Here is a 288,358-nt window from a genome sequence, read left to right as displayed (position 1 = left end):
GAAGGTGTTAGGTCTGACACTCAACAAGTGATAAAATGGAGATAGATTTATAAAAAACATTGATATATAATTGCCAAAATAACAGTAAAATACAAATAAATGTTGAAAATGACAAAGATGGCCTTGATTTGGTCTCTATGGGTCGTGGGGTCTGTCTTGTCCCGGTCTCAGTCTTGTCTCGGTCTCAGTCTTGTCTCGGTCTTGACCCTCAGAGGTCTTGGTCTTGTCCTGGTCTCGGACAGGTCTTGGTCTCGATTAGTGCGGTCTTGACTACGACACTAAAAGGATGACACTTCTTTTAATTTACTGAACTGAAACCGGGGCACTGGAGCGGCAACAATCAAACAACCCCTAAAACTGGCCTGGTTTTGCATGTGGAGGTCATTTCAAGTTTCTCCCTCTTGATGTTTTTTGGCTGGTTTTCCACTAGTGCTGCTTTGGCAAGAGTGATTATCACTGCTGGGAGTATGAGGCCGTTCCTTAACCAAACAGAAGCTGCACAGATTGCCCTAAGACTAAAACTTTGCCCTTTCCATATTTGAGTAGATATCCAGCATATTTTTTTCCACATTGAGATCTGATGTGTTTTCAAAGTGTTCCAATAATTTTTTGAGCAGAATAGTTAAAATATACGCAATTTTATGGTACATTTTGGCTTTTTGCCTTTTTGTAAATATGTGTAATCACCCATATATGATCGCAAACGTGTTATTACGTTAGTGTTATTTAGTTTTGATATAGTTATTTGACTATATTTTCAACTTTAAAGACCAAACTCATGATATCAACAGTGAATAGTAGTAGGCTCATTTGTAAACCAATTCTAAACAAAATATTATATCTTTGGACTGGTCAACCATACCCAAAACTGCACCATATTAGGGTTGTTGAAAATCATATACGATCGTACTAAAAAAAAGTCCTATTTATTGGACAGAAATGAATGTTTCTGAATAGCTTTCAACGGATCTCGAGCTGTATCAGAACAAGTATAAGAGCACATAGACTAGTATACACCCATGGAACACTAAGGGAGTACACACATATAAGATTACATGGGATTAAAATAGAAAGTACTACGATTTAAAGTTGAAAATCACATTCTATTGACTAAAGAGTGTTTTTCATTATCATTGTGGTATCATAATCTGTCTTGCAAATTGATTCTGTCCCAAAGTTGTAGTAGTAGTATTATGAAAGTTTGATATGTTAGTATTCTGACAACACTACACCATATAATTGTACGCTGAAAATGATGAATAGGATACTTAATGGAACTATGGTAAAAACACAGTATTGCTATGGTTATTTTATTTGTTTAAATGTTCACAGTTGTGTTCAGGGTGCGCTGTGTGACCCAGTGGAGGGTCCGTCATCTGCTTGTCTCCATGGAGATTTGCCTAGAATATTCCACAGTATTGCCATAAACTTAAGACTCCGCAATTTAGACTTGCAAGCCAAATTACAGGTTAGATTTGTGGAGAGTTTTTAAGATATTTTGAGCAATAAATAACACCTGTAGTTGAATAAATGTAAGACAGGTTATTTTAATGCCATACACCAAACGCTTTAACATCACCATGCGCCTTTAAAATGCATTAGTATAGAATATCCCGTTTGCCAAATATCCCTCCCTCTGCACACATGTTGTTTTAGGATCCACATTTGGCTGCATCCTCCAAACGCTAATAAATCTTTCATCGATTGGCTGTTCAAATCCGTTTAGCGCCGCCCAATTCCTCCGTGGTCCAATCACGCGGTCGCTTGACACTCCAAACACAGACAAAACCTCTATTTTGACCCAGTCTGATTACGCGTCGTCCTTTTTCGCCCAACCGGACAGCAGCGGGGGGAGGGTCTTCCTACGGTCGCGTCCCTACCTTTTCATTATGACGTCGCTTTGTTTACGCTCCCACAATTCCTCGCTCATCTATATTCCATGAGCTTCCGCGGGGCGTCTGTTGGGAGCCCCCCCTTGGCTTAGCCTCCTTCCCCACCCTCCTGATCCCCACCCCCGTCTATTGGAGCTAGACAAAGGCCCCGCTCCTCTCCAGCCGTCTTATTAGCGTGCGGAGAATATAGAAGATCTTAAGTGTCTATTTCACGCCTTCAAATGGGTTCTAATGAGGAGAATGAAAGGTGCCAGAGCGTTAAATCGTCTGATGTAACTGATTAGCAAAACAAAGACCATGAAATGAGTAGCATGTGTAGTGTTTTGGCCTCTCAACGCCGATGCTTACGTCGCTTTTGTAAAAACATTGACCAATAACGACTGACGAATTACTCTCAACGTGTGTATGTTTTGGGAAATTTCAGAGTGTTACTGATTAAAGGTGCATTGCCCATCTTCTCTGGTGGAGTTTCCGTCACCTGCTCACCTCCATGGAGCTTTTCTTGGAATGTTTCATGATATGACATTAAACTCATCGATCTAGGTCTAGCATTTATCCATTACGGGTGTTTTTATTGCTCAACAGTACAATAATTCTCTGTGAATAGGGTCGATTCTCCACAGATCTGATCTGTAATGCAGCCTATAGTTGTCTCCCTTGAGATCGACTGAGATCGTAGTGTTGTAGTCAAGACCGCACTAATCGAGACCAACACCAGTCTGAAAACACAGGATGTCAAGATTGAGACAGGATCGAGACCATCCAGATCAAATTGAGGCCATCTTTGTCATTTTCTACATTTATTTGTATTTTACAGTTATTTTGGCACATTTAAATCAATATTTTTTTCAAAATCTATCTCCATTTTATCTGATAAATGTTAATTTAAGCTTAAAATAAGCCAAGCAAACCACTTTTGGACCCTCAACCACTGTTTGAGAACCCCTTCCACTGGCACTTTACAGAAAACTGCTTCAAAGTCTGTAGGATTTTTAAACCTGTTTTCCTAAATGGAGTTACTTCATCTTGCTGTTTTTGATTGACTTGATTGGTTTTTGATTTGAGTGATATCGAGCAGCCTTTGCACATTTTCTAAACTGGAACTTTCCAGGCAAAGCAATAACATCTCCATGAAGACAAGCAGGGGATGAACCCTCAATCAAAAAAGTTGCGCAGTCCACCTTTTAGTTTTTTAGTCGATGCAAAAACTAGTATCGAGGTACTTTTTAAGAGAGATGTAACAATAATCAAAATACCGTGATCTCATATCGTCAAACGTCTCACAATAATATCATAGGCTATCACAATTGATCAAACTACAAGTTTCTTCGCTTAAATGAATAGTTATAGTCATTTTAGTGTCTTTCTTTGTGATTTTAAAGTCTTTGTTTTTCTGTGAAACTCTTTGAATTGTGCTATATAAATAAACTGACTCACCATAGTGCAGCAATAATGAACAACAGCTACATAGATCATGATCCTTTGGGGTTGTCAGTGCAGATTACATGAAGAAATAACTGTTATGAAGCACTTTTAAATCTTCATTCTTCATATTTTAACAGTACCAAGGCTTTTAAAAGGAAAAAAAGAAGCAATAAATATCGAACTGTAATGACAAAGCTCACAGCAATTTGAAAATGAAAATATATTTGGACTCAAAATTGTACTAATTGTCAAGTTGTACATTTAAAGCATGAGGTCAGTTGTGGCTTTTCCTGAGTTGAGTATTTGTAAGACCACAGTTTTACGATGGAACCCTCTGGTCCCATCTGCCATCACCAACACTTAATACATTTTTGCGGCTAAATCAATATAACCCCCGATGTCCCAAGACAGCAGTAAACCCCCGACTTTGCGTGTTTGCGTTTTCCTCACAATTCAGATCGTTTTTTTCCCTTATATTTGACTCTAAAATCATTGCAGGTCGCCGTAGTGACCATTCTTCCATTGCTTTCTTATATGTAGTTGGAGGCTGAGAACGTAAAGGCTTGGGATTGTTTATACATATTGAAATTGGTCTTATATTTGTCATGGTCTAAAAGCAAATTCCGCATGTAACTACTAAAAAAATGGACTTTGATTTTGTTTAAAAATTGGTTCTAAAATGGAAATGCAAAATGACTGTAGGAGTTTTAACAGCGCAGGGTCCACCATCATTAGTCCATTACCATTTTTGGGGCATCCAATCTTGGCCCTAGTGTACTCGCCGATACCGATACCAGTCCGATACCACATAGAGTGAAAAAGTAGACCAAAGCCCTATTTGCACAGGATTAGTATTACCTGTGGACCTTTGGTGAGTTGTAATAATTGCGGAGGATGCCTGAGATCTTAATCCATGTCTGTAAAAATTCCGCGCCAAATTACCTACAATATTTCGCCAAACACAGACGTCCGGTCATAATACTCGTCCTGTGCGAATCTGCATCTCAGTATTTGTTGTTGTAATTGCGACTTTTCTGTCTCTTTCCGTGTTCTTTTCTCTTTCAGTCTCAGTCAGTGTCATTAAAATAGAGTAATTTGCAGACTTCGCTTATCTCGTGTTTTGCAAATTACCAGAAGTCCCCAGGTTGTACTTATCCCTTGTGAACAGAGCTTATGGCTACTCAATTTTATTACAGTACAAGAGCAATAAATAAATCTACTAAAAGACTATCTCTAATGAAAATCTAGAAGAATAAATTTGTGTAAAGAGTCAAAAATATAATGAGTTTGACCATAAGTAGTGCTGAGGAGTATGAAAAAATATCGATATATCATATTGTTTAATGTGATGATGCATTTTCGATATCATGGGCTGCTGTATCGATATATATCAATCATAAAGAGTATTTTTGGTATATTTTACTAAATGATCTTGTTACAGCGCTACAGTTTTGTTGCTTGTTTAGTGGAAGGAAACTTGTTTAAGCAACACATTTGACATTTTCACTGTTTTGATGAGTAAACTGTTTGTGTTTCATATGAACTTTGAACAAGAAGTGGTTTAACAAAGACTTTTAGTATCACAGTCATGATGTAGCCTTTATTTTTTACTGAACTGTATCAAATAGATTTTAAATGTATCGAGATATGTATGGTATCATGGCCTATATATCGAGGTATGTATCGTATCAGCAACTTCTTAATGATACTCAGCCATAGTGCAGAGTTAAGCACTTATACTTTTCTAATTCTGTACTTTCTACCAAACAGCGGCTGCACTCGCATCTACACAGAAAATACACAGTGGTATCAGATCGGGGATTTGGTCTGAGTACTTGCCTGAAAAATGTGCAGTATCGGTATCGGAACAACCCTCGTAATGTTAATGCTTTGCCTGGAGTCTACCAAATTAAACTGGCATTAAACTTATCTTGCATTTATTCAGTTACAAAGTGTTTTATGGTCAAAATTAGCTCGAAAAACTGTTATAAAGTTACTGGAATGTGTCCCACGCCCTGTAGATTCCCAGCCCTGATTTGCCCTGTACAGTTGGATTAACATGGGCCCTTTGTAGTGGTCTGGTCCTGGTCTGGTCCTGGACTATAGAGCTGTATATGATCCTGTGGTGGTTTTTATGTGGCGCGGGGGCAGAGTGAGCAGACTGAACAGGGCTCTACGGTACACGGCGAGGGCTACAGTTACATGCGTTTGTGTTATAGGAACTGTCTACAGCCGTGTGTGTTTGAGACTGGGACCATGAAAGGCCTCTTTGATGGGGGCTCCACTGAGCGCGCTCACAACAGCGCAGGGGGGGCGGGGCTTGGCCGAGGCTATAAATAACATGATGAAGTGATAAAGGGTGTGGCCCCATGTGGACTCTGGTGATGTTAAATGATGGCTGGCGAAGGGTCAAGGAGGTGTGATTTAGGAAGAGTTTGAATTTGGCACGTTTTCACATTCAGAAGGGGTCCGTCACCTGCTTGTTTCTATGGATATGCCCTTGCTCTGCCTAGAATGTTCCGCAGTGTGACATTAAACAGCTCTACCTTACATTTATTCAATTAGGGGTGGTTTTACTGCTCAAAAATATCTAGAAAAACAGGCATTCTGGCACATTCTCCACAGATCTGACCTGTAACTTGGTCTCGTTTGGTCTCCATGAAGGTAGAAAGGTTTAATGCCATACTGTGAAACATTCCAGACAAAGCAATAACATCTCCATGGAGACAAGCATTTGAGAGACCCTCCACCAGAAAAGTTACTCAACCCACCTTTAAGTAAAAGTACCGATATTGGAGCAGAAAAATATGCATGTAAAAGTATTAAAGTATCCGATGTAATATTTTGTTTTAAATTGTTCATCGCTACTGTAACGGTCGTAATTTTTTATCTTTCAAAAACCCACGGATGGACATTTGACAGGAAAATTTAATTAATGAAGCTAAAATCTCTTCAGGCACATTTCTGAAGAGGGAACAACGTAATAACATGGTAGAAGTGTCCAAAATCGAAATCAAATTCACATAATATCCCTTCTTTTCCTAGTTAGCCTGGCGCCACCTAGTGCCTCTGCACAATTTCATTTCTCTCCAGCGACTAGGTCAGGAATTGGAATACATTAGACGGTTTGCAAAAACCCCGGAAGTTGTAGACCACACACCTGCCAATCAGTGAAGACAGTCCAATGAGGTTCATTTGGTCTTCCGATAATTTATGTTATTAGGTTCTTTTTTCAGTCTGAGGAAGAGCGCTAGTGAGCAGTCGAAACTGTCAGGTATGAAAACAAACTCTTGGTCTGAAAAAAGAACCTAATAACATCAATCAGTGAAAATGCCATGACGTCAAACTCGTCGCGCCTGTCTCGGTCCCTTTTGTGGTACAACACAACAGTAAACAAAGCGGTTGAGATGGATGTAGACGAAGCCAGACATTCTGTGTTGGCATCGATTCCCAAGATCGAGGATTTAAAGCCGGAACAAAGAGAATGTTTGGTGACTTTTATCAAGGGGAAAGACGTTATTGCCCTTCTTCCTGCGGGATTTGGCCCATTACATATGTCATGACCAAACAGCAGCCACTGGTTAAATAAAAAAATAGTACCCATCTACCGTTGAGCGCACGAATCCTAATGCTATGAGGTCAGACGGTTTCCAGGAAGTGACACTGGCTGATAAATCAGGCTAAATCACTATAGCAACATTCGTAATTCTTAATCTTTTGGAAACCCATTTGAAAGGGAAATTAAATTGAATTAATGAAAATAAAACCTTTCTGAAGAGGGAACAACATTATAACATGGTAGAAGGGTCCAAAATAGAAATCAAATTCACATAATATCCCTTCTTTTCCTATTTCTTTGGCCAAAAAAAGTCAGTGTTGCTATAAAACAGACTCTTGTGAGCTTTAAGTCATGTTATAATGTTGTTACCTCCTCACAAACATACTTGGAGTTTTGTTTCTTTATTAGTCTGTCTACATGTCCAAAGCTGCTGGCGCTGCTTCTGATTCATTGCTACCATATGTTACATGACTTGCATTTACAAATCAGACGCTCTGACATATTTCTTTTGGCGGGAACGCTGTCACAACTGCGCCCATAAATTTGACCACATAAATATAATGACGCTCCTAACAAAGATTACAACACAAACATTTCATTTCACATAGATCATTTCCCATTGCAGCATTTCTAAACAAATCAGTGGTGAAGAAGTACTCTGTTCTGTGTGCAACTTTTTGTTTGGACGTCCGTCACCTGCTTGTTTCTATGGATAATGTCATACTACGGAACATTCCAGGTAGAGCAATGACATAAACAGCTCTACCTTATATTTATTCAATTTCATGTGGTTTTATAGCTCAAAAATACCTAGAAAAACAGGTGTTCTGACTGTGAGCAGGGTCGCCTCTCCACAGAGCTGACCTGTAACTTGGTCTTGTTTGGTCTCCATGAAGATAGAAAGGTTTAATAATGCCATAATGCGAAACATTCCAGACAAAGCTATAACATTTCCATGAAGATGAGCATTTGATGAACCCTCAACCAAAAAAGTTACACAATGCACGTTTAAGTAAAAGTACAGATATTGGAGCTAAAAAATACTAAAGTATCACATGAAAAAATCTACTCCAAGTAAGTGCCTGTTTAAGAATGTGCTTAAAGAGTAAAAAGTGAAAGTATTTTGCTCAGATTTTGAGATCTTATGATGCTTCAAAAGTTTTTGCAGAATATTCTTGAATCAAGAGTTCTTTTTTTCCTTTATTTTATTTGTGTATTTTCATTTTTCTCAAATTACAGTTGTGTTTAAATTCTCAGCCTTTTCAGCAGGTCTGAAACTATAATAAAAATACTTTTACTTTTTAGTCCTGTTTAAAAATTGTGTGTAGTAGAAAGTACAGACACCTGTGAAGTAAAAGTAAAAAGTATCCACTGCAAAACGTACTCAAAGAAAGTACAGATGCCTACAATTTATACTTAAACGTGCATTGTGTAACTTTTCTGGTGGAGGGTCCGTATGGCAGTAAATCTTTCTATCACCATGGAAACCAAACCAGACCAAGTTACAGGTCAGATCTGTGGGTGGAGAGGCCACCCCGCTCACAGTCAGTATGTCTCTTTTTCGAGGTATTTTTGAGCTATAAAATTGTAACTGAATAAATGTAAATTAGAGCTGTTTAATGTCACACTGTGGAACATTCCGGGTAGCGCAATGATGTATCCATAGAAACAACCAAAAAGTTACACAATGCACCCTTAAGTACAGTACTTTTCACTACATTACAACTAGGACTGCTTGATTATGGAAAAAATCATTATCCCATTAGTTTGGTCAATATTGAAATCACGATTATTCAAATGATTTTTTGTTTTTGTTTGATGATGCATTTATTCAGCATTTTTGTCGCAAAAACAGTTTGTTATTGATAATTTACGCAAAACTTTCAAATTTAAAATAAATATAGGATACAAATATGAACTTTAGAGCAGTTTTGCGATGTATAAAACATAAAATGAATAAAATATACTTTGAACATGAAATAAGGCATAAAAAAACATAAATAAACTATATATCCAGCTTTCTAGATAAAAAAAAAAGATAAATATACTTATTTATATATATATTAAAAAAAATTAAAATCTGTTAATTGCACAGCCTTAATTACAACGCAACTGATTTCACAAAATAATTTCCGACTGTATAACTTCTTAATCAAATGACATCACTCTTCTGGACATTGGACTCGGCGGTTTACGTTTGTCGTATTCTTGGGAAGAACTTTCTCGTCTGTCACTTGAAATGAGCCCGTGTCACCAGAGAAGCTCATGACTAAAAGATGAAGCGCTCTACCACCGTGCTGCCATTTCATTAGCGCGCCAACGTTATCCCGCTCCATCAGTCACCCGTCTGGGCTGACCCCGTTAGCACGCTGGCTAGTGTCCGCCGACCGCCGTTTGTTTCCTGCTTGGTGACAGCTTGGTGAATGCTAAGGCTACATGCTAAAAGGCGGCGTTTGTTTGGCCGGAGCGGGGGTGAGCAGCGTGGGGTCCGGGTCCGGAGGAAAGAGGAAGGCGCTGGGGCTTTGTTCAGCTGTCAGCGGCCTAACGCGGAGCTGTGCGGAAATGTCAAATCATAAACAATAAGCTAACCGAGCTAACGGGAGTGATGTGTGCCAGAGGTTAGGCCAACAAGTGAACGACAGAACTGTAAAAGATGGAGCGCAGACGACAAGTTAGAATAAATAGTAAAGGGGAGCATGCTATAGACGTTAGCGCTCTTTCTGTGTAGATTTAAGAGAGTTTGGGGTTGGAGTTTCTGTTTAATAAAGGTGCACTGTGTAACTTTTCTTGTGGCATTGGTTTGTATACAGTCTCACTATGAATCCCCCCTCAATCAAACACACACCTACACAAAAACTATGTCAATCGGTTGTGCTCCGTCTGTGCTGCAAAACGTTTTGTTTGTGCTGCTTTAGTTTTTGAGACATTAACGATTCTTTTGTAGGTCAAATTGGGGTCAGCAGCCTCCAGGAAGCTTTAAAATGCTCCAAAACAGCCCAAAATGATGTCAATCCTTTGTATTTCGTTTGTGTTGTTTTGTGCTGCAAAATTCTACAAAGATTTGTAGATCTTGTCTCTGGGGATGCACCAATCAATCTTTTTCAGTTCTGATACTGAGTATGATACTATAGCTTTAAGTATCTGCCTATATCTGATATTAATTGTGATACCTGTGCAGAGACTGAAAATGGTGTATTTCTTTTAAATAAAAATACATTTGGCTCAGTTTTGTCTGAATTTGTCTCTCAATTAACTACCAAACAGCTTTGTATAAATTAAAATTCAAACTTTCTGGGCAAATAAATCAGTAAATAGCCTTATTAAATAATTTAGAAGTCCAACCAGGATATCGACTGAACTGATATTTGGAAGCCGATTTTTCAATACCAGCATGACATCTGATAAAAGTATTGGATTGGTGTACTTGTCTGCATGGAGATGGATAGATTTAATACCACACTGTGGGGCATTTTAGACCAGGGGTCTCCAACCTGTAGCTCGGGAGTGACCTGTAGCTCTCCAGCCCTTCCAAGTAGCTCGCCAAGGGATTTCTGAATTATACATATAGTGCTGAATAACTAAGGTCTGATTAATTAAATGCTTATTATCGTTATAAATGCATGCTTTTAATACCTACATTTATGCATTAATACATGGATAATGTTTTATGCTTTATAGACATCTAACTGGCCCCATCTAAGGCTCACCGTGGCTCTTATATTTACTCAATTTCTTTTGACACCTAAAATGAGCAACTCTCTGGAATTTTTGTTTTGTAAAGGAGCTGACCAGAGGAAAAAGGTGGAAGACCCGTGTTTTATGCAAAAACAAAACTAAAACACTCCCACGAAGAAAAGCAGACAGCAGCCGCTTCACAAGAAAAAATATACAGTTGATTCAAAATTGTTTTCATCTGGAGTCAGAATACAGAATATTACTAATACTACATAGACCATGATCCTTTGCTCTAATTCAGCACAGCCAGCATCCTAAAATGACTCTTATGTACACTTTTGAGTCCTGATTTGGAGTACCATGCCTAAGGAAACACACAGTATGCAACACCTGTAGTGGTGATAAAACTGACAACCTTCAAAGGGCAAGTTACTGGGCAAACAACTAACAACTAAAGCACAGGGAGGGTGTGTCAAATTCTGTACAGTGTTTTCCTTATATTGAAATGAATTGTTAATAAACTAGTGTATAATAAGTGTGATGATTCAGTTTTCATTTGTTTTAGTTTCATTTGGACAGTGAGTGTTTTCAGTTTGATTTGCTCAGGCCGGCTGTGGCGTGTTTTGCCATCACACGGTGCCAGGGTACACAAGTTTGCACTAAATATCTCCACAGACTTCTGCTGTTTAGTATTGAGACACACACTGCTCACTGTCGGCTTACACAGAACAATTGTGCATTATTGGAGATATAGTTTCCTTTATATTGGTTTAGCTTTGTATTTTCATCATGGCCCGTTTTGTTTCCAGTTTTGATGTGGTGAGATTGCAAGTTTCTATGCAGGCACCTTCTTGTTTCCATGGAGATGCCTGGAATGCTTCACAATATGGCATTTGACTTCTCTTTATTAAACTCTGTTATGAGCTTTAAGTCATGTTATAATGTTGTTACCTCCTCAAAAACCGACCTGGAGTTGTCCTTTGCTTCATTCACATATTTTGAATAATCCTGCATTATTAGTCTACATTTCAGCTCAGAATGCTCTGTTCCACCTTGTGATGTCATGAACAAGGCTGGGTATCTTGAAAAAGTTGCTGATATGATACATACCTCGATACATAGGCCACAATACGATACATATCTTGATACAGTGCACTTGCGATTCGATACGATATATTTTAAATCAATTTGATATGGTTTAGTAAAAAGTAAAAGCTAAATCGTTGTCTGTGATTCTAAAAGTCCACTTCTTAAACCACTTCTTGAGCAAAGTTCATGTGAAACACAAACATTTTAGTCATCAAAACAGTGAAAATGTCAAATGTGTCACATAAATTAGTTTTCCTTCTCTAAATAGGCAACAAAACATAGCGCTGTCACAAAATAATTTAGCAAAATATACAAAAAATTACTCTTGGCGATATATCGATACAACAGCCCATGATATCGATACTGTATCATCAGAATTAAAAATGTACGTGTACTGTAGTCCAAAGCAAGAAAAATATCGACAAAGGCTTTTTTTTGCCAAAACGTTATTTAAAAAGAAAAAGGCTTTTGGACACTGGTATTTTTTCACTTTTATCGATACTGTATCATCACATTAAATGATACGATATGTGGATATTTTGATATTTTTGCACACCTCTAGTCATGAAGTGGTCGTTTTCAAGTTAAGTTACTCTTTACCTTTTAGTTCAGTCGAGATTCCAAAGAAATTCCAGGGCTGAAATGATTATTTAAATGATTCTAGTGAAGGTGTATGGAGTTTAAAAACACAGTATTACCACATGACATCACAAATTGGAACAGAGTGATTCAGTTTGAGAGAAGAACTCGGCCTAAATATACAAAGTTTTTGTGTTAAACGTGTGATGAAACAAATCACAACTCCAGGTCTGTTTGTGATAAGGAAACGTTAGAACATAGATCAGAAAGTAGCGTCATATGAGCCTTTAAGGAATTTTACTCCACGGCAAGAAAAAAAAACGTGGTAGCCTACGCCGTATATGTTTCTGCAAATGTAATAAAGAGCGGAGTTCCAGCTGAAATCCCAGTCTTCTGTAATGGTTTTTTAACTGGTTTTGGGGGGATTCCAGGACAGAGTCAGTTCCACAGTCTGGTCCGTCCTATGGGAGCACACTGCTGCATTGTAATGTTAGACACACACACACACACACACACACACAACCTGTCGTCCAGCCTCATTATGTAATCAGATTTCAAGGAGCTGTTTGTCATTAGTTAAACACGGACAGAAGAGTGAGAAGGGTTCATTACAAGTTGTTCGCCATAAAAATAAAGAACGCAACGTAAATACAAGTATGTGTGTTCACTTCGTAGTAAATCTTGAATAACGCAATAATCCAAATTAATATATTTATCTTGATTTGAATGTTCCGCAATATGGCATTCATTTTATCTATCTATCTTGCGTTTATTGCTTCTTAATTCAAATTCAAAGGTAGGTGTAGAGTATCAGATTTAATTTATTTATTTTTCTATTTGATTTTTTTTTATTTTTTTTCAAAGTATCAAACCTCATATTCAGTCAGTCTATGTTGGTACTTTGCAGCTGATCACATTGTCATCCACTTTTCCTAACTGTAGGCACTTCTGTCTTAAGCTCAGTTACTCAATTTAAACCAGGAGTGGGCAATATTTTTTTCCATCGGGCCACATGAGAAACAGAAAATATTGTAGAGGGCCGGGCCAAAATGCTTAACTCAATTCTGCATTGTATTTCTTTATAAAAGCAGTAAATAGAATTGTTTTGATGAGCTGGAAAGACTGGTAAGCAGTGTTGGGAAGGTTACTTTTAAAATGTATTCCCCTACAGATTACAGATTACGTACCCCAAAATGTAGTTTGTAACGTAATCCATTAAATTACTTAAAGTGAGTAACGTAATCTGAATACTTTGGATTACTTCTGTAGAGAAGCAAAGACTAGGATCTTAACGTAAGATGTTTTTTTCTGCTAAAAGAAAATAAAAACTCAGACTTTAATTAAACATATTAAAAATATTATTGATAGAAGAGGAGACACGGTCCATGCAGCATGATTTAGTCCTGTTAAATCCTGGTTTAGACCTGGTTTAGTCCTGATTTACATCTGGTTTTAGACCTAATTTAGATCTGGTTTTAGACCTGGTTTTAGACCTGGTTTTAGACCTGGTTTTAGACCTGGTTTCGACCTGGTTTCGACCTGGTTTCGACCTGGTTTAGACCTGATTTAGTATCCGGCAATGAGTGGAAATATAGCCCGAAATGCGAAAACAGGAAAATACCGCCGTGTAATCCATTTATTTCAACAAAGTAACTGTAATCCAATTACCACTCACTGAAACAGTAACTGTAACAGTTACTCATAATTTGTACTCTGATTACGTAGCTCTGGTACATGTAATCTGTTAATCTGTTACTCCCCAACACTGCTGGTAAGAGTTTGTTATAACAAATGCCGGACATACACTGTGCAATATTTCCGATGGTTTCACTCAGTCCCAGCGTAAACTGTACGACCAGATCTCAGGGTTTAAAAGTTCACTGCTCATGAGTCATGTTCTCACACTTTACAAACTATTTCAACAGAGCGAAACCCTCATGAGAGGTCACTGGATTTCAAACTGGTCTGATATTCTTGCGACTTGAGATTGCCGATCAGGAGCTGGTCGTGAAGTATTAATCGGTTCTTGTTACCCCATCTACTACACGAAGCACGACACACGATTAAGCCAAAACATCAGCCTGATCGCAAAAACAGTTGCACGAGTGAAAAATCTGCTCAAAAAGGGCCAGAAATCCCACGGTGTACACCTGGCTTAAGATGTGAAAAATTGAGGTTCCTGTACAAAAAATGTCATTTAAAAACACCTCTTAAACAAAAGCAATGCAGTTTTAGTCCATGCTTGAGGTCAATTTGTAAAATATGTTTATTTTGTCATTCTAAATGAGCTTAAACAGACCGGTCAGAGTCAACCAAAGGACCGTATGTGACCCAGGAGTTGGACAGTTCCCACGTCTGAGTTAGACTTTAATGTGAGCTTTATTTTAACACAATCTGACAAAAAAGAGCTGACTTAGTTGAAATTACGACAGGTGAGATGACTACAGTTTTTGGCTACAGTTTTTCAGTTAGTCACTCTCACATTTTTTGTTGAACCTCAAATACCAAAACAGGACCAGTTTGATTTTAGTTTTTGGCTGTTTTTGATAATATGCGCATTGTGTCTCCATGGAAACTGTTGAAGATTCAACCATAGACATACATACAGAACATCCCCAGTGCAATTTATCCATACGTCAACGCTCAGACTGATCGCAGTCTCCTGAAAATGTGCTCTTTAAATCCATTTTGTGTTTTTTCTTGAGTTGTCAGACCATCTTAAAAAAAAAAATTGATGGAGTTTGCTATAATGTGTGCATTGTGTCTCCACGGTAACTGCTGAACATTCCACTGTATAGACATCCACGTAGAACACCCCCAGCTTAGTGTCACTGCAAAGTCAAAATCATGACGCTACCAAAAAGTACCTACAACTCTAGAAATGCTTTTATTCCAATCTGTCTGCATTACCTAACATAAACTTTTGTTTTCTTAAACTCCCCCGTCCTCTCCACACTCTCACTTTTATTCTTCCTTTCATATTTGCGTAGAGGGCGTGTTCACTTCCTGTTCGTCGGTGATGGTTCATGTTGTGGGTGCCTCCCCTGTGGTGTGGAGGGAGATGAGGAATGCTCTGGTTCCTGGAGGAGCAGAGGTGGAGCTGTGTGTGTGTGGTGTGTGTGTGTTTGGATAAAGTCACCTGATCTTCTCCCTCTGCTCTGTGTTTGGCTAATGTCATGGAGTCTGCTGAATGGGGCTTTTGGACAGAGAGAGGGGGACACGGGAGACTGAACAGAGACCTGAGTGTGAGGACGGACTGAGCTGCTCTGAATGGAAACAGATGTGTGATTGGTTGGATAAGCTTGAGTACTTCTGGTATTGCCACTACTACTACTTCTTACTTGTTAGGTCCATGCAGCTGTGCAGTATGATTTAATATATTTGTACTTTGGCCATTATAGTACCATACTTTTTGGACTATAAGGCGCACCAGATTATAAAGCTCAATATCAGTAATGTTGAATTCTCTCGTGTATTTTCATACATAAGATGCACCGAATTATAAGGAGCATGAAGCGAAACAAACTGACGACACTTGAGACTGATCCCTTAGTCCAGGCGTCCACCATCCACTGGGAGATTGTGCCGTAATTTGCCCGGCGTTGCCTCCCTGTCTTGGTGATGAATGTGAATATGGGTGGATCATTTAAGTTTGTTTTGTTATTTCCTACGAGGACTCAAATATACACTGAGTAGTAGTGTGTTTAATGCAGCTTTGCACACATTTGTTTACGTCTTACAGAAAAAAAAAACTTAAAGCCACATGGCTCATTTTAATAAACTATGGAATATATGTGTTCTTTCTGTGACGAGGTAATTCCGACAGTGTGCGTTGAGTCGACGCAGGATTATACTTTGCCCTTTACTTTGCCCTTTACTCCGCAAGACTCCTAACTCCAGTACCCATAATGCTCTGAAAATCCATCAATTGGTGCGTCTTCGTAGCTTACCAAAGTCATACTAAAACATTATGACTAGGGTGACCAAACGTCCGTTTCTCTCCGGACATGTCAGTTTTTTTAGTTCTGTCCTGTTTTTAAGTGATGCAAATGTCCGGGTTTTCATTATCTTTCATTGGGCCATTAAAATGAGCGGCTCTCATAGCTCTCTGAGCATCAGAAGGAGATAGCAGACACAAACAGTCGGTCAGCCTGCAACATGCTGAAGCACAATTGTGCATTTAACAATGACTTGTAACAAGAGATTCTCTGTTTTCAGTCCTGTTTGGGACAAGTGGGAGCCCATGTGCACAGGTAAGGTGTCCGGGTTTTCACAAACGGAAATACGGTCACAGTAATTATGACAGATTTTTGAGCACTGTGTACCACATAAAATCGGTACGAGGTCAGTAAGCACTGACAGTGCACCGGATTATAAGGCACACTGTCGATTTTTGAGAAAATGAAAGGAAGTCTGGTTCTATTATTACACCTTTTTAGATCAACATTACACTTTACAATAAACAAAATGTAAAATGCCAACCTATATTTGTTACAGCTTCATACTAAACACCTTTACAATAGTGTAAATTAACTTCAGCTTCCATTCACAAAAGTGCTACTAAAACTAAAAAGAACAAAAGAGTATTGTTCAAAAGAATTCAAACTCTTTTTTTGTTCAATCATCGGTGTGGCCAAACCCTTCTGTATTCTGTGTCTGTCTCTTCTGTCAGAACTGAACAGCTGCTTAAAAGAGACCACATGTGAAATCCCATTATTTCACTTTCAATATTAGTTTTCTACACCCAAACAAACCCGCATTTAGATGAAATACATCTGCTTCTCCGTGGGTGTGTGGCCATTAGTCATTTTTGAGCAGGGAGGAAACAGAGAACACAACATCCTGGCATTTCCTGGAGGTGACACACACACACACATACACACACACATACACAAACAAACATGTATTTTTGACCTAAATCCCATTAACACCTAGCATAGAGGGTGCGTTGTCAGTTAGCACCCAAGGGAGAACAGCTGGGTGCTCCAATCTGGAACATCTGATGTCATTGTCCCGATCTGCACCATTTCACATAAACAAATCAATAATGAACGGTGATCAATGGTGACGCTTTGTTTAGGACTGAGCCGCGAGGTTATATTCTGATTTGAATGGTTTTCCTAAAACAAATTTGGGTAAAGGCATGGAACAAAATTGCATATTTGACAATATTAAAGGTGCATTGTGTAACAAAACTGACATGTAGCTTGACTCTACATTCCTGCCAATATCTCCATGGAGAGAAGCAGGTGATGGACCCTCCACCTGAAAAGATACTGACTTTGTAAAGAACAATTTCAGTATTTACCCCACTAGTTGTACTGTCAAATCGGTCAAATGGCCAGCAGAGGGCAGAAAAAAACGTTACCATATGCAGCAGACATGTCAGACTCAGGCCCAGGGGCCAAATCTGGCCCATGATATAATTATATTTGGCCCGCGAGATCATATCAAATATGTATTAGAACTGGCCCGCCGGCTACAGACTATAGACATTATTGATTTAAAATTGTATTATTTTATATTTTGCTTTTTCTGGATTCAGTGTTTAAGCAAAATGATTATTAAACATTTATTTTAATAAGAAAAGGTTTTACATTACATATCTCGAAAGAAGAGAAAACATGCAGATGTTGTTGAAATTTTTTCTGGCCCAGGACTTTGTCCCAGTTTTTAATTTTGGACCTCTGTGAATTTGAATTTGACACCCCTGACATACAGAAATCTTTATTATTGCAATATTAGCTAAGTTAGATTTATTTAAAGTTGCATGGTGTAACTTTTTATCTCCATGCTGATGTCACTTGCCAAGAATGTTTGGCATTAAACATCTCTAGCTGACATTTATACAGGTGTTTTTATTGGTGAAAATAACATTCTGGCTGTGAGCAGGGTCGCCTCTCCACAAATCTGACTTGTAACTTAACTTAGTGGTGTCATAGTCTTATCAAAATGGAGATGAATAAGTTTAAAGCCATACTGTGGAAAATTCCAGACGAAGGCAAACATGGAAAACAGAAGATGACAGACCTTCCACCAAAAAAGTCACACGGTGGACTACTATTTTATTTTATTTATTTTATTTTTGTATTTTTATTTATTTTATTTTATGTTTGTACTTTTATTTATTTATTTTATTTACATTTTATTCTTTACCTTCTTTAATTTTTTTCATCGATTTACTTTTATTTATTTATTTATTCATTTATTGAGCCTAAAAATTAATACACCACAGCTATAAAATATCCCCATGTAATGTTGTGGCTGCCATCTGCCGTCTTTGTCCCGATTCGAACCGCGTCACGTGACCTAATCAATAATGAATGGCGATCAATGGCGATGCCTGTTGTCGGCCTGAGCCTGGAGGCAAAACTCTGGGCTTAAATAACATTAGCCTGGCCGCAGAACACAGAATGGGCTCTATTGTTGCAGTGTGGGGATGTTTGAACTCTGATAGGAATTCCTGTCATATCCCAACCGAGACTTCCCATGGTGCATTGCTGTTGTGTGGTGTTTGTGTGCGTGTGTGCGTTATGGTGTGAGCGAAGGGGCGCTCTGGGAAAACTGGTCTGATGCAACTCACATGATTATAAGAAAATTCTATTATCTAGTGTCTTGTGTTTTATTTTAGTGAGAGTTTTATACAATATTTTTATGAAGTAGTGTCACAATATTGAAATTTCAAACTCTGTATCGGTTCCATTTTCCAATAGAATGTGATTTTCAACATTAAATTATAGTACTTTAATCATTAAATCATAGTATGCTCCATAGGGAAAGCAACAACATTCTACTAACAGAAATCAGGGCCGATATCGAAAATTTTGGTGAATCGGACATCTGCTTCCAATATGTTGCAAGATTTTGCTCTATAAATTGGTGTAATAAGACAATTTACTGGCCAAAACATCATCTTTGGATCAGTTTTTACCTCATTCTGTTTGTTTTTAAAGGTAGTAAATGCTGTTTTCAGACTCTGCTCTGGTATTTGTTGTAATCGGGTATCAGCGGATACTTAAAGCCAAAGTATTGACAGCATCAGTATCGGAACAGAAAAAGCTGCATTGGTCCATTTCTGTCCTGTCAATAGGGGTGTGAAAAAATATTAAAATATCAATATATCGTATTGTTTAATGTGATGATACTGTATCGACATTGTGGGCTACTGTATTGATGTATCACCGAGTATTTTTGGTGATATTTTACTAAATTCTTTTGTTACAGCGCTACGGTTTTCTTGAGAAAGGAAACTTTTTTTATGCAACACATTTGACATTTTCACTGTCTTGATGAGTAAAATTAGCTTGATTCATCAAACGATTTCACTTCATAGAAACCGTCTGACCTCGCAGTATTAGGATTCGTTTGCTCAACGGTAGACGGGTACACTTTTTTATTTAACCAATCACTGCTATTTGGTCATGATGTATGTAATGTGCCAATAACGAGGCTAACTGGTAAATTAAGCTTTTCCCAAATCCTGTAGGAAGAACAACAATAACGTCTTTCCCCTTGATAAAATTCACCAAACATTCTCTTTGTTCCGGCTTTGAATCCTCGATCTCGGGAATCGTTGCCAACACAGAATGTCTGGCTCTTCGCTGATTGACTGGTGCCCGAACTCACTCTTCCAGGGTTTTTGCGAACCGTTTAGTGTATTCTGATTCCTGCCCTAGTCACTGGAGAGAAATGAAATTGAGCGGAGGCACTAGGTGGCGCCAGCCTCGCTGGAGTAAAATATTTGTGTTTCATATTCACTTTGCACAAGACGTAGTTTAACAAAGACTTGATTTAGCCATGATTTTTTCTTGAAGTGTATCGAATCAATTTGAAATATCGAAAGCACTATAACTGTATCATATCAGCTTATGTATCATAACGGTAACTTCTTAATGATACCCAGCCCTTCCTGTCAATGTGACTTTTTTAGTATCGATACTTGCTCAAATGAGTTATCTAGTTTCGATACTGGTTTTAGTATCAATTAGTGTCTGATTTTTGATACTATAAGATGTTTTTGAAAGCTACCTATACTACTTAACTACTACTTACCTACTTGCAATACATCAGATTAAAGAAATGTATGTCTCTCTATTTTGAACGTTTTGTAATATAAAAAAAAAATATATATATATATAATATATATATATATATATATATATATATATATATATATATATATAAATGTATAAAAAAAAACTATTTGGGAATAATATCTAATTGCAGTTTTTCTGGCATTCTCATATTTGCAATTTCTGTTTTCACATTTCCAAAGTTTACATTTTGAAGAACTGATAAAAGACTGAAATATGAACTAAAAATAATACAAGTATCACATTTCACACACCCTAAACAAACCAAAAAAAAAGAAGAAAAGATATTATGACACAAAATCTAAAACTGTTCTGAAAAATTGGCTCACGTAAAGACTTCAGAAAGCTCCCACCTGCACGACAACAATGCAACAATGCTCCATTCAAGCTCAGTATCAACAAAACCTCTGGTGATAAATGACACGTGTGGTCGTTGTAATTGTCCTCTATCCATGACACAGATGTACGTGTGTAAACAGATGTGGTCCTGGCCGTCTCCATGGCGACGGCAGGAGGCCACACCCAGTCTGCCCTGCGCGCTGTGGCTCAGGTTAAGGTCACTGTCTAATTATGGGCTTGTGTGTGTGTGTGCGTGCGTGTGAGTGTGTGTTATTGACCGCAAAGAGGGCATTCTGTCAATACAGCCTCCCCGCCCCCCACAGAGGTAACAGAAGTACCACTGACATTGAGTTCTGCTGACTGGGGGGTTCTTTGTGCAATCACAGAAACTAGGGATGTAAGAATAACCAAAGTATCGTGATATCGTATCGTCAAAAGTCTCACAGTAATGTCATGGACCATCACAATATATCGAATCACAAGTCTCTTTGTTTAAATGAAGAGTTATGGTGCAGCAGTAGCTTAAAAAAAGGAACTAGAACCACATAGACCATGATCCTTTGCTCCATTTCAGTTCAGTGCAGACTACATGAAGACAGTACTGTTAGCAGCACTTTTAAATCTTAGTTCTTGGGGTTAAGTCTTGTCAAGGCTCCACAAAATCTCACTATAAATATTGTGAAAATATCGTACTGAGAGATTTGGATATCGTTACATCCCTAATAATAAAGCGAATATTAGGTGGTAAATATTGACAAAATTTACAACTAAATATATTTTTGTATTCTATCTGAAAAAAATCTAAAATGTGTAAATGTTGAAGTTAAAATGAACCACAAAAAGTGCAAATATATCACGTTATACTTCTAAAAACTGTTACTAATCGATTCTAAAGCTAGTATCGAAACTAGATCATCATTTTTCACAGGTACCAATACTAAAAAGTCACATTCATGGGACAGAAATTGAACTTTCCTGTATAGTTTTAGGATGATCTAAGAAATAAAAGGAATAGAAAAGAAAGTACTACCGTTTAAGGTTGAAAATCATGTTCTGTAGTTCAAGAAAGATCTCAGTATAAGAGCCGGTGTTGAGTATCGAATCGTTACCTTAGTATAGAAATCGAGTTTCAGTTTTTAGTATCGTGGCAACATTACTTTATATTGTCATTTGGAAAATTTAAAATGTTGTGCTATTTGATTTAATTTTACTTTATCAGTCTTCTTTAAGGCTGTGCAATTAAATGAATTTTGATTGCAATTTCGATTTGTGTGTCAAACGATCTCGAAACTCATATAGTCGAGTTGAAACGACAACAAAGTTTATTTTGGGATATTTTATTTATTAAATATAGAGATAGTAGAACAGCTGAATATATAACTTTTTTTGGATGTTTTTCAATGCCTTATTTCATGTTCAAAGTATATTTTATTCATTTTTTTGTTTTATACAATGCAAAATTGGTCATATTTACATATTTGGTACATATTTGTAGTTTTGCGTAAATGATCAATAACAAAGTGTTTATTTTGAGAGAGAAATGCTGAATAAATGCATCGTGTAACTAAAAATAATAGTTTGAATAATTGTGATTTCAATATTGACCAAAATAATCGTGATAATGATTGTTTCCATAATCAAGCAGCCCTAAATCTTTTGACAATTCCTCATTTTGTAAGCTAGACAAAGTACTTAAAGGTGCATTGTGTAACTTTTCTGGTGGAGGCTCTGTCAAATGCTTTTCTTTTATCATGGAGATGTTTTTACTTTGTCTGGAATGTTTCACAATATGGCATTAAACTGTTCCATCTTCTTGGAGACCAAACCAGACCAAGTTACAAGTCAGATCTGTGGAGAGGTGACCCCGCTCAGTCAGAATATCTGTTTTTCTAGGTATTTTTGTGCTATAAAACCACCTTTAAATGAATAAATGTAAAGTAGAGGTGTTAAATATCATACTGCGGAACCTTCTAAGCAGAGCAATGACGTATCCATAAAAACTAGAAGATGACAGAGCTCCTGAAAAGTTACACAGTGCACGTTTTATTTATTTGTTTGGTTTGAGACTTGTGCAGAAATGTCCGTCTGTTATCTCATTGCTTATTGCTAATTGTGTCTGTTGCTTTAGTGGATAAACAGAGCCGGGGGATTTGAACACATGCTTATTTTGTTTCTCATGAGAACCGTTTGGTAGTAACAAAAATGATTCCAAACAGAAAGTGTTCCCGGTGTTTTATGAGGTGTGAGTGTATCTTTTACAATGGCACAGCTCACATCATGAAGCTGGGTTAATAACACACTGCAGCTTTGTGTGCTTATGCAGACACTTTTATGTTTACAGCTGCTGGGCTTTGAGTCTTTTCTACGAATTGTCGTGAGAGAAAGACCCAAGAGACGTTCACTGGCTGATGATGGATGATAACGGTTGATTTATAATCTGAGACTAGACTGGGACTAAACCTGTACTAAACCAAGACTAAACAGGACTAAGCTGGCACTGAACCAGCACTGAACCAGTACTGAGCCAGGAATAAACTACAACTGAACCAGGACTGAACCTGGATTGAACCTGGACTAAACTAGGGCAAAACCCAAAAAATTATCGGGCCTGAAACTGGACTAAACCTGGACTGAAAGTGGACTAAACCTGGACTAAACCCAAAAACTTATCGGGCCTGAAACTGGTCTAGACCCGGACTAAACCCGGACTAAACCCGGACTAAACCCGGATTAGGCCAGGACAAATCAAGGCCTAAATCTGGACAAAATCAGTAATAAACCTGGACTAGACCTGAACTAGACCTGAACTAGACCCGAACTAGACCCAAAAATGTATCGGGCCTGAAACCTGACTAACCTAAACCTGGACTAAACTAAAGCCTGGACTAAGCCTGGAGCCTGGACTAAAACTAAGACTGGGACTGAACTAAACCTGAACAAACCTGGACTAAACCTGGACTTTACCAGGTTTCAAGTTGGAAGTCTGGGTATCGTTTCTGCCGCTCCTGTTGGGTGTTCCTAGTTTGCAAACATTATTATTTTGTTGGATCACGTACAAAACAATTAAAAAAGATCATTTCATCAGATTTGTGTGACATCACGTAGTAACTGTCTGGACACAACATCTGATTTATAATTCGAAGTTAATTTAATTTGAAAGAAAAAAAAGCAGTTCAAGCAACACAAATGTTCAAATCATTTCAGATTGTCACATAAAGTTTTTGTCACTTTAGACTTTAGAAGAGGAAGCGCAACTTTTACTCAAGTTAAGAGTACTGTTAATGTGACATATATAGGAGTAAAAGTACTGAGAAGTATAAGTATATGGAAAGTTACTCAAGTAATTGTAACTGCGTAAATGTAGTGAGTAGTAGTATTACCTTCCCTTCTGACCTGTCTGTGCCTAAACTTGTAAACACATTTTCTTCACTAGCATCTGTTACCTTTTCAGCGCAGGAAGAGGAAGCCCACACACACATCTACACACATACACACACAGCTAAACACACACACACTCACGCACAAACACATGTGTAAATACATTCCGGGGCGTTCCGATTTGTCCGTAGTGCGTTCCAGGAGGAAGCGTTGCCGGGGGAGATAAGACACTCGAGCTCCTCACAGCTCCTGAGGGAGACGCAGCTTTAGAACAATGAAGACCTGGACATCTCCTCCTCTTCCTCCTCCTCTTCCTCTCACATTTCCTCATCATTCCCAGACAACAGGAATGCAGGTTAGGAAGGAAGTGCCATTTCCTCCAAAACATCCTACAGCGCAATGTATGGAAATGGTTCTAAAGACGTAAGCGCCATATCGTAAAAAGATTTCTTAGGTGTAGGTTTCTCGGGTTTGTTTGATGTTTGCAGGAGCAGTTAAACATTATATATTTCACAAAATTGACTCTTGTGAGCTTTGAGTTATGTTATAATGTTATCTCCTCAAAAACATATGTAGAGTTGTTTTGTTTCATTCACACATGTTTGAGTAGTAACCCTTTGTTATTTAGTCTCCAAAACTCGAAATGCTCTGTTCCACCGTGTGATGTCATGAAGCTGTAGTTTTTTAGTTAACAGCTCCTTTTTAGCTTTTGTTCAGTAGAGATTGGCAATTCCAGAGCTGAAATGATCCAAATGAGTCTAGTGAAGGTGTATGGAGTTTAAAAACACACCGAAGCACATCCTTCATTTACATATAACATATTTTTCAAACTATAAGACGCACTTAAAATCCCTTAATTTTCTCTAAAATGGACAGTGCGTTTTATCATCTGGTGCACCTTATGTGTTAATTCTGGTTGTGCTTACTGACCTCAAACTGATTTTCACATATATTCCACTGAGTTGTGTCCTTTAGTTTGCAAAGCTGCATTAAACACGTTATTATTCAATGTATATTTGAGCCGTCCTCGTCAGGAAATAAAAAAACAAACTTAAATGATCCACCAAATTTCACATTCATAATCCACATTCACCAAGACAGGGAGGCAACGCCGGACGAATTACTCCACGATCTGTCAATGGATCGTGGATATCTGGGTTAAGGGATCAGTCTCAACTGTCTCCGTTTGTTTCGCTTAATGTACCTTATAATCCGGTGCACCTTATGTATGAAAATAAACGAGAGAATTCAACATTAATGATATTGCACCTTATAATCCAGTGCTCCTTTATGGTCCAAAATATATGGTATAATAGGTCATATATTTTTCTTGGGTTAACTTTCTTGGGAGATGTGCGCAGGAGCAGGTGGAGTAAATGTTCTTGGATGCAGTGGTTGAAATGACAGTGTTTGGGGTGTGACCAGAACATGGATTGCAAAAAAATTCCGATACAAACTGATTTGACCAAATGGAGCTCAACAGTGTCCGCCTGCTCTGGTTCCTGAAGCAAATTTTCCATTCAGTTTTCCCATTTCAAAAGTCTATGGGGAAAATTAATGAGAAATCTACTTCTGGAACCAGGAGGTGGCCAGTCACTGTTGAGCTCTTGAGTGATCTATGAAAACTATTTTATGTTCAGAATTGCATTTGTTTCATAAAAACTTCCAGAAGTGTGTTTAGAATTTTGCACTAGGGATGGGACAAGATCTCATGCCACAATGTCTTGTGAGACAAAATTGCCACAAGATTGTGCACACAATAGAAAATTTACATTTGGCTTGGACAAAAAAAAGAGTCAAGAGCTGGTGAGTTACACAATTTGAGAAGCAGTACCAAAAGTAGTATGACAATGAAGTACTTGTATTTTTTGGACTATAAAGTGCACTTAAAATCCCTTAATTCTCTCAAAAATCAACAGTGCTCTTTATAATCCGGTGCACCTTATGTATGAAAATAGACGAGAGAATTCAACATTATTGATATTGCGCCTTACAGTCCGAAAAATATGATATAATAGGTCATATATGTTTCTTGGGTTAAATTTTTTGGGAGATGTGCGCAGGAACAGGTGGAATAAATGTTCTTGGATGCAATGGTTGAAATGACAATGTTTGGAGCGTGACCAGAACATGGATTGCAAAAACATTCCGATACGAACTGAGCTAACCAAATGGAGCAAAAGTAAATTTTAGATTCATTGTTCCCATAGATCATCGAAAAATTCAAACACACGTTCAAAAATTAAAGACATCCCGGAAACTAACCAGCTACTTTCTAACTAGTTTGTTTTAAGTCCAAAAAGCGCATTTAAAACACAAGATTCTGTGAAATATTTTAATAATTTGGTGGTTTGTAAAGTTTCTGAAACAGACTTTTAAAATAAAATTATAGTGGTTCGATCGTGGCTGATTATCCACAAACTTTTAAACTTTTAATGTGGTATTTTTGGGAAAGTCTATGGGGAAAACTAATGAGAAATCTGCTTCTGTTGAGCTCCATAGTCTTGAGTGACATATGAGAGCTATTTTTTTATGTTCCAAAACCTTCCAGAAGTTTGGTTTCCAGAAGTGTGTTTAAAATGGTTGCTATCACATTCATTTTGATAGGACAGCAAAATTAAAAACATAAAATTTGACGTTTGTAGCTTCATTTTCTACTATTTGCTTTTTAAAGTCGGATTTGTGTTGCTTAATAAAATAAAACTATAAACTTATGGACCAATGTGTGCGGTCAATATAAAAATACAGAGAAATATCATTGTACACGTCTTATTTTTTATTTTTTAAACAAAGTACTTGGGTTGAGCCCAGCAGCAGCACTGAAGGACTGGTCAAAACATGAGTATTTCCCAACCTTTATTGACATATTGCAATATTCATGGAAAAACTGAAACCAAAATTGGTCACTACACCCACGATTTCAGACGATTGCACCATGGACTCCCGGGGAAGTGACTCCACCATCTCAAACCTTTCCTCCCTCCTCTGAAATGGGAAAGAAAAGCCTATTCTCCTCCCATGGCGTCTGAGCCGTCTGCATTTCCTCTGTGATACGAGCACATCAGAATGGAGCGATAAAGAGAAAGCCCCTCCACACTGGCCCGATTGTCCCCATTGTCCCATGATGCACTGGGAGAAGGGGTCAGGGATGCTCGTGGGACTGTGCGTGCGTGTTGTGTTCAAATATGTTATGATTCTGGACTCTGTGACTTCCTTGTGTCTGGTAGATCAGGTAAACATCATGTGAAGTTCGAACTTTGGGTTTTAGAATGAATGACGAGAAATGAGAACCGTTCCCATCGCGATTAACAATTTCACAAAATAACTCAATTTTTGCTGATAACAGGAAGCATGAGAAACTTGATAGAATTATACTTCTTAGAATATTTTTCATACTTTTATACTTTTACCATATTTTCTGCACTATAGGACGCACTTAAAAGCCTTTAATTTCATCAAAAAACGCCTTATAATCCAGAGCGTCTTATATATGAATTTATTGGGGTGTCTTAGTACGACTTTAGTAAACTACAAAGCCGCTCCATTTGCAGCATTACGGCTCCCGTAGTCAGGAGCATCAGGAGTAATACATACTGTGATTCCTTTTAATATCAAAATGCACCTCAAGAGTCAAGAGACACACTTACGCCCACTTTAAACTCAAGGCTACAAGTCACAGAGTAAAACATGGGAATAGAGCAGCTGCGAGAGAATTAAACATTAATGAATCAATGGTATGAAAGTGGAGGAAGCAAGAAGATGACCTGCGCCAAGTAAAGAAGACCACTCAAAGTTTCCGTCATCATCAAAGCTAACCCGAAAGGATGGATGGACGAGGAAAAGATGAGTGAGTGGCTGAGAGAAATTTACATGAAGAGACCGGGTGGATTTTTCCACAGATCTCCGTCCCTATTGATCTGCGACTCCATGCTCATCTCACCGATGGCGTCAAAAAACAAGTGAAGCAAACCAATTCAGTGCTTGCCATCATGGATTAACTAAAGAACTTCAGCCGCTAGATGTTGGTGTCAACAAGTCGTTCAAAGTGAAAGTGCGATCTGCGTGGAAGCAGTGGATAAGAGAAGGTGAACACACATTCACCAAGACAGAGAGACAACGCCGAGCGACTTACACCACGATCTGCCAACGGACCATGGACGCCTGGGCTAAGGATCAGTATCAACTGTGGTCCGAGCTTTCACCAAGACCAGAATCACCAGCTGAACTGTCAGGGAACAGTAACCACACTGACTGGGATCATGACGAGAGGGATGCGGGCGAGCTGGACGCTGTAATCACCCAACTGTTTAACTCGGACACTGTAGATGAAGAATTTGAGGGATTTGTGGATGAGGAAAGAACTGAAAAAGTGATTGTAATGTGTTATTTTAAGTTATAACTGAACAATTATGAGTTGTTGTGAATACACTAACAATTTAGTGTCTCAGACAGTATTTTTTACACGTTACAATTTAACAAAGTTGAGAGTTATTGTGAACGTGTTAAATAAAGTTTGACTGACTTATCTAACTGTTGTGTTTCGTTTAAAGTCCGGTGTGGTGTATATGTGAAAAAAGTTTGAAAATAGACCATTCAATGACTGCGCCTTATAATCCAGAGCCCCTATCGTGCCCAAAATACGGTACCTCTACTTGTGTAATTGTACTTATTTGAGTAAAGTTTGTGGTGACTCTTCTCACTGTGAGTTAAGGCCGTCACACACTACAGGAGAATTTGCCCGATTTAAGCTGTGATTTGCTTCTTCCGGAGTTCGAGAAGACGTGAGGCTAATCCACCTGTCAATCATGCCCATCTGAACTCTGGGAGATTCAGCACTAACCAGACTCATATCTTCATAAATGTACAAGAAGTGTGTATTCTGGAGTGCAGTTTATGAAAATACTCTTGTTTTATTTGAGTAATGTGTATTCGAAAATTTCAGTAATATTTTTGACCCATTTCCAAACTTATCTCATGAACATTAGATTTTTTTCACTATAGTCAAATGTTTTCATTCGTTCACATTTGCTTTCCCCTGTGCTGGCTGCAGCTGTGCATTTGTTTGTCACACCCTCTCCTCTCTTTCCTTCACTTTCATCTTTTCATGTGTCACCGACTTCACATTCAGTTCAGGAAATACTTCTACACACAGTACTGTAAAGTGCACGCAATACTGTAAAGTACACACTTACTGTACTGAGCTAAGACAATAGTAACGGACCTTTGGGGATAGAGGAGTGCAGCTGCTGGGGTCGTGAGGTTTTATTTAGATCAGACAAAGGAAATTTGAACGTCTTCCAAGAACAATGAGACAACGCAACAGACGTCAACATTCTGAACTCATCTGGATTCACAATTTAGTAAATGAACGTCTTACAGACTTAAGAGATGCACAGACAATGAGTGAAAGATTTATTGAATAGAAAGAAACTTTTGTGCTTAGATTTCAGTGATGTGATGAAGGAGAGGATGGGATATTAAGGGAAAATAATGAGCTGATGGTGAAGAGGAGGAGGCGGCTGAGGCGGCTGATGGTTGTGCTGCTGTAGACGGGTGATAGGATGTGTTGCAAGTAAAAGGAGGGGAGAGTCTTTATTGGTTAATGGATGGAAAGAGTGCAGGTTGTCATTGCTTAAAAGTTGTGATGTTTTTTTGGTTTCAAAACTTACTGTAATTACAATTTTATTTATTGAATATTTTACCAGGTAAGTCAATTGAGAACACCTTCTCATTTGCAATGACAACTTCTTAAGAATATCTGCTTTACAATAAAGGTATCTGAACCTATACAGTACATGCAATACCTTCTATGCAGCACTGATTCCTTTAAAATATATAGGATTAAAATTTAAATTATAATGGTAATATTCAAGTATAATAATACATTATAATAAAAAACTTTCAGAAATCTTTTTTCCAAACTAAACTTTCTCTATAAAGCATGTACACATTAGCCAGGCTGGCACCACCTAGTGCCTCCGCTCAATTTCATTTCTCTCTAGCAACTCGTCAAGAGTCAAAATACACTAAACAGTTTGCAAAAACTCCGGAAGTGCAAGTTCGGCACCAGCCAATCAGCAAAGAGCCATATATTCAGTGTTGTCAACGATTCCTGAGATCGAGGATTTAAAGCTGGAACAAAGAGAATGTTTGGAAAGACATTATCGCCCTTCTTCCTACGGGATTTTGAAAAGCTTAATTTACCAGTTAGCCCTGTTAGCGGCGCATTTCATACGTCACTACCAAATAGCAGCGATTGGTTAAATAAAAAAAAAAGTACCCACCTACCGTCGAGCGAACGAATTCTAACACTGCGAGGTCAGACGGTTTCTACGAAGTGAAACCGTCTGATGAGCCAAGCTATGTACACAGACCTACATCATATTTTCTTGCATATTCTTTGTCCCTCCATAGGACCCAGCAGGTGTCAGAAGTTTGTATCTCTCCTCTGTGGGTTCTGTTGTATTTTTACTTGTAGTAACTCTTATGTATCTGTGTGTTTTATTCCTCAGATGAGTATTTTTTTCTTGTTATTCTAAATACTGTTCCTCTTGTGTTCCTCAGATGAGCGTGAGGCTGTCCAGAAGAAGACCTTCACTAAGTGGGTGAACTCTCACCTGTCTCGAGTGTCCTGCAGGATCACTGACCTGTACATGGACCTAAGGGACGGACGCATGCTCATCAAACTGCTGGAGGTGCTGTCCGGGGAGAGGCTGGTCAGTACTACTTATATAATACACTAAGCTGGTCAATACTTCGTATATATTACACTATAATACCCTAGGCTGGTCAGTCCTGCTTATTTATTACACCATAATGCACTAGGCTGGTCAGTACTGCATTTTATAATTTTTAATTATAATTTAGCTGGTCAGTAGTAAACAGATAATACACTATAATACACTAGGCTGGACAGTATTTCTTATTATTGATTGATTGATTTTTATTTCCAGTTTGTGGCAAGAGAGAGAAAATAATCAATTCAATTTTTATTAAGAACATATAATATCTGGTTCATAGTAAGTCTATAAAAATATACGTAAATATGTAAATATACAAAGCATGTTTTAATGTATACAGACAAGGCCGCCAATGTCTCCTCAGCTTAGAGGTGAAATTGACAGAACTCCTCACAGGACACACTACACCCTGAATGATCTGAGTAAATGAATAAACTCTAGGGCTGTAATGGTTCATGTATTCGCTCCGAACCACTTTGGTACGGGACGTTCGGTTTGGTGCAGGGCAGAGGACAAGTGAATTTGCGCAGTTTGTGTGTGTTTACATTACACTACACGTGCAGCTACACAGAGACTCGGCTCTTTAATATTCATGAGGGAATTCATCTGTGATTGGGGCAGTGTTTCTGCAGTGCTTTATAGTTGGGAGCGGCCACCTTGACAGCAATTGCCCCCTGCCTTGATCACATCCTTCTGAACCACGTGAATCCTCAAAAAACTACGGTCGTTGCGCTGCGGTCCTCGCCTCCCCATACCCGCGACCTCTGTCCCGAGCAGCAAAAGAGTATTTTGTGTACTGCAGACAATGTGAACAAGTTGGCTAAAAATATGAAAATTTGGTAAAGCTTCATGCTGGAACTGTTAGTGCTGCACTTTACTTTTGAAAAGGTTTTGTTTACTGTTTACAAGGAATACATTTTTTATAATATCTCATACATTTGTTGCTTATTTCAGAATATTTTATTTAACTTATTAATATTACCAAGCAGCTCTTTGCATTTATTTTATTTTCCCGTTAAAACAAATTGTTGGTTCAATAAACACACAAATGGTTTTGCATTTTGTTCCCATACTGTACCAAAAAATAATCTAACCATGACCTCAAAACCGAAGTACGTACCGAACCGTGATTTTTGTGTACCGTTACAACCCTAATAAATATCATCACAATTTTACAGTTTCACTGGCACAACAGAACCTCAGCACTTTTAGTAATATCCTCAAAGAGTCATTATAGGCCACTGTCAAACTCTGCAAACTCCAAAAGATGTGCAGTATTCAAGGGCGAGCAGAAATATCTGAAAAGTGCCATTTTGTCATCACTGGAGCACATGGAGAACTTCTGGGAAAGTATATTAGCCATAAAGCTTAAAAATAACACTTAAAATGGTGGATTTATGACATTGAATTAAAGCCTATGTACCTGAATTTTACGATGTTTAAAACGTGAAAACCAGAACTAGTTGATTTGAAACAGTTTGCAGTGGTTCAAAGTTCTTCCTCATTTAGGTTATGCATTCTGAGTGCCTTAATTATTAGAGCTTTTTACAACTTTCAGAGTCCAGAGCAGAGTTTTGCCATCATGGTAAAGCTAACAACTAGCATGTTAAGACTGAACTTCCTGTTGATCTGTCATTAAAACGCTTTATAATTAGATGCAGACGGTTCACAGTGGATTTATTTTGACCTCAAGAGCTGCTTATACAATATATCTGTACTGGGGCAGGTCATATTTTCCTCAAATACTAGGAAAAAATTGTGTGTTCAAGTTTTGTGTGTAAAGATCGATACTTTGCAGCTGACGTCAGCATCATTCCCTGGGGGTGTGATGCTAATTGGAGTTACTGCTCTGTCTGGAGCTCTGTTACTCAATTTATTCTGATCTTTATTTTAACACAATCTGACCATAAAGAACTGACTTTACTAGTATTATTGGTGAGAGGATTTGTGCTGTTAAACAAGTCTCTCTCAAATAACATTACAGTCACAAGCTAGCTATGCATAGTGATATTTGATCATACAGTTAAAGCAACACCACGTAGCTTTCTGAGGGCGGCATGTCCTGAAATTCCTGGTTATTTTTTCTTGATATGTCGAGCCTTTTATTTGGCAGCTACAGTGTGTAATGTGTTAAAATCAAGACACACACAAAAATATAGAATAAGTTTAAAAGTATATATTTTTATTTTTTTTCATAAATGTATCAGGACAGGTCATTTTCATACATGGAAACGTAGAAGGCCTTGTAGATGATGATGTCATAATCTGTGCACGTCACGGTTGCACATGTACGTGCATGACTTCACCACCTTTGATAAGGACTGTGACCGAGATAGAAGTTTTGTAGCGTTTCTTCTCCGGCTGTCCTCACTCCTCCGTCTGTGTATCAACACATATCCCTATATGTTTATACACACAACAAACAACTTAACAACTAAAGGCATTTCTTAAAACTAAAATGAGGAATCCAAATGTGAGGGGTCTGAAATTAAATGGATTCAATTAAAAGTTGTCTTAAAAAAAATAATAAAAAAAATTAAAAAAAAAAGATCAATAAACAATTAGCTGCTTAAGATTGGTAATAGAGCGGGATACAGAAAACTTTGCTCAGAAAATTGGAAAAGCGAGCTGATGGAGAACGATTTAACCTAATCTCCAGGTGTTTTTTAAGGAAGTCCACAAACAGGTCGTCGAATTTGCCATCTTCATCCAACACGCTTTTTAGCATAGACTCGGTTGAGCCATAAACCAATTTAAGTTCTTGTGTTACGTGGCTACTGATTTTGTGCAAGCTCTTTTCAGTTCTCTTAAACTGGTGGTGTTGTATCTCTATCTCCTCCCATGCTTTTTGGGTGAGACGTTCTAAGATGGCCTTGTAAATTTCACCTCGTAGGTGTAACTTAACTTTGTCCTTGAATATTTTTACCACTGACGCAGTGACCAGACATTGCGTTATGGTCTCGCCTTGAGACAGATTTGATTTTCTGCTCGAGCATTTGGACAAACATTCCGAATACTTTGGTGGTGTTTTCAGGACGACAGCTGGTACGTCTTCAGAGACAAACAAAGGCAGATCTGCCTGTCCAGGAAGTGTGGGTTCCTCAAATGTGACGTTCTTTTGGTTATTGGAAAAACGGCATTGGCGTGGGCCCTTTTTGGTGGCGTAAACTGAGCTCTCGGATGCTGTCCGTGCTCCAGTGGCCTCTACTGGTCTCGTGGTGTCACTGAGATTATATGCACAGGAGCAAGGCATTTGATTCAAGCAGGTTTTTGAACAAGCTCTGGCTTTGTCAACCATGATGCACGCAGCGTCAGGGCTACTCAGTGAGGAGTTTACTGGGACATCTTTTTCCTGTTGTAACTCAAGAGGGCGTTGTTCACCTTCTGAGACACTTCATTCTCAGTCATGGCGGTTAGCTCCTGAGAATCTTTGCTAATGTCGACCATAGATGAGACTGTGGAGATGTTCAAAGCTCACGCAAAAACCAGACCAATGGATTCTTGCAGAAACGTGATCATGGTTTGAAATGCGCAGGTCGACTCCTTCGCACCTGTTCATCGTGATCACCATTTTCAAAACATTTGCAGTTTGTGTCTGGACCAGCTCGATGAACATGGCTAGGAGGATATCTTTGGTTTCCATGTGGCATACTCCATTTGATAACATAACCCACTGAACGGGACTAATTTTGTTAAAATGGCCTCTTACAATTTGGAGAAGGGCGTCAGAAGGGATTGTAATCTCCCTAAGATTGGCTGGTTTGATCACTTCCATTGTAGTTTTGTGAAAATAAGTTGTACTGAAATTTCACAAAAGGTATCAGTAGCTTGTAGAAACGCGTTCAAGTGTTGGCTAAGTTTGCTGCTGTCTCACTGTGTGACCTGTACAGAATGAATTTAAAATCACAATTATGACATCATAAACCCATTGGTAACGAGATGAGGCAAAAAAGATTCCATTTTTGTTTTGTTTTGTTTTGAAATTTTAGTTCAACATTTGTCACTCATCCCTATGGTTGTTTTCAGATTCTAGAATGTGATGATGTCATTCTTTCAGATGAAGGGAGGAGCCCGTTTTTCCTATTGATTACATTGTGTTTTCCAATGAAATATTAGAAAGGTAAATTCCCAAATATGGAACCTGATTTCTGTTACTGCCTAGACCCAAGACCATGCTGTATTACAATAAAAATCTGCAGTTGAACAAGCAAGGTTTCCTAGTTTCCTATTTGAATCATCAAAATTGAGTTTCAAACCTTTATCTCGGCATCAAAATAGCTAAAAGATAAGAGCTAAGGGAACATTTCTTTGTCCCACAGTAGAAGGATAAAAATATGCAGCCAAAAGAAGTTAAGTAACTACAGTATGTAACTTTCTTGAGGCACATCATCTGTTTAATTTCATGGAAATACAAAGTTAAAACCATTCTTCGAAACATTCCCTACGGAGATAATGAAATGTTGTTGCTTGGGCTATTGAATATTATAGCCAAAGCAACAACATTTCCATGGAAACAAGTGGGAGACCAAATAATAGTCAGGTTTGTGAGATCAGAACCTGCTCACAGTAAGGATGCATGTAACTTTAAACTATTTTAATAATTATAGTTAAAAACATTTCACCAGTATAACCACTTTGAATCAAATGAAGATTAAGAAGGATGAGTAAAAAGGATTCAAATAAAATACAGCACTGTACAAGTAGAGTAAAACTATAAAGCTAAAATCTGCAACACACAAAACTCATATGAACAGCACTAGTCTGGCCTGAAAACAAGATTCCCATACATGATACATGTATTATTTTAAGATATAAAGCAAACAATATAACAAATATTTTTTGACCTGAGATAATGCATATTATTATATACACTTGGAGCACAAACTAGACATTTAGGGACAGATTGTATTTTCTCAATTAAATGTTTGGTGGTTGAAATTGCCTCTAATAAAAAGGACGTGCCTGGGCGTCCACTCTTTGGACTTTGCACTTCCCTTAAAAACAAAAGCACTGATGATAAAAGAATGCCAAGAAACGCGCACCACCACCACCCCTATGTAGACATAATGCACTCAATCACACTACAATCATGAAGGGTCTGAAGGTGACGGAGGAAATAACAAGGAAACTGCAGCAGATCACACCTTTGGACTTACCCAAGGACAATGCACTATTAAAGGTCTTGTATTATGCAAAGTTAACTCTTGTGAGCTTTAAGTCATGTTAGAATGTTGTGACCTCCTCAGAAACATACCTGGAGTTTTGTTTATAATGTTCAGAGACACAACAACCGTATTCACTTGAAGATTTGATCCAGCAACTCCCCGGTTAGAAGACTCAACTGACTGAACAGCAGTCACCTCAGACTTGTATAAAGAAAATTTCAGTTTTTAATGAGGTAACAACATTATAACATGTCTTAAAAGTCCTAAAGTTCTATATTACGCTTTATTTTAATTAATTTCTCAGATTCTTTGATACAAGAGAATGTAGCACAAGTGTTGCATATTTCCAAAAGTAGATCTTCACTATTTTGAGCCTGGTACAGTGGGACTAGTCTGTGTCTCCATGGAAACACCAGTCTCTTTTATGCCCTCTCATCCTTCTCAGTATTCTATCCATCGTCCCTGCAGCTTTAGAACTTCTCTGACCCAAAGCCAAAGTATTTCTATAACTTTTTGCCCTATTTCTTAATCATTTCTTTTTTCTTTTTTTTTTTCTTATTATTCTTGGCCTGTAGCTGTCATCCGGTCTTCTTAAACTCCTGTCAAACACATGCAGAGAGACAGAATACAGACATGAAGAGCTCGCCAGGAAATTCAACAATGGATTTAACAAATGATTTTAGACTTTGACTGAGAACAAACCAAGGAATTTATGACTGTTTATATAGATTCCAGATTTTCTTTTTTTTCTTTTTTCTTTTTTTTCCTTTTATAAAAATGTGCATTGTGCAACTTTTCTAGTGTAGGGTCCGTCATGTCAAACATTTTTCTCCGTGGAGATGTTGTTGCTTTGTCTGGAATGTTTCACAGTATGGCATTAAACCGTTGAATCTTCATGGAGACCAAACCAGACCAAGTTACAGGTCAGATCTGTGGAGAGGCGACCACAGTCAGAATGTCTGTTTTTCTAGGTATTTTTGAGCTATAAAACCACCTGTAATTGAATACATGTAAGGTAGAGCTGTTTAATGTCATACTGTGGCAATATTCCAAACAGAGCAACGACATATCCATGGAAACATGCAGGTGACAGGGCCCCCAACCAAAAAGTTAGTTATTGTGCACCTTTAAATGTGAAATTTAAAACAGACCTGTTATGCAAAATCAACTTTTCAGAGCTTTTACCCAGTTATAGTTGTTTCTCATCAGTGGATTACTCACTCAGTTGTATTTGGAGTGATTTGTGCATCTTTGAGCAATCTTTAATCGCTTATTTTCAAGATGCACTATTGCCAATAAACTCCTAGCTGGATCCCTCAGCCAGTTTCACTTCATGGAAACTGTCTGACCTCTCAGCATTAGGATTCATTCAATCAACGGTAGGCAAGTACTTTTTAAAATTTATCCAGTCTCTGCTATTTGGTCGTGACAATCAATCAATCAATCACAACTTTATTAATCCTCTCTGGTCGTGCACAATCTATAAATAATAAAAGAAAAAAAGAGATGCCATCCATTCAAACCTCAGTGCATCAGGGACACAGTAGCAAATTCACTTTCCATTTAAAAGCCTTATGGCAGAAGGAACCTTATAGCAGAAGGACATATGTAATGCACCGCTAACTGGTCTAACTGGTATATTAAACTTTTCCCAAATCCCGTAGGAAGACGGACAATAACATCTTTCCCCTTGATAAAATTCACCAAACATTCTCTTTGTTCCGGCTTTAAATCCTCGATCTCAGACTGTATGGCTCTTCACTGATTGGCTGGTGCCCGAACCCGCACTTCCAGGGTTTTTGCGAACCGTCTAGTGTATTTTGATTCCTGACCTAGTTGCTCGAGAGAAATTAAATTGAGCGGAGGCACTAGGCGGTTCCAGCCTGGCTAATAAACTCCCGCCTCTCTTTACTAACTTCGTATAGCATAGTTTTAATTTTGGTACAGATGAAAATAAAAAATCAGCTGACTTTAAGCCGACTTTAACTTTAATTTGTTTTAGATCTATAGTGTGATTTAAAATGTGCATTAATTATAACAGAATGAGTGCGTATACATGCACATCAATAACCCGGTTAATGATCAGGTTTTATGAGTATCCCGGTTTCTTCATGGTGCATGTATACGCAGTAACCCGGTTTCAGTATCCCGGTTATGGCAGTATCCCGGTTATTAGAAACCGGGTTACTGTAGCTGGTTTATTCCGATAGTAACTGGGATACTTGTGGCATGTAGACGCAGTACCCCGGTTACTGCAACATAAAGTTGAGTGCGCATGCGTCCAAAAGACACTTTCCAGCCTTTCACCACAACAGTAGTGACATAAATAAAGTGACCACACGAATAAAATGACTGTAAAATTAAGAGCTGCGCTAAACCTGCACACGTACAATCTGCAGTCGTATGACCTGCACTCGTGTGAAGTAAATTTTTGCGCCTGCGCATTTGTAAGATTATGTCAAGAAACCGGGACACTCCATTTGATCATGTATACGCGGATATGAGTATCCCGGTTTCTCAGTGAACATGTAAACACAGTAACCCGAATACTGACATAACCGGGATATGGCTAATAACCGGGATACTGATGTGCATGTATACGCACTCAATGATCCACGCGGTGTCAGATTATAACCATACAGCAGACACAAGCAAAATAGGTCATCTTTAAAGTGGGACTAAACACCTAAACTCTGCCCTCAACCATATTTCAAATAGAGCTGCTAAACTGGGAAGTACTTGGACGACTAAAGGGGAGAGTGAGGAGGGTTGAGTCTGGAGGTATAAGTGACAGTGTGATTGATCTAACTTACTCCGCCGCTGCAGCCCGGTGCTACTGGAAACTGCAAAGGTCCCTGAAGGCAGCACAAACTTGGATTTAGACATTTTTGGCTAGAAAGTTGCACATTTACTAAGTTTGCTCTGAGTAGGAACAATTAATAATGCTATAAAACTGAAATTTGGACATAACCTGACAACTGTGTACTTTAGTTTATTTATTTTATATTCAAATTCCAGTTTTAAGCATCACATGAACCTTAAATTACTTAACATCAGATACTTCAGTTTCTTAAAGATGCACATGTATGGAACGTTTCTAGTACAGGGTTTTGTCACGTTTCCATGGAGATGTCTTTGTTTGCTTGGAATGCTGCAAAGTATGGTTTTAAACTTGCGTAACTTGCATTTATACAGTTATATGAGTTGTACCAGAAATTCTTGGTTTTGATGGAGTCACCTGCTTGTCTCCATGGATATAGATAAGTTTAATGCCATTCTGTGGAAAATTCCAGCAAAAACTATTAAAATACTAGCTAATAATTCATAATAATCATAAAAAATCCTCCCAAAAAACTGTGAGATGTTCTTTTTAATTTCATATGAATGGCGAGAAAGCTTAAATTTGGGTTTATCTCTAGTTCAGTGTGATTAGAGCAACAGTCATTTCATTCATGCATAGTTTAGAATGGTGTCAGGGCTCAAACAGATGGACCGTGAGGCAACATCCTGGAGACGTTTTAATCTGGTGTGAAGAGTTTATGAAGTGTATACAGAATCTGCTTTTACTGCTCTGCTTTTGAAGAGGCAGATGCTTCAGTCTGACACAGAGCAGAGCCTATGTACACACAGGACTGGGATTTGGCTCTGTATTTCTAAGATAACTACTACTTTATACTATTCACTAGTACTAAAAAAAAAGTTGTATCATTCTGGATCCCATAGATATTAATATTAGCGATTACACTGACAATCACACTGTCTTTATCTTTAACTTATGATACATTTGTGGGTCTCGCTATGGATTTTAAACAAGAAATATTGTATCGGCAAATGTACCGTATTTTCCGGGCTATAGGCCGCGCTCTTAAGCCTCCAACCCCATGGAAAAACGACTGCGCGCCCCGCAATCCAGAGCGCCCTATACACAAATTCACTTGGGTGAAACTACAAAGCCGCACGCAAGCACACACGGAGCAGACAGCGACAGTGCAGCGAAAAACACCCGCAGCCACACTCATCACTCCACGCAGACGAGGAACGGAACGGAGGAACGAACCGAAAAAGCGAGTGCAATGTGTCACTTGTAGACACAACTGAACAACTTGGGCTGCGTTCAGACTGCGGCCTGAAGTGACCCAAATCAGATTTTTTGGCCACTATGTGACCTGTATCTGATCTTTTAATGACAGTCTGAACGACACAGATCCGATTTTTTCAAACGCGACCCAGGCCACTTGGATATGTGCTCCTGAAACCGATACATATCTGATCTTTTGACATGCGACTTCAGTCTGAACGGTCAAAGCGCATTCATCCACCTACACGTTATCAACAAGCCACAAACGTCACTATTCTGATGTAGGCAAAAATTGTTAATGAACTCCGTGTCACTGAAGCGAAGCACATCACCACTCACCACCCTTGGCTCCGTCTCCACATCCACACGTTCCTTTCAACGGACGTCGCTGCCGCTGTCCCACAAAACACCACGACCAAAAACCTCGTCCTTCTCCTTCTCAATCTCCTCCTTAAAACAAGTAAGTTGTTCATGTTCTGGCTCCGGTACGAGAGGAACTTTAAAATCACCAGGTGCTCAATGCTCGCGTCCATGTGTCGACAACTTCCGTAAAAACAGAGCACGCTCGCTGTGGTTGACGTCAATGTGTCCTCCGGTGCGCATGTGGGACACTTTTGGACTGTTTAAACTGGAGTTCACATACAAGTCGCATTTAATTGGAAATGTGAACGACCTCGCAAAAACATCGGATTTCACAAAAAAATTGGAATTGAGCATTAAGCCGTGCAGTCTGAACGTAGCCTGAGTCACTGTGAACACGCCAACAATCCGTTGGTCCCAGACAGCACCCTCCCTACACGCCACAACTGAACAAAGCCCAGAGTCACCATGAACGCCACAAACAAAGTCCCACTGACCCATCCAACTGTTGTGTTATGTTTAAAGTCCAGTGTGGTTTATTTGTGAAAAAAGTTTGAAAATAGACCATTTAATGACAGTGCGTCTTATAATCCAGAGCGACTAATAGTGCGGAAAATACAGCATTGACAAATATCGGTTTTCAGACACATCAGGCCAAATATTTTATATGAATATCGGCTCACAAAATCCAAAATCCATCCCTAGTCATGAACACGAATTATTCAATCGCAGCTCTGACCGTTGAATACTACTGCTGTCTCCTTGGGCAAGACACTTCTCCCATATTATTATACTTCATTAAAGGTCCTATATTACACACATTTGACGCTTTTGAACTTTTATCCATGTTAGAAAGTGGTTACCTCGTCAAAAACGTGCCTGAAGTTGTGTTTTGTTTTTATTATTTATGTTATTTATTATTATGTTTCTTATTATTAGTCTGTCTACATCTCCAAAGCTCAAAATGTTGTGTTCCAACTTGTGATGTCATGAAGCAGTAGTTTTCAAGTTAACTGACACCTTTTACCTTTTGTTTAGTAGTAGTAGAGTGTTTTCTGTTCAAGAGAAGAACTGCAGGGTTTGTGTGTTAAACGTGTGTGAATGAAAGAAAACACAAGTCCAGGTCTGTTTTTGATGAGGAAACAGCATTAGAACACGGATCAGAAAATAGTGCAATATGAGCGCTTTTAAATCTCTGGTGCGTTTGCAATCAGCCCACTCTGCAGTGTACCCAGTGTAGCTCAAGCCTCTTTGTGACTCAGCAGCCTCTGCTCTGGGTCCAGACTGTGGAAAGTCCCCCTCTCCTCTGCAGATAGGGAGGCACATTCTGTCTGTCTGCCTTTTGGACTACAAGTGCTGAGGAGGGCCAAAATAAATGTGTGTGGATTGTGATTTTAAACAGGAATCTCCACACATTTGTTTATATTGGAATGTGAGGATAAAGTGAATGAGTGCAACATTTTACACACACACTATTCATTATCATGGCTCAGCTAAGATGATAGTGATTGTATTGATTTCATCCAGGGTCAGGGTCACACACAGGACTCCCCCACACAGAGACAGAGCTCTGTCCAGTGTCGAACTGGTGAACTGGTTTGGAAGATCATTAGATACCGAAGAATAACAGACAAATGGTTCTTGGGTACCGTATTTTTCGGACTATAAGTTGAACCGGACTATAAGTCGCACTTTTTGGAGAAATGTATTTTGTAAAATCAGAGACCAGGAACCGACATTTTATCTTGAAAGGCAAGTTCTAGTAATAAAAATGAGTAAAAATCGCCACAAAATCTGACCTTTTTGAAAGCTGTAGGTGTTAGGGATGTAACAATAACCGAAATATCCTGAGATCATGTTTTTTCAAAAGTTTCACAATAATAATGTGGGCTGCCTCAATATGTCGAATCACAAGTTCCTTTGCTTAAATGCATTTTTTATAGTAACAACAGCTTATGAACATCAGAAACTACATATCCCATGATTCATTTCAGTGCAGACAACATGAAGAGATATGTTTTTATTTGAATTCTTGGGATTATCATGGTAATAATTCACACCAATATCCTGTCAAGGTATTTTAAAAGCAAAAAAGTATCAAAATATCAAAATATTCAAAATATTGCAATAAATATCATACCATGAGATGCATGTCGTGATAATATTGTGCCGTGAGATTTGGATATCGTTACTTACCTAGTAGGTGCCTGTCAGCCAAATATGAGCAGTTTCTTTACATTGTGCTCTATGAGAAAGACTCTTTCTGGACAAGAGGGATAGATACTTTATTGATTTCCAAACAAAATTCTAATTTTAGCAGCAGCAACAATGAAACAAACACAGCAACATGGAAAATATATTTAAAGTTATCAGTCCATCCTCTGCATTCATCATTTATAGCAATGTGTTGGTACGTACGACTTCTAGAGTGTGTCCGTGGAGCAGGACAGGAACAGCAGCCTGTCCCCAAAGGTGCTCTCCTGTCCGGGGATGGTGCTGTGCAGGGAGTACTTGCAGTTATGAGAGTTGTAAATGAGTTGTGTTTGTGTTACAGCCCAAACCCACCAAAGGGCGCATGAGGATCCACTGTCTGGAGAACGTGGACAAAGCTCTGCAGTTCCTGAAGGAGCAGAGGGTGCACCTGGAGAACATGGGGTCACATGACATTGTCGACGGCAACCACAGACTCACACTGGGACTCATCTGGACCATCATCTTACGCTTCCAGGTACGACTGTTGAGAAAGCACATTTTACAATCAAGACACACACGTAAAACTATTTGCAGACGTTTATTATATTGGCTCTTCTGATAAACCATAGAACAAAGTAAAAGACCGGGGAACGCACAACTCACAAATCAGAGATGTCCAAAAGTGTACTCAGATAAAATTGTACTTTTTTATACAGTTACTTTTACTTTTAGTAGTTTTCAGAAGCCTGCCTTTACCCATAATAGAGTTACATATTCAAGAGTGGAACAGCACTTATTTTCATAAGTGTTTTAGTTCAAAGGGACAGGGACATAGGACTTCATTTCCTCGTTAGCCAGAGTGTTGGAGATGTGTGGAGACACTTTTTAAAATATTCCATCCAGTCCTTGTATTTGCAGAGGTCGCTGGTGCTGGGCTAGTGTATGTCAATGGCCATAGTTATCCTGCCACTAAAAACAGTCTTACCCACTCCACAAAACACCCAAAGCAAAACAATTATTACACCAGACTGTCCATGTAAATGTCTGTGTTGATAGAATAATGTTTGAAATAAAACTAACCTTGCATCGCATGAATCGTCGCATGTTGAGGGACTATTTTCTCATATATCAGTCTGCTGCTGTCAAGCTTTCTATCAGGAAGTACAACCCGCTGCTGCTGCTCAAACATAAATCCTTCAAATGCAAAGCTGGTTTTACTTCTAAAATTATTCTATCAACATAGACATTCACGCTGACAGTCTGGAGTTATAATTGTTTTGCCTCACATGTTTTGTGGAGTGGGTAAGACTGTTTTTAGTGGCAGGATAACTATGGCCATTGACATGCACTAGCCTAGCACCAGTGACCTCTGCAAATACAAGCACTGGACGGAATAATTAAAAAAGTGTCTCCACACGTCTCCAACACTCTGGCTCACGAGGAAATTAGGTCCTATGTCCAAAATTCCGAACTGTCCCTTTAAGTCTGTAATAAGTCTACAAGTGACAAAAGCTTTGACGCTCCTTCAGATATGATTCAGTTTCTCTCATTTTTGTGGTTTGTCCTTTTGAAAATCTAATACTAACTAGAATTTGTGGATGACTTAAAGTTGAATGAAAGTTCAATATGAAACCTTGATTATATTTGATGGTGACCCACTGTTCGCTGTTCAGTAATACCTTAAAAAAATATTATTTCTGTGAGTGGGATCGCCTCTCCACAGATCTGCAATTTTACCTGATAGTGTCACTTGAGATATATGGTTTATATGTAGTGTTGGGAGTAACGCATTATAAAAATAAGGAATTACTGTAATGCATTGTTTTTTGCTGTAACTCAGTAATTTAAGATATTAAAGGAAAACATTTTTTAATATTTTACTGTGTACAAATGTCAGTAACTTAACCTGGATTGAAGTGGCGGGTTTTTCGTTTTTCTTCATACAAATTCGCTAAAATCACCACAATATCAGCAGCAGTTAAACACCATAGTTACAGGCCAGAGGCGCGCCCGCGTAGACCGTCATGTGACTGCGAGCGAAAGGACGGCGCAGAACTCCGCGCTCCACGGGGCTAAACGCAGCTGACGCCCGATCACGCTCGGGGGTTCTCTCAGGGGCAGTCCTAGATTCCAAGTTCTAGTCCAAGATTAGTCCTGGTTTGGTCCTGGTTTAGTCTTGGTTTAGTTCTGGTTCAGACCTGGATTAGTCCTGGTTCAGTTCTGGTCTAGACCTGGTTCACTCCTGTTTCAGCTCTGGTTTAGTCTTAGTTTAGTCCTGGGTTTGACCTAGTTTTGACCTAGTTTTGACCTAGTTTTGACCTAGTTTAGACCTAGTTTAGTCCTGATTCAATCCTGGTTCAGCTCTGGTTTAGTCCTGGTTCATTTCTGGTTTAGACCTGGGTCAGTCCTGGTTGAGCTCTGGTTTAGACCTAATTTAGACCTAGTTTAGACCTAGTTTAGTCCTGATTCAGTCCTGGTTCAGCTCTGGTTTAGACCTAATTTAGACCTAGTTTAGTCCTGATTCAGTCCTGATTCAGTCCTGATTCAGTCCTGGTTCAGCCCTGGTTCAGCCCTGGCTCAGTCCTGGTTCAGCTCTGGTTCAGCTCTGGTTCAGCTCTGGCTCAGCTCTGGCTCAGCTCTGGCTCAGCTCTGGCTCAGCTCTGGCTCAGCTCTGGCTCAGCTCTGGCTCAGTCCTGGCTCAGTCCTGGCTCAGTCCTGGCTCAGTCCATATACGGCGCAGAAGTTCAGCATCTTCGCAGTTATTTTGGTGAGAGTAACTTAAAAGTAATGCAATAGTAAAGTAATGCCTTACATTATAAATGCAGTAATATTGTAATGTAAGGAATTACTTTGAAATGACAGTAACAAGTCATAAATAACACATTACAGTTTTAAAGTAACTTGCCCAACAGTGTTTATATAAACCTTACCTGAGTTATTTCATAGACAACTACTTTGTATTTTACTTGAGTTATATTGTTTTGAAGTATCTGTTGAATTTTTGGCTCCAGTATCCACCTCTGCTTGTAAACACAAATGTCACAAATCATTTTTAAAGTAAAAACATGTCTACCATCCCACCCAATGCCCTCCCGTGCCCTCCCTTACCCTCCCCTTCCCTCCCTTACCCTCCCCTTCCTCTGTGCCAGTCCTGCCATGTTGTACAGTGAACAGTTGGGGAGATGGGTGATCAGGACTGAGCCTTTTATAAGCCGCTCGGATTAAAAATACTGTTTTTAGTCTTTCCAATCCTGCGCCACAGAAGAGGAGGCTGACATGGAGCCGATGCATGCTGACTACAACGCTAACACTACGCCAACACAACGCTAACACAACGCTAACGACTCACTATGTCTTACAATGAGACGTGCTAAGGCTAATTGCAGATTCGAATACTTTTGCTGCACGCTTTTAAGTCAGTGAAGGGGGAGATTTTGGCTAGAGGTTTTGGGTCATTTTAAAAGGGTTTTGCTTAAATCCTAATCCGTTTTATCCTTCTTAAAATGAACTTAAATTTTGTGTTCCAGATTCAAGACATCAGCGTGGAGACGGAAGACAACAAGGAGAAGAAGTCTGCTAAAGATGCTCTGCTGCTGTGGTGTCAGATGAAGACCGCAGGGTAAGGACGCTAGAGTCGCTCATTCATGCGCACTAGCTCTATGTAGGGCCTAGCACCGAGGGCCCTATGATGGAGGGATCTCTCAGACTGTAATTAAAGTCCTGACCTCGAGGCAGAAGAGGTCGGCCAATCAGAAGGCCCCGTGCTGTCTGCTGTGCTGTGACTGTTCATGTGGAAACTAGGGTTGGGTGATGTGACAACAAATGAACCTGGAATTCAAAAGTTTTAACAGTCTGTCCTTTTATTAGACTCAAGTATTACTTATTACTTTCTACTATTCTATACTATTTACATGTAAAATTGTAATGCACCTACAGGCTCCACAAAGCCTTTTAAACTGCTTCACTGTCATTAGTCATTCACTCCATTCTTAAAGGGCCCGGCTCATGCAAAATCAACTTTTCAGAGCTTTCTGCCTTCTAAGAGTGATGTGTGGGCCTTGTATTTGTCGCCAAAGTGTTTTTTAGATTGATTTGGCTTTTTTCTAACAAATTACAACATATTTCTGCCACCCTCCCACGTGACAACGAACTAAAGCTGCTACAACGATGACGCAGCAGCTACACCTATGACGCGTATGACGTAGCAGAAGGCGCTTCGCACCCGCCCCCCTCCCCCTCCACTGCCTCCGCCTCTGCCCCGCCTCCACCCTGCATCGACTGACAGTTCCCACATGAACACCTAAACAAAAGTGACAGCATAAGATAATTGTTCTACACTGCAGTGTACACGATATAATAAGTTTATCTACTAATGTTTATTAATACTTTGTCAATCAGTAATTGATGTGGACGCGGTGCTTGAGCTTCGTGCTCCTCAAAGTCCTCGTCCGATTCCAGGTCCAACACATGCGGCTGAACGCGCTGTATCTCCATGATGAATAAAAGTTTATTCCTACTGCTATTAGGGTGCACACCTGTCTCCCCCTCCCTCCCTGAGATGGGAGGAGGAAGGGCGGCTCACTCAGAGCCTACGTCACGTTTGGAGGGCGGAGCTTGTGCTTTCTCAGGACGGGCGGGGGGATGAGCAATTACCGACCTTTCATAGTTCCTGTTCTGTGACTGTCTCCAAGAAATCAGTAAGATTTCATATCTATTGTGTGGATGTTCCAAAACCCAAATTGTGCTTGTTTATGTACAGAAGATACAATGTGAAAAGAGTTATTTTGCATGAGATGGGCCCTTTAATGAAGGTAAGATTGTAGTTGTAGCTGCCCTGGGGCGAGGCTGCCAATCTGTACCATCGGCCCACCAATACTCATGCACACGCACACACACACATACACACACGCACACGCATGCACACGCACACACGCACACACACACACACTACTTTCACACTAGGCAAAGTGGGTGAAGTGTCTTGCCTAAGAACCCAACAGCAGAAGTTGGTCCAAGCTGGAATCCTCTGACCTTTGGGTTGGAGCACCACTGCTCAAACCGCTCTCTGGCTCTAGTATCATTCAAACTAAATATATGTCTACTATATACAACAAGTATTTTCACGTTTTGTACTTTTTAAAATCTATTTTTATTTCATTTAACACAGAGTTGTAGGTTGTGACTGCTTGTGCCCAGATCAGTCCTACAATAAATGTTTTTCCTGTTTCTACAGCTATCCAAACGTGAACATCCACAACTTCACCACGAGCTGGAGAGACGGCATGGCCTTCAACGCTCTCATTCACAAACACAGGTAGGACCATCTCTCTGGTTTTCTATATCTCTCATTCATTGGTGGAGTTTGCCCTAGGCAAACTTGTGTTTGGGGCTCTCATTATAATGCACAGTTTTTTTGTTAATATAAATGTATTTGTTAATATAAATTTATTTGTATGTCTGTTTTTTCCCATTCTTGAGACATGCACATCTCTATTTATTTGAATTATGGTGGATTGGAAACTTGTGTTTTTAGTTAGGTGGCCTAATAGATAACAAGAACTCAAAGTAGTTTTATTTTTTTGCTACTACAATTACATTTTTGTTTACATCCATTGGATATGATTATTATTAATTTTCTTATGATCATTGTTTAAAAGTAAACTACTCTCATTTAATGTCATATTGAGAGAAAATCAAATTGTTTTGCGGCCTCTGCAATTAGTGGCACTGAGGGCAATTGGGTGGAGGCCCCTCCAGGTTTGGGGGCCCCAGGCAGCTGCTTACTTTTGCCTATTGGTAGCGCCGCCTCTGCTCTCATTCACAGACACAGGTAGGATCATCTGTGGTTTTCTATATTTTTAATCCACAAACACAGGTAGGATTATCTCTCAGGTCTTCTACATTTCCTCTGAGAAACCTCTGTAGACCATCATCTTTTTAATACCTGGATAATATGTGGTGTGACAGAAGCAGCGGTCTGTGTATGGTCAGGTCACATGTACAGTGAGATTACACAGAGACACTAGAGAATAGCCTGAGGAGAATGGGAGCTTTATGTGCTAATATCCATAAACAACATGTGTTTGTGACAGTCTTCTGACCATCAGCTGAGCAGTGTGCGTTTACTCTGAGCACTGTGATAAATGAAGATTAAACTAGGCTCAAAGATGACAGAATAATGAGCACGCTAATGTGATCGTAAAAGTTGACATTCTATGGTCAGATATACAAGCATGTCTATTGTGTATGGAATTATGAATGGAACCATCGTGTGACTTTGGTTAGAAATTATTCACCCAGCAGTAATTATTTTCTTATCTTATAATGTCGTTTCCTCATCACAAACAGACCTGGAGTTGTGTTTTGTTTCATTCACACATGTTTAACACACAAATCCTGCATATTTAGGCAGAGTTCTCCTGTTCCAACTTGATGTCATCTACACTTGCAACTTCACTAGAATCGTTTGGATAAGTTCAGCTCTGGAGTTGCCAATCTCTACTGAACTAAACGTAAAAGGAGCTGTTCACTTAAACTGCCTCTTCATGACATCACAAGGTAGAACAGAGCATTTTGAGCTTTGGAGATGTAAACAGACTAATAAAAAATGGTTACTCACATGTGAATGAAACAAAACATAACTCTGGGTATGTTTTTGTTGAGGTAACAGCATTATAACAGGACATAAAGCTCAGAAAAGAACGAGAAATCCGTTTTGTATAATATAGGACCTTTAAACTGTAAATTACGGTCACTATTGGATTCCTTTTGTTTGTTTGTTTTTTTTTTGTGATAAACTTTTTTTATTGATTTACAGCAGGGGTCTCCAACCTGTAGCTCGGGAGCCACCAGTAGCTTCCCACCCCTTTCCAAGTAGCTCGCCGAAGGATTTCTGAATTTTACACAATGTACTGAATGACTAAAATCTGATGAGCTCCCATTCATTGTAAAAGTATCATTCTGATGTCGAACTCTGTGCACTGATAAATGGATAAAGGTTTCTGTTTTATAGGTATCTAACTATTCCCCATCTAAGGTTTTCCTAATTTCCTAAGGTTTTCAATTTCTTGTTGGTCCTAAAATTAATAGCTGTTTGGTATTTTGCTTTTGTAAAGGTAGCTCAGTGGAAGAAAGAGGTTGGAGACCCCTGATTTACAGCAATAATCACAGTGACTGTACGTTTATGAATTCTGAAATGCTTGATATGATCACATGTGTACGTCTTACATGTACATATATATACATATATATACATATTCACAATTACTGCAATCCTCAAGTTTCAACAAATATTTTTTTAAGAGTTAAATATAACAGATGTGCAAAATTGTAATGGATTTGTTGGTGATCAGGATTCCTAGAGGACATGTTAATACTCTCCCACACCTCGTCTCAGTCCAAGACAGGCCCCAAAATCTGCCTTCCACAAGGAGTCCAAAGCCAGAGGTTGATAAGAACTTGTAAGCAAAAGTTTAGCCCCCAATTTAGAGGTATTTAATAACAATTTCTTCACAGGAAGCTCAGACAGAAGACTCCTTAAAAGGGCTCCAAGCTCTTTAAGCACAAGTCGCAGCTGCAAGTAGAAGTAAAAAGTTACCCGTGATAAATCATATTTAGCACACAAGTCCACAAACGACAGTAAGCCATTGTCCTCAAAGAGATCACTATTTAATTCCTTTTGTTGAATCAGTAAAGGCTCCTAAGAGAAATTCAGTTTGCAGAGTGTCCAGTATTTTTTCTTCTGTAAAAACCACAGGCGTCTCAGCAGGTGACCCAGAGGTTAGGTCACAGTGCGCCAGTTTCACGCTGCTCTCTGTCCGGTCCAATACATCACATGGAAGACTCTAATGTTATTATGTTATTATGAAGATGTTATTAAACACTTATTTATCCATAATCATTTGAAATATGACAATGGCACCACTGAACTTATCTGCTCTTTTAAGTGAGCCTCCCAAATAAACAGCTAGTGTTGCAAAATCTCAAACTTAATTTCAAAACTGAGGAAAAAAACTGGACTCTTAATACTAATTTAGATTCCCTATTGGAGAAAAAAATAAGAAAAGCATAGTTATAATTAGGAATGTAACGATATTCAAATCTCTCGATACGATATTTTCACGATAAGCATCTCACAGTACGATATTTATTGCAATATTTTACGGAAGCTAACAAAACTGTGAATATACTACTTTTCTGTCATAATCCAAGTAATTAAGATTTAAAAGCGCTTAATAACAGTTGTTTTATCATGTAGATTGGACTAAAACAGAGCAAAGGATCATGGTCTATGTACTTCTGTCTGTTTTTAAGCTGTTGCTGCACCATAACAATGAATATTCGATATATTGTGACAGCCCACGATATTATTGTGAGACTTTTGAAAGTACAATATCGCAATATTTTAGTTATTGTTAAATCCCTAGTTATAACACAATAGTGTCTTAATTTATCATTTATTCATGTGGTCTTATACAGCTTGAAATGAGGCCAAGAAAAAACTTAAACTGTCCTATTTTAAAGGTGCACTATGAACCTTTCCTACTTTTTGTTTCCATGGAGCTGTCATTGCTTTGTCTGGAGTAAACACGACTATCTCCTAGTAGAAAAGTTCACTATAAGACTGCATATTTTCAAGAAAACACTGTGTTTGAATAAATGCATGATGGATCGGTTTAATGCTATACTGTGGAATATTTCAAGAATGCCCATTACAAGAAAAGCTACTTGGTGCACTTTTAGTTATTAGTACTTTTATTCAAATGAGTATTTAGTTTGTAGTATTGATTATCTGGGTATTTTTGTGAACTGGTGCATCCTTTAAAATGTTTATAAATGTTTTGTTTTTATAACCGTTTGTGTTTTGTTTGGTGTTTAGACCGGACCTGATCGACTTTGACAAGCTGAAGAAATCCAACGCTCACTACAATCTGCAGAATGCCTTCAACCTGGCCGAGCAGCACCTGGGCCTCACCAAACTCCTGGACCCCGAAGGTGACCACTCTGTAACATGATAACAAATAAATGAATGAATGAATAATAAACAACCAAAAAATGAGTAGGACTGTGCAGGATGAAGTACTCAATTCTGTTCCTTAAGTAAAACAGATACCAGAGAAAAGAAATACCAAGTAAAAGTATCACATGAAAAAAATCTGTTTAAAAATGTAGAAATGTAAGAGTAAAAAGTAAAAGAATTTGGCGTAGATTTTGAGATTTGTTCTGATATTTTTGAAAAGAAACGACTGAATCATGTTTTCCTAGCTGTTTTTATTTGTATATTTTTCTTTGCTCAAATTATGAACGTGTAAAATATATTTAAGCGGGTCTCAAACAGTCCAGTTCAAAAATGCAGTGGAGTAGAAAGTACCGTTATCTGCTCTCAAATGTAGTGAAGTCAAAGTAAAAGGATCCACTGTGAAAAGTACAGATTTATACTTAAGTACCTTACCACTTTAACTTGGCCACTTTCCACTACTGCCTTTTAACGTGTGTGTGTGTGTGTGTGTGTGTGCGCGCAGACATCAGCGTGGACCACCCTGACGAGAAATCCATCATCACCTACGTGGTCACTTACTACCACTACTTCTCCAAGATGAAGGCTCTGAAGGTGGAGGGCAAGAGGATTGGAAAGGTCAGTACACACAGAGTACACAGCAGGACCAGCTATAGGGACAAAATAACTGCATTTATCCAGTGTGTAGAGCTAGAAGTAGTGTAGTTTAGTAGTGTACAAAGAAGTGAGTGTGTAGGGATAAGACGAGACACAAAATACGAGATTGGGTCCATGAGAACGAGACAAGACGAGATTTATCATAATTCCTCATAAATACATTTCACGATTCCGTTTCGAAATTTGGCCTCACAATTTTTTCATTTATTTGATTTCATATTTTCTTTTCATTCTGCATGGTACTGCTTTCTGGAACTGTAAGAGATGTAACTCACCAACTCCGTAACCCTTTTTTTGGTCCAATCCAAATATAAACATGTCCCGTGAGATTTTGTTGGATGAGATCTTGGCTACATTCAGACTGCAGCCTGAAGTGACCCAAATTCGATTTTTTTTTTTTGCCTCTGTGACCTGTATCTGATCTTTTAATGAATGACACAGATAAATTTTTTTCAAATGCGACCCAGGCCACTTGGATATATGCACCTAAAAAAAAGATACATATCCGATCTTTTGACATGTGACTTCAGTCTAAATGGCCAGGTTGCATTCATCCCACCTACACGCTCACAAATGTATACAAACGTTCTTCTCGGCGGGCAAAAATTGTGTATGAAGTCTGTGTGAGTGAAGAAGCTAAGTAAAGATCAATCCCACCACTCTTCACGTTCCTTTCTACAGACGTTGCTGCCACTGCCCCACAAAAAGCCAAGGCCAAAAACCTCGTCCTTCTCTTTCTCATTCTCCTCCTTAAAACAGTTAAGCTGTACATGTTCTGGCTCCAGTATGACAGCAACTTTAAAACCACCAGGTGCTCAATGCTGTGTCCATGTTTAGGGCTCCAGTGCGCATGCGGGACATTTTGGGGTGTTTAATGTTCACACTGGAGATCACATTCAAGTCACATTTAATTGGAAATGTGAACGATCTCGCAAAAAAATCTGATTTCACAAAAAATCCGAAATGAGCAATTAAGCCCTGCAGTCTGAACTTAGTCCTTGTCCCTTCCCTATGAATGTGACATCATCATCGCGTCAGCTCCAGTCAAATTAAACTCATCGAAGCCGGCAATTATGGCAGCCAATTTGAAGCAGAGTTCCATCCATTGTATTATCAAAGAGCCGATTGGGAGCGGCACTGTTGAAGGTAACACCCCTACAGACCATTTTCACAACGGCCAGAAGTGCTGCGATTTAGGCTAAACATCACTCACTTCAGTGCTTTTCTGTGGCAAAATATCTGTGGAAATATCTTGCGTATTCTCCTCCAGCTTCATAAATCTGCCCCATCACCAAATCTTCATCCAACAAGGTCCACAAAGGATAAACATTCTAACATGAACAATTCACCCACAACTATCAAGATAAGAAAGACGAAAACTTGAAGGCGAACGACGACGACGCATTAGTGAACTACTGAGCAAAACTAATGCTGTGATTATGAATAAAACATAAGTAATAAGTCATTTGTTTATAAGTAACTTGTTAATTCAGACTAATTCTAAAATTAAAATTAAAGATCGGTTATGCAGTTCGAATGCTACAGATATTCACAGATCAAATGTGTAGAATTTAAACTGCACAAATCTCTCTGTCTATGCTAATATCAACATCATGAAATAGATTTAGAATTTTAATTGTAGAATCAGTCTGAGTGAATAAGTTACTTCTGTTTTATTCATGACCATAACATTAGTTTTGTTCAGTAGTTCACTAATACTGGTCGTTGTTCTCCTTTAAGTTTTCGTCTTTCTTCCCTTGATAGTTGTGGATAAATTCTTCATGGAAGAATATTTATCCCTTGTGGACATTAACGTTAGGGACATTTACCCTACATTGTGACACTTCCGGACGTTGTGAAAAAGGTCTATTTGGCAGAGGGCGGATGCTTAGCAAAACTGTCAATCAAAGTTGTTGCCAATGCCGTTTTATAGGCTCAAATTGCCTTTACTACGCAGCTAACCACATAAGATACTAGGACTTTCCATATATTTTTATTATCCCGTTGCTTTCATTGTTTTCCATTCCCGATTTATGCTTTTTATGACCTATACTGAGGCAGTAGTTTAAAACTTGAATAATTTATGTAGACGTTTTAAGATTGATTGCGCTTCAGATATTCCACCATCTAAACTGGACCGTATATTTACCTAAAGATCCAGACGAGGACATCTCTACAGCCTTATATCTCTTTAGACAGCTCCAGGATTTTCCAGAATGATAAATGGTGAAAAGATTTGGCCTGTTATACGAGTCTCACCTCATAGTTTGAAATCTCCAAATCCCCAAACTGACACAACGAATATATAGTTTAAAGCTATCATGAAAACATAAAGCCAAGTCAAATATTTAGGTTTGAGATACGTCTGCATAGGCCTGTCTTAAGTTTTATATCGAAGCATTTGATATTGTGAGAAGTATTTTGTATAATTTGTACTTTTCATATGCACTAGTTGGAACATGCTGATATATGGAATTATGTAGCAAAGAAAAATAGTTCAATATCGCAGCTAAATATTTTAAGTATTAATTCAAATCCTCAAAGTATCCACTTGCTTTTATGACAGCGCTGCAAACCCTTGGCCTTCTCTCAATGAGCTTCTGGATTAATTCATATGAAATGGTTTCACTTCACAGCTGTGGTCAGGGTCAAGAAATATCAAAAGTGAAAAGCAGTGATCAATGGTGGCACGAGTTATTCTGAGTTTTATTTTTTGTTATTTGCTACATTCCATATAAGTCATTCATAGTTTTGATGCCATTAGTGAGAATTTATAGTGTAAACCAGGGATGTCCAAACTTTTTTCATCAAGGGCCACATATCTAAACACAGATGAAGCAGAGGGCCGATCAAGGGCCATAGACCGGTGCTCAATACAGTGAATAATTTAAATATGTGCATGTTTAACACGTTAGAATGAGCCATCAGTCTTTATTCACGCTAAGATCCTTAAAACCACATACTAAATATTAAATTAAATTTTTAAAAAAAACTTCCAGTAAAGTTCATTTTTAATTGATGCAAGGTAATTTAAATAAATGTAATTTTTGACTGGTAATGTAGGTTTATGGAGCTGTGCTGAGTTTAGTGTACATTTTTTATATAATTTGTAGGAAATTATCAAAATTTACAAAACACACTGGCCCAGAAGTATCGACCAAGCTTACTGGTCATAACTTTTGCTGGATTCTAAAGTATCAGTATCGGCATCGACCATGAAGAAACCAATATGAATCGATTTCGACATTAACTATTAACTTGCATTAATGTGTATATGACAGGTTTTCTAATTCTGACTTGGTTTGGTAGGAAAGTTGAAATATAAAAGTTGAAGTATAAAATCATAGCAGTAATATTAAGTTCATTCAGAAAAATCTGTTATCGTGTCATAAATTGCTCTTGAATATTAGCAGATATATTATAATATTTTCTGTATTAATGTACACTACAAATGAGAAGTCTGGACTCACCCTCTCATTCAGTGTTTTTTCTATATGTTTACTGCTATCTGCACTGTATATACACACAGAAAACATGAAATATATGAAGTAAGATGTATGGAATTATAGAGTAAAGAAATGTATTTTGTTTAGTTTTGTTTTTGACCATATATCTTGCTTCATATATTTCATGTCCTCTGTACACTTTGACTTAGTCAAACTTTATTGAGCCACAAGGGAAATTACTTGGACATAGTAGCTCATACATCACAATATATTATAATAACCAAGAGAAGAACTATAAACAATAAATAAACAAACAATACATTTAATGCCTGCATAATTGTACAAATGAATAAACTGATGTACTGAACTGTATTCAAATGAGTCAGAAATATCCACAAGTCATATAATGAAGGTGGAATGTGTTAAAGCTTAGCAAAATCAATGACATTTAAAGATAAAATTCTGAATTCAAGTCATTTTAACTTACAGAATCTACAGAGAGCTAAAATTTAGCAAAAATAGGAAGACTGGTGTCAAATGCAGCATAATTCTATCATAATATATCCTATATATCATAATAAATGTATATGTACAAGTAAAAGTAAAATATAGAAATATAGCAATAAAATATATATACTAGCTACTGTTTATACAAGAAAAGAGAAACTGTACAAAAATAAAATGGATAATAGAAAGATAATTCTGTATGAATATAAAAAGTAGAAAGTAGTAAACGTATAGAAAAAAAACAAAACAATGAATGAACGGGTGAGCCCAAACACTTGCCTGTACAATTTTGACGTTCTGTTCATGTGCAGGTTTTGGACAATGCCATCGAAACAGAGAAGATGATAGAGAAGTACGAGTCCCTGGCCTCAGACCTTCTGGAGTGGATCGAGCAGACCATCATCATCCTCAACAACAGGAAGTTTGCAAACTCTCTGGTGGGAGTTCAACAGCAGCTGCAGGCCTTCAACACCTACCGCACCGTGGAGAAACCCCCCAAGTGAGCACAAACACATAAAGAAGAAGAACACAAACAGAAATAAGACGTAAAAACTCAAGAAAAAAAAAAATGGAAAGAAAGAATTTTAGTATATGTTTATGTAAGATGTGAGTCTTGGCCCTGATGAATCTCCCCAAGTTCAGATCAGTGTGAATGACGTTGGATAGAAAGAGTTTTACTATACATTTAATGTTATGTAATTTAGACTTGGACTTAAACAAACTTTACTGATCCACAAGGGAAATGACATTAACGCAGTAGCTCACTCATCATCATAATCTATAAATATAAAAGATTAAATGGTAATAATACATTCCAGTAGCAAAAGTAGCAGAAAAGAGCAAGTAAGTTATTTCTTTCACTGCAAACAATATTATACTTATTTATTTATTTATTTATTTATTTTTTGACAGGGTTGATATGTTGCTTATTCAACCAAATAATAATATTCCATATTGAAATAAATTAAATGCCTGCAGACTTTTAGAAACTAGTAAACTGCTGTACTGAACTGTATTCAAATAAGTTCAAAATATCCGCAAACAAGTCAAATAATGAAGGTTGAACGTGTTAAATCTTGGCCAAATCAATGACATTTAAAGATAAAATTCAAGTAATGAATTCATGAAGTAATGAAACATGAATTCAAGTCATTTTAACTTACAGAATCTACAAAAAGTTCAAATTTAGTTCAAATCTACATTCTTGCATCGTTAGAAAGCGCTGAACACACAGTAGCCTTCCTCTTTGGTCTGAGGGTGAAATTTAACAGGTTCAGAGCTGAATCATCTACCCACACATACACAAACACACACACGCATACACACACACACACACACACACACACACACACACACACATAGAGAGGAGGACAACAAAGCAGCTGAGTGTGATTAGAGTGTGATTTTCAGTTTGATTTTCCTGGAAACACTGCACAGAGTGATTCAGACCTGCAGCTGTGCTCGGGCCAAATGACTACAGACATTTTTGTGACCCTCTGGGAAATACTGTAACGTCTGACTGTTGGAGATCAGTGTATAAGAGGGCCCAAAATCTCAGAAATGTCCTTAGAACACCTGTAGATTTAAAGCTGCACTGTGGAACATTTCTGGTAGAGGGTCCATGTAGATGTTGTTTTTTTCTCGGATTGTTCTACAGTATGGCGTTTAATTTAACTACCGTATCGCCATGGAAACAAGCTGGCCACCTCACCTTGCTAAGTTACAGGTCAGATCTGTGGAGAAGTGGGTCAGCTCACAGGTCACATAAATACAAGATATATTTGTTTAATGTCATGCTGTGGGACTTCCCAGGCAAAGCAGTAACATCACCGTGGAGATAAGCAGGCCAGGTCATCAGGCCAAGTTACAGGTCAGATCTGTGGAGAAGTGGGTCAGCTCACTGCTCACATAAATAATAGATAGATTTGTTAAATACCATGTAGTGGGACTTCCCAGGCAAATCAATAACATCACTGTGGAGATGTGCAGGCTTCATAACCAGGCCAAGTTACATGTCAGATCTGTGGAGAAGTGGGCCAGCTCACACCTCACATAAGTATAAGATAGATTTGTTTAATGCCATACTGTGGGACTTCCCAGGCAAATCAATAACATCACCATGGAGATAGGCAGGCCACGTCATCAGGCCAAGTTACAGGTCGGATCTGTGGAGAAGTGGGCCAGCTTACAGCTCACATAAGCACAAGATAAATTAGTTTAATGCCAGGTTGTGAGACTTCCCAGGAAAAGCAATAAAGTCACCATAGAGAGAAGCAGATTTCTGACCCTTCTTCAAAATAAGTTATCGCACATAGTGCATCTTTAAAGCACATATTTAAGACAGGTTTTCATGTTTTTCAGTTTGTTTGTTTTTTAATTCTGACTTGGTTTAATGGGGTAGTACCTGTGGTCAGTATTTATCACAACTTTAAATCAGTTAAGTTGCATTTTGTGAAAAAAAAAAGTAAAAGAAAATACAAAAATATAGGAAGTAGGGCTGAGTTCTAAAAGAAAATCTCTCTACTTATGTCATTAACATGGAAAATTCCATCCAAAATGCAGGAAAAATTTTCTAGCAGTAACTACTGTGTAATTTAGACAAGTTTTGGCCCTTGTTAACATAATGGTTGCTAGGTAACAGTTATGAAATTAACTCTACGTACAGAATTATAATCTTCATCAACATTTTAAAAAGCAAGATTTGCAGTAAAATCCAAAATATAATGATAATGATGTTCACCATAGTTTAAATCAGTTAAGTGGCACTTTGTGGAAAAAACATCAAAAAGAAAAGTACAAAAATACAGGAAGTAGGGCTGTGTACCTTTACCTATGTCATTAACACAAAAATGCAGGCTCAGTTTGCACACAAGGAAGCCATTTTCACACTTTAAACCTTAACTGAACAAAATAAAGCTGCTGTGATATATTTTATTGGTTTAATTATAACTACATTGTAAAAAAAAAAAAAAAATTACAGTAAAATTATAAACATCACCAACATTAAAAAAACTTCAAGAAACTAGGCAAGCTTTGTAGTGAAATCTTAAATATAATGATGTGAACTATATTTGAGTAAAATGAGTAGTCTAACCTGTCATTTTTTTGCCTTTTTAATTTATTTCCTGTAGTTTTCTTGCAGTGATAAAGTATTTGTGTATAACTTGTAAATGTTTGAATGTTCCAGGTTCACAGAGAAGGGAAACCTGGAGGTGCTGCTGTTCACCATCCAGAGTAAAATGAGAGCCAACAACCAGAAGGTCTACACCCCAAGAGAAGGAAAACTCATCTCAGACATCAACAAGGTACGAGACCCACACATGGACACAACTATTCATGTTCATGTGCAGAAGACAAAACACACAAAATGAAAAAAAAAAGTTCTATACAAGTTTATTTATAGCCTGCTTCAACAGCCAGTTTCACTTCATAGAAACCGTCTGACCTCGCGGCATTAGGATTCGTTCACTTGACGATAGGCAGGTACTTTTTATTTAACCAATCACTGCTATTTGGTTGTGATGTATGTAATAAGCCGCTCACAGGGCTAACTGATATATTAAGCTTTTCCTAAACCCTGTAGGAAGAAGGGCAACAACGTCTTTCCCCTTGATAAAATTCACCAAACATTCTCTTTGTTCCGGTTTTAAATCCTCGATCTCGGGAATCGTTGCCAACACAGAATGTCTGGCTCTTCCCTGATTGGCTGGTGCCCAAACTCGCATCCGGAGTTTTTGCGAATCTAGTGTATTCTGATTCCTGACCGAGTCGCTGGAGATAAATGAAATTGAGCGGAGGCGCTAGGTGGCACCAGCCTGGCTAGTTTATTTATCCAGTTGACCTAATATTGTTTTGAGAGATAAATGTCTACCATAGTGCCAGACATGCAGATACTTGGACAACCACTAAGCACACCTCTATTCACCTTATTCCAGAAGTTGCCTTGTGCACCTCCATCATCATTGGGGTTGTATTATTTTTTATGGGCCAGAGAATCAGTGCAGTATGACTTGTTGGTGCACATGAAAACTGAACATTTTACTCAAATGAACTGACTTTGTCATTTTTAATCGGCAAAACTTTTCCCAAATTCTCGCAGTTGAAATGAATGGGATCCCTGTTTAACTGGAAGTGCCACCACAAGAACCAGGTGGTTTAGGACCATTTAGAGACGAAATTGGGTGGGGCTGAATAAGATGAATAGACTGTAGCCTGTTTAAATCTAGGCTCAAAACATATCTATTCAGACTGGCTTCTTAATGCAGCAACGCTTTGCACAATTTGTTTTTATTTTACTGTTTAATGTTATTTTTGCATGTTTCTTTGTGGATTTTATAACTAAACCACTTTGCGTGCTTTAAGTGTGCTCTAGAAATAAAGAGTGATTGTTTGATTGATTGAACCATTAGGACAGGGGCTCTCAATTCTGGACAGAGTCATAATTACGATTTTTTTCTGTCACTGTGGAAATCATGATAATTTGACATAATGATTCAAGTCCAGTGAAAAATGTTATGATTTTGTTGTGTTTTTAGGCGTGGGAGCGTCTGGAGAAGGCGGAGCATGAGAGGGAGCTCGCCCTCAGGACAGAGCTGATTCGTCAGGAGAAACTGGAGCAGCTCGCCCGCCGCTTTGACAGGAAAGCCGCCATGAGAGAGACGTGGCTGAGCGAGAACCAGCGCCTCGTCTCCCAGGTAACCTACATGTGTACACTCAACACTATACAGAATACAGATTACATGGACTCCCAGGAAACTATTGCCAGGTTTCAGATGCCATCATCACTCTATAGGCCAGTAATATATAGATGGAGGCAGTTAAATTAGTTAAACAGTTAAATTTTAGTTGTGAAACAGTGAGTTCTTGGGTCTAGTCACTGATAAGTTCAAGTTCATGGCAAATCCAATGGTATAAATAGGAAAAAATGTTGAACCTGATCATTTTCATTATTGGCTAGAGTCAAGACCTCGCAGTATTACAGCATAAATGTTCTTCCCCATCTGTATTAAGTATGATTAGACTGTTGTGATGTCATCTGAACTCCAGGTCTATAGTCTGTACAGAACACACCATCTCCCAGGTAACAGCACACACACACACACACACACACACTCCAGGGCTGCAACAATGGATTGGAATCATTCAGACTAATCGACTATTAAAATAATTGTTGCCTATTTTAATAATTGTTATCTGGACAATACAACTCTGCAGACCTTAAAATACATGCCAACAGACGTTTTATAACAAAGACAGCGGCATTATTATAGAAATATTTCCGTTAAATAATTTTTATTACAAATAGCTGTTTTTATAACACACTTTACAATGTAGAGGGTGGGGTGCGCTTTTTAGAATTAGGGACAAAAATACACTTAACCTTTTTCTGAAATTCTTCCACCTGATACTGGGAGGAAAAAACGTGTTACTTTTTTGTATTTCATTTTTTAATGGTCTTATATTACACAAAATTGACTGAGCTTTAAGCCATGTTGTTACCTCCTCAAAAACAGACCTCTAGTTGTATTTTGTTTCATTCACACATGTCTGAGTAATATTATTAGTCTGTCTACATTTCCAGGGCTCAAAATGCTCTGTTCCACCTTGTGATGTCATGAAGCAGTAGTTTTCAAGTGGACAACTCCTTTTACTTTTAGTTCAGTAGAGATTGGCCATTTCCATGGTGGAAAGTATCCAAATGATTCTAGTGAAGGTGTGTAGAGTTTAAAAAAACAATGGAGTACTTCCTGTATTACCATATGACATCACAAGGTGGAACAGTGTGATTTCTGTTTGATGGAAGACTACAGCCTCAATCTGCAGGGTTTGTGTGTTAAACATGTGTGAACGAAACAATACACAACTTCAGGTCTGTTTGTGATGAGGAAACAACATTAGAATATCGATCAGAAATTAGCGTTACATAAGCCCATTAATGTTGTTAATTTTCCCTTTACTCATCTGTCCTCTGTATTGTCTTCTCTCTGTCTCCCCCTACAGGATAACTTTGGATTTGACCTCCAGGCTGTAGAAGCTGCCACCAAGAAACATGAAGCCATCGAAACAGACATCGCAGCCTACGAGGAGAGAGTGCAGGTCACTATTATGTCTTGTAAAATCTTTACAAAAAAACTCAGACTATTACCTTTTATTTCAAATGGAAGAACTGAACTTGCATTAATGGCATTTACTGTTAACACATTAGACATGAAATATAATATATGATAATATATGTAAAATATAAATTCACACCAAAATGCCAAAATCACTGAACACGGACTTCTGTTCTGGATTTGTCCATGGAGATATATTCAATTTCAGAGAAGTGTTTCTGATCCTAAACAAATCACTGATCTGGTTTAGTGCTGGGTTAAGGTTATGTTTAGTCCTGGTTTAGTCCTGGTTTAGCTGTGGTTTAACGTTAGAGTTAGTCCTGGTTTAGTTCTGCTTTATTTCTGGTTTAGTTCTTATTTAGTTCTGGTTTAGTCCTGGTGTAGCCCTGGTTTAGTCCCGGTTTAAGGTTAGGTTTAGCCCTGGTTTTGCCCCAGTGTATAGTTAAGTTTAGCCCTGGTTTAGACCTGGTTTAGTCCCGGTTAAGTCCCGTTTAGTCCCAGTTTAGTCCCGGTTTAGTCCTGGTTTAGCCCTGGTTTAGCCCTGGTTTTGCCCTTATTAAGGGTTAGGTTTAGCCCTGTTTTAGAGTTAGGTTTAGTCCCTGTTTAGCCCCGATTTAGCACCGGTTTAGCCCTGGTTTATGGTTAGGTTTAGTCCTGGCTTAGTCCTGGTTTAGTCCCAGTTTAGGCTTAGGTTTAGCCCTGGTTTAGGCTTAGGTTTAGCCCTGGTTTAGCCCCGGTTCAGTTATGCATAAGTTAGTTTTGTTTCCAGGTTTTGTTACCATACCAATGTCACCATAAGTTTGATCTTTGAATCCAATATTAAGGCTGCACTTAACATCCTCATCTTTTTTAATTCTAATCTTATTTTCCCTCCTCCGTGTGATCCGCTGCAGGCCGTGGTTGCCGTGGCGAGGGAGCTGGAGGCGGAGAGTTACCATGACATCAAACGCATCACTGCACGTAAAGACAACGTGATCCGGCTGTGGGAGTATCTGCTGGAGCTGCTGAAGGCCAGGAGGCACCGTCTGGAGATGAACCTGGGGCTGCAGAGGGTCTTCCAGGAGATGCTCTACATCATGGACTGGATGGACGAGATGAAGGTACAGCCAACAGTCAGGTTTACATCAGGGCTCTGGTTAGGTTTAGTGGCGTAAGTTCTTGTTTTGAATGAAAATATAATATACAAGAGAATACACCAAAAAACACTATAGTAAGTTTTGATGTTTTTGATTCACATTTTTTGTAGATTATTTATAAATAAACTCATAAACTTATTTATAATATACCAGTCTACTCTTTATAAAGACTGTATGGGAGTTACACTATCAGACTTTTCCTTTTTTGATGCTGATTTGATGATTTTTTTCTTCCCGAGTCCTCTCTCTGCATGCACACTCCTTGTGTCCGTGCTGCTCTGCCCCCCTCCTGCAGCACCTGTGTGAAGTTGGCCCCCTATCAAACGCACACCTACGCAAAATCTTTGTCAATCGTTTATGCTCCGTTTGTTCATTTTGAGACATTAATGATACTTTTACAGTACAAATTGGGGTCAGCCAGCCCCCCAGGAAGCTTAAAAATTCTCTAAAATGGCCCAAAATAAAGTCAATCCTTTGTGCTTCGTTTCTGCCGTTTTGTGCTGTAAGAAGTTTTGTTTGTGTGATTATGACTCTTAAAATATTAGCAGTTTTATTTTTCAACTGATGATGTCATCCAGTCCCTGAAAATGTTAAATAGCCTCAAAACAGGCAGAAAATTATGCGAAACTGTGACAATTTTCATTTGTGTGAGTATATTTCAAAAATTATTGTTCTTATTTTTGCGGAAATGATGTGTCATTTCTGCTCAGCTGACAGCAATGGCTTTAACAAAACTCCGCAAAACTAGTGAAGATAAATGGTCTCAGGCAGTGGAAAAGTATTTATCAGTCTTTAGTAACTTGCTTTTGATTCATATTTTATATGATACATAGAACATGCAGCAGCTGCTGCGGAGGTCTGACTGTAGCAGATGTCCATTCATTTGTGCACAGGTGGGAGCGCACCTCTATATGACTGGACAGGAGTGAAAGTCTCATACAGTTCCTCACGTTATTGCATTATTGCATATCCTGTTGATTGGTGTGATAACAAAAACTGCCCAAACTTGTTGAGAGTAGCTCAAATATCTACCCGCCCGAGGTAGTCAAAAGAAGCCCAATTGGGTGTGCACCCGTTCATTTTGGCAACATTGATGATAACACAGCACACATGGAGGGACGCGTGTTGTATCAAGTGAACACTGAACACATGTATCCAATCGTGAGGCTAGTTCAATAGGCTATTCAATATTATATTGAATATCATTGCATCCCTATTGTATACTGAAAAATATTAATTTGGAAAAGCTAAAATTTTCACCGAAACACCTGTTTACCATCAGAATACCTATAGAATTTTCTAAACAAACATTAAGAACATTTGGGGACCTAGACCATTTGTATGTGTAAAATGTAACTTTAGAGCCAAACTTTGTATGCTAAAATTCTCTGTGCCCTCCCCCTCTCTCCCTCCCTCTGTGTATGTGTCCACAGATGCTGCTGCTGTCTCAGGACTATGGGAAACATCTGCTGGGAGTGGAGGACTTGCTACAGAAACACGCTCTGGTCGAGGCCGATATCGGGATCCAGGCCGACCGCGTCCGCAATGTCAACAGCAACGCACAGAAATTCGCCAACGACACTGATGGTATTTTATTCTGGGTTTATACTATGGCTCAGCTGCTATGGATTCATGATAGGCTACTGATAAAAGGGCTTTGGTGGTATTGATAGCTGATATAAAAGCTGATATATTTAGTGATGTAATAATTGACTGTAAATCTTCGACTGATTGTAAACGTTAGATGTGACTCTATTGGATTTTAAATTGCCTTTATTTACTAGCCTGTATTTATTGTTATCTTACCCGGATGCACAGTTTGATACACAATATGAGAAAAGCCTGCAATATTTTATAACATTACAGATTTTTGAGGTGACTCATTTTTGCAACTGTCCTGTTTCCTTTGTGTGTAGGCTACAAGCCATGTGACCCTCAGATCATCAGAGACCGCGTGGCCCACCTGGACTTCTGTTACCAGGAGCTGAGTCAGCTGGCCGCAGAGCGCAGGGCTCGTCTGGAGGAGTCCAGGAGACTGTGGAAGTTCTTCTGGGAGATGGCCGAGGAGGTCAGTGTGGTCCTCCTGTGTGTACGGAGAGTTGTATCGGGGTTTTTTATTGTACAAACCACATGTACTTTATAAACAGGATGATCTATTATACTTTGTTTTAAAGGTGCACTATGTCATTTTTCTGGTCTTTATTCAATTACAGGTGGTTTTATAGGTCACTAATACCTTTACAAACAGGCTTTCTGACTGTGAGAGGGTCACCTCTGCACAGATCTGACCTGTGACTTGGTCTGGTTTGGTCTCCATGGAGATAGAAAAGTTTAATGCCATACTCCGGAACATTCCAGACAAAGCAACAAGATGGAGAAAAGCATTTGATAGACCCTCCACCAGAAAAGTTCCACAATGCACCTTTAATGTATTAAGTGTTAAAGATTAGTTTAGGCACAGGAGGGTTGGTGGTTTAAAACATTAACATTAACTGCAGTCTCTCTGTTATTTGTAAAATATAATAATTTATATATTGTATTGAAATAACTGACATGAACCTTCTCACTATGTTGTGGTCTACAGGAGGGCTGGATCCGTGAGAAGGAGCAGATCCTCTCCTCTGAGGACTATGGCAAAGACCTGACCGGAGCCGTACGTCTCCTGAGCCAACACAAGGCCTTCGAGGACGAGATGAGTGGACGAGGAGCTCACCTGCAGCAGACCATCAGGCAGGGAGAGGAGCTGGTGGCCAACAATCACTTTGGAGCAGACAAGATCAAAGAGAGAATCCAGGACCTCCAGGTAGACACACGGCACTGAGATGAAAAAATATATATATTAAGAAAGAATAGTTTATATAAATGCAACAATGACTTCCTCTCCTCTAGGACCAGTGGGCGGCTCTAGAGCGCCTCTCTGCTGTCCGCAAAGCCAAACTACAAGAAGCCTGTAACCAGCATCAGTTCCAGGTAAGTCACAGCCATGATTTTTTAACACTTTTTTTATATCTAAAATGAACAAATGACTGACTTTACTTGTATTCCTTCCTTTTCCTATCCCTCTCTTGTTCCTCAGGCTGATGCAGATGACATTGACACCTGGATGTTGGACGTGTTGAGAATCGTCTCCTCTGTGGATGTGGGTCATGATGAGTTCTCCACTCAGGCTCTGGTGAAGAAGCACAAAGATGTGGCCGAGGAGATTTCCAGCTACAGACCTGTGATCGACGCCCTCCACGAACAGTCCAAAACCCTGCCCCCCGAGAAGGCCAACTCTGAGGAGGTACGAACGCTCAAGAAGTTTCCCCGAGGGACAGGGGTGAAAGAAAGAGTAGATTAAGTGGATTTAATGTTTTCTTTCTTTTTTTTATGTAACCTTTTAATTAACCTGAAAAACCTCATGGGGATTGGTATTACAGAACTGAGCCTGTGTTACAGTGCCTTTAACCTGCAGATAGAGGACAATGAGTTTCTCATTCTCAGTATATGGACAGGTCATGTCTCATGTGAAAGCTCAGAATCTCTAGAATTCCCTCCCTGAGCTGCAGAGGCTGCAGTAGCACTGACTCATGACTGGTGCAGGTTTTGGGGTTTAGACAGTGACCATTCAGATCAGAGAGACGCATTTTAGGTTTAAACCAACTGGAGTTCAGCATTGAAACTCAAATGACTCATGTGATCCTCATTCTGCTTTCTGATTGGCTACTCACATGGCTAATTACATTATGTCCAGTGTTTTTGTATCTTGTATATTTATCTTCATTATCTTCTTATTCATTAGGAGGGAAAGTATCTGTTTATCATAGTTTTAGTCCTGAATAATTACCAGTTATTAAGATTGAAAAAAAAAGCATGATGAAATATATTTCCGACCCTTTCCCCCTGATTTAAATGTGTAGAAGTAATGTTTGTTGTGTTGTGTGTGTGTGTGTTTGTGTGTGCAGGTGCAGAGCAGGCTGGCTGGGATAGAGGAGCGTTATAAGGAGGTGGCAGAGCTGACCCGTCTGAGGAAGCAGGCCCTGCAGGACGCTCTGTCTCTGTATAAGATGATGAGTGAAGCCAACGCCTGTGAGCTCTGGATCGACGAGAAGGAGCAGTGGCTCAACAGCATGGAGATCCCTGAGAAACTGGAGGACCTGGAGGTGGTGCAGCACCGGTCAGTATCAGCAGGAGCCCAGGGGACTAAAGACAGATTATTATTGTCTTAACTTTGGTGAAAGCGTTTTTTAGGCAAGGCAAGTTTATTTGTACAGCACAATTTTGTACACAAAGTTATTCAAAGTGCTTTTACAGAATAAGAAAGATATTAAAATCACAAAACAAACATAAATAATCAGCATTAAAAGAGAAGAATGCAGAATAAAAAGCCTTTCAGTCATATGCATAGCTAAAGAGAACCATTTTGAGCCTGAATTTAAACATTGTCAAAGTACAGACCTGTCTCTCATGTTCAGGGTTTTAGATTTTATCACTATCTGCTTAATACAATCTTTAACTCTCCATCTCACATATTCCTGAATACTATGCTCTTGTATTTTTACGTCAATTAAAAGCCTTACATGTTTTTAGTGAAAATCCTTCTCACATTAAAGGGACAGTCTGGAATTTTGGACACAGAACCTCATTTCCTAGTGAGCCAGAGTGTTGGAGACGTGTGGAGACACTTTTTTAAAATATTCCATCCAGTCCTTGTATTTGCAGAGGTCACTGGTGCTAGGCTAGTGCATGTCAATGGCCCACAAAACACCCAAAGTAAATCTGTTATTACACCAGACTGTCCATGTAAATGTCTGTGTTGATAGAATAATGTTTGAAATAAAACTATTAATCAGACTTAAAGGGACTATTTTCTCATATATCAGTCCGCCGCTGCCATGCTTTCTATCAGGAAGTACAACTCGCTGCTCTTGCTCAGACATAAATCCTTCAAATGCAAGGCTGGCTTTACTTCTAAAATTATTCTATCAACACAGACATTTACATGGACAGTCTGATGTAATAACAGATTTGTTTTGGGTGTTTTGTGGAGTGGGTAAGACTGTTTTTAGTAGCAGGCTAACTATGGCCATTGACATGCACTAGCCTAGCACCAGCGACCTCTGCAAATACAAGGACTGGATGGAATATTTTAAAAAAGTGTCTCCACACGTCTCCAACACTCAGGGCCTCATTTCCTAGTGAGCCAATGTCCAAATTTCCAGACTGTCCCTTTAAGGCTTTACACTCAGTTGACAGAGAGCTCATCCTCTGATCCGAAAGGGAATAAACAATTTGTGATTTTCAGCTATAATACACTTTATCGAAATTATGACTATACTTGTCTGGTCTAGTCTATCTTTATATTGTCGACAGGTGGTAACTGGTTTCCAAAGGTAAAAGCTTCTTTTCCAATGATCTCTGTGTAAACTGGACTTTGTACACAATCTAAACAATACCCATATTTCACAGAGCTCATCTCGCAGTACTGTTTTACAGGAGGCTTTACAGAAATGTAACTTTCCAGACTTAGACAAACTTTATTGATCCACAAGGGAAATTAACACAGTAGCTCACACATCACAATATAATATAATAACAAAGAGTAATATAAATGGTAATAATAGATTCAATAGACTGCAAGATAGCAAGAGACTGGTGTCAATAAGGCATAATTATATAAAAATATAAGTACAAGTCAAACTAAATATAGAAATTAAGTGATACAAATTTATCTCAGTTATATACAATAGGTCATAAGGAAACTATAGGGAGTATTATCTGTTATATAAGGTTGAGTTGTACAGTTGTATGGAGTATGGTAGGAATCTAGTCGTGTATCTTTCACTGTTTGATCTAACAACCATGTAATTATTGTCAGACTTTTAGTATTGCATCATTATATCTGTTATTGAGCAGTTCTAACTCTCGTTCCGTGTCCTGGGTTAGTCTTTGGTTTATTGACTTTAACCTCACACTTTCTTCTGGTCTCAGAATAGCTCCTGTTTATTTACTGTTCCTGTGGATTTAGTGTGTGGGAACGAGAGCTCAGACCGTGTTTACTCTGGAGTTATGTATGTATGCGTGTGTCTGTGTGTGTGTGTGTCTGTGTGTGTTGCTGTGTGTTTAGGATGTCTGTGCTCTTTATTTTTTACAAGATTGAGTGTTCTGGTACATTCTTACATTGTGTTTAACCACATAACTTCATACGAACTCTGCCCAGATGGTCTGTCAGTGTGTAAGGGCGTGTGGTTTGAAGGTTATGGAGGTTCAGAGTCTCAAACTACTGAAGTGTTTATCCTCGATGCATCTACTGCAGTCTTTTCATACATTTAATCTAACGGGTGACAGTTGGTTATTAGTAAGCGTTTGATAAATAGGCTTAGACTTAAACTTTATTGATCCACAGGGGAAATTATTTGGACACGGTATCTCACGCACCACAATATATTATAATAACAAAGAGCAAAAATAGAAATGGTAATAATATCTTCAAAATAAGTAGCAAAAATAGCAAGAGACTGGTGTCAAATATGGCATAATTATATAAATGTACATGGTGTCATTTTAAAAGCAATTATCTTGAAATCTACTAAGTCTAGCTCAGAGATGATGTTGATGTTGGTCTACCAGATCCTTTAGCCCTTTAGAAGCAGACTTCCTCTTTAAATTTTTGATCCCAAGTCCAAATTTGTTTGCCTTTTGGTGAAGTTTTTCTAAATTTTGCATTGAAGGCTGCACAATCTTGGGTGAGTGTGTGCAAGCAAATGCCATGACGCAAAAAGACTTCTCTTTGGGAGTGAACGGCATGGCTCAACCTGAAAACAAAACAAAAATAAAACATTCAATATAAAATCTTGATGTGTGTTCTATACATTCTGTAAAGAAATTGAGGTTATTTCAACAAGAAATGCCAAAATTATTGACCTGCGAAATTATGTCAAATTTTTGGGACACCCTGTATATGTCAAAATAAGTCAAAATAAAACATAGAATATAGTTATGTATATGTCAGCTATATGCAAGAGGTCCTAAGGAAAACAGTGCAAAGATGATAATGATTGGTAGCAGTGAAATGGTTCAAATCTCACCGGGCAAGACTTCACCCACATTGCCCACTCTAGTTACAGTCATGTTGTCAAGACTGGGGATTATGACTAAAGTGAAACACAATAAAGGCCTAATTTAGACTCTTATTTTTCTTTTACGATAGCTTTGAGAGTTTGGAGCCGGAGATGAACAGCCAGGCTTCGCGGGTCGCTGTGGTGAACCAGGTGGCCCGTCAGCTCCTGCACAGTGGACACCCCAGCGAGAAGGAGATCAAGACCCAGCAGGACACTCTCAACACAAGGTAATCCAAGCAGAGAACCAGATTATAGATTGTTAGAAAGGGAATTTTGTCCAGATTGTCGGACTAAACCCAGTAAACACGCAAAGCAGGCCTACACTAAAGTAAAAGTAATGGGCAGTCGTGATTTTCTAGTTCAAACTTATTAATGTTATTGTTCAAAACTTTGGAGGAAGAATTGAACTTTGATTACATTTTAAAGGTGTACTCGTAGACTGAAAAACAAAAGTGGACTAAAGGAGTCAAAGCTCACAGATGCTATTGGCTGTAGGAGCAAATTTGGAGCCAGGTTCCGTGATAGGAATAGGGATTTATTTACGTACAAAATCGAGAAATATTTTAAGACCAAAATGATTAGCCTGACAGGAGCTGTTGCTGAGAGTCTGGTGAGGTTTTTTCAGTACATAGTGAATTGGAGCCAGACTTGATGGAGTCTGTGATTATATTAGGAAGTTTGTCTAGATTAACAGACTAAACCAATTAAACAAGCAAAGCAGGTTTATATTAAAGACAAATGTGTTGCTCCAAAAGTAATATTTACCTATTTAGTGATTCAAAATAAATGAAATTAAACTCAAAACATTGAACAAGAATTTAAAAGTTGATTACCTCTTAAAAGTGTACTTGAACTTTTCTGTTGGAGCAGCTTGTCTCCATGGAGAAGTTTATTTATGCTGTGCCTGAAATGTTTCACTCTATGGCATTTATTTTATGTCACCACGGAGACAAGCAGATAATACAGTCTCCAAATTACAAATCCGAATGTGAATTATGTGTTCTTTTCAAAGTATTAATACCCGTCATTGAAAAAAAATTTCGACAGTGGAGCATTTAAAATATTTATCTTGCATTTATTATTCATTATTTATTTATCCTCATTGAGCTTGTAGCCATGTCACAATGTTGTTACCTCATTAAAAAAATCCCTGGTGTTATTTGGTTTCATTCTCACATGTTTGGGTAACACTACATTATTTGTTTGTCTGTATCTCCAAAGCTCAGAATGCTCTGTTCCACCTTGTGATGTCATGCAGTGGTAGTTTTCAAGTTAAAATTGGCAATTCCAAATGATTTTAAGTGAAGGTGTATAGAGTTTAGAAACACAGTGGAGCACTTCCTGTATTATCACATGACATCACAAGGTGGAAGAGTGTTTTCAGTTTGTGTGCAGGGTTTGTGTTATTCATGTATGAATGAAACAAAAAACAACTCCAGGTCTGTTTGTGATAAGGAAACAACATTAGAACATAAATCAGAAAATAGCATAATATGGGGCCTTTAAATGTTTACACTTTTCAGCTGCCTTTGTTAATATTTGAACATCTATATATATATTACAACAAATCTTCGTGTAATATAAGTTAGCTCAAGTGAGTTTCCTTACATCCCTGTGTTCTGGTTCAGGTGGGGTCAGTTCCGAGACCTGGTGGATCAGAAGAAGGACAGCCTGAACTCAGCTCTGGGGGTTCAGAACTACCACCTGGAGTGCAACGAGACCAAGTCCTGGATCAAGGAAAAAACCAAGGTACTGTTCAGATATGCACAGACATCTGAAGCTAGCCATTGGTTTAAGAAGTTTATAGGCATTTTATAACATTTTGAGGGCCCATTTAAAAGATGTATTTCATTTTATAATCTATCCTAATATTTTATCATTCTGAAAACAGTTAGCTATTAAGCAGCTGTGTTGTGTAATTTTCCTACCTAACATTATTACACAAAACAGTTAATCACAATACCGACCCAACCTAACTTTCTTTTTAAATAGATGTTAGATTGTTGGTGCTGGTATGATTTGACTAACTTCCATTGCCCCCTGGTGGTTAATACGTGTAACACAGAGACTCACACACAAACTGTGATTGACATTGAATTTCCGACATACTAAGGTTGTCAAAGCGACTTTTCACAAATAATTTTTACCTTTCTTGAATGATTTTAGAATAAATAATATTTAGAGCTGTTATAAAACCATATAATATGTAAAAACAACAATTTATTTTTATTTTTTTTTAAATTACATGCTATTGTCTAAAAGTTCTTCATTGTGGTATCAAAATCAGTCTGGAATAGCATTTTTTGTTGAGCTTGATTTTACTTCTGCTATATACAAAATGTAAATGTGAAATACTTGCTAATGTGATTTAAATGTTAACAATGTTGCGTTGCCCAGGTGATCGAGTCGACCCAGGAGCTGGGGAACGACCTGGCGGGTGTGATGGCGCTGCAGAGGAAACTGACGGGGATGGAGAGGGACCTGGCCGCCATCGAGGATAAACTGGGAGACCTGGACAAAGAGGCCGAGCGTCTGGCCTCAGAACATCCCGAGCAGTCTGAGGCCATAAAGGGACAGCTGCAGAACATCAATGGGGTCTGGGCTGAGATGAAGGTAACTCTGTCTGAGAAATACAACTGTGGAGGAGGATAAACTAAAAGAACAATTATAATAAAAGGTAGAATGTGTCACAAAAAAGTGTTAATATCAGCACATAAGATCTAGAGTCTACCACAATTTTACTGAACTATAGCTTCAAAGAGTAATATATCAAGCTTAAATGATGATGGGCTCATCAAAGACTTTTTACTTGGTCTCTAAACCTTATTTAAAGCAATTTGATATATATTTATTTACTCCAAAAAAGGCAGGAGACAGGATTTGAAATCTCTCAGAATTAGAGTAGATCAGACAGCAGAGATTAAAAGTTCACTGTCCCTCATGAGCAAAATGGCAAAAGACCAATGGTTATAATAATAGACAGACAAGCACTACAGCAATATAAAGAATAAGATTGAATAGAATAAGAGTGTCTTGTGATTATTGTGAGTGCATTATTAACCCTGTGTGCCATCTGTGTAGGACACCATGAAGAACCGTGAGGAGTCTCTGGGCGAGGCCTCGAAGCTGCAGCAGTTCTTTAGGGAACTGGATGACTTCCAGTCGTGGCTCTCTCGCACACAGACAGCCATCGCTTCTGAGGACATGCCCAACACTCTGACCGAGGCCGAGAAGCTGCTGGCCCAACATGAGAACATCAAGAACGAGATCCGAAACTATGAGGAGGACTACCAGAAGATGAGGGACATGGGAGAGATGGTGACACAGGGTCAGACTGACGCTCAGTACATGTTCCTGAGGCAGAGGCTGCAGGCGCTGGACACTGGCTGGAACGAGCTGCACAAGATGTGGGAGAACCGCCAGAACCTCCTGTCCCAGTCCCACGCGTACCAGATGTTCCTCAGAGACACCAAACAGGCCGAGGCCTTCCTCAACAACCAGGTACTCTTACATAATATAAACCCTATGACAACACAGTACTGACTAAAATACACGTCCTGTCCTGCATTCACAAAAAGCTCAGGAAAAAGTTACCACCAGTCTCTTTAACAGTTTAATGACATTTTATCTGGATTTCACAACATTCTTATAATTGACAAACATTTTTATTCCTAAGACTTGTTCTTAATTTTTTCATTCCTTGTAAAAAATACGGAGTCTAACTGTGACTTTGTTCAAGCCATAACTTCAAACTCAACTTCAAAGCTCCATTGCCACTTTCTTAACATTATGATTATGTAATTCTTTCCTCCAATGAGTAGTGTCCTTTCTATATGTAACTGATATGTGTGGCTGCCCTCATCAGGAAGAAATGTGTAATTACAATACACATTTAATCATTTATGTACATTTAAAGTACTTTATGTTCTCATGAATTTAACCTTCAATAATAATCCTACTCCTTACTGTATTTCCTCAGGAGTACGTCCTGGCACACACAGAGATGCCCACTACACTGGAGGGGGCAGAGGCTGCCATCAAGAAGCAGGAGGACTTCATGACCACGATGGACGCCAACGAGGAGAAGATCGGAGCTGTGGTGGACTCAGGGCGCCGCCTAGTGTCCGACGGCAACATCAACGCAGACCGCATCCAGGAGAAGGTCGACTCCATCGAATCCAGGTATATGCTCTATTTCTTTTTTTTTTTCATTTAGTTTATAGAAAGAATGAAATAATATAATATAAAAAACCTTTTGTTTACCTTATTCTTGACAAATGCTAAATTATATGAATGTTCTATAATGTGATACTAAATATATTAATCTATTTTTTATTGATGTTTTCATTGCTCAATACCTTGGAAAACATCTATTCTTTCTCTAAGCGGGCTCATCTCTCCACAGATCTGACCTGTATCTTGGTTTGATAGCTTAACTGTTTGTTTACATAAACGGAAAGAAATTTAATGCCATACTGAGGAGCATTTCAGGCAAAATCTCAAAACAAGTGGCTGAAAGACACCAGTGTCATTTCTAGTTCCAAAGATTCAAATACTGTTGTTTGTTGTGCAGACGTAAGAAGAACCGAGAAGCCGCCAGTGAGCTGCTGATGAGGCTGAAGGACAACAGAGACCTGCAGAAGTTCCTCCAGGACTGTCAAGAGGTGAAATATGCATCTATACTGCTACTGTGGAACAGGATTCTGTTTTGTAGTTTGTACTCCTAATCCGAGTCTGTATGTTCTTATATTGTAGTCATAAATCTAATGTTTTGTTTATGTTCTCAGCTGTCTCTGTGGATAAACGAGAAGATGCTGACGGCCCAGGACATGTCTTATGACGAGGCCAGAAACCTCCACAGTAAATGGCTGAAGCACCAGGCCTTCATGGCTGAGCTGCAGTCCAACAAGGAGTGGCTGGACAAGATCGAGAAGGTACAACAAGAAGTCACTGTTTATGCTATTGTTTATGGCTTATGGAGTGGTGCAATATTTCTTTGGTGCAAAAGGTCTGAAAACTGAATTTCTTGGAAAGTTCACCATCATGGAAAATCAAATGGAAATCACAGTTGTAATGCACGTAATTGGCAGTTACATTTTTTCACCTTGGTCAACCTCACAAAACAGATCTTAGTGGGTCTAAACTGCTTTGAAGTTAATATATTTAAGGCAGTGATTCTCAAATCATCTGCAGAAAACAGTTTATAATATTTGTTGAACAACAGTTGTTAGTTTTAATCCAAACTCTCAAGGAGGAGAAAAATTGGGGTTAGTAATAAGAATAATGCAGTAGTCTTAGACACTCTAAGTAGTTACAATTTTGTGCATTATTCATTCAGTCCATACTTGGTAGTGGAGAGATCCAACTGTAGCCACAGCTGCCCTGAGGAGAGGCCGCCAATCTGTGCCATAGGCCTCTTTGACCTCTGCCTCTTTCAACAAAATCCAAATACTATACAATATTGTGACATACTCTACAACTACAATACTGCCCTTGTGTATCTCCAGGATGGACAGACGCTGATGGCAGAGAAGCCTGAGACCGAGGCCATGGTGAAGGAGAAGCTGTCGGCTCTGAAGGGCATGTGGGGCGATTTGGAGGGCACCACTCAGACCAAAGCCAAGTGTCTGTTCGACGCCAACAAAGCCGAGCTGTTCACCCAGAGCTGTGCCGACCTGGACAAGTGGCTGGAGAATCTGGACGGCCAACTCATGTCCGATGACTACGGCAAAGATCTCACCTCAGTCAACATCCTGCTCAAGAAACAACAGGTGAGAAGGGCAAAGAGTCAGGGATCTATTAGAGTTATAGGTTATTTGTTAATTGTCCTTTTGTTTATTTAATAACAAAAAGCTAAAGATATTGAGAGAATTAGCTAAAGATTTGAGAGTGAAATTTAAATACAGTCTAGTACTTTTTCTGCATAAATAGTTGTTTCTGCATGAACTCCCCCTGCAGGTGTAGTGTTGTAAGTGTTTTTGCAACGCCCCTTTTTAGATTATTGATCTATCGGCAGGAAATGCAGGAAAAGAATTTGTTGACCACAGCCCTAGGACCTATGGAGGGAATTTGGATGAACCAGTGAAGTATAAGAAAACTAGAAAGACTATTCTGTTGCCCATGTTATGGCATATGCAGCAGTCATTTTGGGATTGTAAGAGAAGCAAAATTCTACAAGAAAACTCTGAGTGTTTAAATGGCCCTAATAATGCAGGAGTATGAAAATGAATATTCACCCTAAAAACACTGCACTGCACAATACACCATATAGACACAACCATTGATAATTATTCTGTGTAAAAGTGAAAAAATGCACTCTCACATGGCCGATATCCAAATACTCAGGGGGTGGGACAAGACATAATTTTGATGAAACGAGACACACCATGAGATCAGGTCCATGAGAATGAGCCAAGACAAGGTTTTGACATATTTGTAATAAATAAATGGTGAAGTGCAAATTTTGCCTTCACCATTTGTATTTATTTTATGTAATATTTTAGCGGTCGTTGTAGTGCTGCTTTTTGGAACTACAGCTTCTCAAATTGTATAACTCACCAGCTCTTAACCCATTTTTAGTCCAAGCCAAAGGTAAATTCAAAGGGAATAAATCTCACAAGATCATTTTCCTCATGCATGCACGAGTTTGTGTCAGTTCTGTCTTGCAAGATGTTGCAGTATGAGAGCTTGTCCCATCCCTAGTACCTAATTATTCTTACCTGACACTTATTACTATAAAAGAATTCTGAATGAATAAATTGACTACAGGGAAAGTTTAGCAGACGTTATCACCAAAACTATTCAGTTATCGAAAAGAAAAATGTAATGTTTATGATAACTATTTTTATAATAGACTCTGCTACTATATTTAGTCATATTTATTAATTCATTGTGTAGGTATTTGTAATATTCAAATGCACAGAGAAACGTGATTAAAGCATAAATGTAAGTTATTGTTTGCCTCCCCCCCAAAATAAATGTCTAGAATGGTATTCTTAAGACAGAAGATAAGCACGACTTTTGGCATGTGCCACATACAACATAACATGCAGTTTCATGTGTACAAAAATTAAGACAGCATAAACATACAGTAGTACAAATATAGTAAAGGTTTATGAAGTAAAAAGTACTTGAACATTATCATTAAATCACTGAGCTGTTCTGTTAATGTGGAGTTCTGCCGTGCTGTGAAGCGCCTGACACTTCTACAGATTATTTTTAGTCCTTGGGTTTAGCTTCACATCACTTCAGAGCTGCATTTGCCCACATTATGTTTGTGAATGTGAAAAGGACAGTGTGTGTTTACCTTCTTACCTTTAATAAAGCAGACCTGAGCACATACCTCCTCCTAAACCTGCTCGTGTGATTTCAGATGCTGGAGAGTCAGGTGGAGGTGCGGCAGAAGGAGGTGGAGGAGCTGCAGTCTCAGTCCCAGGCCCTGAGTCAGGAGGGGAAAGGCTCAGAGGAGGTGGACGGACAGAGAGTCAGCGTGGAGAGGAGGTTCCAGTCTCTCCAGTCCCCACTGCAGAAGAGGAGAGACATGCTCATGGCCTCCAGGGAGATCCACCAGTTCAACAGGGATGTGGAGGATGAGATTGTGAGTTTGAACTTTACTCTGAATAATATGTTTAAAAATAGGATGGTTTGTGACGTAAATGCGAGTGTGGTTTTAGCATTTAGTTTAATAAATATTCACACATCTTTACAGCTGTGGGTGGAAGAGAGAATGCCGTTGGCCACTTCCACAGACCATGGACACAACCTACAGACGGTTCAGCTGCTCATCAAGAAGAACCAGGTACACTCCAAACTATAGTAAATGTGTCTGTTACTCACACATAAACATGGTCTCTAGTTTATATATCTATTTATATTCATTACTGTGAAAATACTCAACAACACCAACACCAGTGTTTGTGAGGAGACAGAACCTTCCTCTGCAGTGTACACAGCTTACACAGGAGCTTGGTGAAAGTGCTTGAAGTGAAATATGGGATGAGATGGGACAATGTCATCTGAGCCAGACAACTCATTTGTGCCTTTATTTAAATGTTTTTAATAAAACACAAAAGCACGTATTTGGGTAATTTATACAGTATCACGAATAAAGCATTCCCCAAGTAATATAATACTTAATTTCTTGAGACAGTAACTTAAGTAGTGTAATACATTACTTTTTGAATAAGTAACTAGTAATGGGTAACTAATTACTAAACTTCCCCAACACTGCTAGTTATTCAAAATTTTTATTTTTCATTTAGAGTAAAACAAACCTGTAATGAAAGTTAATCTAACAATTTAGAGACAGTGAGTTCAAAATATTTACAAAAAAACTAATAATCTCTAGCTCTAATAATTTAATTAAGATCCATTTTCCAAATCTAACCCTTGCAGTGTTCCATTGTAGTATAAAGGTTCTAAATGTCAGATTCACATGAGGCTAATTCACATGAGGGCTAATGTAAATGCTGTCTCTCCAGACTCTTCAGAAGGAGATCCAGGGCCACCAGCCTCGTTATGACGACATCTTTGAGCGCAGCCAGAGCGTCCTGAGGCAGAACACCCCCACAGCAGAGGCCATCAAGCACAGACTGTCTGAGCTCCAGGCTCTGTGGGCCCAGATCAGGCAGGAGACTGAGAACAGACATCAGAGGCTGAGCCAGGCCCATGAAGCACAACAGTACTACTTCGACGCAGCAGAGGCCGAGGCCTGGATGAGTGAACAGGAGCTCTACATGATGTCTGAGGAGAAGGCCAAGGTACTATTCTCTACATCCAGATTCATGTCATACACTGATCATGGGACAGCTCTAACATTCACAGTTCGAATATAAATGTACATTTGTGTATTGTAGGATGAGCAGAGTTCTGTGGCCATGTTGAAGAAGCACCAGATCCTGGAGCAGGCTGTGGAGGACTACGCAGACACTGTGCACCAGCTCTCCTCGACCAGCAGGGGGCTGGTGGCCGCTGGACATCCAGACAGGTCAGTCAGTAACAAAAGCCTTTACATGTGACATGTGAGGTTTATAGTACTGTATACTTAAAGCCTCTGTGGGCTGTGTTCCAGCGAGCGTATTGGCATGCGTCAGTCCCAGGTGGATAAACTCTACGCAGGGCTGAAGGACCTGTCTGAGGAGCGCAGGGGCAAACTGGACGAGCGCTTCAGGCTGTTCCAGTTGAACAGAGAAGTGGACGATCTGGAACAGTGGATCGCAGAGAGGGAGGTGGTCGCCGGGTCACACGAGCTCGGACAGGACTACGAACATGTCACTGTGAGTTTATAAAAGATACTGAAAAAGTGTCTGTTTGAAGATAATGATGACCATAGTTGAACATACAATATTGAAAATGCACCATTTTTTAACCCTGCTATACCTCTTTCCAGATGCTACAGGAGCGTTTCCGTGAGTTCGCCCGTGACACTGGCAACATTGGGCAGGAGCGCGTGGACGCCGTGAACAGGCTGGCTGATGAGCTGATCAATGCTGGGCACAGTGACGCCGCCACCATCGCTGAGTGGAAGGACGGGCTGAACGAGGCCTGGGCAGACCTTCTGGAGCTCATTGACACACGCACGCAAATCCTCGCCGCCTCCTACGAACTCCACAAGTTCTACCACGATGCAAAGGAGATCCTCAACCGCATCCTGGACAAGCACAAGAAGCTGCCCGAGGAGCTGGGACGGGACCAGAACACCGTGGAGACCCTTCAGAGGATGCACACCACATTTGAACATGACATCCAGGCACTAGGCACACAGGTACAATACAGGGGAGGGTGCAACTATGATTGAGGTGTTGTGAATCGAATTTTCAAAGATCCCGATAACACATTTGGAGAAGCCGATATGTGCTGTAATACCTGTTGCACAGCACAGTCCGATTTACATGAGGTGCGGATTAGGAGAAGCGTTCAACTTCACAGGGTAAGAAACAGCAAGGAAAATAATAGACATGTCAGATCATTCATGCGTGATGTCACCAACTACTGGAAATCATCACAGTCTCCGCTGAAGGCAGAATAAACCTTAGATTTGGAGTTTTGACCAGAAAGTTGCAAATTGACCTAGTTACCTGCCAAAAACTGATTAGAAATAGTACATAATGCTTTTAACATAATTCTGCTAAACCAGAAATTTTAAATCTAATCAGAATCACAAATCTTTTAGCCCTCATAATGCCATATTTTTATGCTAATATAGATTGGTTGTGTGTTTGGTTCAGGTGCGACAGCTGCAGGAGGATGCCGTTCGTCTGCAGTCTGCGTACGCCGGGGACAAAGCTGACGACATCCAGAAGAGAGAAGGCGAGGTGAGACCTGCTTTATAATGTGCTCAGTGTAAGAGCTGTGAACCCTGTGTGACAAACAAGCCCTGAGCTGGTGCATGAGGTTTGAGTTCTGTGATTCTGGTGACGCATGCTGCACTGCCTCTGCAGGACCACACTTTAAATGTAGGGCCTGTCCAAATAACGCTGATGAAATCTACAGGCAACACACAAACTGTTAACTCAGGATGAAAACAGGACATAAGGCTAGCATGCAGGAGCTAGCATACAGGAACTAGCCATGGATATATAAAAAGTGGATGAGACACTCCCTGTTAGACGCCATGTGAGGTCGACTAGTGGCTGCTCCAGGTACTGCAGCTCCCGGGAACTTAAGCCCAGAAAGTATTCTCCCATAGAACACAATGCATTTTTGTGAAATCAAGCTGCCTGAGTTCTGACAGGGCATCTGGCTTTCACAAAGGTCTGTATTTTTAATATATATAGTTTGTTAACTGTCAAAGTGCCTAAAGCAGGGGTGTCCAAACTTTTTTCATCAAGGGCCACATTTCTAAATACAGATGAAGCAGAGGGCCGATCGAGGGCCGTAGACTGATGCTCAGTACAGTGAATAATTGAAATATGTGCATGTTAGAATGAGCCATCAGTCTTTATTTGTGCTAAGATCCTTAAAACCACATGCTAAATGTTAAATATTGGCTTTATCAAGGTAGATTCTCAAAAAACTTGCAGTAAAAAGTTAATTTTAAATTGATGCAAGGTAATTTGGGCCAAGAAAAATTGGTCTGAGGGCCACATTTGGTCCACGGGCCATAGTTTGGACATGCCTGATCTAAAGGTTAGCTTAAATTAGCTTTAGCCTAGCTCCAGTCTGAGCTTGCGTTAGCTCCGCTCTAACAACTCTCACTCTGATATGTGGGCGAGGCCAGGTCAATATTCAGGGAGTAATGCAGAAGAAAACATTTTTGAGATTTACCCCAATGAGCACAGGCCACTGAAAACACAACACCATCCTGGATTCATCTTCCAGATCTCTTTCATATGTAGCATCTCCATACAGGGAGCATGCAGGAGCTAGCATACAGGGCATGGTCAAAATACATGACACAAGGGCAATAACTGATGACTGCGTCAGGGTTTTCACTGATGCTGGTTTCAATTATTGGGAAAGAATTGATCAGTGCAAAATGTAAGAGAGAAGTGTGAGGATTTCTTGTTCACTGTGGATGTGTCCATGCTCTCAGGGCAGTTGAACTGAATAAAAGGGGTAAAGGTCCTTCTGTTGTTAAGGTTTAGAGACATGAGCTCCAGTGTTGTTGACGTGTGTTTTGACCATTCCCTGTATGTATTTATGTATGTATGTTGTCTGCGTTCCTCCAGAGGAGAAAGGGAGAGGTGAGACTCTTAGACCCTGGCTTTGCATCCTCGTGGCTGCAGTTTTAGGCTGAATAAGGCCTGACTAAAATGAGTCATTTTAGTCTTCTCATGCAGCGCTGCCTCACTCTGCTGATGTGCAAACATTCACTGGACTAAGCACATGCACTCAGTGGATTTTTGCTGACTCCTGTTCCCTGCTTTACAACAAACGGTTCTGCATGAGAGACCTGTCCCTGTATACAGTATATAGAGTACTATAGTCAGAGTACATGCTAACACGAGAGTTTAACTGGGCCACCTGGGGAAGTGTTTGAAGGATTTCTGACGCCTCAGCACTTTGTATTCATGTAGCAGCCCATTAGCATTAGCTGTTTGTGTTCATGTAGCAGCCTGTTAGCATTTAGTATTAGCTGTAATTGCTTCTGCTGCTTGTAGGGCATTAGCTAAATGTCTTACATGTGTCTGCTGCCCAGCCTGGCTTCTATGTAAAATGTTACATGTAGAGCTTTAAGTTAATTCAGCAAAACAAACAGCAGTTCTTCAGGTGTTTGTAAAGAGAATGAACATGACCTGCACACTGTACATTTTCTCCATTGTTACGATTCAAATGAATGTATATGCAGCCCGTGCTACACAGACCCAGGCCTACACTGTGGGTTTATAGAGAACCACATTTGTACAAGAATAAATACTCCAAACTTAAAGGTCCTATATTACACAGAATTGACTCTTTTGAGCTTTTTTAAGTTGTATTTTGTTTCATTCGCACATGTTTGAGTAATCCTAATTATTACACGGTGTATGTCTCCAAAGCTCAAAACGCTCTGTTCCACCTTGTGATGTCATTAAGTGTTAGTTTTCAAGTTAACAGCTGCCTTTTTTACTTCTTATTCAGCAGAGATTAGCAATTCCAGATCTGAAATGATCCAAATGATATATATTCTGTCTGAATTAAATCTGAATTTAAAAACACAGTAGAGCAATTCCTGTATTACCATATGACATCATAAGGTGGAACAGAGTGTTTTTAATGAGAGAGTTGTGTGTTAAACATGTGTGAATAAAACAAAAAAAAAGGTATGTTTGTGATGAGGAAACAACACTACAAGATAGATCAGAAAACAGTGTAATATGGGGCCTTTAACATTTGTGTCTTTTGCAGTGTATTTTATGTTGATTTTTGTGTCTAATATGTCTGTATATCTGCCTGTGTGCTCCCAGGTGCTGGAGGCCTGGAAGAACCTGCTGGAGGCGGTGGAGGGTCGTAGGGTCAAACTGCTGGACACTGGAGATAAGTTCCGTTTCTTCAGTATGGTCCGGGACCTCATGCTTTGGATGGAGGACGTCATCCGCCTGATCGAAGCTCAGGAGAAGCCCAGGTACTGTATTGAGAAAGACTCTACAGGATTATTACAACCATAGATTGTATAAAGTGAACTAAGGGAGTGTGACGTCATCCATAGTGTTTGGCTCCATTCATTCATTGTACATCTCCAAAGCTCAAATGCTCTGTTCCACCTTGTGATGTCATTAAAAGATAGTTTTCAAGTTAACAGTTACCTTTTAGTCCTGCAGAGGCAAGTCCAGATCTGAAGTCATCCAATTGATTCTAGTGAAGGTGTATGAAGTTTAAAAACATAGTGGAGCAATTCCTGTATAATCACATGACATCGCAAGGTGGAAAAAAGTGTATTCCGTTTAAGAGAAGAACTGAGCCTAAATATGTTTTTGACGAGGAAACAACATTATAACTAGATCAGAAAATATTGTAATATGGGCCCTTTATCTATCTGTGCGAGGGTAATGCTAAGCTAACCTGATTTGTTTGTGTTATTTCCAGGGATGTGTCGTCTGTGGAGCTGCTCATGAACAACCACCAGGGCATCAAGGCCGAGATCGATGCCCGTAATGACAGCTTCACCGCTTGCATCGAGTTGGGCAAGGCTCTGCTGGCACGAAAACACTACGCTTCAGAAGAGGTACCACCAACACTTCGGTTTACTCCATACACACACATTCCTGGTTTAGATTTGGATTTAGATGGAACTTTATTGATGCACAAGGGACATTATTTGGATGGTTTAGACCGGATGTAGACCTCTAGGTCCATTTATGGTGTTTTTCCACAGTTTAGTCCTAAATTTATGTAGTGTGTATGCAAGCGTGAACACAGCTTTAATTCCTCCCCCAGAATAAAATCAAGATAAACAATGAATTAATATAACAGTTCATATTTTAGCTCGAAGTGTAAACAAGAATATTATACTTTATATACTGTGGTGACATTGATGAAATTTGACACTGAAGTCCAAATTTCGTGATTTAAAAAAAAGCTGGTGGGGGAGGTCCATCATAAAGGTGTTTTTATTTTATCCCTTCTGACTGCAGGGATTTGACCATAGTTACATTCTTAACTTCTATCTTTACCGTTCAAAAAATCTTTGAGAAACATGTGTTCCTTCAGCAGCACCTTCTTGTGTTCTGTAGGGATATAGGGGTTCATTTCACAGAAATTGAATTGAATATTTTTATGTATTCAATATAATTTTTCATTGATTTGAATCTGTTTAGATTTTGGCAGTAAAGCTTGTAATTAAAAGGAAGGGGTCCGTAAATGTGTTTAATTTAAATATTTGTTCTCTCCTCAGATTAAAGAAAAGTTGCTACAGTTGACGGACAAGAGGAAAGACATGATTGACAAGTGGGAGGACCGATGGGAGTGGCTCAGACTAGGTAAAACCTTCCTTTTTTTTTTTTTTTTAATTCTTTATTTTTCTTTTTTAATGTTGTATGAACAGACAAATACAATACAACCTGCGGGTGTGCCTTGATGTCCACAAAGGATGTATTAATTAAAAGAAAAAAAATATATATAATATATATAATAATAATGAACAATATTTTTTACAGCCACTTACAAGAAAAACAAAATAATGGGTCAAACAAAGTCCGATTTCACAGTATTTATATAATCAATCCACCGTTTCCATTTGCTTTCAAATTTGTCTTGTTGTAGTCTCATGCTAAAAGTAATTCTCTCCATCTTAAAAATATCATAAACAATCCCATACCATTCATCCAGTGTTGGTATTTGTGGATTAAGCCATTTTCCTGGTTATAGCTTTCTTAGCAGCCGCACTCAAAATCTGGAACAGGTATTTAGCTTTATAAGTCACATTTTCACCCATCAGGAAACCCAAGTACATTGTTTCAAGTCGAAACGGTATGTCAATACAGAACACAGTTACTAATGATTTGTGAATTTCTCTCCAAAACAGGACAATATGAGGACACGTCCAAAAATATATGGCAATGATTTGCCTCCAGTTCACCGCATTGCCTCCAACAGTTTGATGATTTGGTGTAGTGTCTTTCCTGGACTGGTGTTTTAAAGAACCTGACCAAATTCTTCCAACAAAACTCTCTCCAAATAATTGAGTTAGAAGTTTTCCATTGTATCTCGCAGAAGTCTTCCCAATCCTGATCAGATATAGTTAGATGTCCCTCCTTTTCCCATTTTTGTTTCGCATGGTGTAGTATTCCTTTTGTTTGTTGCAGTCCTCTGTATAGTCTTGAAATTATCTTTTGGTCATTATTTACAGTATATGCATCCACAAACACCTTAATCAGAAGATTATTTAAATATTTTTCTTTGGTAGTCTTCAATAATTTTTCAATGAAATCTCTAATTTGGAGGAATCTAAAAAAATCACTGTTATTTAAACCATGCCCGTTTTCAAAGTTTGAAAATTTTTCATTCTCCCTTGATGTATAAGAGTACAGTATGCAGTTAACCCCTGCAAGGCCCACTCTTTTAAACCTTACATCAAATTTGTTAGGTGTTGAAATCTTTATCATATCCACACCATCTCAACATTACTACTACACCTTTTAAATTGTTTTGTTGTATTACCTTATTCCACAGTCTGAAAGACAAGGCGATAAATGGGTTTTCCAAGTTATTTAATTGGTCCTGTCTAACTTTTTCCCCAATAAGTTCCTGAATTGGATATTCACTGGTTGTTGCCTCCTCGATGATTTTCCATCTAGCAAAATATTCTGGATTACATAGACACACCAATGATTTCAATTGTGCCGCCACATAGTAATCTTTTAAACAAGGGAGTGCCACTCCCCCTCTACTCCTGGGTAGCTGCAAATTCTGATATTTGATTCTTGGTCTTCTGCCCTGCCAGATGTATCTTGAAATAAGTCTGTCCCATTCCTGGAACTGTTGCTCTGATAATTCTATGGGAAGGGATTGAAATAGTAGAGAAGTCGGGGTAGAATATTCATTTGAACTGATTGGATTCTCGATCCAAAACCAAGGAGGGTATTGCACTCCACCTCTGTACATCATCTTTAATTGCCTGGTTTAATGGTACGAAATTGTCAGAATACAAGTTTAACAAATTTTTGGAAATTTTTACTCCCAGGTATTTCATTTTGGATGCTCCCCAGTTCAATGGGTATTGTCTAGACATAAATTTAGAAGGGCTATACCCAAAGCATATGACCTGTGTCTTGGATAAATTCAATTTATAACCAGAGAAGGATCCATATTCCTCTAATAATGAGGTTAAGTGTACAAATGAGTTTTCCGGTTCAGATAAATAAACTAACACATCATCTGCAAATAATGAGATTTTCTGGTTCCCACCTTTCATATCTATTCCTTAATATGTTGGTTCTGGGTGATCCACTGACTTTAACGGCTCAATGAAAAGAGCGAACAGCAGGGGGCTCATGGGGCAGCCTTGTCTTGTGCCCCTCTCTAACCCAATAGGTTGTGATACTGCCCCATTTACCTTTATTCTCGCTGTTGGGTTATGATATAAAGCTTGTATTGTTCTAATCAAGTTATTATAAAACAAATCTTCCAGAACTCTATAAAGAAAAGACCAAACACACACAATCAATGCCTTTTCTGCATCTAAACCCACTAAGATGGCAGGTATATTGTTTTTTATTATATGATTATCACATGTAATGTACGGCGTATATTATCCTGCGTCTGCCGGTGTCGGATAAACCCAGTCTGATCTAGGCTAATGATCCGTGGGAGAACTGCTTCCATTCTCCTTGCTAGTATGTGAGTAAAAATTTGTAATCCTGGTTCAACACACTTATTGGTCTAAAATTACTACATTCAAGCTTGTCTTTGCCTTCTTTTGGAATTAATGATATTACAGCTTCACTCCAGGAGGGAGGTGTCTTGTTTTCTCTGAGTATCCAGTTGAAGGTGCGTTTAAGAATTGGGGCGAGGGATTCCTTCATAACTTTATAGAATTCTGAAGAAAACCCGTCTGGTCCAGGTGCTTTGTTTGATTTAAGATGACCTATTGCTGTTTCGATTTCTTTACATGAAATCTCCTTTACAAGGTCCTTCTTTGTTCACAGTTAATTTTGGTAAATGGATTTTGGTGAAAAAACTCTCCATTTTTTCCTGGTCGCATGGGGCTGGGAGTACAATTTTTATAGTATAATTCAAAGCAATTCTGTATCTCTGTTAATTTGTGTTCTATCAGTTTGGTTTCAGGGTTTCTAATTTTATAAACTGCATTTTCAGCTTGTTGTTTTTTCAACTTGTATGCCAACAGTTTGGTGGCTTTTGCTCCTTCCTTCATAATATGTTTGTTTTTGTAAATATCATTTTTTTCTGAATATCTTTTGTGTAAATCTCATCTATTTCATTTCTCTTCTTAACAATTTGTTCTTTCACTTTATGATCTCCTGTTTGTTTGTAGCCATACTCTAGTCTTTTCAATTCAGATTGTAATTGAAGTAGTTTACTTTGCCTTAATTTCTTTAAATTTGAGCTATAGCCAATTAATTTCCCTCTAAGAACAGCTTTACATGCATCCCAAAGTATTATTGGAGTGATTTCATCATTATCATTTAGATCCATGTACTCCTTGATATCTGCTTTGATTTGGTCCTTTTTTTGGCTCAAAACATAATTGTTTAATCTCCACAAGGTGTTTCTGTGGTCCATGTTAATATTTAACTCTAAATAGACTGGGCTGTGATCAGATAAATCCATACTACCTATTGAACAATCCAACACCCTATGCAAATCTTTACTGAAAATGAAAAATAATCAATTCGAGAAAAAAAGGAGTGTGGATTTGAGAAGTATGTGTAGTCTTTTTCTGAAGGATTTAATTGTCTCCACAAATCTATTATCCCAAGATCATCCATTACTGATTTAAATTTTTTATTTATTAGTTTTGGCTGGGTTATGTTTGGGTTTGAGGAGTCGAGTTTAAATTCAACCTTAAATTAAAATCACCCCCACAATCAGAATGCCTGTGTTTCTGCAATTTAGTTGAAAAATGTGTTTGAAGAAGGCCATTCGGAATTTGGAGGTGCATAGACATTAAACAGAGTTACTAGTGACCCCCCCATCCTTCTCTAACAAGAACATATCTACCTGCCTTATCTTTCTTCTCAAAAGTGGTTCAAAAGTAATTTTACTGGATATTAAAATTGACACCCCCCTCCTGTGTCCCGCTGGGTAGGATGAGGAGTATGATATTTAAAACCATTCTAGATAGTTTAGCATGCTCTGCTTCAGAGAGATGGGTCTCCTGCATGAATGCAATCTCAATTTTTTCTCTCTTTCATTTTGTTAATATCTTGCTTCTTTTGACTGGACTGAGTACCCATTCAACTTATAAGTCACAACTTTAAGTGTTTGCATCTGTAAATTTAGCTAACAATTTTACATACATCATCAAGGCAACACCCCATAACGCACACAAATAAGCCCATGAACTGGCTTGAACAAAAAAACACATTAAACTATAACAGTTGACCTCCAAATGTGGGATCTTGGGAATGATCCTGTAGAGACCCAGATTGAAAGAGGGTTTAGAGGGTGAGCCTCGTCTCCTCCTTGGAGGGAGAGGGCCTACTGCTGTAACGTTGTCCGTCACGCTACCTACTATACTATCACCCCCGACATTTTTTATATAGGCTAAAGTTCTTTTATTGTTAGCCTCCATAGTTATTTTGTCCCAAAAGCTTTTAATGAACATCTTTTATTCTTGGATTAACGTGGAACTCACCAGCGCGTTTGTCTATCATGCTCAGTCTTTCTCCTGTCGTCTAAATACTTGAAGTTTTTCTTGGTAGCTGGGCACTGTGGATCTGTCTGCCCTGCTCCTGGTCTTTACCGCGCTCCAAGTTAGATGCCGAATCTGCTCCAGCAGCGTCGTCGGGCTCGGAGTAGTCAAAGCGGTAACGGGAATCCTCTCTTGGCCATGTCCTCGTCGCTTCCTCCGCCGAACCGTACAGCACCGGGCCTCCCTCGTAATGCACTCTTAACTTCGCCGGACGGGGTTTGGAAACGTATCTTTTTTTCCTTCAAGACTGCTTTCGCCTCCGCATATGTTGCGCTTCTGCAGGACATCTGGCGCATAGTCGTGGTCTAGATTCACTGCTCTACCACTCAGATGGAAGCCCCGTTTCTGCCAGCCAATCTCAGAATCTCTTCTTTCACCCTGTAACTTGAGAATTTAGCTACGATTGATCTCGGAGGTGCGTCCGGGGGTGGGCGAGGCACCGTAGCGCGGTGAGCGCGCTCCACTGTCACCTCTACTGTTGCTGGCACCGACAGGTTCTCTCGTAGCAAACGCTCCAAAAACTCGTTCATTGATGGGGCGTTATCTTCAAGACCTTCCTTTACTCCGTATATGCGAATGTTTTCTCGTCTTGAGCGGCTCTCCAAGTCCACCATTTTGGCACTGAGCTGAATGTGGAGCTTAAGCAGCTCCGTCACCGCATCCTCGGACGTTTGTATTCGGGTCTCAGCCGCGGCAATCTCTCCTCCGCTGCTCAATTCTCTTGTTGGCATTATTGATGTCTTCGTGGATTTTGTTCAGTTGTTGGGTGTTGTCTCTTCTAAAATCTCTCAATTCTTTCAGGATGAGGGTCAAGTTGGCGCTTTCGCTTTCTTCACTAGCAGTGGCAAATGAGCTTTTCTTCAGTCAAGCTTTTTCCGAGTTGTGATAACTCGAGTTTTAAGTGGCTCAGACTAGGTAAAACCTTCACTTTTTCAATCTATATATACTACTTCCACAACTATTATAACCCGTCCTTGTAACCCGGATGCCCTCCCTGTGCAGTGCTGGAGGTGCATCAGTTCTCCAGAGACGCGGGGGTGGCGGAAGCCTGGCTGTTGGGACAGGAGCCGTACCTGTCCAGCCGTGAGATCGGACAGAGTGTGGATGAGGTCGAGAAACTCATCAAGAGACATGAGGCCTTCGAGAAGTCTGCCGCCACCTGGGAGGAACGCTTCGCCGCTCTGGAGAGGCTCACCACGGTAACCATAAAAACACAAAGTATATGTAGGACGTGTGAGAGAGGAGGAGAGGGAATGAGAAGAACAGCGTATATGAGTGTGTATTTATAACTCTGTGGGGCTTAAATCAGTACACTCTCTTCATGGGGACCTGGCTCACTTATAAGGACAATAATCAGATCCCCATGACCATAATCTTTTGTTTTTAGGTCAACAACATGGTTTAGAGTTCAGATGTGATTCAGAACATGTTAAGACAGTAGTGATTATGGTTAAAGTTAGGATCTGTCTCTAGGAAACAAATGTAAGCCAATGTAATGCCCCTATAAAACATGTAAACCCATGGTGTGTGTGTGCAGATGGAGTTGTTGGAAGTGCGGAGAAGGCAGGAGGAAGAGGAGAGGAACAGACAGCCTGCGGTCACTGAGGCCTCGCCCACTGAAGCTGCTGCACGGTCAGTTTGCCACAACACACTACAATGTCCTCTTGGCTCTATGAAGGGATTCAGAGAGCTGTAGTTACATATGAAACTCATTCATTCATTGTCCTCAGACAAAGCACTTTAACAGTAATTAAAATCCAAAAGAATATGATTTTATTTATTTCACTGTGTTGTGTCATGGGTGTTGTGTAAATCCAGTGTTTTTACAGAATGGAATTAACTAATTAACAGTTTTGTGTAGCACTTATACTTCACAGCAAGAAGGTTCAGTTCCAGGTTCGCTCCCCAGGTCACCCACGGCCTTTCTGTGTGGAGTTTGCATGTTCTCCCTGTGTCTGGGTGGGTTACCTCCAGGCATTCTGTTTCCCCATCAACCCAAAACATGCACAACAGATCAAATCCTCCAGCTAAGGTAGTGCTGACCAAGACTAGACCAAGATCTGGAGATGAGTCCTCGAGCAGCGCGGTGATCACTGATTCTGAGAAGATGCCCCAGTGACACTGGCGAATGGGACAAATGCAGAGGACAAATTTGTCTATGGGGACAATACAGTCTCCCCTTAACCATAAATCTATACAGAATATTGAGTTGCCTCCCAAATAAATGTTAAGTGTTTGCTTTAAATAAACATAACATGAGTGTGTGTGTGTGTTTCAGGGAGGGAGAAGCAGCAGCTCAGAACGGCCTGCCCTCTGACCAGGAGTCGCCCAGGGTTAGTACCTATCGCTCTTCCGCCTACCAGCAGTACAGCACCACCCTACAGGGCCGTAGGGCTGCCCCATGACACCTGTCATCAAGGCAACCACACCATACACAATATACACACCGTCATACTGTGGACTTGAAGACAAACTGTAGGTTGGGTTCGTGTGGTTTAAACCGAGTTGGTGGAGAAGTGATCACACTGCAGTTACTTGACCTATTCACATGTAACAAAAACTTGCACAAAGTTTAAATTCACAACAAAAACACAACAAAAATATTAAGAAAATATGATTTTTAAATTGTAGAAATCATCATCAAATTATTGACACTTCACAAAGGGATGATTTATCACGATATCACTGTGTGCCCAGAAAAAAATGCACCTTTAACTAATTGTTCCTTGCCGATACAATAATACAACTTTGCAGCTGCAGCTGTAAGCACTGGTCTGTCTGAGGTTTGTTAGCTTTTTTTAACACAATCTGTCTGGAAAGAGTTGGAACTACAAAACGTGAGCTGATTTGTCCTGTTAAACAAGTCAGTTTTTCAGTTAGTCACTCTCATAGTTTTTGTTGAAAATCAAATGCCTAAACAGGACCATGAATGCTTGTATTTATCTCAAGCTTTCTTCTTAAACAATCTTATCTTTGTTTGCTTATGGGTGCTTTGTTTCACCATGGAAACAGTTGAAAATTCCACCATAGAGATACATGTAGAACACCCTGAGCGTTATGTCACATGAACCCAACCTAAAGCTTTAAAAGGTGCTGGTTAATATTGATTTTGTATGAATATAATGCTTTTATCCTGATCGTATGAACCAATAGACTTGTATATTCCACAAAGGTAAAAATGTTAGTTACTGTATGAGACCATATCCTGTCTGTAGTCTATCTAGTGGCCCACATTCATTCTTTTCTTTGCTTCTCCCTTCTCCTCTTCCTCCCTCCGTCCCTCAGCCTGACACCCCCATCATCATCTCCCCCCAGCTCCTCCTCTTCCTCCTAATTTACGTGATCATTTACAAACTCACTCTGTGGAATATGAACTCTTAACATTTAAATTATTAAACAGGAAAATATAAAGGTAGGGGAAAAAATCACTACCAGTCAAAAGTGTTTTTTTTTCTTTATTTCCTTTTTACATTTTATATACACAGAAGTAATATTTTTCAACCAAGAGAAGGGTGGCTACTTTTTAAATCAGTGTTACTGTACTTTTATCCTTTGCTACATAATTCTATATAAGTTACTGTCTTCTGTGTCTATATAAAATGCAGAAAGTAGTAAAATAAAAAAATAAAAACATTGAATGAGATGGTGTATCCAGACTTTTAACTGGTAGTGTATAACAGCAAAAATGTTTAAAACTTTTAAAATTCTAGAAAAACAAAAGTCAAAAACACAAATGTATGCAGGTATAGTGTATTTTAAATTGGATGTAGAATTTCAAATGTCTTAAAGTAGTCTTAAAATAAAGTGAAGCTGTGATCAAACTAGTTCTGTTAAATTATGCAGGCTGGAATTCATTTTAACGTCATTCCAAATTCCCATTGTCCGTTCAAACCATTCCACAATTCATTTTACTTATGAATAATTTCTTAATGCCACAGTATGCAACTTTTTAGACATAAATTAAAGCATGTTATTTTTCTTACACTGAAAAACATGCGTCGTTACTGTGAGCGGGCTTGCATCTCCACAAACCTGGCTCTTAGTTACTTGGCTCCTCCTCCTGCTCGTTTCATGGAAATGTTCCTATAATCTTCCACAGTATGCATACACTATATCTCCGTGAGGAATGTTCCGAAGTATGGTTTTAACTTTGTATTTCCATGGAATCGTGCAGATATGTACCACGCCTAGAAAGTTACATACTGTAGCTTTAATTTATAATATAACAGTAACAGTAAATCATGGCACCTTTTCCCCATCTTTTTGACCATCTAAAAACTCCACATTCCCTCTGACATTCCACAGATTATCCATGACTTGTTGTATGTGATAGTGTACCTGGTTTACAATGGAAATCAAATTCCGAAATTGCAGTTTTTAAATATTTTACAATCCAAATTTTCTTATGATTCACATGATAATGCATTTGAGTTTGAAAGTAGATTTTTTGTTAGTTAAAGAACACATATTATGGTAAATTGACTTTTTGGATCTTTTAACCATGTTCTGTTGTTGTATTTTTCATTCCAGTCATGCAAAGTCATCTTTTCTGAGCACTCAAAAATGCTCTGTCTGTACAAAAGAAGTCTGAAGTTTTATCTATGACGCAACAAATCAGGCAAAATGCAGTTTTTAAGTCCGTAAACCGTCACTGGACTTATTCTGCAGTCGAATTGTGTTCATAGCAAACTCTTGGTTTTACTATGTTTTCTAAAGGTGCACTATGCAACTTTTTGGTAAGGAGTCCATCACCTGCTTGTTTCTATGGATACGTCATTGCTCTGCCTGGAATGTTCCACAGTATGACATTAAACAGATCTACCTTACATTTATTGAATTACAGGTGCTTTTATGGTTCAAAAAATATTTAGAAAAACAGGCGTTCTGACTGTGAACGGGGTCGCCACTCCACAGATCTGACCTGTAACTTGGTCTGGTTTGCTTTCCGTGACGATAGAATGATTTAATGCCATACTGTGAAACATTCCAGACAAAGCAATAACATCTCCAGGGAGAAAAAAAAAGCATTTGACAGATCCTCCATCAGAAAAGTTACACAATGTACCTGATTTGTTTACTTTCTGATTGTTCGTTCTCGTTGCTGACAGCAGAGGGAGCTCTAACCAACACTTTAATACCTACTTATAATGGAATTGTAGTTTATAAAGCGTGTTTTCCAAATGTAGGTATTATTTTAAGTTATAAAATATTGAAATGGTTATCCCAAGGCGACCAAAAACATGCTTAAAGACTAATTTAAGCCTCAAAAATGCATAATATGTGTTCTTAAAAGTTAGTATGGTACATTCCAGCCCTCTTCCGCTTTCTGATTCTCCCGTCCGTACAGTTGAGTGGATGTGTGCGTGGTCACATCATCACTGATCACTGGTGTATGTCTGTGTCGTTCATATGATTTTGTATTATGGTTCTGTGTCATGTTCATTGTATTTCATAATGACCTCATGTCCTCCTTTTGCATGTTGTTCCCAGACTAACATTCCCAATAAACCCTGTCCACCAATCAGAGCCCTCCATCCCTGTGTGCAACCACCACCATTTTTGTAGTTTTTATTCATTCATTTATGATCATCCATTCATTTTTAATAAGTGAGATTATTACACTATCCTGATGACTTTATTTTTTAGAAATGTTCCAAGTATTTCACTAAATAAATGTTACTCTATAGTTAGTTAAAAATAGTGAAACATACTGTAACTATGTCCTTGAAAGATGAGCAGCTCTTTTAGTGGTTTTAGTTAGTAGTGTTTTGTCATATACAATAGTAAATGTTGCATATTTTCAAAACAAACATTTTGCAGTGTATTTAAAAAAAAGGCTGTGTTCACACTAACCCAGGATTAAACCTGGACTAAACCTGGGCTAAATTTGGGCTAAACCTGGTCTAAATCTAGTCTAAATCTGGGCCAAAGTTGGATCAAACTATTACTAACGTTGGACCAAACCAAACCAAAGCTGTACCAAAGCTGTACCAAAGCTGGACCAAAGCTGGACCAAAGCTGGACCAAAGCTGGACCAAAGCTGGACCAAACCTGGACCAAACCTGGACCAAACCTGGACCAACGCTATAACAATGCTGGACTAAACCTGGACTAATTCGGGACTTAAACCTGGACCAAGGCTAGAACAATTCTGGACCAAACGTGGACTAATTCTGGACTAAACCTGGACCAAACCTGGAGTAATTCAGGACCAAACCTGGACCAAAGATGGACTAAACCTGGACCAAAGATGGACCAAACCTGGACCAAAGATGGACTAAACCTGGACCAAAGATGGACTAAACCTGGACCAAAGATGGACTAAACCTGGACCAAAGATGGACTAAACCTGGACCAAAGATGGACTAAACTAGGACTAAACGTGGACCAAACTAGGACTAAACCTGGACCAAACCTGGACAAAACCTGGACTAAACCTGGACTAAACCTGAACCAAACCTGGACCAAACCTGGACTAAACTAGAACTAAACTAGGACCAAACCAGGACTAAACAAAATCTAAACTAGGACTAAAGCAGTACTAAAGCAGGACTGTAATCACAGCCTAGAATATACATTAGTGATACAAACTCGTGATGATTGTGAGCTCGCCTCACATTTGTCCCAATATTTTAGTTTAGCATTTACATAAACAACATTAGCACCCATTCCCTGCCAGTTTACACCCCACAGTCCCAGTCCAAGCTCCAGGATTTGCCCTCCCTCCCCCTCCTCGGCCCTGCTGTGGACGAGCTCGGTCCTGGGGTAATAAGCATCAGTTTGCAGTGGGTGTGGACAATAATGACTTGACCTATCGCATATATATTTCTCACTAATTACATCTACTTTAAAACATTTCCAAACAATTCTCTGATGGTTGTTTGGGCTTTTTCAGTTCTTTTCTTTATTCTGATGGTGTGGTGTGCTGTGGTGCTTTGACTGTGCATGTTTTAAATGTTTTAACTAATGTGTGAAATGGACCACATATTAAAGGGCCAAGATCGCGCTATTTTCTAATCTGTTTTATAATGTTGTTTCCTCAGCCTAAATATGCAGAGTTTGTGAGTTAAACATGTGTGAGTGAAACAAAACACAACTCCAGGTGTGTTTTTGAGGTGGTAACAACATTATAACAAGATAAAATATAATATAATATAATATAGCTTTGCTTTTAAATTACAGCTGTGAAGAGGCTGGTGATGCTAATAGGCTCTGAGCTAGTTGGTTTTTAAATGAACAAACCGCTGCTTTTGAATTGTTAAAATATTGGATGAATAAAAAAAACGCAAGGTTAAATTTGTTTTTGGCTAAATATTAATCTACATGAATACACAAATTATTCATTGGCAGGTTTTGTGGGTTTTCGCTTTGCACAAAATTACAAAACTGCTTTGATAAAATTACAGTTGCGTTTGGAGCTCCTGGATGATTGTGGAGCTGACGTGTTTTTGTTGTTTCCAGGACGGCGTGGACGGAGGCGAGGTGGTGAACGGAGTGTCAGAGCCCAGTCCCGCTGGGTCTCCCGGGGCCACGCGTAAGGGCAAGCCCAGCCAGGCCGCCACGCTGCCCCACACCAAAACAGACAGCCCCACCTCCCAGCTGGAGGGAGTACTGCACCGCAAGCACGAGTGGGAGGGGCATAACAAGAAGGCTTCAAGCAGGTCAGAGCGACAGCATTTTGTCTCATGTTTTCAATGGGAGCTGTATTGATTAGTTCAGGGGTCTCCAACCTATAGCTCAGTTGCTACCAGTAGCTCTCAACCTCCTTCCAAGTAGAGGATTTGTGAATCATATGTATTGTACTAAATAACTCAAATTTGATTAATTACCACTGCAAATGTGTTATTTTGAACTTTGTGCACTAAGAAATGGATAATGGTTTAAAGTTTTAAAGGCATCTAACTGTACATCTAAGGTTTGCCCTCTTATATCAAATCAATTTCTTGCAACTGTTAAAATAAGTAGCTCTCCAGCATTTTCATTTTGTAAAGTTAACTCACCACACGCAAAGGGCTGGAGATCCCTGCTTTAGTTTGTACTGAGCCATTCAAAAGGCTGTTTGTAAATGTGTTTTACTCATGGTATTATTCATGCATGCACATAAACACACACACACACAAACACGTGTGGTTATAAGATAGACACACAAGTTACTGTTACTTACTAAGTTGTGCATTACTAACTTGACACAAGAAATATATATATATATATATATATATATTTTATGTAGTGATGACAACGTAATAAGGACTTGACAAAGGAAACTAAAATCTGATTTTTTTGTCTTTTTTAATGCCAAGAAAATATATGAATAACTGTGACAAAGAGCACCTTTGTCCCTGTAGACTCATCTTAATTTCATTTCATTTGTTCATTTCTCCATAATCTACTAAACTAATAAATACAACCATCCCAGATTTGTTTTATTTAATCTTTGTTTAATTCCTTTAAGTTAATCACAACACACTCAGGTTACTTGAAATATATTTTATTTGGTTAAATATTTTCAGTTTGGTTGTATATTTCAGTTATTCCAGACACTTGCCTACTTACCTGTTATTCCACGAGGTCTGGAGACACAAGTGGGGCATGCCCTATGACAGCCATATTTATAACCTCTGGGGGAGGTTTTGGGTCAGACCATGTGGGGAGGAATTGGTTTCATTTCTTTTTGTTTTATGGATTTCATATATTTGATGTAGATGTTTCAGTGTTTGTAGTTTGTTATATAAACTGTAGCTCTATAATGTAAAGGGGTCTTAGGGGACTTTGTGTTATTCCAATACATAGATTCTTGTAATAGCCAATATTAGAATTGGAGAAAGGCCCATTGGCCCATTTGTTTCAGACTGCTATATGCACTTGAGCTATAACATAATGGCCTTAAATTTCTAGCAGAGACCGATGTTTTATTTGAACCAATAAAGTTGCACAAATAATATGATTAAAGTTCTTTTTGAACTCTTGAGTGTGAAAAGAGAACTGCACAAAATGTTAATACTGTCACATTATCGAGGCTGTAGTTAAACAGAGTTATGGATGAGTTTGCAGTAAATTTAAATGTTATAATTTGGGGAAAATAATCCAGATTGACCCTAGTTGTCACCCAGAAATATCGGCAAAGCTTAGTGGCCATCGGTGTCTGCATTCTAAACAGTGTGTTTTCAATATCGGCATTGGCTATGAAAAACCCACACCAATCCAAATTAGAATATCAATATTTTTGTCTGCTAGTGTCATGTTGCCCATACCAATTTTACAGTACTTTTAGTGTTCAAAAACTTGAGGACTGCCAAAGAGTGTGTTTTCCACACAACAGTTCTATATAAAAAACAATATTGTATTTACAAGTATTTCAAAACCACCTGTCTTTTGTAATTACTGACTTCTTTCTTTTGTATATTTTCCAGGTCGTGGCACAATGTGTACTGCGTGATAAACCAGCAGGAGATGGGCTTCTATAAGGACCAGAAGAGCGCGAGCCAGGGCATCCCGTACCACAGCGAGATCCCCGTGAGCCTGAAGGACGCCGTGTGTGAGGTGGCCACAGACTACAAGAAGAAGAAACACGTCTTTAAACTCAAGTCAGTACAACCTCCAAAAACAGCACGGATATCTGTAAACTATAGACGTGTTCTAAGTTTTTTATAATGTGTGTTACAGAATCACTGATGGAAACGAGTATCTCTTCCAAGCCAAAGATGATGTAAGTCTGAAGTACTTTCAAATACATTTTTCACTTATTTTATGTTTAGTCAAGATTTTGTGAAGTGATTATTTTACAGCTTTTGAAAAACTTAGCTCTACATTACAACCTTGGCTGTAATTTCAGAACACATAACTTGATTACTTTTTTTTTAGTTATTATCAGATGCAAGGGCTGAAATGTGTGAGATTCTTGTATGAGTTTAAGTTGGTTATTTCAAATGTTAATGCTCCCTGAACAGGGACTATACTTAAAAAAATATGAATTGCAAACCGAATTACAGTCTTAAAGCCGCCACACGCTACAGGAGAATTTTCCCAATTTAAGCTGCGATTTGCCTTTTCCTGAGTTCAGGGAGGCGTGACCTGACTTCGTGTCTTCGTGTGAGATTTTGAAGTCACTGCACTCATCGTGTGTGTGGTGTCACTGTGACTCTGAGCTGTTCTGTCAGATCATAACCACCAAACATCAGTAACACTACGGCAACGACCAATGAAACAGAGTCAGGGGCAGAGGAGTGACAGACACAGAGATGCAAGATGCAAACTCAGGAAATAGCGAAAATAATTATTCCTCACCGCACTAAAGTTGTAAATTTAAAGTGCAGCGTCTCATCCACATTATCCATAGAATTTGTCCTCGGCAAATAATGACATCCAGTCCACAAAACAGTGCTGTTAATCCAGTTTGAGATGGTCTTTAAAAGTAAAAAGGTGAGAGTATTTCCTAACTTGTGTGTGTTTACATCCACACAGCGCACGGATCGAGGTGAAGCTGCAGATTCACGATAGTAACTCTACTTCCTGTGAACTTTATCTACAACTTGCTGTGCATTAAAATTGTGTATATGTATATGTATGTATATATATATATATAAGTATTGCACCACATTTCACAAATAATAATAACACAGTTTTGACTTGTATCTAAACGAAGTCCAGAGCTCTGATCTTTTGAACACTTAAGAGTCTCAGAGCGACTGGTTTTATTTAAACAGGAAACAGCTGACGCATTCGTGCTCACAACTTTATATCCTGTGGTCCACAGTCACATCCCGCTGCAGAGTTTGCAATCTGAGATTTTAAATCTCGTCAGATTCTCATTGTGTCTGCGGTGTGCGTGTTTTGTTGCACGTTTAAAAATCTAAAAAAGATTGAAAAAATCCTGTCATGTGTTGATGGCCTTTAGTCTTTGTCAGGAGGAACACAAATCCATATTACAAAAAGGCGACTCAGATGAATGGAGTGCCTTTATATCAGGAGAAATTTGAGATGAGATGAGACTGTATCAAGCGCCATACCCTAAAAAGACATGTCATCTTCATCTTTTCACAGGAAACATCCAATACAATACAATACAATACAGCTGACAATACGACAGTGGGGGCGTGTTAGTCATAACAGACACTGTTGACATTCAGTTACACAAGAAACTGAAACTGCTGATGTAACTTCTGCAGGCAGAGCTGTGTTTATCAATCAATCAGTCAAACTTTATTTATAGAGCACTTTGCAACACTCAAGGGGACCAAAGTGCTTTTTATCTGGATTTTTCCTTCAATTAAATCAACAAATAAAGCTTTAAAGGTCCTATAGCACGGAAAATCAACTTCTTTGAGCCATGTTAAAATGTTGTTAGCTCATCGACAAAATACCTGGAGTTGTTTGTTTATTAGTCTACATCTAATCTCAAAATGCTGTGTTCCATCTTGCAATATCACGCGTTACCTTTTATAATTTCTTCAGTAGAGATAGGTAATTCCAGGGTTGAAATTATCCAAATGATTCTAGCGAAGGTGACCGTGGATTTGCTGTAGATTCGACCTGTTTCATTTAAAAAACCTAAACCTGATCTCGCGTCTCTTCTTCCACTGTCCCTCTTCCACCTGCAGGAGGAGATGAACACCTGGATCTCCGCCATCTCCAACGCTGTGTCGGGCGACAAGGGCGAGGTGACACCCAGCAGCCACAGCACGCCCGCACCCACCGCACGCGCTCAGACGCTGCCCGCCTCCGTCGCCACGACAGCCACCGCCGCAGAGTCCAGCCCGGGCAAGCGAGAGAAGGGGGACAAAGAGAAACGCTTCAGTTTGTTCAGCAAGAAGAAATAGATGCTCTTCCTAAATCTGTCTCTCCCTCCCTCCTTCCTCTCTTTCTCTCTATCTCTCTCTCTCTTTCTCTCTTTCCTCATCCCTCTCTCCTCTTCCCTTCGGTGCTGTTTGGGTTGAAAAGTCTTACCGATCTGAAACAAGGTGGAGTCAACGTGTAGCACCTGGCATTGTAATCACTACAGTACTAGCGCATAGCATAGCACTAAATTTGAACTTAACGTTAAAATGTCCAACTAAAACTCCCAAACAGCTAATCCCTTCATTTTTTCTTTACCCTCCCCCCTCCTCATAGCGTGACTAGCATGCGAGCTCCCAGCCAAAAGTCTCAAATTTGTGCCTAATGACCGACCGGGCTGGTTCAGAGCGCCACAAAACACTCCACGCCATCTTGTTTTTGTAATATACGGAACAGGGAAAGATAAAAAAAACATCTCTTAAGGAATTCCGAATCTGAAAACGCGTCAGGCAGCTGCTGTTAAATCCAAAAATTCCAGTTTGCCATTGAACAACAGTGCACTGAAGAGTTCCCAGTCTCTCCACTCGATATTCCCGCTTGTTTTTGCTTCGTTTGTCACCATCATCCTGCCTATTTCTACTACTGCCTTCTGTGGGTTTGTGTTTACGCTTCCCCCCCAAAAATTCTCACTTTTTTTTTTATAATTTTCCGTATTTTTTTATTTTATTTTATTTTATGTTATTAATATTTTTGTCGAAGCTAATCTAGGGTCCAGTTCTTTTTTTTTTCCTTTTTTTGCAAGGCCTTGTCTTTGCAAGATGAGTGTATCCCTATGTAATGGGGAGACCGCGACAGGGTAAAACTCCGAAAATTTACATCTTAAAAAAATGAAAATCGTCTACAAATATCGTGGAAAAAATACAGGATGTAACCATAAGTCCATAAGTATGCACTGAGTTATATATGAAGGATGAATTGCGATAGTAAACCAATAAAACTTGCGTGTAAATTCCGAGCTTTACCCTGCCGCGCTTTGAAACTGTAATGTATAACTTGTGTATAACTGTTTAAAAATGAACCTGTGTTTTAATTTCACTATTGCTACTACTAGTACTAATATACCCTCAAGTAATAAGCTTAATTTCTTAACCTCGCGTAATCTACACTGCTATCTGAATGAAGGATTAACTAGGCCTGACCAATGAGAATGTCTGATATTGCATCCGATAATTTCAATTGTGTTCACTTTTTTCCCACTTTTTTTGGTTTATTTTTTCCCTTTCGTAATATTTGTTTTGTTTTTTTGTGATAAAACTAAGCAATGTTTTAAGATTTAGTCCGACATTATGAAGATGTTATAAAAATACGTACTTTAAGCTGTTCAAAAAACGTTGGATTCTATACAAAGCATTTACCAGGAAGTGGTCCGTGTATTGGTTGCTTGCTTGTTGGCTTAAGAATTTTCAACCATCTATAATATATGACCTAGCAGTGAAGTCTTTGCAGTTACTTCAAATGGGAAATTTCAGAAACGGAAGCCTGTTTGGGTCAAAAATAACCTGTGTACAGTTCTATGGTGAGAGGTGAGCGACGAAAATAACTTATGTACAGATGAAATTAGCATGCGCTTAGAATCCTTTCGCAGCTATTAAACCTGATCATGTCAAAGTGGCACTATGCTACACGTCAATGCCATATGCTCGCTTGATTATTATTGTACATACCACCATGAAGTCACCTACTTTTTAGGTTCTAACACTGCAAGGAAATATCTTGATTTAATGCCGATAGCTTGATATAACTTAGGCATGTCAAGTGGAAGTGCATGTTGTACAAATTCGCCCTACTGGCTGATAAGACTGAAACCTGTTTTGCTAGTTTGAATGAATATTAATTTTGTATTTAATTTTATATCGCAAAAAAACTAAAAAATCATAGCTGGAAAACAACGTGGAGGATGTGGAAAGCTGGAGGAGGGTGCGTTCGTCGGCTGTTGGAGACACTTCGGAGTAACTGGAACACTTCACTGGGGGTTGTTGGGTCCCTTTTCTATATTTTTTTGTTTATCGCTACATTCTCTGGCAATTCCGATTGATATAGTGTGCATTCTTCTGTCACTGTAACCATTAGTAACGAGATCTTTATTCATATTGCACAATCAGAAATGCCACGATACGGGGCGGGCTAGCGGGTGGGCGGGGCTTGGGTTTGTTTAGCCGAGGTATGTTGTGTGTGGCGTGGGCCGGGGGGCACTGCTAGTTGGATCTGCACCTGTAGACTTCTCCCCTTCTCTGTTACATATGTGCAAAAAGCCATTAAAATGCTTTTAAAACGAACGCCAGGCTACTGTCATTGTATTCATCAAACCCACACTATGTGTGTATCTATGTGCTGTGTGTGTATGTATCTATGTGTGTTACTGAAAGATAAGCTAACAATCCAAATATGAATTTAATACTCTGTATCTGTTAAATATATTTTCTTTTCTGTTGTAGTGTCCTTGGGCAAGACACTTAACCCACCTCACCCAGACTGTCTGTACACTGGTGTATGAGTGTGTGTGTGTGTGTGTGTGTGTGTATAAGTATAAGGTGCTTTAAGTGCCTTGAAGGTGGAAAAGCGCTATACAAAAATGTGATCATTGTTATATAGCACTTAATATGATCTTTTTATCAAAAGATGATAAATACTGATAAGGAACTGCCTATGCAACATAAGGTGTATATTGTTAAAACTGGACATTAGCACTTAGGTCAATGAATGACCAAGGGCTAATTGACCTGCTTTCATATGACAAATTTATGATGGATGAATAACACATGAGCAGCACCGTAACACAAGAACACCAGAGGCAATCGCACAAGCGTGAGCAACAAATCTTTTTCATGTCTAAAACAGACATGAGTTTTAACTCTGTACTCTACAGTATAGTACTGTACAGTACAGTACTGAATGGCAGAGGATTACACTTGAGCACAGAGTACAGATTCAGGATTACTGTCCACAGTCGTTGATTAAATGGCAAACACAGCAGTCTGTGCCTTTTCTGTTGTTTTCATATTAAAGACATTTGGATTACATTTAGAGTGTTGGAATTTAGCATGAAAATGACCTTATAATGAATATAGTATAGGTGGTCCACCACCAGGTGGTACTAAATACTGGAGTTGAGCTTTCAGAAATGTCAATAAACACCCACGATCCATCAGCTCTAAACTAACAGACAGTATGGGGGCTGCAGGGCACGTGAGTCTGTGTCTTTATACATTAATGGAGGTGTTCCAACTTCAGAGAGCTCACATCACTTTCAGTTTCCTCTGGACTCGCCTCTGACTTCAGCACCATGGACAGCGCGCGGAGGCTGCTGGGGTCTGTAGTCTTTACTTTACCTCCGTCCGCAGGGATTCACGTTCACCAATGACAGCAAAGCCATTAACAAACACTAATTCCCAGAAGCCAGCGCAGCTGTACGTGCCCATGTACGTACTCCTGAACGTGCTCCAGCGGCGCACGGGTGTTTCCTCCGCGTGCGTCCTCAGCTGGAGCGCGAGCGTTTTACTAACATACCGGAAAAGAAATCTGTACTTCAAAATAAAGCACTGGGTAGATTATACAATATGTACAATATTCTAACCGTTTGAAACGCTTCTTTCCTGTCTCTTACCAGATTATTATTTAGAAATCGAAATATGTTGGATTCTGAATGGGCAGCAGCTGCTGCTTATATGGTCTATAACAAGAATGTAGTTCTGGGAAAACAAATAAAAACCTGAATAAACTTGACCAACTTGATTGGATTGCAGCATTTTAATTTTTGTTTTGTTGATACAGTGCATCCCAAAGGCCTCCACCACAGCCTGTTGTCAGCAGAGCTCACAGGGTTATTTCTGTACTCGTGCGTAATGGCTGGCCTGGATGATCAGATGTGTACAGTGGATGGGAGCCCCTGCAGTGTGTGATTCAGACACACAGAGACTGGTGCAGACAGCTGTGCCCTCAGCAGGAGACTCCAGGATCAGAGATGAGACATGTCTCCCGCTCTGACGCTGTCTGCTCCTCATATCTTTATATAAATCAGTCATGATGCAGCTCTGTGCACTTTATTTGGGACTTTCATATGACCCAGCTACTTTTACAGTGGTTTACAAAGCAGCCTGAGAGAGATGTTTTGATCATATCAGTAGCCTATTTTATTTCCTCCCTATTTTAATAAAAAAAAAAAATCTAAAATATTGATCAAACTGTTAAATTAATTGTAATAAATAAATTAATAAAATAGATGTAATAGAAATAGAAAATAGAAAATCAAGATAAAACTAGCTAAGGGAAGGCCAACTGATAACAATTAGTTTATGGAAGAGGTTTCAAAGATGATCCTGATGGTGCAAGTCTTATTTCCTCAGGCAGGTTGTTCCAAAGCCGAGGGGCCCAGACTGAAAAGGCTCCATCACCCTGCCTGGATTTAGGAACAGCCACATGGACCTGCCTGATGTACACACCTAACACATGCTTTTAAAATGATCAATGGTGGCACATAACAAAGTAATAGTAGTCCTTTGAATGTAGTACTTTACTTAAGTATAAGTTTTAAGTATCTGGACTTTACTTGAGTACTTTAGTAGAAGTAGATACTTTTAATTTTACTTTACATCTGAGAGCAGGTGTCTGTACTACTCCACTACATTTGTGAACAGGACTGAAAAGTAAAAGTATTTATTAATATTGTCTGAGACCTGCTGAAAAACCTGAGGGGTTCATGTTTATACATATTTGTAGTTTGTAGTAATAAAATACTACTACTACTACTACTACTACTATTAATAATAATAATCATGATAATAATAAAAAGATAGGAAGATCAGTTCAATTGCTTTTGTATATCCAAAGTCAGCACAAATCTGTGTCAAAAGCTAGATTTTTTCATGGGATTCTTGTACTTTTACTTAAGGAACAACATTGAGTACTGTACTACTTCTTCACCGCTGGATATCATGCTTTTATTGTGAAGCGCGTCGGGCGGAAGTGTCTCCCTCTCGATTCGCCTGCTCTCGGCGCTTGTCAGCTCCAAAAACGGGAGAGAAATCAACGGAGGAGACAGCGCGGTCCGCGGGGGTGTCCTCCATCAGCTGCCTGCACATCTGCTCATCTATCTCCTCTCACCGTGACTCCTCCAGAGCCGTGTCCGCTGTGCGTGCGTGAGGGCCCGTGTCGAGCCGCTGCTGCTGCCGCCGCCGCGGGGAGAGGACGCTCAGGGCGGGAGGATGCTGTTCTCCGCTCCGGAATCAGGACTCCCCTCCACCGCCTCTTGGCCGGGATGATGCTGCTCTCCTCCGGCCGCGCAACTTGAAGCCTCCGCGGGGGATTACAGCCAGGTTTGGACGCTTTCTCCACGTTTCTGCATTGAACCAGACCCGGAACTAATCTCGTGTTTACCCCGCGTCCTGTGCAGTGTACTTCCAGAGACATACGCCGTGCTCTCCGCCGCTCCGCGTTTTGTGAATGGGACTACCGTGGACGCCGAGGATTTGAGCAGAAAAGCCCCGGGTTGTGGTTGCCATGGCGAGGGTTGAGGTCGAGGATTAGCGAGGGGCCAGATTAGACTTCCCCGGCTCTGACCTCCATCACTTTTGTGCTCATTTTGCTTTTTGACTGGGCCTATTCAATTTTATAACAAGTTCAGATTTCCTCCCTTGACCCAGCTGCAATTATACGAGGCTGTCCCACTGCTCTGAGCTTAGACAGTGTTAAGTTATTGCTCATAAAAGACCCCTACAACATTTTATCACTTATTTACTGAAGGAAAATTAACTCCCATGGGACTATTTCACTGCCATAACATTATTTATTCTGTGCTATTTCATATTGTGGTCAAATATGTGCATAAATGACCACACTTAACCAGCAGACATAGAAATATTATCCTTTTTTCAATCTTAGAAAAGGTTTGAGGGTCTCTTGTCAAACAACCACGAGAGAAATACTGGATCCTAATTTGCTAATCCTCTGAGAAATTACTGCAAAATTATACAAATACACTGGCAGTTGCTAATTTATTGTTAATTTCTTTTCATTTATAGGTACAAGACAGGAGTTAATTTGATCCCATTTGGCCGGGTTGATGACTGCACCCCACTTGAGATTAGAGAAATATTAGCCAGTCAAATCACCTCCCTGTGAACTGGGGTGATTATAAAGTGATTAGTGAAAGTCAGACGGACAATAGAGCCGCTGGGAGGAAGTCAATTGGAACTTTTTTGGAAGAATTATTCAAAATGGCGGATTGATTGTGTTTTTTTTGGGTTTTTTTTAAACGAAATGGGGAATCGCAAAGAGGATTCCAGGACTATGTGAGATCAACCAAAACATTTAAAGAAAGAAGTCAACTGTGTAAAGAGGTGAGTCGTACTGCGTTACATTTACTTGTGTTTTTAAAGAAATTGTACTTCTCTAGTAGTTTTCAGACACTGTACTTTTATTGATGTAACAGTACTCTTACTTGAGTAAAAGATTTGGTTTCTCTTCCCACTGTAAGTAAATCTAGAAGTTTCAAAAGCTATATGTGGACAATATGAAACAATTTGAACTAGGAATGCACCTTGGATACTGAAAATGTATTGACTATTCGGGCCGGGTATCATGAAGAAGTTGTAGGTACGATACATACCTCAATACGTAGGCCATGATACGATGCATTTTTTTGATACAGTGCACTTTCGTTTCAATACAAATCGAAACAATATATTTGAAATCAGTTCTATATGGTTCAGTTAAAAATAAAGGTGAAATCATGACTGTGATAGTCTCTATCAAACCACAAGATTTGGGTAGATTAAAAACAAAAAAACAACATTTTGCTCATAAAAACAGTGAAAATGTGTTGCATTAAGTTTCCTTTCTTTAAATGAACAACACAATTGTAGCTCTTTCACAAAAAAGTTTAGTAAAAATACCAAAAATTACTCTTGGCAGTATATTGATACAGCAGTTCTCGATATTGATACTGTATCATCAAATTGAACATTATGATTAGGGCTGGGCAAAAATATTGATATATTGTATCGTTTAATGTGATGACACAATATCAATATCGTGGGCTGCTGTATTGGTATATATCGCCAAGAGTATTTTGGGGTATATTTTCACAAATTATTTTGTTACACCACTACAGTTTTGTTGCTTGTTCAAAGGAAGGAATCTTTTTTTATGCAACACATTTGACATTTTCACTGTTTTGATGATTGAAATGGGCATTTTTCAGATGAACTTTGCACAAGAAGTGGTTTAATAAACACTTTTAGTATCACAGCCATGATTTAGCTTTTGTTTTTTATAGAACAGTATCAAATCGATTTGAAATATATCGTATCGAACCAAAAGGGAACTGTATCGAGATATGTATCATAGAGCCCGACCGATATATCGGGTGGCCGATATTATCGGCCAATATGGGCACCTGGAGACATATCGGCTATCGGCCGATATGCTCGCTGATATGGGCCGATATTTCACGTGGGCATGTTATACCTCGTTATAAAGCTTAGACTCTCTACATTATGTTCATTTAATCCAATTTACACACAGATAAATGTCCTCATATGTGGCTCCGCATCAGTATTTATCTGCGGTTTAATTTGTCTGTGTCTGTGTCCGTACTGTTCCTGAACACACCCCCAGAGTGACGTCACTTCACTCACGTGTGTTTGTTTACACCCGCAGCGGTGCGCAACACTGAGTTTATATTCTTTTTACGGACAATCGGTTTGAGTCTGGATTAAAAGGACATTTATTAGTGCAGACTTGTGATGTGAGGAGGAGCCTGTGTGAGTCTGAGTGTTGGAAATACATCGACTTTGAAGCTAGTTTAGGTTTTGTTAGCGATTAGCTGCTGTAGCTCTCACACATAAACAGGCTGTTTTCTATTGGTCTATTGTAAAGTGACTATATTGGCCGTATATTTGTTACTGAACCTGCATTGATATGTAAATGAGCTGTGAATAGACGTGTGAATGATCCACATTTATGCATATAATTAATTACCGCGGCGCGCACGGCTAAAGGCTAATAGCGGTAGTTTATTTACTAGCTAGTAGTGATGGGTCGGTCGCGATCGAAGCGGCTCTTAGAGCGAACAACGGGAGCATGTTTCTCATTGGGAGCCGTGTTTTCTCTTTTTCTCACTTTTTCTCTTCAAGCCGCATGTAGACCCGTAGTTTGACAGCAGCAGCGGCTGAAAACGAAACTTTCAGAAATCTGCGTGTGCATAGGATAAAAAAAATAACAGTGCATATTTGGCTGCAGTTCAGCATAAAATGAATAAACCAGGACTAATCTTGGGCTCGAGTGAAGGAGAGAGATAGAAACCGAGTCCCGACACTCAGACCTGGTTAAGTTCTGATTTAGTCCTGTTTCACACATGGTTTAAATCTGTTTTAGTCCTGGTTTAGTCCTTTTTCAGTCCTGGTTCAGTTCTGGTTTAGTCCTGCTTGCAACAAAACAATCTCAAGAGTCGCTTGGGAGCCGAAAGAGCCAGCTGCTTTAGTGAGCCGAGCCAAAAGAGCCGGTTTTCCAAAAAAAAACTGGAATACCCATCACTAGTAGCTAGAATGTGATGCAAAAATGCCATTAGGCCAATCTACTGTATGTAAATATGATGTAAAGAGTCAACAATAAATGTTGCCTAAATAAACCCAATTTAGAATCCACTAGAGCCAAACCTAAGTTTTTTAAACAATTCAAGATTTACAGTGAATTTTTTCATCACTAAATATATCGGTGAATATATCGGCTATCGGCAGCTCCAACTCCCATTATATCTGTTTCATATCGGCCACAACAAATCCATATCGGTCGGGCTCTAATGTATCATATCGTGGCCTGTGTATCGAGGTATGTACTGTATCGGCAACTTCTTAATGATACCCAGCCCTAATTACGATACATCAATATTTCAATATTTTTACACATTCCTATTGACTATATTGAAAATTTTGATGGATCAGGTATCGGGTTCAGGATATCAATTCACTTGGTCCCATTGTGATCTATCACTTGCTATAATAAGATGATTTACTGGCCAATGTTGGCTCAAAACATTATATTGAACTTGTATTTTTTTTCAAATCTGTTCTGTAATGATAAATAACAGTTACCTAACACATTTATACATTTTTCTTTACCACACACTCTTTGTGTTTAAAGAAAATGCATATATTATATTTTCAGTCTCTCCATATATCGGTTGATATTGGCTATTGGTGGATACTTAAAGCCAAAGCAATGACTCCAGTATCAGAACAGAATAAGACGGTCTGGTGCATAAAAGCCCAATTTGAACATTTGGGTTTCTTGCACCGCTCCTACAGATGTGTTTCAGTCAGTTCCATTCACTTCAAATTATGACGTTCAGACAGTACTTTGCACTTCTACCTGAGGAATATTATTCTGAAACAAGTTTGTCGACAGAAATCCTCGTCTTCCCGTCGACTTTCCTCTCACCTGAGTACTAGTTACATCTCCTCTCCCTCCTCTGACCATGCACTTTTGTCTCAGTGTTTCCTCAGAGCTTTAGTGCTGGAGGCGTGGGCTGCAGATGAGTGATTATGTCCGAGCGCAGTGCCCCGGCCGGTCGCCTCAGGCTGGACTGGGTCTACGGTTACCGGGGACACCAGTGCAGGAATAACCTGTACTACACCGCCGCCAAGGAGCTGGTGTACTTCGTGGCCGGAGTGGGCGTGGTCTACAACACCAGAGAGCACAGCCAGAGGTTCTACCTGGGACACAACGATGACATCATCAGGTAAGACTGCGCACACGTGTGAAAGGGCATCTGATTTAAAATGTTATTGTGACAGTGAGAGTGAGAGAGAAGGGGGAGGGTGAGATGACATCGCTGTTCATTCGTATTGAGCTGTTCAGTCCCAGTAATATGGCTAATTGTGACAGGAAGTGCATCTGATGTAAAAGGCTGATACTGATATAAAATATCACCCTGGTGACTCAGTTCGTCCAATTTTCTATTTGACTGCAGAAGGTTCTGGAACCAGACCAAATATAAGTGGGATGGTCCAGTCACAGCCACTTATTTGTACGAGTGTTTTTTATGCAGAAGGCATCTCCTGTCCAATGTTCTTGTGTCATTCAGAACAAAATCTCTGGCTTCTTTTACCTGAGATAAATAACAGTTTAGTTAGTGCTTTGCTTGTTGTTTCTACAGAAATCAGAATAATCTCTCAGTCCTTTGTGTTATATTTTTTAAATGATTTTATTTTGCTCATGCATTTCTGTGACTCGTTAAAACGCCCATCGGAAAATGTGGAGACAGGATATGGCTCTAGACTACATGCTTTTACAAACTACTACTACTATTTACTGTATACCGTATTTTTCACACCATAGGGCGTGCTCTTAAGCCTCCAACCCCATCATAAAAAGAATGCGCGCCCTGCCTTCCAGAGCACCCTATACACGAATCCACTCAGGTTTCCCAGCACGACTTCAGTAAACTACAAAGCCGTACCACCCACAGAACACGCAAACACACACGGAGCAGACAACGACTGCACAGCGAAAAACACCCACAGCTACACTCATCACTCCACACAGACGAGGAACGGAACAGAGGAACGAACCGAAAAAGCGAGTGCAATGTGTCACTTCTAGACACAACTGAACAACTGAGTCACTGCGAACACGCCGACAATCCAGCGGTCCCAGACAGCACGCTCCCTACACGCCACAACTGAACAAAGCCCAGAGTCACAGAGAACGCGCCAAACAAAGTCCCACTGAGCCATCTATCTGCCAACTGTTGTGTTTTGTTTAAAGTCAGGTGCGGTTTATTTGTGAAAAAAGTTCGAAAATAGACCATTATATGAGCTCCCCATAGTGCGGAAAATACTGTACTTTCTTTTATCACTGTGTCATTTTGATTACCGGACAGTAAAATTTCATGCATTATTCTTTCAGTCCACACTCTGTGGTGGTAAGACACAATTGTAGCCACAGCTGCTGGGGCAGACTGACTGACGTGAGGCTGATGAGGCGAGATGAGTGAAGTGTCTTTCCTAAAGACACAGTATACACTAGAACAGGGGTCTCCAACATTTTTCCTTCAGTGAGCTACCTTTACAATACAAAACGCCAGAGAGCTGTTCATTTTAGTGGCCGCAAGAGATTGAGATGATTATAAGAAAGAGGGAAAGCCTTTGGGTACAGTTAATGCCTATAAATCATAAACCATTTATTAGTGCACAGAGTTGGGCCTCAGAATGCTACATATACAATGGTAATAAGCATTTAATTAATCAAATTTTAGTTATTCAGCGCAATGGTATAATTCAGAAATCCTTTGGCGAGCTACTTGGAAGGGGATGGAGAGCTACTGGTGGCTCCTGAGGTACAGGTTGGAGACCCATGCACGAGAACCTTGCTCCTTTGCTTTAAACATTTTTTTCATATAAGCTCTTGATGATGCCACTTACTGTGTTGAAAACTGTGGATCCTGCCATCTGTATCTTATAAAACAGTTTGTCTGAATCCGTTTGAACAGCAGTGGTTTTAGTCTATGGCCCTAAGTTGGGAGTTTAACCTAACTGTGTAAATAAATGCACAATAATGATTCATAGTTGACATTTTCTCAGCAGTCTCAGTACTGGAGCTTATACTGTATGTCATGTATAAATTTGGAATTATAATTCTAACAGCAGATGGTTTCACTTGCACGCTCTGTTTCTATAGCAACCATCAATAACTATCGCAGAAAAATGACTCAAGGTCAGTGAGACAGTTTCTGAAAGTCTGAGATGTACGTGTGGAGTGAGCTACAGTAGAGAGGTCACCGGGGCCACAGGAACACAGCGCACAGTGGGTTTCTTATGTAGCGGGCTTCAGAGTGGTCAGATTAATTGCATTATTAGCAAATCGCAAAGGCAGCAGTTATTTGGGAATTATAATGTCCCCTGCAGAGAGGTAAATGTCCCTGTGTCTCCATGGGGTCTTACTATAATTAAAACCTGCTTACTGTAGACTGTAGACTGAGATACATGGGGTTCTTGGTAGGTAGTTCATTTAGCTGTTCATATTTCAGTAGATGTGAACTGTACATTGCAGTCTGAATCTTAAAGCAACTCTGTGTAACTTTCTGGGGGTGGCATGGCACATCACTGCAGGATTCCTTGGAAATATAGAGTAAAAAAACATACTTGAATGATTTCCATAAAGAGATATGAGTTTTATGTCATACTGAGGAAGATTATTAGCCTGATTCATCAGCCGGTTTCACTTCGTAGAAACTGTCTGACCTCGCAGCATTAGGATTCGTTCGCTCGACGGTAGGCAGGTACTTTTTTCATTTAACTAATCGCTGTTATTTAGTCGTGACGTATGTAATGCGCCACTAACGGGGCTAACTGGTTTATTAAGCTTTTCCCAAATCCCTTAAGAAGAACGGCAATAACGTCTTTCTCCTTGATGTTATTCACCAAACATTCTCTTTGTTCCGGCTTTAAATCCTCGATCTCGGGAATCGTTGCCAACACAGAATGTTTGGCTCTTCGCTGATTGGCTGGTGCCCAAACTCACACTTCTGGGATTCTTGCAAACCATCTGGTGTATTCCGATTCCTGACCTAGTTGCTGGAGAGAAATGAAATTGAGCGGAGACACTAGGTGGCTCCAGCCTGGCTAGAAGATTATAGCCATATTCTTCTGGATTTAAGACACCATTGTTCTGAAAATCTCTGTTTTCCCCTATCCCCCATACACGCCTACTGCTCTGTACTAATTTATTCTTTATCTTAAATGCTCAAACAATTTAAGAGAGCCAGCGGATAGATTTATTTTATCAAGTCATTTTAGATCAATACGGCATGTCCGTTCTTGTTTACAACTTGATTTTTGAGATTTTCCAGGCTCGAGGCCAAAATATATAAACTAAAGATCCCCTCGTGTCATAGATTATAATTATACAGCAGACACAAGCACAACATGTCTTCTTTAAAGCGGGGTCAATACGCAAAATCGACTTTTTGGAGCTTTCTATTATAACGTTATTCTCTCATCAGATTTGAGTAATTTAGCGATCTCTCCCGGGCCCTTTTGGAACCCTCATTACAGTTAGAACTACGATCCTGTCCAAGACTCCGCCCACAAGCCTGCGTCACCCATGCTCCCACACTGTCATTTTCCATAAACATGCAAAAACATGATACAAAATACGCTACAGCTTCACAAACCTGATGCGCTGTGCAGGAGTTTCATTAGCGGGATGCATGCTGATTGTGTTGTGATAGCGCTCTGAAGGGGGAGTGAGTTAAGGCCGCCACACACTACAGGAGAATTTGCCTGATTTTGGCTGCGATTTGCTTCTCCTCGAGTTCAGGGAGGCGTGACCCGACTTTGTGTCTTCATGTGCCATTTTGAACTCGCTGCGCTCCTCACGTGTGTGTGAGACTAACCATAAAACATCAACACCACTGCGGTAACAGACAATAAAACAGTCAGGGGCAGAGGAGTGACGGACACAGAGACGCAAAATACACACTCGGATGTAGCGAAAATAATGAGAAGACTTTATTACTCACCTCTCATAAAGCTGTACATTTAAAGTGCAGCAAATAATGATTCAGTGAATGATTCAGTCCACAAAACCACGCTATTAATCCAGTTTGAGGCGCTCTTTGAAAGTAAAAATATAGTGACTGTACTTCATGTGGACTTTATTGCCAATTTTTATGCTTTACAAATCATGTGCCTGACTTACTCCACAACATTTCACAAACAATAATAAGACAGTTTGACTTGTATCTAAACTAGAAGTGCAGTGCTCTGATCTTTGGAACACTTAAGAGTCTCAAAGCGAGTGGTTTTACTAGAGACAGGAAACAGCAGACATGATTGTGCTCACAACTTTAAAGCCTGTGGTCGGCAGACATACACTTCCAGTCAAAAGTTTTAGAACACCCTAATTTTTCCAGTTATTTATTGCAATTCAAGTCATGCAAGATCAATGAAGAGCTTGAAATGGTACAAAGGTAAGAACTGAACAGCCAGAGGTTAAAAAAAGATAAAAGATACAAAAGACAAGTCCAAGCTCTGCCAAAACGACCTCAGGAAAAAAGAACAAGATGATAAAGCTCGAAAACGTGGAGTGTCTAGCACAGCGTCCAGACTTAAACCCCATCGAGCTGGTTTTGGATGAACTGGACTGAAGAGTGAAGCAGCCTACAAGTGCCACACATTTACTGAACTTCTGCAACAGACTTGGGAAGAACTTTCTGAACAATATTTGATTTCTGTTGTAAAAAGAACGAGCCACGAGTGTGTTCAGCTGTTATATCTGCCGAAGGTGGACACTTTCTTGAATGAAAAGTTTTGAATATGTTTTGGTCAACAGTAAACAGTAAAAAACTGGAAAAAGTGTGGTTTTCTAAAATTTTTGACCGGTAGTGTATCCCTCTGCAGTCTTTGCGATTTGAGATTTTAAACCTCATAAGATTCTCCTCGTGTCTGTGCTGTGCGCTTTTTGTCACCATTTAATAAACGTTTAAGACCGAAAAATCCTGTAGTGTCCTTTTGTGTGGAGACCAACACATTTTTATTTTATTTTTTTAGCAAATATAGCATTTTCAAAACAATAAAAGATAACATGGTGATCTAATTATCTTATGTGTTGCAGTTAATACCCCATACAAGTTTATACTCCCTCTTTAAGTATTGCGTTTCACCCATGATGTTTTGTACCTTCTCAAAGCGGCTTATTATCTTGTCTTCACCTTGTCTCTGTTTTCATTTGAAGAGATTTTTAATACTCCTCTCCTCCTCTCTCCCACGCAGTTCATCTCTCCTCCAGTTTAAACCTGCTCACTTCTTCCTCACTACGGCTCTGGAATATTGATACTGTATTAATAACAGATGATTGCTTCTTCTGTCGCTCACTGCAGCACAGTTTGGAGAAAATCCTCTTATTCTGATTAAAACATGACACCTGGGATTATGGCAGGAATTATTGTTTTGTTTGGAGTTTGCGGTCAAAATGAGAGCAAATGTTTGTTGTGAATAAATGAATAAAAATGAATAAAAAGTAGGACCGGCGAGCAATGGAGGGATTTGTAGTGGTGATGAGGACAGATCAGAGCCTGTGTACACAAATAATTCTATTTCAGGCACGATAAATCTGTTTTTTTAATGGGGGCACCACTTTATACTGGTTTCTAGGTGGGTAAAGACACCAGAAATAGTACTATAGTTTCTTCAAAATAATATTACTGAAGTAGAAGTACAATGTAGTGGTGTTTTCTAGTATTGTCAAATGAATGAAAAACTAAAACTACTCTAAGACTCTACAATATGTTAATAAATAGAAGTAGGGTTATCAAAAGTATCGAAAATCAGATACTTATCGATATTAAAACTAGTATCGAAACTAGAACCTCATTTTAGCAGGCGTCGATACTAAAAAAAGTCACGTTCACAGGACTGAAATAACCTGAATCGGAGCTGTAACAGAACAATTATGAGAATCGGTATTGCGTATCGAGTCTATTCCTTAATATTTCCAAGTCTCACAATACGATATTGTCACGGTATGAACCTCACGGTACGATATTTATTGCGATATTGTGGGAAAGCTCATGATATGGTAGAGAGACTCACGATTAGGATTGTAACGATATTCAAATCTCTCTGTACGATATTTTCACGATATACATCTCACGATATTTATTGCAATATTTTGTGGAGGCTGATGTACTACTTTTCCTCTTAAAATGCCTTGACAAGACTTAATCCAAAGAACTAAGACTTAAAAGTGCTTAGAACTGTTATTTCTTGTAGTCTACATTGAAACGGAGCAAAGGATCATGGTCTATGTAGTTCTCTGTCTTTTTAAGGTATTTCTGCACCACAACTCTTAATTTAAGCAAAGAGACTTGTAATTCGATATATTGTGAAGGTCCACGATATTACTGTGAGAACTTTGATGATACGATATCACGATATTTCGGTTCCCTATTCCTTAGTATCAAAATCTTGAAATTTTATTATCGTGACAACACTAAGTAGGAGTAAAAGTGTCTGAAAGCTACTCTGAAAAGTACAATTTTATTAAGAAGCTATAATACCACGCTGCACTGCTTTAATATGACTTTACATGTATACACACACACACCCCCACACACACATATACACGCACACACACACAGAACAGGCTGAGGATGAGTCATCACAGAGGCACATGTTTGGACCGTACAGCACAGCTCACACACACTCGCATCACACCAGACGCCTCTATAAAGGATTACTACGCTACACTAATATAGTTAGTAGAGACTTTGCATAATACCTGATAAGATAAGAGCACCTTTATTTGTCCTTCAGTGAGAAAATTCCAGAAAACTCCAGTCAAGTTTGGGTGTTACGCCAAAACAATCATATCATATTATTTTGTTAGGACCTTCACTCAGCCTGATTGTAAGTGCCCATATTATATAATGCAGAAATGAATAAACAGTGGGGATGGGGCGATTCGTTAAGTCACAATTCAATTTTCGATTTTGGATTCTTTTTGATTTTCTTTAAACTCAAACTTCTAACATTATTTCTTTCTGAATTAAATCAAAAATGAAATCAAGTCACCAGTTCTTATAATTAAACTAAAATACAGCAATTGGACTCTATGAATAAATATAAACAGTGGCTGAGTGGGTCAACCAGGACTAAACCAGGACTAAGCCAGGTCTAAACCAGGTCTAAACCAGGACTAAACCAGGAATAAACCAGGAATAAACCAGGAATAAACCAGGACTAAACCAGGAATAAACCAGGACTAAACCAGGAATAAACCAGGACTAAACCAGGTCTAAACCAGGTCTAAACCAGGACTAAACCAGGACTAAACCAGGACTAAACCAGGACTAAACCAGGACTAAACCAGGTCTAAACCAGGAATAAACCAGGTCTAAACCAGGTCTAACATAGGACTAAACCAGGACTAAACCAGGTCTCAGATAGAACTGGATGAGAACTACAGCAGAACTACAACCATATGGAGGTTGTGGCCAAAACCAGAACTAAATCAGGCCAAAAATAGGGCTGGACAGGGACTGCAGCAGAACTTCAACAACATGGAGGAGGTAGACTAAACCAGGACTGAACCAGGTCTAAGATAGGACTGGATCAGGACTGCAGCAGAACTACAACAACATGGAGGAGGTGGACTAGGACTAAACCAGGACTAACACTATGAATAAATATAAACAGTGGCTGAGTGAGTCAAGTTTGACGTTTCATTGAAATGTTATAACTTTTTTTTAAAAAATGTCCACGCAGATGCTGTTTTTATATTTAAAGGAGGATATTGTACTTGTTTGAGGCATTAACTGCTAACACATAACATATTTAGATCACCATGTTACCTTTATTGTTTTGAAAATGCTATTTGTGGCACAAGCAATAGATTAACCAGTTTAATAAGTTTCAGCTCTGAGCACTCTCTGCGCTAAATCACTCCCCCTTCAGAGCGCTATCACAACACAATCAACATGCATCCCGCTAATGATTTGTCAAGTTGTAGTATATTATTTTGTATCATGTTTTTGTATATTTATGGAGAATTGTTGCGTAGGCTTGTGGGCGGAGCATTGCACTAAAACAAAAGAAGGGTTCAAATAAGGTCTGGGAGAGATCTCTAGATGACTCAAACATGCATGGGTGACATATAAAACCTCTTCAGGCTTGTTTTTGATGAGGGAACAGGGTAAAACATTATAACATGGCAGGAGCTTTATACCCCCTCTTTAAATGATTGCTTAAAATAGTTTTCAGTCGTTTATTTCGTTCTAAAATGCACTGTAGAGAATGTGTTTAAATACAGGTATAAAGAGGAGACAAGTGAACCCGTCTTGTCTTTGAAATAAATTCGATTCCGTGCCCTCCAAGTGCACTCTGTCTCTGCTGTATTGATTTCCTGTCTGCTCTGTCAGTGAGTTTGGGGAACATTTTGTTGGATATTTTACCTTTTTGTATTTCTGACAGAAAGTAAGAAAAGCTCAGAGTAGAATGTACAGTATCTCTCTTCACGATGATTGATTACTCTCATTAGGGGCGTGCTAAAATATCAAAATATCGATATATCGTGGTTCGAAATTTGGTGATACTGAATCGTTATTGTAGACTGTAGTAGTGTAACAAAATAACTAAATTATTTTGTGACACTACTGCAATTGTGATGTTTGTTCAGAGAAAGGAGACTTGTTTATGTTACAAATTTGACATATTCACTGTTGTAACTGGTTTATTCCATATTGACATCGCACAGGTAGTAGTTTAAAAGTGCGCTATGTAACTTGTTTCTATGGAGATGTCATTGCTTTGCCTGGAATGTTCCACAGTATGGCATTAAACAGCTCTACTTTACATTTATTCAATTACAGGTGGTTTTATAGCTCAAAAATACAAAAAAAAAACGCCTCTCCACAGATCTGACCTGTAACTTAGTCTGGTTTGGTCTCCATGATAATAGAATATAGATAGGTATGATGCCACACTGTGAAACCTTCCAGACAAAACAATAACATCTCCATGGAAAAAAGCATTTGACGACTCCTCCACCAGAATGCACTTTTAACAAATACAGTTGTTAAAATGTGTTTGGTTCTTTAAAATAGTGATATATCATAGAATATCATCTGCAATTATCGCATGTATCGCCATATTGTGATAATATCGTATCGTGAGCCATATATGTCTGTGGAAACACTGATACAGCTGTCATTTATAACTGTATTTTTTGGTGTAATTTGTCTGGTGTGTTTCTATATAGATGCTGAATCTGAAATAAAGAGCTGGTGAGAAAGAGATGATGCTGATTGCTGAAATACGAGAACAAGACGAGACGAGATTTTGACGATCTTTATAATCGATAAATTGTGTAATCCATTTTCCAGTTTTTGTCTCATTCTAGCAGTGCTTTTTGGGACTACAGCTTCTCAAAAAAATTTACTTAACCCTTTTTTTTTTCCAATCCTAATGCAAAAGCATGGCAAATAGGTATGTAACAATGATCGAAATGTCGTGATATCATATCATCAAAGTTTTCACAATAATATCATACCATATAATACCATCACAATATATTGAATTACAAGTCTCTGATTAAATTAAGAGTTATGGTGCAGCAATAGCCAAATAGACAAAGCGAACTACATAGACCATGATCCTTTGCTCCATTTCAATGCAGACTACAAGAAGAAATAACAGTTCTAAGCACTTTAAAGTCTTAGTTCTTTGGGTTAAGTCTTGTCAAGGCATTTTAAGAGGAAAAAGGAGCATATTCACAGTTTTGTTCGCCTCCACAAAACATCACAATAAATATCGCACCGTGAGATGTATATCGTGATTTGGATATTGTTACATCCCTAATCATGAGCCTCCCCACCATATTGTGAGCTTTCCCAAGATATCACAATAAATATCGTATCGTGAGGTTCATACTGTGACGATATCGTATCGTGAGACTTGAATATCGTTACGCCCCTAATGGCAAAACAATCTCACAAGATCATTTTCAGCATGTGTGCACAATCTTGACTCTTGTGGCTATTTCAATGATGGTGATATCGAGTATTGTATCGAATCGTGAGGGACCTTGTGATTCCCAGCCCTGATTCTCATTCTTTCGTTCAAGAGCCAATAGCCTTATCAATAATCCCCATTGTGTTTGGACAATGAAGCTGACCGTTCCATATCTCCAGTCCCATCTGCGTCTCCAGCTGGTTTGTTCTTTGTGGTTGTTGAAAATCAAACCATTAGCTAAACAGGGTCATGCATGCTCCTATTGATCACATACTCCTGAAAATGGGCTGTTTAAAGACATTTTGTGTTTTTTCTTGAGTTTTCAGACAATCTTGAAACTTTCTTGGCAATGTTTGCTAATGTGTGCTTTGTGTCACCATAGTCATTGGTGAACATTCCACCGGACACCATAACAATAATCCCTACAGCAAGGTGAACTAAACTAGGACTAAACCAGGAAACCAGGACTACAGCAAAACTACAACCACATGGAGGAAGTGGCCAAAACCAGGACTAAACCAGCTCTGAGATAGGACTGAACCAGGACTAAACCAGGACTGAACCAGGACTAAACCAGGACTAAACCAGGTCTAAGATGGCACTGAACCAGGACTAAACCAGGTCTAAAATGGCACTGAACCAGGACTAAACTAGGTTTAAGATAGGTCTGAACCAGGACTAAACCAGGTCTAAGATAGGACTGGACTGGGACTGCAGCAGAACTACAACAACATGGAGGAGGACTAAACCAGGACTAAACCAGAACTAAACCAGGTCTAAGATAGGACTGGACCAGAACTACAGCAGAACTACAACCACATGGAGGAGGTGGGCAAAACCAGGACTAAACCAGGACTAAACCAGATCTAAAACAAGACTGAACTGGGACTGCAGCAGAACTACAACCACTTGAATGAGGTGGACTAGACCAGGACTAGACCAGGACTAGACCAGGACTAGACCAGGACTAGACCAGGACTAGACCAGGACTAACCTAAGATTGGACCAGGACCGGACCATTACAGCACCAGGACTAGCCGAGGACTCTGTGAGAACTTGACTATGACTGGATGAGAACTGAATCTGGGTTATACTGGGATTAAACCAGGACTCTCCAAGACAAAAAAAAAAAAAAAATCCTTACTGTGTTCGGCCAATGGCGCTGACCATTCCATATCTTCAGTCCCATCTGTGCCCGAGCTGTGTCTCCAGCTGGTTTGTTCTACGTGGCTCTTATGTATTACGTTTGTGTTAGCAGCAGAGGATCTAACAGCAGTTTGGTCCTCAGCCTGGTCCAGTCTGATGCACGACACTGTTCATCACCAGTGGCACAGTAGACTTATACACTAGAGCACCACAGGGCTCCAAATGAAGCCTTCCACACGCCACTCTGAGGCCATTGCTCAAGCTTAACTCTATTAAAGTAAACGCTAGTGCAGTGTTTGTCGAACTAGAGTCAACTTAATTCACTTTTTGCTCCTTCTTTGGGTGATTTCTTTTTGAACTACCTGTCCACAACTAATACTGCGTTCCTGGTTTTAAACCTGCTCTAGACCTAAAATAGTACTGCTATAAAGTTCTTCTCCTGTGGTCCTGGGTTCAAAAAATCATTTAGTGAAGACAGTTGTTTAAAACGTAGGTGTCAAAATGGACCCTGATCGAAAATTTGATCAGCAAATTAGGGCTGATGTAAAGTCAAATTTTCACCCATTTTGTCACCACAACATTTCCAAACTGTCATACATGCATTTGTGACCACCGGATTGGATTATTGTATTGCACTTTATGTCGGTGTCAGCCAAAATGCACTTTGCCATTTGCAGCGGGTCCAAAACTCAACGCCTCGACTTTTAACTAGAACCCAGAAACATGAGAGCATCTCATCTATTTTAGCCTCTCTCCATTGGCTCTCTATTGAGTTTTAAAGTCGATTTTAGAATTATTTTATTTACTTGTAAGTGTTTGCATGGCCTAGCGCCCTCCTACATCTCTGACCTGATCCACCCTTACATCCCCTCTCGCACTCTCAGGTCAGCAGATCAGCTCCAGCTCACCATCCCATAGACTAAACTTGAGCTTCGTGGGGGCCGTGCATTTTCTGTTGCTGGCCCTCGGCTGTGGAACCAGTTGCCATTAGAGATTAGAGAGGAGGAGTCTATGCCTGTTTTTAAATCACTCCTAAAAATACACAGTTTTTCACTGGCTTTAAACAAGTGAAATGTACATTTCTTTTTGCTGAGTATCTTATTGTTTTTATGTTTTTTAGTAGTTGTCTTGATTGTGTATTTGGATTGTGTTGTACTGTAATTGTCCTTATCTATTCTGGTGGTGTACAGTACTTTGGCCAGCTATAACGTTTTTAATGTGCTTTATAAATAAAGTTGGTATGGTATAAAATAAAAACAGTATATATCTGGTCTGGTATCGAGAGCAAATCTGCTCCTAATGGACTACAGTCTTTATAGTAAGTTTCAGTTTTATTTTTGATACTCTGAGTCTCCCCTCTCCTTGCTCTCCACGCTAAGTTACTTCCCCTTCAGAGCACTATCACATTACAATTGGTGTGTTTTCCGCAAATGAAATTACTGCACATCGAATCAGGTTGTAGTGTATTGTTTTTATCATGTTTTTGTATAAGTGGTCATGTGGGTGCATGGGTAATGTAGGCTTGTGGGCGGAGCCTTGAACAAGAGGCGTGGGCTTGTACAGCTAAACATAGGGAGGGTATGAATACTCAAACATGCATGGGTGACATCTAAAACTTCTTCATGTTAATTTAGTTAATTTTGCACAAGAGCCTCTAGGGTCCTCTCAGTCTTACTTGAGTCCTATCGTGACTACCACCCACCTCGGCAGGGTCTCACAGCACAAGTCTGTGGGTGCTGCACTGCAGTTTTATTCACACCCACGACATGAAGCTTCTGTCCTTTCTCTTTCACTCTTTTTTCACTTCCTCCCTCTCTCCTTTCTTTCGCCTCTACTCCTCTTTCGCTCCTGTCTGACAGCAGCTCCGAGGTCACACCAGGACACTGTCAACACATTCTCAAAGAGGTGGCTGAGCATGATAATGAAACACCTTTTTGTTATTTTAAAATGTTTTATAGACACTAAACTTGGACACAGAGTAGGGACACTTTTATCCTTAGGGCCTCAAACTGCCTTGACACAGGAGCTGATGACGCTACCTGTTGAGCTGCACTTGAGTCTTTAGTTTGAGCTTTCTGTTATTATTGTCTCGTATATCACAAATAAAGTGATGATGATTGATTGATTGTAATTTTGCATTATTGGATCCCTCCTTTATACATATTAAACCAGGGAGGCAGTGGGGCTGTGAATTTTAGTTTGTCATTAATGGATTATAATGGAGTATTTGGCTCACAAAAGACTGGAAAAGTCTATCAGTGTGATTTTCTTACAAGGAGAATTGAAGGGTAACCATCTAAATGAGGAATGCTTTTAAGACAAGCCCACTATATTGGAGTGGGCCACATGCCAAAAAGTACCTAGATCATAGTATCCATTTGATCATGATCCATATACACATTTGTATTCTCTTTAAGAAGTAGCTACAGCCATCTGTCACTCACTTGGAGCATGGTGTGGTCTGAACAGTAGGAGGAGTGGGTAAAACTTTCATATTTGAGCATATATTTTATAGATTACAGTTTATACTTGCATATTTCTGCAACACTTGCACCATAGACTGTATATATAAATGGACATAGCTAACGTGCCAGCCATCGTGTTGCAAATATTAAGTGAGCACGGGCTTCCGGCTTTATCGACTCCGACTCCAATTCACTTTGTATTGAAAAACACATCGCCCCTTTCTCAGTAACTGCTGCTGTCAGGCTGTAGTGTGTTAACCCTCTCTACATGATCCCAGTGTTTTTACTTTACTTTATTTACTCTGTTTTGCCCGTAAATCAATTCCTGTTCCTAATATGGAACTCGGCTCCACATTTGCCTGTATAACTGCTAGTGTCATGAGCTTCATTTAACTGGAGCCGAACGCTGTGGGCGACGTCACACTCCCTTAGTTCACTTCTTTATCAAGGCTTCCACTTGATACCTTCTTTATCATTCGAACTACATTAATCTAAAGAAAGCATTCTTCTGAGCCTATTCCAAACATTATTTCTTGTATTTCTCTGAACATTTTGGTGTGAATTGTTTGATTTTTATAATATTGCACATTCTGAATTTTGAATTTTACTTTCTGAATTATTCTCAGATATCAAAAAAATGTATACATCATAATATTTTTTTTCAAATATTTTTAATAGTAACACTCACAAAAAATATACAATGAAATATACAGTTTAGTTGTCCCTTTTTCTCTCCAATTGCACACGCACAATATGATAAAATTGCACAAAATACAAGCACTTAGATATGGAAATATCACATACAATAAATGTTTACAAAAAATAATAATAGTTAAACATTATTTTATAAAGAACATCCCCATCCCAACCTATCTCAGCTTGTCATTTGAAGCACACACATACAGTAGAACCACCAATTACATTTTAAATATTTCAAATTGCAGAAATCACAACAGGTAGGGACAGGCTGGCACATCAAATCAACAACACCTGCAAATTAGAAAAATGATAAACCATTGCTATATCTGGAAAAATCTATCTGTATATCCCCTTAATGTATTTTTAATTTTTTATTTTAGTTTTAGAAATACCACCATAACTTTGAGCCATAGAGAGGAAGAAGGACATTTGGCAGATTTTCAGTGTAAGAGCAATATATGTCTCGCAGTTAGAGAAGTAAAAGCTGTAATATCCATCTGTGTAGAGGTCAGAGCCATTGAGGAGTGAGTGATCCCAAATATGGCAATGAGAGGACAAGACTCCAAGAACAGTCGACACAGTGGGAAAGTAATTAGACCAACAACTATGAAGATTAGGGCAAAGAAAAAAAAACATGTGACTAAGGTGACAAGAAGAGCCCTTACACTTATCCCATTTGTCTTCAGTTTCTGGGTACATTTCAGAGAGCCCTGACTTAGAAAAAAGCACCCGATATAAAACTTTGAATTGGATAAGACCAAGCCGAGCACAAGAGGTAGCAGACCGTGTTCTACCAATAGCGCACATCGCAATATTTTTAATGAATCAGCCCTCTTTTGCTGAACTGCTAGTTGACTTCCTTCCTGACTGTGTGTCCCCGGCTCTCACAGTCAATGGTCACGCTGAGAGCTCTGAATACTACAGAATTGCCCTGATGCATGTCTCTGGTAATTGCAGGCTCCATCTTGAAGCATTAAGTTTAGTGAAAGAGAGGGAGGAGTAGACTGGGCTCAATCTGCAGCAGACCTCCCGGGCTAGTGACTCTTTTATGTCCCTGTACGCACGCACACACACACACACACATACACACACATATTCCACTGAGTCGTGTCCTTTAGTCCAACAGAACATGACCGCATCAGCGCATAAGGAGCGAGCAGTTTTTTCAGTGCAAATGAGCCATGTGGTTTTAAGTTTCGTTTCTGTAAAATGTAAACAAATGTGCGCAAATCTGCATTAAACACATTATTACTCGATGTATATTTGAGTCCTCCTTCGTTGGAAATTAAAAAATAAACTTAAATTCACGGATTCCTGGGCTAAGGTATCGGTCTCAATGCGCCTTATAATCTGGTGCACCTTATGTATGAGAATAGACGAAAGAATTCAACATTACTGTTATTGCACCTTATAGTCTGAAAAATACGGTATCTCAGCAGGTTTTATCAAAGCCCAGTGTAACTACATCGGAAGTTGTCATCGCATCTTTCTAAACATCTTCCTGGTTTGTGACACCAGTGAGTATTGGAGCTCCAAATTTGCCCCATTACTGGCGGCCTTGATGAGCTACATTTGACTGGAGTTGACTGCTATTAATGACGTCGCATTTCCTCAGTCTACTTCTTTATACAGTCTATGGCACCGAGGTGACATTAGACATTGCATTTTCTTCGCTATTGCAATACGGTCTCTTACAAAGGGTTAAAACTAGTACTGTAAGTGCTTGTAAAAACAGCTTTTATTCGCATTCACGATCTTCTTGCCAGCCACCCTTTGCATGTGCCCTCTGTGTGGCTTTTCCTTTCAAACCATGCGAGCTACATTCTCTATCTCCTCTTTAAAAATACACCATTCACCGGTTCTTTTAGATTTGCGTTTTATGCTAGCCTGAACTGTGACTAAAGGATCTGTTCTGCTGCTCTTCTTTCTCTCTCCTGTCCCATTTGCTGTGGCGGCCTGCGGGCACAACCTGACCGTCTCACACACACATACACATGTTCACGTACAGTTACAGCGCAGAGACCAGGCCAGAGTGATGGAGTTTCTGCACGACTGGACCACAGAAACACGCTCCCAGGCTAACTCGCTAACAGGCTAACAGGCTAACTGCTGCTGTTTACATGTTTGGCTATGACGGTAAATTTGTTGTGCTAATCCACCAGCTCCTCTGTGGCCACTACAGCGAGCTCATCCGGGAATATACACATTTTAGATTATATGATAAATAACAGAAGAAGTTGTAAATTAAAACTGATTCCTTTACCGTGAAAGTATTCATATTTTTTCTATGTCACTGTAAGAATGCATGTTTTTTAGTCATAACATTTTTATTGAGCCAAAAACAGAGCACAACACAAATTGTACAGGATCAACAGCGCTCAATACTTTTTGGTATATAAAAGTTAAAATTAAAAATTAATCTCACAAAACTGAGAACAAACATAATAACAGCCTGCGGAGATACATATATCTGTGAATTTGGAGATGTTACTTACATAGATACAGATTCTAAAAAATCAATAAGAGGTTGCCAGACTTTCTTAAATGACTGTAGTTTTTCCTTTAACAAGTATCGTATTCTCTCTAGATGTAAAATGTTAACAAGATCTCGTAGCCACATTTTAGAGCTTGGTACTGACGGCCCCTTCCATGACATTAAGAGGAGTTTCTTAGCATTAATAAGACAATAGGAAATGAACTGCTTTTGGGTTGATGTCAGATTATTAAATACTTCTGATGTACCAAGGATAATTAACAAGGGTTCTGGCAATAATGTCATTTTAACAATCTGTGATCAGACCAGTAGGCGGCCACTTTTGGACACGAGAAAAACGCATGGTATAGCGTTGCATCAAAGGACTCACATTTATCACAAGCCGGAGAATGCATGTTTTTTAGGTATTAGTAAGTTTAATGCCATTGTTTTGCAGTCAAAATAATGACATCTGAAGTTTTACATTTCAGTTACGCAATGCACCTTAAAATATTTTTACGTATAATCATGACAAAATGTATTATCTTGATAATACCTAAAAAAATATATTCTGACAACTTAAAGATGCTGTATGTGATTTTTACTGTTTTAAAAATGTGTTAAACAGAACTAGTTTTAATACAGTTTACAGTGGTTCAAAGTTGAGCATCCTAATGAATTATTTATAGCAATGAGTTTAGAAGCTCTTATCACAGCATTCAGAGACCAGTGCGGACTTGCGTGACAGTGAGGCTAACAACAACTAGTATGCTAATGCACACTTCCTGACCACTGCAAAAAAGCTTGGCCAAAATTTAAGATATAAACACTTAAATCTATCAGAAAATGACTTAAAAGCAAGATCATTTTACTTGAAAAGTTATCTTAAAATAAACTACCTCGAGACTAGAACTGAGCAGTCTCTGAAAGTGTTCATGGGCTAGAAATAAGATTATGGATGCTAAATTTTAGATAAATATACTTGTGTATCAAGAAAGAGGGCGAGCCTTTGGCTACAGTTAAATGCCTATAAAACACAAACTGTTACCATTGTCCATTTATTAGTGCACAAACTTGGGCTTTAAACGATACATTTGCAATGGTAATAGGCATTTAAATTTTTGTTATTCAGCACAATGATATAATCTCGGAATCCCTCGGCGAGCTACTTGGAAGGGGGTGGAGAGCTACTGGCAGCTCCCGAGCTACAAGTTGAAGACCCCTGATCTATCAATATCTGACAGTAACTGACACCGGTGGAGGAACAGAATTTTATTTTATTTTTCTCAAAACACAGTCAATAAATTTGATCCACTTGTATTTTTTCACCTATTTATCCTCCAAGTAAGTAAAAAACAGAATTACAGATGCACAAGATCTACATTAGTGAGTAATTACATCCAATTAAACACCCAACCAGGATATTGGCTGAACCAACTTTATGGAATCAATATTTAATCTAGCAAATTTTCCTGGATTGGTGCCGATATTTGCTACCAGCATCGGTGCATAGTTTTAGATATTGAGAGGGTGTATGTTAGTCAGGAAGTCCATTAAAATACAGCTCGGCACAAGAGAAACAACAGTAGTGTTTGTTTTTTTCCATTTAAAGCGAGGATATAATTGTTTATGTATTACCTTTCTCCACATGAAGCCTTCATCTTGAGAGCAGATAAACCCCACAGCTCTGCCTGACACGGTGCAGTGTGGCGGGGCAGGAGCTGTCACAGTGTTCCCTGACATACGGAGCTCCTCACACGCACAATCAACTGAAAACACACAGCATTTCACATTCAACTGTCACATATCTGGGACAGTAGAACGTGACAGGAACAGAAGAAATCCCACAGGCTGTAAATAAACTACTCATTATTCATAGGCGTAAACATGTCTAAAAACAAGATATTAAGGTTTCATAAAGCAGTGCAAATAAGCCACTAAGCAAAACAGGCAGCACAAGAAACTGGCATTATTAAAGTCCCATACTGAGCATTAGCATCTGATATTTTCCTAATTTTACAAATACTTTTAAAGAGGAGGATATTACACTTCCATGCTAACACGTAACATATGAAACTACAGCGTATTACATCAAGTTTGTAAAGTTGTAGTGTATTGTTTTGTATCATGCTTTTGTATATTTATGGATTCCTGAAAACTGAAGAAAAAAAAAAATTTCATGGTCGTGTTTAGGTGTTAGGTGTGTGATTTTCAACAAAATGGTGAGAGTGACTAACTGGAAAACTTTTGGCTAATATTACCTAACTTGTGACTGTAAATGTATGTATGAGAAACTTTTTTAACATACCATACCAACATTATTTATATTTATTTATTTATTTAAGAAAATAGGGACAAAACACATTAATGAACATATACATGATATGTAAATATGTTATCAGATTATAGCCCAAGGCTAATTTCCATCTGCTGTCCCTAGGCAGGTTGATGTAATCATAAAACAAAATCACAGTAAAAACAATACACCCCGACAGACAATACAATAATACAAATAGACAGACACAAAGAGCTGGTCAGTCACAAGATCACAGACAGGTCAAGCAAAGGATGTTGGATTATTTGATCAAAATTGCACGCTGCCTTGTTTAGTTAAGATGCCAGTGTATAGATATTGCACACAGCCCATTGCTAAAATTACTATAAAGTGCTTTTCTACAATGTATTGCACATGCCCTCGAAGGTAAAATTCTTTAGTATATTACATACTGCCCGTAATTTAAATATTAAAATACTTAATTAATAGCATATTGCACTTTGCCCATTGCACATTGTAAACTATCGTAAATGATCACACACCTGTGTCGACCTGAGCCATGTCTTTAAATGGCCTTTAAAAGTCGTAAAGCTGGGGGAGTCTCTAACTGTGGGTGGTAAACTGTTCCACAGAACACTGCCCTTATATGAAAACACATTTTGACTGAAAGAGGTTTTTCTATCAGGCACCTCACAGTCACCTCTGGTTGTGGCCCTGGAGGAGCGACATGTAACACTTGACCTATACCTGATATAATCACTGAGTGGGGGTGGAGTTAAACCATGCAAAATCTTATACATCAAACAGGCATTTCTAAATTTTATAAAATTCTGAAAGCTCAATAGATTGTATTTGGAGAGCACATTGCAACTATGGTAAGTAAAGGGTTTCTTGTCTAATATTTTCAAAGCTTTTTTGTAGAGGGATTCTATTGGCTTAAGAGTTGTTACACCTGACAAAGACCAACTGGTTATACAATAACTAATGTGAGAAAAAATCATACAATGTAAAAACCTGCGTATTTGATTAAAATTGCATAGATTGTATTTGATTATTCTAGACACCATTTTAACATGGTTTTTGAATGTAAGTGCAGAGTCCAACATTACTCCCAGATATTTGAACTCCTTCACTAATTTCAATTCTTGACTTTTGAAATACACATTTGACCTAGTTACCTTATTTTTATTTTTATTTATATGTATAAAGCACTTTAAAAACTTTACAGCTGGACAAAGTGCTGTACATGAACATAGAATAGACAAATACAATCCATAGACTGTATATATAAATGGACATAGGTAACGCGCTAGCTGCCGCATTCCGAATAGAAAGTTGTCATGCGGGTTCCCATTGATTGAAACTGGAATATTTTGGTCCCTCTCTTCTGTTAGTGCTGCTGTGAGCCTCATCATTTTGGTCTTAAAATGTTTGTATTAACCCACTCTACATGATCCTGTTTTGTTTTGGTTTTTTTTCGCTATTTTGGCCATCAAAAAATCCTACTCATAATACAGAGCCTGGCTCCAAATTCGCTCTTGTAACCATTAACATCACGAGCTTTATTTATAAGGGGTGCTGAAGTTATGGGTTAGCCTGATTCATCAGACGGTTTCACTTCGTGGAAACTGTCTGATCTCGCAGCATTAGGATTTGTTCGCTCAATGGTAGGCGGGTACTTTTTTTTATTTAACCAATCGCTGCTATTTGGTCGTGACGTATGTAATGCACCACTAACAGGGCTAACTGGTATATTAAACTTTTCCCAATCCCATAAGAAGTGCAATAACATCTTTCCCCTTGATAAAATTCACCAAATATTTTCTTTGTTCTGGCTTTAAATCCTCGATCTCGGGAATCGTTGCCAACATAGAATGTATGGCTCTTCGCTTCCAGGGTTCTTGCAAACTGTCTAGTGTTTTCCGGTTCCTGACCTAGTCGCTGGAGAGAAATGAAATTGAGCGGAGGCACTAGGTGGCACCAGCCTGGCTATGAGGAAACACATAGAAACCATCTAGAGACAAGAAACAGGAGAGCGCAAACTGTAGTTCCAACCAAGTCATCTCTCTCTGGTCAGATTAAAATAAAACTCAGATTAAGTCTAATTTGAGTAACGTTTTCAGACAGAGTAGTGCTTTCAGCTAGTGTCACAGCCCCTGGAAATGTTGATGACATCAGCTGCAAACTATCTATTTAGTAGACTAATCTTAACTATTACAAATACAAAATAAGTGGGCTATGTGTCAGATTTCCACTCAAAAGGTGATGAAGGTGCCAAAATGACAAAGAACACACACACAGATCTTATTACATAATCTTGTGTAACAGACATATTTCATGGCTCAGTGGTTCATATTTACAGTAGACAGGTTAAAACATGTTTCTATTTTGGTCTTTTTTGAAACTAGCAGAACATGAAAACCATTAGAGTTATATGGGGATTAGGCAAATCCTTAAATCCTTCCCCCACCACTTCTGCAGCCCTGTTTGGAGCACTGCTGTTTTGCATATAGTGTGTTATGGGATGGTGTATTGCCATGTGGTATTTTAGCCTTGTTATAGTTGTGTCCTCATCGAAAACATGCCGAAGTGCTTTTATATATGTCATCCATGCATGTTTGAGTAATATAGTGATCTTTCCTGGGCCCTACATCATTCATTTTCCATAAATATACAAAAGCATCATACAAAACAATACACTACAACTTCACAAACCTGATGTGATGTGCAGTAGTTTCACTATAGTGAAAATAGTGTTAGCGCTCTGAAGGGGGAGTGACTTTGTTTTTTTTATGTGCCTACCCTATGCCTGCCTGCTCTATTCCAGTGGTCAATAAAGTTCCTCCAGGCTTTTAAAGTCCATACTCCATCACTAGACTATTTATGACCAGTTGCAGCAATATCACTACTTCTTCGGGCATGGACGCATTTTTGGCTCCATCAACTCAGGTTCCAATTGACACTGAAAAATGTTTACCCCTCTCTGTGTGTAAAATTTCTCAGTCATCCAGGTAGAATACATGACAAAGGTTTGTTTTGGTCGAGAACGTTTCACAGTTCATCCAAGCTGCTTCTTCAGTTCTGGTCCGATGATGCTGGTGAACACTTCTTTATATCTGCTTTCAGGGAGGAGCTAACTACACTGAAACTACTCTGAAACTAACACGCTACTAGTTTACAGTTTCTGTTTGTTAGCTACTTCACAAGAGGATGTACCTACACAGACGAGGGAGCAACAGTGGATCTAAGTCTGCTGTACATCTCCACCTAAAAGCAACACAGGCCACTCCTTTGAGGATAGTGTGGTACAGATCTTAGCCAGAGAAAAGAATTGGTTTGACAGCAGAGTTAAAGAGGCTTTTTTTTATTTTTTAGGGAAGACAATCCTTCCTTGAACAGAAATAGAGGCTTCAGACATCATCTGTCTCCCATTTACAACTCCATCCTCAGACCTAAAACAAAGAGAATAAAAGGGGTATCCAAGTCAGGGCCAGAGGTGAGAAAACACTCTTTATGGGCCTGAATGATTATGCTAATATGACCCCACACTCAGAGCAAGTTCAATAGGCCTAGCTAACTAACAGAAACTGTAAACAAATAGGTGTGTTGTTTTCAGAGTAGTTTCAGTGTACTTAGTTCATCCCTGCAGGCAGATATAAGGCAGTGTCCACCAGCGTCCACCAGAACTGATAAAGCAGCTTGGATGAGCTGCAAAATGTATTTGACCAAAATAAACTTTTATCTAGTTGACAAATTTAATTTCTCCTTTGTTACCCCTCTCTCTGTAATTGCTACTGCTATGTTTTTATTTTGCTATTTCGTCTGTATAAATTCCTATTCCCAATCTATAACTCGGCTCCAAGTTTGCTCCTATAACTGCCACCCTTGGTGAGCTTCATTTGACTGGAGCTGAACACTATGTGTGATGTCACACTCCCTTTGTCCACTTTTATACAGTCTGTGTCTTCAGTATAGAAAGCAGTGAACTTTTTGACTTCTATGTGATAAAATGTAGCTTATTTTTCTGGTTGAATTTGCCTTGGTCTTCATGCATCCCTTAACACAGTGGGCAGGCCTGCAGTGCGCGCCAACCCTCTCCCCTCCCCATCTTCATCATCACCAGCCCGGATCCGCACCACCAGGGACCCCCGCGGCGCCTGCCACATGCATGCGCTCATTCATCCCCTGCGCTGCTATGCCACGCTCATGAGAGGAGCTCTAGTATTGTTGTCGTTAGCGCCTGGAGCTACTGGGCGAGCGGCCAGAGAACAGTCCAGCGATGCGTTCACTGTCAGGGCCACGGCGGAGCTGGCGGCCTCCTCCCAGGGCTGGATGGGCTTCTGCGAGTTAGCCGTTAGCTGTTAGCGGTTAGCTGTCAAAGTTCTTTAGCAGCAGACATGTCCTGGCAGCTACAGTGCTAATTTAGACACATGAGCATATGGGACATTTCAGCACTGTTTATGAAATACAACAGGGACTTCGGGTTGGAGAAGGAAGCCATTATGTTCTGTGATGTGTGTAAAGCAATGACTTGTGTGACTGGAATAACATCAACTAGTCAGTAAAATACAGTATTTATTACATTTAGGGTGACCAGACATCCCTATTTACCCAGGATGGTCTCAGTTTTGAGTCCTGTGTCCCCTGTCCCAGCAGATTTATCCAAAACCAGTGATTTGTCCCAATTTTATATTTGAAATGTCCCAGGTGTCCCTATTTTTGACCAATCTGATCCCTATCAACAGTAAAGAGAGGCATAAATTATAATTTGTTTAGATAAAATACGGAAAAGCTGCTTAAATGTAAGTAAAGTAAATGTGACGTTACTGATTCAGATTAGTGTTGAGTGTGTAACTATTTTCCTCAATTCTGCACTCCTTTCACAATTTTATTAATACCAACTAACCCAGACCAAGGATGTCCCAGTTTTTTATTTTGAAAATCTGTTCACCCTAATTATATTTAACTGGTGAGAGTCTAGGCCAAATGAGTGAATATGAGAAAGACTTTTTATAATCCCAAGTAGAGTATTGAAAAAAAGACAGAAACAATGTAAACAAAAAAGAACCAGATTTAGATTTTTAATACCACCACATCAAAATTGGGACTAAATTAGGAACTAAACCAAGGACCAAACCATGAATACATCATCAATTTCCACATTATTTCCACACTCTTATGGTGTCACAAACATGCGCTGTGTGATCACTTCTGACCAATCAGCATGATAGTTGCTAGGGATGGCCATGATTAATCGATTAATCGATAATTGATCATTAAGAATTTCATCGATTACGTTGATTTTAATCGACGAACTGAATGTCGCTCAATGTCGATGACGAGTCCCCACCTCCCACCTCCCGTACGGTGTCCTGGATTTTACAAACACAAATCTGGTCACACTAACCTGTATTCCACTGAGTCATGTCTTTTAATCCGACAGAAATTGACCGCATCAGCGACACAAGAGCTGCAGTTTTATCTTCGCTTATGCAAATTAGCGATCCAGTTTTAAGTTTCGTTTCTGTGAGAGTTGCGCAAAACTGAATTAAACACATTATAATGTCAAATGGATTGATGTGGCTCTAGAGCGGTTACGGTTTATATGTCGTAAAGGTGAATTTATTTATGCAGATTAGTAGTGCAGATAGTAATAATAATGATGATCATTTTAATTTAAAAACGTTAATGATTAATCGATAATCAATCGTTAATTCTTCCGACGATCGATTAAGAAACTTTCATCGAATGCCCATCCCTAATAGTTGCTAGAGCGGAGCTGGCACAGTTACAGAGTGGGGCCAGGCTAAATCTTACCAAACTAACTTTTAGATGTTTTGAGGATTTAAAGATTTGAAAAAAGTTCATGTGTTGAAAATACAGTAGCTCAGTTGGTCCGTGAAGGTTGGCGGTTTGAATCCCTCTCTTGACATAAGCATCATTGGTTGAGCAGTCAGATCCACTGACCCACAGGTTGGTCATGCGATTCCAGCTCCCACAGATGAATGCTGTCTTTGTGTCCTACCTCGCCCCCAGTGTCTGTGTACATTGGTGTATGTGTGTGTGAATGGGTGAGTGGGCCCTTGATGTGAAGTGCCTTGAAGGTGGAAAAGCGCTATATAAAAATGTGACCATTTACCAAAATACAGAACAATCTTACAAAATCCGACTTTTGCGAAAGCTGTGTTCCCTGTCAGCCAAACACAGCCAGGATGAATTCCCAAAAACTCCATTATGCTCTATGGGAGAATTCTATCTGGGCCCAAGCTCCCAAGAACTGCAGTACCTGGAGTGGCCACTAGGACAGAGAGATCCTATCCAGTTCTTATTATAGACCCATGGATGGCTTTTGGAGTGGTCAGTCAGATTTTACATTCCACTCCTTAGAAACCCCCTGTGCATTGAGGTGTGGCATTCCAAGCTGCACTGCTCCTAACATGAAGTAAGAAATGTACGAACTGGTGCAATCATGTCCAAGCTGCCGAAAGCATGTCTTTCACCATTACTGTTTGTATTTGACGTCCAGGGGATCATTTCTGAGCTAAATTTGATTTTTCCTCTCCAATGCCCTCGACACATGTATTCATTACTTTTACTGCTAAAGGCAATTCTAGCATCTCAGGAAATGAGCCAGAAAAGACCTCCTATATTACACTAAATGGATTCTTGTACACTGTAAACCATGTTATAATGCTCCTCAGAATTATACCTGGAGTTGTTTTGTTTGAGTAATCGTTTTTAGTCTGTCTACATCTCCAAAGCTCATCATGATTTTACCTTCTGTTTAGTAGAGATTGGCAATTCCAGGTCTGAAGTTATCCATATGATTCTAGTGAAGGTGTTCATGTAGTTTAAAAACACCATGGAGCACTTCCTGCATCACAAAGTGGAACTGAGTTATGGGAAAATGCAAGATTTGTGTGTTAATAATGTGTGAAAGAAACAAAACACAACTCCGGATGTGTTCTTGATGAGGACACAACATCATAACAGATCAGAAAATAGCATAATAAGGACCCTTTAAAGCCAATATTTTTAAGTGGAAGTCATTCTTGCCTCATGGATCCTCTATCTGATCACTCTGTGCCATTTTCATCCCCAGAAGACAGATGATGTTATCTGTGTGTTATTTACTCAGCTCGTGCCTGGTGGCTGTTCGACTCACAGCTCAGTGGTCTTCATTAAGATGGTGACTAAGGAGTTATGTGCGCACCATCCCACTGCCATCTGCCTGCAGTCATGAACGTTCCCACAATCTGCATGCTCTCAAACGCACCGCCGCCCCTCTGGCTCCCCTGTCACTCCTCACTGTAAAAACTACTTATAGATACTTGTATGCAGTGACATCATGCTGGTGGTGTTCTACGTGTATCTCTATTGGCGGAATGTTATTTGCCATGATGATGGAATGCACATATTGGCAAACACAGATAAAAAAAAGTTTTAAGATTGTCAAAAAAAATACAAAATGGATTTAAAGACATTTTGTTGAGCTGTGAGACAGACTAACTGAACAACTTCATGTTATTAGTTTGTTAATAGAGTTTGTTTTCATACCTGACAGTTTCGACTGCTCACTAGCGGTCTTCCTCAGAGTGGTCACGTGATGTTGCTGTGACATGTCTGGTCAGCTGATTTATGTTTCTGTATTTCGATTGCCTCTTTAGTTTTCCTCTGTCCCAGTAATGTTTGCTCTGTCACAGTCCACAATATGGTTCACTCTTTTATAATGGTCAGAAATGGCAGATTTGAGTTGTTCCTGTTCTGCTTTGAGTTTTGTTGCTCATGTGCACGCCTTCGCTGTTTAATTCTCGCATTCTGTCCTAAATTCTGTCCGTAAATCAACTCTATTCTTAATATGGGCTGCGCTGTACACTTTTCCATATGGGTGGGTAATATATTTTTTGCATAATTTCAATAACGATAAGAAAATATATATATATATCAAGAAATAAAATGTGCCTGTAAATGTCTTGGTTGAGGTGAACACAAAACGTAAATGGACCATCACATTATTCACAAAAGTACAGAAATTTTACTTTAGACACTAAGAGATTACACTAGACATTTTTGTCTCTTTTGGAGGTAATTTGTTGTAATATAGATTCTATATACTCTATATTCTAATTTTGCGTAACTCCAAAACAACTATTGTGATATTGTCAATGTTGTGACCGTTTAAAACAACTGGAGCTCTATTCATTTTAAGTTTGTCTGTTATTGACCAGTTGCTGTTTCATGGTTTGATTTTCTAACTTTTTGTTGTGATTTGGTGCTCTACAAAATGTATATGAATACAAAATCAGGTATTATATCAGTATCAACACCAAAACACATTGAAAGCTACCCCTCCCTAATATCACATGTACATTAGTTCCATTTCTACAGCCAGTCTCTCCCTTCCTTTGCCCCTGCCTGTGCCTTCTCCTCTGGCTCTGGGCCCTGTGCTGATGGACAGCCAGCCCTATCTGACTCTCACAAAGCAGCAGGTTCACATGTACAGCAGGGGGCAGCTGTCAGCATGTCTTTAAACTGCTCCTCTCAGCTAAATCATCTACTTTAAAGAACGTCAGGAGAATTTGGATGCAGAAACTCACCAAACACCATCAGAGAAGGTTTGGAGAAGATGCAGTGATGTTTGGAGTTTGAAAAGTTTGATGTGGGTTTATGATGTTGAGGTAGTTTGACAACTGAGGTGCTTTGGAGAAGTTAAGTTTTGATGATGCTGTAGCCACTGGAGTTTCTACCTTACATTGAGAAGATATTTGTGTAATCCCTCATTCGTCCAGATCTGAGCCACAGCAAAAGAAAACTCAACTGGACAAAACGGGACTTACCTTCCCCAAAGAGCACCACTGTGTTCTATCTACTGTGTATTATCCTCTGGAGGTTTTGGAATTTTTTTACACATCATAACATGTGTAACAATAAAATAGTATAGTTTGGTCATTCTGGAAGAAACAAAACAGATGTAATCCAGCACAGACTGGATGAACAGAGGGAGGATATAGAGACCGGATGAACAGAGGGAAGATATAGAGACGCCCTGGGAGGGTCAGAGAATAAGTGGCAGCTGTAGGAAAAACAGGGAGGTAGCAAAAGAAGGAATGGAACAGACTGGGAAATGGAGCTGGACTCTTGGCAATAACACATCAGTGTTGAAGTTACTCGCCTCATTCAAGTTGACCTGAGTCTAATTGACAAGTGATGTGCTTTTTTCACCCTGAAAGTAACTGTTACTTTACCACAATCATTAAGATCCACAAATTCATAGCCATGAGTAAAGTAAACAAGCTGTACCCTAATTTCAGATTTTACAGTGTATAATTTCCAAAAGGGACTGTTTGTTCAATATTCAAACTAATGATATGACTGCTTAAATTTCACTTGGTAAAAAATACAGATCAATCTTATCTTTCGATGTGTAGTCTTTGCTTACATCTATACACTTCCTTGGTTATGATATTTTCAAATCTGAAGAAGAATGGAGGATTTAAAAAATCAAAAACCCAGTGTGGAGCAGATTTAAGCCTCACTGTGAGACGCCCTCTGGTGGTTTCATTTATTAGAAGGAAAAGCGTGAAAAGGAGCTGCTGCTGTTTAATGCATGACACAAACACACAAAAGCACATACACAACCACACACACACACACAGATAGAGGGGATCCTTTGCTATTTATAGTACCTGTCCTGATTTCTATATTTAACCCAGGACTCGATTATTTCAGAAAAGATCCTACTGTGATTATTTGGACTGTTATTTAGTACTACACATAATCTGCAATATTAATTTAAAATGCCTAATTTGGTGTTTTGTCTTCTCAAGGTGATCAGAAAGCAAAATGAGCCTCACATGAGTCTCAATGCTGAAATTGGTTTAAACCTAGAATGCCTCTCTCTGATCTAAATGGTCTCTACGTAAACCCCAGCACCTGCAGCCAGTCATGAGTCAGTGCTAGTGCAGCTTCTGCAGCTCAGTCAAGGAATTCTGGAGGTTCTGAGCTCTCACATGTCCATATACTGAGAATGAGACAAACTTGTATGTGTACGTTAAGGTAACATAGGTTTAGTTGTGATTGTAATACTTTTTTTTTTTTTAATCTGTAAGAGCTCAGGTACATACAGTTCCTTTAAGGGTGCACTAACATTTTGGTTGGGGGTTTGTCACCTGCTTGTTACTATGGATATGTCATTGCTCTACCTGGAATGCTCCACAGTATGATTAAACAGCTCTACTTTACATTTTTTCAGTTACAGGTAGTTTTATGACTCAAAAATACTTAGGAAAACAGACGTTCTGACTGTGAGCAGGGTCGTCTCTCCACAGATCTGACCTGTAACTTGATCTGGTTTGGTCTCTATGAGGATAGAAATGTTTAATATCATACTGTAAAACAATACACACAGAAAAGAAAAGTTACAGAACAGAAAAGTTACACAGTGGACCTCTAAATGGAGTTGTTGGTTTGGTGTTACTTTGAGGGAGCACTTAGCATTATTATTATTTGTACCTGGTTGAATGCGTCTAAATGCGATGATCAGTGGTGAATGGTCTCAAAACTCATTAGATGTTAATGAGTGGACAAACTCACCAATCTCACTAGAATCTTGCAGATGTACACACAAACTGAGACAAAAATAGTTTAAAGGGGCCATATACTACGCCAAATCAACTTTTGAGGACTTTTAATATTATAAAATTCCCTTTCTGTGTTCTATTGTAGCTTGTAACTGCCATCTCAGTTCTTGTTAATTTGACCTACATCATCAGAGGTATAATACTCCCTACAATGAAAGCAGAGCCAGCCTGGACCGCACTAGACTAGAATGGATAACTCGGAGCTGTATTGCTTGAGATTTCATGTAGATGTAACACAGCATACATACAACACAGAATGCAGATAGTGGGATGTGACAGCTAACAAAAGACTGATCTGTGACATCAATGCTGAATTCACAGAAACAGCAATTTATGACTTTTACGGCATTTGCGTAACCCTATGATTCTGTTTTGGTTTATATTTTAATGTAAAAAAACCAACAAAAAAAAACATATCTCCAGAATTTACTCTTTAATGTTCAAATCATTTAGTAAATCCTTATGTCCACTGATTCTCCAAAGTCCTCCTCATCCATTTGTGTACAGAATATTTGTTAAATGTGATCATGTTTTCTAGTTTTGCCTTAGTAGTATCGTGTATAGTATAGTGACACCTTATCCAATCAGAGCTACAATCAAAGACACAGACCAAAGGCAAAACTAGAAAGCATGATCACATTTAACAAATATTCTGTACACAGATGGATGTGGAGGACTGTGGAGAATCACAGTCAGCAGAGGTAAAGCTTTACTAAATGATCTGAACATTAAAGAGTAAATTCTGGGGACTAAAGAACTATTCACTATTTTCTATGTCTGTTGTACAACCACAACCACAACTGCAACTACCACCACTCTGCCTCCTCCCCAGCTCCTTGAACTTTTCCAGGCTCTTGTAGAAAGAGTATCAGAATGAACTTTATGCAATAATTATGATTTCTGAGTTACTTGGAGGTCTGTGTAGTGACTGAAAAATTCCATCTGCAGAGCTTTACACAGAAATGCCCTATTGAACCTATGTCCTATTATATTTATTGTTTTAGGTTGTTTGCTATATAAAACAAGACAGAGCACACAACCTGTTTTTAATATTGCTTTTTATTTGTCACACACATTAGTACAGCTTCAGCCCAACTGTCTGGGACTTCCATCTCCACCTCTTTTCACCCTGATGCTGCTAGGAGATTCTGGAGAAGTACAAGGAGCTGGGCAGGTGACAGAGTGGTGGTTGCAGCTGTGGTTGTAGTCTACAAAAGACAATGAAAACATTGAATCTTTTCTCAATCCCCAGAATTTACTCTTTAATGTTCAGATCATTTAGTAAAGCCTTACCTCTCCTGACTCTCCTGAGTCTCCTTCGGTAGAGCGCACATTACGATGGTGCTCCTTCTGTGTACACAATATTTGTTAAATGTGATCATGTTTTCTAGTTTTGCATTTGGTCTGTGTTTTTGATCGTTGCTCTGATTGGATAATGCGTCACACTTAATACTAAAATGAATACATCAGCAGAGGACACTTCTGTGTTTAGAAAGAGAGACGTTTGTGTCTCAGTGCTATTGCTAAAAGTCACTGTTAGCTTTGAGACACAGTGAGCTAGCTAGCATGCTGCTGAGCACAGAACCTGTGCAACTTTTTAGTGCCTACAGTAAAACCAATCTAATATCAGTCTTTACCATTACAGTAAAGTCAATGATGATAATATTCATTTTGATGTGTATCCTATGTAGTACTCATTTGACTGAATAGCCTCTAGTCTGCAGCCTTTCAACAGTATTGTAATAGTTGTATTAGACTTACAGGAGAAGCCAATGTAAGGCTCAGGAGACATCCCAGGATCAGAGCTACCTTCAGCATGGTTACACTGTAGAAAGAGACTCTCATTAACACTGTATACAAACACTGCACCAAAATAAGTCTTATATTCTTACCTTGTCTAGTCTTCTGTTGTCACACGGATGAGCCAGAGGAGAGTTGTGTTGTACGAGGACCGCTCGCCTCCTTTTATACAAGACTGAGACTGAGAGCAGAGCTTAACTGATCAGGTTTAAGAAAGACTTATTAAGAAATGTACATTGGTTCACTTTATCAGGTGTGGTGTCTTACATAATATTTACCCCACACCTTTTATTATGAAACATCTGATTGGTGGAAGTGAAAAGTACAGACATCTTCCCTGTCCACAAATGCGCTGTTGCACCAGTGGGGCCAAAATAGATTCTCATGAGTTTTTGAACTCATAAATCTCACGAGAATCCATCTTGCTGTGCAAAGTTAGTAAATCTGTAAATCTGGCCCCAAAGTCCTAAAACTGTTTATGAGTCAGTGTTTAAAAGGCCCATATTACATAGTGTATGTTGTTTCATTCAGACATGTTTAACACTTTCTTTCAAACAGAAAATACTCTGTTCCACCCTGTGATGTAATACAGGAAGTGCTTCACTGTGTTTTTAAACTCCATACACTTTCACTAGAATCATTTAGATATTTTCAGATCTGGAATTGCAAATCTGTACTAAACAAAAGGTAAAATGTACTGTTGAAAACTCAAAACTCAGATTACAAGTTTGTTTTTTGTTTTTTTCATTGGTTAATCAATAGGGCTCGACAGGTGGTGGGCAACCAGTCACAAAACACCATTGAGGTGTCACTGTGGATCCAGACATTTTTAGAGTATGGAACAGGTGAATAGATCGGGCCGATACAGCGTATACTGCCCAGAGCAGCTTTAATACAGACTGAGGAGGATCTAAAGCCACTCAAAAACATTGATAATGACAGAGTAAGTATTTTTTTTACTTGAGATGTCCTCACAGAGCCTTAAGAGTGAAAACCAAACTTTAAACAAATTGAAGGAGCAGAGTGGAACAGGCACAGCACCAGGATTCCAGTTGTGGATGGGCCAGACCAATTGTGGGTGGGCCTTAAATTAAACACGTCATCAAATCCCTGTTTAACCAAAATAAAATGAATAACTAATATACTGTTATATTATCTGTGCATAATAGAGATTTGAATTGCTTCATGCTCATTTAAATATTTAAACACACGCTCACAACCAGCCCCAACGACATAACCTGGTCCATTGTTCACACCTGGCCCCAACAACACAATGTAACACACTGGTCACACTCAGCCCCAACAACATAACACACCGCTCACACCCATCCCCAGCGACACAACGCAGCACACCGCTCACACCCAGCCCAACGACACAACGCAGCACACCGCTCACACCCAGCCCAACGACACAACGCAGCACACCGCTCACACCCATCCCCAGCGACACAACGCAGCACACCGCTCACACCCAGCCCAACGACACAACGCAGCACACCGCTCACACCCAGCCCCAACAGCAACAGCAAAACTACAGTAAGAGTCTATGTTCACAACACAAACACATGGCATCAGCGCCGCACTTACAACGCACACAACAGAGCACCGGAGCAGCCATGTCGCACCCACGATTTCATTTACACACTATTTAAGTATTAAAACTATAACACTATTTACCTGTGAGGCTCTGTCCTCAGATTTGCCCAAAACTAACAAAAACAAGCCTCTTACCTTCTCCAGAGGACTAAAGAAGAGTGTATCCTCTATCTGCTGTCCAGTTGGCTCTGTCTCCTGTGTATTATTGTCTCCAGTGTATTATTGTCCAGTAGTAAGAGATGAAACCATGGTCCAATTCCCAGTCCAGTCAGGTCTGCGATGCGAGGTCTGGGAGCTGAGTGCACGAGCTGGTGGTAAAACTGGTTTTAATCCAACTTCCCACTTAAATCTGAAAGTTATAGCCAGTCCATATGACGACTAAAGCACCAGGAGGATGATCATCCACTCATGAGTTACAGACAGAGGCTCTAGCATCGGCGAGGGTCACACTAGCAGCTCTAGCATCCTGGGGTGGCACAGAAGATGTGCTGGTCTCAGCTCTCCAACAGCCTCTCCTTCATCTCTTGGTAGCAGCCATGATTCTGTTCGTGTACGTTTAAGTAACCTAAACAAGGACGGCTTTAATATTGTCCTTTACTGGAATTGATTTTCACTCTTTCAGATCACTAGCCTAGCATACCAACAACAAGCGATATATAGATGGATTATTTGTCTGTCAACTCAGTGGGTGCGTTCGCAAACTGAGTGCAGGAACTGCTGTGGCTCCGTCTGTCTGGAACTGTCTGCTGAACTTGAGCAGAAGCATCAACATAACCAGCTTTTTTCTTAAAAAACAAAACAAAAACAGAACATTTTTCGACTATTGTAGCACAAATTATGTGATGAATTAATTAAAATAAATCTTATATTTATAAGCTTTTTTTTTTAAAGAAAAGTTTTGGGTGGGCCTGTTGAGCTGTGGGAGGGCCAAGGCCCATCAGCTCCACCCATAACGCCATGCCTGGAGTGGAATGCGCTAATTTGTTTACATATTTTAAGTAGCCATGTGCTTTGGCAGGGTTATCATCTTTTCACAGGTCTCAAACAGAGTCTGAATAATATAGTGAAAAACTGTGCATCCCTAATTTTAGCATAAATTCTACAGGACTATTTAGTTTGTGAAAAACATGCAGAAGGGAAGCTCTTTGTGCATTTGTGAAGAGGGAAGATGTCTGTGCTTTTCTCTCAACTGGATTTTTCAGCTTGTTTCACTGTTGTGATGCTTCCACCAATCAGATTCAAATAGTCATTTTCATCACTTTCATCTCAGTTTGATAAATGCGTAGAACTCAATTCAGAATGCTAGCCATATTAATATTGCCTGAGCCGTGTTAGATTTACATGTTGTTTTTTATGTTTCATAATAAAAGGTGTGGGGTAAATATTATGTAATACACCACACCTGATAAAGTGAACCAATGTACATTTCTTAAAGTCTTTCTTAAACCTGATCAGTTAAGCTCTGCTCTCAGTCTCAGTCTTGTATAAAAGGAGGCGAGCGGTCCTCGTACAACACAACTCTCCTCTGGCTCATCTGTGTGACAACAGAAGACTAGACAAGGTAAGAATATAAAACTTATTTTGGTGCAGTGTTTGTATACAGTGTTAATGAGAGTCTCTTTCTACAGTGTAACCATGCTGAAGGTAGCTCTGATCCTGGGATGTCTCCTGAGCCTTACATTGGCTTCTCCTGTAAGTCTAATACAACTATTACAATACTGTTGAAAGGCTGCAGACTAGAGGCTATTCAGTCAAATGAGTACTACATAGGATACACATCAAAATGAATATTATCATCATTGACTTTACTGTAATGGTAAAGACTGATATTAGATTGGTTTTACTGTAGGCACTAAAAAGTTGCACAGATTCTGTGCTCAGCAGCATGCTAGCTAGCTCACTGTGTCTCAAAGCTAACAGTGACTTTTAGCAATAGCACTGAGACACAAACGTCTCTCTTTCTAAACACAGAAGTGTCCTCTGCTGATGTATTCATTTTAGTATTAAGTGTGATGCATTATCCAATCAAAGCAACGATCAAAAACACAGACCAAATGCAAAACTAGAAAACATGATCACATTTAACAAATATTGTGTACACAGAAGGAGCACCATCGTAATGTGCGCTCTACCGAAGGAGACTCAGGAGAGTCAGGAGAGGTAAGGCTTTACTAAATGATCTGAACATTAAAGAGTCAATTCTGGGGATTGAGAAAAGATTCAATGTTTTCATTGTCTTTTGTAGACTACAACCACAGCTGCAACCACCACTCTGTCACCTGCCCAGCTCCTTGTACTTCTCCAGAATCTCCTAGCAGCATCAGGGTGAAAAGAGATGGAGATGGAAGTCCCAGACAGTTGGGCTGAAGCTGTACTAATGTGTGTGACAAATAAAAAGCAATATTAAAAACAGGTTGTGTGCTCTGTCTTGTTTTATATAGCAAACAACCTAAAACAATAAATATAATAGGACATAGGTTCAATAGGGCATTTTCTGTGTAAAGCTCTGCAGATGCAACCTTTCAGTCACTACACAGACCTCCAAGTAACTCAGAAATCATAATTCTTGCATGTTTCATAGATGGAAACCTGCATTCACTCACGCACAATGTTCACTTTGACATTACAGACCAGTGTTTTCACCTGTACCTTTGTCTCCGCCCCTCTGCTCCTAGTGATACATACAGAGTAAATCAACACAGTAAGGAGTATCTGATGCCAATACCAGTCTACAAAAATACCAGACTAATAATAAAAGAATAAAAGATAAAAGAATACCATACCAGTCTACAAAAATACCATACTAATAGTAAAAGAATAAAAGATAAAAGAATACCATACCAGTCTACAAAAATACCATACTAATAGTAAAAGAATAAAAGATAAAAGATTTTGAGGACTAAAGCATTCATATTAGTAATTGTATAAAGATCCGGATGATGAGATGTGCTGATTTAAGTGTTTCCACTTTGTCACTTTTTACCACAGAGCTAAAAAAACATGCATTCACCATGAGCGTGGTGCAAAATGAACTTTTCAGAGTTTTTTACCATGTTATTGTTGTTCCTTTTTGTTTACCCTCTGAAGTTGTACTTGGAGTGATTTGTCCATGTTTGAGTAATCTTTTATCACTTATTTTCAAGATGACATTTTGTCAATCAACTCCTGTTTTCATCGCCACTGGCATACGGCCATTACTCAGTACTTATGTCGTTCTTATTTTATTTTCTTAACAGATAAAAGACACAGGATTCGGCAGTGTTGTGTAGCCATTTTGGTACAAATTAAAATAGTCCACAGCTATCTAGAACAGTTGCTGACTCTTTGTTTTGATGGAGTTTACGGCGACATCAGCTCCCATGAGGCACCACAGTTTTCTAACGCGGAAGCCAGCAAACTTGTTTCTTTTATTAAGTCGTTTTAGATTATACTGAGCCTCGTTCGTGAATGTTTTCTTAAAAAATGTTTGTAACTTCCACTTTAAAGGTTGTATAGAGGATTTTTTATGGGAAGAGAAATACAGCGACAGTCCTTTTTCAAATGTTGTGCATGCGTGACACCACCTTCCTCCTCTACAGTTCCCTCAGTAGAAACACCTCCTCCCGCCTCGTTACTCTAGAAATCACGCTTGTTTACATCCAGTGCGTGTTCAGAATTACTGTTGAAGTGACCTGTCTAGAAATAATTTAGTGACCGACATGTCAGTTTTTAGACCCTTTGTCTGTTTCATTCGCGCAATCGCTGGGAGGAATCTCCATGAATCATCTCAGTTTGGCTTTGCTCCTTTTCCCCTTCTCTTCTTCTTTCAACGACCTCAAAAACGGACTTTCTTTTGCGGCGAACTGGTCATGGATTCTCATCCGTCATCGCAACAAACTGTGCGAATTTCGTGGAAGCTACAATTTGAAAAAGCCTCTAAGAACTGCTGCATAAAGCACATAATCCCCCCGCGCTGGCAAGTCAGTTACACTAGAAATGTAGGAAGTTTGATTGATAACCTAACAGCCAATAGAAAATGAGGTAGCCTTGTTTTCTATTGGTTGATGTTTGTCTGGCCTCACTATGTCCACAGTTGATAGATTTTCATTCTTTTTTTTTGCTGCTGCATCTCTGTAATGGTATTTTAAACTTTCATTGTCAGTTGTCACTTTGAAACAAAAAAAAATTCTCTATACAACCTTTAAGAAGATGCTGAGCGAACTCTGCTCCAGATTCACAGCGCTTTTTTAAGCAGCTGTATTTATTATATTTTATATATAAATGACAGTTGTGCCTAATTCACCAACATCCAGCTAAGAACATCACAGCACTCATTTACATTTCATTTACATAAAAATGCATATGTATTTAGTTACAAATGCCCTGTGAACTTATATGGCAAATATGGGTTTGACATTATGACATGTGTAAATGCAAGGGAGGGAGTGAATGAGGAAGTCTGGGTGATGGGGGTGGTGGAGGGGTAGAGTCCAGCGCGTTGACCAGACGCAGGGCTGTAACAGAGACCCATGTGGAGAGCACTGGGGCTGGGACAGACCGAGGCTCACTGCAGTCTGTAAAGTCTGTTAGACCCAATAGACTACGTGCTCTATAAAACTCCTCATAAACACTGGTCTGAAATGTCAAAGTGAACATTGTGCTTGGGTGAATCCAGTTTTGGCCATATGTTGTGTGCGGACATTTATGAAACTTTATGTAATAATAATTATGATTTATGAGATACTTGGAGATCTGTGTAGTCACTGGAAGGTTGCATCTACATAGCTTTACACAGAAAATACTCTACTGATCTATTTTATTATTATTATTATTATTATTGTTATTATTATTTTTATTGTTATTATTATTATATTTACTGTTTTAGGTTGTTTGCCATATCAAACAAGACGGAGCACACAACTTGTTTTTAATATTGCTTTTTATTTGTCACACACATTAGTACAGCTTCAGCCCAACTGTCTGGGACTTCCATCTCCATCTCTTTTCACCCTGATGCTGCTAGGAGATTCTGGAGAAGTACAAGGAGCTGGGCAGGTGACAGAGTGGTGGTTGCAGCTGTGGTTGTAGTCTACAAAAGACAATGAAAACAGTGAATCTTTTCTCAATCCCCAGAATTGACTCTTTAATGTTCAGATCATTTAGTAAAGCCTTACCTCTCCTGACTCTCCTGAGTCTCCTTCGGTAGAGCGCACATTACGATGGTGCTCCTTCTGTGTACAGAATATTTGTTAAATGTGATCATGTTTTCTAGTTTTGTCTTTGGTCTGTATTTTTGATTGGTCTTGTTGCTCTGATTGGATAATGCGTCTCACTTAATACTAAAATGAATACTTCAGCTGAGGACACTTCTAAGTTTAGAAAGAGAGATGTTTATGTCTCAATGCTAATGCTAATGCTAATGTTGATGCATAATAAATATTACAACAACACTGCAAATTTAAGTGTTCTACATATAAAAATAATTATCTTGAAATACCACCTGTGCCTGTACAGCTGATATAAATGCTTTTAGTTCAGTATTTGTTTTAGAATTTGTAAATGTAGTACTCATTTGACTGAATAGCCTCTAGTCTGCAGCCTTTCAACAGTATTGTAATAGTTGTATTAGACTTACAGGAGAAGCCAATGTAAGGCTCAGGAGACATCCCAGGATCAGAGCTACCTTCAGCATGGTTACACTGTAGAAAGAGACTCTCATTAACACTGTATACAAACACTGCACCAAAATAAGTCTTATATTCTTACCTTGTCTAGTCTTCTGTTGTCACACAGATGAGCCAGAGGAGAGTTGTGTTGTACGAGGACCGCTCGCCTCCTTTTATACAAGACTGAGACTGAGAGCAGAGCTTAACTGATTAGGTTTAAGAAAGACTTATTAAGAAATGGACATTGGTTCACTTTATCAGGTGTGGTGTCTTACATGATATTAACCCTACTGGGCGCTATTTAATCCCATCTGCAATTATTATGGCATATCTATACATCTCTAATAAGATTAAAGTTAATCTTATAGAGTATTTATAGCCCTGCCCTTGCTTACACTGTTGTAATCACTGTTTAATTTTTTGTCACATTTGGAAATGCTATTTGTAATATATAATCACTGACATCACTGTAGTTAAACACTTCTATCAATCTAAAAATGTAAAAAGTAATAAATATGAAACATTCTTTAATGGCAAACAAAAACATTCTTTTTGGTATTAAATGCCATTGTTGACTTCATTCATCAGAAATAAACCCATCCAGTCAACTCATGTCACAGACACTAGGCAAATATATATTATTTGTGGCACAATTCTCACATAAAGTAATTCAAAGTGCTTCACAGAATAAATTATTAAATTATATAAATAATTCACATGGGATTAGTATTATCTGTGGATCTTTGGTGATTTCTAATAATTGCGGAGGATGCCTGAGATCTTAATCTCTGTAATTGTAGAACTACCTCTGTCTGTAATTTGTGAAGTAAAAATTCTGCCGCAAATTATCTACTATATTTCGTCAAACACAATCGACCGGTGATAATACTTGTCCCGTGTGAATCAGCATCTGTCTGTTTATTGTTGTTTATATTGTTATTATTCTTTTCTCTTTTAGTTTCAGTCAGTGTCAGTAAAACTGTAATTTACGGACTTTGCTTATCCCGTGCAAATGCGCTGCAAGTAACACAGAGGTGGGGTGGTAATTTGCAAATTACCAGATATCCCCAGCTTGTACTTATCCCGTGTGAATAGGGCTTATGAAAGACATTAAAATCACAACACAGACAAATCGAAGCACAAATAATCATCACAAAGTTAACATTAAAAGAGACGAGTCGAGAATAAAAACCTTTCAGTTATATGATTCAAAATGTGTTAGTGACATACTGCCTTGACTCAATCAGGTGAGTGTGATTGGACATTTGCTTTGAACAGAAACACAAGCAAATGTTGTAACTGGAGGATAAACCTGAAATCCACTGTCAATGCTCTGAACTAATCTCAGGGGTTACATACATTACAACATATAGGAACCAAACAACATACAAGGTACAAGACAGACATTACGATTACGAAGATTACACACAAATAGGGACAAAGGTGATGGGGGCTGGTGACAGTGTGGACCTTATGTGTGGGTGTCTGTGTGTGTGCATATGCGTGTGTGTGCATATGCATGCGTGGGTGTGTGTGTGTGTGCGTGTGTGTGCATATGCGTGCGTGTGTGTCTGTGTGTGTGCAAATGCGTGTATGCGTGTCTGTGCATATGCGTGCATGTGTATGCGTGTGCGTGTGTGCATATGTGTGTGTGTGTGTGTGTGCGTGTGTGCATATGCATGTGTGTGTGTGTGTGCGTGTGTGCATATGCGTGTGTGTGTGTGTGCGTATGTGCATATGCGTGTGTGTGTGCATATGCGTGTGTGTGTGTGCATATGCGTGTGTGTGTGTGTGTGTGTGTGTGCGTGTGTGCATATGCGTGTGTGTGTGTGTGTGTGTGCATGTGTGTGTGTGCGGGGCTGTGCGTGTGTGTGTGCACGGGGGGGATAGACAGGCTATTCGGATGATTTACTGCTGACTTGTTTTATTACTAGTTAATCTGAGTATTGAAAATAAGTTAAGTATGTGTTGGAGCTTTGCCTCAGATCCCCACTCAAGTCGGAGCAGGCCGAGCCATGCCCATGCCCCCCATGGCGGGATGCAGGGACCACTCTACAAGAAACTGGGTGTCACATTTGTTGCTGCTTATTTCATTACAGGAGCTTGAGGCATTGTATGGGATTATCAAGAGCAGGAGTCAGTGATGGGAAGAATACTTGTTAAAAATATTTAGTTGCAGAATACTGAAAACCTGCATGTATGTGTGTGTGTTTGTGTTTGTGTGTGTGTGCGTGTGTGTGTGTATGTTTGTCTCACAGTTTTTAAAGCATTTCCTATCACTGCTAACTTTTTTTTAAGAGTAGAGTAAAAGGAAAAAATTACTCTTGCATTCACCACAAAAGCACAAGAGCGGTGTTCTCTATTTCTCTCACTGATTATATGCAGTTTGAAGACCTAAATTAGGTGATCAAATACTGCAATGTATTTTTATTTTATTTTTTTTTGTATTTGCTGTAATGGAAAAACATATTCAAAATTGTATTGTATGTATTTTTGGTACATATAGAGACCCTGCAGTCACTTGACCGTTTTTGTTTTGGCCGCCATATTGACGGTCCCGACGGTGGTAGCTAGCATTCTAGTAACATGGCTTGTCTGTGATCAGTTCATAAATTCCCCAATTTATGGCAACCAGTTTGCAAAATATGGGGGGTGGCCCCTCGATTAACCCATCACATCCCCTAAAAAGCCTCAAAAAAAAAAAAAAAAGTCCAGACGCCATCCCATACGATACAACTGAAACCCTGTCTTTATGTCTTATTACAGCTCTGTGCGCGACACTTTTCCACCATGTGTCTTAATGCAAAAATTAAAGGAACGACTCAAAAATGTGCTAACTTTACAATGTCAGTCTACTGGCGGTCTGGCTCGCCGGAACAGGATCAGGGCAAGGCCGTTACATCACATGCAGGGTCTCTATATTCAGTTACTAGTAGCGGCAGGGGGCCTGTTTATGTGCCAAAATGAAAAATAACATAATATTTTGTGTGTGTTGCTATGAAGATTTTTGTTACTTTTTGCTGCTGCAAATATGATACAAAAAATATGAAGTATATAGACTGTATAAAGAAGTGGACTAAGGGAGTGTTCGGCTCCAGTCAAATGAAGCTCACCAAAGTATGGAGCTGGAAGCATGTCCATTTTCACTTCCTATTTGGAATGCGATGGCTCACGGGTTAGCTATGCCCATTTATATATACAGTCTATCTATGGTGAAGAGATTCAGCCATTTCTTGGGCTTTTTCCACAGTTAAATCCCCTGTTATTAAAGACGTGTGATTTATAAATCCAACTTTGAAGGAAATTTTATGTTTGAAATTGTCATTAAAAGTCTGTCTTGCTTATGCTCAAGAAGTGATTTTTTATTTTTTTTTTATCTCAACAATATCTAACTAAAAAGAAAAAATCTGGCCTATTTACTTCTGAAGAACCACAGAATTAGCTTATATATTTGTTTATAGTAAATGAGCAGAAATCAGATTATAATATGTGTATGTATGACTCCTACACAGACCTGTCAACATTAATTTGGAGGCCCCTGGGCAAGAAGCCTCACACATGCCCCCTTTAATATAAATTAAAAGGAAGAGGGTCCAATTCTGGGCCCCTAAAACTCTGGGCTCGATTAACAGACCCCTTTGGTCCTCCCTGTCTACTGCCCTTTCTTCTATGCCTGAATTGTTGGGGTCTTCTGTCTTCTGTTTTTCTACATAACGAAATGTATTTAAATGTGAATGGGCCCAGGATACTTTGCACTGAAAATGTGTTGATCCAACTCCAAGGTCTAAAATGGTTAAGAAAAGCTGAATAGACTGACTAGGCTCTGTGTGTGATTACTTCCTGTCCAATTGTGAATCTATGGGTTTTTTGTTGAGTCATGCTAAAATTAATATAGATTTAAAGATAAGGCAGTGAACAAGGAGCTGTGGATGGATGTCACTGACAGCATGATAAAAGTACACAAATAAATTGAATTCTTCAGCAGATGACACAAACTGAAGTATTCTACACATAGAAACAATCAGGCAGTCTGGACTTTAATTAATTAGAATTTTAAGTAGTTGTTTATTTTATTTAATATGAAATATCCAGAAGGTAAATGCCCAAATGTTAACTCTGATGATTTCTAACAGTGACTAGAGCCATGAGCCCCCCCCCCCATCTGTATTTAATAAAATGGCCAATAGAATGTTGTGATGTCATGTGAAATCCAACAGTTAGATGATGCATTTGTTTGTAGGAAATGAGAAGACATCAGATTATGACATTGCAGTTTATTAAGCATCAATCACGCCATAGTTGTTTTCTAATACATAAACAACAACATTTGGAGCTGGAGCCAGGTTCTTTGCGGTGCCCACTGTCTATGTGGTGGCGGGAGGGGCGGCGGTGGTGGTGGTGGTGGCGGTGGCCAATGCTGCCAATGCTGCCAACAGCTGCGCGATGGTCGTTTCGCCGCTGGTGTCAGTTTCCCCAGAAGTTCCATCGCTGTCCCCCGTTTCATCCTATAAGAGATGGGCAACATTCTGAGTGATCCAAGAACAAATACTTAACTTAAGCTAACTAACTTAGCTAACTGAAAGGACTACTCTGTCAGAGAGGTTGGAGAGCTCCTGGTAGTTCCTGAGCAACAGGTGGAGATGTCTTCTTTAACACAGTCTGACTGGAAAGAGCTGACTTGATTAAAACTACAATAGGTGAGCTGATTCGTGCGCTCATATCATGGGTCTATAATAAGAACTGGATAAGACACTCCCCCTCTGTCCACGAGCGAGATCGACTAGTGGCCGCTCCAGGTACTGCAGCTCCCAGGAGCTCCGGCCCAGAAAGAATTCTCCCATAGAAAACAGCATCAAACTGACCGTGTTTGGCTGACAGGGCATCTACAGCTTGAATATAGGATTGATTTTATGAGATTCTTTAGTATTTTTACAATATATTTTATTTTAAATTCTAAGCATCTAAAAGTGTGCGTGTGACTGATGGTGGTGGTTGGAGGAGCCAGAGGTGCAGATTGGCAGCAATCTGTCAGTTTGCCCCAGGGCAGCTATGGCTATAATGTTAGCTTACCACCATCGGGTGTGGAGTGAATGCTCTGTAAAGTGTCTTTGAGTGTCCAAAAAAGCGCTATATAAAACTGATGCATTATGATTATTATTTAAATGGTCACACCACCCCATGTGCTTGCAGGGCAAGAGCAGGTTCAAAGTCATCTTCAAAAACTCCTAATTATGATTTTAAAACTGCTAATTATGACTTTTAAATCACGGCCACAAGCTACTTAGCATTAGCCTACAGTTTTTCAGTTCACACTTAAATAGGACCTTGAACATTCATAGTGATCAGAAACTTCTTTTTGTGAGTGTTTGCCAATGTTTGCATTGTATCATCATCAACTGCTGAATATTCTGCCATAAACATACATGCAGAACACCACCAGCATTATGTCACTGTATCAATAGTAAGAGATGAAGGAATAAAGGTTTATGTCTTACTGGCCAGAGCCACAGACAGGAGACATCCCAGAATAAACACAGCCTTCAGCATGGTTACACACCTGAAAAACAAATGAAACATTTGAAAAGGTGGTTGGGGGTCTGCCACCTGCTTGTTTCTATGGATATGTCATTGTTCTGCCTGGAATGTTCCACAGTATGACATTAAACATCTCTGCCTTACATGTATTCAGTTACAGTCATTCTGACTGTGGGAGGGGTCGCCTCTCCACAGATCTGACCTGTAACTTGGTCTGGTTTGGTCTCCATGAAGATAGAAAGGTTTAATACCATACTGTGAAACAGATAAAGTAATAACATCTTCATGGAGAAAAGCATTTGACCCTCCACCAGAAAAGTTACACAATGCACCTTTAATGTGCAAAGTTCAAAACAGATGTGTCATTTAGGTAATCTTGTTATAGTAATTATTTAATATGTGTAGTATTAGTTATTGAATACTACACCAGCTGCAAAGTGTATAATAGTTTCACTGTATGTTAAAAATAAAATACACATTTTAAGTGATATCAAATAATAAATATAAATAAATAAAATACCAGTAGTCTTCTCAGTGGATTCCAGTAGAGTAGAGGTGGGTAGAGGTGAGTGATGTCAGTGGAGGCACAGTCCCTTTTTAAAGCAATATCCAGCTCCCATCAGCCAATCAGGTGAGTACGATTGGACATTGCGCTATTCAGAGGAACTGTTGTAATTGGAGAATAATCCTAAATTACTTCACAAATGATGTTGGCTCATTGAGTGGTATTATATTTCATCAATGTTTAATAACTTTAGTTCATAATAAAGCCTCCAAGATTAACAATGAGCTAATGATGTCTTTGTCACAAATTTTGAAATAATTGAAACAAACTCAACATAAACAGAAATAATTGACAGTCACTTTAAATGGGGCTCTGTATCAGTTTGTGCTGGTTTGTGAGGAGTCAGCAGACATCATGCAGTCTTTATGTCATTGTTCACATCAGTTTGTCTCTGTCCAGTGGCCTCTTTTACCCAGTAGGCGAGTTTCAGCCGACGTCATTGTTATTAAAAGCCCGCGTTGCATGCTGGGAAATATTTTGGTCGGAGGCAAGAAACACGATAGCGGTCAAACACAGTGCGTAACCTCACGTATTTATCCCCGATAATGGTAAATTCCTGCTGCATTATCGGATGCACAAATAGAAGCATGGAAGAAAGAAAATGTCTTTTTCATATTCTGAGTGAAAAGAACCGCTAACGGCGAATTAAACGGCTTTCAAACATTCGCAGAGCAAACGTAGAAGATCCTAACAAACCGTGGACTCCAACAAGTTCAACAACACATCGAGACTCTTGGAGGTTTTCATCTTTTCTGCTGTGAATGGCCCAGGAGTTTCCACCAAGTCATTGTGGATATCGCCGAAGTGAATATTTGGCCAGGTAGTTGGCGATTCCGACCAGAAATTTGGTTTGGTCCACGCTTTGTAGGGGTTGAAAAGGGTGATTTGGCTCCATTGATGCTTATGACCAATTTCTGGTCAAATCGTCTTCGGTCCTCTGTCGTTAGAGTGGATAAATAACCGGGATCAATACCCTTTACGTGCTTTCTCTCTCCGTCCGTCATTTTGAATTAGTGTTTATTGCCGCCAACCAAAATAATTCCCAGCATGCAACGCGTGCTTTTGTCAACAATGAAACTCGCCTATAGTTGTAGTAATCTTGGTGTTCGTCCCCAGAGGAGTTTCCGTGGTCAATCCTCTTTGTCAAAGCCTGATCTCGTCAGATCTCAGAAGCTAAGTAGAGGTGGACCCGGTCAGTATGTGGATGGGAGACCACTGGGAGTACCAGGTCCACACTGGGTGTTCAAGTGGCAAAAAATGCTCTTGTGTCCTTAGGCAAGACACTTCACCCACATTGTGTAGTAAGAAAGTTGTGTGTGTGTGAGTGTTGGTGGTGGTTGTATAGGGGCTGATAGTGCAGATTCTGTGTGTGTGTGTGTGTGTGCGTGAGTGTGTAGACATGACTGGTGTGCTTCCAGCCAAACAGATGGTCACTGTTTAAGGGCACGTGTGGAGAGAACAGTGTTAACATAAGAGGTACTGTATACAACTGTATACTGTACAGTTGTATAAAGTATTCTCTCATTCCATCAGGGTTGTGAAAACTCATAAACTCATCATGGTGAATAATTAGGATGCTCTGAATGCATGAGGTAAGTGATCTTTTGGTGGGGGTGCTGAGACTGTATTATATACCCCGTGAGTTTTCACATATCATCACCATTGCTCTTTACATTCGTCTGAAGTCAGAAGCAGACGCAACTTGTGACGTCATGATTGTGAGTCATTGACGCTATAAATATATATATATATATATATGTGTGTGTGTATGTATGTATATATATATATATATATATATACAGAGGGAGAGAGAGAGGGATTCTTATTTTTTTATGTTAAATCTACTATCATAGTCATATTTTTTATCTAAGGTGCTTTTCTTTGTTGACTGGACAGGTCTATGTGAGCGTGTTAGATAAAAACGTCTGCTAAATACTTGTGTTTAACCATTAACTATAGCGTCAAAGATCACATGCGGTGACCAAAAGAGATTCCTGGTCCTCTACAAAGGGACAGTGAGCTTTCCCTGGGTTAGACAATTCAATTCAAAAATGTTATTGTTAATTTTCATATGAAACATATGAGGAATTGAAATTGTGTTCCTCACTCCCAATCTTCTAAATAAATAACAATAAATGGAGAAGTCCAAGTGTTCTTCTTTGGGGAGATACAGATTCCTGCTTCCTGGCAGCCTGGTGGTTAGAGAGGGGGGAGAGGTCAGCATCCTAACAGCTTGGTGGATGAAGCTGTTGGTGAGTCTAGTGGTGCAGGAAAAGAGGCTCCTGTACCTCCTCCCGGACAGCAGGAGACTGAACAGATTGTGTGCGGGGCGACTTGCAACACTCACAATCAGCAAGACTGGGCTGGAGCCAGATCACCAGGGATGCTCCAGGGGCAACACCTCATGCTACCCAAAGACAGGGAGCCTTCCCTGAATCAAACTAGTCAGGCTGGGCCTTTGGAACCTACCTGGTACTCTGGCTCTGGTGGGGGAGAGTCATGGTTCTTCACACAAGGACAGTGAGCTTTCCCGGGGTTAGACTAGTCAGGCTGAGCCCCTGGGGCCAGAGCACCAGAGATGCTCCAGGGGCCACTCCTGGTGCTACACCCAAAGACAGGGAGCCTTCCCTGGGTCAAATTAGTCAGGCTGTGCTCCTGGAGCCTCCCTGGTACTCTAACTGGGGCCTCCACACAAGACCCGGTGCACCTCCCAAACATGTGCACCCACTCTTAAGCCCCCTCCCTGGCTAAACCAGGGAGAGGTGACTCGGTGGAATTTGGTGACCCTGGTACTCTGCCGGTGACCTAGAACCATTACATTTTGCAATGGATTTTACAACATTCTAGTACGGGGTCATCAAACTAAGGCTCGCGGTCCAAGTCCGGTCCACAATGTCCCTTTGACTGGCCCCTCTATCCTCCACCACTTGAACTGGCCCTATGAGGCAATCCTCAAAACTTGTCGTGGCATTTTTTTTTTTTATTACTTTTTGGCAAATAATAACATGCATCTTGTGTTTTGTTGATTTTTTTTTACATTTGCCGCTGAATTTTTTAACCTGACAAGCTCGAGATCGAACAGTGACTGTCAACGCAAGTGCAGAGTACTGTAGTGCAGGGTACCGTAGTGCAGAGTACTGTAGTACAGAGTCCAGCAAAATGGTGAGTGTTAAAGTACGAAAAGTTGACAGAGAGTGTCGAGTTTCCAGAGAACAGTGGATGACCAATTATTTTTTTGTTCAGTGTGAGAAGTGTGCAGTTTGTGTAATATGTAAAGAAAGAGTTGCGTTTTTCAGAGAATATAATCTGAGTCGTCAGGGTCAAACAATTCTGTTATACTGCCGACCTGACCTGGCCCCCATCACAGTCAGGAGCGATAATGTGGACCCCAGAGAAAAAAGGTTGGTGACCCCTGTTCTAGTAAAACCAGCTGAATCTGATGGCAAAGCCTGTGTAAACTGGTTGAACACATTCTGGAGCATTTCATAGAAACATGAAACAATTTCTGCACCTTATTTGTCTTGATGTCAGAAATAGCCAGTTTCTGGTAAAGGCTTTTCCAAATTAATATTTTTAACACTAGAATGATGGTAACATGTTCAATATTATTCTTTTAAGGATTATCATATGGGTTTAGAGGCCTGAATGATCTTTATACAATATGTAGTTTCATTTCAGAGATATGGACCGCTTTTCATGCAAAAAGTGACCATGACAATAAATATGACATGAAAATGGCCTTAAAATAGGAAGATATTATTGCAATCACATTCCTTTTATCAAGTCAAGCCATTATACAACAACTTAAGACAAAAGTAAGGTGGAATACCACCTTTTCTCTTTTCGGCGAGGGACATTTTGGATTTTCTGTACACCGGCCACTAGGGGGCTGTCCCAACATGTATCCATGGATTTTTTAAAACCTTAGGCCCATACCTAACACCCATCCTGGCTACAGTCAAACTTCCTCCAACTCAACTGCAACAAAACTGAAATAATCATTATCGGCCCCAAAACACTAACCAGAACTCACAATAACTTCACCCTCTCCGTTGATGGCTCCTCAGTCCCCTCCTCCTCCCACCTCCGTAACCTCGGCATCCTCTTTGACCAGACCCTTTCCTTTGAACATCACGTCAAACACATCACCAAAACCTTCTTCTGTTGCCTCCGGAACATTGCTCGCCTCCCTCCATCCCTCTCCCCTCAGTCTGCTGAAACCCTCATCCACGCTATTGTCGCCTCCCATCTCGACTACTGTAATAGCGTGCTCTATGGTTCACCTTCCAAACTCCTCAATAGACTCCAGTACATCCAGAACTCTGCTGCCCGCCTCCTCACCCACACCTCCTCCTGTGAACATCACCCCAGTCCTCAGAGATCTCCACTGGCTCCCCATATCCCAGCACCTCCAGTTCAAACTCCTCACCATTGTGTACAAGTCCCTCCACAACCTGGCCCCCACCTACCTCTCTGAGCTCCTCCACCACCACACCCCCACCCGTGCCCTCCGATCAGCTGACACCAACCTCCTGTCTCCCCCCGCCAGGACTAAACATAAGAGCTGGTGGGACCGGGCCTTCTCTGCTGCTGCACCCTCTGGAACTCCCTGCCCAAACACATCAGAGACTCACCCACACTCCCCATGTTTAAAAAAAAGCCCTGAAAACCCATCTCTTTAAAAAAAAAAAACTTTCATTAACTGTCTTTTTTTCTTGTTTGTCGTTGTCTGTCTTCTCATGTAAAGCGTCTTTGGGTATCTTGAAAAGCACTATACAAGTGTTATGTATTATTATTATTATTAGTATTAAATGTGAATGGGCCCAGGATACTTTGCACTAAAAATGTGGGGATCCAACTCCAAGGTCTAAAATGGTTAAGAAAGGCTGAATAAACTGACTAGGCTCTGTTAGTGTGATTACTTCCTGTCCAATTGTGAATCTATTGGGTTTTTGCTGAGTCATGCTAAAATTAATATAGATTTAAAGATAAGGCAGTGAACAAGGAGCTGTGGATGGATGTCACTGACAGCATGATAAAAGTACATAAATAAATTGAATTCTTCAGCAGATGACACTTCTGCTTTTAGATGTTTCAATACTAACGCTAATGCTAAATTTGAGGCATAATAAATAATAATAAACAATGCCACAAACTGCAATATTCTACGCATAGAAACAATCAGGCAGTCTGGACTTTAATTAATTAGAATTTTAATTGGTTGTTTATTTTATTTATATGAAATATCCAGAAGGTAAATGCCCAAATGTTAACTCTGATAAATTCTAACAGTGACTAGAGCCATGAACTCCCCCCGCCCCTCCCCCCATCTGTATTTAATAAAATGGGCAATAGAATGTTGTGATGTTATGTGAAATCCAACAGTTAGATGATGCATTTGTTTGTAGGAAATGAGAAGAAATCAGATTATGACATTGCAGTTTATTAAGCATCAATCAATCACGGCATAGTTGTTTTCTAATACATAAACAACAACATTTGGAGCTGGAGCCAGGTTCTTTGCGGTGCCCACTGTCTATGTGGTGGCGGGAGGGGCGGTGGTGGTGGTGGTGGCGGTGGCGGCCAATGCTGCCAATGCTGCCAACAGCTGCGCGATGGTCGTTTCGCCGCTGGTGTCAGTTTCCCCAGAAGTTCCATCGCTGTCCCCCGTTTCATCCTATAAGAGATGGGCAACATTCTGAGTGATCCAAGAACAAATACTTAACTTAAGCTAACTAACTTAGCTAACTGAAAGGACTACTCTGTCAGAGAGGTTGGAGAGCTCCTGGTAGTTCCTGAGCAACAGGTGGAGATGTCTTCTTTAACACAGTCTGACTGGAAAGAGCTGACTTGATTAAAACTACAATAGGTGAGCTGATTCGTGCGCTCATATCATGGGTCTATAATAAGAACTGGATAAGACACTCCCCCTCTGTCCACGAGCGAGATCGACTAGTGGCCGCTCCAGGTACTGCAGCTCCCAGGAGCTCCGGCCCAGAAAGAATTCTCCCATAGAAAACAGCATCAAACTGACCGTGTTTGGCTGACAGGGCATCTACAGCTTGAATATAGGATGGATTTTATGAGATTCTTTAGTATTTTTACAATATATTTTATTTTAAATTCTAAGCATCTAAAAGTGTGTGTGTGACTGATGGTGGTGGTTGGAGGAGCCAGAGGTGCAGATTGGCAGCAATCTGTCAGTTTGCCCCAGGGCAGCTATGGCTATAATGTTAGCTTACCACCATCGGGTGTGGAGTGAATGCTCTGTAAAGTGTCTTTGAGTGTCCAAAAAAGCGCTATATAAAACTGATGCATTATGATTATTATTTAAATGGTCACACCACCCCATGTGCTTGCAGGGCAAGAGCAGGTTCAAAGTCATGGTAAATGGTAAATGGTCACATTTTTCTATAGCGCTTTTCCACCTTCAAGGCACTCAAAGCGCTTTACAACAAGGAACCACTCACCCATTCACACACACATTCATACACCAGTGTACGCAGACACTGTGGGCAAGGTGGGTTAAGTGTCTTGCCCAAGGACACAACGGCAGCATTCATCTGTGGGAGCTGGAATCACACCAGCCAACCTGTGGGTCAGTGGATCTGACCACTCAACCTGTGATGTTTATGTCGAGAGCTGGATTCGAACCGCCAACCTTCAGATCAGTGGGCGAATGCTCTACCAACTGAGCTACTGCCGCCCAGTCATCTTCAAAAACTCCTAATTATGATTTTAAAACTCCTAATTATGACTTTTAAATCACGGCCACAAGCTACTTAGCATTAGCCTACAGTTTTTCAGTTCACACTTAAATAGGACCTTGAACATTCATAGTGATCAGAAACTTCTTTTTGTGAGTGTTTGCCAATGTTTGCATTGTATCATCATCAACTGCTGAATATTCTGCCATAAACATACATGCAGAACACCACCAGCATTATGTCACTGTATCAATAGTAAGAGATGAAAGAATAAAGGTTTATGTCTTACACTGGCCAGAGCCACAGACAGGAGACATCCCAGAATAAACACAGCCTTCAGCATGGTTACACACCTGAAAAACAAATGAAACATTTGAAAAGGTGGTTGGGGGTCTGCCACCTGCTTGTTTCTATGGATATGTCATTGTTCTGCCTGGAATGTTCCACAGTATGACATTAAACATCTCTGCCTTACATGTATTCAGTTACAGTCATTCTGACTGTGGGAGGGGTCGCCTCTCCACAGATCTGACCTGTAACTTGGTCTGGTTTGGTCTCCATGAAGATAGAAAGGTTTAATACCATACTGTGAAACAGATAAAGTAATAACATCTTCATGGAGAAAAGCTTTTGACCCTCCACCAGAAAAGTTACACAATGCACCTTTAATGTGCAAAGTTCAAAACAGTGTGTCATTTAGGTAATCTTGTTATAGTAGTTATTTAATATGTGTAGTATTAGTTATTGAATACTACACCAGCTGCAAAGTGTATAATAGTTTCACTGTATGTTAAAAATAAAACCTCTATAATTCTGCATCAGATAAAGTCTCCTCTAATACAAGCAAATACACATTTTAAATGATATCAAATAATAAATATAAATAAATAAAATACCAGTAGTCTTCTCAGTGGATTCCAGTAGAGTAGAGGTGGGTAGAGGTGAGTGATGTCAGTGGAGGCACAGTCCCTTTTTAAAGCAATATCCAGCTCCCATCAGCCAATCAGGTGAGTACGATTGGACATTGCGCTATTCAGAGGAACTGTTGTAATTGGAGAATAATCCTAAATTACTTCACAAATGATGTTGGCTCATTGAGTGGTATTATATTTCATCAATGTTTAATAACTTAAGTTCATAATAAAGCCTCCAAGATTAACAATGAGCTAATGATGTCTTTGTCACAAATTTTGAAATAATAGAAACAACATAATAGAATTAGCATAAACAAATAATTGACAGTCACTTTAAATGGGGCTCTGTATCAGTTTGTGCTGGTTTGTGAGGAGTCAGCAGACATCATGCAGTCTTTATGTCATTGTTCACATCAGTTTGTCTCTGTCCAGTGGCCTCTTTTACCCAGTAGTTGTAGTAATCTTGGTGTTCGTCCCCAGAGGAGTTTCCGTGGTCAATCCTCTTCCGTGGTCAAAGCCTGATCTCGTCAGATCTCAGAAGCTAAGTAGAGCTGGACCTGGTCAGTACTTGAATGGGAGACCACTGGGGGTACCAGGTGCCACAGTGGGTGTTCAGTGGCAAATATGCTCTTGTGTCCTTAGGCAAGATACTTCACCCACATTGTGTAGTAAGAAAGTGGTGTGTGTGTGTGTTTGTGTGAGTGTTTGTGGTGGCCGTAGGGGCTGATGGTGCAGATTGCATACCCGTGTGTGTGTGTCTGTATGTGTGTGCGTGAGTGTGTAGACATGACTGGTGTGCTTCCAGCCAAACAGATGACCACCGTTCAAGGGCACGTGTGGAGAGAACAGTGTTAACATAAGAGGTACTGTATACAACTGTATACTGTACAGTTGTATACAGTATTCTCTCATTCCATCAGGGTTGTGAAAACTCATAAACTCATCATGGTGAATAATTAGGATGCTCTGAATGCATGAGATAAGTGATCTTTTGGTGGGGGTGCTGAGACTGTATTATATACCTCATGAGTTTTCACATATCATCACCATTGCTCTTTACATTTGTCTGAAGGCAGAAGCAGACGCAACTTGTGACGTCATTCACAGATAATATGTTGACTGCCCGACAAGAAAAAATAAAACACTGGATTTGTTCTATGCAAAAGCTAAGGAATCATATACTTCTATTGCTCTTCCACTTTTAGGTCGGGCAGACCATAATCTGGTCTTCCTTCAGCCCACATTCAAACCATGTGTAAAGAGAATGCCCCTTACCACCAGATCATTCAGGAAATGGTCAAGCAAGGACATTGAGTCTCTCCAGGACTGCTTTGTTTACAAAGACTGGGATGTGTTGTTGAGGTCACAGAGCTCTTGCACAGACATGGACCTAGACAGGAAAGTGGATACTATAACAGATTCCATCAGTTTTTTGTAGAGACACTGTTATTTTTGTCAGGGCAGTCCACTGCTATCCTAACAATAAACCATGGATCACAAGCAGTGCGCAATGTATACTGAACCAAAAGAAGCTAGCTTTCAAAGAGAGGCACAAACTCAGACCAGTCCAAAAGAGGCTTAAAAAGATGCTACGGTGGGCTAGAAGGAACTATAAAAATAGTAGGTGATGTGAGCAGGGCAAATGAACTGGACCGATTCTTTAATAGGTTTAATTCCCCTCTCACTGCTGTGTCTACTCCAGTAACACTACATGGTGGCGCTATCTCTCCTCTGCTTGAAGTTCCACACAAATCTATGACCGCTGTCCCTATAACATCCACAGCCCCCCTTTCCATCAGTGCTGCCGAGGACCTGCAAGTAAATCCAGGGGTCCCAGGTATGGAACAAGGAGGTGAGGACAGAGCTTTAAAGGCTGTGCCCAGGTAAAGATCCAGGTTCGGATGGTGTGTGTCCCAGACTACTCAAAGACGGTGAGTTGGCTCCACCACTGCACAGGATCTTCCACCAACATCTGGAAATGGGGAGAGTCCTGATGCTTTGGAAAACATCCTGTTTTAATCCAATACCTAAAGTTGCTCTTCTGGCAGAGATGAATGACTACAGATCAAGAGCACTTACCTCACACATTGTGAAGCCTCTGGAGCGGCTTGTTCTGTGCCTCAATAAACCAGAGGTGGAACTTGGAATGGATCCTTTTCAGGCTGCTATCATCTACATGCTCCACTGGATCTATAAATATCTGGAGACACCTGGCGCCTTTGTGAGGGTGATGTTTTCTTGACTTTTCGAGTGCATTCAACACCATTCAGCCCTCCATGCTGAAGGAGAAGTTCGATGTCCTGGGGCTGGATTCATCACTCAGCGGACTACTTGACTGGATGAGCACAGTTTGTCAGGCTGGGCGACTGTGTGTCTGCTACTGTATTGAGCAGCACAGGAGGACCAAAGGGTACAGTGCTGGTGCCATTTCTGTATACACTGTACACTATTGACTTTAAGTACAAGTCTGAGTCCTGTCACATCCAAAAGTATTCAGATGATACAGCTGTAGTGGCATGTAATGGACAGGAGGGAGAATACACCAACCTCATCAACAGCTTCAGCCAGTGGTCTTGGGACAACTATCTCATCGTGAATACAGCCAAAATGAAGGAGATGGTCTTCGACTTCAGGAGGACAAAGTCGACTCCTCCGCGTTTCAGCATTCGGAGAGAGAACATTGAGGCTGTGAGGACCAACAAATATCTGGGGGTGCTCTTGGATGACAAATTGGACTAGACTCCAAACGCATATGCCCTTTATAAAAGAGGTCAGGGCCGCCTCTGCTTCCTTCGGAGGCTGAGGGCATTTGATGTTTATGGGGAGCTGCTCTTGATGTTTTACCACACGATTATGGCCAGTGTCCTTTTTTATGGGGTGGTGTGCTGGGGCAACAGTCTGGCCGATAAGAACAGCAGGAATCTGCAGAAGCTGATGAAGAAGGCCAGCTCTGTGACTGGGAGGGCAATGGAGTCCCTCAGCACAGTGGCGGAGGGACGCATCAGAAACAGACTGGAGGCCATATTGGACACCTGCTCCCACCCCGTCCACAGGTATCCTGGTTGCACAGAGGAGCAGCACTGGCAGACGGGTCCTCTCACTCCATTGTAGGGTTGAAAGGTTTAAGAGGTAAGTCTTTTTTTAAGTAAGTAAATCTATTTATATAGTGTGTTTCACAGACATATGTCACAAAGACACTTTACAGAGCATTATTCATTCACTCCATACCCAGTCTTAGTAAGCTACTACTGTAGCCACAGCTGCTCTGGGGCAGACTGACAGAAGCACGGCTGCCAGCCAGTCAGCACTATCAGTCCCTCCAACCACTAGCATCACTCACACACACCACTTTCATTCTAGGCAATAGGGGTGAAGTGCCTTGCCAAGGACACAACAACAGTTTTGCAACTGGCACCCCCCTGTGGCACATGATTTTCCCAGTGGTCTCCCATCCAAACACTAACCAGCTTCTGAGATCTGATGGGATCAGGCTTTGACAAGACGGTATGGCCACACTGAAGAAGTCCTTTGTGACCTCACTTGTCACCCTGCAGAACTACAACTTTACACATCCAGACTTTGCATGTCTTGCACAAATTTTTAATGACTATTTTTTTTGCTATTTTTGAGTCTTTTAACAGTTTTAACGTGTTATGGAATGTGTGAATATGAGCTGTATGGACACCTGAATTTCCCCTTCTGGGGATCAATAAAGTATTTATCTATCTTCCAGTGGTGTGCTGTCAAGGGACTCAAGGCAAGCAGTTGTTGCCCAATTAAATCTAAAATCATTGCGTGACAAAAGTTTAATTAAATAATTTTGAACTATATCCAAATAATACTGTTTTCCCTTCACTTCTGTCTGTGTGAAATATCAATAACCGTGGTTCCAAACACCCCTTAACTTGTTTTTTTAATTCTTTCTACGGCGGCCAGGAGGCACATGATAGCGCGGCTTTCCACCCCATGCATTCTACAGACGCTCTGACAACCAGAGAGGCAAGCTAGTTATTTTCGAGGTTTACACATTCGTACTGACGACCACAGCGGGCTCAGCGCAGAATAAATCCATCATCCACAGGAATCTGATGGGAACTGGAGATGTGAAGCGGTTTCTAGTAGGTGCGCATGTGCGGCAGGAGACGACAACAGCAGATTTGATGTTAGTTAGAAATACAAGCCATCATTCAATCAAACAGTGCGCTAGTTTCAGGGCTAGTTTGTGTGAAATGGAGGATCCGGACAGAGCAGTGGAGGTAGAGCGGTTGGGGCAGCGGGGAGTCCGCCTCATCTTTGTGTGTTTATGAAGGAGTGACATTTTCCATGGAATAACAGCACTATTACACACGTGTGGAGGAACCTGCTCTGTTCTAGACCTGCTCTGCTTCAGGGAAATACAGGACATGGAAAGATGTGGTTTTGAATCTGTGAAAGCTCTGTTCTAAGGCAGGGCCGTGTTTAAGGGGGCATCTGTGACACATCAGGCTGTGTAATAAGTGCACCTGTCTGACCAGTGCACTGTTGTTGTTAGTATCTCTTCATTATCTTCATGGCTGTTAATTATGTATAGCAAGTGCATTACACATGTGTAGAGCTGTCATATGTCATTCATATGGTTTCCAGATACATTATAATAATTACATAAATAAGAGCAGTCCTGAAGGCTCAGCTGCATAAATATGGTGTAGGAGTAGAAACAAATAGCCCTGTTTGCACAAAGAGAGTGTCACATACAGTCCAATAAACAAATATTAATAAACTATATGGTCTAGGTCTCTCTAATTTGACTCCAGAAGGGCTCAGTATACATGCAATTAATGTGAGTAAAAATAAATATACTCTTTTGAAATGTAGTTTCATTAAAAGTGGCATTATTAAAGCGTTATTGTGTAAATGTTGTTGTCCACCCAAAGTCTACTTGCCTACCCATAAAAGTCACTTCATGCTGCTGCTATCTTCTATCTAAAAATGTCTGAGCTGCTTATGTCTCGGTCAACAATCGCCACAGCATACAATATTGAATGTATTTTTGGTGCATGTTTTCAGTTACTTCTCAACAGTGGCGGGAGGGGGCCTGTTTATCGTGCAATGTGCTAAAATGAAAAATTACATAATATTTTGTGTGTGTTGCTATAAAAATTTGAAGTTTTTTTTTTGCTGCTACAAGTACAATACAAAAAGTTTCAAGTACATAGATTGTATAAAGAAGTGGACTCCAGTCAAATGAAGCTCACCGAAGCTTGCAGTTATAGGGGAGAATTTGGAGCCAAGTTCCATATTAGGAATAGGAATTGATTTATGGACAAAATAGCAAAATAAAAACACAAGGATCATGTAGAAAGGGTTAACACGAACATTTTAACACCAAAAGAGCCTGACAGAAGCAGTTACAGAGAGAGGGGCAATATTTTTTCAATACAAATTAAATTGGAGCCAGAGTTGATGGAGCCGGAAGCACGTCCATGTTCACTTCCTATTTGGAATATGGTGGCTAGCGGGTTAGCTATGTCCATTTATATATATAGTCTATGGTTAAGACATTCAGTCATTTTTAATTGCCAGTGGTATTCTCGGGCCTTTTTCCACAGCTAAATCCTCTGTTAAAAAAGGCTGAAATTTTGAGGCCCCTGGGCAAGAAGCCTCACACGCACCCCTTTAATATAAATTAAAAGGGAGGATCCAATTCTGGGTCCCTAAAACTCTGGGGCTCAGTTAACAGTTAACAGACCCCTTTGCACCCTTTTCCCTGTCTACTGCCCTGCTTGCTGAATTGTTGGTGTCTTCTGCTTTCTGGTTTTTTTTTGTTTTGTTTTTTTTTTTATATATAACTAAATATATTTAAATGTGAATGGGCCCTGAATACTTTGCACTGAAAATGTGGGGATCCATCTCCAAGGTCAAAAAAAGGTTAAGAACGGCTGAATAGACTGACTAGGCTCTGTTAGTGTGATTACTTCCTGTCCAATTGTGAATCTATGGGGTTTTTACTGAGTCATGCTAAAATTAATATAGATTTAAAGATAAGGCAGTGATCAGGTAGCTGTGGATGGATGTCACTGACAGCATGATAAAAGTACACAAATAAATAGAATTCTGAACACTTCTGCTTTTAGATGTTTCAATACTAACACAAATGGTAAATTTGAGGCATAATAAATAATAATAAACAATACCAAAAACTGAAGTATTCTACGCATAGAAACAACCAGGCAGTCTGGACTTTAATTAATTAGAATTTTAATTGGTTGTTTATTTTATTTATATGAAATATCCAGAAGGTAAATGCCCAAATGTTAACTCTGATGATTTCTAACAGTGACTGAATCCAACAGTTAGATGATGCATTTGTTTGTAGGAAATGAGAAGAAATCAGATTATGACACTGCAGTTTATTAAGCATCAATCACACCATAGTTGTTTTCTAATACATAAACAACAACATTTGGAGCTGGAGCCAGGTTCTTTGCAGTGCCCACTGTCTATGTGGTGGCGGGAGGGGCGGCGGTGGTGGTGGTGGTGGTGGCGGGAGCGGCGGTGGTGGTGGTGGTGGTGGTGGTGGCCAGTGTTGCCAACAGATCAACCAAGGCCTGTAAGAGGGTGGGATCAATATCCCCAGTTGCCTCGCTGTCCCCGCTGTCTTCCTATAAGAGATGGACAACATTCTGAGTGGTACAAGAACAAATAATTAACTTGTTAAGCTAACTAACTTAGCTAACTGAAAGGACTACTCTGTCAGAGAGGTTGGAGAGCTCCTGGTAGTTCCTGAGCAACAGGTGGAGATGTCTTCTTTAACACAGTCTGACTGGAAAGAGCTGACTTGATTAAAACTACAATAGGTGAGCTGATTCGTGCGCTCACATCATGGATCTATAATAAGAACTGGATAAGACACTCCCCCTCTGTCCACGAGCGAGATCGACTAGTGGCCGCTCCAGGTACTGCAGCTCCCAGGAGCTCCGACCCAGAAAGAATTCTCCCATAGAAAACAGCATCAAACTGACCGTGTTTGGCTGACAGGGCATCTACAGCTTGAATATAGGTTGGATTTTGTGGGATCTTTATTATTTTTACATTATATTTTATTTTAATTGTCAAAGCATCTAAAAGTTAGCTTTGTAAGATTTTGTGCTAACTGCGCTTTAGCAGCTAGTGCTCTGATTGGTCAGAACTTCATGTTTCTGACGTCACACGTTTTGCTGGCACAATGCGCCAATGAGCACAGGCCACTAAAAACAATACAGCATCATCTTGAGTTCATCTTCCAGATCTTATTATACTTCAGTGTCTCATAAAATCACAGCCATGAGCTACTTAGCATTAGCCAACAGTTTTTCAGTTCAAACCTAAACAGGACCTTGAACATTTGTATATTTTCACTATCTTAAAACTTTTTTGTGAGTGTTTACCACTGTGTGCATTGTGTCATCACGGTAACTGCTGAACATTCTGCCATAAACAAACATGCAGAACACCACCAGCATGATTTCACTGCAAAGTATCATTAGTAAGAGATGAAGGACAGTGTGAGTGGTACAGGAATAAAGGTTTATGTCTTACACTGGAGGCCAGAGCCACAGACAGGAGACATCCCAGAATAAACACAGCCTTCAGCATGGTTACACACCTGAAAAACAAATGAAACCTTGTACTGTACAGTGCACGATGGAACTTTTTGGTTGGGGGTCTGCCACCTGCTTGTTTCTATGGATATATCATTGTTCTGCGTGGAATGTTCCACAGTATGACATTAAACAGCTCTGCCTTACATGTATTCAGTTACAGGTGGTTTTATAGCTCAAAAATAACTTTAAAAAAAAGCAGTCATTCTGACTGTGGCAGGGGTCACCTCTCCACAGATCTGACCTGTAACTTGGTCTGGTTTGGTCTCCATGAAGATGGAAAGGTTTAATACCATACTGTGAAACATTCCAGATAAAGTAATAACATCTACATGGAGAAAAGCATTTGACCCTCCACCAGAAAAGTTACACAATGCACCTTTAATGTGCAAAGTTCAAAACAGATGTGTCATTTAGGTAATCTTGTTATAGTAGTTATTTAATATGTGTAGTATTAGTTATTGAATACTACACCAGCTGCAAAGTGTATAATAGTTTCACTGTATGTTAAAAATAAAACCTCTATAATTCTGCATCAAATAAAGTCTCCTCTAATACAAGCAAATACACATTGTAAATGATATCAAATAATAAATATAAATAAATAAAATACCAGTAGTCTTCTCAGTGGATTCCAGTAGAGTAGAGGTGGGTAGAGGTGAGTGATGTCAGTGGAGGCACAGTCCCTTTTTAAAGCAATATCCAGCTCCCATCAGCCAATCAGGTGAGTACGATTGGACATTGCGCTATTCAGAGGAACTGTTGTAATTGGAGAATAATCCTAAATTACTTCACAAATGATGTTGGCTCACTATATTTTATCAATGTTTAATAAGTTCATAATAAAGCCTCCAAGATTAGCAATGAGCTAATGATGTCTTTGTCACAAATTCTGAAATAATAGAAACAAACTCAACATAAACAGAAATAATTGACAGTCACTTTAAATGGGGCTCTGTATCAGTTTGTGCTGGTTTGTGAGGAGTCAGCAGACATCATGCAGTCTTTAAGTCATTGTTCACATCAGTTTGTCTCTGTCCAGTGGCCTCTTTTAACTCATAGTTGTAGTAATCTTGGTGTTCGTCCCCAGAGGAGTTTCCGTGGTCAGTCCTCTTTGTCAAAGCCTGATCTCGTCAGATCTCAGAAGCTAAGTAGAGCTGGACCCGGTCAGTACGTGGATGGGAGACCACTGGGAGTACCAGGTGCCACAGTGGGTGTTCAGTGGCAAAAAATGCTCTTGTGTCCTTAGGCAAGACACTCCACCCATATTTTGTAGTAAGAAAGTGGTGTGTGCGCGGGAGCGTGTGTGTGTGTGTGTGAGTGTTGGTAGTGGTCGTAGTGGCTGATGGTGCAGACTGTATACCTGTGAGTGTGTAGACCTGACTGGTGTGCCTCCAACCAAACAGATGACCACTGTTCAAGGGCACGTGTAGAGAGAACAGTGTTAACATAGGAGGTACTGTATACAACTGTATACTGTACAGTATTCTTTCAATTTTTATTTAAAAAGAAAAAATGTGTGCTCCTCACCTTCCACGGTGGTTGGTCTCTCACCCTCATCCAGCTCGGGTCCTCTACCAGAGGCCTGGGAGCTTGAGAGTTCTGTACAGTATCTTTGTTGTTCCTAGTACTGCACTTTTCTGGACTATGTCTGAAGTTTTTCCTGTATTTGCTGTAGCCTCCTCCAGTTTGGGGGTTACAGCCCCAAATGCTCTGATCACCAAGGGCACCACTGATGCCTTCACCTTCCAGGCTTTCTCCAGCTCCTCCTTGAGCCCTTGGTATTTCTCTCCTTTCTGGTGCTACTTTTTCCTGATATTACCATCGCTTGGTATTGCAGTGTCTACCACCACGGCTCTGCTCTGTTCTGATCCACCACCACTATGTCTGGTTGGTTTGCCATCAACATAATGTCAGTCTGTATCTGGAAGTCCCATAGGATCTTGGCTCACTCGTTCTACACAACCTTTGGAGGTGTTTCTCACCTTGGCCTCGGGGTCTCCAGCCCGTACTCTGCACAGATGTTTCTGTACACTAGGCCCGCCACTTGGTTATGTCGCTCCATGTTTGCTTTGCCTGCAGCATCTTACACCCTGCAGTTATGTGCTGGACTGTCTCAGGAGCCTCTTTGCACAGTCTACACTGTGGCTCTTGTCTGGTGTGATAGATCTGGGCCTCTATTGCTCAGGTACTCGGGGCCTGCTCCTGTGCAGCCAAGATGAGTGCCTCTGTGTGTCCTTCAGGCCAGCCCTCTCAAACCATTGGTAGGATTTCTTAATATTAGCCACTTCAGTTATGTTCTGGTGGTTCGCCCCGTGCAGGGGCTTGTCCTGGCATGATGGTCCCTCCAGCACCTCTTCTTCTGAACCCCACTGTCTGAAATATTGTCTGAGCATGTCATAAATACACACACGAACACGCACCTACACACACGCGCACACACACACAGCATTTATACAGCACTTTTAAACATGAGCAAACAAAACGACTTCAAGTATGATTTTGATGTTATAACCTGGTTAAAAACTTAAATCCATTTTGCTTTAGTTGATATTGGACTGTAAACCTGAGTTCACATTTCTCCTCTTTCATGTTGCTGATGCAGCTGTGTACTTGTGTTGTTATGGCGACTCTGCTGTGAATCATGGGCTGTTTGTGCGGTTGTGTGCTGTGGTTTGACCTTGACTTCTTTGTTGCCATGTGTTCAATTGTCAGGCTCCCGTGTGCCCTTGTACATGTGGTTGCCATGGTAGGGGCGGCAGCGTGTAGGCTGATTGGCTGAAGGGGGGGCTATGTTTCCGCCGATCAATGACACCAACTCACCTTTCTATTTATGGATGAGACTTGATGCAGTAGTTTCCATCTAAAAATGTCTGAGCTGCAACAACAACAGTTGCCACAGCAAAAGAGCTGCATAATTAATCATTAATCTTTACTCCACACAACCCTTTGTCTTAAGATTTCTTAACTCCCTGAACACTGCTGCCTCCACTCCTCAGTACAGTGCAGTGCATTAACACTCTTAATGATGCCATTAAGAGTGTTAAGTATTTATGACCTTGGAAGGACACTGCAGTCTGACCTCTGGAGTACCAGGAGACTATTGTCCCTCTAACAAACAAAGACATGACACTATGGTGTGGGGTCAGAACTTAATTCTTCCCCACAGTGTACAGTAGGTGTACACAGTGAGTAGTCATATTGTATGCATTATTGAGCAACTGTATTCAATAATGTAGTTCATGTATATTTTACTTTTAGACATTCAGATGCTTTATAGTGCATTTTTCATTCACTCTGCACTCAGTGATAGTAAGCTACTTCCGTAGCCACAGTTGCCCTGGGGCAAGAAGTGAGGCTGCCAATCTGTGCCATCAGTCCCTATGATCGCCACCATACTAGACAATGTGGGTCAAGGACACAGCAACTTATTTGTAGTTGTCAGTTTGTCTTTTGTTTTGTTCTGTGAGAATAATGTGTGTTATGCCCTTGTGCAGTTATTAGGTAAAAACTTGCTGAGATTACAAATCACTTTTGTAAGAGTGTCTTGACCCTGAGGCAGCGGCGTAATGATGACGTAACATAATGTACCCAGCTGAACTCCCTTTAACCTCAGTTTTGACCTCTACAGTTTTGACCTCTACAATCTGTCTGTTAAAGCACAGAGACAGCATACAGAGGAAAGTGCTCACCACTCTGCTCCTTTCAGTGTATCTGGACCAAAGTCAGGCCGAGGTCGGACCCATTTTATGCTGAACTAGCTCAGAAATTCTGATAGAGTCATAAAGTTGTATAACAGGGCAAGAAAAACTATTTTAAGCAATAATAAGGGATATGGGTCTCTAGGAAATTGTTTTTTAGACTATGATTTTTATGATTTAGTTAAAGGTTCTATATCACACAAAGTTGGCATCATGTTAGAATGTAACCCTTTATTATTAGTCTTTCTACTTCTCCAAAGCTCAAAATGCTTTGTTCCACCCAGTGATGTCATGCGACAGTGGTATATAATAATAGAGATTGGATTAGAGATTAGAGTTCCAAGGCTGAAATCATCCAAATGATGTGAAGGTGAGTTTAAAAACACAGTAGAGCACTTCCTGTATTATCACATGACAACACAGAGTGTTTTCTGTTTGAGAGAAGAACTCATCATAAATAAACAGGATTTGCGTGTTAAATATGTGTGAACGAAACAAAACACAACTCCAAGTATATTTTTGATGAGGAAATAGAAATAATATTGATAAAAAAATAGTGTAATATGGGCCCTCTATAGGGCCAAAGTGCAACAACAAAACTGCTCATGCGAGTTTAACCCAGCTGTGTGTACCTGCCAATGCCACAAGGACTTTTACCCTACCATACAATGCACCTACCTATAAAGGGATAAGCAAATCCCTAGCCAGACATCTACAAGCCACCTCCACCATAGCATATCAAAACAGGCTAGCTCTTGGGACTTCCGGTATGGTGGAGAGACTAGCAGCAGCTTAATTTAACACCTCCCAGCGGGTCTAACTTTCCCCTATGCTTCTTCGATTATTTAGCTTTCAGAAAAGTTTTTAACAAGTATGCCAGGGGGAAGTAAAAGAAAGACAAGAGGTTACGCGCAAGTTTACATGGAAGAAGAATCATTATCACCGAATGAAAGTGACGGCGATGCAGGCGATAGTAGCAAGCTAACTGAACATAGCCAACAAGTCACTAACAAGCTAGCCAGCAACGATAGCATGGAAGCTATCAGAGTCAGTATAATCGCTGAAATATAGAAAGTACGGTTGGATGTCCAGGAAGTCAACGATAAAGCTGGACAACTTAAAAAAGACCTCTCTGATTTTAGAGGAGAGATGAACTCTCGAGTTAGTGCCGTGGAAAGGAACGTAAACCAAATGAACGACAGAATGGGAGAAGCGGAACAACGAGTCTCAGAGATGGAGGAATTCAGCGCGGACATGAGACGCGTTATCCTACACACTTGAACTACAGGAGCAGCTCCAAACACGGCTTGTAGATTTAGAAACGCGCTCCCGTCGTAACAACATAAGAATCCACGGCATACAAGAGGGAGCAGAAGGGAACAATATGATGGGATTCATTGAGAACTTCATCAAAACAGAGTTATCACTTCCCGACACCGCTTTAGGGATACAGCGATGCCATCACTCTGCTACCACCCAGCCTCCTGGAGAAGCCAATCCTCGATCCATAGTGTTGTGCTTTCTGGAGTTCAGAACCAAAGAACTTGTGTTAGATCTGCATGGAACAAAAAAGTCATTCAATTCAGAGAAAGACGGGTTTTCTTTGAGCACGATTACACTAGCGACACTCTGGCAAAGACAAAAGCATATGCCCCCATCAGAAGAGAGCTAAAGGAAAAAAGTTTGCGTTTTCAGACGCTACACCCGGCACGGCTCCGTGTTTACCGCCAAACCGGTCCAGTGGTCTACAACAGCGCGGGGGATGCTGCAGAAGACCTAAAGAAAAAAGGAGTGATAGGAGACATCGCGATCCACGCAACAATGCCAAGGAGACCCACTGGCGCAAAGATGACCAAACCACCGTGGCAACACGCTGGCGCATCGCGACGTCAACATGAGACGAGGATTAAAAGCATTCAGGAAAGATTAAAAGAATTTCGACGAGACGGTGGCACTTCCTAAGAGCCTTTCTGCCACCTCCAGAAGAAGTTCATCACAATGCCGTTTACCTCAACTATAAAGGTAATATTTAATGACCCTCACGCTGGGAAGCGACTGTTTGTTTTTCTCCAATGCGAGTTGCGCTGATAGAGTTAGTCAGAAATCGCGGCCCACACAGTGAGGGGCCCCCCTGTTCTTTTGGGACTCCCCTCTCAACTCAGAAGTGCATATGGCACTTCACATGTGGAAGTCACTTTTGTTTTGGACTGTTTTCCCTGTTCTCATTGTTCTTTCAGACCGACATGTTCTTGTTTGTTTTCTTTGTTATTTCTTTTTGCCATCTATGCTACTTTGATTGGCTTGATTTAAAAAGATAAATGAATAGGCAAAAATATAATTTCATGACGCTTAATGTGAACGGTTTACATAACCCCATAAAACGTAGCAAAATAATAATTAAGATGAAACCTGAAAAGCAAGACGTAATATTTTGGCAAGAAACTAATTTTCCCCATGTGGAGCATGAAAAGCTAAAAAGATGGTTCAAACATACATATTATTCTTCTTTTACAAGGGGCCAGAGGAGTAGCGATTCTTATTTCAAACAATGTAAACTTTGAGTTTTCTTCCCAAACTATGATACTGAAGGACGATATGTATTAGTAAAAGGATTTATTGATCACAGAGAAATTACTTTATTGAATATTTATCGACCTCCAGGAAACGACAAAAATTTTATTAAGAAAATCTTTGACTTAATCTGCACTGAAGTGTCTGGGGTACTTATATGTGGTGGAGGTTGGAATACTCACTTACATCCATCTTTAGATTCCTCTACTTTAAAAAAGATGCTCCCGCATTACAAATCAACAAATTGCTTAGAGAATTAAGTATGAAGGACGTATGGCGAGATTTACACCTAGGAACAAAAAGCTTTACCTTTTTTTCTCACTCCCACTCTATGTTATCTAGATTAGATAATTTTTTCATGCTTAACTTGGATAGACACAGGATTATTAATTGTGAGATAGGAGTCAGAGATGTTTCAGATCATGCTGGAGTTTACTTGACGCTGCATTTGGACACTATGCGAAAAGAAACACTTTGGAGACTTAATATCAGTCTCCTCAATGACACTAACTTTAAAAAATATACAGAGGAGGAATTTACAGATTACATTTATCACAATGACAATGAAAATATTTCACCCATTGTATTATGGGATGCAGCTAAGGCAGTTTTGCGAGATAAACTAATAATGTGGTCATCCATTAGAAAGAAAGAAAAAGAGAAAGTAATTTCTGATAAGGTTATTAAACTTAAACTGTTAGAGGATGAACACATGAAAAATAATGACAGTGATACTTTGCAACGACTATTATCAGCTAAACGAACCTTAAATTAACTGTATGATGACCAGATGGGGAAAAAAGCCAAATTTATCAAACAAAATTATTATGAGAATGGCTCTAGGGTTAAAAAATTGCTTGCCTGGAGGACACGGAAACAACATGCCAGTCGATATATATGTAAGATAAAAAACCCAGAGACTAATACAATACAACTCAATTTAGAGGTTATTCAGACATCTTTTGTTACCTTCTACTCAAATTTATACACCCAACCACCCGCAACGGATGTAACTGCAGTTGAAAACTTTTTAACAAAGTTGGATCTACCATCTATAGGTAGGGAACAAAATAAGAAACTTACGCAATTGTTAACACAGGAAGAAATTAATAAGACAGTATCAAATTTAAAAGGGAACAAAATGCCAGGTCCAGATGGTTTCCCATCAGAATGGTACAAATGTTTTAGACAGATTATTACCCCCTTGCTTAAGTCCTGCTTTAATTATGTCCTTCAGGGTGGGGCAATAACCACATCTTGGAAACAGTTCCTTATTTCTGTCATTCCTAAACCAGGAAAGGATACAACTGAATGCAGCTCTTATAGACCCATATCAATATTAAATATAGATTATAGAATATTCACAGCAATATTGGAAAAACGATTAGAAGACATTATCCCAGAATTAATTGACACGGACCAGACAGGATTTGTTAAAGGTAGACAAACACATGACAACATACGTAGAGCCCTTCATCTTGTAAAATATATGACAAAGATGGAATCAGTAGCCCTAAGTCTTGATGCCGAAAAGGCATTTGATTCTGTTTGATGGGAATTTTTATTCTTGACCCTAAAACGTTTTGGATTCAGTGATCAGATTATTGACTGCTTAAGATCCCTGTACATCTCACCCACAGCTAGAATAAAAATGAATGGAGATCTATCCAATTCTTTCACTTAGAAGAGGCTGTAGGCAAGGATGTCCCCTTAGTGCAAGTCTCTTTGCATTGTATATTGAGCCTCTGACCCAAGCTATTAGCGAATCAGAGAGCATTAAAGGTATCACCATACATGATACTGAGTATAAAATATGTGCATACGCTGACAATGTCCTACTTACCCTTACTGAGCCCGAAACCAGTCTATCAGCATTATTATCTTTGCTTAACAAATTTGGTCAGCACTCTAAATTTTCATAAAACCCAGATCCTTGCTTATAATTATAAACCAAACAAATATCTTTTAAAATGTTTACAGTGTAACTGAAATAACCACATAATTAAATACTTATGAGTCCAAATACCCAAAGAATCTGCCTCAATTTTTAAAAAACAATTATGTTCCCCTAACATCTAATATGAAAGCAGATTTGGAGCGATGGTTACTACTCCCAATGAATCTACACAATAGAACTAAACTGATAAAAAATGACTGTATTACCAAAACTTCTTTATTTGTTTCTGGCGTTACCGGTTGAAGTGCCCTCCAGGCAATTTACTGAATGGAACAGAATGATTTCAGATTTTATTTGGAATAAACAAAGACCAAGAATAAAGTATGAGACAATGCAATTAACTAGAAAAGATGGAGGCATGGCTCTCCCATGTCTTGAAAGTTATTATAGAGCCGCACAGCTCAGAGTTTTGATTTCGTGGTGTGACCCTTTTAATGATGCCAAGTGGAAGGGAATTGACCAAGCAGAGATTGGTGTTCCACTTCTGTCTGTTTTAGGAGATAAACAAAAGATACAGTTACTTTTACATAATGTAAATGATTACATAAAAACACCATTGAATGTTTGGCTTAAAGAGCTCAAACATGAGTCTGTCGAAAGGGATGCAAGAATACTGCGCTACCCAGCATATGACACCCAATTTACTCCATCCAAAATTGATAACAAATTCCAATACTGGTGCAATAAAGGTATCACTGCATATTGGAAAATAATAACCAACGGAGAAATAAAAATTTTCCAACAATTAACAGATAAATTCAAATTGGAGAAAGATGACTTTTTTTAGGTATCTCCTGCTGAGGCATCATTTTAATGCAAATGTCAGACCCCAAAACCAAAAGAGCGAAGCCTTAATTGGGCTTTTTTTTAGACGTGTGTAAAGGAAAACTTACTAAAAAACATATCTCCTCCACATACCTTGTCCTACAGTCAAGAAAAACAAACTCTACCATATATATTAAACAAAAATGGGAAAAGGAGGCAGGGCTCACTTTAACTGATGGTGATTGTTTAAATATATGTAAAACCATTGTAACAACCTCAAGCTCTGACTTATGGAGAGAGTTTATGTGGAAAAACACCGTGAGATACTTCATTACCCCTAGAATTAAAGAACATCAGACCAAGAATGCAGAACAAGGTAAATGCTGGAGAAATTGTGGACAATTATCAGTTGGACATTTTTATATATTCTGGCAATGTCCCAAGATCGCCCCCTATTGGACAGAAATTATTAAAACCATCAAGCTTATTACAGGATTGCAACTAGAAGAAAGTTTTAGCGTGTTTTATTTGGGAAACTTACCACCCGGGCTAAAAAAAAAAGACAGATACCTTCTTCAAATACTACCAGTAGCCAGCAAGAAAGCGATCACACGAAAATGGCTCCAGGACAAACCTCCTACTGTTTCAGAATGGACTGATATAATCAACGAAATTCAGATTATGGAACGAATAACATTTTCTTTAAGACACTCCTCAGACAAAGGAGAACTATATTGGAAAAAGTGGAAATCTTACAGTCAAAACAAAACTTAATGTAAAAATGTTTTATACATCTTAGCAGATGTCACTAGCTTGATGGCTTGATTGTATTTTATTTCTTTTTATTTTTTATTTTTCCTTTTTTGGTCAGTCTTTTGATTTATTTTGTTTCACAATATGAATAATTTGTGTATGTAAATATGCGATATGTGATATATATAACAAAAATGTTCTAATAAAAACGAAGTTAAAAAAAAACAAAAAAAAAACAGGCTAGCTCTTGACATGGTTTTAGCCGAAAGGGGCGGGGTCTGCACCATGTTTGTAAATCAATGTTGTATATTCATACCCAACAATACTGCCCCAGATGGATCAGTTACCAGAACGTTGCCAATATCATGCATGAAAAATCAGAGGTCAGCAATATTATAGAGGATTGGTTTAATTCCACCATTGGTTCATGGAAAAATGTCGTCTTATCCATCTTACGTCACTGCTTATTTGTATAAGTGATTTTGTGTTATGTGGATGCTGTTGTATTCCATGTATTCGCTTGCTCCTATTTAGAGTGTTTGACAGAATGTTTGAAAAGGTTGAAATACATTTAGCCGAAGAACATGAAGCCTTGGTAGCTATCCTGAAGCATGATGAAAATGATGAAGACAATCCTGCTTAGATATATGCTAAATGAAGAAGCTATAGAAAATCATAGTTATAGTTCTCTGAAGAAAAGCAATATTGATAAACAGGAGGGAAAATTTATAGAATTTTTGTGTTATGAGACATTCACTCATTTAAAGTATTAATCTATGTTTAATCATTGTACATTATAGGATTATCAAAATTGCTTTGTATCTTGTTCAAACTGTATGTAACTATAGAACATCAGCAGATATCTGTTAACTCTTTTGGGCTGACATGGCACCCGGAGAGGCTGGGAAGAAACTGTGTGTAAACCAGGATATGAAACTGATTGTGTGCAGGGTCAGCTGTAGTCTGTTAGTCAGAGATAACAACTGAAAAACATGTCGTGTAACTATGTCAAGGCCTTGTGTGATGCTTAACAATAAAAGAGCTGTGGGGAGGACGAGAGCTTCAGTGCTAGGTTCAGTCAGTTAACTCTTGTACTCCTTGCTGCAAGTAAAACCAACCACGGTGTCGTCTCTGGCTTGTTCTTTACTGATTGAGTCTTTGGGTTAATTCCCTGAGAATAACCTTTCAAACCTAATATCACAAATTCGTAATATTTTTTTTTTCAGAGACTTTATCTTTTCTGGCTTAATCAGATCTTTACAAAGTGGATGAATGATGAACTGATTTTGTGTTCTTCTTCTATCTAGCTTGGCCCTGCACCCAGAGCGCTCCCTGGTGGCCACAGGGCAGGTTGGTAAGGAGCCGTATGTGTGTGTGTGGGACACCTTCACCGCCCAGACTGTGTCCCTGCTCAGAGAAGGACACACTCATGGGATCGCCTGCCTGGCCTTCAGCGCAGACGGACAGGTAACTCATCACCACTTCATTATTACTTAAAGGTGCATTATGCAACTTTTCTGGTGGAGGGTCCGTCACCTGCCTGTCCCCATTGAGATGTTATTGCTCTAACTATGTTTCAGATTAGAGACTAAACCAATCTATCTCAACAAAGACAACTATAAGTAACATTACAGCTCAGATCTGTGGAGAGGCAGCCCTATTCACAGGAGTTCATGTATTTTTGAGCTATAGAAAGACCTGTAATGAATAAATGCAAGATTGCTGTGTTTAATGTTATTGATTTGCCTGGAATGTTTCATAGTATGACATCTCCATAGAGACAAGGAGGTGACAGACCCTCCAACAGAAAAGTTGCACAATGCACCTTTACAGAAGACATATTGGGCTTTTATCTGCTATATTGTGGAGGGTCCAAGTGTCATAACGTATTATATAATCTATGACACTTATGGTTCATTATGTTATAATTTGAACATTTTAACTCCTCACCATTCTGGCCTGTTTCTCCTCAAATTTCTAACTAAAATGACTCTTAATTCAAACAGTTTTTGAACCCTTTGGAGGACAGACAGGCTGGATTCTTTGTGAAGCTGAGACTGGTGTTTTGGCCTCTGTCTGATTTACTGTCATTTTAATGGGGAACAAGTTCTACACAGAGCAAAGTCAGATTTCAAATTGCATCTGAATTTTTTTGTGGTGAATATATGAATAGATATAGCAGGTGCACTGGGGATAGTCTGATGCAGGGTCTTGACAATTCCCATGTCAAAACTGAAGCAAATCTCACCAAGCATGAGATTTAGGGACTCATAATTAGGTGAAAAAAATGTCCAGGTGGAATTCATATACCGTATTTTTCGAACTATAAGTTGCTCTGGAGTATAAGTCGCACCAGCAAAAAAATGCATAATGAAGAAAAAAACATATATAAGTTGCACCGGACTGTGTCGCATTTTGGGGGGAAATTTATTTTATAGAATCAGAGACCAGGAACCAACATTTCATCTTGAAAGGCAAGTTATAGTAATAACAGTAGAATAAAAACATATGAACATTTCTTCAGGTAACTATAGCATAAACAACAGAACAAGTTTACCAAATTCTCCATCTCACTCCAAATCACTAAATCCATTCAATTCTTCATCCTCGGTGTCACTTCTGAGCAACTCTGCGACTTCCGGAAGTAAACAGAGCACCGCTTCCTCTTCTGTGTAGCTGTCGTCAGACTTAGCATCAGTTCCAGTTAGAATTATTCTGGCCTTTCTGAATCCCGACAGGATGGTTTTGGACATGATACAGACAGGGCAGAGGCTCTTTCTGCAGGAGACATGTGCAGTAGAGTGAAGTGACAGTGGTACAGGAGTAATGGGAGCAGCAGATACTCACACACAAGACTAGAGTCTCTCGTGGCTTCAGTGTGAACACTTTAATGCATAAGTCGCACCAGAGTATAAGTCACCATGAAAAACAGTGTGACTCATAGTTTGAAAAATACGGTATATTTTTTGTGAATTTTTGATAAATCCATGAGAGTTCCCTTTTATTAGAAGCTTTACAAACAGAAATTAATTAAGAAAAAGTACAAGGACGCCAGCATGGGCCTTTGGAATTTTAAGAGATTTAAAATCACAATGTTGATCTAAAATGACTTAATAAAAGAAACATGTCCACTGATTTCTGCATGTTTTAGTAATTTAATTCTCTCTGGCCCTATTTTAACCCTCCTTATGGTTAGCAGTAGGATTCTGATACTCCATAAATACTGAAAAGCAGGAAACCAAACAATACACTACATCTTCACAAACCTGATGCAACGTGCAGTAGTTTCATTAGCATCATTTATGTTGTAATGGGGGAGTGAATTAGTGCTGAGAGTGAAGAGTTAATATGTTGTTTTCTACGAATTTTGCATTTTTAAAACAACAACAGGTAACATGGTGCTCTAAATACATTATGTCTTGGCAGTTAATACCGCAAAGAAGTAAAATCGCCCCTCTTTAACTGATTCTTCTGACCATGAATATAGTAGCTCAAGATCCAGCGATTGCAACGTCACTGAAAGATAGAAACGAAAACAAATTTCCCTGGATAAAACACCCTGTGACTGACGATAAAAGTGATTTGTAACTCACTTCAACATCTCATTCGCGTTATGGTCAGGGGGAAAATATTAATACCACCTTCATATCAGTGTGTGAGCTCAAATACAAAGAACAAGCATAAACACAAAGACCAATAAACTTTAATGCTACCTCTGATAATGCTTCAGTCATAGCTCATTTCCTCATACCTTATTAAACCCTGCTGTAAACTGTGAGTGGAAAAGCACACCTCCCTTTGTCTGCCAGACCCTCTCCATCTGTGCGCTCCCAGCTGCCCGTCAGACCAGCGCTAAAACGAAACATGGCTCACTATATTAGCCCCAGTTTATTAAGAGACACACTTAATCCCACCCACTCACTGTCTATTATTATGTCATCAACAGCACGCTATCATTAAGAACCTCACAACCTGTTTTATTCAGCCCTATTTAGCAAGAGTGTGAGCAAATACAGATGTTACAAAATAAGGTGATAATTCATTTGGTAATACAGGGCTTGGCAGTTCAGAGAATTTCAATCCAGATCGAGGTTCAGTTATTTCTAATGGTCGACTACAGCCAATCATGTCAGTAAAAACATGTATTTCAGTTGTGCAATGATTGAAAGAATTACTATAATATCGAAAGTCATTTTGATTTTGATTTTGAAAATAAAATAAAAAATATGGTTATACAGTACGATATTTATTGCGATAAAAAAGTGTAAATATGCTACTTTTCTGTCATAATGGAAATAATTAAGATGTAAAATTGTTTAATGATAGTTATTTCATCATGTAAATTGGACTGAAACAGAGCAAAGGATCATAGTATATGTAGTTCACGCACCATAACAATGAATTTAAGCAAATATTTGATATTTTGTCATGGCCCACGGTATTATTGTGAGACTTTTGACAATGCGATATCACGGTATTTTCGTTATTGTTACATTCCTAGTATATTAATGCAGACTGCTGTATTGAGATTAGAGCCCGACCGATATGGATTTTGCTGTGGCCGATATGAAATCAATATAATGGGAGTTGGAGCTGCCGATAGCCGATATAATCGCCGATATATTTAGTGATGTAAAAATTCACTGTAAATGTTGAATTGTTTAAAAAACTTAGGTTTGGCTCTGGTGGATTTTAAATTGGGTTTATTTTGGCAACATTTATTGTTATTCTGCCTCTTTACATCATATTTACAGACAGTAGGTTGGCTTAATGGCATTTTTGCATCACATTCTAGACACTAGTGATGGGTATTCCAGTTCTTTTTAGAGAACCGGCTCTTTTGGCTCGGCTCACTAAAAGCTGCTGGTTCTTTTTCTCTCCCAAGCGGCTCTTCAGATTGTTTTGTTGCAAGCAGGTCTAAAGCACGTCTAAAATAGGACTGAATCAGGACTGAACCAGGTCTAAACCAGCCCTGAAAAAGGACTAAACCGGGACTTATTTATTTTATGCTAAACTACAGCCAAATATGCTCGTTTTTTTGGGGTTTTTTTTAATCCTATGTACACGCAAATTTCTCAAAGTTTCGTTTTGAGCCGCTGCCGCTGTCAAACCACGAGTCTGCACGCGGCGTGAAGAGAAAAAAAGTGAGAGAAAGAGAAAACACGGCTCCCAATAAGGATCAGGCTCCCGTCGTTCGCTTCAAAGAGTCGGCTCTAAGAGTAATTTTGTTCGCGACGGACCCATAACTAGTAAATAAACTAGCGCTATTAGCCTTTAACCGTAAATGCTGCGCGCCGCGGTAATTAATTATATGCGCAAATGTCATAATTCACACGTCTATTCACAGCTCATTTACATATCAGTGCAGGTCCAGTAGCAAATATACGGCCAATATAGTCACTTTACAATAGACCAATAGAAAACAGCCTGTTTATGTGTGAGAGCTACAGCAGCTAGCCCATAACGAATGACTAAAACTAGCTTCAAAGTCGACATATTTCCAACACTCACCGCTCATACAGGCTCCTCCTCACATCACAAGTCTGCACTAATAAATGTCCTTTTAATTCAGACTCAAACCGATTGTCCGTAAAAAGAATATAATCTCAGTGTTTGGATCTGTGTCTGCGGGTGTAAACAAACGCAGGTGAGTGACACGACTCTGTGGTGTGTTCAGGGACAGTACGGACGCACACAGACAAATGACTCTGTAGATAAATACTGATGTGGAGCCACATATTTGGACATTTATCTGTCTGTAAATTGGATTAAATGAACATAATGTAGAGAGTCTAAGATTTTTAACGACGTATCACATGCCCACTTGAAATATCGGCTCCTATCAGCAAGCATATCGGCCGATATCTCTAATTGAGATATTTTTATAAGATTTTGAAGTATTCTCGTTTTGTTTCTTATCTTGAGAAAAAAAAAAAAATGTTTAAATGAAACAAAGAATTCCATGCTTTGTTTGGGTTTTTTTTACAAACTTTTTTGTGATATGTAATATGTAACTTTTTCTGGCGGAGAGTACTCCATCTGTTTGTCTCCATGGAGATGTTATTGCTTCACTTTAAACATCCCACAGTAACACATTAACTTTTCCTTCTTGCCTTTACTGAATTACATGTCTGTTTGTTGCTTAAAACACCTTGAAAAACAGTGTTCATAATGTCAGCTTGGGTCGCCTCTTTACAGATCTGACCTGTAACATGGCCTAGTGATGTCACCTGCTTGTGTAATGTCACATAGTACTTGAAAATGCAGCAGCCATTAGAGACAGCACAGAGTTGTAGAAGTTTTTGAGCATTGAGTTTGCACTAAAATTGCAAAAAAATATAAGAACAATAGATAATGGTATTAAAATACATACACACCTTTCAGTACACTTCCAGTTCAAAAATCTGATAGTAGTTAGTATGTGCAGTTCACCCTATCTTGATATTGGAATCATAAATTTAATGTTTGGTATAGCTTTTTGAGAGAGCCTGTGATCCTCAGCCTATTTAGTAAGAGAAATTGTAACAAGCCCTGTTATAATTGAACTCCTCCTAAACACAAAATGGCGGCCGGTGTGGGATAATGAATGCTGCGTCATCAGTTTTGGAATCTGCCTCTGCTCCACAAGTCCAGATAAATCAAAGGCAGCACCGGATCAATAAAATAAACATAAATCCGGCTTAAGAATAAATCAGGCTCTGGTTTCAGATTTATACGACTGAATTGCATCACGCACAGAGTGTTTCCAACCTGAAAGCTACAATACAAATGTTACTGCAGTGATATGGAAAATGGCAGCTGCTGTATCCTTTATAATGTCTGAAGTGTAAAGTGCAAACAGGTTTATTCAGCACACTCTCAGATGTTAGTATGATAACAAATACCAGAATACCAGTGTGATGGAATGTTCTGTGACAAACCCAAAAATGTGCTGCTAAAAGTTACAATAAAAATGCATTATACATAAACAAACAAGAATTTTTACTTCTGCATATTTCAAAACATTATGTATAAATATGCAAACTATGGTAAAATATGGTAATGTATTATATTCATCTAAATGTAGGTCACAGATTGAGATTTAGACTTTCTGTTCTAAGTTTAACAGCACAGTTACAGGTTACAAATGTAACTAAGGTTCTATGAATCCCAGATGACTTTAGACATAAGTGCACTTGCATAGGGCATATTAATATAATATATAATAATATGAAATAGAATCACAAAAATGCTAAATCAGTCATAATGAAATTGTTTTGTTAAATCAAGGGCATTTTAATTCAAATAACACAATATACTAATTGTTAATACACGGCACAGTATTTTAAGAAATGTCATTTATAAATGTATGTCTGAACATTCTAGAATACGTGGTAGTGATAATTTTATTGTTGACTAATATTGTATACAGTGCCATGCGCTTCACTTCTTAGCTGTGGAAACACTGGTATAGTTGTCTCCTAAAAGGTTAGGGGCCTCTTATTGTTTGGTATGTTTTTTGTGGTTGTTTTTTAACTCTGGACCATGAATCTGCAATAAAGATACAAGATACAATATACTTTTAAAAAAGAAAATTAAATACTGTCATTCATTTAAGGGGCTTCTTCACTCTAAAACTTTTGTCCAGTGGCAGAATTGAATTTTCTTTTTTTAATGGAACCTACTGACAATATAATTTGAATTTATTCTTTAATGTCATTATTTAAATAATAGTAACAATCTTGTGATAAATTTTGTGCACAGCGTCTGGCTTCGGTGGGACTGGACGCCAAGAACACAGTGTGTATCTGGGAGTGGAGGAGGGGCAAGATCCTGGCCACTGCCACTGGGCACTCGGACCGGGTGGGTACAGGGACCAGAGCTTCACTTCAGCCAAGAGGAGGAGAATCCAGACTCTGCTCTGGCTGCAGAATAAACAGCATTATCTCCAACGCTTTGTGAGGAAAACTGTAGGTGTAATATAAGTCTGTCTGTTGTGTTCCAGATCTTTGATATCTGCTGGGACCCTTTCCAACAGAACCGTCTGGTGAGCTGTGGAGTCAAACACATCAAGGTAACAGCACAACACCAAAGAAGAGGAGAGGAGAGAGAGGAGGAGAGAGGAGAGGGAAGAAAAGGAAGAGGATCAGAAAGAGGAGGAGGAGGAGGAGGAGAGGGAGGGAGAAGAAGAGATGGAGGAGGCCATTTTAGGCTCAGACGTTCGGGCGCCATCAGAAGCAAAAGCTGAAAGATGAGAGGGCTTTGTATAAACGTGAAACAACAGGATTATTATAAACCCCGACTTTTTTCCTATAAATATGTGACAGACTCAGGAGGTCATAGAGTGACATTTTAAACTGTGTTGGTTCTACTTAATTAATGTATAATCTTATAATTAAATGTTTCAGTTTCAGTTTTAGAGTGTCTAAAGTATAAAAAAAAATAGAAATTGACTCTGATCTTGGAAGAATACTAAAGTGCAATTCAGATATCAAATTACAAACTTGGATTAGATTTCATTTCAAAATTCAGTACAGATATATTGCAGTAGCAGCACTTAGAGCCAAAATAAGACTGTGTGCTGTTAGCATCTATGTATCGAGAGTTTTATCCTCCCTAAAACAAGAAGTAAGTAAAACAGGAAATACCGTCATGGCAAAACTCCGCTCTGGCCTCTGAAAGTTGTGAAAAGAGCTTGTGCATTCATTACGGGGAATAAATGCTATGCTAGGAATGAGTTGGGAAAGTGAGGAATAAGTTTGAAATTTTTTTTCTGTTTTGTAACATTTCAATAATAAACAAAATCAAGTACTGCTGGGTGACTTAGGGGTTAGGTTGTAACCATAGATAAGTCAAATGAAGCTCATCAAGGCTGGCAGTTAGAGTGACAAAGAGTTCTCGGGGAAAGAATTCACCTGCTTAGTTTGTTATTAAAGGCACATTGCACAACCTTTCTGGCGGAGCGTCTATCATCTGCTTGTCTTCATGGAGATGTTATTGCATTGACTGGAATGTTCCGTGGTATAATGCTGCATTCTATTGCAAGGCTGTGCAATTAATTGAATTTTGATTGCCATTTTGATTTGTGTGTCAGACGATCTCCAAACTCATTTAAGCAAGTTGAAATGATTTAAGCTTAAATATAGATATTGTTGAACAGCTGGATGTATAGTTTATTTTGGATACATTTATGTTTTTCTGCCGTATTTCATGTTCAAAGTATATTTTATTAATTTTGTTTTATACATCGCAAAACTGCCCTGAGGTACATATTTGTAGCCTATGTATATTTTAAATTTAAAAGTTTTGCGTAAATTATGAAAGTGGGGGGGGTGGGGTTTGAGGTAGAAATGCTGAATAAAAGCATTGTGTAACTAAAAATAATCATTTGAATAATCATGATTTCAGTATTCACCAAAATAATGGTGATAATTATTTTTTCTGTAATCGAGCTGCTCTATTCTATTGAATGTCAGTAGTCGATAAATCCGAGTCAGTTCTCCCGACATCTGTTATAAATACGTTCCATTGCAACAGCTGGTGAAAATATGGATGCCCGAGAAATGTAACATAATGCCAGGTATTGCTAGCTCCTGCTAATAAATAGAGTCTGCTAGCTAACATTAGCTGTTGGCAACTTAGGCCACGTTTATATGATGACGGTCTGAACGGAAGACGCAAAAGTGGCGTTGCGTCTTCACTTTTTATTCCGCGTTTAGACGAGTGTTTTCGGGAGGGAATCTGTGTGAGTACGGTGACGCAAAAGTGTGTGGAATTCGATTAGGTATGGCTCGGTGGTGACGCTAGGTGGTGATGTATGTGATGTAAACGGATACGCGACATGAGCAGATCTGACCAGAGTTTTGCGTCTTGGGCAGTGTAGACAGAAACGCTATGGCGGAGCGTATTCAACTTTTCCACTTCGGAAGGTGGTTTCAGATTTTTGCGTTTTTAAACCCCAAAAACGCCATCACCGTCTAAACGAAAGGCACTTCCGATAAAATATTTTGACATTTTAAATGTCATTTTACCGTTTTACCAACAGTCCCTCAGAAAAAAAGGAAAAAAAGAGAAAAAAACTTCAGTCTACTGTCAAATGATGTGAAAGAAACTGTCAGTACAAAGTTTTTAGAAGACACTTTCTCTACACATACACAACTTAACGTGTCAACATTACGAAAAGACAATTCTCTGCGTTTACTGTGTTCATTGCCATTTTTGCAGTGATGTAAATCTGGTCTGGTAAATGGTCTGCACCAAACTAACCTCAGTTTATGTTTCGGAACCATGATTTGATTGTTTGTTCCATTCCACTTTCTCGAGGTGGAGGTCGGTTTTCCCCTGAGCACAAGAGAATGCAGCATTACATTAAACACATCTATCTAGCATTTATTCATTACTGATGTTTCTATTGCTCAAAAATATAATGATTGTCTCTTTGAATAGGGTTGCCTCTTCACAGATCTGACCTGTAATGTAAACTATAATTGTCTTCCTTGAGATAAATAGGTTTAATCTCTACTGTGACACATTCCAGACAAAACAATAACATCTTCATGAAGGCAAGGCAAGGAACATTACCATCAATTAGCTGAATGTCTCTTCCAACTCTCCAAGTGTCTCTATGTTATTATGGTGTAATTATTCATGCATTTTTTTGTATGTTATTACAGTTCTGGTCTCTGTGCGGAAACGCCCTGACGCCTAAAAGAGGAATATTTGGGAAGACGGGCGACCTCCAGACCATCCTGTGTGTGGCAGCAGCTAAAGACGAGGTCACCTACTCTGGGGCCCTCAATGGGGACATCTACGTGTGGAAGGGCCTCAACCTGATCCGCACAGTCCAGGCGGCACATGGGGTAAGTTAAATAAATGTGAATTCTGTGGCAAACCTGCAACCGTGGTGAAAAAAACTGAATCATAATAAATATTAAATCAGATCAAACAAAATGTGAATAACTTTTAGGCTTTGACAAATATTAGGTCAGAATTTCTTTCCTCTATCCTGTCCTTTTAATGTTTTGTTTTACTTAAAGGTGCACCATGTAATTTTATGGTGGGGGTCTGTTACTTTTTTTTTTATATTGATATGTCGTTGCTCTGCCTGGAATGTCCCGCAATATGACATTAAACAGATCTATCTCCTCATATTTATTCAATTATAGGTGGTTTTATAGCTCAAAAATACCTAGAAAAACAGGGATTCTGATTGTGAGTGGAGTCGCCTCTCTAAGCAGCTCACTCTAAGCAGCTCACTAAAAACTGCGACACATGTCTTAACTTCGCATGATGATTTCTAAAGCTGAGTTAGAGATGGTAATCCAGGCATTTCTATCCTCGAGACTAGACTAATGTAACAGTCTGGTTACCTGTAAGAAGGAACTTACCCAGATGTTCCAAAACTCTTACACCAACTTCTTTCCCGCACCAGTAGGAGAGTGCATATCACTTAAAATCCTTACATTGGCTCCCTGTTCTTTTTCGTGTCCACTTTAAGATCCTGGTGCTGACCTTTAGGGCCTTACATGGCCAGGCTCCTGCTTACATCACAGATCTGATAAATCCATACACCTTTGCCTGTAGCCTGAGGTCGACCAGCCAAAACCTGCCAATGGTCCCTCAGACAAGTTTTAAGACATGAGGTGAGAGGTCCCCTAAACTCTGGAATGAACTGCCACCTTGCCTGTGTTCTCTAGATAGTGTAAATGCTGTTAAAAAGCACCTAAAATGTTTCTCTTTAAACAAGCGTTCCCGCATCCTCAGGTTTAGAGCTGCTGTGACTAATTTTATTATGAATGTATCTTATGCTGTTTTTATCTTTTGTATGTGAAGCACTTTGTGACCTGTCTGTGAAAAGTGCTATATAAATAAACTTTACTTACTTACTTACTTACTTACTTACTCACTTACTTACTCACACAATTAGTTACTCACTTACTTACACACTTACTTATACACTTACTCACTTACTTACTTACTTACTCACTTACTTACACACTTACTTACTTACACTCTTACACACTTCCTTACACGCTTCCTTACACACTTACTTACACTCTTACACACTTACTTACACTCTTACACACATACTTGTTTACTTACACACACACTTACTTACTTACACACTTACACACTTACTTACACACTTACTTGCACACTTACACACGTACTTACACACTTACACACTTACTTACACACTTACTTACACTGATCTGACCTGTAACTTGGTCTAGTTTGGTCTCCATGATGATAGATAGGTTTAGGTGCCATACTGTGAAACATTCCAGACTAAGCAAGAACATCTCCATGGAGAAAAGGATTTGACAGACCCTCCACCAGAAAAATTACACAGTGCCCCTTTGCGTAAAATCATATTCACTGAGCTTTTAGCCAAGTTACAATGGTGTTCCTCATCATTAACTTGCTTGAAGTTGTATTTAGATCCATACATATTTGAGTATTGTCCTAAATTTGAGAAGAACAAATTTCACCTACCCCCCTATCCCCACCCACTGTTCTGTACTTACTTGTACACTTACTGTGGATGGGTGCGTCGGAGGAGAGGAAGCAGCCCAAGAACAGAGAAAAAAATCCCGCACACCGTTTTACTTGCAAATTGTAAGATTTATTAGGACAAACCGTGCAACGTTTCGGCACTAGGCCTTCGTCAGGCAAACAGAATGAGAACTCAGGTGGCCATCTTAAATAGGGTGTCGCAAGCACTCAAGGGTGATGGGTTGTAAAGAAACAGTGCACTCAAAACCCCATAATTCAAAAAACAAAGACAATCAACATACAGTGTAATAATAATAATAATGAAAAATGAATCATATGTAGACACACCCACACCTTATTTAAGATGGCCACCTGAGCTCTCATTCTGTTTGCCTGACAAAGGCCTAGCGCCAAAACATTGCACGGTTTGTCCTAATAAATATTACAATTTGCAAGCAAGACGGTGTGTGGGATTTTTCTCTATGTAAATTATGACAAAATCAGGACTCATCCAAGTCTGAACTAGAACTATTCCAGGACCTCAAACTGTTTCTAACCATGACTTAACCAGGTCTAATTCAGGTTTCATTTAATCTAGGACTAAACCAGATTTTCTCCTACCACATCCTAAGGCTGTGTCATTTGTGTGTAGGCTGGGATCTTCAGCATGTTTTCCTGTGAGGAGGGCTTCGCCACAGGAGGCAGAGACGGCTGCATCAGACTCTGGGACGTCGACTTCAAACCCATCACCAAGATCGACCTACGGGAGGCCGAGCAGGGATATAAAGGTAAGGAGAGAGATAAGGGTACAATGGTACTATGGGCGACCTCGTAGTGTAAAAGTACTTTGAGAGAGGCCAGGATATAAAAGTACCATGGGAGAGCTCAGGGTTTAAAGTACTATAGAAGAGACCAGGGAATAAAAGTACTAACGGAGAGCAATCTTTTCAAGTCTTTTGAACCATATCACTTTTGTTTCTGGTTCTGATATTGTCATATTTTAGTTATGGGATTCGGACATCGTAATTGTGTGATTGTTGGATGTCCTAACAGCAGAAAACAGGCTTCGGAAGTTTGCAAACTCCATAACTGCAAAAGGGAATCAGATCTGTGCTTTGATGGCACTCCACATACAAAATGTTCGCTGCAAACTCAGGATGATTTCTTAGGTAGCCAAAGGTTATCTTTTTCGTCCGTCCTGTGTATCAGTACTGCCCATCGCCTTCGCCTTTCACTATTTTTCAATTCCGTTGGGAAGGGAAACAGTTTGAACGGAGGTTTGCAGTCACACAGATCTGATTCCCTTATGCAGTTATGGAGTTTGCAAACTTCCGAAGCCCATTTTCTACTGTTAGGACATCCAACAACCACACAATTATGATGTCCAAATCCCATAACTAAAATATGACCAGATCAGAACCAGAAACAAAACGATATGGTTCAAAAGACTTGAAAAGATCGGCTTTGACAATAGACGCATCCTACTGGGAAATCAAACATGGCAGTTGGATGCCCACTTTTTTGGAGGATCCTTCCGGTCATCGCGCCATCCACAGTGGCGCGATGGAAGTCCGAAATTCGGAATGCATGTATTGTAGTCACAGCCGCCCTGGTGCACACTAACAGAAGTGACACTGTCAATCTGCTCCATCATCCCCTCCAACCGCCAACCACCAACACTCATACACACCACTTTCATACTAAGCAATGTGGGTGAAGTGTCTTGCCTGAGGACACAACAACAGTTTTTGCCATAGGTGTCCCACTGTGGCACCTGGTACTCCCATTGGTCTCCCATCCAAAACTAACTAAGCCCAGTCTTGCTTAGCCTCTGAAATCAGGCTTTGACAAGGAGGTTTGGCCATGATGAGTCCAGCTCAGAAGATGTCTGCAAATGTCACCAAAAATAATGTGGTCCAAACAAGGAAGGAATGAGAGTAAGGGTGTGCCAAAATTTTGAAATATTGATATATCATATCGCTTAATGTGATGATATAATATCATGTCATGGGCTACAGTATTGATATATCACCAAGAGTATTTTTTGGTATATTTTACTCAATTATTTTGTTACAGTGCTACAATTTTGCTGCTTGCTTAGGGGAAGGAAACTTGTTTATGCAACACATTTGACATTTTGCACAGTTTTGATGAGTAAGGTGAGTAGTTTCATATTCAAGACTTTGAGTATCACAGCCATGATTTAGCCATTATTTTTACTGAACTGTATCGAACCGATTTGAAATATATCATATTGAATCGTAAGTGCACTATATCAAGGTATGTATCGTATCGGCAACTTCTTAATGATATCCAGCTCTAAATGAGAGTGTGTTTGTGAGAGCTATTGCAGGAGTAGTGACGGTACTGTTTCTTGAATATAATATTACACATAATATATTTTAGAATATCACAGTATTTTGGTTGTTAAGACTTTTACTCAATCAGAAAGCAGAATGAGCCTCACATGATTCTTTCATTTGGGTTGCCAGTGCTGCAACTGTTATACTGTTTTTCAAACCGTAAGAGCAGGGATTGCACACAGCCCCAAAAGAAATCTGAGAAATCTATCATCAGTCATTTCACCTACTTTACTCACACAGCTTCATATATTAGATTCTCCTGCAGTTTGATTCTGTTCCCTGCGCTCCTCTGCTCAGCTCACAGTTCAGCCTCCAGTCTCTCACCTCTGTCTCACTCACAGACTCCACACAGTCCAATAACAGAGCTTTGTCTGCTCCTGTGTGCAAAGGTATTTCCACATCACCTTTAAATCCACACGTCATTCAGCTCTTGGACTGACCTGGATTTAAGAAATAGTTCAGGAAACGTGATGGCCATTTTAGATTTAGTGTTCCAGGCAGGAAATGGAAAAGTGGTCTGGTTGATGAGATAGTCTTACAGAGTTGTTCTTGGTTTGGGTTATAACCATACACTGTATAAAGAAATGGCGAGTGTGACATCACCCACAGCAACACCAACATGCTAATGCACACTTTCTGCTTTTCAGCCTATAAAGTGCATTCTAATTATATGCAGACAGAATGCATCAGAGTAAGAGCTGCTTATACAATATATCTGTACTGGAATAAGACAAAGCCAAAGGTGGGATAGAACAGGAATATAATAGGCCACATGAGGGCTATGTAAAAGTTGGTGCAGTGACCCAAACAGGACTGAGCTTCTGCAGATCTCACAGTGACCTCAGCTCTGTCCCAGAACTGTCTGTGTATGTGTGTGTGTTCTTTATTAAAGGGCCCATATTATGCTAGTTTGTGATCTATGTTATAATGTTTCCTCATCAAAAGCAGACCCAGAATCGTTTTTTGTTTCATTCACACACACACACAAACCCTGTAGATTTAGGCTGAACTGACATCACAAAAGGGAACAGAGCATTGTCAGCTTTGGAGATGTAGACAGACTAATAATACAAGACTACTTAAGCATGTGTGACTGAAACAAAACACAATGTTGTGGTATGTTTTGGATGAGGTAACAACATTATTACATGAGTCAATTTTGCATTATATAGGACGACAATTAAAACTATAGTGTTCCTGGTTGAATGTTCAGTGATTGTGCAGCTGGTCTGTATGAGGCCCCTGCCCCACAGACTTTAATGAGGCTGACACTGCACTGTTACTCGCTCCACTTAAACCAACTCAAATACACTGTTTTCACTTAATGCCCCTTTGCAAAGTTGTTCTGTCAGTTTTCTTTCTAATTGGGGTATGTTTTGCCTGTTTTTCCTCCAGGTCTGTCCATCCGCAGTGTGTGCTGGAGAGCTGACCGCATCCTGGCTGGGACACAGGACAGTGAGATCTTTGAGGTAAACTTCACAGCTCATTATCCCAGCCTTAGTTATTTAATGGGATATTATGAGACTCTACATTAGATGATAGAGTTGTCTGTATAGTTTTTACAGTGGAAAACAGTCGATAGCAAAGTAAAGTCTACTGCTTTACCATCAGAAGAATAAAACCAAGTGCACAGCCTGACTTCTCACTATTCTCATGAAATATTGGTCGGTTGGTGGAGCATTGGTTAGCAGTGAAAATGAGATTCTGTTTCTGGATTCTTTCCTGGTTAAAGAAAACTTTTAAAAGAAAAAGAGAGCAAACACAGAGATGCATTCGGCTGATTCTCTGTACTCTCACATTGTTTTTATCTATTAATTTTCTCTGTATGTATTTATTATATATCTTACGTTATCTTGCATGTGTATGCTCCCTTTTCTTTGCTGAAATGTGAGTACATAAACATTAGGTGGGTGTAATAGTGGGAATACTCTTGGTAAGCACGCTGAAACCGGTTTAAATGTTGTCATTTACAGTTTATAAAAATCATTACAAATAAAACATTTTAAGAAGAGCCAACAAATTAATTGACTGATGCAAATGTTGAGATTTGTATGTGAGTTTGGCAGAGATTGCGTTGTGATTGGGAGCATGTAATATTCCCACTGCTACATCTACTGTGAGTCACAGCCACCAACACAAGCCCTGAACAGGCTGCCGGTTTGGTAGCGAAACGCTGGCTGCAAAAGCTTAGTAACTGCACTTGATATGATTGACTTGTTGATAAGAATGACTAGTGTCTTATAATGACGGTGATAAACAACTCAACAAGCATAAATTAATATAGATTCCTGCGTGTGTGATTGAAAGCTTCTTGTACTGTGTTCAGGTGATGGTGCGAGATCGAGACAAGCCTCTGCTCCTCATGCAGGGCCACAGTGAAGGAGAACTCTGGGCCCTGGACGTTCACCCAAAGAAACCCCTGTGTGTGACAGGCAGTGATGACCGCTCTGTACGGTCAGTACTACAGTCTCATGTACTACTGTGAAAATACTACACATGACTCCTCTGTACTACTGTGAAAATATTACGGTCTCCACTATACTACTGTGAAAATACTCTGTACTACTGTGACAATACTACAGGCTCCTCTATACTACTGTGAAAATACTCCTCTGTGCTACTGTCAAAATACTACAGTCTCCTCTATACTACTGTGAAAATATTTCTCTATACTACTGTGAAAATACTAAATACCTGAAGTTGTGTTTTGTTTCATTCACACATGTTTAACACACAAGAGTTCTTCTCTCAAACAGAAAACATTTGTGATATCATGTGGTAATATAGGAAGTGCTCCACTGTGATTTTAAACTCCATACACCTTCACTAGAATCAATTGGATAATTTCAGACCAGGAATTGCCAATCTCTACTGATTTAAATGTAAAAGGTAGCAGTTAACTTAAAAACTACCACTACATGACATCACAAGGTGGAACAGCATTTTGAGCTGTGGAGATGAAGACAGACTAAAAATAAATGCTTACTTAAACATGTGCGAATGAAACAAAACACAACCAGTTTGTTTTTGATGTTTTTGATGAGGTAATGTCATCCTAACATGGCTTAAAGCTCACAAGAGTCACTTTTGCGTAATATAGGACCTTTATGTAATGACAGCTGTTTTGCTCTAGTCTCTCCTACATACATTTGCGTTTGCCTGGGAGCTGAGCAGAATCCACAGGGACCAATTATGTCTGAACACTTTGAGGTGCAGAGTAAACAACAGGCAGAGCTTTTGTGACTCTCAGCTTTGAATCTGACACATGCGTTTTATCTTCAGGAGTCTCTCATCTGACACTTCAACTCCCTGCACAATGCACATTATTATCAAACATTTTCTGATGTGATTTGCATATAGGATTCCTGCATTCCCCTAGAGTATAGCGCCCATTGTTTATAGTCACAGTGTATGTACCTGCTATGACTGTATGAAGAGAATATAAATTATTTTCTGATGTTTGATACTTGTATCCAACCACAGATTAACGGGGCATTCAAATATTGATATTTATTTTTCATCAATTATCCAAGTCTCATGATACGATATTGTCACGGTATGAACCTCACGATACGATATTTATTGCGATATTGTGGGAAAGTTCACAATATGGTGGGGAGGCTTACGATTGGGGATGTAACAATATCCAAATCTCCCTGTACGATATTTTCACGATATACATCTCATGGTATGGTATTTATTGCGATATTTTGTGGAGGCTAAGCAGCTAAAACTGTTAATATGCTCCTTTTTCCTCTTAAAATGCCTTGACAAGACTTAATCCAAAGAACTAAGACTTAAAAGTGCTTAGAACTGTTATTTCTTCTTGTAGTGTGCACTGAAATGGAGCAAAGGATCATGGTCTATGTAGTTCCGACTGTCTTTTTTTAGCTATTGCTGCATCATAACTCTTAATTTAAGCAAAGAGACTTGTAATTCGATATATTGTGATGGTCCACAATATCATTATGAGAATTTTGAAGATACAATATTATGATATTTCGGTTATTGTTACATCCCTAATAATTTAAATTAATTTTCTAATTAATTTTCTTTATTTAGAATCATTCATTCTTCATATATCATTATTTATTTTATGAAAATGGATCAAAAAAGTAAAATAATCATTAGCTGGATCCATATGCTAGGTATAAATGGACATAGCTAATGTGGAAGTGATCATGGGCCATGATCCATTGACTCCAGCTCCAATTCAGTTTACGTTGAAAAAACATTGCCCCTTTTTCTGTAATTACTGCTTAGGGTCCTCATTTTGGTCGTTAAACATTTGTAATTACCCACTCTACATGATCCTGGTGTTTGTTTTTTTTCGTCAGTAAATAAATTCCTATTCCTAATTCCTATTCCTCTTCCAAATTCGCTCCAAACAATGGCTGACGTCAAACTCCCTTAGTCCACTTCTTTATAGAGTCTATGGTTTCGGCCTTAGACCAGACATTTACTCCTGCATTTTGACTTTCTCTTGTTTTTTTTATTAAATTTTGATTATATTTAATTTATTTATCTGTATGCACTGTGGACATCTCTTCTTACACCGGAGTAAAGATTTGCCAGCAGAATATGAGTTGATATGGTATTGACCTGTTTCTTGTTTTCTTGTGTTTGTGCTTCAGCCTGTGGAGCCTGGTGGACCATGCCCTGATCGCGCGCTGTAACATGGAGGAGGCGGTGCGCAGTGTGGCCTTCAGTGTGGACGGGGCTCAGCTGGCCCTGGGCATGAAAGACGGCTCCTTCACTGTGCTCCGAGTCAGGTACAAGCTCACACAACAAATAATACACTCAACTTTTGGCTGTGTTAAACATGCGAAAAACACAACTAGTTAACTCTAAACAATTTGCAGTGGTCCAAAGTTATTCCTTACTTAAGTTAGTCATTGCGAGGAATATTGAGGATACTCTGACTGCAATCCTCATTATTTCTTGCAATGAGCAGACCAGAATAGGTGTAAGCAAATGTTGAGACATTGAGAATACGATATTATCAGTGAGTTACTTAACTGGACTTACTAAACTTTTCTGAAGCCAACATTTCGCAACCAACCACAAAGCTTTTTCAGAGCTTATGCAGGTGACTGTGACTCACACTAGATGTAGAGGTGGGTGGTGACATTTTAGTGACATCGCAAACAAACTGAAGACGAACAGCTAAATAAAGATAATTAAGTTTAGTTGTTTTCGTTTAACTTGCTGATAAGATCAGAATAGAGTTTTGACATTATAAAGCTAGTAACCAACAACTAACAACCAGCATGTGAACAGTTCTCTTCCTGATTATCTGATTAATGTATAATTAAATTATGCATTTTAGCAAATCTCAAAGGATGCAGTTTTTAAATTACCATAATTTTCCAGACAAACAACAAAATCTCTTGTCTTATTCTGATCAAAACTGCTCACCCTGTAGTTTACATCTGTACGGACATGTTACGAAATACATGCAATTCTTGTATCATTTTGTCTGTTCATAGGTCTGTCAGTACTTCTGATCACATTTGTTAATGTGTGAGCTTCAAGCAGAATCATATTTTAAATCATAAATTGCAAATCTTATTACAATCGGAATGTTTGTCAGAAAAATTGCTTCAAAGTGATTTGAAGTGATTTTTGTTGTTTTTGTTTCCCCACAGGGACATGACAGAGGTGGTCCACATTAAAGACCGGAAGGAGGTGATTCATGAGATGAAGTTCTCTCCTGACGGGACCTACCTGGCTGTGGGCTCCAATGACGGGCTGGTGGACATCTATGCAGTGGCTCAAAGATACAAGAAGGTCAGTCTGATCAAATCAACTGTGAGGGTCATTCTGTAAAAGTTCTTTGTGTAGTTGACTAAAGACATGTGATGCCGATTCACATCACTCGACTAAAAAGCAGGTGTGGCAAAAGCTCTCAAAACCATAAAGTATCTGTGTATCTGACCCAGACTGTAGGCACGAGATCACACCTGCACGGGAGTTCATGCAAAAATTACTATCTGTACAGAAAAAAGGACCAGGAAACACTGTATTTTAAAAAAGCATTTCTCTTTGGCTACCTGACAATCAAACATTGAAACATTTTGTTTTTTAAAATGCACTGAGACCTTTGACTGAGACACAGAGGTGACTGTGGACATGTTTCTGCAGTTTCCCTTAGGATCAATAAATAACTGTCTATCTACATTTTAGTGAAAAAGTACTCTTATCTGTCATATGCGCATTAACATTAATTTTCATTAATTTCATTTAACAGATGAATGGCTTGACATTGCATTGATGTATGTTGTTGTGTCCTGTGCAGGTGGGAGAGTGCAGTAAGTCCAGCAGCTTCATCACTCACCTGGACTGGTCTTTGGATGGAAAGGTCCTGCAGACAAACGACGGAGCTGGAGAGAGACTCTTCTACAGAATGCCACGTAAGGTTACAAAATTATGGCCCAAACCTTTTTCACTGAGGGTCAAAACTCAGATGAAACAGAGGGCCTGTCAAGGTCCATACACTGATGTCAGTACAGTGAATAATCACAATATGCATTTATGCAGATTAGACTGGGCCACCAGACCTTTATTTATGCTTAAACCCTCAACAGGACACACTAAATACATTTGAAATTAGCTTTATCAAGGTAAATTTTAAAAACTTACAGTAAAAAATCCTTCTGAAGCTATAGTAGTATTGGCCAATTCACCTGGAAGAAGAAAGAAAAATGGGTCTGAGGGACACATTCGGTCCCTGGGCCATAGTTTGGATGTCCCTATATTTGGTAATATTTCGTCTCAGTATAGAGAATTTGGTTTGATTTATGTTTTAGCATTTTAGTACAAAATTTATGGTCCATTTACAGTAATGTGTGCAGTAGAGTTCTTCTCCTACATGGACAACTTTTAATACAACTGACGCGTTTTGAGCTGAGAAAAGTTTATATCTTAAAAAAGGTAAAAATTGCCTCAAAAACCTGACCTTTCTGAAAGCTGCAGTAACATGGTAATATAAGACAGTACTAAATCGACTTTGAACTTTTAATGTCATGACAACACTAGGTCTAAATAAAGATGCACTCACTGATGTTGTGGTGTTTGCAGTGGGGAAACCAGTGCTGACCAGGGAGGAGGTGAAAGGTCAGCGTTGGGCCTCATGGAGTGGGGTCCTGGGGTCAGAGGTCAGTGGGATTTGGCCCAAGTACTCGGACACGACAGAAGTGAACGCCGTAGACGCTAACCACTCTGCCGCTGTGCTGGTCTCCGGGGATGATCTCGGGCTGGTCAAACTCTACAGGTTTCCATGTCACAGGAAAGGTGAGTGTAAAGGTTAGGCCTATCACCATTATTATTATAGCGAATTATCGTTCAGTACTTGACAGATGGAACAATAATTTTTGGGAGTCAATATTTATCCTAGGGACTTTTTCTTTGTACTAATTGGACTTTTTTGGTTATTTTTCTGCGTTATAATATGATTCGAACTCTAGAACAGTTGAATTATGAATTTCTTTGACTCATTATAGACACAAATCAACTACTTAACTGTTTGGTTTTTTTTTGCTGTTTTTCCTTAAATCAGTTCCTATTTCTAATATGGAACTCTGCTCCAAATTCAGCCCTACAACTGCAAGCCTCAGTGAGCTTCTTTTGACTGGAGGTGAAGTAGGTGAAGGTTGTCAGATTTAAAAGTGAACTATTTCCAGTTGTTGGGATCATGGTATAAGCAGATTAAACAACTCAAAGCAGTACGTGGTGCTCTAGACTCCGCATCAGTGTTAAAACTGTGTAACGCACTATTCCTCATTGTTTAATCTGTACTTATATGCTATTTATCCAACCAAAACACAAAATCACCACATTATCAATTGTACTTTTACATGTCCACATACAACTTGAACACTACTGGCTAAGTTATTGTGTTAGCATCGGTCTATAATATATATTTTGTGTATCATCTTTAAGGAGCCAAATTTAAGAAGTACAATGGTCACTCGGCCCATGTGACCAATGTGCGGTGGTCACATGACCTGCAGTGGGTGCTGACCACAGGCGGGGCTGACCACGCCCTCTTCCAGTGGAGGTTCCTCCCAGAGTCTGTAATGAACGGAGGACTGGACATCAATGTGCAAGGTGAGACACTGAGACTCCCAAAGGTGCTCTGTTTAGTACAGTACACACTAGGGGTGTAACGGTGTATTCATGCTGAACCGTTTTGGTACGGGCCGGTCGGTTCGGTGCAGGGCTGTGCACGAGTGAATTTGCTGCATACATTTGTTGTGAATATTTTATTTAACTTATTAGTATTACCAAGCAACACTTTGCATTTATTTTATTTTCCCATTTGTATAATGTTAAAACTGATTGCTGGTTTAACAAACACACAAATGTACTGAAAATAAACTGAACCGTAACCTCAGAACCGAGGTACATACTGAACCATGATTTGTGTGTACCGTTACACCCCTAGTATACACTGAATGTGTTTGGAAGTGAAGCTCTCCTTTGGGTGACAGTGGCTGATTTGGTAAAACATTTGTCCACTGGTTGGTGGTTCAAATCTCACCCTCGACATCATCAAACATCTCTGGTTGAGCGGTCAAATTCACTCACCCACAGGTTGCAATTCCAGTTCCCACAGATAAATGCTGTCGTGTCCTTGAGCAAGACACTTAACCCACCTTACCCCCAGTGTCTGTGTGAATGTGTGAATGAATGTGGGAGTGGTTCCTTGATTGCATCACGGAACCACTCACTGCTTTAAGTGCTTTGAAGTTGGAAAAGCACTATTTACCATTTAATGTGGATTAATACAATTTAAAAGTAATAAATAATATAGTATAAAGTAAATAAATAAATAATGAAGTAAAAAATAAAACAGTAAACATGGTATTGAAGATGTAAATATGAGAAATAATCCATACTACCTTTATGTGTGAATGCAGAGGGTCTGGAGTCAGAGCACAGAGCACATCAGACTTTCTGTAGTGTCTCTCAAATGCTCTCAGACACCGTTTGCTTGAGATTTACAGAGTTTATCTTGTGGATTGTGTGTTATGTTTTCAAATTGTTTTGTCATTTATTAGAATCATCTTTTTCCTCCTCAAAGCTGTAACTATTTGATTAGAAAATCCTCAGGGTGGTCGTCTGAATGATTATGTCCTTGGTGGGTCCTTGAACATAAACCCACTTCATTCTTCCCTCCTGTGAGTGTGTGTGTTTGTGTGTGACTCTGTGTCTGTGTGGGCATGTGTATATATGTGTGTATATATGTGTGTGTGCTTGTGTGTGCCTGTGGCTGCATGGTCATTATTCAGTCTGGAGTAAAGGCCATCTCAGTTTGTGCTTCTACAGTTTGGGGTTTATTTTGGAGAAGAGCGTCGTGGGGGTCCCAAGATCGAAATGCCACGATACAAGTTACAATAGAAGGGAGGACACCTATCGCCTCAAGTTTACAGTAGATTTATTACTCACTTAAAGACCCAATATTACACAGAACTGACTGTTGTGAGCTTTAAATCATGTAGGAATGTTGTTTCCTCATCAAAAACATACCTCAAGTTGTGTTTTGTTTCATTCACACATGTTTGAGTAATCCTTTATTATTAGTCTGTTTACATCTCCAAAGCTCAAAATGCTTTGTTCCACCTTGTGATGTCATGAAGTGGCAGCTTTCAAGTGAACAGCTACGTTTTACTTTTTGTTTAGTAGGGATTTGCAAATCTAGGGCTGAAATAATCTAAATGATTCTGGTGAGGATGTTATGGAGTTTGAGAACACAGCGAAGCACTTCCTGTATCACAATGTGTTTCAGAGAAGAACTCAGCCTCAATCTGGAGGGTTTGTGTCCTAAACATGTGTGAATGAAACATAACACACAACTCCAGGTCTGTTTGTGATGAGAAAACAACATTATAACATAGATCAGAAAATAGCGTAATATAAGATGTGTAACTGTGTAATTTCACCTACTTGTTTCCAGGGTGGTGTTATTGGTTTGTCTGGAATGTTCCACAGTATGGCTTTAAACTTGTCTGTCTTAAATTATTACAAACTTGTCCATTCAATTATGTATGTTTTAAAGCAAATAAGTGCAATCGGAGATAGCAACCTGGTCCCCCATGAGGCATCGGTGGTTCAGTTCATCACCACAGAAGCAGCTTATGAGGAGCCCAGCCCATATTACATGATCATTATATCCACAATGCAATGTGTGTAGCTGTACAGAGCCCATGAACATTTGTGTGATACTGGTCACACATGAGAATGTCTGTGTTTACTTTTTCTGAGATTTTGAGACCACTCCCGTTGCTCTAGCTCAATCCTTCACGGAGTTATGACCAAAAACGGTTATTTGACCTTGGTTACCTTGACCTTCAAGTGACCTTGACTGGTTTCAACCTGTAACATCCAGTGTACCCCAGTTATGTGTGTGCCAACTTGTGTGATGATTGGATGAATATTTTAGCCCACAGATGGTTCAGAAATTGCCAATCCTTTATAATGGCGTGACCTTTCAATTGACCCTTGTGGTGACAATCGGTCCATAAATGGCAGAATTATTGTGGGTGGACAGACACACAGATACAGGGTGAATACAAAACCTGGTCAACCCTTCGGGGACCAGGTATTAAAATACTTTGGAAAAACATTCTTTTGGGTAGGGTAGCCTCCTCACAGATCTTACCCGCAACTATTATCCTGACGGTCTCCTTAGCGACAGATAAGTTCAATGCCATACAGTCTGGGTAAAGCAATACCAGAAATTCTTTAGTCGAACACAGCCCGAGTTACAAGGCATGGAAAGCTTTATTGTCGAGAATTTGTCCTCTCCTCATCCTTCAGTGACACCGAAGGAAAATTGTCAGGAGCAGTGGCACAGTAAATCTTGATGCATTTTTTGGATTAATAGGGGAAGCTGAGTGTGCACTAGAAACCCACCCAGACAGGCTCACACAGTAAAAGTATCATTTCTTTTATTTATTTGAAGATGGAGATGTTACTGTTTATTGCTTTGCCCGGAATGTTTCACAGTATGGCATTAAACTTATCCATGTGGTATTTATTTCATTGTGGGTATTTGTATTGCTCAAAAATAGCTTAAAGGTGCACCATGTAACTTTTTGGTTGCTGCTTATTTCTATAGACAGTGTTGGGGAGTAACAGATTACATGTACCGGAGTTACGTAATCAGAGTACAAATTATGAGTAACTGTATTCAGTTACAGTTACTGTTTCAATGAGTGGTAATTAGATTACAGTTACTTTGTTGAAATAAATGGATTACACAGCGGTATTTTCCTGTTTTCACATTTTGGGCTATTCCCTTTTTTTTTTTTTTTGGTATATTCCACTCATTGCCAAACATTAAACCAGGTCTAAAACCAGGTCAAAAACCATGTCTAAAACCAGGTCCAAACAAGGTTTAAACTTAAGTCCAAACCAGTTCTAAAACTGGTCTAAACCAGGTCTAAAACCTGGTCTAAACCAGGACTAAACCTGGTCTAAACCAGGACTAAACCTGGTCTAAACCAGGACTAAACCAGGACTAAACCAGGACTAAACCAGGACTAAAGCAGGGCTAAAGCAGGACTAAAGCAGGACTGCAGCAGGACTTAAACCAGGTCTAAAACCAGGTCTAAACTAGGTCTAAGCCAGGACTAAAGCAGGATTAAAGCAGGACTAAAACCAGGTCTAAACCAGGTCTAAACCAGGTCTAAACCAGGTCTAAACTAGGACTAAACCAGGTCTAAACCAGGTCTAAAACAGGATTTAACAGGACTAAACCATGCTGCGCAGACCGTGTCTCCTCCTCTTCTATCAATAATATTTTTTAATATGGTTAAGTAAAGTCTGGGCTTTTCATTTTCTTTCAGCACACAAAAACTTATGTGAAGATATTCTGGTCTTTGCTTCTCTACAGCAAATCAAGTAATCCAAAGTATTCTGATTACGTTACAAACTATATTTTGGGGTCTGTAATCTGTAATCAGTAAGGGAATACATTTTAAAAGTAACCTTCTCAACACTGTCTATGGATATGTCATTACTCTGCCTGAAATGTTCCACAGTATGACATTAAACTGCTCTAATTTATATTTATTCAATTACAGGTGGTTTTATAGCTCAAAAATGCCTAGAAAAACAGGCATTCTGACTGTGAGCGGGGTCGCCTCTCCACAGATCTGACCTGTAACTTTGTCTGGCTTGTTTGGTCTCCATGGAGATAGAAAGGTTTAATGCCATACTGTGAAACATTCCAGACAAAGCAATAACATCTCCACAGAGAAAAACTTTTGACAGACCCTCCACCAGAAAAGTTACACAATGCACTGTTAAAAAAAGCATTCTTACACTGAGCGAGGTCACAAGCAATAACATCTCCATGACAACAAACAAGTGACACAAAGCACTTTTGAATTTTGGATATTTCTGCTGCTCACATATTTCTTCTTGTTTATGTTTCTCAGACAATCACGGCGACTCAAACAGTGAAGAGTCAGACAGCGATGTTTCCGACGTCCCTGAGCTGGACTCCGACATTGAGCAGGAGACGCAAATCAACTACGACAGACAGGTACAGCACCCCCTCACCTCAGCTGCGGTGCCTCTAGGGATGGGACGAGACAAGACGAAGATTTTTACAATAGTTATAAAAAATTATTTGTGTGAATTTTGAACCTCACCATTTTTTATTTACCTGATTTACATTTTTTTCTGTCATTGTGGTAGTTTTATAACTACAGCTTCTAAAGAAATGTAACTTGCCAGCATTTTACTCTGCTTTGTCCCATCCAAAATGTAAACACAGTAAACAAAAATCTCACAAGATAATTCTTCTCATGTGTGCACAATTTTGTTTCATGAGATCTTGTGGCACGAGATCTTGACCTATCCCTAGGTGCCACTATTGCCAGATTTCACTCACGTGACCCTGCTGATGCGATAAATTCCGATGGGAGCAGGAAGTGTTTTGCTCCACTTCAAAACACAGCACAATGGGTGACAGCGAGTACACTAAAAGTTTGAATGGGCCGGCACAGAAAAATAAGTCTAAATATAGGTTATGACGTGTACAATATGGAGAAGTCAGACTGTTCATACAATTTGGAGGATTTGCCCGGCGTTGAGGAAATAGATATAATAAATGATCAGGTGCTGCAGACCTCGTATTACACTGAGCCAAATGAAAGCATTTAAAAGCCTGAAGGTGTTCAACTATTTTGTGTCTGGTTGAGTATAAAAAGGTATAAAATGGCAAATTACAGTAGTAAGCTCATTAAATTAACACCACATAAAGCCTTTTGTGTGACAAGTTAGGACCTGACAGTTTACTTGTCACTTACAATGCTTGTCTTTCTAAATAATTGTCCCAGAAATTATTTTTGAAAATATTAATTAATAAATGACTCAATTCTTACCTGTTACAAAGTGGTTGCTGCAAACTCTAGCATTGTCCTTGATTTTAAAGATTCAGAGATTGTCGTCTTTTTTCTGTAAGCTTTTTTTAACTAACTCCCTTGTGACACACCGCTTTTGGTACACGAAAGAAAAACATTTGTCTTTCTCCCGATTAGAGCAGTTGCAGCATCCACAGACTGCACAGAATTCAGGCATTTTGGCACCAAGTCAACGGAGGTAAATGAGGTTCTGTGCATCTGTCTTTACTTCCTGACCCCCATCCACTTTTGGTGACGTCAACTTGACATCATCTGAAACCCAGCAATAGACTGGATATATAAGTGGATGGCTAACCTGCTAGTCACCGAGTTCCAAATAGAAAGTGAGCATCAGTGCGTTTCTGACTCTGTAGACTTTACTTTGTATTGAAAAATCGTCACCCCTCTCTCCGTACCTGCTGCTGTCAGGCTCCTCATTTTGGTTTTACAATGTTTGTTTTATCCTCCAAATTTCCGCCTGTAACTGCAGCCTCGTTGTGCTTCATTTGACTGGATCTGAATGCTGTGGGTCACGTCACACTCCCACTTCTTTATACAGTTTGTGGTCACCTGTTTGTCTCCTTAAAGATAAATAAAAATAAAGACGATAAAGCTAAAGTTTATGGTCATGCTTTGAAACATTCCAAGCAAAACATCTCCACAAAAACATGCAAGTCCCTTCACCAGAAAAGTTTCACAGGGCATCTTTAAGCGAGAATTGACAAGACACCATAATCTTTTCAGTAAATGGGAAATAAACAGATTAATTCTTTGTGTTATAATCAAAACGAGTATACAGAAAAACACGCTGATATTTGAAAACGGTGGTTGATTAACTGCTAAAAAGTACCTTGAAAAACCTGCATATTGTGACTGGGGTCACCTCTCCACAGATCTGACCTGCAACTTGAAGAGATGAATTGTAATGCCAAGCAGTGGAACATTTTAGGCAATAGTGGCAGTAATATATACACCAGACCCTGCACCAGAAAAGCTACATAATGTGCTTTTAAAGTTGAAGTTTTTTTTTTTTAAAGATGGAAAAAACACTTATTCTTCACTCAAACATATTTTGCATATTGTTAAAACCTTTAAAATGGGCCCATAAAATGTTAAGTGTTTCAAAAGTTCCTCTCCCTCCCTAGCGCTCTGTTGAGTATGAGTGAAGACATCATAAAACCTCCATTAAAATGCACTTTTAAAGGCTTTATTGACAGCTGCCGTGCGTTTTAACAGCGTCCTCCGTTCTTCCCATCAGCCATTGCAGAGCAGCTCGGCGTCGCCATGGTAATGCTGAAACATCTCTCCGGCTCCTTATCTCCAAAAGCAGCCAGCCTCCGCCTCAAAGTGCCCAGACTCACCACTGTGGGTTTAATGTCCCCAAACAATGTGTGCAGTCAGATAAGAAAAGTGCTGAGTGTAGCGCTAATACAAGTCAATTAGGAGAGAATCACAATCACACTTTGCACTGCGCCGGAGCTTTGTTTCATCCAATTATTTTATCATCAGCTACACACTATGCCAGCTTGAAACAGCAGACTCTGAATTAACAGGAAGCCTATGATGTTTTTATTTTTAATTTGAGATAAAATCAGTGGCGGAAGAAGTACTCGATTTTGTTACTAAAGTAAAAGTACAGATACCAAAACAAAAATACTAAAGTAAAAGTACAGATACCAAAACAAAAATGCTCAAGTAAAAGTACAGATACCAAAACAAAAATGCTCAAGTGTAAGTATCACATGAAAAAATCGAGTTAAATAAAAGTATTAATGTACCCATTTAAAAGTGTACTTAAAAAAGGAAAAGTATTTTGCACATATTTTCCTATTATATGTTTTTTCTGTGTAGCCAGGCTGGTGCCACCTAGTGCTTCCGCTCAATTTCATTTCTCTCCAGCGACTAGGTCAGGAATCGGAATACACTAGATGGTTTGCAAAAACCCCGGACCCCGAACCCCAGTTGTAGACAGAGCAACGGCCAACAGGCAAAAAGCTGAACCAACCCGAGTTGCAATAGCAGACTGCATACACTATCCTCCTTTGGACTTCCTTTGTCAAATACAGACGTCACATTTTTTATTGCACCTTTAATTCACAAGTTCACCTCGCAGAAACGACAATGATCGTTGACAGACATGTTTAGTTTATTTGTTTATTTATCAGGGACAATGCACATAAAAACATTGAGCTACACAAAGAGGTCATATGCTTGTGCTACAGTAGGTTATAGCAAAATTGCTAATTTCCACCTTCAGTCCCTGGTTGAAGTCATAAATGGTGTACATGCCAATAAAATAGCCAATCAATCAATAAGTAAAACTGTACAGGTTTGTTTGGTTAAAAGGCCAGGCTTGCAAACATTTCATAATTAGTACATGATATAACTGTTCACTCTCTGTTTTGTTTGCTGTTCTGCTGACAGTACTTGGTCACCACTGAGCGTTCTGACACATTACATATGTCACCACCAAAGAGCAGTGATTGGTTAAGTAAAAAAGTGCCTGTCTACCTTTGAGCGAATGAATCCTACTGCTGCAAGGTCAAACGGTTTCCACAAAGTGAAACCGGCTTTTTGTTGATGATAATTTTTGTGTACAGTGTCAATAAACTAAACTTCAAGCAACTGTATGTAGCCTGACAGTTTTAAAAAGATACCGCAGTAACTACTGAACCTGTATTACCAGAGCCTTTATCTGCAGATAGAGGACATATCCAAGATTTTCTCTCTTATTCTCAGTATATGGACAGGCCACCGAACCTCCAGAGTTCCCTCATTGAGCTGCTGATTCATGATTGGCTGTAGGTGCTGGGGTTTAGGTAGACACCATTCAGATCAGAGAGAGGCGTTTTAGGTTTAAACCAACTGGATTTCAGCATCAAAACTGCAGAGTCACTCAAAATCACAGGCTTATAGGGGACTTTCTTGCCAGGGGTCCAGGCTTGAGGGCAGAGCTCAGCAGCCAGTTGGAACAGAGTATTCATCTTTTTACTGGCTCTGACGTCTTATTGCAGCAAACTAAATATATCACAATAGCACCAAAGCTTCACCACCTGACAGAAATGCACTGATTTAAGACCTGTTGTTCTGAATTAGCCTTGATTCGTTTATTTTATTAATGGTAGGTATGTGTTTATGAGGAAACAACTTTATAACGTAGATAATATGTAATAGATAAGTCATATATGCCCTTTAATACTTCCTGTATTTTTGCCCTGACTCTTGTGCTGTGATACAATTCTTAATTAAAACTTTCTGAAGTTCAGCTTTGAAAAGAAAAACCCTTAACTTCACTTTCCAATTCACAGGAGCACAGCCTTTGCCTCCCTGCTCTGATCCGGCGACGCTTTAGGAATCTTCACTTTATTAAACAGAGACCAGCGAGGGGAGGAGGGCAGGAGAGAGGAAACAGAGGAGAGAGTGAGGAGAAAAGAGCAAAAGAAAGGAAAGAGTAGAGAGAGAGGGAGAGAAGTGTGTGTAGAGAGCAATGAAATGGAGCTCTCCTGGGAGTGAAGTCTCTAACCTGGGTTACACACTCTCTATTTCTCTCTTCTGTCTCTTTCTCTGTCTGTTTCTCACTCTCTCTTTCTGTCGCGCTCTGTTTCTTTTTCTCTTTCTCAGTCCTATTTCTTTCTCTCCAGCCTCTCTCTCTTCTGTCTGTTTTCTCTCTGTCCTGTTTCTCTCTCCTGTCTCTCTCACTCTCTCCATCTTCTCTCTCTATTTTCTCCCTTCATCCTGTTTCTCTCTCCTGCCTGTCTCTTTTCTCTCTCTGTTTCGCTCTCTCTCTACTTTCTCTCTCTCTTTCTCTGTTTCTCTCCCTCCTGTCTCTCTCTCTCCTGTCTCTCTCTTTCTCTGTTTCTCTTTCTCTCTCTCCTGTCTCTCTGTTTCTGTTTCTCTTTCTCTCTCCCCTGTCTCTCACTTTCTCTGTTTCTCTTTCTCTCTCTCCCTGTCTCTCTCTTTCTCTCTCGCTCTTTTCTCTCTCTCTGTTTTACTCTCTCTCTACTTTCTCTCTCTCTCTCTCGCTCTCTCTCTGTCTCACTGTCTCACTTGTCTCTCTCTCTGTCTTTCTTTCCCTCTCCTCTCTCTCTCTGTCTTTCTCTCTTTCCCTCCCTCTTTCTCTCAGATGAATTATTTGCATCTGAAATGAGCTGCAGGTCTCTGTGCTGAGGGCAGAATACTGCAGAGAAGAACACGGATTTAGAGAACACTGAATAAGTTTTGGTTGGGGTAAAATTAGGTTACAAAAAAAATGACTTCTCTGGAACAAGATGAGAGTGAAAATATATTTAACATAACACTCTGGACTGAAATAAGAGAAACGTTAGTATGTGAATCAGTACCCACACCTTCACCTCTGACCTCTCCTCTGCTCTTCTGTTCAGGTGTACAAGGAGGATCTGCCTCAGCTGAAGCAGCAGAGCAGGGAGAAGAAGCAGCAGGTGGGGTCCCTGAAGAGGCAGCGAGGCCCAGAGCAGAGCCTGCAGCTTCAGTTTGTCCACGGGTAAGTCACTGTACTCAACGTCTGCTCAGATACAACCAGGAAGACCTACTGTTTTCAAGCTTTAGCAAACCAGACCTGCCAAACCCAGGTCAGAGCCACGTCAGAGTTCTTGTGTCTGCTGAGTATAAACAAAAGTAAACTATTCATTGCACCCACAGTCTGTAGAAAGACGTGGACTAAGGCTGCGTTCAGACTGCAGCCTGAACTGACCCAAATCCGATTTTTTGGCCCCTATGTGACCTGTATCTGATCTTTTAATGACAGTCTGAACGACACAGATCCGATTTTTTCAAATGCGACCCAGGCCACTTGGATATGTGCTCCTGAAACCAATACATATCTGATCTTTTGACATGTGACTTCAGTCTGAACGGCCAAAGCACATCCATCTGACCTACACGTTATCAACGAGCGACAAACGTCACTATTCTGCGCTGAAGTAGGCGAAAATTATTAATGAACTCCGTGTCACTGAAGCGAAGCACATCGCCACTCACCACTCTTGGCTACATCTGCGCATCCACACGTTCCTTTCAACGGACGTCGCTGCCGCTGTCCAAAAAAATGCCACGGCCAAAAATCTCGTCCTTCTCCTTCTCAATCTCCTCCTTAAAACAAGTAAGTTGTTCATGTTCTGGCTCCGGTACGAGAGGAACTTTAAAATCTCCAGGTGCTCAATGCTGCGTCCATGTTTGGACAACTTCTGTAAACACAGAGCACGCTCGCTGCGGTTGACGTCATCGTGTCCTCCATTGCGCATGCGGGACACTTTCGGGCCGTTTACTGTTCAAACTGGAGTCACATACAAGTCGCATTTAATTGGAAATGTGAACGATCTCGCAAAAACATCAGATTTCACAAAAAAATCTGAATAGAGCATTAAGCCCTGCAGTCTGAACGTAGCCTAAGTGAGTGTAATGTCACCCATACTGTTGGCTCCACTCAGTCAAGACTTGTAGTTATGTTCCTAAGGTCTTAAGGGTCTTTATTAAGGTCTTTCCTAAGGTCACTCCCACTAGCAGGGGGAAGGGGCATTACCTTCAACACTGCCTTGATTATCTCTTTGGTTATGATACTTGATTTGTGTGTTATTAATGTTCTTATTTTGATTCATTGACAAAATAGCAAAATAAAAGCACCAGGATTATGTAACGGGCTAATACAAATACAATATATTTGCACCTCACTCATGTATTTGTTTTCATTCAAATCTGGTTTTTGACTTTCACACATTTATAATCAACATTAAATAACATAATGTACTTGTTTCCTTAGTTACCGTGGTTACGACTGCCGAAACAACCTGTTCTACACTCAAAGCGGGGAGGTGCTGTACCACGTGGCGGCGGTGGGCGTGGTTTATAACAGACAGCTCCACACACAGCGCTTCTACCTGGGCCATGACGATGACATCCTGAGCCTTAGTATTCATCCGGTCAAAGACTTCGCCGCCACGGGGCAGGTAAGAGACAGAAACACACAGGCACTGGTACGATTTACAGTCAGTATTTGGATATAAGATAGCTACTGGGCACCTAAGCTTAAAGGTGCATTGTGTAACTTTTCTGGTGGAGGCTCCATCAAATGCTTTTCTCTGTGGAGATGTTATTACAATGTTTGTGATGTTTCACAGTATGGCATTAAACCTTTCAGTCTTCATGGAGACCAAACCAGACCAAGTTACAGGTCAGATCTGTGGAGAGGCAACCCCGCTCACAATCAGAATGCAGTTTTTCTAGTTACCTGTAAATGAATAAATGTAAGGCAGAGCTGCTTAATGTCATATTGTCGAACATTCTAAGCAGAGTAATGACATATCCATGGAAACAAGAAGGCAATGGACCCCCAATCGAAAAGTTACACAGCACCTTTAAACAAACTGTATATATGATTTTGATTTAAAGGGACCGTTCAGAATTTGGACATAGGGCCTCATTCCCTAGTGAGCCAGAGTACTATAGATGTGTAGAGACACTTTTTGAAATAATCCATCCAGTCCGTGTATTTTGAGAGGTTGCTGGTGCTAGGCTAGTGTATGTCAATGGCCATACTTAGCCTGTCACTGAAAACAGTCTTACCCACTCCACAAAACACCCGAAGCAAATCTATTATTACACCAGACTGTCGATGTAAAGGTCTGTGTCAATAGAATAATTTTAGAAGTAAAACCAACCTTGCATTTGAAGGATTTATGTTTGAGTTGTACTTCCTGTTAGAAAGCTTGGCAGCGACAGACTGATATCACCTAGCACCTATCTTACTGGCTGTGTAATAGGTTGTTTCCCTGCAGCTGCCATAGCGACATGTAGAGCATAGGAAGAAGCCTGTTCCAGATATGGCCACGTTCACATCATCACAACTAACTAGAGCAGAGTAAAATTCCACTGCTGCTGAGAAAATAGTCCCTCAACATGCAACGATTCATGTGATACAAGGTTAGTTTTACTTCTAAAATTATTCTATTGACACAAACATTTACATCGACAGTCTGGTGTAATAATAGATTTGCCTCGGGTGTTTTGTGGAGACTATTTTTAGTGGCAGGCTAACTATGGCCATTGACTTGCACTAGCCTAGCACCAGCGACCTCTCAAAATACAAGGACTGGATGGAATATTTAAAAAAGTGTCTCCAGATATCTACAATACTCTGGCTCACTAGACCCTATGTGCTAAATTCTGAAGTGTCCCTTTAAAATTCCATAAATATGACCTAACCATGGATATGAGATAAACATGTTCACATCAAATATAGCTTTTACTGATACCAGTTGTAAAGCAGATTTATTCTTAATTGCAAAATCATTGGACATGATGGCCAAGTTGTTACGGTTCTAAGCTTTCACATGAGGCCTGTCCATATATTGAGAATGAGTCCTGAATACTGAGAATCTGCAGGTTAGGACACTGGCACCAAGTTTCGTAGTTTTTGTAGTACCTTTTTGGTGCAGGCTTCATTCAGTTCCTTTAAATACTGCATGCTGGTTAACTAGAAACAATATTAATATGCAAATCCTTCTCCCTAATAAGTGCCAGCAGATGTTATTTTTCTGTGAATTTGAAACCAGAGGGGTGGGCAGGACTGGTGAGCTTGGAATGTGTGGTGAAGGCTTAAGAACTGCTTGTATTTTCTACCACTTCATGAACATAAACACTTGTGTCTTATTTCGATAATGCACCATTAAAATACTTCGCATGCAGTCAAACATGTGAGCGTGTTTGATTTATTTTGTTTACATATCAGAACAAAGCTCTTGTAAAGTAGGAGCGCATAACCTGAAGTGTTCCGCAGTATGGCTTTACATTCTGTGGTTTTCTGTTATTCCAATTACAAATATTGATTCACTGTTACCAAATGGGACATTCAAAAACCCTTATTACAATCAGAACCCTCAAGTACATGTAAATGAACCTGATTATGAAAGTGAGACGTGGTGAGTGCAGCGTGCGTTACAAGTGTGCTTCACGCCATTGAACTGGATAATAGCATTAACATTAGCATTGGCATACAACTAATTATCAAGTGTGTGAGCATTTTATCATATTTTCTGTGCTTTGTTTTTATACCTAAAATATACACTGACATTCTTTAAAACTCAAAATGGAATAATAAAATCTATGTAGACTAATATACATACAGTATCTTTGTATGATACTAGTGATGTCACGCTGGGGGTGTTCTACATATATCTCTATTGGCGAAATGTCCAACAGTTACTATGGGGACACAATGCACACATTAGGAAACACTGCCAAAAATGCTGTAAAAGAAAAAATATAAAATGGATTTAAACAGCACATTTTCAGGAGCCTGTGATCAGTCTGTGTGTTCATGGTCCTGTTTAGGTGTTGGTTTGAATTTTCAGTTTAATTCAGTTCAAGTTTATTTATATAGCACTTTTAAAATGACTTCAGCTGACCAAAGTGCTTCACATACAAGTCAACAAAAATAGAAGAAGCAGTTACATATACATATATACAGATAACATGTGAAAACTACAATAAAAACAGCAAGATAACCTGACTAGCAAGTACTAAATTCCAGGGTGAAGAAGTGAGTTTTCAGTCTAGTCTTAAACTGTGTTGCAGACATAGATGATTTGACAAGAAGTGGAAGATTGTCCCACACTCTAGGCGCTGCCATGGAAAAATCTCTGTCACCTCTCGTCTTGAGTCTAGTTTTGGGTCCAACCAACTGGAGCTGGTCGGCTGATCTCAGGGCTCTGGGTAGAGTACAGGGCTGCAGTAACTCCCTCAAATAGACTGGACCCATGGAGTGCAAACTTTTGAAGACAGTTAATAGCATTTTAAATTGCACCCTATATGAGACAGGGAGCCAGTGCAGGTCACACAGTACAGGTGTGACGCGTTCTTGTTTCTTAGTATTTGTCAGCAAAAGAGCTGCAGCGTTCTGGGCCTGTCGTAAGATCTGCAGGAGCCCTGGTCCAACCCGACATACAAAGAATAGTCCAGGCGTGATGTTACGAAAGCATGGATTAGGACAATATGGCAGTACAATCTCACTAGTGACACTGCTTAGTGCTGCTGTGCCCTTGTGCAATACACTAAAAGGAACTGTAAGAGATTTATTGATTTGATTTTAAATTCCATAAACCTTCTCTGCATCAACTGGCCATTTATTTAATTTTACATTTTTTCAGGTGGGCCGAGACCCTGCCATCCACGTGTGGGACATCCAGACTTTGAAGTGTCTGTCTCTGCTGAAGGGACACCACCAGAGAGGAGTCTGTGCCCTGGACTTCTCAGGTACCAACTTAAAAATACTGGAGAGATTAAACATTCACACTGTTCATATTTTAAAGAAATATATTATGTGAAATCTACTTTTATGAGATTGTAATCAGGTTATAACAGTGGTCCCTCATCATTAGCTCACTCAGAGTTGTATTGATAGTTTCATGCATGTTTGAGTAATCTGTTATTGTCCTACATTCAAGGCTCAAGTGCTCAGATCCCCCTAGCTCTGCCCACTGCTCTGCACTCATTTGTGATTGAAAAACATCAATATAAATAAATGCATATTTTGAAAAATGTCACATAGCCATTTTTCAGCAATAAAAACATGTAAATTAAAATCTGCTGCTTGTACCGTGAAACTCTGAAGAGTCACGGCATTCCCAGTCTGCATATATTATTTTTATCTGTGTTATGATGTTTTGTCCTAATCAGAAACATACCTGGAATTGTGTTTTGTTTCATTCACACAAGTCCTGCATATTTAGGCTGTGTCCTAACTAAACTGAAAACACTCGGTTCCACCTTGTGATGTCATTAAGTGATAATATAGAAAGTGCTCCACTGTGTTTTTAAACTCTGTACACCTTCACTAAAATGATTTGAATAATTGCTGATGATCAACCAGAGGATACTGTAGACTTTCTGGGGTGATATCAACTGAACTAAGGGTAAAACAAACATATTTTTGAAAAGACCAGCAATGGTCTTCTGTTTATTCTAATGTAAGGTAGAGCTGTAATAGCTGTTAACCGCTTATGACATCACAAGGTCAAACAGAGCATTTTGAGCTTTGAGATGTAGACAGCTCAACAATGCAAGGTTACTCAAAAATGTGTGAATGAAATGAGGTAAAGACATTTTAACATGGCATCAGTATATATAATATAGGACCTTTAACCTTTTTTAGGTCATTACAATTTACTGTACTGTTAATTACCAAATGAATAAAAATGATCTGTTAATAATAAAACTGTACAGAGTTTGTGTGACAGTCCCTGTCCTGTGTGTTTCAGCTGAAGGGAAGTCTCTGGTGTCTGTGGGGCTGGATGATGGACACTCTGTGGTTATTTGGGACTGGAAGAGAGGAGAGAAACTCGCAACTGCCAGGTAATGGAAAGACACATATATAAAGACAGTAGAGTAGAAGACTCTATAACTTTCTATTGCATTAAAGGTGGACAGATGACATTTTAATGGCCAGGATTAAAATTTTGCAAAGGCTGCAATTATTTAGACAGTATTATGTATTCTCCTGAGAGCTATATCCCAGCTATATTATATTATATAGTTCATATGCATAAAATCTGCTAACCGTGTAGTTTAAAACTATTTTGATATGCATAGTTTCTGTACTGTGATTCATCACCACATGATTCCAAGGAAATAGAAAATTAAACCCATATTTTAGAGCATTCTCCATAGAGATATAGTTTTATGGAACAACATTCCCATGGATACAAGCAGTAGGAGGTCCTCCTTGAGGCCAAACAACAGTTAGGTTTGCTTGCATGTTTTCCTGTGTGTGGAATAAATAAACAAAAAAAAAAAACATGCATATATTTTTTGTCTATTTTCGTTTTTTTGTGCAGTGCCTTTAACTAACAACTGACTGACAGTCTTCTTCAATGACGCCATGAGTAAAAGCATATACATTCAGACTTTTCTTATTTTTTATAATCACACACATCAATCACTCACATGACAATTCACAATGACAACTTTAGCACTGATGCTTGTACCTAAAATGTACTTCTTCAGTTCAAATGTTCACTCTGCTGTTTTGATGACATCTGTTTTTTGTTTTGTTTTTTTGTTTTAAAGGGGACACAAGGATAAGCTGTTTGTGGTGAAGTGTAACCCTTTGCTCATGGACAAACTGGTGACTGTGGGGATCAAGCACATCAAGTTCTGGCAGCACACAGGTACTGCACATCTGTGTATCTCTGTATCTGTGATACACATGTACTGTGTTTATGTGTATCTGTACATCTGCACATCTGTGTGTCTGTGATATACTGATACTGCACATCTGTGTATCTGTGATACTGGCTGCTCCTAATGCTACTTAGATAGGCCTGTGAATGGCTACTACAGCTGTGCAATGTTGTACAATTATTGATCAGTGTAATTTGATTGTAACCTGGCTCTCACCAGATTGATATGTGTGTCACTCTTAAGTGAGTTCTACACATTATCAGTCTGGGCTGGCTCTCACTGAAAGAGATCGAAAAATGCTGAGAGTCACAGCGAATTTGGTCCTGTTTGGTCCTGTTATAGCTTTGTTTCTGTTTGTACTGTATTTGATGACAACCCCAGCGCAAACAATTACATAAAAATTTGACATAATATATTTATTTAAAGTTAAAATATTCTTGTGTATTTAGTGTCTCTATTAAACCAGCCCCTCCTCTCTTCTGTCTCTCCCCTGTCTCCCCCCTGTCTCTCCCTGCTGTCCAGGAGGAGGTCTGACATTCCGGCGTGGTGCGTTCAGAAGCGTGGGGCGTCCGGAGACCATGATGTCTGTGTGTTATGGTCGCTCTGATGCTCTAGTGTTTTCTGGAGCTGCCACAGGAGATGTGTACATCTGGAAAGAGCCTCTGCTGCTGAAGACTGTCAAAGCTCATGATGGACCAGTGTTCGCCATGTTCTCCCTGGACAAGGTCAGAGGGTGACGGGGTTTAACAAGAGGAATATGTATGACTGGAACTAATATGGAAGTGTGATATAAACTAAAATATAGAAACTACTTTAAATGTCCTATAGTACACAAAATGGATTCTTATGACTTTTAAGCCACATTGTAATGTTGTTACTTCATCAAAAACATACCCAGAGTTGTTTTTTGTACTTAATTCATTTGAGTACTCTTGGTCTATTAGTCTGTCTACTATTTTCAAATCTCAAAATGCTTTGCTATGTAGATAGTTTTCAACAACTCCTTTTACCTTTCGTTCAGTAGAGATTGGCATTTCCAGATTTGAAATAATCCAAATGAGTGTAGTGAAGGTGTATGGAGTTTAAAAACACAGTGGAGCACTTCCTGAATTACCACATGACATCTGAAGTTGGAACAGAGTTTTCAGTTTGAGAGTAGAACTATTACTATATTCTGATCTATGTTATAATGTTGTTTCCTCATCAAAAACATACCTGGAGTTGTGTTTCATTTCAATCACAAATTTTTAACATACAAACAAAAAACACTCTGTTCCATTTTGTGGTGTCATGCGGTAATACAGGAAGTGCTCCATACAGTTTATACACCTTCTTTAGAGTCATTTGGATAATTTCCGCCCTAGAATTGGCCATCTCTACTGAACTGAAAGTAAAAGGTAGCTGTTAACTTCGGAGACATAGACAGACTAATAATAAAGACTTACTCAAACATGTCTGAATGAAACAAACCACAACTCAAGTATGGTTTCGATGAGGTAACAACATTACAACATGGCTTATAAATCACAAGAATCCATTTTGTGTAATATAGGCCCTTTAATACTGGAAATACAGATGTAACTTATGTAGAAAATTGGTTTCAAAAACACTGTAAAAAACTTGGACATGAGCTTTAACGTTGCTTTGTTCATTCATTCCTCAGTGGTGGTGAACTCCCTCACAGCCATTATTGACGTGCACCCTACCAACCATAACAATCACAGCCTCAAACTTGGTAGTACAAAAATAGACTCTTGAAATGAAAAAATCGACCAGGAGCTGTCAGAAAACCCTGTTAGGAAATGGCTGATCAGAGTGAGAGAGGAAAGCATAAGTGACAGGAGAAGGATGAACAAGAATCCTTTTAAGCAGCGAAGTTATGAGAGGTTTAATATCGCTGGAATGAGACGCAATTTCTACGAGTCAAGACAAGACACAAGATTGGGCCCACCAGAGTGAGATAAAATGAGGTTTTGAAAGATGTCAAATAAATAAATTGTCCAATCCATTTTTAATTTACTCTATTTAGTACTTTTGTTTTCATTGCACCACTGTGTTTTGGAACTACAGCTCTCGAGGAAGAACTTTTTTTCGTCCAATCCAAATGTAAACATAAGAAAAGAAAATGTCACGAGATCTTGTGGCACCTGCTTGTTTCTATGGATACGTCATTGCTCTGCCTGGAATGTTCCACAGTATGACATTAAACAACTCTATGTTACATTTATTCAAGTACAGGTGGTTTTACAGCTCAAAAATACCTAGAAACACAGGCATTCTGACTGTGAGTGGGGTCGCCTTTCCACAGATCTGACCTGTATCTTGGTCAGGTTTGGTTTCCATGAAGATAGAAAGGTTTAATACCATACTGTGAAACATTCCAAACATCTCCATGGAGAAAAGCATTTGACAGACCCTCCGCCAGAAAAGTTACACAATGCATCTTTAATGTTTAATAAAGTTTTCATATGTCTGTGTTTCGTCAGGGATTTGTGACAGGAGGAAAGGACGGGGTGGTGGAGCTTTGGGATGACATGTTTGATCGATGTCTGAAAACCTACGCCATCAAGAGAGCCGCCCTGTCTCCTGGATCCAAAGGTACACACAATGCATAACACTATAACACATATAATTATTCTATGGATATCTGGGGAAAATTCTTGTAATATTTATACTTTGTGGCGACATCACGCTGTGGGTGTTCTGCATGTATGTGTATTGTTCACGAGTTATCATGGAGACACAATGCATACATTAGCAAAGACTGCCAAAAAAGTTGCAACAAAATGGATTTAAACAACACATTTTCATGGTCCTGTTTAGTTTTCAACTAAAAGATGAGAGTAGCTCAAGACTAGTTTTATGAGTTTTATGCTGATTTTGTGCTTGTTTAACAGCACAAAATCAGCTCACCTGTTGCAGTCCAAACTAAGTCAGCTCTTACTGGTCAGATTGTGTTAAAATAAAGTTCACATTAAAGTCTAATAGAGCTTCTAACAGTGTAGTGCTTTGAGTTTGCAGCACACCCCCAGGGAAGGTTGAAAGTATCAATATCAAAGCTGGAAAAATATATTTTGGGTCTCAATATTTATTTTCTCTGTAAAAGTGGGGATATATGGAGTATTTTGTTGTGATACAATAACATTTGAGCTGTAAAAGGTTGTATAAGTGAGTCTATTAAAAATGGTTTTCAGAGATTATCTTGCATTATTGTTGTGGCATTATGGCATAAAGTAGTTTCAGTATTATTGTTTATCGCAGTGTATTTCTGTGCCAATATATTGTGCTTCAAAATTTGTTATCGTGATAGGCCTAATTCTGAAACTCATGGTGTGACTATGGTGAATTCCTTTACTGTAACTCTACTGCAGATTAAATTGTGTAACACTGCCCTCCGGTGGCTGATGTCTCCACTTGCACTCACTCTATGCTTCATTAATAAGACAATGTTAAACTGTGATGCTAAAACAGGGCTGCTGCTGGAGGACAACCCCTCAATCAGAGCCATCACTTTGGGTCACGGCCACATCCTCGTAGGGACCAAAAACGGAGAAGTTCTGGAGATTGACAAGACAGGCCCCATGACGCTGCTGGTTCAGGTAAAGAAAAGAGACCCACATACTGTTTGGAGAGGACTGTATAAATAAATGGTCATTACTAACCTGCTAGCCACCGTGTTCCAAATAGGAAGTGAAAATGGGAGCGCTTCCAGCTTCATCGACTATGTTTCCAATTGACTTCACACTGAAAAATTGCCGCTCCTCTTTGTGTGAGTGCTGCTGTGAATGTTGTCATTTTGGTCTTAAAATGTTCGTATAAGCCCTCTCTATATGATCCTGGTGTTTTTATTTCTATTTTGATAGTAAATAAATTCCTGTTCCCAATATAGAGCTCAAATCTAAATTCGCTCCTGTAACTGCTCAGCCTCTGTGAGCTTCATTTGACTGATGAACAATATGGGTGACAGTCAGGGCTGGGTATCATCCAGAAGTTACCAATACGATACACACCTCGATACATAGACCACGATATGATACATATTTCTACACAGTGAGCTTACGAATTGATACGATTCAATATTTCAAATCGATTCAACACGGTTCAGTAAAAAATAAAGGCTTAATCATGGCTGTGAAACTAAAAGTCTTTGTTAAACCACTTCTTGTGCAAAGTTCATCTGAAACACACATTTTAATCATCAAAACAGTGAAAATGTCAAATGAGTTGCATAAATGAGTTTCCTTCCTCTGAACGAGCAACAAAACTGTAGCACCGTAACAAAATAATTAAGTAAAATATACCAAAAAATACTGCTGCATATCAATTTAATATTTATCTTAGCCAAGCATGATGGATGAATTTAATTAATTATTTATGGATCAAAACCATTCTGCATTGGAGCACAGTAACACTTTGTAATTGTGTTTTTATACGTGTTTATTGTACATAATGTGGATGAATGAAATGTGAAATGTGGGACCAGCCTCTCAAATCTGCAAAACAAATGTACCTACGGGTACGACTAAAGCAACCTAACCTAACCTAACCTATACAGCAGCCCATGATATCAATACTGTATCATCACATTAAACAATACGATATATCGATATTGTCATTTGACAGACAGATGGGACAAATGAAAGCTCTACATAGCTAACTAATAGATAAAAGCACCTCGATGACCTGTCTTTTTTTTTTATATTTCGTGATTTAAAACATTGTATGTATTATTTTACGATGTCTGTGCCTTTTCACCCTAAACTTGACCCCTTGAACTTGAAAAAAACTGAAATAAGTTTCACCTCAAGCTTAGTTTATTGTTTAATGGGATTGTGCTGTTAAAAATTGGCAGTCTGGTCCCTCCTAAAAATGCATCTTTTTTTCACTGGCTTTTAACAGATGAGATGTAGATTTGTTGTTGTTAATTAACTTGAGTGTCTTGTGTCTTTTGTCACTTTGGGCAGCTGTAAAGTTTTTAAAATGCTTTCTAAATAACGTTGGTATGGTAACAGATATTACATTCTTCAATTTCAATTTCTAGTTCACGCTGGCTACTGCCTAGTGAAGTAAATAACTTCTAGATAAAACAAAATGTGCAGATTTATGCATTAAAATTGGTGACAAAAATGACATCTCAAAAGTCTAATATTATTGTGGAAAAAATCACATTCATGACTTTAAAACAAGCTCTGTTCAAGTGTATTTTTAACTCAAGTGCTCAAATTTAGAAATAAATAAAATGTTAGTGGTCAGTGATGGAGGCCTGGTCCCACCTTGTTGCCATGGTGAGGGCCGTCTGCAGATCGATGAGCTCTGGGACACACCGTCACTGCACGTCCATTACACAGGGTTTATAGAGCCTCTAACATGGGTCTGGTCTCATAAACATGATCTATGGTCGATTCTACAAAGAGACTCCATGTTACTGTGCTTCTGATCTATAATAGAACAATATTTCATCATAACTAGGATCTTGGTTTGAAACATACCTTTCACAGAAGCAGCAATTGTGTTTTCTTATAGCATGTTTCAAAAGTGGCATCACAACATTTTATAGACTCACGGTCACAAAAGAAATTGAACTGAATGGCATTTTTACTATAAACAGTATAAAGAAGAGGGCCTTAGTCACCCATAGTATGCACCCATTGTATATATTGTATTTGTATTGTGTGTGTTCTGTGTGTGTACAGGGTCACATGGAGGGGGAGGTGTGGGGGCTGGCATCTCACCCTCTGCTGCCCATCTGTGCCACGGTCAGTGACGATAAGACCCTGAGACTGTGGGAGACCTCCGCCAACCACCGCATGGTCGCTGTGCGCAAACTCAAGAGAGGTCTGTGTGCATGTGTGTGGAGACTAATGCCCAGAATGAATGGGTTTGTTTGGAAGTACATGTAAAAGAAGACACATTATGCTTTTTTCAGATATTTAGTATTAAGCTAAAACGTATGAAGGTCATTACTTTACCATAACATTGATCTAAAATGGCATAATAATTGAAACTGGTCAATGGATTTCCTGTTTAAATGTCCTATATTACATAAAATCAACTCTTCTGAGCTTTGAGCCGTGTTATAATGTTGTTACCTCATCAAAAACATACCTGAGTTATGTTTTGTTTCATCAACGCATGTTTGAGAAACCTTTTATCTACATTTCCAAAGCTCAAAATACTCAGTTCCACCTTGTGACGTCATGAAGCGGTAGTTTTCATGATAACAGCTCCTTTTACCTTATGTTCAGTAAAGACTGGCAATTCAAAGGCTGAAATCATCCAAATGAATCTAGTGAAAGTGAACTTGATTTAAAAACACAGTGGAGCACTTCCTGTATTAGCACATGACATCACAAGGTGGAACGGGGATTTGGATTTGTGTGTGTGAATGTATGAATGAAGATGAAGAAACAACATTATAACATGATCGTAAGGCCCCTTTAAAGAAGAGACATTATGCTTTTTTCAGATATTTTGTATAAAGCGAAAACATATAGAAACATATGGAGACTACTTCACATTTTGAATATTGATCTAAAATAGCATAAGAGTAGAAACTGGCCAGTTGACTTTCTGTTTAAAACTACAAAACTGACCCGGACATTTTAAAGCAGTTCAACGCAGAAAGAATTGAATTTTCATTTACAAAAATGACTATGTGACATTTTTTAACCATGCACGTATAAGCAGCACACTACACATTGCGTAGGGTGCTCTCTTTGCCATAATTTAAGCAGACAGGTAAATATGGAATCTGTGTTGTGTCCAGGGGGTCGTTGCTGTGCTTTCTCGCCCGATGGGAAGGCCCTGGCCGTGGGGCTGAACGATGGAGGGGTCCTGGTGGTGAACGCAGACACTCTGGAGGATCTGATCAGCTTCCACCACAGACGAGACGCCATCTCTGACATACGCTTCAGCCCAGGTACAGTCTCATTTAGTGTTCGCCTGTGTAAATGATATGTTGCTGTTTGTCTGTAGCATAGATAGATCATAATGTTCACTGTGAACAGCAACATTGAATTAAAGTGCATATGACAGGTTCTGATGGTTCTCTAATTCTGACTTTACACTGATCAAGAAACAATTTGTGAAGAAAAAATTTTAAAAATATTACATCACACTGAGAGAATTCTGCCCAAAGGTTTGTCACATTTTACACACAAGAAACACATTTTTCTGCTACTTTCAACATTACCTCAACAAAATAAAGTGTTTTCTTGTATTTTTATTTGCCAAATCATTGTTTCTATGTACATTAGATGAATTTTGGTAAGTCAGTTTGGTAACAGTTATGGAATTCCATAGTGTGATGAAGTAAAAATTGAAACCTAGAAAAATTGGAGAAAACATTTTTAAAACTTTTGTCAAATCTTATATTTTATATATAATGATGTTAACTGTGTCTTAGTAAAATGAGTGATCTAACCCGGCATAGGCACTTTAATTAAATTAATGTAGTTAATTTAGCTTACGACTTACTTACTTATGACTAAAATGTGCACTGTATATTTTTAACAGCCCTTATTTTTGTGTGTTCAGACTCGGGGAAATACCTGGCGGTGGCTTCACATGACAGTTTTGTGGACATCTATAATGTTCTGAGCAGTAAAAGAGTGGGCACGTGTAAAGGAGCGTCCAGCTACATCACACACATGGACTGGGACATGAGAGGTGGGGAGCACTGTCACAGCACAGAGATGAGAACTGATGCAGATGTGGGCAGGGATGCTCATTATTACTACTATTTATTTGCTCTTGAGCCACTGTTAACTTTTATCAAGGCAGATCTAGGACAAAAAGAAAGTGAATATACTGAAAATAGACTTTATTTTTATGACCTGCATCCATGTTGTAGGTAAACTGCTGCAGGTGAACTCTGGAGCCAAAGAGCAGCTTTTCTTTGAGGCGCCGAGAGGAAAGAGACAAACGATCAGAAACACTGAGGTGGGTGTGTGAAGCTCTTATGTACCACTCACCTAGAATGGAATAAATGTTTTCCATTTAAAGGTCTTAAATTACACATTATTCACACTTTAGTAGAGAAAGTATTTTGTATTTGTATTTCTATCTTAAAACCATACTTCAGAATATTCTCCAAGGAGTAGTAAATAGTTTAATTTCATGCATGTTTAAGTTATCCTGTTGAATGAAAATGTTTATAGATTGCTTTTAAAGTAACTATTAGAAAGTATTTCTTAGTTATGAATCTAATATAGTATAAAATCCTGTCTTAAGCAGTGTTTGTGTGTGTAGTTGGAGAGGATGGAGTGGGCCAGCTGGACGTGTGTGCTGGGAGCGAGCTGTGACGGAATATGGCCGACTCACAGTGACATCACAGACATCAACGCGGCGTCTCTCACAAGAGACAGAACTCTGCTCGCCACTGGGGACGACTTTGGCTTCCTCAAACTCTTCAGCTACCCTGTCAGAGTAAGAACACCAGACAATCATTATATCAGACTTTATTATAGAACTTTTAAGTGTTTGTAAAGAGAAACATAGGTAACTGAATAGGCACACACTAAGCTAATGTAGACTAAATTGTAGTAGTTTGTAGTTTGAGATAGGACTCAGACACAGAAGTGTCCTCTGCTGAAGTATTTATTCTATTTGTGTACTTTTTTAACATGTTGTCAGTGACATCCACTCACAGCTCCGTTTCACTGCCTTATCGTTAAATATGTATTAATTTCTGCACTTGGCAAAAACGTCATAGTGATAAAACTGGACAGGAAGCAGTGACACTAACAGTGACGTTGACGGGGCTATTGTGCATAGAGCCTATTGTACAAATTATACAAGTTTTACTTCTTGTTTACAATATGGTAACATTATTGAAATACCTCTACGTATGTCATAACTGCTGCCTGCATCCAACCAGGAAGTTAAATTAGAAACTTCACCAAAATTCTAAATTTGTAGTAAAATCGTACATATTACATGTTGTGCAGTCTTACCTGTCATATGCTCTTTAAAAGGTCTGTAGAGGTACTACATTTAAGCTAGCATTGTTAGTTTTTAATGTGCTAATGGCTAACACACTAAAATATAATTAAACATAGGAATTAGCCCATAATAATTTGCCATGTCTTTGTTTTATGTGTGTTTTTGTGTCTTCTCCAGGGACAGTTCGCTCGCTTTAAGAGGTACGTGGGTCATAGCGCTCAGGTGACCAATGTCCGCTGGGCCCAGGATGACTCTGCCCTCCTCACTGTGGGCGGGGCTGACACCGCCCTCATGATCTGGACCAGAGAGCGAGGGGGCGTGATCACAGGAGAGGGGGAGGTGCCTCTGTTTCGGGACAACAGGCCTCTGGTGGACAGTGAGGAGTCTGACGATGACACAGAGGAGGATGGAGGTCAGTGCACAGAAGGGCTGAAGTTGACATGACGTGCTGTTCCATTAGTTGACTAAAAGGGGACGTGGCAAAAGCTCTCAAAATGATCACATCTGTGTATCTGATCTAAACTGCAAAACTACACCTGCATGGGAGGCTTACTTTGCTTGTCTCTCTCTCTCTGTAGGCTATGACAGTGACGTGGCGCGGGAGAAGACGGTGGATTACAGCACTAAGATGTACGCCGGCAGCATCCGAGAGATGAGAGGCACCAAGCCCCAGCACCAGCAGAGAGAGCTGTGTGCAGAGGAGAGGTATGTTCCCACACACTGTATGACCAGCAGAGGGCGCTGTGTGCAGAGGAGAGGTATGCCTCTACTCACTGTGCAGGAGTTAGAGCTAACGCATCAGCACAGACATAGATCACTCTCATGTGGTACAGTGATTAGCAATGAAGGCTTTCATTGGATGTGTTGTTTTTCTCCTTGTACTCTAGTTTTGTATTTATAATTAATGTTTAGGGTGACCAGATTTTCAAAATTCAAAACAGGGACACATCTGGGTGGGTATCGTTGGGGATTGAATAAAATTGTGAAAAGAGCATAACAATGCCCATTTTTGACCCTGTGGGTCAGTCATAATCTAAGGGACTTCTTTGTTTTTTCTTATGGTCATTTTCAAGCATGTTTTTCTGTATTCTATCTAAACAAATGATTCCCCCCATTACTGTTGGTGAGTATCAGATTGGTCTAAATAGGGACACCTGGAATATTTGCTATATAAAATTGGGACAAAGCTATGGTTGGAAATATGGGGGCCCGGGACAAGAAGCCTCATATTGGCCCCCCTCTAATATAAATTAATAGGACAAGGGTCCAATTCTGGGCCCTTGAAACCCTGGGGCCCGGGACAACAGAACCCTTTGTCCCTTCCTGTCTACTACCCTGCAGAGGACACAGGGCTCAAAACTGGGATTGTCCCTGGTCAATAGGGACATCTGGTCACTCTGTTGATGTTGACTACTAATGCTCGTTATGCTTAACCCCTAACATTTAAATGTGCAGAAATATAACTATACATGTATTTAATTTCATCTATTGGTGTGTGCTTGTGTGTTTATTTTATTAATCAAACTAAATGATCTGATGCATGCCCTCCTGCATGCCCAGTGTAACTTAAGACTCGTGTCTTCCTAATAATAAACAGTAAACACCTTCTATGGCTGATCGCTGCAACTTGGCATTTGGAAAAGCTTTATTTGAAACACTGAAAACCACCAATCAAAACATATATTTCTAAGTTGCATGGTTGCTGTTTCATAAGAGCTAATAGCTGAAACGCTCAATAAGAAATGGCACACCAAAGGGTACACATGTTTTTTACAAGGACAGATAAGTAAAATGAAACTGCACATGTCCCACTGGGGTACCCTTACTTGTTGAGTGTTGATTTTGCCTGTGGAAACTCTTAATATCTGTGTTGTGTTTTAACTTGCATTCCCCTGGAGGCAGGGCATTGTCAAGTAAGTATGACAGGTCTGATAGAGCTGTTACAACAGCATCAGGCTGTTTCTGAGACATAAAGCCTCGTGGACACTATAGCAAGTGACCACTGACACATGACACTCCAATATTAGAAAGTAGTAGTGTTGTCATAATACTGAAATTTCATACTCGATTTCAATACTAAAGAATAGACTTATACTCAATGCTGATTCTGGTGATGAAAAAAAAAAAACACTTGGACAATTTTCAGAACAAAATAATAGTGCTTTCTTTATGTTACCATGTGCTTCTATACTGGTGTTGGTTCAATAACACACTAAAATTGTTTAAGAAAAGTAAAATTTTATCATATAATTGGCTTTTTTCAGTATCGATACTAGATAAATTGATTATCTATTTTCGATATAGATCCGTATCTGATTTTTTATAGTTTTGACAACCTTTGAAAGTGTATACATAAATGTTTATAAAATACTTTTTAGAAGATGTTGTTAAAAAATAAGTTCTGATTTCTTGCTGACCATTCGCTGCCTAAACACAGGAGTTCTTGTTGCCGCCTGCAGTACACGGATGTGGAGGAAGGGGCTTGTGGTGTGTGTGCTCTCTGGGTGTGTGTAGTCTCTGTGGTGTGTGTGCTGTGTGTGTGTGTGTCTGTGTGTGTCTGTGCTCTGTGTGTGTGTGTGTGTCTGTGTGTGTGTGTGTGTCTGTGTGGTGTGTCTGTGTGTGTGTGCTGTGTGTCTGTGTGTGTGTGTGTCTGTGTGTGTGTCTGTGTGTGTGTGTGTGTGTGTGTGTGTGTGTGTGTGCTCTGTGTGTGTGTGTGTGTCTGTGTGTGTGTGTCTGTGTGTGTGTGTGTGTGTCTGTGCTGTGTGTGTGTGTGTGTGTCTGTGTGTGTGTGTGTGTGTGTGTGTGTCGTGTGTGTGTCTGTGTGTGTGTGTGTGTGTGTGTCTGTGTGCTCTGTGTGTGTGTCTGTGTGTGTGTGTGTGTCTGTGTGTGTGTGTGTGTGTCTGTGTGTGTGTGTGTGTGTGTCTGTGTGTGTGTGTGTCTGTGCTGTGTGTCTGTGTGTGTGTGTGTCTGCTCTGTGTGTGTGTGTGTGTGTCTGTGTGTGTCTGTGTCTGTGTGTGTGTGTGTGTCTGTGTGTGTGTGTGTGTGTCTGTGCTCTGTGTGTGTGTGTCTGTGTGTGTGTCTGTGTGTGTGTGTGTCTGTGTGTCTGTGTGTCTGTGTGTGTGTCTGTGTGTGTGTGTGTGTGTCTGTGCTCGTGTGTGTCTGTCTCTGTGCTCTGTGTGTGTGTGTGTGTCTGTGCTCTGTGTGTCTGTGTGTGTGTGTGTGTGTGTGTGTGTGTGTCTGTGCTCTGTGTGTCTGTGTGTGTGTGTGTGTGTGTGTGTGTCTGTGTGTGTGTGTGTGTGTGTGTGTGTCTGTGTGTGTGTGTGTGTGTGTCTGTGTGTCTGTGTGTGTGTCTGTGTGTGTGTGTGTGTCTGTGCTCTGTGTGTGTGTGTGTGTGTGTGTGTGTGTGTGTGTGTGTGTGTGTGTGTGTGTGTGTGTGTGTGTGTGTGTGGGAGACAGGTGGAAGACATCGAAACACAAATATTTCAAATTGATTTAATTGTCTGCTTATTTTATTTTATTTTTAATTGTATTTTAATATTGTGCTTTTTTGGCATAAAGTTAAAATATGATTACCATTCAAGTAAATAAAATTAAGCTATTTAAACCTTGTGTGTTGTGAGTGGTGTGTGGTGTTGTGCGTCTGTGTCTTTCTAAAGCTCTTTACTTGGTTCTGTCCCTCTGCTCTCCAGGGGATCCAGGTAACTCTGTCCACCTGTCCAATGTCCCTCCATGCTAATGTATCTGTGCTTTATTAGCATTAGCCACATTAGCCACATTAGCATTAGACCCATAGACTGTATATATAAATGGACATAGCTAACGTGCTCGCCGCCGCGTTCCGAAGAGGAAGTGAACATGATTGTGAAGTGGTTGCTTTGAACTCTGGTTGTATTGAAAACACGTCACCTCTCTCTCTGTAACTGCTACTGTGACAGTTAAAATGTTTGTACTAACCCACTCTACGTGATTCTGAGGTTTTTATTCTCTATTTTGTCTCTAAATTAAAACATGAATATTAATATTTAGGGATGTAACAATATCCAGATCTCTCGGTACAATATTATCATGATATGCTTCTCACGGTACAATATTTATTGCGATATTTTGGAGTTGCAAATATAATTCTAGATAGGACACTTTTTTGCTTAAAAATACCTTGACAAGATTTTGGTGCAAATTTTTACTGTCAGAATCTTAAGAATTCAAGTAAAAAACATATTTCTTCACGTTGTCTGTGCTGAATTGAATCATGGGACATGTAGTTCCCTATGTTTATTAGCTGTTCCTACTAAAGAACAATGCATTTAAACAAAGGAACTTATAATTTGATATATTGTGACAGCTCTCGATATTACAGTGAGACTTCTAATGATACGATATCATGATATTTTGGTTTTTGTTTCATCCCTGTTATTAATAGACCAATGCGATGCCTGTTTTCCCTGAGGTCACTCTTGCTATCGTTAGCAGCAGGTTTGATTGACAGTGCCGTTGCTAAGCACCAGCACCCCTCCAAACCAGCGGTATGAACGAGATGGGGCATGTACCTTCAACAGCTTCGCTCCTGATTGGATTTTTAAGTTAACGCTTGAATTTCCAAATATGGTCCATGGTTGCAGATTAACCGCTACAACTGCGAGCCTCGCTGAGCTTCATTTGACTGGAGCCGAACTCTGTGGAACACGTCACACTCCTTTAGTCCACTTCTATTATACAGTCTATGGTTAGACCTTACCTAAATCTATTCCTGGAACTTCAGAAATCTTGCCTGTGTTTTAACAGCTTTATTTTCATGCATTTTTTCCCATGGATCAAAAACTTTCCAAACTCACTCCAAGTTTGCATCCTGACGTCTTCCTCATTGACAGTGGTTATAAAGTCTCACTAAAAGGGAGGTTGATTTGTCCATACAATGGTTGTGGTGTCATCGGTTCCTCCACCTGTCTGTTTGTTTGTCAAAAAATGTATCCGTATAATAAAATAAAACATTTTAAATATGATTAAAAAAAATTGAAATCCTTGAATGTCTGTCTTGTAGGCCTCCAGTGAGTCGAGCAACGCCACAGCCCGAAAAGCTGCAGAAGAACAATGTCTCCAAGAAGAAACGCGTGGTGGAGGTGTGTTATATGAAATCATAAAGGATCTTATTTGTCTTGTAAGGCATTGCTGTGAAATGTGCGCAAAGCCTCTGTGTGGATATGTGTGTTATTATTGTGAATGTGTGTGTAGGATCTTGAGCTGGAGCACGTGTTCGGCTTTAGAGGCTACGACTGTCGGAACAACCTGCACTACCTCAACGACGGCACAGAGATCGTGTACCACACCGCCGCCACCGCCATCGTGCACAGCTTCAGCAACGGTAACCATGGAAACACATATGGATACGCAATAATATAGTAACAGTACAATCAAAAAAATATCAGCAGAGTTCAACTGTACAATTAAATAAGAATGTTGTGTATCTATTGTGTATTTCAAACTCTTTCCATAGTTGGCAAAATCCTTCGTCATGATACATCTTTTTATACCATTATGATAAGTAAAGATCATCTTTGTTAATACAGCAGAGCAGAATAGTTTAAAAATATAAATATTATCGTGTTTCATGTAGGGATGTACTGTTCTAGCTTTTTCATATACGATACCAATTTTGATGCTTTGGCTACTTTTGTATCTGTTGATATTTGATATTAACTGATACTAGAGTAGGGACTGAAAAAGGCATTTTATTTCCATTTACTACATTTGGATCCAGCTAATTTTACTGGATCGGCGCTGGTACTTGGTGCATACCTAGTATCATATAGTGACAGAGATCTAAAACTATCAAAAGGTCCAAATAATTAAATGATTTTTCAGTATCAGTTCCTGCTCAAATGAAAATCTAGTTTCAGTTCTAATTTTAGTGTTGGTTAACATCAGGGCATCTCCCCATATCTTCTCATAACCCCATATTACAAAAGGCAAATGACTTTACTCCTTTTTATCATACAAATTAAGCTTTAGTAGTAAAACAGTCCAAATACATACTGCCCTAGTCCAACCTCACCATCGCCTGTGTGAATGTGGTGTTTTGTGGTCAGAGAGTCCCTCGGCCCATTAGGGCAGACAGGCTTTTGTTACTCAGCCCTAGGGCAGCTGTGGCTACAGATGTAACATCAGCAGATTTGTTTTGTACTGACGATGTGATATGGTCTTGTGTTGTTCAGGGACTCAGAGCTTCTATCAGGAGCACACAGATGACATCCTGTGTCTGACAGTGAACCAGCACCCAAAGTACAAGAACACCATCGCCACGGGACAGATCGGTCTGTTACTGCATATACTACTGCGTTATATATACACTGTGTAATGTATGTGTGTGAGAGACTACTAATATGCACTCAGGGCCCTGCTTTACTCCTGCTTCTCTTTAACCTGCCTGCTTGTTTTACACTGACCCCAGTTCACTAATACACTTTGAGAACAGAATGATCTAATATACAGTTTAAAGGTGCCTTCTCTCAACCCATTTTAAATCATTTTGAAGTAGTGTTACTCTGTTTTTTATATTTATTCTTCAGTAATGTATTTTACCACACTTTTATTTTATTTTATTATTAAATAATGATTTAAGTTATTTTGACCAAGCAAACTGTAATAGATCTTTTCATGATTTATAGTTACATGTGCGTTTTCATATGATATAGTTGGCAGGAATAAATCACAGGATCACATATTAGTTATACTTCCTTGTATTTTGTAAAAGCAGGTCCACAAGTTAAAATTGAAAAAGTTGGAACATGTTTTCTCATCACTGAACACTCAACACACAAAACAATTAGCATTTTTAGAATATAAACATAGAATAGTGAAGCTGGTTTTAGTAATACGTATGTTATACAAGAAAATACCATCACTCCTATGTTTAGAAATTATATATATAGGGGGTTTTCAGAGGCCGAGGGGTATAATAATGTATATCTTTCCACCATTTTTTTCTTTGTGGTTAGTCACACTGTATGCAGTCTGCACTTTTTCTGAACATGGGTTGCCAGAACCTTAACCTACAGATACAGGCCAAATACAAGTTTATCTTATTCTCAGTGTATATATAGCTCATACTGCAGCTGCAGAGGCTGCACTAGCACTGATTCATGATTAACTGTAGATGCTGGGGTTTAGGTAGTGACCATTCAAATCAGAGAGAAGCATTTTATTTTTAACCCAACTAGATTTCAGCATTAAAACTGGCAACTTCTTCTCATCTTGAGAAACAAAACCACAAAATTATAACAAAAACAACTTGTCCGTTATGTCCAGTGTTTGTGTAATTAGCAGTAGAATTGTTACCAGTAAAACCTATATTTGATTTAAACATGTTTACCTCATACCTGGGGACACAGTTAGGTCATATGGAATTTAAAGTCTGAATTTTACATATACTTTAACTATAAACCATAGCGCAACCGTTTTAGCAGTAGTAACAGGAAGCACTAACCTGAGTTACAGTTTGAACCTCTGTACACTGGAGCATGAGCCTCAGGTCAGGTTTTCATGTTTTGGTTTTGTTCTTTTGTTTTTCTGTGTTTGGCTGGCCTCATTTCCACATCGCTCCCTCACTCTTCAGGTGACTGCAGCGAGTTTCCAGGTAACGACCGCACCGCCTCCCCATCGCAGAGGCCCCCAGGAGCCCGAGGCCACTGTCCTCTGTACACACACAGATTGTGTACACACAATGATTCTGTACAAACAAAGATTCTGTACACACAGATTCGACACTCATGTGACACCACAGTCCAGGCAAAACTGATGCAAAATGTTTTTTGAGTCTCTCAGCCAAACGGCATGTTTTGAGGAGGGATTTTTATAGAATTTACAGGTGCACAGCGTAACATTTTCTAGTGGAAGGTTCGCCACCCGCATGTCTCAATGGAAAGATTATTTCTTTGTCTAGAATGTTCCAGAGTATAGATTAAACCTATCAATGAGCAGGTTACAGCACTACTCTACATTACAGTTCAGATCTGTGGAGAGTCGCACCTATTCACTGAAGCAATTATTGTATTTTTGAGCAATAGAAATACCTGCAATGATTAAATGCTAGATGGATATGTTTACCAGGTAGTAGGATGGAACATTCCAGGGAAAGCAATAACAAGCGGGTAGTACACCGTCCAACAGAAAACTGGTGCAGTGCACCTTTAAAAACTCTAATTAATTTAGAATAATGTGTCCTAAATTAACATAAAATATTTAGACTTGAAAGATGGCACAAATAAATACATTTAATATTGATAAAGTAAATACTTAAGTTAATAATATAACATAAATATAAATAATAAACTACAAATTGATTTAGTAAACAGTGCTAACGCTGCTCTCTGGCTCCTGGGGCATCTGCCAGCTGCCTGCCTCCCTGACTGCTCTGTTTGTCCTGGTCGTGCCCTCTCTCCTTCGCTTTGGTTCATTCTGATTCAAACTAAATCATGTCTCTCTCCCCCGTCTCCACAGGAAGCACCCCATCCATCCACATCTGGGACGCCCTGAGTAAGCAGACCCTCTCCATCCTGCGCTGCCCACACAGTAAAGGGGTGGGATACGTCAACTTCAGTGCCACAGGGAAACTGCTGCTGTCTGTGGGAGTGGAGCCTGAGCACACCATCACCGTGTGGAGGTGGCAGGAAGGTCTGTCCACACATGCACCGAGGATTTTAGAATGAAGTTGTGGTTGTTAAAAGTCCTACATTACACAAAACTGACTCCTGTGACCTTTAGGCCATAGTAGAACGTTACCTCATCAAAAGTATACCTGGAGTGTTTTGTTTTCTTCACTTATGTTTGAGTAATCCTGCTCTATTAGTCAATTTTCAAAGCTCAAAATGCACTGCTCCACCTTGTGATGTCATTTTTGGTAGTTTTCACATTAACAGCTAATTTTTACCTTTAGTTCTTTAGAGATTGGCAATTCCAGGGCTGAAATCCTCCAAATGATTCTAGTGAGGATGTATGGAGTTTAAAAACACAGTACTGCACTTTCTGAATTTTTTATACTATGATAAGATTTGAGCTGTAGAAGGTTGAATAAACCTCCATTCATTATATTTCTGAGCCAAGTACTAAAGTGTTTCATTCTGCTATTTTTTGTGCAGCTCATGTTTTTAATGATATTGTATTTTTGGGGATAATTCTGCTTTATGTTCATTGTGCCTTTTGGATACATGTTATATCTCTGTACCTCCCGCCCCTGTGTGGCGCTAGTTCAAATTTGTTATGTAATTAGCTGCCCGATATAAAAGGAGAGGAAAAGGCACATACAGGTGTTGCAGTGTGGAGGTGAACAGTCTTTTAACTGTCGTCTATGGAGTACTGAATCTGTGTATTTTGAATGGCTGTAAGGTATGCCAGTAAACAATTGAGCAACACAGTATTTTTGACTCTCTTTTATGGACGACACGTGTCCGAGACGCCACACATGCTCCATCTATAGTGAACCTTGCACAGGGCAAGTTTGGCCACTACAGTGCCTGTAGTATGAATTGGTTCCAGTTTTTATCATCTATATTTTATTCAGCAATATATTGTACTTCAAATTTGTTATGTTAACAGGCCTAAGTGAACCTGCTTCACACTAACACCAGCTCTGTGTGTGTGTCTATGTCTGTGTGTGTGACAGGGACACGTGTGTGCTGCCGGGCGGGGCATCCAGACCGAATCTTCGTGGTGGAGTTCAGACCAGACTCGGACACTCAGTTTGTGTCTGTGGGCATCAAACACGTGAAGTTCTGGACGCTGGCAGGAGGGGCGCTCATGTACAAGAAGGGCGTGGTGGGCACAGTGGAGGACGGGCGCCTGCAGACCATGCTCTCTGTGGCATTTGGGGCAGTGAGTACCAGCTCAGCTCTCTCAATACAAAACACTCAATATGTAAAGAATGTGAATAAAGTCATCACGTTTTTCCCTCATATTGATCAATAATAGCTTTAGACTGATCTTGAGCTATATCAAAACAAGTGTAAGAGCACATAGACTAGTAAACAGTACACCCTCTCTTTTATAAAGGACTTAGGATAAAGCTTTTAATAATTTGGTAATGGGAAAATAAGGTTAGTCTGATAATAAATGTGTGTTTTGTAGAATAACTTGACGTTCACGGGGGGCATAAATGGAGACGTGTACGTGTGGAGGGAACACTTCCTGCTCAGGGTGGTGGCTAAAGCTCACACCGGGCCTGTGTTCACCATGTACACCACCCTGAGGGACGGGCTCATCGTCACCGGAGGCAAAGAGAGGCCGTGAGTCAATATTATTGTTACTATAACTGTTACTACTCTAAACACATACATGGAAGTTTGTATAATGCCTTAGTCATCCATCAGAAAGGATGACAGAATTGAATTTTACATACTGTATTTTTTGGACTATTAAGTTGCATTTTTAAGGGGAAATTTATTTTATAAAATCAGAGACCAGGAACCGACATTTCATCTTGAAAGGCAAGTTATAGTAATAACAATAAAACAGAGAAAAACAGACTGTTAACGTCACATATGAACAGTTCTTCAGATAAACTATAACATAAACAACAGAACAGAACAAGTTTACCAAACTCTCCATCTCACTCCAAATCACTAAATCGATTGAATTTTTCATCCTCGGTGTCACTTCTGAGCAACTCCGTGACCTCTGGAGGTAAACGGAGCACCGCTTCCTCTTCTGTGTAGCTGTTGTCAGACTCAGCATCAGTTGAAGTTAGAATTATTCTGGCCTTTCTGAATCCCGACAGGATGGTTTTGGTGTCACTGAAGTCCAGGCTTTGTCCATCCATCCAATGACTTCCAGGAAAGTTGCATTGCCATTTTCGGCTCCATATATTGCTACTTGCAGCTTGTTATCAGCAAAAATATGATTTTCTTTTTGGGGACATTTGTGTTCAGTCTTCTCCATTGTCTTAATAAGTTTGTTTAAATTGGTACAGAAGTAATGGTGCAATTGACTGACATGATACAGACAGGACAGCAGCTCTTTCTGCAGGAGACATGCGCAGTAAAGCCAAGTGACGGTGGTATAGGAGTAATAGGAGTAGCAGATACTGACACAGAAGCCTAGAACACCCTCTTGTGGCTGTCAGGGTGACAATTATAATACATGAGTTGCACCAGAGTATAAGTGGCAGGAAACATCCAAACCATGAAAAAAGTGCGACTTATAGTCCCAAAAATAGGGTACATGGAAACAAACAGAAGAGGCACTATTACTATTAACATACTGTTACTGTTACTACTACTATTGCTATTGCTATTATTGTCCTAAACACATGCATAGATATAAAGTAGGTGAGGCTGTGAGTGAGTCACAGATTACTATTATTACCTGGTGAATAGTAATGCAAAGACTGTTGGTCTACATTGACATTTTACAGGTGCTTTTGGACTAGTGCAGCTGATATGTTTAGTGGTCTTGTGTCTCAGTTTTAATGTATAATAATGCACTTTTATGATTATTGAAAAGTCATATGAATGTTCTCCAGGTAAAGTAGAGAGAATCCCCTTTCCCACTCCTGCTTCTTTTCTGGGCCCTCCCACTGTCCTGCCTTGTTCCCTCCTTAGAGCACAAAATCCCACAGTCCTTGACTTGTGTCCTTTGAACTGCACATGCTGTACTTCTTAGTTGGTTCAAATTCCATGACATGATGAAAAGCTAAGCTAAAAAAAACAAAAAAATTCAATAACTGCTCAGTGTGTGAGACAAGTAGCCACAAAAGCAGGAGGGATACAAAGGTAATGCTTTTTTAATTTTATTTTTTTTTACATTTTTGTTTATTTTGGTTGACTCTGTGTTGTGTGCTCCTAGGACTAAAGAGGGCGGGGCGGTGAAACTGTGGGACCAGGAGATGAAGCGCTGCAGAGCCTTTCAGTTGGAGACCGGCCAGCAGGTGGAGTGTGTGCGCTCCGTCTGTAGAGGAAAGGTAACACACACACGGCTCTAACCTTTGTACACCTAATACATCTGAGATAACATGTACACTGCCATTAAACACACATTCAGTGTTTTTTTTCTATATGTTTACTGCTTTCTACATGTGATATACCTACAGAAGACATCAAATATATGAAGTAAGACACAGGTAATTCTGTAACAAAGAAAAGTGAAATAACTACTAAGTTGTTTTAAGTTTTTTTCATATTTTATACTCAAATCCTCCTTCTTTGCTTTGTTGAAAAATATTTAGTGGCTATTTAACTTTTTTTCTTTACTAAATGATTCCATATAACTTATTTATTTAAACATACTCTACAAGAGTGTTCAGAAACGCACTCTCATTCATTGCTTTTCCATAGATTTTACATCACATATTTGATGTCTTCTGTATGTATATCAAATGTAGAAAGTAGTAAACATATAGTTAAAAAATTTGAATGAGATGGTGTGTCCAAGTGTTTGATTGTGTACATGTTCATTGGTTAATAGGAAAATTTAAGGACAAAGGAATGTAATTTAGGCCTTTTTATGCATATGAATTTGTAATGTATAGTAGTATATTTTAAAGTTTCAAGGTAACGTAGAGAGTGAGAGAGATACTTTATTAATTCTGAGAGAAATTCAAGTTTTGCTGCAGCAAACTGTTACAGCTGATGTAGCTACAACATTTCTAATGTGCTTCACAGTGACCTCTGTGTGTCAGTCAAAAGCCTCAGTGCAGTTTAACTGGAGGACTTGTCGGGGGGGGTCACTAGATCTGTGTCTGAGCAGTTTGAGGAGAGGAAGAAAAGTCCCTCCCTCTTCTGTGTCCTGCAACATCACAGCAGCCTCCAGGGGGAGCCAGTTGAACACAACAGGAAAGGCCTCACTCCACTCTGGTGTTTTAGTTGGTGACAAAATGAACCATTCTCTGTGTTTCTTCTGGAAGATCTTCTGCCACATTTACTACCACATATGGTGTAAAAACTGTTCCTAACTTGTGCTCTTTGAACTGCACATGCTGCACTTCTTAGCTGGTTAAATTCTATAATAATGATGTTAAAGACTGAGCTCAACACAGTTTAAAAAACTGCTCAGTGTGTGAGCCATGTGGACACAAAAGCAGCCTACCAGTCTGTTTTTGTTATTTGAATATAATAGCTATGAATGAACAACAGCTATTACGAATTCTGATGTATGTTAAGCCCCAGTGTGGTGGTTTTTGTGTGCTCAGGGTAAGATCCTGGTGGGGACCAAAGATGGCGAGATTATCGAGGTGGGGGAGAAGAACGCGGCATCGAACATCCTGCTGGACAGTCACGGGCGAGGAGCTGTGTGGGGTCTGGCCACGCACCCAAACAAAGACCTGTGTATCACCGCTTCTGACGACTGCACCATCAGGCTGTGGGACCTGTGTGACAAGGTGCTCCCCCATCTCATCTTAGTTCATACACACACACACACACGTCCTGTAAAAACTAGTTTCATGTACATTCATTCAATAAAAAAAAAAAAATGATACTCCTGTGATCTTATGTGTACTTTATGCAGTACTTTATTATGATCTTGTATGCATACTTTTTGCAGTACTTTATTATGATCTTGTATGCATACTTTTTGCAGTACTTTATTATGATCTTGTATGCATACTTTTTGCAGTACTTGAGTTAGTGTGTCTCTCCTGTACTCTGCAGAAACTGTTGAACAAAGTGTGTGTGGGTCACGCGGCACGCTGTGTGAGCTACAGCGCAGATGGAGACATGCTCGCCGTGGGGATGAAGAATGGGGAGTTCCTGGTGCTCCTCTCCATCTCCCTCAAGATGTGGGCCAAGAAACGGGACCGCAGCGCCCCCATCCAGGACATACGGTACTACACTGTCCTGATACTGTGTGTCCAGAGGAGAAGGACTTTTGAAATGGCTATAAAAAAATTATCTATTTTTTCAATGTTCAAATGTCCTAAAAAACAGCGTAATGGAAGTGAAACCGCTATAGAGAAATAAATTCTCATAGAGGTATACTGTCTCATGTGTCCCTGGTGCCGTGTGCTGTGCAGGTTCAGTTCAGAGCGCCGCCTGCTGGCCGTGGCGGTGGATAACACTGTGGATGTGTACGACATGACGGCCGGCCCCAGTCTGAGCCGTCTGCTTTACTGCAGTGATATCCCAGCATGCATCCTGCAGCTGGACTTCTCTGCAGACAGCTCCTACCTGCAGGTCTACGACTTAGGATCTTTTTTATTATTATACAAGAGGCTTCTAGACCACAGCTCACTGTTCCAAACTGCTGTGTGTGTGCAGGTTTCCACTGGAGCCTACAAGCGTCTGGTGTTTGAGGCTCTCACAGGGAAACCGGTGGCAGATCAGAACATCATCGACAGAATCACCTGGGCCACGTGGACCAGGTACCAGTGGTGAAATAACCATATGTTATTAGGTTATATCACATGTACTGTGTGTTTTTTACCCTGCGTGTGCCCTCAGTATCCTAGGAGACGAGGTGCTGGGCATCTGGCCGCGCAGCGCAGATAAAGCAGATGTGATCTGTGCCTGTGTGTCCCACGCTGGAGCCAACATCGCCACGGGAGACGACTTTGGACTGGTCAAACTCTTCGACTTCCCCTGCACAGACAAGTTTGTGAGTAGCTCCTCAGCTCCTCCTTAGTTTAGAGGTTATACTGTCACTGCAGACAGTGGCCTGTGGAGGGGATTGATGTGGTGTAACTGTATGGAATTGTGTTGGTGTTATATTGTATTATTAGACATACTAAGTATAATTATTATTCATTATAAATTCTATATTTGAACATAAGGGAAGTGTGTGTGGCTGCTGTCACTCTGTGGGGGTGTGGGGACAATGACATCATGAGACCCTCCTCTGTGGGTGGAGCAGTAGACAGGGTGGTGCTTCCCTGTGTGTGTGTCTGTGTGTGTGTTTCTGTGTGTGTTTGCAGTCCTCTTGTTGACGTCTGTTCTTGTGTCCTCAGGCCAAACACAAGCGCTACCTCGGTCACTCGGCTCATGTGACCAACATCCGCTTCTCCAGCGAGGACAAGTTTGTGGTCAGCACTGGAGCAGATGACTGCAGGTACAGACCTCAGGGTTTCTGTGAAGTGAAATCTAATGACCACTGCAGGGAAGGCTAATGGACATACACATAGTACATACACATAGTACATAGCACAGTACATACGCACAGTACATACGCACAGTACATACACATAGTACATACACATAGTACATATGCACAGTACATACACACAGTACATACGCACAGTACATACTACATACACAGTACATAGTACATACACACAGTACATACACATAGTACATACGCACAGTACATACACACAGTACATACGCACAGTACATACACATAGTACATACACATAGTACATACACACAGTACATATGCACAGTACATACACACAGTACATACGCACAGTACATACACATACAGTACATACGCACAGTACATACACACAGTACATACACACAGTACATACACATAGTACATACACATAGTACATACACATAGTACATATAGCACAGTACATACACAGTACATACGCACAGTACATACGCACAGTACATACACATAGTACATACACATAGTACATACACACAGTACATACACAGTACATACACATAGTACATACACATAGTACATACACATAGTACATACACACAGTACATACACATAGTACATGCGCACAGTACATACGCACAGTACACATACGTACACACAGTACATACAGTACATACAGTACATACACACAGTACATACACACAGTACACATACACACATACGTACACATACATACATACACAGTACATACGCACAGTACATACGCACAGTACATACAGTACATACACAGTACATACATAGTACATACACATAGTACATACACATAGTACATACACATAGTACATACACATACACAGTACATACGTACATAGTACACATACGCACAGTACATACGCACAGTACATACACACATAGTACATACACAGTACATACACACACACAGTACATACACAGTACATAGTACATACACATAGTACATACACATAGTACATACACACAGTACACATACAGTACACGCACAGTACATACGCACAGTACATACGCACAGTACATACTACATAGCACAGTACATACACACAGTACACACAGTACATACACATAGTACATACATACACACAGTACATACGCACAGTACGCACAGTACATACACACATACATAGTACATAGTACATACGCACAGTACATACGTACATAGTACATACACATAGTACATACACACAGTACATACGCACAGTACATACGCACAGTACATACGCACAGTACATAGTACATACGCACAGTACATACAGTACACACATAGTACATACACATAGTACATACAGTACATACAGTACATACAGTACATACGCACAGTACATACGCACAGTACATACGCACAGTACATACACATAGTACATACACACAGTACATACACACAGTACATACGCACAGTACATACTCACACTACATACGCACACTACATACGCACAGTACATACGTATAGTACATACACATAGTACATACACATAGTACATACACACAGTACATACGCACAGTACATACGCACAGTACATACGCACAGTACATACACACAGTACATACACATAGTACATACGCACAGTACATACGCACAGTACATACATACAGTACATACGCACAGTACATACGCACAGTACATACGCACAGTACATACGCATAGTACATACACACAGTACATACGTATAGTACATACACATAGTACATACACATTACACTTGAAGAGACCCTTTAATCAGGCCTATTCAACAGTCTGAACAGAGCTCCTCTCACCTCTGTGTGCTGTCCTCCAGACTGGGGAAGTCCTGGTTTATAGCAGATACTCAAACTATTATTGAATGAGCTGTTGGGTGTATGTGGTTGTAGAAGTAGTAGGTAGTAGAAGGGGCGTCCGAACTTTTTTCACTCAGGGCCACATATACAAACATATTTGCAATAGACACACTTTCAGATGCATTTTACAGTTAATCTTCATAATCTTTCTCCTATTTGCAACTCCATCCTCAAACCTTAAATCAAAACAAAACAAAAAAAACATACGGGTAGCCAGATCAGACTCAGAGGTGTGAAAGCACCCATTATGCACACACAGTGCAAGTTCAATAGGCCTAGCTAACAAACAAACTATAAGGAAGTATCCACGAACGTCTGACCAGGACTGAAGAAGCAGCTTGGATGAGCTGCAAAACATTTTCGACCAAAATAAACTTTTGTCCAGTTGACAAATTGACTTTCTTCATTTGACATCACCTATAACGTTTATCTCCACTCAAATGAAGCTGGGGATGTTAACAGTCACAGGAGTGAATTTGGAGCCAGGGTCTGTTATGAATAGAATTTTTTTTTTACAGGCAGATCGCAGATAGCAGAGAAAACCCCAAGATCATGTAGAGCGGGTTAATTCAAACATTTTAAGATCAAAATGATGAGGCTCATTGAAGCGGTTACAGAGAAAGGGGCCACAATATTCCAATGTAAGTCAATGGAAGCCGGGGTCAGTAGGAGCTGGAAGTTTGGACATCGTGCTTTAGACAGACCGTACTCCTCTCCTCTGTTTCTGTCCTCATATATGTGCACGTATCTTCTGTGTTTCAGTGTGTTTCTGTGGAAATGCCTGTGATGAAGACGAGGCACCGCTTTGATGAGACGCCTTAAACAAAGCACCACAAGTGATCAGAACATCTAAGAACATCTGCCACACGCTTCACAAGCTCCGATTCCAGGAGGACCACAGGGACCACGAGGCTCTGCTGGTGCTGCAGTTTGCCAAATGAACACCGCAGTTTAGTATAGTTTAAACAGACAGGTGGTCGAGACTATGGACAATTTACTGACACGAGCAACGTTTTTACCTGACGAAGGCTTCATTCACATTCAATCTAGATAAAAAAAACATATATATGCAGCGCACTTCTGATTGTTTTTATCAGCAACATGCATTTTTAGCCTTTACGTGCCTCCATATCTTTTATTTTAAAGGTGCGTTGCGTAACTTTTCCTAACCACGAGGATACTATTGCTTTGCCTCTAATGTTCCACAATTTGGTATTAAACTATAAACTATAAAAAACAGCTTTTAAAAATGTGCATTCTGACTGAGTGGGGTCGCCTTTTTCACAGATCTCACCTTTTAAATTGACCTGGTAACGTCTCCTGCTTGTTTCTATGGAGATTGAAAACCTTAATGCCATACTTTGGAACACTGCAGGTAAAGCAATAACATCACCATGCAGAGAAAAGTTTCACAGTGCAGCTTTAATACATTTCCATACCATATTTGATTTTAAAGGGAGAAAAAAAAAAGATTTACCAGTTGAAAATGACTTATGCAGCGTGCGAGGAGACAGGTGATTCTTTAAAAAAAACAAAAAAACACACCTGGACATTTGACATTCCTGCTTGTACGGGAGCTCTAGAGGGACATTTTCAAGGAGCCGAACCGCGACAGATGCCCTTCCATCCCAGAGCCTTGGCCTGTGGGACGCGCTCACACTGAAGTGCCTTTGTGGAATTTTCCGCCTGCGTTGATTTCTGGTTTTGATTTTGATTTCCGATTCATGATTTTGTACTCCGTCTGGTGCTACTCTGAGAATGTTGAGACGTCGATTTGAGAATTCGCTGCAGTATTCCAGTTTTCCGCATCCAAAAACGCCGCGATCGTGAACGTGAGACTGAAAACGCAGCTGTATTTGTTAGCGGATGTGACAGTGTTATTTAGCTGCACAATTGTCCAATCTATTTCTATCTATAAATGTTGTAAAATTGTCTGTTTTAGGATTATAAATTCTAAATCTAATGCAAAAAGGCCAAGGGTTGTTGCATAGAAATGTATTAGAAGATTTTTTAGTTTTTAAGTTTTAATTTTAAAGGTGCATTGTGTCACTTTTCTGGTGGAGGGTCCGTCAAATGCTTTTTTTCTTCATGGAGATGTTATTGCTTTGTCTGAAATGTTTCACAGTACGGCATTAAAACCATAGAAACAAGCTGGTGACGGAACCCAAACCGAAAAGTTACTCAGTGCACCTTTAATAATGTGAAAATATTTTGGTACCACTTAACAATACGTAAATTCAAAGGCTGTTACACATTCATAAAAACAAAACTACAATTACACCAAAAGTTATTAATTATAAAATACACCTTATATCATATCAAACTGTTTACACAAGTTTATGGAAATATTTCTATAATTATCAAATGTATAATGGTACCAATGTGAGTATGGGGGTTTTCTTCCTTTGCTCCTTCGCTGGAAAAAAAAGACTATACTGTTGCATTATGGGAACTGTAGTTTACTCCATTCATACTGTATATTTATCTGCAATACATTATATTAGCATGATACTGCCAGGTAAATCTTATTTGTTATGTTCTGGTGCTGTTAAAGGGGGACTGGTCAGGTAGACTCTGGATTATGTAGAAGAAGTTGCCCTTTCCCAGTCTTGAACATATTTATTAACTAATTATTATTGGTCAGTATTGATACTTTGCAATGATGTCACACTGGGGGAGGGGGATTTTCAGAAGCTTGCAACCATTCAGGGCCATTTAGATGTAAGATTTTCAACAAAAAAAGGGTGGGTGACTAACTGAAAAACTGTTAGGTTCTTGTCTTTTAAAGAAACCAGAGAAGTTAAGAAGTTGATATACAAAAGTAGACAAAATGGACGCTTTTGGATTTGAAAAACTTGGATTTCTAAGTCGTTACTACTTAACTCTATACATGTTTTAATAGTTTTATCTACAGTTCCTTGTCTTTCTGGGTAAATTTGCAGCTTTCTAGTCAAAAGCAGGCAAAGTATATGCTCCCTCCATTGGCTACTACAATTTCAAGTACTTTGTTCAAACTGTTTCCCTTCCCAATGGAATTGAAAAATAGTGAAAAGTGATGGGCAGTATTTATACAGGAAGGACAAAAAAGGAAACCTTTGGCTGCCTAAGAAATCATCCTGAGTTTGCAGCAAACATTTTGTATGTGGAACGCCATCAAAGCAAAACCCCGATCCCTCGCTCAGCCTTCGTTACAAATTAAAAAGTCAATTATCAGTCGTTATCCCCCCCGCCTGCTCCCACATTGTGCAGTCCTGCTCCCGCCCGCACCTGCAGTGAGCTTTCAAAATGTGTCTCGCACCGCACTGTTTTGCATCTGGTCCCGCGGGCAGGGCTCTACGTTACATCACGTGACTGCCACATTGCACGAAAATCCTTAAAACCTCCAGATACGCCTCTCTTCCCCCCTCACTCTGCCCTTTAATCTCTAGGTACTGCCCAGTTTACCGGCTTTATTTGAAATGTGGTTGTGGGCGGAGTTTAGGCGTTTAGTCCCACTTTAAAGTCAGATTGTGTTAAAATTTACTCAAGATTAAAGTCTAATTTGAGTAACAGCTTCAGTCAGAGCACTGCCTCCAGTCTGCTTCACCCCCAGAGAATGTTAATTCTAAAAGCTGCAAAGTATCAACACTGACTAATATGAAAACAACAGACAAGAGATTTTTATTCCTAGTTGGCTGTTTAATATTTGATCACCAGTTTAACCCTCTAGGCACCGTTCAAGTCTCCAATAATGCCACAGAATATTCAAACATGTGAGTTCTTCCTAATTGCCTTTAAAACGGCTGCATCTCGTTTAGTTACAACTGCACTATAAAAAGATTCTATTTATTTTACAGAGACACTTTTGACTGTGCGAGAATATAGATGTAGAACTATTTTAGTGAGCTGTTTTGAGTCGTATATAAATATGAATCCACTCTACTTTTATTCTACAACAGCAAGGAGAGGGGGTAGTCACAGGTGCACTGCGCAACTTTTCTGGTGGAGGATCCGTCAAATGCTTTTTTTCGACAGACCCTCCACCAGAAAAGTTACACAGTGCACCTTTAAGAGTTATGAAAATGACAAAGAAATTATTTATCACAGAAGATTCTACTAAGTGTGTGTTTAGTGAAAGTCAGGTCTCACTGTGCTGTGTTTGTGTGATGGCTGCAGATAAAAGAGTAAACAATAAGCCAAGAATATGATTAAATAAAGAAATAAATGAATAAATAAATAAATATATAATGTAATGTTGAACTAGAAAACATGCTGCTCACGAACAGTCTTCTCCGGCAGTGATCATGTGACTTGTATTATTCTGTACATGGGATATAAATGATGCATGAATTTATTTTTCAACCAAAACTTGTTTGTGGATGATTTTTTATAAAGAATGACTGTCTTCACAAATGTGTGTGTGAAACATATAAACGGATATGGAACTTTAAACTTGTCGTCTCTTTTTTTGTTTGTAACATATAAAGGTTTTATATTGCACACACTCTTTAAGCCGTGTTATAAGGCTTTTATCTTCTCAAAAACACACCTGAAGTTAGGTTTTGTTTCATTCACACATGTTTGAGTAATCCTTTATTAATTCATCTTATTTATCTTAATTATCTTTATTAATTTTCTGTCTTTGACCTCAAGTCCTTGTCAAGTCCCAAATCAAATACAAGCAAGTCCAAGTCAAGTCTCGACTTAAATCCAAGTGTTTTTTACTTAACATAAGTCCATGTCAAGTCCAAGTCAAGTCTCAACTCGAGTCCACGTGTTTTTCACTTAACATAAGTCCGTGTCAAGTCCAAGTCAAGTCTCGACTTGAGTCCAACTGTTTTTTTACTCAACATAAGTCCGTGTCAAGTCCAGGTTAAGTCCAGGTCATCTGCTTTGAGCTTCAAATCATTTCATCTTAGATTTGTGCAATTTATGACTTTTAAACATTGCACAGTCATGGTATATTTATATATGAGCATTAATATAAGAGTTGTAGAAATGCTTATTTTTCCTTTTTTAATGTCTTGAGATCTTAGTGTGAATCATTTGTCAGAATAGAAAGAATTAAGATGCTTAATAAGTTATTTTGTCTGCACTAAAACAGAAGGATGATGTTCTATTTTACTGTATTGTACGACATTTGATGGAAAATGGTCACATTTTTCTATACCACTTTTCCACCTTCAAGGCACTTTACAACAAGGAACCACTCACCCATTCACACACCAGTGTACGCAGACACTGTGGACAAGGTGGGTTAAGTGTCTTGCCCAAGGACACAACAGCAGCATTCACCTGTGGGAGCTGGAATCACACCAGCCAACCTGTGGGTCACTATATCACAGTACTTCAGTTTCATCCAAAGTAACAAATGGAAAAGTGTGAGGGACATGTTCCAGTTTGTTCTTGTAAAACTAAGCGCCGCATGTATCAAGTGTAAAAAGTATTTTCTAGAAACATATATTTTTTAGAAGAAGCATCAAGTCTTCTCAAGTCACAGTGCTCAAGTCCGAGTCAAGTGCAAAGTCATTGACCCTCAAGTCCAAGTCTTAGTCCATTTTATCAAGTCAAGTCTCAAGTCTTTTAAAAATAGTGACTCGAATCAAAGTCACAACTTGCAAGTCAACAGATCATTTTACCTTTTGTTCCGTGGAGATCGACAATTCCAGGGCTGAAATCATCCAAATGATTCTAGTGAAGGTGTATAGGATTTAAAAACACACTGGAGCACTTCCTGCATTCCCACATGACATCACAAGGTGGAACAGAGTGTCTATTTTTATTTACTTTATTGTAATGCATGCCTTTCTCTTTTGTCATAGTTTTTCATTCTTCACTGCTGTATGTTGCACCATAACGCCAAAACAAGTTCCTAATTTGTGACTTCTGTTCAGACAGTGGCAACAACTTGACGACAGCTTGTGATGAATGCAGCCTCACCTCCCTCAGTCTGTCCCAGCGCAGCAGCCGTCAGCAGGTGTGGACAAAATGAATAATGAACTGTAAAGAGTTTGATTTATAAAGCAATTGTTGGACACTCAAATTATTATATTTAAATGTCTGGCTTCAACACCACATGCCACCAAAATGAAGATAACGACACCATCACAAAGAACAGCATGTGCTCCGTGGCATCAGGTTTATTGGTCAGCATGTGGGACAAATATTTTCCACTAGCCTTTAAAATGCACACTATGTTCTTACCAGTGGTGGTACGTAACGAAGTAAAAGTAGTAAACTACAGCTGCCTCAAATTTATACTTAAGGACATTTTACAGTGAATATGTTTTACTTTTACTTCACTACATTTGACAACAGTTACAGTACTGTACTGTAACTAGACTGAAAAGTCAAAATAAAATACTTTTATTGTGTGAGACCTGCTGAAAAACCTGAGGGCTTTTATTTTTTAATACATCTGTAGTTTGAGGAAGCAAAAAAAAGAACAGCTAGGAAAAAAAATATTGATTCAGTTGTTTCTGTTGAACAAAATTCAGTAAAAATCTGACAAAATCACTAAAGGCAAAGCTTTATAAGACCTCTACTCCAACACTTTAGGCACATTTTTAACCTTGTACTTTAATACTTTTACTTCTGTCGATTCTTTTCATGTGATACTTTTACTTGACTTTACTTTTTCACCCGTTATCTGTACTTTTACTTAAGAGAACCACCCATTGTTCTTACAGGGAAAATATAACAGCCACAGAAAAGAATGAGGAGGCGGCGCTCTTCGTCTAGAAGCTTTATTGATAATTGTTTACATCTCACAATGCATTCCACAAACACGGCTCCGCGGGGAGCGTTTAGAGTCACAATTGAAGTATGAAGTTCATTCACAATTATACTTGCATAACAAACAAACGCTTGAAGATTCTCAAAGTCACATTGAATTGCAACTTGATGAAGATATCAGCTTCACAGACAGTATGAACGCCCACTGCTTTTTTTTCAGCTTTTTCTAACCTTTTATGACATGGGTGAATGTAAACGTGTTCCAGCTGCTATGACATGGAAAAAACTCGATGCAATTTATGTTTCATTATCTGCCAAAGATTTTCTAGGTGTCTCTAGCTAAAGTTACTCAGAAGCAATGAAAGTTTATTAATTAAACGGTAGTACGACCCCTCCCCCTCCCCCTTGCCCCTCCCCCCGCCTGGAGTCACAGACCTGGTGTACGGCGTCGCTCTTCACACGGAAGCCCCACCCATATCGCGCAGAGGCCACGCCCACATTGCGCAGAGGCCCCGCCCGCTGACCCAGGACACGCTGAAGCCTGAGGGACACGACAGGTAAAAGCACACCACCAGAACTAAAGACAAGGCAGCTCCAGCGACCCTCCACACCTCCACCGAACCCCACGACAAAGAAGAGGCTCGGGGCTGACAGGTGCGCAGGGAGGTCAGTCAAAAGCACAGGGCTTGACAGGTTAAATCGCAAATAAAAATAAAAATAAACTATTACACTATGACGGGGGGGTTTGGTGTCGTGAACCTCGGCTTCACTTCTTCAGAAAACACAAAAGAAAAAAGGAATTCACCTGGAAAAAGTGTTTATTATTAAATTGACAAATAAAGTTAGAAGGGCTGCGTCTGCGCCAGTCCCCCTCTTCTCCTCGGCTTCCTTCATTTACACCCCTCCTCCCCCCTCCCCCTCCTCCGCCACGCGCGCTCAGGACGTCCTCCAAACCGCCAACCTGCCGCCACTTCATTCAGATTTACGCTTCATTCCAGGAACCTTCGCTTGGATCCTAAACAAGAAAACAAATACAGGTTAAAGGTCCAAGATTATACAAAACTCATTCTTCTTAGAGTTAAGATTATAATGTTGCTTCCTCAAAAACAGAAATGGAGTTGTGTTTTATTTACACATGTTTGAGTTTGAGTTTATCATTAGTCTGTCTACATTTCCAGAGCTCAAGCTGTCTTCCACCTTGTGATGTCATGAAGCAGTAGTTTAAGAGAACAGCTCATTTTGTTCAGTACAAATATGCAATTCTGGGGCTGAAATTATCCAAATGATTCTAGTGAAGGCAGTCTGGTCTGTATGACCACATGACATCACAAAGTGGAACAGAGTGTTTTCTGTTTGAGAGAAAAACTGCCTAAATATGCAGGGTCTATGTGTTAAACATGTATGAATGAAACAAAACACAACTCCAGGTCTGTTTGTGATGAGAAAACAACATTATAACTTGAATCAGAAACTGTCAAATAGAGAAATTATACACTAAAAAAAACAAACAAACAAAAAAAAGAGACCCAAATTCAGGTAAAAAAAAGAAAGAAAAAAGAGCCAACAAATTATAATGAAAAGAAACTGTGAAGATTTTTAAAAAGCAATTCCAACAGAGGCAAATTGAAGACCATACAAGAGTAGTCCAACTTACTTTCCAACAACGTCCTTAATCTGGTTGTTCACCAATGCCAAGTAATGGTCAATTTGAGCCTGAAACAACACGAAGCACATTTACTATAACAGCAGACACACGACACAATGCAGCTGTACACACAGGGGAATTCAGAATGTGATCTTACCTGGTGCTTCTCGTAGATGATCGGGCAACTGAACGCTGCAACCACGGCTAGAAAACAAAAAGAAATGTTCACAGACAGGATCTTTAACAGCAGTAATATTAACAATGTAAAAATGTTATAACAGTGGTAATGGTGGTAATATTAACAGTGTAATAGAGTACAGTGTAATAGTGTTCTGGCAGTGTAACTGTAGCAGTGTACTAGTGTTCTAACAGTAACAGTGTAATAGAGTACAGTGAAATAAGGTCATAACAGTGGTAATAGCAACAGTGTAATAGTGTTGTAACAGTGGGAATAGAGTACAGTGTAATAGTGTTGTAACAGTGTAATAAATTAGTGTAAGAGTGTTATAACAGTAGCAGTGTAACAGTGTTAAAATAGTGTAATGGTAACAGTGTAATAATGTTGTAACAGTGTAATAGTATTTTTAACAGTGTAATAGTGTTATAAGGAGAGCAGTGTTACCGAGGATGACCAGGGTGAGCCCGTTGAACAAGGCTCCAACGTAGGTCAGGATCCACATCAAAACTGCAAACTGCAACAGAGAAAACATGAAGTTACTACTAATGCAAAAGTATAAGCCCGTGACACATCCATTATAATTCACATTCACAGATTGTACCCATGTCACCCACAGCGTTCGGCTCCACTCGGATGAAGCTCACTGAAGTTAAAGGGGCAAAATTGGAGCCGAGTTCCAAATTAGGAATAGGAATTTATTTACTGACAAAATAGCAAAATAAACCCCTCTAGGACACACGTATGAAGTTAGACAATAAAAAAAGAAAAGCTCTGTAGTTGGGGACCCTTGCTTTAACTGCAGGAAAATAAAAACTGCAAACATCCATGAAATACTCAATACAACTAGGGGTGGGTAAATGATGAAGGGAAATCATTGTAACATGGATAAAAGCTCTAGTTTGCATGACATGTCCTTTAAATGAAACTAGTCAAATGATTTCCACAGTGCCAGTGATCAAATAATAACTAAATGATCTGAATTTTCTTTTTTTTTTTTTTTTTCCCCTGGATGATTAAGCCTTCAGAACAGATAAACTAGCTGAACAGATCCTGAGGGTGGAGTTTTGGAGCAGTTAAATCTTGGCAGAGTTTCTATGTCAGAGTTTGTATGTCAGAGTTGAGCCTCAGCGCACTTCCTTTTCTGTTGACTGTTGGACTGTTATGTCATGTTCAACTATAGGCACATTAGAAAACAGTTTCAGCCTGGAGCGAGCCAAATCCTACACGGCCGACCGCTTTAACCACTGGTGGTGAGAGTGAGGGTGTGGAAAACTCGAGAGGGAGGAGGACATTACGGCAGGAGATTTAGATTAAGATTAAATTAGGTAAGAGTTCAATAGTTTTACAGGTCAGACAGAGTTGTAAATCGGTTGTACATAGGTTTGTAAAAGGTATCAAAAATCTGATATTAATCAATACTAAAACGACAGTAGTATTGAAAACATACTCACTGACGCTAAAGAATTTACAGAAAAGAAATTAATCTTTTGTAACTAGTTTTAGAATGATGTTGAGCTGTATCAGAACAAATATAAGAGCACATAGAGTAGTATACACCCATGGACACTCTGGAACCAACCTGAACCACTGAGGGATTACAGATATAACACCACATGGGAATAGAAAAGAAAAGAAAGTACTACCATTTAATGTTGAAAATCTAATTCTGTTGTCTAAGGAGAGAGTGTTTTTTTGTTATCATTGGAATCGGAATATGGATTGAACATTTTATTCCTTTGTATCAGAAATTTTATTATGGTGACAACACTAGCAGCAGCAGTAAATGGACAAAGTTACCCTCTAAGGGCATGTAAAGTGTGGTATTTTAGTGGCTGTGTGTGAGGGAGGGGTGAGGTAGGGGTGAAAGGGGCTGAGGGAGGGGTCAGGGAGGGTGACGACAGTCTGAGGACAGCTGCAGGGCTCAGTGTCCACACAGGGAGACGCTGTGATTAACACTACAGCTTTATTCTTGTGAGACATCTCTTATTCACTGTCTATAAGGCAAGGAGGACTCATCGGATTCTAACGGTTTATGTAGAAGTATTTTAGAAACCTTGTGTTGTTAGGGCTGCAAGATTAATCGCGATCAAATCGAAATTTGAACAGCAAAATGTATTTTTGATGTGCCAGACTTTCCTCCACAAACAAGAAAATCTCCCACCTTATTCGGGATAAAAACTGCTGCAAACTCCGTGATTAGATCTGTGCAAACATGTTCTGAAACATGATTCTTGTATTATTAGTCTGTCAGTTCATATTTCTATCATTCTGTCAAAAAAAAAAAAAGAAAAAAAAAAAGCTCTTTTTCTGTTTATTTCTATGATGGAAGCGAATGTGGGAACTCATTTAATACAAACTAATCACACAGAGAAATGACCAAGATTAAGAGATGGATCAACCTGAGTAGGAGTGTGCATTGAAATGATGCATAATCTAAATAAAACACTGCACTACAATAGAAATAACTGATAGAGTTATATATTTTTGTGCACAAAGCTGTCACTCGTGTTGCCTGCTCTGATTCTGTATTGATCTTGAGTTAATTCAGGGTTAAAAATATATAAAAACTAGAAAGAAAAAAAAAAACTTAAAAAAAAAATTCAGATTCTAGGTGTTCACAATTCTTCTAGACGAGTTTAAAATTTGATTATAGATTTATGTTTTAATTATAGGATTCTGTTCAATTACAGTGCATCTCAAAATCGCAATTATATATTTTCCTTAATGGTGTGGCTCGTGTTGCACAGAGAATCTAGTGGCTAATCTTTAATCAGTGACTTTTGACCACACATTCCTGTAACACATTCCCGAGGTCTGTTGAATTAGAACAGATGCCCCGCCGTCATCAACAGGAAGCACGCGCCGAATAATATCCTGAAAATTTTACAAATATTTAGGGGCTAATTTGAGAGAGGAAGGGAGAGTCTTTGTAAGTTCAGCAGAGGAAAAATTGATCAAACCACCTCACTGATGATGATTACAAAATTAAAAGGAATTGTAACTGATATAATTTAGGAAATAAAGTAATGTAGTAGTTTTTCCGTAATACAGATAGGTACATTTGACAGTAAAACTTCACTTTGGCCTCTATGTGCTGTCTGAGTCTAATTATAAGGTGTTTTTTGCCATAGCATGAATAAAATCTTTACATAAAAGATAAGTGAGGAATACACTTGGACCTCCGCACACTGTTTGAAATGAACTACAGTCGTCCCTCGCTATATTGCGGTTCAGCTTTCACAGTCTCATGGATTTTTTAAATTGCAATTTTGCATGCTTTTTTTTTTTTAAGTGTATGAATGCACAATGTGTTCCCTTTGATTGACAGTGGTCTACAGCCAATTAGGATGCAATCTCCTCCATGCCGTGTCTCCTGTACAGTACAGAATGCGATCAGTTTGCCTAATTTACATAAATGATGGATCTCTAGCAGTGTGATTCTGAAGTGCTGTATGTTTGTAAGTTTTCTCCCCAACAAAACCCACAAAAGTTTGATATAATTTCAGGTTAATGGGAAGGTGTGGGGCTGCGCTGGTGCCGGTCTCCGAAAATGGACCCGTGCAGGACTCTGCACTGTAGGGCTCCATTACGAAATAAATTAAGCTTCAGTTCATTACATAAAGAAGGAAGAAAATAGCAAAGGGACGACAGCAGCAATAAGTTTAAAGAAGGATGCAAAAAGGGTTGTAACTGTCCTGTCTGAGAAAAGTGTATAAAGTGTGTGGTAAGGAGTTTTACAGCCTTAAAACAGATATAATAATTGTAAAATATAAAGATGACTACTTCGCGGATTTCAACTATCGTGGGTTATTTTTAGAACGTAACCCCCGCAATAAACGAGGGACCACTGTAGTTCTGTTTTTCACGTTTTTAAGACAGTAAAAATTTCATACAGTTGCTTTAATACCCTGTGCTCCTATAACATCTTCTGTCTGCTGTGGTCTCACCTTGATGGAGTCGACCAGGTCCTCCACCAGGAACAGGCGCCTCAGGTCTGCGATGGTCTTGTTGATTTTGCTCAGGGCCATGTCACTGTATTTGTGCACCATGTCTTCAGATAGCGCCACCTCATGGTCGAGGTACTGCCTACAACAAGACAACAGGACAGCACTTAGCTCTGGAGGAGCGCAATGCAAACAATGTCATTTAAAGTTTCATCACACGTTTTAAATCTCAAAACTCAAACGATTCCTTCACCTTTTACAGTGTGTGGCAAAGGCTACAGAAATGTGTTTGTACAGATTATGATAAGCCCTGTTAATGAGTGATTAAAGGTCATTAGCAGGGTTTGTACTAAAGCTAAAGCCAGCGACAGAATCAACAGCAAAGGTGTTCAGAATAGGCTTTTCCAATTCATTCTTTTCACATATCAAGTAGTAAAACTATCGAGAATACTCTTGTTTCCCAAAAATGAAGGCTTATTTGACATGTAATACTCACTCCAAATAATTACTCATAATAAAACAAATTCCTGGCCAGATGCAGCCCTTATGTGGTTATGTTCACATGTACACATAAATCTGATTATCTGATTTCTGGACCTTAAAAATGACTTCAATTACATGCAAACTGATAAAAAATCTCATGTGAGTGATGAGAGAAACCATGATAGGAAAGAAAAAGATGACTGTCCTTCGTATGTCATTTTAATAATCTTATAAACTCAAGAAATCAGACTTAGAGTGCACATGTAACTGCAGCCACTGTGAGCTTCCTGAAGTGTGGGCTTTCCATCCATGGTCTGTTTGTTTTTCTGAGATTTCTGAAACACTGCGTTGTCATGGCTACAAGACTCGGCAGAGATTTTCTATTTAATATCCTGTATAGCTCTAGCCTTGTGGTACCAATAAAGCCGGGACAAGAAAAGGGATATATATTTGTCTAACTTGTTCTAAAGGGTTTGGGGAGCGCTATAGGAACATCACTGGTATTCACACTAGTATTTTCTACATAGTTTTTTGCATGGATTCCTATGCAGTTGTAGTTTTGTGAGTGCAGTTTGGGACAGATTGTTGTGATACACTTTCAGGAGGTAAACTATTAATTTGAAAGAGAAAAGTTAAGTAATTTAGCTTTTAAAGGTCCTATATTACACAAAATGGATTATTGTGACCTTTAAACCATGTTATAATGCTGTTAGCTCATCAAAGACATACACTCAAGAGTTGTGTTTTGTTTCATTCACGCATGTTTATTATTAGTCTCTAAAGCTACACCTCTAAAGCTCAAAATGCTCTGTTCTAACTTGTGATGTCATGAAGCTGTAGGTTTCAAGTTAACAGCTGCCTTTTGTTCAGCAGAGACAGGCAATTCCAGTTTTTTTTGGTTTAAATCATCCAAATAATTCCAGTGAAAATGTATGTAGTTTAAAAACACAGTGGAACACTTCCTGTATTACCACACGACATCGCAAGGTGGAGCAGGGTGGTTTCCGTTTGAGAGAAGAACTCAGCCTAAATATGCAGGGTTTGCGTGCTAAACGTGTGAATGGAAAAAACAAAACTCTGGGTATGTTTTTGATCAGGAAACATAACATAGATGAGAAAATAGCATAATATGGGCCCCTACTTCCGCTCTTATTTGCTTTGGGAGCTTGTCTGAGTATTCCAATGTGTTGTGACTCACTTGAATGGGTGTCCCTCATCGGACTTCTGGATGGCCTGCAGGATGCCCTTGTATATCCTGAAGCAGATGGTGACGGAGAGGAGAGCCAGGCCGATGTAGGAGCACACGCTGACGATGCTGCACATGGTGAGGGAGAGCAGCAGGAGCAGGATGGCCCCAAACACTGCCCCCGTGCTCTTAACATCACGCCAATAGAGGAGATCCACCACTGAGGAGAGCAGAGATGGCACAGATTAGACGTAAGGGAATAAGGGGGGCTTTAAAAATATACACTACCAGTCAAAAGTTTGAACACACCCACTTTTTTCTTTGCTACATAATTCCATATATCTTCATATATTTCATGTCTTCTGTATGTATTTAAAATGTAGAAAAGTAGTAAAAATGTGTAAAAGGTGTGTCTAAACTTTTGACTGGTACAAAATGATTATAAATGTCATGTTGAAATCAGAAATCATGATTATTTTGTGATTTTGAGGTTGATTTAAGGTAGAGTACCACCCACCAACCCCACCAAGACTTTAATCTGAGCTGTTATTTCACACAATCTGACCATAAAGAGCTGACTTTGTTGGAACCAGTGGTACAGAGATGATTTAGAGGGACTTGTTGTTTAACTGTACACAAACAACATTACAGTCACAAGCTGGATAAGATTAGCCAACAGTTTTTTCCAATTAGTCATTCTCACTAAAACTCATAAGACTGCGTTTGCTAATGCGTACATTGCGTCACCATGGTAACTGCTAAACACTCCTCCATAGATGTCTGCAGTAGCCCCCAGCGCAACGTCACCACAAACTATCAATATACCAAAGAAAATGTATACATTTCTTGTAGCTGACTTCCTGATAGCTGGGTGAGATCAGCCCAGAGGTCAGAGCACCACCGTGACTCAGCTCTGTCCAGACGACATCATCTGAGCCGGCACCCAGCAGACCCACTCATGATGGCATCACTGTGAGGTCATCATAGTTTTCTTCTAAACCCACAGAGGACAGAGGACAAGTCACTGAACAATCATTACATCTGCAAATCTACCCTGCCGGGTCTGGATAGACCAGTATCAAACTCAATGTATAATAATGTGTAATAAGATTCAACCAAAATGCTCTGTGCAGCACACTAGCTTGCTCACTGTGTCTTAAACAAATGCCAACTTTTATTGAAAGCATGAATCGGGGTAGGACAAGATACATTTTTTAAACTTCAGCATACTCCTTTTGAGCTGCAGAGATGGTCCAATCATATGTACAATGTACATGCACAAATACTTGTGTTTGTAATGTACCTTGCCCATGTTGCTCAAACAAATAAAAAAAAAAAAATAAAAAAAAACACAAAACCTGTAATAGACAACCAATTACAAATAAGTAAAGACTACTCAATTGTTTTATATGTAGATTACTGTCAGTGACGTTCCCCAAAACTCACTGTCCACTGCCTGGTCTTTAAATTCTCTAGTGACTTGTCACAAAAACCACATAGATAAAATCAGACAGGGAGTAGTGACACTAACAGTGAGCTGGTGAGTGCTGTGCAGATAAAATAAACTGCATACAAGTCTACATAGGCTGCGTTTACGTGACATCAGCACATTGTAGAATCCTATAGTTTAAACTGAGCTGGAGGGCAGGTCAGAATCCTACAGTGGAATTAACTGTTTAACTATCATATTGCAGATTTGTTGACCCGGTTTATGGTTAAAAGAAAGAAAAATTGGCACAAAGTTCAACTTCTTCTCTGTCAGTACAGAGAAACAAAAGGGAAATGCATTTTTCACACTAGCTTCAGAAAGTGGCACCACTATTCAACCCCACAGACAGGACTGATTGTTGTCAGTTGAAAGGACTTTAAGCTATAAGATTAATATGTTTGTAGAGCCAATCCTGAACAAATAAGGTTCAATATTTATGGGAGATTTACTATTTTTTCAAGAAATACACAATTTACAGTTCTGAACTTTAATCTGAAATTATGTCATCAAATTCAAGAACGTGAACATAACCTATTCTGTAAAGAAATGACAAAAGACCATGATGATCATAGTGCCTCTAGATAAGAAACTGTGTCCACCAAGGCCCTGCACTGTTCCTGTGGTGCAGCCTGAAATAGTGACCGTTTTATTTTTAACTGAATGTGCCATTTAAAGGACTTTACACGTTTCATTCACTCAGGGATTCACACACGATTAGGCCTATTATTCTGAGGCAAAAATCAAGGTTAATTGCAACGCCCAGAGACAAAGTGAATGGGAGGAGCCGCAGTGTTCCCAACAGTGCGATTACGTACTGTGCCTGAGAGATCTGCCTCAAATGACACTTACAGCCCCTGTATGTTCTGACAGAGTAGAAACTAAATATGAGTCCTGTCCCCTGCTTGGCCTGGATAGCAGCAGATCTGGGTCATTTATAAAAATCTGATGACATTACCCAGCGCTGGCAACACAATGGTGCCCACATGAAACACCAGAGCCTCAGGTGGGTCCTCACATGCCCAGGGACAGTGAGCGCCTCAGGGGAAAGTGAAGGAGGCAGAGGGTGGCAGACAGCTGGAGGTCCCACACGGACCATACTTCGGTTTCACCAGAGAATTCCAGGCAGGTCAGTGGTTAATATTAGAAGTCCTGGGGTCTCCTACAATCTCACGCGCCATTGGAAACCTGCTCTTGTACAGTCAGTGAGACCAGGCCAGTCAGCCCGTTACATAAGGAGTTTATTCACACTATGCAAAGCACAATTTACCTATTCACCTGTTAACTGGACAGCTCCTTTATCACAGAAATGCATTTTAAAATGCACATGGAGACAAATTGTCAGTAAGACAAAGCATTATAATCATCAACCCATCAAGAGAGTTAAAATGTGTAAATTCAAATGGTTAAATCTGTCTATGCACAGTACTGGCTTTAAATGATGGCAGCTGCAGCATTAAAAGCATCCTCCATTAGCACTGGTAAGACAGGCTCTTGTCCAGTAAATAAAGTGCACAGAGAGCTGATCTCAAACGAGATGCCCACCTGATATATCAGATGTGTTGGTGGTTAAACAGGCATTAAACAGACAGACTAGTCCAGCCGCTCTGGGACAGGACAATGGTTTAATGTGGGCGTTGACTGTTCGCGCTCCATTATGTGACAGTAGCATGATGCTAAGTACATGTTAGCAGCTCGTCAGCAGCAGAGCAGCTGTGTGTGTGACAGAGCCTTTGTCTGCATGTACAGACCGCTGCGATGGAGGGCTGGACCACGGGCCAAATGTGGCCGCCAGGCTACATATGGTAGCAGGCGTGTTAGCATCGCGAAACCCGGCTAAAAATAGACCCAAATCACTGCTAGCTCTTGTAGCCGATCCCATTTCACTGTCAGCTATATTTTAATTCGCTACTTAATCCTCCCGCACTATCATGGTTTATGGGGGGGATGTGTAGCCCTACAGGCTGCACACACAAGCGGTCACCCCCGAGTCCATCTGAGCAGCGGGGCTAAACGTCAAACTGTCCGCCGTGACCTCCGTGCGGCCCGCTGCTGCTCCGGGCCTCCCCGCCCAGCACAGACACTCATGCAAATACTTCACCAAGTATTCAGACAAAGTAGCGGAATGCAAATGTGCCATGTAAAGAGGGTGATGATGGTGAACAAAAGATTATAGCTAGACTAACCCTGTTTGGCGTCCATCTTGAACCTCCGCTGAGCAGCAGCAGCTCCGCCTGGCTCCGGGAGAGAGGCAGAGAGACACCGGGCCACAATGGAGCCACAGCGGAGAGAGGGCGCATGCGCACGAATTACTCACACTTCTATAGAATTTGTTCTGAAAAACCACAAAGGTGATCTCTCCAGCTTTGAGCATTTTAGACGTGATGGTCATTTATAGACAAGGGCGAGGTCTTATAAGCTCCTGTCTAGTTATACTCACAGAAAACAATGTGTAGTGAGAACAACAACTTTTCTGATGTACAAGAATGCCCAAGTAAAACTATTACAACTTGTGCAAGGAGCCAAGGAACATGTTGCATAATCAGACTGTAAAAAAACTGGCAGAGAAATGCCCAGATAAAGAGAGTTCAGCTCGACAGTTAAACATGGATTTCATCAGACTCACAAATGAAGTACACTTAAACCCCACTACATGTTCAAACATTCCATTTCAGATTCTTTTTAAGGTTGCCAGTTTTAAAAAGAATGTATATGGCATTATGAGAAATAAAAGTTATTTGGACTTTCAACAATTTGTTTGAACAAGAATACACAAGAACCAAAAATAACCTGATGTGTCTTCACATTTTGTTACCAAGATAACACACAATAGCTAAAAAAGCTTCTGAGAAAAAAAAGCTCTAGTCTGTGTGCCATTATACACATATTCTGTAAGTGCTCAGGCAGCAAAAGTAGCAACAGCAGTCTGGCTAGTCACATGTATTGTACCTTATCCTATAAATAGTATTGTTGGCCATCAGATTGAAATCCCTCATGTATTATGATATTGCTTTGTCTGAAATGTTTCAGTCTGGCATTAAACCTTTTTATCATGGAGACCAAACCAGGCTACCAAATTACAGGTCAAGTCTGTGGAGAATCAGAATGCCTGTTATCTTGCTATTTTTGAGCAATAACACACCTATAATTGAATAAATGCAAGGTAGATCTGTTTAATGTCAAACTGTGGAACATTTGAAGCAAAGCAATGACATATCCATAGAAACAAGATGGTGATGGACCTCCAACCATAAAGTTACATAGTGTACCTTTAAGTGTAGGATTATAAAACAAGAGTTAATAAGTGTACAGGCTTTGTCCAGTTCTAAGGGCAGGATTACCCAGAGGCAGAGCTGTGATTTATAAGGCATTCAACTCCACCCAAAGAAAAACAGTGACATTAATAACAGGAACATTGTGATAGAAAAATGTACACACTGCACTTTCAGACTAATCATGTGTTGATGAGGTATTTGCTAAACTGCTGCTTCGATCGGTTTTAAAGGGAAACGTGTTGCTTCGTTATTGACATGTTCCAGTCTCCACCCAGAACAGCTCAGCACTCACCACGTCCAGAGAAGGAGACTGTACTGACTGACAGCTCAATATGACTTATGTCTCCCACTATACACACCTCGTATCCACTGTCAGCAGCTTGTTATGGGTCGGGGGTTATGCGTAATGCCCAATTTACTCACTATTTCCCACTATCACTTTAAAAAATGCACTTTAAGGCTGCAGCAGGCACTTTATATTTATGTATTTATTTTATCTTTGACTAAATGATGTTTGAGGTTTGTGTTTTAAATATGTTTTAATTTGTGCATGAATGCTGTGCACTCTGGGCTTCTCGCACCCCTATTTCCAGTGTGGTTTTTTTTTACTGCAAATGGCAAATAAACTGAACTGAGCAAAACTGAACTAACAACAGCTAATTCAGTAGTAGACGTCTCAATAGGGCTGCACCATATTGGAAAATTTTGTGATATGTCATGCACTTAAAACTTAAACTGCAATATTGATATTTTTTATTTGTTTCATTCATTTAAGATGAATATAAAATAATGATGTTACATTGTTATGCATCAATGTGAATAAAATGGAGCAGAAAGAAGTATAAACTGCCCCCTTTCATCAACTCAATCATTTTAGTTGTATTAAAAACAAAATACATGCTTTTATTTACAGAAAACTAGGACTAAAAATCAAGGCTAATTTTGGACTTTATAATAAAATAATTATTAAAACCAGCTTTATTTAAAAAAAAAAAAAAAAAAAGGTTAGCTGGAGAACCTTGGTGTTATTGCAACTCAATACAATCCATATATTGCAGTATCAATTATTGCAGTTAGTCAATTTCACGATATCGATACTAATGCAATATCGATACCTCTCTTTTGATTCAAGATTTTTTGTCATTGTCAAAGAAAAACAATAAAATGACCTTTAGAGCCTCAATCATTGCATAATTTTGATGTAAATTGCAGCACCAAAGCTCCAAATTGTGCAGCTCTACTTCTCAATATGCAGTTTATATTACAACATAAACAAACGTATCTATTTTTGATGCACAGAGTAAATAAAGTCTCTTAATGCTTAGTCACCATGCACTCGCGCTCCTTCTACACACTCACAAACAACACTGTGCACTGCATTCACTACACACTGCGAGTCATTTCAAGTCTGTCTTCATTACAGGCTCTATAAACGGTATTTCCCTACACAAACCACTCATCACAGCACAAAAGCTTCAGTGTTCTGACGCTAGGCAACAGAAGTAGTCCAGTATCTGATAATTAAGACAGCAGGACACATGACCATCACCAGGCCAAAACGATGAGTCTGAGGGTTGTTTGTTCCAATTGTGAAAGTGATCCAGCCATCTTTTCCAGTCATCTGTGCTAGATAATCAAGTAAACCTCTGTTATTGTTGTTTAATTCTAACGCATTACAAGCTCAAAAGGTCATTGTATAGCTGGCAACACCACATCTCAAACATGGATTTCATAACTCTAACCATAACGACAACTACTCGGTTTCGTCAATGCAATGTTTGTTCTAATTGTGAAGTTCTTAAACACAGTACAGGTGTTCAAGTGCTTGGCAGAATAAACCTTTACATAACTTACTTCATGCTGCATCTGATTAAAGGTCTTATATATGCAAAATTGACTCTTGTGAGCTTTAAGTCATGTTAGAATGCTGTGACCTCCTAAAAACATACCTGGAGTTGTGTTTTGCTTCATTCACACATGTTTGAGTAACCCTTTATTATTAGTCTGTCCACATCTCCAAAGCTCAAAATGCTGTTCCACCTTGTGATGTCATGAAGCTGAAGTTTTCAAGTTAACAGCTTCCTTTTACCTTTTGTTCAGTAGATTGACAATTCCAGTGCTTAAAATTATCCAAATGATTCTAGTGAAGGTGTAGGGGAGCACTTCCTGTATTAATATATGACATCACAAGGTGGAACGGAGGAGAACTCAGCCTAAATATGCAGGATTTGTGTGTGAAACAAAACACAACTCCAGGTATATCTGATGAAAAAACATGATAAAATAGATCAGAAAGTTGCATAATATGCTCCCTTTAAACTTCATATAACAAGCCAGAATCTTGTTAATGAGTTGAGGACAACCTGTGCCCAGAGTAGAGGCTCGTTGACCTGACCATCCTTGGCAATGGTAAACAAAATGCTGGCCCCGAGACCAAAACTCCTTTTCTTCCATCTCTCTGCTCCATTTGCATATCTGAGACTCGGTGACCAATGAGCACAGAGCCTGCTGACAGCACAGACAGCTCTGCTCTCAGATCCAGACTACCTTTGGCCACAGTGACTGACTACCCAAGTGTCCAAAGGTCCTTTTACCACCAAGCAGCCAGTGATTGCTGCATGTAACGTAACCACAAAAAGTGTATTGAAAAAGGAAAGTTCTAGCATGAGAAAAATGAGCTGCACCATTACTGAAAGCCAATTTAAAATCCAATATGTAACGTTTTGGTTGGGGGTCCCGTCAAGCTGCTTGTTTCTATGATATGTGATGTCATTGCTCTGTGTAGAATGTCACACAGTATGACATTAAGCAGCTCTTACATTACTCTTACATTCATTAAATTACAATGAAAAGCATTTGACAGACCCTCGACTAAAAAAGTTACACAATGCAATGAAAAACTAAACAATGGCACCTCACCTTTTTACAAACACCCCTTACATCACTATCTGCCAAATTAAGCATGCACAAATCTACAAATCTATTAAGTTATTCTAAAAAAATAATAATAATAAAAAACATAACGCCCAAACTCCAGACCAAACAAAATAAGATGAAGCTATACCCTGCTCCTTCCAGCACTTTGCAGCCACCTCCTTCTTCTCCACAGAATTGTTCTCCATGCCGTCAGATTAGCAGGTTAACATTCCAGAGAGACAGTGACCGGCAGAGGCACTGAACGCAAATGTGACTGTGTGTTTGTAGTCGGCCCCGGGAGGAAGAGGAGGAGGAAGAGGAGGAGAAGAAGGAGGGGAGAGTGAGCCAGGCTTCCTCTGCAGCGCGCAAATACACTGCTGTCAGCTGACTGTCTGCTGCCAGGGCTCTGACGCAGCAACTATAAAAGGCCTGGCTCTGGTCCTCCGCTTTGGCTCTCGCTCGCCCCGCGCCTTCCCTTTTCACCTTCATTTCTTACGCCGTCTTACTGAACATTAGCTTTGTCATCCTCTGCTGCACTGCTCACAAAGCTGGCGTAGGAAACATGTGTACCGAGCAGCCAGGGATTGCAGCATGTAACACAAGCACAAAAAGTCTATTGAAAAAGGAAAGTTTTAGCATGAGAAAAATGAGCTGCAGCAATAATAAAAGCCTATTTAAAATCCATTATTTAACATTTTGGTTTGGGGGTCCGTCGCCTGCTTGTTTCTATGGATATGTCATTGCTCTGCCTGGAATGTTCCACAGTATGACGACTACCTTACATAAAAAGCTCTACCTTGCATTTACTGCTGGGTTTCAGATGGCATCACAGTAGTCTTCAGGCCAATATTATTAATACAGATGGAGAGCAACTAATAATATTGTTAAAATGCAAAATTATGTTGTAATACAGTGAGTTCTTGGGTTTAGTCAGTAATTGAAAATACCAGGTTCAATATTTGTGAATTTTCCTTTTAGATATTTCATAGAAAGTACAATGTAATCAATAGGGAAATCTGGCTCTAGAATGAAGACATCATCTCATTTTAGAATCTGAAAACTCCCAAATAAATTACAAGTAGTTTTATAGCTCAAAAATAGCTAAAAAAATATGCATTATGACTGTGGGTAGAGGTGCCTCTCCACAGACCTGACTTGTAACTTAGTCTGGTTTGGTCTCCATGAAAATAGAAAGGTTTATTGCCATACTGTGAGACATTAGAAGTATACGTGTATGAATTCTGAGTTTAATCTACCTTTTTATATCTACATTAGTAAATACAACATTTCTTTTCAGTTTAAAACGTTTCTTCACCTCTTGTTGCAGTTGAGGTCACATATATGGTCACATCATAATAGTTTTGATACTTTTTGCCACGCCCCTTTAGTCATTTAAAGACGTGACCTGCATTTTGGTTCTCACTCACCCTGCTCCTTCCCTTTCCCCTTTATTTCTTACACTGTCTACTGCACATTAGCTTTGTCATCCTCCACCTGCACTGCTCACACTGTTGGCGTAGCGATGAGACATAAGGAAATGCATCCTTTGACTGTCCTTAGTTTTTAAGTTGCACAATGTAACTTTTTGGTTGTCACCTGCTTGTTTCTATGGATATGTCATTATTCTGCCTGGAATGTTCCACAGTATGACATTAAACAGCTCTACCTTAAGTTTATTTGATTTACAGCTGGTTTTACTGCTCAAAAATGCATAGAAAAACAGGCACTCTCTCTCTGCAGATCTGACCTGTAACTTGGTCTGGTTTAGTCTCCATGAAGATAGAAAGGTTTAACACCATACTGTGGAACATTCCAGACAAAGCAATAACATCTCCATAGAGCAAAGCAACTGACGAACCCTCCACCAGAAGAGTTACACAATGCACCTTTAATTCCACAAAAAGTCTCTGTCTGAAGTCTCTATAAAACAACATTATACTAAGAGAAGTACTGTACGATCAAGTTGAGATTTTTACATTTCTAACCATAAAAAAAGAAATTCAAATTATTATTATTTTTTTTTATTTATTTTTACTATATTGTATATTTTGTAGAAGTTGAAGTCCACATGACTTAACGGCTATTTACTACTTACTGCAAAAATCCTCACTGTAATCGGCTTACAGATTGCCTTTCTACAAAGTGACTACAAGGATTGTTAGAGCTATTAAATGTTAAATTAGTTACTGGAGCACTTAAAATACAAAACTAAACTAACTAAACCAATTAAGAAAAGAAAAAAATTAAATAAAATTAAAATATTGCAACAGGCAGAAATTTCACTTTGTAGTAGTTATAGGATCATTCCACCAGAGGGCACCATCTTCATTTAGAAACCTGAATCCACTGCCACACCACAGCCTAATGAAGGGCTATAAAGGTCTTATGTACAAAGGTAATGTTTAAACTACTGTTACAAGTTGTATCATAAACTCTTGGCCGAAGGAACAGACACTCAGATTTCATTTGACAAACAAACCTGCACAGATTAAACTGGCAAAACTGGTTTAAACGTATGAAGTCATGTGTAACTTCCACATTGCATCATCTGTTGGTCAAGTTAACTGTAGCAGTATGTGTACATAGGGCTGTGCAGGCAATCACATTTTAATAGAGATTGAGTCATTCTAAATTATACGCTTGGTCCTATTTATAATCGAAAAGTCTACAGCCAATCCTATCAGTAAAAGCATGTGGTTTGGGGCATAAACTTCACAAAGAAGGGGACTAATTGAGTGTGACCTCATCCATAGCATTTGGCTCCACACAAATGAAGCTGAGCAGAGTTCCATATTAGGAATAGGAATTTACATACAGACAAAATAGTGAAAAACACCAGGATCATGTAGAGTCGGTTAGTATGGACATTTTAAGACCAAAATGACGAGCCCGACAACAGCGGTTATGGAGAGAGGTGGGGACAATTGGAGCTCACTTCCTATTTGGATTGCGACAGCTTCCGGGTTAGCCATGTCCATTTACAGTCGATGGTTTCGTGCAGTGTTTAGACTTTGGGGGGAACAAAGTCTGTAGAGCTGTAGTCCTTTTATTACATCTGGATTATAAAGATTTCTATGGGACAACAGCATAAAATAAAGGGTATGGAGTGAGCTAGCTGAAAATTTGGGAGTGAATCATGAGTTTAATCTAATAGGTGAAATAGTTGTGCAGTTTGGGTCAGATCATAATAGTTTAGATTTTTTTGCCACACCCCTTTTAGTCATGTATGTGACATGTCCTGCCATTGACCAAGAATTTCAACTGCAGTCCTAGAAATATGACCATTTTCTGGGTTAAATTATTCAAAGCCTGTATTGTTAATGTTCAGGAAGTTCAGATTTGTTAAGATTAAATACATTTTATAATTTTTAATCAATTTTTGTTTTCAATTTTGAAATTTCACAGAATGAAAACAAAAAGATAAAAAACAAGACAAAACAAAATAAATAAAACACCCACAACCCACTCCACACTTATCGCACACACAAACCACATTTTCACCAATTCTATGTATTTTTGTCAGCCCTAGTATAGAGTATTAAGACCAAAACAGTGTCAAAATGCCTGTCATACTCGGTCTTGGGAACAGTCGTCTAAACAATGAGGTAGTTACATAAAAGCAGAAGTCCAAAGTTTGTCTCCAAGGAGGGGCAGAGAAAATGACCCTTCACCTGTTTCTGAATATTTGTCTTTTCCGGAGACATGATGTAATGTGATTGGCACAGAGCAGTGGGTACATAAAAGCAAACATGGCCTATCTGGATTCTGGACAGTGAGAAAGTTCACTTCAATCATTTACCTTCAGAACGTTGCAAAATAGAGTGCATATGACAGGTTAGACTGCAAATCTCTAAAACAGTCAACATAATTATACTTAAAGCCGCAGTATGTAACCTTTTAGTCAAATAAAACACTTTTTGCATCTCCACAAACCTGACTCTTATTTGGCCCGGAGGAGAGCCCCCTCCATGGAAAAGTTGTTATTTGGCTGTAATCTTTCACAGTATAAAATAAAAATATGTTTTCCATGGAAATATAAAGTTAGACACTGTACCTTTAAGAATCTTACATAGTATTTGTCTTTTTTTTTTTTTTTTTTTATAATTTCACTTCCTAGTTGAACATGGGCAGCAGGTAAAATATAAGTAAGGAGGAAATCATAATGTTAACAAGGGTCAAAGTTGTAACGTACACAATAGTTCTGCTGTAAAAATATGATAAATATTGACCACAGGTACTATCCAACCAAACCAAGTTATAATTAGAAAAACATAAAAACCTTTCATGTGCACTTTAAATCTATTGAGTCATCCTGATGTTATGTTTGTATTCTAAGTGATCTGTTAACTCAGCACAGCCTGGAGTCAGCTGTCAGAGCTGTAGCGTTGCATTCTGAGCTGTATAATGAAGAAAAGAAAAGGGAAGCGCTGGGTCTTTTCTGGGTCGGAGAAGCCTTTGTGGGCCTGCCAGTGTCGCAATGCAGGGAGTAGGAGCTTTTAATTAACAAGAGATCCCCCAGCGCACACGCATTTACAGCTCCGGAGTGAGTCCTACTGCTCCACTTTAACTGTACATGCGTATATCTGTGCATGTCCAGGCACAGACTGAGTGTGCATTTCTCTGACTGATCAATAACAAGTTAATCTGAGCTAATGGCACTTAAGGCGGACTAATTTCTGAGGTGAAAAAAGAAACTCGCAAAAGAAATGTATATGACATCAGTAGCTGCCTGCACCAAAAAGAGTAGCCTCGGGTGCATAAAAAGAGTAGAATGACTTAATACTGGGCGTGGTCGGAGATTTCATATGAAAGAAGAAGCAAGAATTTCTTAAAGGGTCCACGTTATGCTGTTTCTGATCCATGTTCATCCTGATCTGATGTTGTTTTCTCATCACAAACATACCTGGAGTTTTGTTTTGTTTCATTCTCACATGTTTTAACAACAAACCCTGCATATTTAGGCTGAGTTCTTCTCTCAAACAGAAAACACGCTGTTCCACCTTGTGATGTCATGTGGTAATACAGAAAGTGCTTCATTGTGTTTTTGAACTCAATATGCTTTCACTAGAATATTCTGAGTACCGTATTTTACGGACTATAAGTCACACTTTTTTTTCATGGTTTGGGCAGTCCTGCGACTTACACTTCGGTGCGACTTATTTATTAAAAATTTCAGACTGACAGCCACGAGAGGGCGCTCTAGGCTTGTGTGTCAGTATCTGCTGCTACTATTACTCCTGTACCACTGTCACCGTCTACTGCGCATGCCTCCTGTATAAAAAGCTGCTGTCCTGCTGCAAATAGTGAAATATGCAGACGAAAACGGTAATCGAGCAGCAGAAAGAAAGTTTAGAGCGAGAGAGAAACTTCTGGGGACTGACAGAAAGCGTGGATGGAGAACACAGCTTCACGGGAACTGGGCTGGTATGCCATAAAACTTTCCTGGAAGTCATTGGATGAATCGAAAAAGCCTGAACTTCAATGACAACTGAAACCATCCTGTTGGGATTCAGAAAGGCTGGAATAAGTTTAACTGGAACTGATGCCGAGTCTGACAACAGCTACACAGAAGAGGAAGCGGCGCTCCGTTTACATCATGGATCTATGGTTTACCTCCGGAGGTCGCGCAGAAGTGACACAGAGGATGAAGAATTCAATGGATTTTGTGATTTGGAGTGAGATTGTGAGTTTGGTAAACTTATGTTATGTTATTTATGCTATAGTTATCTAAAGAACTGTTAATATGTTACGTTAACATATTAATGCCTGTTCAGCCTGTTGTTCTCTGTTCTGTTGTTATTACTAGAACTTGCCTTTCAAGATGAAATGTCAGTTCCTGGTCTCTGGTTTTATAAAATACATTTCCCCAAAAAGTGCAACTTATATATGTTTTTTCATCTTCATTACGCATTTTTTGGCTGGTGCGACTTATTATTTGGCTGGAGCAATTTATAGTCCGGAAAATACGGTAATTTCAGCTCTGGAATTGCCAATCTCCACTGAACCAAAAGGTAAAAGGAGCTGTTGACTTCAAAAACTACCACTACCAAATGATATCAGAAGGTAGAGCAGAGCATTTTGAGCTTTGGAGATGTGGACAGACTAATAATAAAGTATTACTCAGACAAGTGTGAATGAAAACAAAACACAACACAACTGCGGGTATGTTTTTGAGGAAGTAACACCATTATAACACGGCTTAAAGCTCACAAGCCTCAATTTTCAAATACTACTACTTCAATATTACTTAGCTGATGAAAGGGTTACATGCAGTTTTTCATTTAAAGGGGTCAGAGTACAAAAGGACAACGTGTACTGCCGAGAGGTTTGAGTTTCTATTCAGGAAGTAGCAGAATGCCCCATAGACACGTAGTACAGTTTGTATGCGCTTGCAGTAACATGTAGGGTGGGAGCTGGGGTCTGTCAGAAGCGATTGAATTTCACATTGGTATCTCAGGTTATTTCGAGTCCTTACAGCAGCTAAAACCAGACCTGGAGGTAATTCAACACAGGAGGAAAAATGCATAGTGGGCAACCAGAATTGACAATTTACATACCTATTTGAGTGAGTCTAGATTTCTGATGACAACAGACACATTTTATTTATTTTCGAGTGATAAATTATTAGCTGAATTTGCAAGTAGGCCTGTCATGATGACAAATTTTGAAGTACAACACATTGCTGAAGTAAACACCTAGATATTCTTTTTTGCAGTGTAAGTTCAAATGACGTAAAGGTGCATTGTGTAACTTTTCTGGTAACTTTTCTCCGTGGAGATGTCATTGCTCGGCCTGGAATGTTCCACAGTATGGCATTAAACCTTTCTATAGTCATGGAGACCAAACCAGACAAAGTTACAGGTCAAATATGTGGAGAGGCAAAACAGTCGGAATGCCAGTTTTTCTACGTATTTTGAGCTATAAAACCACTTGTAATTGCATCAATGTAAGGTAGAGCTGTTTAATGTCATACTGTGGAACATTCCAGGCCGAGCAATGACATATCCATAGAAACAAGCAGGTGATGCACCCCTAACCAAAAAGTTACATAGTGCACATTTTACTTTGAGTAGATTCAACTTAATAAGTAAAATTATCTACCAATAGAATTAGTGTTTAACTTAAAATGAGAATCCAGTGTTGCTTGAATTAAGTGTAAAAAGTCTGGTTCCATGAGTAGATAATTTTACTTGTCAAGTGAAAATTACTTAAATTATGATAACTCTTTATTTCAAGTCATCTTAACTTGGCTAGATTTGAGTTTTTGCAGTGTATAGACGATAAGCGACAATACTGAAACCAGTATATAGCACTGACACAAAAACTCAAAAGCAGACTTAAACCACAAAAACCCTAGCCCTAGCCGCAAAAGCTATTCTAAAAATGAAGGAATTTAGTACATAATTTGCATAAGAAGTTATTAATTGAACCTTTTGTGACTTAAATCTTATCATATAGCCAAAAAATAAATAAAATAAATTCCCTGTAGTGCAAATAAAATGTACACACAATACATACTGACCATTAAAAAAAAAAAAAAATTGCTCCAAGTCAGTATAGTATCTATCATGACAGGCCTACTTGCAATTGTACTTACCACAGGACAAAAAAGAAAACAATAAAACAGTAGAAAAGGCATAAAATAGGATTGAGAGGGTTATGTTAATGATGCAAAATGCAAAAGAATAAATGAAGCACAAAACAACTTATAATGCCACAAAATGCAAGAGTTGATGTCAAAAGAAAATGCAGGACGATGCAAGGCGGAGGAAGGTAGACGTAGGGGTAAAGAGATGGGGTCTATGAAATATAAAGTAACATCTGCTGGTTCTTTTGACTGGGGAATAACTGAGGAGAACGAAAATGTAATGGACGAAAAGATGACGATGAGCATGGAAGTGCCAGGAGCAACTGAAGAGGGTGTGGGGAAATGGTCCATGCCTGAAGAAACTTTTTTTTTACCTGTTTTTATGTTCACGTTTGGCATCTTAAACAGACTCTTCTTAGCAGTTGTTCCTTCTGTCTTTTGCACTGGGGAGTGGGTGACGGGAGCTTTGGGTGGGGGTTGCTGTATGTCAAGCTTCTCCAGTTCGGCCTTGCTCTTCTGGGGGGAGGACTGGGTCAGGAGGAGGTAAGAGCTCTGACTTGAAACCTCGTCGTCCATCAGGAGGGATGGGGTTACCTTGGTTGGAGGTGGAGCAGAAACAAGAGTCTCCTCCTTCCTCCCAAATGTTAGATCATCATCCATGGGGATTTCTGGTGCTTTCGAGGAGGCAAACTTGGAAGTGTCGAGTGCTTCCAGAAACTCATCGATCACGCCCCTGGGTGGTCTTTCAATGAATTCAAACTCCTCTGAAGAAACCTCATGCTCCGAGACCTCTTCCGCCACTTCAGGCTCCTCCATTTTTACATCTTGCTTATCAGTTTCCACCTGAAAACTAGCTGGATTTTTAGCCATGGCTTCCAGGACAGGGGAGAGAGAATCTGCAGTTGGAGACTCAGAATCTGAATCCTCACCGGTATGTTTTTTGCTCTTCAAATCGAGTGGTTCCAAGTTGTCTGGTTTTTTGGGAGAATCGAAGCCTGCGAACCAGTCCTTCTGTTCGATCTTCACTGGTTCCTCATCTTTGCCTTTTGTAGGTGTGGTTTCTTCTGCCTCTTTCACAAGGTCAAAAGCCCCAAATGCATTGTCATCCACCAGTTTAGCATGCTCGGCTGCTTTGACCTCCATCTCCTCAGCCATCTCCTTCAGCAGGGACACTTTGCCTTCAAAAGCAAAGGGATTGCTGGAGAGGTTGATTGGAGGGTTGGGGGACTCCATCATCTTGCGTTCAAGGATGGGACTCTGGTCTTCAGGGGTGCCCTCAGAAGATCCAGAGTCCATTTTGTCGGGGTTAAGTGGAGAAGACTTCAGAATGTCTGGCAGAGAGCGAGGTTGGACAGCATCACCCTCTATCTTCTCCTCCTTCTCATCCTTCAAATCTGAGAGGTCCTTCATGCCTGATGAGAACGGACTCATCGACTGCATGAAGGAGTCAGAGGCCTTCTTTCCAGTGTCAAACTTTTCCTCCTCGTCAAGAAAAGATGGAGGGCTGTCAGTGCTCTCACCCGTCAGCCCATACTGGACCAGATCTGGAGTAGGACTTTCTGACATTTTGGTGGTTCTGCTTTCGGACTTGGACTCGCCAAAATGGGAGTAGCCACTGTCAGCCAGTGGTGAAAAACCATCAAAAGGATTATTATTCTTCTTCATCTCATACATCAAGTCGTCATCTTCATCTGAGTTGTTTCCTTGAAGGTCAGACTCGTACTTGGAGCCAATTGGAGCGGTTTCTTTTGAGAATGGATCCATGGAGATTTTGGAGTTGTCTTGAGATGTTAGGAAATGTGTATCCCAGTGCTCTGTTGGGTTAGAGGAAGTAAGGTCAGACTCAGGAAGCATCATCTGAGGGGTCACAGGGGAGGGACCAGTGGAGGACCTGTCTGAGCTAGCCATCTTCTCCTCTGGTGAGAAGGAAACGCCACTGTCTTCACACGGATTATGAGTTGGATCTTTTCCTAGACTCAGGTAAGGCCCAGCTAACGGATCTAGCAGGTCGCTCTTATTCTGACTATGCCCGTGTCCGGGAGAACCCTCTTCACCCTCCCAAGGCATGTTCTTGGAATGAGCAGTGGGGGGTTCAGTGGAGAAGGAGCCCAAAGGTGCAGCAGATCCAGAAGTTGGGGGTTGGTTGGGACTCTCCGTCAGAGATAGCTCCTCCAGAGAGTCGGGGGAGTGGAGAGGGGACAGAGGAGAGATGGGAGCAGGGGAGTCACCCTTCTGCCCAAGTGCTTGAGTAGAGAGGGAGGAGGGAGAATGCAATACAGCACATATCAAATACATACATTCCTTACAGTGCACACCACACCTGGGTATAGCAGTTCATTTAACAATTCTACTAAAAACAGACAAATTCTAAAACTAGTTGCATGAATACAGTGATCTAAACTAATGAAAAGTGTCATGAATATTAGTATCATGTGAATCACTTGTAAAGCTGGCTATACTTATTCACTTATGTAATTATCTGTACCACATTTGAACATAAAACACACAATTAAACAGCTCTGAAACTTAAAATGTGAATTGCACAACTTTTTTGATGAAGGGTCTGTCACTTTCTTGTCTCCATGTAGATGTTATTGCTCTGTCTAGAATGTTCCACAGTAGAGACAACTATAGGATTCATTCCAGGTCAGATCTATGGAGATGCAACCCTATTCACAGAGAGAATGATTGTATTTTTGAGCAAGAGATAAATGCTAGATAAATGTGTTTAACGTCATATCCTGGAATATTCAATCCAATAAAATCTCCATGGAGACAAGTAGGTGATGGACCCTCCATCAAAAAAGTTGCGCAATGGACCTTAAAAATGAAGTAGTACAATAGGAATTTTTAGTGTTGTAGTTAACCAAGTGCATTATTCTTAGTAGAATGAAGTGCGTTGATTTTCTATAACTGCCAAAAAAGTGTTTTTTGTGTTTTGAAAGAGAATAAACATGGCCAGCCAAGCAAGATCACCCAATTTGGACTTAATTACAGACACAGGACTAAAAAAAAAGTCCCAGTCTTCATAGAATTATTTTTCTAATAAATCCAGCATACCCCTTTTATTCTAGAAGTCCATCCTTATGGACACAGGCTAAAATATTCTACCCCAGGTTTGGCGCCAACAAACCATGCTTTAGTGTGTTAACATTTTTAGTGAGTTAAGATAATGATTCTGCTCAGGGACTTGAAATGATGTCTTTTATGAGTAGAATCATTATAGTTCTAAAATGCCTGTGTTAGTGGCTCTACTCTACAAAAGTGAAGCAAAGTACAGCATGTAAACACAAGCATGGTACTAGTGCTGTATGCAGTTAGATTTATATTATTAACAGGCAAATGGACAGAACTACAGTCGACAAACACAGTATCACAACTATAACATGCACTGTGCTATTATTTAAAAACACAAACAATTAATGAGAAGTGAAGAGTATAAAAGACTGAATGCATGAAGAGAAAGATCAAGCAAAGCGGACTTGCCTGTGGGGAATTGCATCAGAGGCTGAAGCTGAGCTTTAGGAGGAGAAGGAACATCTGTGGAGGAGAAGAGACAGCAGCAAAGAGGGAAGTCAGTTTGAAAAAGGCAGAACCAGAATCACAGCTTCAATGACAGACAACAGGTCAGAAGGTATAAAATCAAGTTGTCCCGCTCACATGCAGTCTAGAAAGAAATGTTATAACTATACCCAACTATGGCATTTTTATTACAGTTTTGTTCATCGTCTGTTGATGCGATTATAGAAGTGCTAATACAGGATAGTTCCCTTTCAAAGTGGATTTTCTGTTTGACTTTTTGATTTAAAATGTCCCATATTGCAATTGAAAATTTACTCTAGTGAGCTTTAAGCCATGTTAGAATGTTGTGACCTCCTCAAACATACCTGGAGTTGTGTTTTGTTTCATTCACACATATGAGTAATCTTTTAGTCTGTTTACATCTCCAAAGCTCAAAACGCTCTGTTCCACCTTGTGATGTCATGTAGTGGTAGTTTTCAAGTTAACAGCGGCCTTTTATGTTTAATTCAGTAGAGTTTAACAAATCCAGGGCTGCAGTGATCCAAGTGATTTTAGTGAAGAAGTACGGAGTTTAAAAACACAGTGGAGCACTTCCTGCAATCCCACATGACATCACAAAATGGCACAGAATGTTTTCCATTTGAGAGAAGAACTCACACTCCCCCACTCACCTAAATACGCAGGGTTTGTGTTTTAAACATATGAATGAAACAAAACAACTTCCGTTCTGTTTTTGATGAGGAAAATATGGGCCATTGAACTTTAGCAGTACTCTCCTCTTTGAGTATACAGCATGTTTCAAATTATTTTGATCACTGTTAATATTACAGCTTACAAATTACTTCAGAATCTATATACTGGCTGTTTAGAAATATATTTAAATCCAATATTGACAGACTGACGGTACATTAACAGTTGTTTTGAAGTAGTGTATGTGATGTAGTAAATGTGATGAAAGAGTTGCTTTCAGCCAGGTAACTCTGGTATGTGAACATGAGGTACAAGCTGAGCATTTTATTTAAAGACAGGTGAGGCTGGAACACACTATGTGTCAGTGACAGGGCAGACCACATACTTCAATAGGGGCAGACAGAACTCAAGAGCCAGACTGTGATTAATGAAGAAATATGCAGCTCTTTGCAAGACATGTGAGTTAAAGGGCCCATATTACACTATCACAAACATATCTGGAGTTGTGTTTTGTTTCACTCACATACATTTAACACACAAAACAAAATTTAGGCTTGAGTTCTTCTCTCAAACTGAAATCACTCTTGCCCCTTGCACCCTTGCGATGTCATGTGGTGGTAAAGGAAGTGCTCCACTGAGTTTTGAAACTTCATACACCATCACTAAGATAATTTGGAAAATCAGTTTTAGAATTGCTAATCTTTACTGAACTAAAGGTGAAAAGTAGCTGTTAACTTGCAAACTACCACTACATGATATCATAGAGGATTGTGGACTTTGGAGATGTAGACAAGCAAATAATAAAAGGTTACTCAAACAAAAACAGGTCTGTCAAAAAGGTCTGTTTTTGAGGAGGTAACAACATTCTAACATGGCTTAAAGCTCACAAGAGTCAATTTTGCGTATAATGAGATCTTTAAGTGAGACACATTCTCTTGGCTCTGGCTGCTGTTACACAACACAGCTTGAATACACAAATGTACAGATGAACACATTGTACCCAAAGACACTTTCCACCCATTCTACAAACACAAGAAAAAGGACCTGTGGAAGAACTAGTTGTTAATAGCTTTTATCAGTTTACTGCAAGCTAGTAAAAAACATACAAACATCACAGCCTTTCCAGAAAAATATTACATCTTCAGAAGTCAAATGCACCACTATAAGAGGCGTGGTCAGACCTGAAAACTGTACCTCGCAAAAATGCTGAGGTAGAATGAAAAGCAGTCTTCACAGATAGTACAGTAGCAATTTATGCCAAATTTTCTTATGGCAAGGTGATGAAATTAATTGGAGTATGCATTTGTGAATCTACAATTTACAGTTCATTCTTAATCTTACATTTGATCATAAGAAAATGTGATTCAAACGGGGGCACAAAAACACTGAGAAGCAATGAATCAGCTACAGATCAACGTTTCTGATTCGATTTTCAGTAGGTCGACAATTTGATTTTGATTTGATCTGGATGGGATCTTGGCATTTTGTGGTTACCTCTGGGGTCAAGGTTTAGTTTCCAGCGCTGGAGCAGACCTAAACCAATAAGACACATTAGCCATCTGAAATGCTTACACTTATTGAATTAGGACACTCTTGTTCAGTGTTAGGTACCTCACTCTGCCTGGTGCGAGCTATAAAGACAAGCACTGCTCTTCTGCTTATAGCCTAGCTCCTCTGCTTATAGACCTGTTCCTCTGCTGAGGCAAAGACAGCTCAAACCCTTGATCCTGAAGCTCAGTCTACATGTGCCCTATCCATGTCCCCCACGGGCTAAAAGTATCTCGAGACTCTCAACAACTTGACCATGATATATGACTTTTGGTTAATCGCTCACCTGCTGGCTTCAAACTCCTCTTGTAAAAAAGAGAAGGGACTGGTCTCACTATAGGCCTGCCTCGATAATAACTACTAGTATATTGACTTAACGAGCACTAAATGAAAACTGGGACTATATATTTTTGGGTTCAATATTTATTACTTGTATTCTTTCTTTGTGCGGCTGGGAAAATTTTGGTTATTTTTGGCTATACAATAAGATTTAAAAGGTGCATTGTGTAACTTTTCTGTTGGAGGGTACGTCAAATGCTTTTGTTAATGTTATTGCTTTGTTTAAAATGTTTCAGAGTATGTAAACCTTTCTGACTTCATTGAGAACAAACCAGACCAAGTTACAGGTCAGATCAGTGGAGGGGCGACACCACTCACAGTCAGAGTGCTAGTTTTTCTATATTTTTGAGCTATAAAACCACCTATAATTTAATAAATATAAGGTAGAGGTGTTTAATTTCATACTGTGGAACATTCCAGGCAAAGCATTGTATCCATAGAAACAGAAGATGATGGACCCCCATGCACCTTTAAGCTGTAAAAGGTAAAATCAGTAACTTCAGTACTCAGTTCAGTTCACTTCAGTTTATATCTGTAATGAGTCATAGAAGTTGCAGTTCATGATTTTTTTTTTTTTTTACAATATTTTTTCATTTAGAATATTTTTTGAGTTATAAATCTGCTCTTGGGTTGTGGTGTGGCATAAATTAGTTTCAATATTATAGTTCATCATCTACATTAAGGTGCATTGTGTAACTTTTCTGGTGGACAGTCTGTCAAATACTTTTCTTGGGGAGGTTATTACTTTGTCTGGAATGTTTCACAGTATGGTATTTCACCTTTCTATCTCTTCAGGGCCATAAAACCACCTGTAATTAAATAAATGAAGGTCAGAGCTGTTTGATGTCATACTGTAGAACATTTGAAGCAGATCAATGACATACTCATAGAAACAAGCAGATGATGGACCCTCCAGCAGAAAACTTACATAATGCACCTTTAACTTTAGTAATATATCACACTTCGGAATTTGTTATCATGACAGGCCTACTGACAAGAGTTAGAAGACATTAAGCATAGCCCCAAAGCAACAGTTCAGCTACTTTCGAACAACTGCTTAGTATGCTCACTGGGGCTGGGGCTAGGAGGCTACTTGTGCATAATTTATACTTCCCCTAAAGAAAGAAGACTGTCAGTGCACTTTGGCTATGGGGGAGCTGCAGATATCAGTCTGTAAATGGGACCAATCAGATAAAATAAAGCCTGTTACACTATCCAGTATCCAAATCTCTCGGTACGATATTTACTCGATATTGTGTGGAGGCTTACAAAACTGTGATTATGGTACTTTTTCCTTTTAAAATGCCATGATAAGCCTTTGGTACTGCTATTATACAAAGAATTAAGATTTAAAAGTGCTTAATAACTGTTATTTCTAAATGTAGTCTGCACTGAAATAGCAAAGGATCATGGTCTATGTAGTTCCCTCTCTTTTTGTTTTAGCTATTAATGCACCACAACAATGAGTTTAAGGAAAGAGACTTGTAGTTTGATATATTGTGATGGCCCACGATATTATTGTGCGACTTTTTTTTAAATATCACGGTATTTTGGTTACATCACTACCCATTAGGGCAGTGCAATTAATGGAAGTTTACTCAAATTGTGTTCAATCATTTGCATCATTTACAAGCAGTGCTTTACATTGTTGTTTTATGCATACACATTTAATTAAAATCGTTAGTTATTTATTTGTAGCAAGAAGTATATAATTTAATTTGAGAACTGATCAACACAAGGGAAGGAAATCGCCCTATGACTCATGGTTCCTGAACGCATCAGATGTTACAACATAGAGAAGCATTAAACACATTTTTTTCTTCTTCCTACTCCTTTTTGGGCAAACATTGTGTTGTTGTTTTTGCTTCTATTGTTATGGTTGCACTAATCTCAGCATGGATAATAATATGTTCCAATATAAAAGAATGTAAAATGCTTACTTGCCCAAAATAAATACATAAATAATATTTGAACCATACTATGCACACATGGAGGATAGTTTATAAGACCCTGGGCTCTAACAGACTGGGCGAAACCGCAATGTAAACACACTATGAACAGCCTGTGCACCATTCAAACACTTGGCTCTGAATGCTCCGTGCTCGTCTGTGTAGAGGAGGTGAGCTCTGCAGATTTGCATGACAGCCTCATCTTTTCTTTTTTAGAAATTCGACAACTGTGAGGTGGGCTGGCTCTGCTGTTGGAAGCTTTTAACCCCACACACGCGCGCTCTCCTCCAGGATACCACAGCACAACACAGGGCAAAACAATAACAATGGCGGAGTGGTTAAGCTTCGGTGAGTGCGTCTGACATCACTGTTGTTCCCATAATCCACCTGACCACATCACAAGTGCGCTATAAACACGTCCTGACGGATGTAGGTGACCCGAAAGTAGATGTAGGCCAGCGGTGAGGGCAGGGTTAGGTTATTAGGAATGCTGTCAGTTAGTTTAAGGAACGGGACCAACACTGGATGACGGTGAAAAAAAGTGTGATTTAGGGGTGCATTGTGTAACTTTTCTCATGAAAGGTGTGTCAAATGCTTTTCTCCATGGACATGTTTCACAGTATGGTATTGAACCTTCATGGAGACCAAACCAGAGCAAGTTACAGGTCAGATCTGAGGAGAGACAGCCCCACTCACAATCAAAGCGCCTGATTTTCTAGGTATTTTTGAACTATAAAACCACTTTAATTTAATTTAATAAATATAAGGTAGAGCTGTTTAAATGAACGTGCTTTGGGGGTTGATGACAAGAAACTAAGAAACCGGTGTTGTTCAGTTGATAAACATTTGAACTAAGGATGCACTGATCCTGCTTTTCACTTCCAATACGGATTTCGATACTTTAGCTTTAATTAGCCAGTGCAGAGACCGAAAAGAGCATTTATTTCCTTTAAATAAAACTAAAATAAGACAATAGTGATCCAAATGTAATGTGTAACTATTGTTTATCTCAAGCATTACAAAACAACTTTATATAAACAAAAGATTATCAAATATTATGAGACTTTCTACACCAACTATGATGAGTAAATAGCTTTATTACATAGAGTTATATGTCCTACCAAGATATCAGCTGAATCGCTATTTAGAAGCATATATCTGATCCTGCAGGTTTTTCAGTATTCATACAGATATCAGATACCAGTATTGGATCAGTGCATCCCTATTTTTAACAAAGGGGTAAAAAGAGGTTGGGTCATACAATAATAGATGACTGAACAATTATTAAAAACACGCTCAACATAAATCTTGTTGGAATAAATACATGAAACGCAAATTTTTAACAACTACCAGAATACTTTTGAAATGATGACTTCAAATGTCAACCTTAGCCAATTCACTGACCAAATAAAGTACCCTTTGATAACAGCTTTCCTAGCAAACTACACAATAATAAAGCCTAACCTTTGTCACCAGTGCATTCACCCGTATCGTGTTACTTCTGTGATATGAACGCTAGCTCATCCTGCTCATATGATCCTGCTTCACCAGGGGCCTTGCCAAGCAGCCCCACCCTGCCTCTCCTCTCCCTGAAGGAGTGCACTAGGCCTGTTTACTCGGGATTTAACACGTATTAGAACAATATAAATCTCCCAAACCGCCTCTCATCTTTAAACCAGTCTAGACATGAGAAAAATGTCACTTGATCAGAGCCAAATTTGTCATGACAACGCAAAGAAATCCGTATCCGTGCTCGCAGGCCTGCCTCTCCTCGCTCGGATTGTGGCCGGATTTGGGATGCTGATTCGGGTGGGGGCGTGGGGGGGGTGTGAGGCTGCTGGGACAGTGCTGTAACGGGGAAATATGTCGCCACTTGTTCGGTAATGTTGTGGAAAGACTCGGGAGGCGACAGGGAGTGGACCCGGCGCGGATTCCTTTGTTGTGACTAATCTCTGGGTTACGGCTTTGGCACACAGAGCCAGCTAGCGGCCCATGGTTCAATTATCGGACACAGTAATCTCTCTTCTCTTCCCAAGTGCATTGCCTTCACTGTCCATTCCCCGTGGACTCATTCGTAAAGTGCTTCTAGATTGTCAAGGCGTTTTATTTTCAGCTGCTCAGCCATTCCAATGAGACAGCAGTGGCAGACGCGTAAATTACGGTGGAACTACTGCATAATAAACCATAACAGCATATTCACATCTGTATATTTCGAGCATACATTAAGCCTGATGTAGATGTTTTAACCTGATCATGTCTTTAATGTTACTAGAAAGGTTAAAACTCCCCACGTCCGACAATGGAACCAGGCTACCGACTCCCGTTAGCAGCGGGCACAGCGGGCAGATGCACAGAGCAGATGGGCGCTGTTACCTCAGTCTGATAGAATTTTCTATCAATAACATTGAGATGCAGGAGTACGGTATGGAAAATGTGCAAATAAACTCAAATATACACTAAAACAACCAGCAGCCGTGTATAAAATCAGCAAAATTGTAATGATGCAAAATTGGAATATGTCTAAACAGGTGGGCCGCATCACAACACAACGCAGAAATAACGAAGAAATGCACGGTTTAATCTATTATCAAACCACGTGAAACATGCGCATTAGATATTCTTTTAGATTTATAATCAAGTTAATCCCATTCAAAGTGCGGTTAATGTGTCAAACAGCCGGTTGGTGTCGTGGTAACAGACTCATTAGCATCACTGAGCTAGCGCGGCCCTGCAAAATGCGCATAAACTCAAGCACGCAAGTCTAATAAATAAAGGTGACAGCGATGCATGAGTTTGGATAACGGTTTTAGGTTAAATAAATTTAGTTTTTTGTTTAGATCTGTCAGTAGAAGTTATCAGGAATGATAAAGAAACCGCAATAAATACCTAGAATAGAAATACGAACGCGCGTAAATAAGGTCTAAATTGTAAACATGGACTAAAATCCAATAAAAAATGTGCTAAGATATGATAAGAAACTCACAAGATGCTGGAGCCGGTGGTTCCTCTGTCACTGCAGGCTGAGCTGCTGCCTCTACGGGGGCTGGGGCTTCTTTGTGGGGTTCAGCCACAGGGAGGGCGTCGCTCACTGGGGCAGGGGCAGGCTCTGGCTCTGGCTCTGGCTGCGGCTCTGGCTCCGGGGCAGGCTCCGGTACAGTCGTCGTAATCTCCGGTTCGGCAATAGGTGCGACCACTACAGGCTCCTCGACAACAGGCGGAACCTCCGGGACAATGGAGGGGGTTGTGGAGTCTGGGAGCGCCGCCTCTACCACCGGTGCGGGCTCTGGCTCTGGCACTACCACGGGTTCGGGCTCTGGCACAACCACCGGTTCTGGTACCACCGGCTCTGGCTCGGGGGCTGCCACCGGTTCAGGCTCACTTATTGTGGTTTCTACAACAGGTGCCGGCTCCGGGACAATGATCTCCGGCTCAGGCTCTTTCACGGGGGCTGGTTCTTCTAACGTTACCGGATGTTCCTCTAAAGTTTCTGTGACCTCATGTGGCGCACTGTCTTCAGCTATGTGTCTTTCTAAAGCGTCCCGAGCACCACCGACCAGGTCCACAATATCCTCCACGCTGAAGTGATCGGCTTTGGGCTGCTCCAGTTCTGGCTCGGGTTCGTAGTGGTGCACCACATCGTTCAGTAAAGAAGTAGTAGTTGAAGTAACTTGCTCCTCACTGTCTGCCATTTTAGCGTCTTAAGAAACCTTTTTCTAAAGCGAAAAAATAAAGTTTTGTCTCCACTTAGTCCCCCGTCCACAACCCCGTCTCACACGTCCACAGGGAACGACTAGAAAGCGGCGACCCCCTCCGAGTAACCCGCTTTAGACACCGGACAAAGTTGGACAAGTGCGCCACAGAGACAGACCCGAGGCTCAGATGGCCACGGTGAATTTGAGAAAGAGATGTGGGGAACTTCACTGACCAATTAGCCACGGGTGAACTTTTGAAGGACGTGACCCTGGACCAATGAGTGCGCAGACATAAGCTCTAACCCCGCCCCACCTGGATGTATGCGTAACGGGACACCTCCTCCGTGAAAGCCCCTGCTGGAGTTTAGGAGGAGCAGAAAGTTGAGTCCTTTTCTGACATAAGTGAGGCTCCAACAGGGCACTTATTACATAACAACTTATTCCTGCTACTCTAGGCTATGGAAACAGATACGCACAATACATAGCCAGGTATACGCATAAGAAATAGAGAAAAAAAAATGTCACAAAAAATTAGCTCAAATAATAACAACATCATAAAATAAAACAGAACATCATTATATGGTAGCTGAAAATAAAATATTAAAGGTGCATTGTGTACCTTTTCTGAGGGAGGGCCCATCAAATCCTTTTCTCCATGGAGATGTTATTGCTTTGAGGAGTGTTTCACATTAAGTTATTAAAACGTTCTATCTTAGACTTAGATCTAGACTTAAACAAACTTTATTGATCCACAAGGAAACTTATTTGTCTTAATGGAGACTAAACCAAATCTAATTAGAGGTCAGATCGGTGGAGAGACAACACCGCTCACAGTCATAATGCCTGTTTTTGTTTCTATTTTTAAGCTATAAAACCACCCGTAATTCAATAAATGTAAGGCGGAGCTGCTTAATGTCATACTGTGGAACATTCCAGGCAAACACAAATTAATAGAAACAAGCAGGTGAGGGACCCCCAACCAAAAAGTTACATAGTGCATCTGTAAGCTATTTATAACAATAATTTATGGACAAAACAGCTCCAACATGTCAGGAAAATGTCAGCTTTTTATACTTTTATACGTCCTAATGTCTAATGCCCAGTGTTACTACCCTATTCTAGATGCAAGAAGAAGAGCAGTGCTTTAGTTCTGACATAGACTATAGATAGAGATATAGAGTTTCACAGCCTACTGACAAGCTCCAGTCTATATATAACATGAATATATATATGTGTGTGTGTGTCTATGGCTCATGCTGTACTGTACATATGATAATGTGTGGGAGTGAAGGAGAGGAAGAACAGGGTGAAGGGGGTGTGTCAACATTTCTAAACAGCAGTGCTCACTGTTAACACTAAAAGAGCACAGGGCGAAATGGTGTGTGGCAATCGAAAGAAACATATGAAGTACATTACATTGAAAGGCCCATATTACACTATT

The 288,358-nt window shown here is 39.5% G+C and overlaps 3 protein-coding genes and 5 long non-coding RNA genes across 13 annotated transcripts in view; 3 read left to right on the top strand and 5 right to left on the bottom strand.

Annotated features, from left to right (window-relative positions):
- The window catches only part of sptbn1 (spectrin, beta, non-erythrocytic 1), a 251,358-nt gene extending 147,917 nt beyond the window's left edge, over positions 1–103,441 (top strand). For both annotated transcript variants that reach the window (XM_055162977.1, XM_020917010.2), the window contains 42 exons: positions 30,594–30,745; positions 42,927–43,100; positions 46,093–46,184; positions 47,799–47,879; positions 51,444–51,559; positions 52,087–52,199; positions 56,503–56,690; positions 59,379–59,496; positions 60,727–60,885; positions 62,192–62,287; positions 63,198–63,404; positions 64,874–65,027; positions 65,357–65,508; positions 66,025–66,243; positions 66,330–66,410; positions 66,517–66,723; positions 67,385–67,596; positions 70,630–70,767; positions 72,169–72,289; positions 72,938–73,153; positions 73,622–74,041; positions 74,520–74,722; positions 75,114–75,204; positions 75,328–75,474; positions 76,048–76,311; positions 77,913–78,137; positions 78,249–78,338; positions 79,021–79,299; positions 79,396–79,526; positions 79,611–79,815; positions 79,929–80,303; positions 80,767–80,853; positions 83,428–83,585; positions 84,047–84,185; positions 84,855–84,939; positions 90,336–90,532; positions 90,871–90,965; positions 91,612–91,666; positions 96,795–96,994; positions 98,744–98,917; positions 98,997–99,039; positions 100,931–103,441. In XM_055162977.1, coding sequence (XP_055018952.1) covers positions 30,594–30,745; positions 42,927–43,100; positions 46,093–46,184; positions 47,799–47,879; positions 51,444–51,559; positions 52,087–52,199; positions 56,503–56,690; positions 59,379–59,496; positions 60,727–60,885; positions 62,192–62,287; positions 63,198–63,404; positions 64,874–65,027; positions 65,357–65,508; positions 66,025–66,243; positions 66,330–66,410; positions 66,517–66,723; positions 67,385–67,596; positions 70,630–70,767; positions 72,169–72,289; positions 72,938–73,153; positions 73,622–74,041; positions 74,520–74,722; positions 75,114–75,204; positions 75,328–75,474; positions 76,048–76,311; positions 77,913–78,137; positions 78,249–78,338; positions 79,021–79,299; positions 79,396–79,526; positions 79,611–79,815; positions 79,929–80,303; positions 80,767–80,853; positions 83,428–83,585; positions 84,047–84,185; positions 84,855–84,939; positions 90,336–90,532; positions 90,871–90,965; positions 91,612–91,666; positions 96,795–96,994; positions 98,744–98,917; positions 98,997–99,039; positions 100,931–101,149 — 6,878 coding nt within the window. In that variant the 3' untranslated portion in view covers positions 101,150–103,441. The remainder of the gene's footprint in view (positions 1–30,593; positions 30,746–42,926; positions 43,101–46,092; positions 46,185–47,798; positions 47,880–51,443; positions 51,560–52,086; positions 52,200–56,502; positions 56,691–59,378; positions 59,497–60,726; positions 60,886–62,191; positions 62,288–63,197; positions 63,405–64,873; positions 65,028–65,356; positions 65,509–66,024; positions 66,244–66,329; positions 66,411–66,516; positions 66,724–67,384; positions 67,597–70,629; positions 70,768–72,168; positions 72,290–72,937; positions 73,154–73,621; positions 74,042–74,519; positions 74,723–75,113; positions 75,205–75,327; positions 75,475–76,047; positions 76,312–77,912; positions 78,138–78,248; positions 78,339–79,020; positions 79,300–79,395; positions 79,527–79,610; positions 79,816–79,928; positions 80,304–80,766; positions 80,854–83,427; positions 83,586–84,046; positions 84,186–84,854; positions 84,940–90,335; positions 90,533–90,870; positions 90,966–91,611; positions 91,667–96,794; positions 96,995–98,743; positions 98,918–98,996; positions 99,040–100,930) is intronic.
- Positions 103,442–107,374: 3,933 nt separating this feature from the next.
- Positions 107,375–246,624, top strand: LOC110153137 (EMAP like 6). Its single transcript, XM_055162877.1, has 45 exons — positions 107,375–107,500; positions 110,655–110,901; positions 181,807–181,966; positions 188,243–188,341; positions 188,484–188,552; positions 191,152–191,337; positions 193,626–193,761; positions 196,732–196,805; positions 197,663–197,790; positions 199,971–200,108; positions 200,985–201,126; positions 201,635–201,749; positions 202,417–202,629; positions 203,278–203,445; positions 207,783–207,889; positions 213,134–213,252; positions 214,528–214,714; positions 217,913–218,018; positions 219,023–219,116; positions 219,831–219,931; positions 220,467–220,669; positions 222,431–222,542; positions 223,416–223,543; positions 225,638–225,779; positions 226,711–226,863; positions 227,481–227,612; positions 227,797–227,885; positions 228,195–228,371; positions 229,065–229,299; positions 229,466–229,592; positions 233,926–234,004; positions 234,117–234,246; positions 235,097–235,195; positions 236,497–236,517; positions 237,381–237,554; positions 238,543–238,751; positions 239,004–239,161; positions 240,720–240,834; positions 242,062–242,250; positions 242,522–242,694; positions 242,884–243,043; positions 243,128–243,231; positions 243,311–243,464; positions 243,814–243,914; positions 246,525–246,624. The coding sequence occupies exons 2-45, from the start codon at positions 110,705–110,707 to the stop codon at positions 246,547–246,549; spliced, it is 5,928 nt and encodes a 1,975-aa protein (XP_055018852.1). The 5' UTR covers positions 107,375–107,500; positions 110,655–110,704; the 3' UTR covers positions 246,550–246,624.
- LOC110153140 (uncharacterized) lies at positions 141,446–142,330 on the bottom strand. Its single transcript, XR_002318565.2, has 4 exons — positions 142,264–142,330; positions 142,133–142,196; positions 141,665–141,721; positions 141,446–141,579 (listed from the first exon to the last, which is right to left on the bottom strand). It is a non-coding gene; the product is annotated as an uncharacterized LOC110153140 (long non-coding RNA).
- LOC110153139 (uncharacterized) lies at positions 145,260–146,150 on the top strand. The gene is made up of 4 exons (XR_002318564.2): positions 145,260–145,328; positions 145,396–145,459; positions 145,871–145,927; positions 146,013–146,150. It is a non-coding gene; the product is annotated as an uncharacterized LOC110153139 (long non-coding RNA).
- On the bottom strand, positions 148,668–149,587 carry LOC110153138 (uncharacterized). Its single transcript, XR_002318563.2, has 4 exons — positions 149,513–149,587; positions 149,382–149,445; positions 148,921–148,977; positions 148,668–148,835 (listed from the first exon to the last, which is right to left on the bottom strand). It is a non-coding gene; the product is annotated as an uncharacterized LOC110153138 (long non-coding RNA).
- LOC110153141 (uncharacterized) lies at positions 160,949–163,163 on the bottom strand. Its single transcript, XR_002318566.2, has 3 exons — positions 163,116–163,163; positions 162,509–162,572; positions 160,949–161,189 (listed from the first exon to the last, which is right to left on the bottom strand). It is a non-coding gene; the product is annotated as an uncharacterized LOC110153141 (long non-coding RNA).
- On the bottom strand, positions 169,591–171,406 carry LOC110153142 (uncharacterized). Its single transcript, XR_002318567.2, has 3 exons — positions 171,366–171,406; positions 170,691–170,757; positions 169,591–169,774 (listed from the first exon to the last, which is right to left on the bottom strand). It is a non-coding gene; the product is annotated as an uncharacterized LOC110153142 (long non-coding RNA).
- Positions 246,625–253,397: 6,773 nt separating the features above from the next.
- LOC110153155 (reticulon-1-A-like) lies at positions 253,398–287,132 on the bottom strand. Of its 5 annotated transcripts, none has more exons than XM_020917028.2 (8): positions 286,209–287,132; positions 278,664–278,717; positions 259,925–260,132; positions 258,247–258,385; positions 254,744–254,813; positions 254,279–254,325; positions 254,131–254,189; positions 253,398–253,491 (listed from the first exon to the last, which is right to left on the bottom strand). In XM_020917028.2, exons 1-8 carry the CDS (start codon positions 286,912–286,914, stop codon positions 253,449–253,451), a joined length of 1,326 nt encoding a protein of 441 aa, XP_020772687.2. In that variant the 5' UTR covers positions 286,915–287,132; the 3' UTR covers positions 253,398–253,448. The 5 variants fall into 5 exon arrangements, with proteins under 5 accessions (XP_020772687.2, XP_055018406.1, XP_055018405.1 ...); XM_055162431.1 differs by lacking the exon at positions 286,209–287,132 and adding an exon at positions 280,884–280,956; XM_055162430.1 differs by lacking the exon at positions 278,664–278,717.
- Between the last annotated feature and the right edge of the window lie 1,226 nt (positions 287,133–288,358).

Source organism: Boleophthalmus pectinirostris, unplaced genomic scaffold, assembly GCF_026225935.1.
Source record: "Boleophthalmus pectinirostris isolate CB_2022bp ecotype Guang Dong unplaced genomic scaffold, ASM2622593v1 HiC_scaffold_5, whole genome shotgun sequence".
Lineage (NCBI taxonomy): Eukaryota > Metazoa > Chordata > Actinopteri > Gobiiformes > Gobiidae > Boleophthalmus > Boleophthalmus pectinirostris.
Note: the sequence above shows the minus strand (reverse complement) of the source record. Positions and strands in the feature narration are given on the sequence as shown.

Coding starts and splice junctions, on each gene's coding strand:
- LOC110153137 (XM_055162877.1), top strand. CDS start 110,705: ATGTCCGAGCGCAGTGCCCCGGCCGGTCGCCTCAGGCTGGACTGGGTC. Junction 234,005..234,116: donor AGAAGAAACGCGTGGTGGAG/GTGTGTTATATG, acceptor ATGTGTGTGTAG/GATCTTGAGCTGGAGCACGT. Junction 234,247..235,096: donor CGTGCACAGCTTCAGCAACG/GTAACCATGGAA, acceptor TGTGTTGTTCAG/GGACTCAGAGCTTCTATCAG.
- LOC110153155 (XM_020917028.2), bottom strand. CDS start 286,914: ATGGCAGACAGTGAGGAGCAAGTTACTTCAACTACTACTTCTTTACTG. Junction 278,718..286,208: donor ACCACCGGCTCCAGCATCTT/GTGAGTTTCTTA, acceptor TCTCCTCCACAG/ATGTTCCTTCTCCTCCTAAA. Junction 253,492..254,130: donor ATTAAGGACGTTGTTGGAAA/GTAAGTTGGACT, acceptor TTTCTTGTTTAG/GATCCAAGCGAAGGTTCCTG.